Source organism: Cricetulus griseus, chromosome 4 (assembly GCF_003668045.3).
Source record: "Cricetulus griseus strain 17A/GY chromosome 4, alternate assembly CriGri-PICRH-1.0, whole genome shotgun sequence".
Lineage (NCBI taxonomy): Eukaryota > Metazoa > Chordata > Mammalia > Rodentia > Cricetidae > Cricetulus > Cricetulus griseus.
The window spans coordinates 93,582,811-93,807,028 of NC_048597.1; the positions used below are offsets into that span (position 1 = coordinate 93,582,811).

Below are 224,218 nucleotides of genomic sequence, written 5' to 3' on the forward strand. Positions count from 1 at the left end.
GGGGGTAGAATTCAGGGCCTTGTTCATGCTAAGCCAGGTGCTCCACCACTGAGCCTGGCCATGATGTTATCTTTTGGAGATGAGTTTCATGCTGTTGTAGCCCAGACTAGCCTGAATCTCAGAACACTCCTTCTGCCTCCACCCCCCAAGTACTGTGATTACAGATGTGAGTCTCCATGCCTAGCTCCAGCCCTAGACTTTTTTTTCTTTTTCTTTTTGAAACAAGGACTTGTGCAGCCCAGGCTGGCTTCAAACTTGCTAAATAGCCAAAGATAATTTGGTCTAAAACCACGCTGGACTAAATTAATTTCACATTAAATTATTCCCAGCTAATTCTGTCTCACGTGTGACTTTATCTGGGGCTGTTAATCTGGCTGCTTCACCTCGGTGAGGTTAATACACTTACACTCCAGTTTACTCATCAGTTTGAGTTTAGTGACAGCAAATGGAGATGAACTGAGAAAAGTCCTTCAGCATCTGGGCATAATGGACTTCAGTGTCACGACCGTGACACCCCCCCCCCTTCCAATTTCCAGTAAGCAGTTTTGCTTTATTTTGTATTGCCTCAATGGGCCCCCAATGGAGAATGTTCTTCTGTATATATGTTTCTCTTATTGGTTAAAACACTGATTAGCCAGACAGTAAGTGCCATAGCTGGGCAGAATCAGGATATAAGCAGGAATAAACAGGAAATTGCTCTCTTCTCTGTGGAGACACTGAGCAGTCATCATGTAGCAGGCAAAGAAGTTGCAGGTCCAGCAAACCCAGTAAGATAAGACCATGTGGAAATACTTAGATTAATAGAAATGGGTTAATAATTAAGACAGAGCTAGCCAATAAGGCCCCCAAAGTGAGAGGCACACACAACACAGGGCAGAGATCTCTGCAACCATGAGCTGGAATCAAAGGTGCACATCATCCGGCTTGTTATACTTGCCCAATCCCAGTCACAGGTGACAGGATTAGGGAGGAGGAGAGCCAGCACCGTCTACTAGTTCTCTCTCTTCCAACTTTTGAGGAGACCCGCTAAGTTAAGAGACAATAAATCTAGAAAAAAAAAAAAAAAAGGAATGCCCACAACGATGACAGGGGAAGAGCATATCAGATGTCTTGGCAAGGGCCAGAGGCAGAGAGCCCTCTAGTACAGAAAGGTACTCACATGACATTTATAAAGGAAATGTTTATTTTCATCACAAGAAGCACACAGACTGTATACAGTACACACCAAAAGAAGTAAAAAAAAGTGCACTATGCTTCTACTGCAAATTCACAGTACAAAAGATACTGCCTTTTAAATATATAATATAAAAAAACAATAAAAAATCAAAAAGTTGTAATGTGATGCATGGGAACCCGGCAGCAGCCTTTGAACATGGTCTGGTGCGGCTCCTCTGGGGTGAGCTGTACCCACAATTTGCTGCAAGGAGCTCAGGAAATGGGCAGGAGAACAGGGAGTGTGAGGAGAGTCTAGGTGGCAACAAACCTCTATAAACTAGAGGGCAACTGTGAGGGGTTTGGGTGAGGTAATGGGGCTGTGGGTCACAGAGTGCAGGAGCTGCACCATTTCCCAGCTGTGATTTGGCAAACCAAATCACATCCTTCACTGGCTACCATGGGTTGTGGTGTTTGCTGATGCCAGCCTGGCCTGCAGGAACTCAACAGTGCCGCTTCGGGCAGGCTCCATGGAGCAGTCACCAACCACAATGTCAACTGCATAGCAGAATAGACGTCAAGTGGAGGGGGTGGGGAGAAACTCAAGTCCTAATCTCAACCACCAGGATGAGACCAAGTACCCAGCCACAGAAGATGAGAGCTGAACGGTTGCGCATAAATACACAGTATTTGTAAACGATCATTAAGGCACTCAATTGTAAAACAATTACAGTGTAAAAGAGGAAGCAGCTATCTTCTCATGCAGCAAGGCCAATGACCAGGGCAGCAGAGGCTGCGCAGTTAGCACCCCTGTCTGAGACAGGGACTAAAGGAGGGGCCGTGGTGTCGACTGCAAAAGGGAAAGACAAGGTGGTCACCCTCCTCCAGATGGCCCCTAGTGGCATTACTGCAGATGAGTCTAGGGTGACTTACTGCATAGCTAAAGGACACTGTGTGTGATGAGGGAAATGGCATACACCAGGTTTGATCGGGTACACACACACACACACCACATATACACACAATGCATACACAAGGTGTATGCACACAGACCTATGTACATGTATGCATGCAGCGTGGACTCTCACGCCCCAACAGTAACAAAACAAGGGGCTTTGGATAGGGGAACATCAATGACCTTCATCTGGTCTTTATCATCAGCAGGAACTCGGGGATGGGGACCAAATCAGGTGATTTTTGTGCTATGCTGGTCAGATGATACCAAATGTCCACCTACCTGGCATTCTTGCCATGGGTCATGTATGTGCTCCTTGAGAGCCCTGCTAAATGACCAGTCAACCCAAGGGGACTGGTGATATGAATTCTGGCACCAATGACTGCCAGCCACTAGGAAGTAACTCCCTTCCCTTAGGGCGTCATGGGTGAGGTTTCTCCATGTGGTTTTGTTCTTGATGAGGAGAAATGGTTCCTGAGGAGCGAGAGACTCCTAAGCCTTCCAGGATGGGCCTTGATACAGGTACACAGAAGCACAGGGTGGGAGTCAAGCTCTATTCTTTTCAAACTTGGCTCCATCCTGCAGCACCCTCTGGGCTTCTCTGGGGCAGAGTGAAGGGCTTTAGATTAGCAGGGCTGATCTGCTGTTAGAGCAAGCTGTGCAGTAAGAGTAGGTTGGGCTAGAGCAGTGCAGCTATCTGGGTGCTTGTGAGTCACTGCAGGCTGAGCCACAGATGAGCTGTGTGCAGCTGGCAGGGTCTCCACACTGAGAATAAGGGTCCCTGGGATGCAGAGGGCACCTTGGTCTTAGCTCATGTAATCAGCCATTCCAACTTTCTCCTTCTCTATCTAGCATCCTTCTATCTCCCTTACAGTTCAGCAAGCCTTCTGTGTTGAGGTATGGTGAGGCTACCACAAGGAGGGCAGCTGAGAACCCAGGGCATCAAGCTAAGGAGATAGCTCTTCATTCAACGAAGACATTCCGTAAAAATGGCAGTCAAATTGGTAGCTTACGCTGCATAAATCCCTCACAAAGCAAAACTTTTTTTTTTTTTTTTTTTTTTTTTTTGAGACAGGGTTTCTCTGTGTAGCTTTGCAGCCTATCCTGGCACTCGCTCTGGAGACCAGGCTGGCCTCAAACTCACAGAGATCCACCTGCCTCTGCCTCCCAAGTGCTGGAATTAAAGGCGTGAGCCACCAATGCCCGGCCCAAAGCAAACCTTTTTGTTTGTTTTTTTTGGTCAGGGTCTATGCAGCCCTGGACTCAGCGATCTGCCGCTTCTACTGGGATTAAAAGTGTGTGCCACCAAGCCCGCTTGGAGCAAACTTTTAATAAGACAATGTGCAGTTGTCACTGCTGAGTTGAGGTGAGCTTGGCTTGGCAGGATAATTTCACAGAATCCTTTAAATTAAATACCAATCCACTGTGTTAACAGATAGACCCAACCCTCCAGGTGAGAAGGGAAACCATCAAGCCAGGGGCTCGTTCTGGTGACTCAGGGGTGGGGAGACAACACGTGGCAGCAGGGCCCTGCTGTTTGTGCCCTGCTGGCTGATATGCCAGTGCTGCTAAAAGAGGCCAAAGACCCACTGGAGTTTGCCATTCTCCTGTCCTTACTATTTGAACAGAACAGAACAAACTGTGGTTTTCAAAGTCCTATCACCCTTATAGATGGGATTAAAGATCCAGCAGAAGCCTATCATTACCAAAGCTAAGGGATTATTTTGACACAAAAATTGATCTACCATGTGAAATTGAACTTGTCGATACCCATTAAGGTTGGCTATTTTTTTTTTTTTTAAGTTTGCTTTTGTTGGCTGAGGGGGAGTGGAGGAAGCCCACAGGGTTTCAGAAATAAGTAGTGGATAATCACCTTTTAGGTGATTACCATTGACACTGGTGGGAAAACAAATCCCTATAAAATAACATACATGTGTTTTTGTTTTTGAATCACACACACGTCAGGGAGAAAAGCTCTGAGACAGAGGTTCACAAAGACCATGTACTAATGAGGACTAGCCTTGTTCCTGGAGATGTGTTGGGTGTTCTCCAGGATAGCTATTTGGGGAGCTGGATAACTCCCACCCATGTATTTCCGGAACATGGCCAGCCCTTGAAAGCTTTGTTGTCTCACTAAGCTGTCTGGCTGAACCAGGCAACTACAGGATGGAGTTGCAGTCACCTCTACAAGGACTTCACCTGCACTAGGGGAAAAGGGAAGGCTGGCACAGTTTGGGGCATGTGGAGGAAGTATTTGTTCGGTGACATCCAAGAAGCAAAGGAGGCCTTCAAATGCGTCCTGTGTCTTCCTGCAGTGCCACACACAGCCCTGAGGCATCATGTCAGTCAGCAAGTTTCTCACTTTGTGGCCCAGGTTGGCCTTTAACTCCTGATGGACCTGCCTCAGCCTCCTGATGCAGGTCACAAACCTGTGCCAGTATCACAACTTCCTCTATCTCTTGACAAATCCCTAAAAATGTAAAAACCAAGCCTGGGACATGATGGGATTATGCCAGAAACCTTAGCATTCAGGAGGCTGAGGCAGGAGGACTGCTGTGAGTCTGAGGTCAGCTTGGGCTACACAGTGAGATTCTACCGAGAGAGAGAGAGAGAGAGAGAGAGAGAGAGAGAGAGAGGGAGAGAGAGAGAGAGAGAGAGAGAGAGAATAACAACTTGAGAGGCAGAGGCAGAGGCAGAGGCAGGGTGACCTTGCTGAGTTTGAGGTTTACTCTGTCTACATAGCAAGTTAAGTTCCAGGACAGTCAAAGCTACACAGTAAATTCTTATCTCAAATGGGGGAGGGGAGGAGAAATAGTACGAGAGAGAGAGAGAGAGAGAGAGAGAGAGAGAGAGAGAGAGCGCTCCCGAAGCAGTGGTGGCACATGCCTTTAATCCCGAGAGGGGTACTTCTGGGAGGCAGAGGTAGGTGAATCTCTAAGTTCAAGGCCAGCCTGTTCTACAGAGCAAGTTCCAGAACAGCCAGGGCTACACAGAGAAACCCTGTCTCGAAAAACTAAACAGAAAGAAAAAAACAAGAAAAACAAACCCAATCTCCCAAGGAAGCATTTTCACAGCAGAAATGAAATAAGTCAGAGTGGAAGCCATGCTCATCTCACAGGGTGGTCCATCAGAGTCTGACAAATACCAAATCAGGCCCTTCCTGCTGCCATTCTGCATTCACTTCAAAATACTTAAAACATTCTGCCTTCTTGATGGGCATCAGATGAGGCCCCTGATTTGAACCCAGAGCCCAGACCTCCCACTGCATTGAGCTAACCTGTGCTAACACCTGTGTTGTGACCCACCCCCTTTGCCTCATCCCTGCTGCATGAGATAGATAGCTGGAGACAAGGAAGCGGAACTCTAGTGACGAGAAGGGTTATTCTCCCCATGGGAAGAGACATGTGTATAGAGACATCTGTGAAACTTTTCAACATGCTCACCCTTTCCTTGTAGGAGGGGGACCCACAAGGAAGTAGCCCATTGCTGACACACCCTTCCTCTCACTGACTGTGGAGCTGGCACCTAAGGAGCCTGGGGAAGGGGTGGTCACGGTGTGTCAGCAGGATGATCCACACCCTAAACCCCCAACCTCATGGACATGAGCTCGATATAATCCCAAACATAGCAATGCCTTGTGAGCAGCAGATGTGGCTGAACGATGCCCAGAGTCCTTCCCCGTGCATGACTGGAGGATGGAAGCTTGATGCTAGCAGCTGAGGACCCCACATACCCCATGCAGGTACCGACCGGGATGGAGGGTTATACAGATGACTGCCACTCAGTATTTTCCTCTGATGACTTCACCTAGCTGCACTCGGGATGGGCAGGTTCAAAGTCTTGACACTTCTGGGGTTCCCCACCCTCAAAAAAAAAAAAAAAAAAAAAAAACCAAACCAAAAAACCCCCCACAATTCCCTTGGAAAAAACCCTTTCAGACATGCTCCTCAGATTGAGCCTTAGTCATTACTATTTTAAAAGCAAAATGCACAGTGAGAATGGAGGTAGGACTGTGTTGTCATCTGAGAATTCTCCCTTGAGGACAGGAGAGGGCTGGGAATGTGGGCCGAAGCAACAACATTGCCACGGCTCCTCTCTTACAGGTCACACGTAAAATACTTTGCATATACAGTCTTATTTTCTCTCCACCAGGCTGGCCTAAAACTGACTGTGTAGCTGAGAGTGACTTTGAACTTCTAATCCTCCTGCCTCCACCTCCAGTGCTGGGATTACAGGTATGCACTGCCATGCCTGGTTTTACATGGTGCTGGGGATCAAACTTAGGGCGTGGTGCGAGGCCGGCAAGACTCTAACAACCGAGACACAGCTCCAGCCTGTGTGTCTGTATCTTCCCAAAGATAGGGCTTGGGGATCTGAGCTGTGTATCTCCTGGCTGACAGTTTCCAGGTCGCCCAGGTCCTTGCTGGGTCTCCTTCATGTGGTCTATGTTACTTCTGTTTCTGCCCCTTTCTCTTTGGCAAGAGTGGGGAAAGCCTGGATGACTAACGTTAACATGAATCGAGACGTGGGTGGTGGTGGTGGATCAGAACACCGTGAAAACCTCCACCCACACGGCAGAACGCTGGTCAGCTTTTACTTAACCCTGACAGGCTTTTCAAGTTTTCTGGGACCGATTTCCCTGAGGGTTTACAGGCTGTAACGGGGTCCCTCGGGGTGGCCTGGGGTTCGTGCAACAAGGAAGAGTGACCACACTTGGCGTCCTGTGAGTCAGCAATGGTGGACGTGTCAGCCTCACTGGACAGGTCCTCGGTGGATAAGTTGAGACTTCCCAGTTTGGCGAGGGAGTGGGAACGCTTCAGTGGGGAGGACACAGTGAGGCCCGCCAGCCGGAGTCTCGTCTCGATCTCCTGCGCCCGCTGCTTCACCAGCCCTGGCTTCCCTCGGACACTGTGGATGCTGTCACTGCTGGAGCTCCGGGTCAGGTTGGAACTCATGGAGGAGGAGGTGGGGGTGTAGCACACCGTCTTCAGGAAGTCTTTCGAGAAGCTACTGGTGTGATCCAGGCGGAGGAGGGTAGGAGTAGGGCTCTTCACCAAAGCTCCTTCTGGAGGTTTCTCTTCAATCCCTGCTTGGTTGCTCAGGGCTGAGTGTTCAGGCTCCTGGCCCTCCTCAGGGATGCTAGCCTCCAGCCTGCTGGTGGCACTGTCCCTGCAGGTAGACGGTGGGTCTGAAGGCAGGCTCTTCAACCTCTCCAGCTCTTTGGTGTGCTTCCGGACCAGGCCTGCCTTCTGTAGCTGAATGATGGACTCCTGATGTTGCATCAGGTAGCTGTTGGTGGTCGGCTTCTCGGCCTCATTACTGAACAGAAGCCTCAGGTCCTTAGCTGGCTTCGGATCTCTCTTAGCTGACAATTCTTCCTTCACCACTTCCATACTGGTGGCGTTCTTATCACAGTGAGAATTCTTCAACAGGAGTGACTTTGGAGGGACTTTGGAGGTTTCTCTGGAAGGCTCTAGAAGGCTTGCTGGCGGTTCTGGGTGAGCCCCAGCTCCAGAGCCACCGACGTCTGGCTTCCTTGAGCCTGCTGGCAGTAGGGATGCGGGGTTGTTGGCTGGACTAGAGGCCAGCCTCTCTGGAGCTCGGGACCTGCTGCTCGTGTGGGCCATTGGGGAAGATGTGACATGGGGCAGGAAGGCTGGCTGGGTGCAGATAGCAGGAGCGCTGGGTTCTTCGTGCCATTCCACAAAGGCCTCGGGGGCCCCGCCAGCTGCAGGGTACATGCAGTCAGCACAGGACGTGTAGGAAGGCTTCACTTTACTGAGGATTCCGAACACAGCATCACCCTGCAAGAGACAGAGTGCCATGAGCAAACATGATCAAAGACCAAAAGCACAGAGAGGGCCGCTGTGGTGGGGGTGGGCAGGGCTGGCTGGCACTGTGGGTGTGGGGGGGTGGAGAGGGAGCAGTGATTTCTCTTCATTTGTTAAGGATTAGAGATCATTTGGAATGCACCGATCATGAAGAACAGAAGTTAGAGTGGCCTCAGGGATGTCAATATTGACTTTCCACAATCCAAGATGATGCCCTGGTCTGGGCAAACCTTTAAACCACAGGGCTATGACAGAGCCTCCTAGGGCCTCCCTTTCTCAATCTGTCTCTACCATCTGCCAGGCTGACCTTTCCTGGCCATGGTCTGTTCTGGAACGCAGGGGCACTAAAAGACAGGAGTGACAGGTTGGGTGAGCCTGCTAGTGCTCTTCCAGAGGATCTGGATTCAGTCCCGAGCATCCGAGTCAGATTCCATAGTGTAACTCCAGCTGCAGGGAAGCCAATGCCGCCAGCTCCCAGGAGCACTGGCACCCACTGTGTTTAACTCCACAAGCGGACACACAATTTAGAATAGAATTTAAAAACAAAGCTAGAATGTAAAAAGCAAACAAATAGCCTGAGTGAAAGAGCAGCATAGAAAGGGGGCTCTCCCTGGCAGAGGGGATTTGCACCCGGGGTAACTGCAGCCTGAATACCCTGGCCAGCCCAAAGCGTAACTGGGGAAGCATCAATCTGCCTTGGTCACAATGATCTGGGACAGGCAGAAATGGCTCTTAGATTGTCTCCAACACAAACTCAAACACATGTAACTGCACATTACACCGTCTCCCAAGGACATCACTTGCCTTTTGGTCATTGGGGCCTCAGGGAATGAGTCAAGGACTTCTGTCTCTCTCTCTCTGCCCTCCCTGCCAGGGCAACCCTATCCCAGCTCAAAGGCCAATCAATGATGAAGGAGGTGAGAAGGGTAAGGATGGCTGAAGGAGCGAGTTTTTTCCCAACTGCCTGACTGTGAGAGCCCACAGCTAGCGGGAAAACAAGCCTTACACATGACAGTTGTGGATGGGGCTCATAATTTTGCTACAAGTTGAGTCTGGATGACCTCTTTCCATGATTCCAAGAGGTTAATACCACTCTGTGTAGCTAACTGCAGTCTCAGGCTCACAGGCTGTTGTCACCCACCAGCCTGGCTTGTGACCTATCCCTCTGCTTAGCATCCTGTGTGCTTCCTTGTGTGCCCAGGACACTGCACATACATAGCTTCACCACCAACACTCCAGGGAGGCCTCAGCCACTCCCTGCCTATATCTTTCACTATTGCCCCACCATGACACGCGCACACAGCTCCTGTCCCTCAGACACCGAATTCTCTGTCCGGATCTTGGCTCTCAATACAGCATCGCTGCTCAGCCTGTCCCTAGCAAGTTGCCCTCCATCAGGGTACGAGTGATCTTTCACTCTGTCCGCGGTTGTGCCCTCAAGTTTACCTTCCCCTTACCCCACACACATAGGCCTAAGAGACACAGAACAGGTCCCCACACCAGCCTGGCACACCACAGTTAATAAAAGGAGTCAGACATACAAACGGCTTCTTGTCTGCAGCTCCAGTCCTGGTGCTGAATCCACTGAGCCCCTACCTAAGCTGCTCTCCTGCTACCATCCAGTGACTCAAAGTCAGGCGCCTGGGGCTAACCACAGCATCACTGTCCCAGACAAAGGCATTTTATGTAATCTGTCCTCTCTAAGGGAAGTGGTGGGCAGTGGGTGAGGCATGTAGTTCCTTTCTGGTCTGGGACATATTTCATTACTTAGAGGCCAGCAGATGAACCGCCCAGAGTGGTTAGGTGTTTTTTGTTTTTGTTGTTTTGCTGTTGTTTTGATTTTCTTTTTCTTAGCACTGAAGCACAATGTTAATTACAAACCAACGTTCTACTTCAGTGACCCCCGAGAGTCTTCATTGCAGGGACGGCGAAGGGACAGGAAGGTCCTGGCCTCAGGCCTTTGGTGAGTAGTGGAAGGGCGGAACCTAAGAGCAGGCAGCCCCCTCCGCCGTAAGGACAGTCCTACTTCTAGGTCACTGCTGGATGCTGCAACAAGGAAGACGGGGCGTGGGACCAGCCACTTTCTGAGCAGCTAAGGCTTCTTGTACCTCATTCCCCAGGGATGGCAGCTATAAGGGACACAAGGAGTGAAGCAATAACATGAGCTGGAAGATGGGACAGCACCGTTCTTCTGTCACATAACAGAGCATTTAGGAAGAAAATGCTACTCCCCGGATGTTTCAAAGCCATCCAAGTGAGGGAGTTGGGGGGCTGTGGCAGGTGCAGTGGGCTGAATCAGGAACACTACACATCAATGCAGGGGTGAACTGGGGTGGTGAGACGAGCTGGAAGCCCCGCCTTGGATGGGACGGGTAATCACAAGACTTAGGTATCCCTTAGCACAGCATATCCACTAGCTAGGCACATGCTACACAGTCAGGCAGTCATAGCCCCCTCCTGAAATAAACCCTCATGGGAAGAAGTGAGAATTGCAGCCCTGCAGGGCCAGCCAGGAAGGTGCTCTGTGGGGTGGGGTAGAAGTGGCATGGCTTGCTGCTCCCCACAGTGGTGCCCCCCCCAACACCTACCTCAAAGTCATCAGGGCAGCTCCTCTTACTGTTGTTATTGTTCAGGTTCTCCTGGTCAAGCAAACTTCTGTTCAGCTGGGTGGAGGCCCGCCTCCACCTCCCTGCTCTCTGGCCACCCCCCTTCTCCATCTCCTCCACCTGTGGCAAGGAGCCACCGCGGGTTTTGGGGCTCCCAAACTCTAGTTTCCTCTTTATGTCCTTTTCACAGAGCCTGGCTCCTTCCTGAGGATGCTGGACTGGCTTGTGCGCCTCTACCGGCTGGGCTGCGTCCTCCAACAGGGCATCCCGCTCAAGATCCTCCAAGTGGACCAGGCCACCTGTATCATCTTGGGAGAGAAGGGGGTCTGAGAGTCTTCGGAAACAACAGGGGAGAGAGGGTCCTCCTGCGGGGGCCTGGCTTCCTGGGAGCCCGGGCTGGGTGGTGGTATCATCCAAGCCCGGCAGCTGGGTGTCCAGGGCATCATCCAGGGTCTCTGGCAAGAACTCGCTGGGCTCTGCTGCAGTGTCACCCGCAGGCTGCTGTCTCCACAGTTTGTTGTGTCGCTGCTTACTGAGGGGAGAAACAGCAGGAGGCGAGTGAGAGGGCAGCACCAGCAGGTCCTAGCAGGAAGGGTAGGGCCTACATGGGAGGGGTTCAGTATGCAGAGCTCCCCTCTGTCCACTCACCAGGGCACACAGGGATGAGGGCATTCTCAGCCACCACAGCCTACATGAGAAGCCTTTTGGGACCGTTTACCACGTGGTGACAGCGTGGCAGATGCAGAGAGTTTTGACTGGAGGTCTGCGGCTTTCTTTGTGTTTGTGCTCGTCTTACTGTGTGAATCTAGTCACGTCACCAATGGCTCTCACTCAGTTTTGGTGACCCTTGAGAGTGACAGTGTGAGAAAACTCAGGGGTCAAAGCTGTGGGGGTGTCAAGTTCTCTGCACACTAGGATATAGAGGCAAACATGACCATACTGGGAAAATTCCTAAGTATTTGTTTCAGGCAGAAACTACAGGTCTGTTTTTAGTGATTTCCTCTTTCTTTTTCCTTTTGTTTTTTTCTTTTCTTTTGTGTGTGTATGTGTTTTTTTTTTTTTTTTTTTTTTTTTTTTTTTTTTTTTTTTTTTTAAGAAGCAAGGTCTATGTAGCTCAGGCTAGCTCCAAACTTAGTATGTAGCCCAGGCTACCTCAAGTTTCTGATTCTTCTACCTCTTCCTTCCAATTGCTGTGATTATATGCCTGGCTTGAATGAATTCTTCTGATATTTTTATTATTATTTTAATATGGGAATAGAATCCATGGCCTTGTACCTGATAGGCAAACATTCTATCATTGGGCTACATACACAGCCTTATGGCATTAAAAAAAGTTGTGTGTGTGGGTTGTTTTTTTTTTATTTTTTACAAATTCTTGAGAATTTCATAGAATATATTTTAGTACATTCATCCCAGCTTCCACTGCCCCTAGTTTGTGTCCCCTTTTTAAAATAGGCTCCGAAGTCCAGTTTGTGCCACCATTACTCATGGGTATAGGCCATCCATGAGAACATGGGTGACCTAGGGGCCTGCCCCAGAAGCCGTCAGCTGTCAATAGCTGCTAATTTAGGGACGGGGGCTGGCACTGTTTTTATAACACGTTTGAAGAATAAAAAAGAGAGAAAAAGCTTTATAGTGACAGAGGCAATCACTAAGGTCACCTCTACCTCTCAAGGACTTTGGAGTAAAATCTGCACTGTGGGGGTCCCAGGGGCTCATGTGCTCCCTCGACAGATAGCTTTGATCCAGGGTCCATGCTGTATGGCCGTGGGCCTGCAGGAGACCCTCGGCTAGGCTACAGCATGGGGAGACATCAGGTGACTTGAGAGGCTAAGGGAGAGCAGGGTGCCTACTTCCTCCCCTCCCAATCCAGTTGCCTAGGGACCTAACAGACAGTCTGAGTGACAGTGAAACAGTCCAGAGATGGCTGCAGAGCTTCTCCGAGCCTGTTCATCCCTGCAGGAGTGGTCCTGCTTCCCCAAACCTGTCCAAGGAGCTGAAGGACTCAGCCTCTGGATTCCTTCCAATATACCAGTCAGAAATAATCTAGGCAGCTGCTTCTGCAAACCGAACATAGAGCAGCGAGAAAATGAGTCCCCAGATCCTGGCCTCTGCCCCAGCAGCCTGGGAGTGCTTCGGAACCCTCACTGCCCTGACAGGGGCCCCTGTAACAAGTGCTTTCTCCTGTGGCAGTCAACACATGTGGGTGTAAATCTCTCTCTTGGCACCCAGAAGCCGACTGTGTGCCACGAGACAAGTTAACCTTTCAGCATTGGCCCCTTCTGCTTGCTTGTAAAATGAGAAGCCGAACTCTACTCTGAGGTGGGAGACAAAGCTACAGCAGCTACATTTATTAACTTACTAGCAGTCAGCTTGCCAAGAACCTGTATTGACTGCTCCTGCAACCTCACAGAGCCCTGTCAGTTTTTTTTAAGCATGTTTTTTTTTTAATTTATTTTATGTACATTGGTGTTTTGCCTACATGACTGAATGTCTTTATGAGGGTACTGGATCCCCTGGAACAGGAGTTATGGACTGTTGTGAGTTGCCATGTGAGTGCTGGGAATTGAACCTGGGTCCTCTGGAAGAGCTCTTAACACTGAGCCATCTCTCCAGCTCCTAAGCCCTGTCAGTTTTAAAATTGTGCCATCTTGACCACTTTTATGTACACAGCCTGGCAGGACATTTACAATACTGCACCACATGATCTGTCTTCGTAACTGTTCACAGAACACAATGCACACTACCAGCTGTTGGACTCGAACTGTTCCCTCTCCAGCCTTTGGCCACCAACACCACACTCTCTGTCTCTAGGAACCTCATAAAGCATGGGGTCACAGTTTTTCCTTATGGCCCTGAAGTTTGTTCAGGGTGTACCATACATGTCAGAATTTCCCTTTCCTTCCTTTTTATGGGGTGGGATGGAGATGGGATCTTAATATATGGCAGAGGTTAGCTTTGAACTTCTGGTGCAGGCAGTCTTCTAGCTTTAGTTCCCCAAGCAGCCTGGCCTACAATCAGGAGCTCCTTCATCTGACTCTAACTGCCTTCCTTCAGCAAGCAGAGGGAGATTCCTGTACATGCTCCCTATTTGTTTATCCACCCATCCGCCAATGGGCTACTGTGAATAACACTGCCATCAATACAAACAACCCTGGGAGTCCATGTGTTTCCAGTCTTCTGGGTGTACAAGGTAAAGTGGAATTTTTGGATCATGCAATGGTTCTACTTTTAGGTTTTTGAGTGACCACAAGCATCTAATACCTGGGTGTCACTGCCTTAACTTGGAAGAAGGGACTGAACTTGGGGAAGGTCACCAGGCTCATCTGTGAACAAGGCCTGTGGCCCCTTCAGCTCCCCAAGTCTGGCACAAAGCAGGTGCTTGGGAAATGGATATGCTCAGGCCCACACCACATACCAGGACGTGCCCTGGATGAGCAGTTAGGCACCTTCCCTCGCCCAGCAAGACAGGTTTTCTACAAGTGCCAACAAAATCAAAACAGATCCCTCCTGGAAACCACTGATCACAGCCTAAACAATAGCTGTTTTTTACAAGCCAGCTGGCTTCCAGTTGTGGGAGCTCCTGCCAGGGATGCCCAGGCTGGCCCAGCCAGCTTGGTCTGCCAGCCTGTCTCCAGGTACACACTCACCTTGCATCCAGGATGCCTTCGTACTCAGACAGCTGCCTCATAAAGCCGGCATTGGGCCTCGTGATGCTGCGCTTCTGTTTCACATAGTTATACGCCTTCTCCAGGGGCCAGCCAAACTCCTTCATCGCATAGGCTATAACTGTGGATGCAGATCGGCTGACTCCCATTTTGCAATGGACCAGGCACTTGGAATGATTCCTTCTGCGTGGATTGGGGGTGGGGGGTGGGATTAAGAACAAGGATTAAGAGCCTTCCCTGATTTACCATCCAGACTTTTCACTAACCCATTTTTTTTTTTTTTTAAGCCCTAAAGTTATGCACAGCTCCAACCCTCCTCTGTCCTGATGTTTATGGAACAGATCTCACACACCCTCTAAAGGAAATTGCTTTGCTGTTAAATCAATTAGCACACAATGGGAGAACAGATGAATCCACAGGCATGGCCTGGCCGGGTTTTTGAGAGGCCTCTTCAAAACAGCCTCCCCTGTTGCTGGGATAAGTGGCGCCACCTACAGTCGCTTCCTGGGCAGCACTGGGCAGTTAAAGGGATTTCTGCAAAAGCCACTCAGCTGCTGCGGCAGATGGAGGCCCTGAATGAGCTACTGTAGAAAATGGGGTCAGCCAGGCGCAAATGCTGCGCCCTGGGGAGACAGCAAGCGCCTGGAGGGAGCACAAGGATGACAGCAATCTGGCCAAGGGGGAACCGAGCCAGGGGGAAGGTGGGGGCCAATCGATCCAGCTACTTATAAGAAGGCAGTGCTGGCCGGGGCACAGCTGATTTACGAGATACACAAGGGACAGTGACCCTCTCCTTGATGGAGAGGGTGAAGGCATGCCAGGCTGGCAGAGGCTGCATCTGGAAAGCTAAGGTGGGAACAAGCAGTCTCTAGCTCACTCTTCTTTCCTAACTTGTAAATTTATAAGCAAGGAGCCCAGAGTCTGTGCCCTGGGGAAGCAAAAGAAGTGGCACTGGGTAAGAACACACCTTGTAGCTTTGACTGGGAGACTCCTATGTATGTGTGTGCCTGTGAGTGTGTGTGTGTGTGTGTGCATGTGTGTATGTGTATGGTAGGGGGTGAGGTGTCTTTGCTTTGGACTTCAACACAATTGCTCCAAAGGAGAATAAGGAGGGGCCTGGGGCTCAGGTACAGTGCAGATGGTACCAGGCACCATCTTGGGACTGCCCTGTTCTAGGCACACAGGAACATGGAACTACAGCCTGTTTTCTTTGGGGGAGCAATCCAGCATGTACTGGCCTTCTCCAGGATACCCCAGTAAGCTCCCCATTGGTACCTGGTATTTGATGCTGGCCTGGAATCAGTATTAATGATGAAAACTGAGCTCAATGTCACAATCATGGACAAGTGGGACAGAATAAGAGGGCACCCAGTAGAGAAGGTCAATACTTCCCTGCTTTGGTGCCTAGTATCCTTCAGCTACAACCAAAGGTCCACCAGACAACAAAGCCTCTCCCGACACTGGACTTCCGTATGCTCGACCATCTACCCCAAGAGCAGGGCTGCCTATTTCCACATTGGGGCTAGCTTCCATACCCAGCCTGCCACTTACTTCTGCCCACCTGTTCCTCCTAAGGCCAGCTGCCCGAACACTTACTTTGCTTTGTTTATAAAATGATACGCTTCATTCCAGTGGGCAAGAAGGTCTGTGGTCTCCTCATCGTAGACTCGGATGTTGTGATATGCAAACAAGCCAGGGAAGAAATTGTCTATTTCTCTAGTGACATTTAAAATGTAGTCAACCCTGCAGAGGAAAAAAGCAAAGAGCCTAGAGAATCAGAATGAGGAACAAGAAAAACAAACAAACAAACAAACAAAAAAACTGGCAGAGAAAAATCAATTTACATACACACGAAAGGGCCTATGTTCCTGGGGAAACTTTTTTTGTTTTTGCTCAACAGACATTTTTGTGTTTTTCCTCCCTATGACAAGAATGTATTATTTTTAAAAACTGTCATACTAAAACCTCTAAAACAGTAAAAAAGCTTCCAATCTTATTTTGCGTGTATTCTTCTATTACTCATGTTCTGTTTGAGAGTATCTGCTAACCCAAACTCCACAGCCCCTCACCCTTAACCAGTACACTCACTTCTAGAAAACCGAAACAATTTTGTTAATTGGAAAAACGTCTCAAATCGGTTTCCCCATAAATGACGATGAATCACATATTTATTCCCAGTAAAATGGAAGCATGGAGTCTAGCCTCTCACTGGACGACCGTTCTGCCTGGGGGAGCACATCCGACTGACTGGAGGTTCTAAGGATATATTTTAAGCTCTGTTTAGTCTCGGTTTTCAACTGCAGTGAGTTCTGGAAGGCTGGCAGGCACATTGGACCACAGAATGGTGATTTTGTGACTGTGGCTCCCACTGTTGACCATTTCTCAGAGGAGTCAGGCAAGGTTCTATCCAGCAGGGAGTATTCAGTCACAAGATTCCCACCAGGCACCAAGTATTGCCAGGAGTGGTCTGGTTTTCAGGGTCACTGACTGGCCAAAAGGCCAACAGAGATGTGTGTCCACACTAGGGTTCTCAGCAATTCCACTGGGGAGTGAGGCTGTGGGCGGGAGTTCAGAGCCTGCCCAGGGCTAGGCTGTCCTCCATTCCCCAGTATGATTAAGCTGTTCCCAGATTCCACCCACCCCCAGCACGGTCACCTAAGACTCCAGAAAAAACCTAGAACCTATGGATAATTCTGGGTAGCATTTCTGAAGCACAGGTGACCCTCCAGCCACTGAAGAGACCAGGCTGAGATGGGGGAAGAGGGATGGAGACTCACCCTGAGCCCTGCAGTTCCTCCAGATTGGATGCATTCCACTCGGAGCCCTGGGGGACAGATCACACAAACCCCTGTGAGTGTCACAGAGCTGCTTGTGGGATGCGCAGGGGCCCTGAGAATGGGGCCTCAGCCTCAGAGCAGAAAGAAGGACCAGGAGAGGGAGAGACAGGAGTCTAAGAGGAAACAGACTCTCACTGACCCCCCACTTCATGGACCCCCTGCTTTACCACCCCTGATCTTCTTAGTCAGCATGGGCACAGTCACCACCTGAGACATCCTCCCCATCAGCTACAGAGGGGACCCCGCTCTCTTTTCTGGCAGGTATTTTGGCATTAATTTTAAAAGTCTCTACCCTCTGATCCTGAGGGGACGACCAGAGCTCACACAGAGACTTAGGAACATGGGCATTTAGGGTATTTATAGGAAAACAACAGGAACCCAAAGGTCTACCAGGATGGAACCAGTAAGAAGAATGACAACAGATCCTTGTATGGGCACTTCAAAAGAAGCTATCCCAGTTCCAAAAGGCAGAGGCAGGTGGACTGCCATGAATTTGAAATTGAAGGCCAGCCAGGGGTATACAGTAAGACTTTGTCTCAAAACGAAACAAGCCAGGCGGTGGTGGAGCACGCCTTTAATCCCAGCACTCTGGAGGCAGAGGCAGGTGGATCTCTAGGTTCACGGCCAGCCTGGTCTACACAGTGAGTTCCAGGATTGCTGAGACTAATCAGAGAAACCTTGGTACGAAAAACAAAAAGACCCAGAAATAATTAAATAAATCATCATGTTGGCATAAGGAAAAACAGAATAAACCAAGAGGAACATAAAGACTACAAAACCAAGCAGAGTAGGCACAGTCTCGAGGAAACCCAGTGCTTGGGGCCTAGGTTCCAATCCTAATGCAAGAAACTGAAAAGTGGAAAAAAGTAACACATCAATAATGCTACAAGTAACCACCTCAGCATGGGATACTGAGAATAACCTTAAAAGCCTTAGCATGGCCAGGCATTGGTGGCACTCGCCTTTAATCACAGCACTCGGGAGGCAGAGGCAGAGGCAGAGGCAGGTGGATCTCTGTGAGTTCGAGGCCAGCCTGGTCTACAGAGCTAGTTTCAGGACAGCCTCCAAAACAATACAGAGAGACCCTGTCTTAAAAAAACAAAAACAAAACAAAACAAAATAATAAAAATAAAAGACAGCATGATTTCTATCCCCAATTGTCTAGAGAGTGTGATTAGATACTTTTATACTTTTACAAACTGCCTCATTAAAAACTCCTCTAATCCTGATCAGTCAAGGAACACAGAAGAGAAACACAAAGAGGCAATCCTTGTTGTGAAAAATGCAGAGGCCTGCAGTCCCAGCAAGCACATCCTGCTATCTCAGCCTCCTGCTGACTCCCTCTCCTGAGTTTCTCAGGTCCTCTGAGGCCTTGGGCTTTGACCATGTTGGCACCCTGCAATATGAGTTGGACTTTCATATCTGAGGGACAGCCTCCGTCATAAAAATTCCTTTAGTATCTCTCATGGAAAGAATGACACAAGGCACCAAGCCTCCCCAAACTCAGGCAGCTCCAAGAAAGCTGGGAGGCCTCTGGTCTGGATCACCATCTAGTGGAGAGAGTGGAGGAAAGTGCCTCCCCATTGCTCTAAGGTAGGCCTGCGAGCAAACCCTGCCTGTCTTTCAAAGTTATTCAAACCCACACATTCCCATCTCAGTGGTTAAAGCATGAAATCTGTGCATGCAGGGAGATTCACATCTAAACAAGAACATAAAAATATTTACATTCAACACTCAGGAGGCTGAGGCAGCAGATCACAAATTCTGGGCTAGCCTGAGCTAGAATGAACACCTGTTTCAAAATCCTCTGTTCCCACTAAAAGCCCACACATGCCTATGTGTATGTGTGTTTATGTATTTATGGAAACTGAAGTGGTCCCCCTCAGTGGTCAATGCCATCTTCCTTCAGCTCCTGTAACAGACATTTTCTCTATTCTAACCATAGTTATATTCACATCCAAAACCAGGCCTACAGAAGCTTCACTTGTCACCTCTAGAATATATCCTATTTAACCATTACAATCATCCGGTGATGTGCAGTGCCAAGATGATTCACCATGGGCCACAAGGCAGGTGAGGTGGCAGAGGGGGACCTTGGCCTTGCTAGATCTGACTTTCTACTGGACTTCATGGTCTCCTGGCTAATTTTAGCAACCCGCCTGCCTTTGAAAACTGGCCAGTTGCCATCTGTGGAGATTTACGGCATGAGGATACTGAGCTGAAGGTGCACAGGCAGCATGGGTGACATGATGGGGGTGGAGCAGGCTCTGGGAGCAGGGCTCAGAGGGGAAGAGCTCAGTGACTTGTGTTTCAGATAGATGGGTAAGGCACTACTCTGGGGCTTTGTTTTTTGTTTTTGTTTTTGTTTTTGTTTTCTGAGACAGGGTTTCTCTGTGTAGCCTATCCTGAAACTCGCTTTGTAGACCAGGCTGGCCTCGAACTCACAGAGATCCACCTGCCTCTGCCTCCCGAGTGCTGTGATTAAAGGTGTGCGCCACCAACTCCTGGTAACTGTGGGACTTTGTTAGTATGTGTCCTGAGCATAGTTCCCAAACCAGATTCCACAGGGGGCTGTGCCTCTTACAAGATAAAGATGGTCGAAGATAAGGGAAGGCTTGTCCATCTGTCCCAAGATGAGCAACATCTCATTATCGATGAACTCCTTAAATTCTTTCAGGTTGCAGTTCATTTGTTTCTCCAGCTCATTGCGGATCTGTGGGTGGGACAGAGCAGCAGTGACGCTGGGGCGGAACCTATTAGGGGTGATCTGCTGGAAGAGCCGCCCACCCTGTGCAGCGCTGTTTACAAAAAGGGGAGTTTGTCCTCTTTCTTTTGCTCAGGATAATGCGTTTGGACAGGCAGTACATCTGTATGGGTGGCGGGCATTCACTCAGTCCACCCCAACTTAACCCAATGGGAGGAAACCCATTTTTTTCAAGAAGGAAATCTGATTTTTTCCCCCCTAAGATCTTTTCTACTGAGTTTAAAACACTTACACTTTCACAATTAAGTACCAAAAACACTGCAATGAGAAGGTAAAGTCACTTTCCTGTTGGAGAAGGTATCATAGCATGATTTTTAAAAAAATACTAATCAATTAAAGATGAGGATTTATGGCTGAGGCAGGAAGACGGAGATCAAGGCGAGCCTGGGAAATGCATGGTGAGTTCCAGGCCAGCCTGAGCTACAGAGGGAGACCCTGACTCAAAAATACCAAAATAATAAATAAATAAATGGGCACTTTAAACTTCCTATAATCCTGGTCTGGAGAGACAGCTCAGAGGTTAAGAGCAATGGCTGCTCTTCCAGAGGTCCCGAGTTCAATTCCCAGCAACCACATGGAAAATAAAATAAAAAAAACAAACTTCCTATAATTCATTTTATTCTTCAAATAAAAAACAAAGGACAGGACCATCAAGATGGTTGAAGAACCATAAATGAAACCCAACTACCTGAGTTCAAGCCCCAGAATCTACATAGTGGAAGAAGAAAATTGACTCCTGCAGGCTGTTTTTTCTCCTTCACATGTGTTGTCTATCCCACCCTGGTTGCGATTAAATACATAAATAAATACAATAATTTTTATAATTTTTAAATATTTTTATTTTATGGGACAGGATCTTACTATATAGTCCTGGCAGGCCTGGAATTCACTATGAAGACCAGGATGGCCCTTAAGTCACAGAGAATTTCTTTTCTAGTGCTAGGATCAACGATGTGTGCCCCTACACACAGCCTCTAGATTTGAGTGTTCTGCCTGCAGGTATGTCTGTACACCACCTGCATGCAGTGCCTGTTGAGGCCAGCAGAGGGCGTCCGATCTCCTAGTGATAGAGTTACAGATGGTTGTGAGCCACCCTGTGGTAATGGAACTCAGATGGTCTTCAATAATAGCTAATACTCTTAACCAAGGAGCCATCTTTCTAGTTCCCACAGCAAACACCCCCACCCCCAACCAAAACAATGGACAAAACAAAAACCCATCAAGGCTGAGGGAGCAGCCTGAGATTTGAATCTCCTGTATGGCACAAGGCTGAGGGGGACATTCAAAAGCAGGGAAGGGCACAGAACACTGAGGTTCCCCGGAGGAACCTAGGACCTTCCACAACTGTCCCTAGGGCTCAGAGAGGGCCGACAACTTTCTCAAGGTCTCTGGAATCAAACTAAAGCCTAATTCTAAGCCTGGGCCCTCCACAGCCCTAGTGCCACTACAGGGCAAAGTGCACCGGAGCCTCCAGGGTGACAAATGGATGCAGGAGAAAACCAGAAGGTACTGGGCCTGCTTCTGCTGGGAACCTGGCAAGACAAACAGGTGTACTGGGCTTCAGCCTGCTATGGGCAGGGGACTGGAGGGGCTTACTTCCTTAGAAGTCACATTTTCGAGGTCCTGACTCATCATGATGCTCCGGAGCTTGGCTTTAATGAGACGCTCGGTTCTTTCTCCCTCAGTCGGCCTAGGAAGAAAACGTACAGGAAGTTGCAGAAGTATGAGAAAGAAGCCTCAGAGGGAAGGTTGAGAAGCACTGGTTTAGAGTCACAGACTCAGGTTAAAAGTTCTATTGAAAACCTGTTCAGGAAGGGGCTGTAAGTGAAGGGGCTGCAGGGAAGTGTGACCTTGAGAGGACCTAGTGTGACCTTGAGGACCCAGTGTTGAGCAGTGTGACCCTGAGAGGGCCTAGTGTGACCTTGAGGGCCCAGTGTTGAGCGGTGTGATCCTGAGAGGGCCCAATGTTGAGCAGTGTGACCTTGAGAGGACCCGGTACTGAGCAGCATGGGGAGGCAGCCCCTACACATACTTGTCCACAAACAGCGCTGGGGAGTCAGGCCGTGTGGACTCCAGGTCCTGCATGGCATTCCACTCATTAATGCAGCTCTGCTCAGAGCCGATGCAGCTCTCATAGTAGGTGGCCCAGATGAGCGCCACTCCCCCAGGGAAGTAGTTGTGCCTCCGTGCCACTTCACAGGCCTTGTGAAGCACTTGCAGGGCAGACCTGGGGAAGGAGAGAGAAGCTCAGGACTGGGGGCTTGGGTTCTGCAACCCACAAAGGGTACTCACTTCATGGCAGTGGAATGGGCAGTTCAGACAGGGCTCCTTCAGTCCACAAGGTGTGTGAGGGACACACGACAGCCAGGTACAACTATCAGTTCCCAGAGGCTGAGTCAACTAAGCTCACATGTGGACAGGATCTCCCTCCCTTTCCATTTCCAAAGGAGGGAATAAAGATCAGCAGCAGGCCCCACCCCATTGCCCCTAACTCTTCCAAGCTGGCTGGGTCACATTCCAGCAACCAACGCCAGATCTGCTTCTCAAGTCACAGCACCCAGAGTACAGTGGGGCTGTGTTCCAGGCATCTAATGGTGGGAGAGAAAGGACTTTAAAGAATAGCAGGGGCTCCTGAGCCCACCTGCGGACTCCCCCACCTCAGTGTGTAACATCTTATGGCCTTAGGGTGTAAAAATGTGTGTGTTTTATTTAGACAGCCTCTTTTACTTCTTTTGAAGAAAAAAAAATTCAGGCTGAAAATTTCTCAGCAAATAGGCTGTCAAGGGAGGGAGGTGTCGGTTGAGGCAGAAGCTACCTCTACAGGGCGGGCATCAGGGGATGAGAGTTTACATGATGGAGTACAGACACTGCAAGTAGCTTCACTTTCCTAATTCTGTCTGTCCTACTGTCCAGGCTGGTTGAAGGAATAAGCTTGAGCCAATGTTTATTAAATTCAGTTTAAGAATGTTTTTAAAAAGTGGGAAAAACCAAACCAAAATGATGATGATGGTGATAAACTTGGCTAGAGAGAAAAGAGGCAGCAGTTACCCAAAGAAACATTTGAGGCACCTGTTGGTTTGATCATTCTCAGGACACTGACTTAGTTTCCCGAATCCACCTCAAATGACCCTGAACTGAGTTAGAAGGGCATAACAGAGGAGGAGGGGATGGACACAGCACTAGAAGTGGCCAGTGAGAGATCTCCTGGGGACTCTCCCTGCCCTGGACAAGAGAATCATTTGGAAATGCTTATCCAATGCTTCTTGAGTTCCAGGTTTTTCCTAGTTTATTCCAACTGTTCTATTGCACTTTTACACTAACTGTTTAGCTCACAAGAGTGTCCAACTTTTAGACATTGCAATGTGACACTGTCCACTACAAACCTGTTGAGCCACACCCACAGTGCGTATGTGGCCCCAGGAGCCCAGGCCAGACACGCCTAACACAGAGCTGTAAGAGGAGGCTGGCTCAGGAAGCTGTGGACAATGCCACGCTCGCCCACGGCCACCATATTGGATCGGAGCAGCCCTCCCCCCCTCACTGGGATCCAGGCTTTACAGCTGGCATTCTGAGGCCTGACCACTGTGAGAACACCCGCCAGTGAACAAGTCAGTTCACGTGTGCGTAGCCACCTCCCTTCAAGATGCTTTAAACTCCAAGAGGGGACTCAGCTTTGGACTATGACCCCCTTGCCACTCGCTGCTCCAATGAAGCAGAGTGCTTGTCCCTTCGCTGCACAAATATAGCACCTGCTGAGTGCCAGGTAGAAGGAGTAAGTGAATTTATGCCAGCATGGCATTTACCAGGTCAACTGGTAAAGGTTCATCTTCAACATTAATAAATTTTGTAAATGGGTAGAGAACTTAAATAGAACATTTCCCAACAAAGACACACAAATATGAAACACATAAGAAAAAATGCTCAGTGTCAGCAGTCAAATGGAAAACTTAACTCATGTGCTGCTCATGCAAAAAACCTGAGTCTCTGGCACCCATGTCTTCAGCTCCCAACTCCAGGGGATCCGACACTCTCTTCTGGCCTCCATGGACTCCTGCACTCCCTTGGGCATGTGTATACATACATACATACATACATACATACATACATACATACATACACACACACACACACACACACACACACAGAGCAATATATAGCCACATACAATTGAGAGAAAAAATGCACACTGAGATAATAAAACAGAATAATGTTGACAGAGACCTGGGGAGGCCAGAGCTTTGCTGGTGGACCTGTGTAGCTGCTAAGGACAATAGGTGGTGGCTCTCCAGAAGGTTAATATAGAATTACCATAGGATTGGGGGGGGGGGGCTCATACCTTTAACCCCAGCACTGGGAAGCAGAGGCAGGTGGTGTTCTGTGAATTCGAGGCCAGTCTGGTTTACATAGTGAGTTCCAGGACAGCCATGGATCCTGTCTCAAATAAAAAGGATTCTCCACAGAATCTAGCAATTCCACTTGTAGGCATAGACCCAAAAGAACTAAAAGCAGAGCCTCGAACCAATTAAGCATCCAGGAATAGTCGGAGTGGCAGCATTAACAATGACAATCAAAGGCAGAGACAAGCAGAGATGGCAGGGTAGACAGAAGCTCCTGGCTTTGTAAAACAACGAGACTGATTCATGCCACAACATAAAGGAACCTGAACACTGTGTTAGAAGAGAAGAGTGAAACACAGAAGGACAAATAACTGAGTGAATCCACTCAGAGGTTCCTAGGACAGGGCATTCCATAGCAACAGAGAGCACACAGTTTTCTGGGGCTGGGAGCTGACAGAGAGGCTTCCTCTGGGGTGATGAGTGTGTTCTGTCGTGGACGTGGGGGGGGGCCGCAAAAAACACATGGAGACACACACAGACACACACACATAGACAGATAGACACACAGACAGACACATACACAGAGGCACAGACACACATACACACACACAGAGGCACAGACACACACACACACACACACACACACACACACACACACACACACACACACTTCCAAACAGAAGTCATCTTTTTTTAAATTCGTGCTGTCAGGTAGAAAGTATTTCAAAGGAATTCAAAGCACACTCACCACATGGCCTGGACAGACACGGGCTTGAAGATGTGCATCCTGCCTGCTGTGCTCACACTGAAGCCACTGAGAGTGGAAAACAGGAAAGGTGTCATGAGAATTCAAGCTTCCAGATCCTGGGTGCAGTCCCACCCCAGACTGGGGATCAGCATGCCTTCTGCTGTCTAACAAGGGGCAGCAGAGATGCCATGTTAGACGGAGGCAAAAGAGAAAACTGCTGATCAGGGCTTGTTCCCAAGCCGAGTGTGAGCAGGGTGGCCTCCAATGTCACTTAGCAACACACAGTCACCCCTTTTCTTTTACATAAAAGTAAGAAAATGAAAAAAATTATCTTTTTCTTTGATGATGCTGATATCAAAAGTATCCCACCACTAAGCCACACCCCACCTTAAAAAACACCCCACGATCCCAGCACTTCCACGGACAGATCTTTATCTCTCCCTCTGCTCTCCCTGCAAGACCATCCCAGAATCCTGCTGCAAGAGCAACTTCCCATCTCACGTCTGTCTTCCTTGTGCACTGTACTTCCCCAGGAGTAAGTGCAGGTGCCATGGTCAGCCCTGTAGCCCCCAACCTGCCCAGGCTGAGGTAGTAATGCTTCCTCAGCAGCCTCCAGAGTGGCACCTGAAACTCTGCCAGCTACATCCTTGGCACCCCAAATGTGAGTTATCCTGCATTGACTCACTTATCTGTGCACTCCCAGATCACACAGCCCTTGAAGGGCCCAGAGTGATTTACCCAACACAGCAAGTATACTCCACTGCAAGAGACCTGGTGTGACACCCTGCAGTGGTACTTCCTGAGCTAAATCCCTAAAGAACATCCAGAGTTGATGTGGGAGGTCCTTCTGTATGCTGTGAATATATGTTTCTCTTAATCAACCAACACAGAGTGGTCTGCAACACCACCTCTGGCGTGATGAACCTAACACACAAAGTTACCCAAAGATGTGGGCTCTGTTGGTCCTTCAGTGCACAGGGAAATAAGTAGACAAAATGTGTGTCTATGTGTGATTGCATACACGTATGTCTGTGTGCATCAAGAGCATGCCTGCTGCACAAGGTGGCCAAAAGGGGGTGTCACTGGAACTGAAGTTACGGGTAGCTGTGAGCTGCTACATGGGTGCTGGGAACCACACCCAGGTCTTCTGCAAGAGCAGTCGGTGCTCTGAACCCTGGAGCCATTTCTCCAGCCCCAGGAAAGGATCTTTTAGAGAAGTCTCCATACCCATCCCCGTCAAGGTGGATCTTCGTGTCACTCCACAGACGAAGAACCATCCCGATGGTGCAGCTTTTGCTACATGGGGAAGAGAAGACATTGGAGTCAGTGTCTGCCCATGTACCTGCGGCCTGCCTTCCCTCAGCCTCTGCCTAGCAGCAGCTACAGGCTACAACCACCTGGCCTGACACCAACTGGAGGGTCTGTATGGCGGAGGGGCTCCCAGGCTGTGTCCACTCACTGCTGCGTTGTAGAAAGCACAGGCCTAGAGTGTCCCTGTTAGTGGGAGTGATAAAGTACCTAAACCGTTGCGGTGTGGCTTGTCCTGGGGCAAGCAACTGATCACAGGTCCCCCGCTGCAGTGGGCTGAACTGGTAGAGTGTCATACCCAACTGCAGTGTACAGGCAAGCAGTGAGAGCCCCTCCCAGGCTTCTGTCCTATGTAACAGGAGAGGGGAGGGTCCCCACACCTCACTCATACTCAGGCTTTTGTCTGTCTGCCTTTTGTGTTGCTGCCACTTTAAAAACTAGTTCAATCCGGTTCTGTTTTGCACATCCTAGCAGTGAAATGATCCTCACCGACTTCAGAGACTGGCGCCACTGACAGAGAAAAAGGGTTATCAAGGGGCTCCTCAGATTGTGATGCAAACCCTTCAGGAATTTAAAGAGCTGGCTTTTGAGAAACAGCTGTAACTGTGCCAGGGCAGCCCCACGGCCCGCAGGAATTCCAAGCGTCTATCTCTACATGACTTAGGGCTCTGGGAGCAGGGGTGGTGGTGAGAGAGGGTAGAGGGGTGGATGGGGGGGGGGTGGAATGTTACTCCCTCCTGTGTCTGGGTGACAGGAGGTCTGGTGTTCAGGGAGCTGATTCCCACTCCAGAGCTATTGCCTACCTTGTGCCATCCTGCCTTTCAGTATCTGAGGGGACGAAGTTTTAAGGCTTCCGGGTTAAACTGGACTAAGCATGTGGGTTGGTAAATTCCCATTTTCCCTCTTGCAGTCCTACCCACTGGCAAAAGGCTCCATCTTATCACCTTTGGGGGGGGGCTTCGAAATGAGATGTGTGCTGAGCCCCATAGGGCTCTGAAGAATACTGTGCTGTGTCAAGGTCAAGAAGGCATTCTCCAGATGCCCCAGAATGACACAGATGGCTTGGGTATGTGCCCTGGGATTTGTTGGCAGGTTTAGAACCTCTCAGGGGAAGCAAAGGCTAAAACTGTCCATATGAGACCATTCTATCAACTGGTTTCCTTCAGACACAGCAATGTGGAAGAAGAGGGTGGCTGGTACACCAATGGACAGATGTCTCTGGAGGACTAGGGCCCAGTGCACTATGTGACTGTGACAATAATGGCAATAATTCCACGAATTCAAGAACATCTCCACGGTTGCCATTACCATGACTCTCTGGCACTCCCATGTAACTCACAGTGAAGCTGGACAGTGAAGGCAGCTCTTGGGTGACCCACACACAGGAAGTGGGGCAGGGATTGGGTTATGGAAGCGTCATCTTCACAAGTGACAAATGGCCCCGAAGGAGGAAGCAGGTGGGACAACCGTGGAGAAGGGAGCAGGTTGCAGGTCCCCATGGGTTAAGAACAAAGAAGCTAGTTGAACCTGGGCCAGCCCAGAGGTGCAAGCAGGAGACACAGGCTTGAGAGGGGAACTGCTTTGGAAGATCTTTACAAATTCGGGGGAAAATCGATGAGCAGAGCATGGAACACCAGAAACAGAAGTTAACCCCGGGTGAGTCTGAGAAGGCCTAAGGAGGTGCCCGCAGCCGCTAAAGCATCAACATAGCCTTTTATACACAGTCCTTGTAGGCTTTCTCACTGGGAACCCATAAAAATGCTATGAGGAGGCAACACTTACTATACCCCAAGAAAACAAACTCTCATGGCAAGAATCCAGGGAAAGAGGAAAACCATCACACTGGCAGGGCAGTGGCTGCTGGGGAGGCCAGAGAGATTAGGGATCTGATACCCAGGGTCTACAGAAGCAGTTGAGAAGGCCAGTTCTGTCCTGACCTCCCCACCCCCACCCAGTGCCATGCCCAAGCACAGAGAACATGCATCCTGATTGCCTCTGTCCCCACTGCAGGAAAGGCTTCAGTTTCTTACCAGTCTCTTGACCCCTATTTTTCTTTTTTTAAAGATTTTATTTATTTATTATATATACAACATTCTGCTTCCATGTATATCTGCACACCAGAAGAGGGCACCAGATCTCATAATGGATGGTTGTGAGCCACCATGTGGTTGCTGGAAATTGAACTCAGGACCTCTGGAAGAGCAGTTGGCGCTCTTAACCTCTGAGCCATCTCTCCAGCCTGACCCCTATTTTTCTTAAAATTTATTTTAACTATTTACTCATCTTCTATGAATGAATGTTCTACCTGCACACCAGTAAAGGGCATCAGATCTCAAGGAACTGCAGTTATAAGGCAATTATGAGCAGCCATGTGGGTGCTGGGAATTGAACTCAGGACCTCTGGGAGAGCAACCAGTGCTCTTAGCCTCTGAGCCATCTCTCTAGATCTGCAGAGACCTACAACTGCCCTGGGGTTGACCCTGCAGCCAGGCTGTATCTCTAGCTCAGGGCCTAGACAGGGAGACACTGGACACATAGCAGAGGCAAGATGACCACAGGGAGTGAGGGACCCATGAGAACCAAAACTAGAAGGCCGAGAGGAGGCAAGGAAAGGCAGGACACATCAGAATGGGTGGGAATGGAGGCAGGAGCCCACAGACTGCAGCTGGAGGCAGGAAGCTGGGTGCACATAAGCACATCTTGGACTGCAACGGCACAGGCCCCGTCTCTTGTGACACAGCTGCACTCCCAGCACATGAGAAGGGCTAACAGGTGCATACACAGGTCCCCAAATGAGTGAACGAGCAAGGAATGCACAGGAGAACTGCCCACATCACAGGGGAGACACAGTGCTGTACGGCGCTGCTTCCTTGGGTCACAAGATGCCATTCTTGGACTCTGCCCCCGTGCCACAGCAACCAGAACAGAACAGTGCAGTGGTAGCCTGCTGCTTGGGAGGGCCAGCAGATGGTACCAGGATTCTAGCTGTCCCTCCCCACCCCTCAATTCCCCACATGACCTTGGGAGATGCCAGACTCTACATAGAAGCCAATGGCTGACTGAAAGCGGCCTACATGATGCAGTTACTACAAGATCAGCATCCATCATAAGAAAGGACTTTGTGATGATGTATGTAATATTTTGGGGTGAACCCCCTCACAGTGCTCCATAGGAAAGCCCAGTAGACTCACTGGCCTCAGCAAATTGGATTTTGGTGAAATCATACTTAGGTCTGTCACTGGTGTCCATCTGGGATGACTGGACATTCATTTGCATCCCCTGAGGAAAAGTTAACACAAATGGTGTCTACTGAGCCTGAGTCCTGCCCAGCTGCATCCTGAGTGACCCTGCGGCATCCACTCAGCTTCCCTGAGCCCCTGAAGTACAATGAGGACCAGACCATTACCCACAGGGTGCACGGGATGAACTGGTGACAGCAACACGCTCTGCTCTGCTACACAAACAGAGGTGAACAGAAGGAGACCGGACTGTGAGCTTCCTCAGCAAGGATCAAAATGGGGGTTTTGTGGGATATTTGCATGCTCTGTGAAGGTGTATTGCTACGATTGGTGTAATAAAAAGCTGAACAGCCAGCCAGGAGGCATGCCTTTAATCCCAGCAATCGGGAGGCAGAGGCAGGAGGATCTTTGTGAGTTCGAGACCAGCCTGGTCTACAAGAGGTAGTTCCAGGACAGGCTCCAGAGCTACACAGAGAAACCCTATATTGAAACGCCCCACCCCCACAAAAAAATCTGAACAGCCAATAGCTAGGCAGGAGCAATAGCTAGGCAGGAGGTATAGGCAGGACTTCTGGGCAGAGAAACAGAGAGAAAAAAAAAGGGGGGGGGAGATCTGGATCTGGGTACCCCAGAGATGGCAGGAGACACAGAGCAGGATGGGCAGGACGTGACAGAACATAGATTAATAAACAGGGTAATTTCTAAGCTATAAGAGCTAGTGGGACAAGTCTAAGCTAAGGCAGAGCTTTCATAACTAATAATAAGTCTCCGAGTCATTATTGACAGGCTGGCAGGCTGACGGGAAACTACTACAAGGGGGTACAGGCTACAAGAGACAGGCCCCAGTTCAGGATGGGAATAGGTTACCAGAATGATCTCCATGTAGTGAGAAAAATTCCTGTCTCGGAAGATTCCTACAGGGCTGGGCCATCACCTGAAAAACCGTAACTTGGACACTGCCAAACACTAATGCCCTAGCGTGAAAAGCTGAAGCACGAGGATTGTGAGTTTTACACACACAGACTCACACAGTCACACACACACAGACACATACACACACAGAGTCACACACACTGAGTCACACACAGAAGTGCTAACACAGTCACACACACATACACACAGTCTCACACACACACAGGTGCAAACACAGTCACACACACACAGTGACACACACAGGTGCAAACACAGTCACACACACATACACAGTCTCACACACACAGGTGCAAACACAGTTATAGACACGTCTTACACACAGGTGCAAGCACAGTCACACACAGACTCACACAGTCATACACACAGGTGCAAACACAGTCACACACACAGGTGCAAACACAGTCTCACACAGAGTCACACACACAGGTGCAAACACAGTCACACACACAGACTCACACAGTCATACACACAGGTGCAAACACAGACACACACACAGGTGCAAACACAGTCTCACAGAGTCACACACACAGGTGCAAACACAGTCACACACACACAGACTCACACAGTCATACACATAGGTGCAAACACAGTCTCACACACACAGAGTCACACATACAGGTGCAAACAGACACACACAGGTGCAAACACAGTCTCACACACACACACAGTTGTGCACACACAGCTCCTCCCTTCCTGTGCCACAGCAAACTTTCTCATGATGCCAGGAGGCATGGGAAGAGGAGTCACAAAGTGACTTCATCCCCTGCTTTGTTTTCATTCACATGCAACAAGCAGCGCAGTCTTGGTCACCAGCCTATGACACAGCTGCTTAGTCACAAGAAGACCCAACTGCAGTCATGTGACCCCCCGGGACTTTCTTCTTGTGACTAACTCTGCCCTAACCACAATTCAGGTCCACCTGTTGCCCCACACACCCGACCTCCCCATGCTTCCTATTGGACCTTAAATCCCATCTTGGCACCAGTCACCTGCTTGTGCTCTCACAGAAGCCTGGCACTGTGTCATTCTAACCCTCTCACCTTCCTGGTAGTGACAGGATCTATGCTAAGCACAGGGTGTGCTGTGGCATCTCGGATGACCTGGGGGCTAGCTTGTTGCCTCTTTCACAGGATAAGACAAAACTCCATTCACTTACCAATGAGTAGGGTAATGGGTGAAGATTTAGGGTTTGCAATGACCTCCCATGTGCATGCGTCATTTCATGCCACACTAGGGTCACGATGGAATTTACTTGGCCTCTAGTCCTAGGGAACTGCAAGCCTTAAAGCTTCCACACAAGGACGTGTCAAAAACAAACGCCTATCTATGGAAGATCGATCCCCACTGGACAGGCACTTCACACAAGGCCTCCCGACACATCTCCCTGCATGAGCTGTCTGTCTGAGAGGCATCGTTCTGGCTGTCTCCAGCTTATCCTTTGATGCTCACTGTCACTGTCATACCCTCAGGAAGCATCCCTGTGTGGGATGCCTGCTCAAGTTTGAGGGCTCCCCAAAATCTTTATAGAAACTGGGACCCCAAATCTGCAGCAGTGAGTAAGTGGTACACGTAGGAGCTGAGACCTGGAGGAAGATGGCACCCGGGTTTCTCCCTCAGAAGGAATTAAAGCTGGCTTAGCCTAGCTCCCACTGCAGCTGGCTTCCTGTCCTGCCATGTGACCTCTTCTGCATGTGTTCCTACTGTAACGTCATCTGCATGTTCAAAGAGAGGCCTCCCATGAGACCTGCAGCCTCTGACACAGCAGGCCAAACACCCTTCTTCTACAAACTACCCATGTACTTTGGAAGAGTAACAGAGACCAGTCACATGCCCCCTCCTGCTGCTCTGAGCAGTGTGTGTTCTCCAGCTGAAGAACAGAGGCAGGGGAGTGACAGCTGGAAAAGCACGTTCTAATCCCAGAGCCTTGGTGGGCCTCCATATTGTAGAGGGACTCAGTCCCTCCTCCAGGACTCCAGGAAAGTCTTTTGCCAACAGTGACCCATCTCCTGCTCTGACGGGAAATGCCACCCCGAGACTCACCTCTCCTTACTGGAAAAGTCAACTCCTAACAAAATGTTCTCCTCGGTGTCCTGGCGCCCGCTGGTGTACACCACGACCATATAGCGGACACGGTCGGTCCAGACGCTCTCTAGTCGTACAGCCTGTGGAAAAGGAGGTCACCTCTATGGTTTGCTCTCTTCTTCTGCCCACCAAACCAAGACCAAGGGCTTTTAGTTCTTGACCCTCACCCCCAAATCATCGAAGAAATGAAAACTAAGTACTTGTGAGTAGAACCAGAGTGTGTGCCTGGCACAGGGGACAGCCAACTGTGTGCAGTGGGGTTACAAGTCACATTCACATTTATCATAGATGCCAAAGAGACCTGACATCTCTGCTGGCCCCTTTGGGGTGCCAGGCATAGAACCCAGGGTGTCATACATCCCAGTGATGGCTCTACCATGGAGTGGCACTCCAGCGCCCTCTCTGGCTTTGGTCAACAATGTGAGAGGAGGAATCACGATAGAGGAGGGCTCCAGCCGCATTTTAGGACCACCCTCAGTTCTCACCAGCTTGATTCTGTCTTCACAGCGTAGAAGGTTGATCATCACTTGGAGATGCTGGGGCAGGTCACCTGTGGGGCCAACAAGGAGAGGTTCAAAGGGAAGGTCGGTTTCAAGGGAAGGTCGGTTTCAAGGGCCGGGGCAACACAGTGGTCAGTAATATTTTTGACAAAGACTTTGGAAAACACATATGCATAAAAACAAATATACCTGGATGACCCCGCCCCCTAACAATGGGGCACACACCCGCCATGCCTTGTGTCCTGTGAGGACTCTTGCGCAGGTGCAAAACCCCAGTGCGCATACGCAACCTCCCCTTTAAAAGGTCCTGCCGCCCATCTCTCCTCCCTTCTTTTTGGCTCCTCTTGGGTTGGCTGACTACTGGGTCCACAAGAGAATGTCATCACATCCAAGCAAACACTCCCCAGCAAGGAGGGGAGGCAGAAACTACAGTCATGGCTGCGGAGGCATCTGCTAAGGGGCTGAACTGAGAGGAAAAGGATTGCATGTCATCTGTCCTCTTCAAACATTTTCTACACAGGCCAGATGTTACTTCTGTATCAAGTGGATGGGGGTGGGGAGTCTACCTGGCCACAGACAACAGTTGCATGCTGGGTGTCCACAGAAGTTATCTGAGGAAAAACAATCTATCGTTCTCTTTTCTTTCTTTCTTCCTTCCTTCCTTTTTTTTTTTCGAGACAGGGTATAATGAGTGACGACCCGTAGTCCAAAAGATTAAGATATCTTTATTCAGATAAACACCAGCCAAACGCAAGCCAGAGCATGCCAGGGGCAGCAAGGCAGAGAGGCCAGAGAGAAGGGCTCCCTTGTGCCTTGTAGCCCCTTAAAAACCTATCATGAGTCATCCTGACCTCACCTTGACCACCCCCTGACAGGCGTGGTCAGGCACACCTGTAGCCAGCCCTTAGAAGGCGTGGTTACAGTGTCTCCCTACAACAGGGTTTCTCTGTAGCTTTGGAGCCTGTTCTGAAACTAGCTCTTGTAGACCAGGCTTGTCATAAACTCAGAGATCCTCCTGTCTCTGCCTCCCAAGTGCTGGGATTAAAGCTGTGTGCCACCACCATCCGGCTCTCTTTTCATAAAAAAAGAAATTATTAATGTGTTCTTTTTTTCTTCATTGCTAAGAGAAGTGAAAAGATAGTCATCTAGAGCAGTAATTATCCTGCCTCAGCCTCCTGGCATCTGGGACTATCGGTACACACTACATTTCCAACCAGAGAAAGTATTTTTTTTTTTTTGAGACAGGGTTTCTCTGTGGCTTTGGAGGCTGTCCTGGAATCCTCCTGCCTCTCTCTGCCTCCCAAGTGCTGGGACTAAAGGTGTGCACCATCACCACCCGGCGAGTAAGTAGTATTTATTTATTTATTTATTTATTTATAATTTTGTGTGCATTGGTGTTTTACCAGCATGTATATCTGAGTAAGGGTGTTGGGTCCCCTAGAACTGGAGTTACAGACAGTTGTGAGCCACTATCTGGGCGCTTGGAATTGAACCTTTGGAAGAGGTATCAGTGCTCATAACAGCTGAGCCATCTCTCCAGCCCATATTTCCCCTGACCCCTCCAGTCCATTTTTTTTAAGATGTTATTTATTTATTATGTATACAACATTCTGCTTCCATGTATATCTGCACACCAGAAGAGGGCACCAGATCTCATAACGGATGGTTGAAAGCCACCGTGTGGTTGCTGGGAATTGAACTCAGGACCTCTGGAAGAGCAGTCAGTGCTCTTAACCTCTGAGCCATCTCTCCAGCCCCCCTCCAGTCCATTTTTAAAGACTAAAAACCATGTGTACATATGTTGTGGGGGTATGTACATGTCTACGTGCAGTTGCCTGCAGAGTCCAGAAGAGGGCATAGGATCCCCTTGAGCTAGAGTTACAGGTGGTTGTGGGCTGCTCAACAAGGACACTGAAAACTAAACTTGGGTCCTCTGCAAAAGCAACACTCACCCTTAACCACTGAACTCTCTCCAGAGCCACTCCGTTCCCCCTTTTAGATACAGAGTCTATATAATCCAGTCTGGCTTCAAACCCACAACCCTCTTAGGATGGGATGGGAACTTCTCTGGGAAGTCCCCCTAGGTGGGGGTCTGGAGAGTGAGCAGGGCAAGTGGCAAGCTCACTGGAGGATGATACGGTGTTTCAGGGTGTGGCTGCTAGCACAGGGTGCAGTGTTGCTGAAGTAGGATCCCTGTCCTGTCTTTCCATGCCCTGAGGCCTCATGCCCTCATCCCATCTGTGAAGACACTCACCCAGATGAAGGTATGAGAAGTAACTCAGTAAAGTCACCCTTTCCAATTGTGTGCAAAGCTCCAAAGAAACCCAATGATGTTTCTAGTTTTGTTTTAATTACACTATATGGAGCTGAGGGTAAAGCTCCATGGTATAGCACTTGCCTAGTATGTGCTCAGCCCTGGGTTCCATGCCAACAGTGAGGCAGCAACACTGTGAAACATTCTCTCCACGCTGGGAACCCTGAAGGACAACACTGCTTACATAAGTGAATGCCCTAGAAAACCATAGCCACTGTGCCTGCTGCAAAAGCACATTGCCCTTTTAAGGAATAGACTTGTGACGTATAAATGCCACTTCCTCTCTCTCAGAGGAAACAAGGCTTTTAGGAACCCGCCTCTCTAGTTGGGAGGGCACAGCTAAGTGTTCTTCCCACAATAAATTAGATCGGCAAAATGCAGACAGAAAAAGCCACAGTGCTTCCTATCTGATCCTTCCAGTAACGGGACTCGATAAGTGTGAACATAACCTCCCTCCTACCAGGACTGCTCTGAAGATACCAGCTCACACTGGGAGTTCCCTGCTATAATTCTCTTAAGAACCTACCAGAAGCCAGGCGTTGGTGGCACAAGCCTTTTAGTCCCAGCACTCAGGAGGTAGAGGCAGGTGGATCTCTGTGAGTTCGAGACCAGCCTGGTCTGTAAGAACTAATTCCAGGACAGCCTCCAAAGCCACAGAGAAATCCTGTCTCGAAAATCAAAAAAACAAAACAAAACAAAACAAAAAAAAAAAAAAACAAAAAAAAAAACAGGAGCCTACCAGGGTTCCAATGCCACAGAAATGCACAGAAACCAAGGGCTGGTGGTTGTTTGCCTGGGTCCTCCTACCATCCACCCCAAGCCACGGAGATCAAGTTAACCCCACCCCCATGTCTGATAAATGTCCAAATGAGAAAGGCATTTGGCACATAAATAAACTACTGATATCCCAGCCTCACATCCACATACAGATCAGAGAGAGGAAGTCTGGAGTGCAAGACCCTACACCGACTGTCTGGCTGAACCTGACCCAGCCCCACAGAATTAACCCTCTGATTACTCTCCACACTGGTGAGGGAGGCAATAGGGAAAGGGAACAGAGCAAAGCCATTTGCTGGCCATCCCAGACCAGCTAGTGGCTTCTCTGCCGTCCCAAGCTCATCACTGGTCCCAGGCTTCAAGGACAGAAGACCCAACCAGCCAGTGACTGTCTTCCTGCCTGTGTGCATTCAAGGGACACACAGATGAGCTTTTCCAGGGTCTGATACAAAGTGACTTCATATTTGTTGCCCCAGATCACTCAGGATAGGGACAAGTTTCACACTCAAAACACAAACAACACACACACAAAACACACACAAAACAAAGCCTAACCTTCAAGTTGCTGTATATGCTACAGACATCACCAGATGCAGAAATGATGGCTGCTTGTAGCTTTATCACACTGTAAGCCGCTGAGGTGACAATCACTACAGCTCATACATGCCACCCACTGGAAAAGCTGGCACATGAGGCACACTACAGGTGTGTATGTGTCCATGGAGGCAAGAACACAATCTTGGCTCACCAGGAGTTTTCACCTTTTGTGTATGACAGGACCTCTCAGAGGCCTAGAACACCTTCAGCTATGTTAGCTGGCCAGCAAGGTCTCAAGCTCACCTCTCTCCACCACCAGATTACAAATGTGTACTATCACACCTGGTCTTTCCTACGTGGGATCTTGGGACCTGAACTCAGGTCCTACTCTTGAAGCAAGGGCTTTATCAACTGTGCCATCTCTCGGTAGAGGGGCCTTCCCAACTATGTGCACAGGTGCCTCTTGAATCCCATCTTCAATTTGGTTTCATTTCTAGAGTCAAATAGCCTAAGAAATCCAGCCTTTATACTTGACAGGCATTTTTACGGGTCTGTTTTTGGACCTATGTCATTATTCAATTTGACCCCAACTCTATTACTTCTGTCCTTTCCAAAAGGCAGCCATTATAGGATAAAGACACCCTGTCACATGACCACTCAGGGTACAGCCAAAGGCTCTTACATCGCCCCTTCATGCTCAGGGGAGACATGAAGAACCTCGGAGGCCATTTTCAAAGGGACAGCTCATAGCTGTGATGCACCCTGGTCCATCTCTTCAAGTCGTACTGTAAAAACTGAGGTGTTCAGTTAACTGACGGAGAACACACAGGGAATCTTTGCTGTGCTGGTCTTTACAAACACATGATGTACTGCTTCCCTGGCTGTGAGACCCAGCATGCGACTTCCCTCCAACCGTGGAAGGTTCTCCCGAGGCACAGAAAGGGTCCCAGCTTAAGAGTATCAACCCTGTTTCCTACCTGCATGCTTGTGAGGGTGCTGAAGACTGCGCTGGCCCTGAGGGCTGTTTCCCTGCTGTAGGAAGAGGGCCGCTCCTTTCACCATGAAAAAGCTCTCGCTCAAGCTGGGAAGAACAAAACCAGAGCCCAGTTAGAGTGATTTCTTGAGAAACACAGGCAAGACATGCTGGAGAGGGAACACTGAGGGAGGACAAACGGCATATGACATGCAAGGGGATGAAACAGTGAGGCTGTTGCTGCAGTTCTCAGAAGCAAATGTTGTTTCAGGTGCACTGCCCCAGGCCAACAGACCCTTCCTACAGAAAGCGACAAGGCTCTTAGTGTAACACAGAGATCCCATGGCAGCAGAAGGTGACTGACCGCTCACTCTGAACCTGCACAGTTGATCTTTGCTTCTAACACTCCTACTCCCGCCTGCTGCATCCCCACAACTTCCAGCCCAGTCACAGCTTCCTGGTGCAGTCCTTCCAGGTTGTCTGTGTCCTTAGAAACACTGCATGGTAGAGCATTTGACTAACATACAAAGGACCCCAGGATTAATCCCTATTGACACACTCCCACCTCTGTCTCTCTCTCACACACACATACACACGTACCCCCTCACACACCCCCACCCATGCTCCATGTAATAAGGGTTGGATGCACAAAGGGGCAGAGAAGGAACAAAACAACAACAAACCACAAAAGCCAAGCAACAACAAAACACATTCTTGCAATTTTTCACTTATAATCTGACTAACAATTTTCTTCTCTCAGGGGCTGCAGAGATGGCTGAGGGGGAGGTAAGAGCCCTGGCTGCTCTTCCAGAGGACCCAGGTTCAGTTTCCAGAACCCACATGGAGGTTATCAAGCACCTGTAACTCCAGTTCCAGAGGATACCACACCCTCTTCTGGCCTCTGAGGGCACAGCACATACATGGTGCAATCACTAATGCAGACAAAAGACCACACACACACACACACACACACACACACACTCTCTCTCTCTCTCTCTCTCTCTCTCTCTCTCTCTCTCTCTCTCTCTCTTTAAAAAAGTCTTCAGGTAGGTGCTGGTGACATATACCTTTAGTCCCAGCAAAGGCAGAGGCAGAAGGATCTCTGTGAGTTTGAGGCCAGCCTGTTCTGCAAAATGAGTTCCAGGACAGCCAAGGCTACACAGAGAGACCCTGTTTCGAAAAAACAAAACAAAAAAAAGCAAATAAAAAACAAACAAACAAAAACAAAACCTTGAATTTAAGAACTCCTGGGGAAATGGAAGATATTTTCTATAATATGAAAAGTCAAGTTTATCTTTGATACCCAATGTTAGTGGTTAAACATTATCATCTAGAATTAAAGGACCCTGCAGAGGAAGTTGGGAGTGGCTACAACACCTGCATCTCAGCCCTCAAAAGGTGGAACTGTGAATTCAAGCTATCAAGACACAACCTCCAAGCAAGCTAAATCTAGCATGCCATTCTTAGCACTAAGCAAACACTGTTCGGACATGCATGCAGGCAGCAACTTGGCTTCTATGACAGTGGAGTCATAATAACATCTGAACTTTTCCTTATTGAATTCTCATGGTAACTAGCTGGAGAGATGGCTCAGAGGTTAAGAGCACTAGCTATGCTCCAGAGGACCCGGGTTCAATTCTCAGCACCCACAGAGCAGTTCAGAACTGCCTCTAACACCCTTCCAACAGATATACACGCAGGCAAAACACCAATGCATATAAAATAAAAAGAAGTCAGTCATAAAAGAAATTGAAAAAAACAAACAAACAAACAAAAAACCTCATGGTAAAGAGTCTGTTCAACTATGAATGAACTAAGACAAAGCTAGGCCATCTCAAAACACCAACCTTTGAATGCTGACAACCTGGAAACCCCGGGTCACAACTCATGCAGGAGGATCATCTTCATATTTTTACACACACACACACACACACACACACACACACACACACACACACACACACACGCACGCTGCACCTTCCCACCCACGGCTGTCACACACCTGCACTGAAGAAGCCTGGATTATAAACAGACAGGAATCTCTGCGGTCTCACTCCCTCCCAGGAAGAGGTGCTCCCTCTTAGTAGACACCCTGCAGGTAAGAGGCTTCTGTTTCCCTCTATCTGACGGTAGAATCCCCTTCCTCCCCAACCCTTCCCTACTAACTTTTACGACTAAGCTTTCAGGAGCTAATTTGATCCACTACACCCACCCGAGAATCTCCAAGAGCTGAGCCCAGGAAACGTAAAACAACCATCAGTAGATAAAAGCAGCTGCAGTTAATTTTCAAGACAACATCAACTCCTTTTGTTCACTAATTTGAAAAAAAAAAAACAAAACAAAAAAAAAAACAAACTCAGATTGACCAGAAACCAGAGCATGATGGAAACAGCCAGCCATGAACAGTGACCTTTGCCTTGGAAACCAAGAGCAAAAATTCCCCTTGGTTTCCCTTGTATTTCCTTTGGAAAAAAAAGGGAACAATGACAAAGAGCAGACTCTGCTCACCCTGTGACCTGCTCTGCAGTCAGTTGTTCCTCTGTCTGATAAGAAGGGGCCTCCCCCTCCACCCAAGGGGTCCGTTAGGGTCCTGGAACCACCTCAGTTACTGTCAACAGCCAGCCTGAATGCTGCAGGGAGCCCCACTGCTCTGGGGGGGGGGTGCAAGGTCCCATGTGTCCTGGAAATATACAGGAAATAGCAGAACACTGGTGGCCAAGATGACCCTCAGGCTGAGTCCAAGATGCTGTGGGGAGGATGGGAGACCACAGACAAGATGAAGCTACTTCATGGCCTGGCTTCTAGGTTGTGTCCTGGGCTACTGCTGACACACAGCCTCTGGTGTCCACAGGTGGCTGAAGAACCTTGCCCAAAATGGACAGTCCATAACTGGTTTTCTATGCTGAGCTCCTGATACCAAGAAGCTCAAGACCCTATGACCCTGTGACCCGAGGCCCCAGTGCCCCCCAACAGAACTCTCTCAGACATCCATGTCAGTAATAGCACACACCTTTCTCTGGGTACCCAGGGCAAGGATGCATGACAACCCACCAACCATCCATCCCAGACAGCGAAAAAGAATCCTTCTTCTTGTACGAGATTTTAGAGTCCTAGGAGTTACAGAAAGTCTGAGCCAGACAGAGGCAGCATCCTCCTTCACTTCCCTAGGAAGTCTCAACCGCTCCCCTCAGCCCTTCTCTCCAGGCTTTTATCTCCACAGCACAAGTCAGTTCTCAGACTTGTGCTACCCTGCCAGCCGTGTATGAAGGAGGGCTACCCTGCTACCCTCGGGAAGACTGTGCAGGGAAGGCAAACATGACCTTCAATCCCCAAGCCCTGGCTCTCACACAGACAGGGTGCCATCCGTGGCTTACGTACTAATGTGGGTTCGACACCTCTGAACAGCAGAGGTGCGGGGTTGGCCGAAGGAAGACACAGAAGTCAGAGAGATAAAAAAGTTCCATGGCGGCTGCATTCACATCCGTAGTAATCCTGCTGAAGCAGAGGGTGCCTAAAGAGACCCCGCCATCCACAAGACACAGGCCAGCCCAGCAAGATGCAGTGGGGCTTTCCAGTGCAACAGTGAAGTAAGTCCCTCCTCGGATGATGGTCTCACCCAAAGAGCAAGTGGCTCTCGTGTCCCTTGTCTTTTTCTGATATTTTGGCTTTAAAAGGCCCTTGTCCCAGCATTTCCTGATGAAAGGGGTCCATTCAGAGGAGGCAAAGCAGCTGAAGGTTCTACAGTCATGGCCCTCCCACGGGCTTTACTGCAGGCATTGGAACAAGCAATGGGTGTGTATTAGGAACCAGGAGGGAAAACAGCTGGCCACCGAGAACCAAACCCCAGTGAGAGGACCCCATCCCGGGTCAAAACCACACACATGAGGAGGTCCCAGGGAATCGCTTTCTTTCAAATACCCACCCATTCCCACTAGGCAGGGTTGTGGGCGGCTGCCATGGGTAATTAACAAGGCATTTTCAAAAGCAACTTTACATCCAAAAAAAAAAAAATGCTTGAGTCACATTTTTAGCTACTTGAGGCACCTGGTGACCCTCAGTTTAGGACACTGCAGATGATGGGACTCACTTGTGCTTCTGTGACCATCTTCTAGAGGTGTCCCAGCAGGCCAATCTGCAAAGCCAACGCAAGTATCTGACCCCAAAGGGCTGGAGATGCTGAGAGCCTAAATTTACAGGTTAAGGACAGGACCCCGGCAGGCTGTGAAACAGGAAGAGCTGGGGATCGGGACCAGTCCCTGAGGGAAGGAGCACTGAGCAGGAGCTGCTGGGAGGTCTTGTCCGGAAGCTTCTCCCAGCTCCAAGTGATGATTTAGTCCTCACTAGAGGAATAAGTGAATCACATGCCTCTTACTCAGCATCGCTCATCCAGGAACACACATCTTTACCGCTGGGACTAACTCCCATCCACATGTCCCACACTCACCGTCTCAACCCCTACGAGGTGGCTTCCTTTTCTATATAAGAATCCACACCACGGCACAGCTGCAGCCTCTGGTGGCCCACCACAGTGTCACCAAGAAGCCAGGACACACATTGTGCCTTCAGTCCCCCTTCTTAGCATCCAAAAGTAGCACACACAGCCAAGACCAAGGGAATGGCTCAGAGAAACAGCTCCAGGCTAGGAAGGCTATAGAGTGCTGCCATCTGTCTAAGGGATAATCAAAAAGGCAGAGGCCCTGTTACATCACCTGCCCACTGCCACCACCACCAAGGCTGTGGGACAGGAGACATCACTCAGTCCTTCTTCACTGAGCAGGGATGGAGAAACACTGTGGGAGTTTGAGGATATGCTGATCAAGTATTCAAGGTAGGCGTCTCACAGTTCTTAGACCTCGATCACCAAGTAAACGCACAAACGCAAGCTGTAAAATGTGAACGGCTATGAGCCAAACCCTTGGCTTGTGGCGCAGCCATTAATTTGTCAGCATAAAAAGTTCTCTGCACCCGAATGTGTGATCTCTACAGGCACTCAGAGAGACTGTGAAGGGTGCTTTACAGTCTAGAGAGCTCACCCCCCACTGCTACACCTAATTCTTACAATGCCATTCTTCTGACAAAAGATCCATGATGGGAGAACAAACTGTTGGAAGTTGTACAGCAAACAGGAGCAGGAGGACCTGGAGATGCTCCCAGTTCAATGCCCTACCTGCCCCCTCCCTAGGATGGCAGGGCTGTCTGTCCTACAGCTGGTTAAGCTGAGGGACACCTGGACACTTAAATGGATCCACAACCCCGGTCCTGGCAAAGTGAAGTTTAGGATATAAAGAAAGATGGAGACTATTTGGAGGCAGGTTGGGGAAAGGCTGTTTACGGGACGGAAAATTCTCTCTAGTTTCTCCCTGGCATCCCCCCGATGTTCAATGTCACAGAGAATCCTTGCTGCCCTAGCCAGTGCCCATGGCAGGGACCAATTCCAAACAACTTCTTCAGAGTGTAAGGAAACAAGCTCTGGGAACACATCTTCCAACTTGTGCCCCAAATGGGTCCCCAAGAGAGGGGACACTGGGATTCTCTGCAGGGCACAGTGTTTTGGAAAGGAGTTATGGGGGAAAAATGCTGGCAGGGCCATTGCTAACATCTTTGCTGCTGGGCCGTGTATTGTTTGGCTGGAGGCGTAGGCTTCCCTCAGAGAGAAGGAATGTCCAGAGGCATTAAAGACAGTTGGAGACATTCTCTGAACCAGCCACATAGCCCTCCTTCATACCCAGCTGGCAGGACCAGGCAGCTAAGACTATCACTGAGCTCACACGAGCAAGGCTTTTGTTTCTGCTTAGGTAGATAGCCAGTGAGTCCAGATACAGCTTTGCAAACCTTAAGATAATCCATCCATGACCCTCAGAGAGAGCCCTCTGGCCTTAAGACAGCCTCCTGCTGCACCTCTTCCCTCATCCGGTAGGCCGGGCCCTAAGCCTCCTGACCGAGGGCTGAGGTTTAAAGGCTGCATCATGTGAGAACTCTATGGAAGCCGAAGCAACCCAGCCAGCCAGAATCAACAGGAAGGTAAAAGCAACATTTTTTAAACAACTCCAAAAATTCCAAAAATGGATGATCTCAGCTCTCCCAGGTACTCATGGCTTTCTGTGGTGTGAAGTCCCATCCAGAATTCATTAGTCAGTGAGGCACAACCTTTCCGGGAGTCCTTCCTTCCCCGTCTCCAGGACCACCTGGCTCTGGCCTTCTTCATTCCAGCAAGTGCAACATGCTAGCACAAGAACCTACCGCGCAACTCAAATGTGGACAGTGTGCCCAAAGAACTGAATTGGTATTTTATTACTACATGATATATTGGGACACCTTTAGTCCCAGCACTTGGGAGGCAGAGGCAGATGGGTCTCTTGAGTTTGAGGCCAGCCTGGTCTGTACACGGTCCAGTCCACCAAGGGCTACAAAGTCTCAAAATGAAAAACAGGAAGAAGAGAGAAAACAAGGAAAAGGAGACCTATAGGATGTCTGTTGTGTACTTTTTGTGTACTTGTGAGCCCTGAGTTCAGCCCTCAGCACCCCACCCTCCACGAAAGGCTAACTGCTACAACAAAGAACGGAACAGTCTGGGAGTGTTCTGCCTGTCTCTGGCCACAAGCCCAGGCTCCACGGCTCCCAATCTCTGCTGTTGACACTCTTCTTCAGCCAGGTTCTTTCCGCCATGTGTCACTATCTAGAATTAACCTGCGCTAATGACTACCTATAGTAGCCAAAATTAGCCTTTACCAGTCATGTACCATCCACTCATCTGACTTTGAAGTCAGGGTCTCACTTATAATCTCCCACATCCCATACTGAAGGCTCTGCTGTCCTCCTGTGGTCCTCAGAAGCTTGTCTACTCCAAGTCTCTATGCACAGCCTCCTCACCTACCTCCCCACATGGTGCTTGACAGAGAAAATCCTGCCCTCTCGAGGAAGCTATCCTTGGCTCCTCTAATAGCAGTCGACAAGCCTTGTTTTCCACATCCTGTTCCCTGACCCACTGGCTGTAAATTGTTGCCTTACCAGTATCTTTTCATTTGATAATTGGATGCGGTGGCCAAGAAGCATCCACTTATCCCAGTCAGTAACATAAGTAATAGATTTGAAACCACCAAGTGAAACAGAAAAACACAAGCACAGACAGATATTTAATGAACACATCAGAGGGCTGCAGAGGAAGCTCAGATGGTAGAGTGCTCGATGCACACTCAGGAAGCTCTGTACCTCACACCATACCTGGCACCCTAGCACTTGGGTGAGGGAAGCAAGATGACCAGAGTTAAAGGTCACCCTTTGCTACAAAGCAAGGCTGGAGCCAGCCTGGGCTATATGAGACCCTGTCTCAAGAAAAACAACTATCACCATCAACAAACCAAACAAACTACCTAAATTGGAAAGTACCTTGAGAGGGCAGGACAGTAACATAATTGGGAAGTATCTTCTTCTCCTCCTAAGTGAGACTGTCATAAGGGCTTCACACTATGGGGCTTCACTGTCAGGCAACCCATGGATCAAGGGCTTGGTCTCTCTTCCATGCTACAACACAAGTCTAATCAGAAGGACTTACTAACACACTTAAAGGGTATATCACTAAACGATGATCTTAGCCAAGTACACCATTAATTCTAGCATTCAGGATGCAGAGGCAGGAGGATGTCTGTAAGAACCAGGCCAGCCTATTTACATATGGAGTCCCAGGCTAGCCAGGTCTACATAGTGAGACCTTGTCTCAAACAAAACAAAACAACAATAACAAAAAAATAGTAACAAAGTCAAAGACTGGAATGTTCCAGATGGAAAGGACAGGTAAGTGCAATGGACAACCATGAGCTGTCTCTTTTACAAAGGGAATCACTGAAATAACCTCTGAAAGTGTAAAATGATTTCAAAATTTAAAAAACAAAAACAATTTTATAACCCATGTCCCACCCATGCTGAGTACTGAACCCTGGGTGGAAAGCAAGCTGGTTCTATAGCTGAGCCACACCCGGTCCAACTACTAGGTCATGTCTTTATTGTTTCATTTTGTTTTCTGAAATACCATCTCCCTGTGCTGCACAGGCTGGCCTTGAACTCCTGATTCTCCTGCCTCCACCTCCTAAGGGCTGGGATTACAGGTGTGCTCCACCATATTCTCCTTTGTTTTTTGAGAGAGGGTTTCTCTGTGTAGCCCTGGCTGTCAGATCACCTGCCTTTGCCTCCCAAGTGCTGGGATTAAAGGTGCACCACCACTGCCTGACAGACTGTCACTTTCTTAACTAGCTATATCACAGTTTCCCTTTCCACCACTTACATCATTTACCTTCAGGCTTAGTGGCCTCCTGCCTGGGGCCGCCTTTTTCTACTTGATGTTTCCTGGAACACAAGCTGGACTGGGGCTTTCTGCTTGACCTAAGAGTCTAGACTTTAAGAGTTTCTTCCTGGTCCATGTAAGAACTAATTTTACTACTTTTCTGCTCTGAGACCAAGAGCTTTGGATAAGTGGGGGTCTGACCTGCCCCAATCAGGGCCTCCCATTATGAGGGGCAGGGTGCTGGAACCTGTCAGGAAGGATTCCTTGTTTGATCATCCAACTTTCGATGTTTGGGGTGGCTGCAGCTTTGGTTGGGATGGGCATCAGTGCTCAGAGCCACACCTAAGGCAACCTGCCACACATCTGTATGGCCTCCTGGGTTTCCCTCTGGGTGTATGTATCTCCAGGGGTGTCTGACAAAACCATCCTTCAGAGGAACTGATGGTTTTTTCACACAGGTCTTGCTATGTTACCCAGGGTGGTCTTGAACTGGTGAACTCAAGTGAATCCGTTTTAGCTTCTGCAGTAGCTGGCATCTAATGATATTACTAGTCAGGCAATAAATGCTTTCCTTCAGTTTTGATGACCAGAAAACTTGAAGTCAGACTCACAGCCAAACTCTGGTAACTACCAGTATGTCCTGAGTTTCTCCCATAAGGTTCCCCAATTCACATGCAAGCAAGCATGCATGCACTCACGCGCACACAGGCACTCTAAATGTCAGATTTGACAGCAAACATCTTTTCCCACCGAGCCATCTTGCTGCCCCTCACTAATGTTAAGCTCTATCGTGCTTTATGAATTGATTGGTACACTGTTTCCAAACCCCTTTGGGAGGGGCTGTGGTTGACATGGGCCTCAGCCATCCCTGGGGAGGGGGTGAGACCATTTTTATTCAGCATGCTATCCCCATCACTCAGTGACTAAACCCACACTCACTGACAACTAAGCAGATACCCAAATAAAGTGCACTCCCATCACTAGGTAGCTTCACTCTTTTCCTGTTCCATGTGGAATGTTGTTCCATACAGGATGGCTTTCACCATTCCTGGGAGTGGGCTCCTTGGGAAAGTTTTTCTACCCCAGTACTTGGAATTGAAGGCCTTGTATATATGTTAGACAAGTGCCTTACCACTGAGCTACACCATGTTGCTGCACAAGCAACTGAACCACAGCCAGTGGCTAAATGCCAAGTTTCTATTAGCAGCAGACCAACACAAGGTGGCTACCAGCTCTGCTCACCACAGCCCATGACCACGGGAGCACTGTAGACATTTGTGCAAGGTCCAGGTTTTAGGAAACTTGCCCAGAGAACTCATGGTCAGCCCACGCCTGGGAGTGAGTCCTGTGGTCACAGAGCATCCCCAGCACAAACAGCCAGAGTCAATTCACATCTAATGCATCTCTTAACTTTCTTTGAAACTACTTCTTAAAATAGTCTTTTAAAAATAGCTCCAAAAGTAGCCATTTAAGGGCTAGAAAGATGGTTCAAAGGGGTAAAGGTGACTCCAGCTAAGCCCAAAGACTCAAGTTCAACCCCTAGGACCTACATGGTAGACAAGAACTCCTTCAAGTTGTCCTCTGACTGTTTCATGCAAGTTGTGCCTTGTGGTCACATGTGCATGCACACATATACAGGCAATAAATAAATATCATAAAAAAATTTTTAAAAATTAAATAGCTAGTCCAGAAAAGAAAGTGAAGAAAGTCTATCAAAACAAAGGTTCACCAGGATGCTGTTTCCAAGATCAGAAAGGTAGTGTGAGAGTTGGCATAACTTGGGAGGAACTGCCCAAGCACTGGGGTTCCCTTCACAGGTTCCCACTGGCTGTTCTGGTTCTTCCCTGGGGAAATCACCTGGAATTTAGCTGGAGAGTAGCAGGGGAGGCTCTTGACAACACCTCAGATGACAATAATAACTGCTCTTTTACACCAGGCAACACAATACCACACCAGGACAGGCCCCTCCCTAAACCTCACAAGAGCTGGGGATAATGATTTTTTTTTCTCAGTGAGGTGATGACAGGTGGCTGGCTCAAGGTCACAGTCACACACATTAAGTTAAAGGAGTGGGACAAAACCGCCTGTCTGCTGCCAACTTTGCTTCTATGGCACTGAGCCAGGAGAGCCAGAGCAGTCACCACACCTGCCCCCTGTGGGAGCTTTCTCACAATGACCAGTCCAGGAGCGGGAGCCTGTGACTGGCTCACAGACATCCCACTCACCTGGAGAATGGCTTCTTTCCTACCTTCGTTTATCCTGGCTGCTTCCTTTCTCAAGCCTGGGGCGCTGACCGGACCATCCCATCATCACAGAGCTGCTGGCACCCAGGCTGCCACAGGACCATATATACACCACAGATGAGCTCTAAGATTCAAGTCCTTCCTAACAGCTCATGCTATGCTGATGGCTCTGGTTCCAGCTGAGGGACAGCCAAGGACCTTTTGATGGGAACCCAGCATCCTCAGTGGTCAAAACAGATCCTTCTGAATTGAACCAAGACCCTGACCTACCTATACACTAAAAATGTCTGACCTCGTTCACAGAGGGAATCGAACTCCTGAACATGTTACAAACCCAGGGGATGATTAGACACTCAATACAGGCACATACAGAGGGTGGCATACAGTTCCCTCATGGAATAGTTATCATGGTCACCTCACACCATAAGGCTGGTGACCAGTGACTTTAGGAGCTAGAACCTAATGTTGTCTTATAGGTGAAGTGACAGGCCTGAGGCTGCATGGCAGACATGTCCTTCATAAAAGCCTACACTTTTTGGTACTTTCTCACTACTCTCTTTCTGAGTACTTAACTATATTTATTGCATTCGTGTGCGTGTGTGTGTGTGTGTGGGGGGGGGGGTGATGTCCACTGTACATGATTGTCAAAGCATGCATGCAGAGCTTAGAGCACAACCTATGACAAGCTATGGAGCTGGTCCTTTCCATTCACCATGTGGGTTCCAGGGATTAAATTCCCAGTGTCTTTATCTGCTAAACTGTCTCAGCACATTTCTCTAGTTTGTAAGACACTATTTATGTAGCTCAAACTGACCTGGAACTCTCAATCCTCCTGCCTCCACAACCCAAGCACTGAGACCAAAGGCAACATACCGCCATTTGGCTTCACAGCCTGGCTGGAGGATGACAACTGAGATTCTCATATGTGAAAACAGGCACCTGTACAGGCACCACTGGAATGGAGTGGAGGGGGAATAAGACCAGCCCCCTGGTATTCTTTTTAAAGTCTAAGGATTGGGTTCCAAAAGTTTAATGAAACCCACCTAAATATAATTCACTTTAACTGCAGCAGTGAATTTAATTAAGCCATGGCAGAATCAATTTAACTCTTCACCTCTGTCCTCATTTGTCTCCACTATAGGGTGGTGCTCTAAATGGAAAATGTTTAATAAACACTGAAAACAAATTTTGAATTTAAAATAAAATCTTCTGGGCTGTCAAGAAAGCTAGCTCAGGGGGTAAAGGTGCCCACTGTCAAGCATGATGTCCCAAGTTAGGTCCCCAGAGATCAGAGAAGACTCCCAAAAGTTCTCCTCTAGCCTCCCCAAGTACAGTGTGCAAGGGCACAGAAGACAGAGGCTGAATACAGACTGGCTGGTCTGCAGTGAGGGCACCGTGCAGGCCTCTGGGCATGAAGTCACTTTCAGAACCTGGCTCTGACCTCCACACAGCTTCACCACAGCAGTTTCCCACAGTAAGAAATGGCCTGTGTGATGCTGAGGTTTGAAATAGGTGAGATGCCTTACAGGCTCATGAGTTTGACACTTGGTCTCAGCACTGCTTTGGAAGGCTTTCAGACAAGAGGCCCACTGGGGCCCTAGGGACAGGGTTTAAGGGCTACAGACAGGCGGCAATTCTGGTTCAATATTCCTAATCTACTGCAATGTAAGCAGGCTGCCCCATGCTCCTACCACCACACAGCTATGCCTTCTCCACCATGGTGAGACTGTATGCCTCCAAACTGAGGTAAAGTCAACCCTTCCCCCACTGTGTTACTTCAAGTATTTTGTCTCATTGGTAAGGAAGTAACGGGTGCATGTGCTATCAGAAAAACACAACGAGAACAAATGCTGCTTTAAGCCCACTGCCCACACACAGGCTCCCAGTAAACACAGGATTATTATTTCTGCATGGTTTGCCCTGGTTACCCCATGAGGAGAGGGCTACCTCACAATGCTTCCTTTAGGTAGAACTCAGAATGGGGCCCTTCTTACAAGACTTTTGCATAAATGAAATGAGATACTGGACATAAAGAAGCAGCAGGACAGAGTGTGACCTAAGTGTCCCCATCCTGCTGTGCCTTAGCGATCGTAACACATCATTACTCGTTTACCTTCCTCATAGTCTTGTCTCCTGACACTTCACAAGGCAGATCTGTCTTGCCCATGGCTGTAATCCCAGCTTCCAGACAATGCTTGGCACAAAGCAGGTGCTCAGGAGGTGTTTGTTAACAAGAGGATCCTAAGCAGACTGGGACACAGGTGTACAGAGTCTGAGCCACAGGTGCAGACTGGGACACATGTGTGCAGAGACTGAGTCACAGGTGCAAAGTGAAACACAGGTGTACAGAGACTGAGCCACAGGTGCAGACTGAAACACAGGTGTACAGAGACTGAGCCACAAGTGCAGACTGAAACACAGATGTACAGAGACTGAGCCACAGGTGCAGACTGAAACACAGGTGTACAGAGACTGAGCCACAGGTGCACAGAGACTGAGCCACAGCTGCAGACTGAGACAAAGGTGTAGAGACTGAGCCACAAGTGCAGACTGGGACACAGGTGAACTGAGACTGGGACAGAGGTGCAGACTGGGACCCACAAGTGCAGACTGGGAAACAGATGTGCAGAGACTGACCAACAGGTGCCTCTGTCACCAAACTGCAGAGGGAAATGTTAGAAGAATCTGTTATTTCCTGTGTAGTTCAAGATCACAGTTCATAAGACAGGAATGTCTGACCTGTAAGACTCCACAGGCCACCCATGGCACACCAAGCAGTGAGGCTACAGCCAGTCAGAAGAATCCTTCAAGTATCTCTGGCCTGCTGGGCAGGGCTGATTTCTCACACAACTATAAACAGCTACCACTGAGCAACAAATGTACATGGCTTCAGCTGTTAAGTTTCTAGCAACCTATTAGTCAGTAGCAGGTGACTGATACAGTGACTGATACTCCTGCCATATCATCTCCCTCATGGGCACACAGTGGGTGTTCCACACCTCAGAGGACTTCACCTGGTAGAGTGTCAACAGAGGCTCAAAAACCCTCTGAAATAAACCCCTGAACAAAGCAGAGGGAGACTGAAGCATGGGCAGGCCACAGGCAGTGTTTTCAAATGACAAGCAGCAGAAACGTCTGCAGAGTAGGGCAGGGACACAGAACAGCCACACCCCCAGCAGCTTTAAAGAGAGAATCCCCTAGGGGACCCAAAGTCAAGACCACAAGGTGAAGGAGTGTAGGACAAGGACAGATAGAGGAGTAAGGGTATTTATGGCTTACCTCTAAAACCAAAAAGAACCCAGATAGCCAAGCTTGCTGCCTTGACGCAGACATCCACAGGGCAGGTGACAAGAACAAAAGAAAATGGACATGTTTGTGGCCCTGACTCAGAAACATCAGATTAAAGAAGAGAGCCCACTTCTGATCCACACTCTGGGGATGACACAGCTGTGTTACCTCTCCAGTGTCCCACCTGGCACACAACCACCGTACCTCATGCCAGCCTGAGGGCTTCCCAGGATGTCGAGGGAGCCAGGAGACACTGCCAGCAGGGTCACATGGTCAACTGACACCCATGGTCTTAACCACGCTGCTTCCAGAAGAGGCCAGCAGCCAGGTGCATATACAGAAGGCCAGGGGGCCACTACGGGGTGGGGGGCATCACTCAGTATCCATCTCCTTCATCTCAATACCTGATCACTTTCCAAAGATCTTAAGAGAGACTGTCAGAGTTATATGCCTGATGCCCCAGTATCCCATGGTAGTGTAGCCAGGTATAGGTGGCAGGCTGCTCCTGGCCAGGGAACACTTGGTGACCTTCTGAGGCTGGGACACATACAGGCCCACTCATTCTCCTATGCCAGCAGCCAATACTTCATGGACGCCACACCCAAGAAAGACATGAAGGTCACACATAACCAACAAGCACACATCTGATCCCACACAAAGGGGGCTGTTTTCCCATCCACAGATTAGCCCCACGGAGGCAAAGGCCAGGACCTCTCAGGATAAAAATCTTGGTACAGTAGCAGGGCCGGGATCCACACACAGACTTATCTGACTCAGGGCTCCATAACTCCCCACCCACAGCCAGCTACCTCTCATGTTTATACCCAACTACAAAGTCCGATCTTCATCCCCTTCAACTATGTAAACACCAAATGTGGGAAGAGAACTCGTCATATCAGTAATAAGTACACTGGCAGCAAGAGATGTGACAAAAATCACACAGAGCTGCAACACAAGGAGCCTCCACCACAGAGAGACAAGAGGAAGGCTACCTGCTCCCTCTGTTATCAGAGAAATCACAAGCGAGGAGATGAGAACACTTTTCAACAAGCAGTGGGAAATGTAGCCTACTGAAAATGACATGGCTTAGGGGACCGGGTCAGGGAGTAGGAGCTGTCCTATAGGATCCAAAAAAGTGGTATGTGGGCAGTATGAGAGAAGGAAAGGCAGAACACAGTGATGTGGGGGATTGGGTGAGAGAAGCAGGAAGGACCATGGGGGTGATTCATGGGGGTGCATTGACAGGTGGCCCTGGGATCCCAAGAGACAAGGGAAGGAGTTAGAGAGATCCAGAAGACTGAATGGGATTCGGCAGTGTGCTGCAAATAGATGAGCCAATCTAATCTCTCACAGGACTTGGGCACATTTTGTGGTAATCTGTACTACAATGTAAATAAGGGTGAACAGTGGATACATTGTATTGCCTAGTGAATGAATGACAATTTAAAAAAAAAAAAAATCTACACCCTGCCAAGACCTTAAGCCTAGATGCAGCAACAATGTAACATCAAAACCTTACATCCACCGCTGTTGACACCAGTATGCAGAACCCAAGGCTACAGAGGTCCAACTTGTAATCAAAGACAGAGAAGAGAGTAAGGAGCACTCCTATCCAACCAGCAGACTTCCTTCTACCTTAGAAACTGAACAATGGCTGTGCACCATTCTGGACCAGTCCAAAGCAAAGAGAAATCTCTCACTCTTCTGCCTCAAACAAAACCACCTGGCCAGTCCACCATTCCACGTTTGTTTTGTTTTTCTAGGAGACTAGAGAGAGGAGACCTGAAATGCAAATGAGCAATGTCCGTGAAAGAACAGGTGTCAAAGGACAAACCTGGACACAGAACTTCCTTGTTAGAAAGCAGGAAGGTGTCCTTTGCCTGAGAAGGGGAGTAAACCATCAAGGTGAGTCAAGAAAACCAAAAGGAAGACTAAAGACAAGTAAGCTAGCCAGCAACCCCTCCCACTATGAGAACCCAGGACCCCACTCCAGTTGGGGCTCTCCTATGGCTCTGGAATCCTATTGTGAAAAGAACCCAGCTCTGCCTACACTTGACATCCCAGGAGCTACTGGCCATGAAGTCAAGGGGAGTTCTGGGTTCTGGTTCTAGAACTGCCATATGTCCTTCAGTCAGTTCCCTCACTTGTGGATCCAAAAGAACTGACTCATCTGGAGAGCCAGAGGGCCCCTGGGCTCTAGTGCCTTCTCTTCGTGTGTGCGTGCATGCATGTGTGTCTTTGTTTTTAAGCAGGGTCTTGTGATGTAACCCTGGCTGCCCTTAAACTCTATGGGCCCCAGAGATCCTCTTGCTTCAGCCTCTAGAGAGCTGGGGGTGACAGGCTTGCACTGCCATGCCATGGACACTTCACTTTGTATTTCAAGCACAAAAACTTGAGCTTCGTATTTGTCACCTGGAATACAGAGATGTCAGTGTACTAAGACACCAACTCCCATCCTATGTCAGGCCCCCCAAAGCTCCAAACCAGGCAGCTTTCCCTTGTATTAGTAAGAAACGACATGGACACAGTTTCTTATCACGGCTCTTTCTAAGTTCTTGGCTACAAACATCTTCAAACACTATGCATTCCGCTAATTAAGGGCAATTAAAGACAAAGCAAGCTCAATGCTCTCTCTGGCTCAATGCCCAGAGAGGAAGGGATGGGTGGAGGGTAGAAGGAATTCTGACCCAAGGGAAGGGTTGCAGGAGAAAGGCACCGGAAGCTGCAGAGGCTCTGGGGGCCCCACCATCCTCATCAAGCTCTCCTCCCAGTTCCGGGCCTGCACCCAATATCCAGATTCCACAGGCCCTCCTCCTCCACACAGACACTATGTAGCAAAAGGCAGCCCATTACTGCCCCCAGGAGTCAGAGTCTGCAACCTTGGAACCTTAATCTGGGGCTGCAAGCTACCTAAAACCAAGAGTGGAACAGCCAATTTGTCCTACACGTGACAGACAGGGATCTGGCAACTGCTACAGCTACCACTTTGATTTCTGCAAGACAGGGCTTCCCACTCATGTTATCTCCACCAACAATATGGCCCTCATGAAAGTGGAAGACTTCCTTCCCTTCACTCAAACGCATGAAGTCCAAAGAGAGACCAGATGTGTTTCTAGCACCTCTGCAAGGGTTTAAGCAGAAGACTACCAGAGCACACTACTGAACAGAACTGAGCATAGCACTGAAAACTGGACCTGTTTCAGACCCTTCCTTTACAAGTACTGGTCTTGATCCACCCACAAGAAAACAACTTTCCATGTAAAAACTATCCCTGAGGGGCTGGGTCAGTGATTAAGAGCACCTGTTGTCCCTGCTGATGAGCGAGGGTTCAGGTCCCAGCACCCACCTGGTGGCTCACAACCATTCATAGGCATGAATGTGGTGTATACAGACAAAACGCTCATACACATAAAATAAATCTTTAAATTAATAAACGTTTATGAAAAAAAACCTGAAAGTTTGTTTGCTGCATTTACGTATTTATATTCAGTGATTGGTTCAGATGGGCAAAGAGGAGCCAAGATGACTTTGGTGTCCCCGAGTGAATACAGTAACTGATGACTACATCTTCAGGGAATTTTTAAAAATGTATTATTATTTCACATGTCTGGGAATTTTGCCTGCATATATCCCTAAGCATCCATGCCTGCCTGGTGCCTGAGTACAGAGAGGGAGTCAGATCCCCGGAACTGGAGTTACAAGTGGTTGTGAGTCATCCTGTTAGTCCTGAGAATCGAACTCAGGTCCTCTGCAAGAGCAGCCAGTGCTCTTAACCACTGAGCTGTCTCCAGTCTTAAGAACATTTTAAGTGAGCACAGCTACAGGCTGGTCACAGTCTCACACAGCAAGTCCATCTCACATGAACCGACTGGCAGTGCAAGCTGAGTATCCATTTCCAAGAAGAGATGCTTTGCCTTCAAAAGTAGCAGGCTGTCAAAAGCAGCATGCAAAACAGAGGCCATCGTGCAGTGATTATTAAACACAAACAGGAACTCCTGGAAGAAAATGTATCAGGGGCCGAAGATAGGGCAGGGCAGAGCAAAGGTGCTTGTTGCCGAGCCTTGGAACCCATATGGGAGGAGAAAACTGATTGCTCCAAGATGTCTCTCTCTCTCTCTCTCTCTCTCTCTCTCTCTCTCTCTCTCTCTCTCTCTCTCTCTCCCTCTCTCATGTATGCATGAGAAAATTAAGCAGGGCACAGAAAAAAAGAGTTATTTGCCTCCCTTTCCAAATGATATGTTAGGGCAGTCAGAGACCTGGGAGTATCGTTTAGCGGTAGAATATTTGCTTAGCATGCTTGAAGTCCTAAGTTTGACCATTAGCCCTTTCTCCCACCTAAAGCAGTGAGTAGCTAAAACATGTATGACTTTTACTGAACTTTTTCATTTACTGTGGTGCTGTGGATGGACCCAAGGCCTTGTGCACAATAGGCAAGGGCTCTTTATTTTTTTAAAGAGAAGGGTCTTACTATGTAGTCCAAGCTGGTTCCCAACTCACAGTCCTGTCTCACTGAGATTACAGGTATATGCTACCACATCCAACTCAACATATATAATATTTCTTCTCTCTCTCTCTTTCTCTTCTTTCTCACTACACAGCCCAAGTTGGCCTGCAAACCTACCTTCATCAACTGCTGGATTGCAGGTGTGCACCACAAACCAGTAACTCATACAGTACTATCTCAACAAGTAGCCTTGGCTGGCCTGAAACTCAGAAATCCACTTCCCTCCCAAGTGTTGAGATTACAAACACGCAGCACCATCCTGGCTTCCATTAAGACACTTTTCTCACAAGGAACACATCAGATTTTGCAAGCGCAGTTAACACTGCCACTTACCTGCTAGTGAGACCTAAGAACAAACACAAGTGGGCTCACCTGAGGTTCAACTTCCGTTCCTCATCGCTGCCAGCCTCCAACTGCAGAGAGAGAAAGAGAATGTAACTCCACAGCCCCAACTATCAGCCCTGACAGCAGGCTCCCCCGGGTGCCGGGAAAAGATAAAGACATCCAGGAAGGAGGCTTGGCGTGTTTGACACACCCCGGCCCTCTCCTTGCCAACCTGATGTGTTGTTCCTCTGAGTCATCCCCAACGTTTTCAGGTTTTCGAATGTTTACCCTATTCTTGCTAGTCTATCATTAGCTGCCTTCCAGCTGAACCCCTATGAGACAGTGTTGCCCAACACATTCTTTTAGCCCTGGACTCTCCTCGACACACTGGCTCTGAGCCTTATTTTAGTTTTGCTTTTAAGGGAAATGGCAATGTTTTAAGGAGATCTATTTCTCCGTCCAGCCAGGCACTACTGGTAAGTCCATCTTAAAAACCCATTCCAAAGCGGGGTCACACACCTGTCATCCTAACTACTCTACAGGCTGGGGCAGGGGAAACTGCTTGAGCTGGGAACTTGAGAGCAGCTCAGGCAACCTAGGAAGCAGGCCTGTCCAAAAAGAGCCATTCCACACAAGGTAGCCAGGCATTGAATCCTAAAGGTATACTTTTAACCCCTATCACTATTTTTTGCCCTTTTCTTTTCAGGAGAACACATAACATGAGAAGAAAGCACAAGGCTGCATGGGGGTGGGGGATGGGGGGACCACTTGCGTTCTTAAAGCACCCATTGAGTGGAAGAGAACCTGGGAACTGTGTGATGGCCAGGATTGACTCAAGGCTGACTGGGGATGATGCAGCCAGAGATCAAGGGCAACAGGGAAATGAGTTCAGAGCAAAGGTAGGGAGGGAACTGGGCAGCAAGGGATATACAGCAAGAGGAAGCAACTTCAACCAAGAACGAGCATACCATAAGGCTCCAGCATCCGCCTTAGATAAAGATTCTGTGTACACTTTTATAGATACACACACTAGAAATGGACTACATTTGCTCCTGGGCTCTGAGAAAGAAGAAAGTAGGGAAGGCTCCACACCACAGGACCAGAGGGAAGCAAACTAGTAGCAATCAACACATGAGCATTTGGTCACCAAGGGCCCCTGGGCTGTTTTTTGGGCCGGGCGCTACTGGCATTCAGTGGGTAGAACATGGGATGCTGCTAATTGAGAAGGCTCTGGCCCTGATTGTCTTCGAGGCTGAGAAACCTTGTCTCTGGCCCTGATTGTCATCGAGGCTGAGAAACCTTGTCCCTGCCCAGTGTGGAGACCTGCCTATGCTTGAGGGGTGCGGGGTGAGGTCTTGCACATTTGTCAAAAACAATGTTACTAACACTCCAGGAAGGCTGGTATATTGATTTTTTGGCTCCCCTTGTTCTCACAAAGGAGTTCAGAGAAGGTTACAGGGAAACGACAAGCATGTGATAATTAAAGACCCAGAAAGAAAGAAAAGCGGAGGTGGGGTGGTGAACAAAATCAGAGTACAGGATTGCTGTGATTTGTCTTGGTTTCCCAGGCTTAGCGGATAGCCTTGCTGTGTCAGGAAACTACCGTGTTCCTGACTCATAAAAGAAGTGGCATTTTGGTAAGTGGTGACGATGGAGGGGGGGTGAGGTACGGGCATCACAGTCATTTATTTCTCGGTCACCCTCTCAGGTTTTCCACTGAAAGGTGACATAAGGTCAGGAATGCCAGAGGAGAGACAGCGAAGACCTTCATGCTTAAGAAGTAATCCAGGCCTCTCAGACGAGCAGACTGGGAGAGGAAGCCAAGTGGAGGAAGGGCAGGCAAGAGGCACAGCCAGTGCCTTGAGTCTCCCAACTCAAGGTGCAACTGCTACCTCCTCTCTGCCTTGCTTCCGGCCTCAGCACATCTGGAAGGCAACCCAGGGACATCCCAGCCCACACAATTACTGGAGACAAATGCTGTCAATGTACCAAAAGAATGATGTCTGGGATTTTAGAGTTTGTTTTAGTTTGTGGGCTTTTTTTTTTTTTTTTTTTTCGAGATTTTTTTTTCCTGTGGCTTTGGAGGCTGTCCTGGAACTAGCTCTTGTAGACCAGCTGGTCTCGAACTCACAGAGATCTGCCTGCCTCTGCCTCCCGAGTGCTTGTGGGTGTGTGTTTTTTTTTTTTTTTTGGTGTGTGTGTGTGTGTGTGTGTGTGTGTGTGTGTGTGTGAATGGTATGTGTTCATGTATGTGTGCACATGTATGTGTGTGTACATGTATGAGTATTGTGTGTGGATGCTGGAGACTGTGATGGTATCTTCCATATTGAGTCAGGGTCTTCTCAATGAACCCATTCTTAATCCCACTAGTCTGGCCTTGTAGCTTGTTCTGGGGATTTGTGTCTCCACCTCTCACACACCTGGGATATGTGTGCCCTGGGCATAGGCCCCTTCCTTATGCATTCAGCATTTGCCATTTCCCAGCCCTTTGCTGAGTTTTATTCTGTTAATTGGTCACTGGGACTTGGTTTTAAAAGTTGTCTTATAAAGTCAGGCAGTGGTGGCGCAAACCTTTAATCCCAGCACTTGGAAGGCAGAGGCAGGTGGATCTCTGTGAGTTGGTCTACAGAGCAAGTTCTAGGACAGCCAGGGACATACAGAGAAACTTTGTCTCAAAAACAAAACAAAACAAAAAGATCTTATATGATAATTTAATATGTCAGCGAGGACAGGGCTTCAAACAGCCCAGCAGTTAAAAGCACGTGTGCTGCTCTTCCAGAGGACCTAAAATCAGACGGCCAGCAGCAGCCACATCCTTCGGCTTACAAACCCCTGTACCCCTAGCTCCACAGGATCCAACGTTCTCTTCTGGTCTCTCAGGGCACCTCTACTCATGTGCACATATCCATAAAGACAGACACACACACACACATAATTTAAAACATTTTTTTTTTGGAAAAAAAATGTGGTCTGGGGATGTAGTACAGTAGCTGGAACACACAGGGCCCTGGCTCAACACTTAGCACTGAAAAATAATAAAAGGAGAAAAATGTCCTCATGAATGTCCTGAAAACCTTTACCTTCATGTAATGGATTATTCACTGACATGACACAACCTGGATAAACCCTGAGACCACTGTACTAAGAACGAGATGACAGACAAGGGCAATACTGTATGTTTCTGGTTATATGAAATACATCGAATAGACAAATGTAGAGACAGCAGATGAGGGGCCACCTGGAGTGGGGGTGGGGCAAAGACTTCTACAGGTGGTGACTGAGGGCGGGCGGTAGAAAAGCTTCTGGACTTGGGTGATGGGGCATGGTCTTGTGTCTACTAATTACATACTTCCCCAAAGGTAAATTCACAGACTGTGAGTTGCATCTCAACTAAGAAAAAAAAAAAGTTTTAAAACCTAAAAATGTGTCTGAGGTAGGAACAGGAAGTGATCAGGTGTTAAATTACCTAAAACAATATGGAAGTTGGTCAGAAATCCAGGCTAAAAGCCAGGTGCGGAGGGCACTTCTAAAATGCCAGCACCTAGGCTGCAGAGGTAGGAGGCCAATCCCAAGTCTGAGAGTCCAGCTTTATCTATACAGTACTAGGCCAACCAGAGCTACATGGTGAGACGGAAGAAAAGAGGGAGGGAGGGAGGAAGGAAGGAAGAGAAATCTAGTCCCTCCCTGAAGCCACACTCTTCCCTAAGAGCCTGTAGTTTTGTAGAAGAGCATGAGATAAAGGGGATAAAAAGAACTTTGTAAACTGACGTGGGTGAACCGAGCTGTGTGGGAAGAGAGTTTCTACTACAATCCAACTTCTCAGTTGCTCTGCCTAATTGTGTGAGTGCAAAAGAAGAGGCAACCAGAACCGTCTGCCTGGAGATAAAACTCATGAAAGAGCCTCAGACAGAAGAGACCCTGGAGGCTTAAGCTCACAGCCATTCAGCAAATGTGCCTGCCAGTCCCGGCAAGACCAGACCAAAACGCAACACTATGGGATACAAGGTTGTTGAGCCAGTGTCTCATGCAGGCACACACAACCCAGGGAACAGGGCCCAGAATCCAGCTGGCAACTTCCTGGGCCTGCAGGGCTGCTCCAAGCACTGCGGGGCGTCCCCTGCAGCAGGCTGGGTCTTCAGGGGTTTATTCGAAGGCCTTAGGTTCATCAGGGGTGGGGTGGGGTGGGAGGGGGTGAGACCGGCTGGAACAGCGCAGCCTAGAAGAGCAGGCCGTCCTGGGGACCGGGACGCGCCGGTCCCCATCTACCCCGGCTCTCAACAGCATGGAGCCCAGGCCCCGAGTACACCCTGGGACCGCGAACCCAGAGCTTGCCAGAGGCTTTCCCGGTGCCTGGCGCGCTGGCAGCATCCCCCGCGGACCCCGACCCCGCGCATGCTCAGTCACCGGGACGTGGGGACGCCCGCACCCAAAGGGCGGACGTGCCGCCGCTTCACACCTTGCGGGAGGGCGCGGCCGGGCTCACCTCGCTATTGCTGGCGGAGGACGAAGCGGCGCTGGGCGTGGGAGAGCGCTGCAGGGTCACCAAGGCCATCGCGGCGCGGGCCCGGCCCGGGGCCTCCAGCAGCCGGCCCGGCAGCCGCGCCGGGCCCGCCCCTCCTCTCTACCTCCCTCCCCCTCCCTCCCGCGTCCGCTCCCGCCCCCGCGTCCTCCGGGCCCCCGCAGCGCGCAGGCCGTGATGCGCATGCGCCGGTGGCCTGCCTGGGGCGGGCCCTGAAGCGCGGTCACGTCCACTCGTGCGCGCCCCCGCGGTGGTTGCGGCAGTTCTTCCTGGGCCAGGTGTTCCAGGCTTGGCTCGCCCACAGCGTGGGGAAACTGAGGCCCGGGAGGCCTGCAGAGGAGAGGCTTTGTAAAAACGCACTCGTTTGTTCGCTCAGGAAAGTTATTCCGCTCCCATTAAGTGCGGGACCTCGAGTATCCAGAAGCCAAGTAGGCGTGCCCTCTGGGACTGTGAAATCCGCTTGCAGAGTTATTTTGCTTGGGGTTGACCTGTAGTCCAGTAGCAGGGTGCCCAGTCGGCTCCAGATTCTGACTTCCAGCCCCAGCACCACCGGAACTAATCTATGAATTCCTTCTGGTGTCTAGAAACCCAGCGAGCCCGGGGGTGGGGGTGGGGTGTGAGGAAAGGCTTCCCTATGGAGTAGTGCTTGCTGGAAGGCAGGATCAGTGAGTGGGATTAACTGACAGGGAAAGAGAAGCCATCGGGCAGGAAACTGGGCCGACCAGAGGCCTGTGCAGGGAGGGCAAGAGGGGGGAGTGGGCACATTGCATTGGTTTTGGAAAGGTCGCCAGTGGACCTGCCGAGCCATGAGGTGGAGGGACCCCAGCAAGGTGGTACTGGGCGACTTGGTAGTAACTTCTCTTTCATACAGCCCCCACCCATACCCTGGACTTCTGTGTGGTGTCCAGGCCTTGCTGGTCATAAATCTCCAATCCACTCCTCCACCTGGGGTTTAATGGCTCCACCTTCCTCCTCAGTGCCCAAGTGGAAATCCAGAAAGCCATCTGGCTCCTCTCTGACTCTACCAGGTCCTGGGGGTATTAACAGTCCTGGACCTTGAAAAGGATTGTCTTCTGAATTTTTTATTGCCGGCAGTGGTGGTGCATGCCTTTAATCCCAGCACTGGGAGGCAGGTGGATCTCTGTTTGTTCTAGGTCAGCCTGTCTACAAAGCTACATAGAGAAACCCTGTCTTAAAAAGGAAAGAGAAAGAAAGAAAGAAAGAAAGAAAGAAAGAAAGAAAGAAAGAAAGAAAGAAAGAAAAAAAGAAAGCAGGCTGAGCAAGCCAGTAAGCAGCACCCTCCATGGCCTATGCATCAGCTCCTGCCTCCAGGTTCCTGTTTGAGTTCCTGTCCTGACTTTTCATTATGATATGAAAGTGTAAGCCAAATAAACCCTTTCCTCCCCAAGTTGCTCATGGTCATGGTTTTTCACCACAACAACAGAAACCCTAACAAAAAGGTGAATCTAGAATTTTTTCGTGTCTCCCCAGTCCCTAACCAGGGCCAGTTCTAATGCTCTTGGTTTTACCTCTGGCTACACCATTGCCACGGGTCCCTACACCCTTCCTGTCTATGGGACTAAAATCCATTTCCTGTTGCCCTGTTATTGGTACTTCATTCTACCACAGAACCCCTCTCAAGTCCTGCCCCACCCCTTCTCACTTCCTCCTTCAGCTAAAAGGTTCCCGTCCCACAGTTAGACATCACCTCCGAAGATCCTTCCCTGCCCCCAGACAGTATCCTTTCCACAGCAAGACAGCCCTGCCCCCAGCCCCCAGCCTCAGCACCAACCTGCATTGGTGCTGCCATTACATCTGTATTTATCCTATACCTCAGGCATTCAGCCTGAAATGTCCCTAAGAAAGGTCTCAGGGAGGAGGCTGGAATTGGGCTGGGGAGGGCACTAAATACTTAGGGACATATCCTCACAAATTCAGTGACAATTACCATTGTGATTTGTTGGTTTTTTCATTTGTACGTATGTATGAGTCTATGTGAGGGTGTGTGCGTATGCACCTGTCCAGAAGAGGGCAACACATCCTCTGGAGCTAGAGTTACAGGCAGTTGCCAGCTGCCCAGCTCTGGTCCTTGGCAAGAACAGCAAGCACTCCTAACGGCCGAGCCATCTCTCCAGCCCTGAGATGGCTTTCTAGGATAGCAACATTAATACATAAATATACAAGGAACGAAACAACAAAACATAAAAAGACAAGATCAACACCAAGTTTGTGATTTTTTTTTTTCTTCCAGCCCAGGCTCCTGTGTGCTCAGCAAAGCACATTATTGATTTGATTCTGTCTTCAGTTAAAAGTTTTAGTCTTGGGGCTGAAGAAATGACTCAGTGGTTAAGAGCACTAACTTCTCTTGAATAGGACCTGGGTTCGATTTCCTGGCTCCCCATAACCATCTGTAACTCCAGTTCCAACGATATGATGCCCTCTTCTAGCCTCCTCAGGCACCAGATATTCACATGGGATGCAGAGATGCATGCAAACAGAACACATAAAATAAAATAAGTTTTCTTAAAGCTTACATCTTTTGTTTTTTGAATGAACATAGATTTATTTATTTATTTATTTATTTATTGGTTTTTCAAGACAGGGTTTCTCTGTGTAGCTTTGGAGCCTATCCTGGCACTCACTCTGGAGACCAGGCTGGCCTTGAACTCACAGAGATCCTCCTGCCTCTGCCTCCCGAGTGCTGGGATTAAAGGCATGTGCCACCAACGCCCAGCTTGAACATAGATTTATTGAGGAAAAGTCTGAAAGAAGCCCCAGGAGTGGGAGAGGCTTCAGGGAGAAGAACTCTAAATGTTTGATTCTCCTAAACCCTTCCAGCATGGGCACAGCATGTGGGAGGAGGTGAAAGAACAGCTTTTTCCCAGCACTCTTCATGACTCTGTCCAAGCAACTTCCAAGAAACCTGGAGGGCACCAGTCAGCTGGAGTAGGAACTCTGGAGGCTCCTTGCATCCTGCAGATTTCCTTTCTGTATTATTATTTTTTTAATTAGAACTTATTTAATCATGTTTGACTACAGCAAAGTTTCACTAAATGACCCAGCCTAGCCTTGAAATCATGATCTTCCTGCCTCTTCTACCTAAGTGCCAGGTTTACAAGCATGAGCCACCATGCCTGGCAAGTTTCATAACTACTAAAAGCAGTGCTGGGGGCTAGGGAGATAGGTCAGTTTGTACCGTGCCTACTGTGCAAGCATGAGGACCTGGGTTTGGATCCCAGCACTCACATAAAAACTGGGTGTAGGAACATGCGTCTGTAACCCCAGACTCATGGTTGAGGGAGTAGACAAAAGAATCCAGGGAGTTCATTAGCCTAGCAGAATTCTGTAACAGACCCTTTCTCAGAAAACAAGGTGACAAGTGATGGAGGAAGACATTACGACTTCTGGTCTCCACATATGTGCAAACATACCTGCCCATGTGCATATCCCCACATATATATAAACATACTTGCATATGCATGTAACCCCACACAATGTTACTAAGTGCTCAGCTCTCACTCACCTAGGTGTTAATATGAAGCATTGCTTGGTACATGTGTTAGATTGCAGTTTGGCAACAGGTAATTTCACCATCACCACAAGCCCCAACTCTTCCTACCCCGTCACTTCCTCCAGGAAGCCTTTCCTGCCCCTTGGCTAGATCTAGGTGCAGTAGTGTTTGCAGCCTGCCCTATGTGCGTTCTGGTTCTTTGTTTTGTTCTGTATTTTTGCGACAGGGTCACACTGTGAAGCCCTGACTGTCTTAGAACTCACTTTGTAGACCAGGCTGGCCTCAAACTCACAGACATCTGCCTGCCTCCCAAGTGTTGGGACTGAAGTTGAGGAAACTTCAGTTGGGTCTAGCAGGAGATACCAGCTCATGTCACAGTGCTGTGAATCTCATTTCACGAATGAGGAAGTAACTACTTAGAGTGGTTAAGCTTCTCAGTAAAGGTCACAGAACCAGGAAGGGGTGAAGCCCTGTGGCTCTGCCTCAGAATTCAAACAATGGCCCTATTCCCTCAGGACAGTTTAGGAAGGGGAAGGTATGAACTCTACTGATAGTTTTACATTTTAGGAGCAAATGGTTTGTAACTTTTCCTTTAACTCCTTGCTCAGGAATGAAGTTCCAAGTTAATACAGCCCTAGAAGGCTGAATCACAGCCCATAAAAAATATCCATATCCACCGGGCATTGGTGGCCCATGCCCAGCACTCAGGAGGCAGAGGCAGATGAATCTCTGTGAGTTTGAGGTCAGCCTGGGCTACAGATTGAGTTCCAGGACAGGCTACAAAGCTACACAGAGAAACCTGTCTCTGTTAGAAAAAGGTCTGTGTCTCAGTCCCCAGAACACCTCACCTTTCAGTCAGCATACAGTGTGTTCAATGTTTGAACTACTGGAAGCATGCCACCTCACAGAGAAAAAGGGATGCTGCCTATAAGAGCAAGGTAAACGGGAGAGGATGGAGTTAACTCTGTAAGACCCCCGGAAAACTCAGGTATCCGGGGTCCCAGGCAACAACCGAGGTCACCCCAATCACCAGGTGGATTCGAGAACTTGCTGCAAACTGCATGAGGCTTTATTGTTTTGTTTTGTTTTTTAAACGAGCTAACCCCATGTTTGCTCGGGTCTTTCACCCACCCATGGCGGATGGCTAGCAAAGACAGTTCGAAGCTGCTGTGTACAGATCTTTATAGGGCAGCATTCTAAGGGGAAAGTCTAGGGGTATGCACAGGCTCAGGATTGGTGTGCCTCCAGGCTTGGAGGGTTTGCCCTGTGTTGATTGGTCAACTGGTTGTTATGGCCCATAGGCTCTCCCAGGGTGGTTGTTATGCTCTGTGCATCATTGCTGTGCGCTTGTCTGTAAAGCACATCCAGAGCCATAAAGCATAGCACCACCAGCTAACTTCTGATTGGTTCCTTGCCACAAGGCAGGCATCTGACCTCTAAGTGACCCAGGCAAGGTTATGGCAAGCACGTGTTACTGTCGTGGCTGCCGAAATGGGGAGCTGGTCCCTTCATTCCCCCATTTTCTTTTTTGGAAATTCCAATCATGGAATTGCTGTCTCTCTAGCGCCCCCATCAGGGAGTGAGAGATATTGGCATCCCCATGCAAGGGAGTCCCTTCTGATTTAGCATTTTAACCAGGGAAAATGGGTGGTGAATTCTTTCCCAAGCTACTTCCTGCTGACTTTGGGACGAAGTTAGGGACCCCAGAAGGTTGAAATGCTAGTCAAAAGCAAAAAAGGAATTTAGGCAATGGGGAATCCATCAGGAGCTTCTGATTGGCAGATTCTGTTGCAGAGACAGGGGATGTCTTTATCAGCTGAACTGGTTCATATCCACAGCAAGTCCAGGGCTCGAAGTCTACTTAGAACAGCCTGTAGTCAGCAACTGATACTCAGATGTCTGCCAGAAGCAGAAACCTGTTTAAGACATGTTTAAACTAGGAACAGAAGTTAAAACTTATTTACTGAAGCCCACAGTGCAGAAAAAGCAGATATCTGGGTATCTGTTCAAACAGCAGGAACATATTTATAACTTTGAGTCCTAGCAATACGACAGATATGGGCTAGAAGCATGTCCATTTTTCTTCTGTCCAGAGAGCCAGGTATGGATTGGACAGAGGTGCCTTTGGCCTGATGAAAAGCCCTTTAAGTTTATATTTAGATGACAACCAAAATAAACCTAAAAACCTTGAACTTGTACCTGAACAGTAGATAGTCATTTCTTTATCAGCTAACATACTGACTAGTCTATAGTGGATCTGACTGCCTGATACTGTCAAGCTGACAACCATTAATATTTCAGAGATCTGAGAAGGGTATATTTTATTTGAATCTACTAAAAAGTAACAGAAGCCAGTTAGAAGCCAGACCATATACAGTTAGCCACACCCAAGTTTCTCCATTACCGCTGGAGGCAGATGTCTCAAAGAACAGCAATCTTTGCCAGGCCTATAAGGTAAGAGGTTTTTTTTTCCTCTCTGTGGAAGAGGGACATGGAAAAGACTGACCTTGTTTTGTCTAGGCAAAGGGGGTACAATCAATTTTCCAGTGTCCAGCAGCTTTGTCCACAGTCTCGGCCAGGTCGTGACAGGCAACAAGTATCACATCTGAGCATCTCAATCACTGATGAGCGTCACCATCATCCAGGTGCAGGAACTGGGGTGCCTCATAATCTTCTTTGGAGACTTTGGGTCACTGTCAGGATCTGGCAGTCTGTCTGATATTATAAACTTTTAAAATAACAATTTAAATGACATACTCTGCAGGTCTCTGAAACATTAGAGGTCTGTTTGTCTATTTTAGTTACTTTCCTTAAGCACACATTAAGCACACAGGTGGCTAGGTAATGTCTTACTTCTGTAATTAATTTTCAGTCTGACTGTAACTGGTTTTAACTTACTAAAATGTTTGAAACTTAGCACAGCTGAACTTAAAACTGCATAGAGCTACCTTATATTCCTTAAACAGTAGCTACATGTACATATTTTAGCTGTTTGCTTAAACTTCATTTCTTTCTGAGACAGAGTTTTTCTGTGACTTTGGAGCCTGTCATGGAATTCGATCTGTGACCAGGCTGGCCTTGAACTCACAAAGATCCATCTGCCTCTGCCTCCTGAGTGCTGGGATTAAAGGCATGTGCCACCAATGCCCTAAACTTAAAGGTGTGTGCCACCAATGCCCTAAACTTAACTTCTGAAAACATAAACTGTAACATCTTATAATAGATTAGCATCTTTTATAAAACAGGTACTTTACATTGTCAGGCGTTGCTTAAAAATAATTCTAAATTGAAGCTCTTTAAGTACAAACATTAATAAAAACAAACATTTAAAAAACTGGTTTTAAGGGCTGGAGAGATGGCTCAGAGGTTAAGAGCACTGACTGCTCTTCCAGAGGTCCTGAGTTCAATTCCCAGCAACCACACGGTGGCTCACAGCCATCCATTATGAGATCTGGTGCCCTCTTCTGGTGTGCAGATATACATGGAAGCAGAATGTTGTATACATAATAAATAAATAAAGAAATAGAAAGTCAATGTTTTTTTTAAAAAAAAAAACTGGTTTTAAAAAGAAATTTAAATTCCCTTAAAAGTCTTTCTATAATATATAGAAGTTTTAACATTTTAAATCTTAATTGAAAAACTTGTTTCTAAGATAGTACCTCTAATTTCCATGCAATCATCTTTAGTCAAGATGGCAATTTAAGTATCTTTTTTCAACTTCAGCAAAATGGCTACCAGTTAGCCATGTAACAAAACTTAGGTTATGCCAGGCAATAGAACATTTTAAAACAAGTATACATAATTTACTTGAGAAATAAACAAAACTTTTAAAACTGAATTAACTTGATATGGTTAAAATTTTAACTTATATTACCAATTTTAAAATTTACTATTTGTAGACATGAGAAACCATAACAGTTTACAGTTACACTTTTCTCTGACTTATAACAACCTTTTCTCTGACCTTTGACAACTTTTCTCTGACCTTCTACGACTTGCTTTAACCCTCTATAACTTCCTATAGACATTCTTAGACAAATTTCTTTCTTCCTTTCTCTCTCTATTACTTTAGTCTCCTACATTTTCTCTCATTTCTTGGTCAACATATACTCTTATCAAAGTCCTTCTTAAGGTTTTTTTTTTTTTTTTAATAACTTTAAGGACGATTTTTTTTTTTAGAACATCCAGATCAGGATAGATGGTTCACCTGCCTGAGCTCCATGTGCTCAGGGAAGAGATCTGGGAGGTTGCTGCTAGTAATCCCAGACCCTCGGCCAAAGCAGGAGTGGGAAAAAGATCCCTGCAGTCCCCCTGCATACCACGTGCGTGGAGCACAAAGAAGGCCAGGCAGCTAGGCAGATGGCAGCCTTGCAGCAATGTTCCCTCAGAGCAGGGAAACTCCCGAGGCAAGCCAGGACTCATGGCAGGACAGCAGTTGGGGCAGAGACAACCCCACTTTGCATGCCTCACAGACCAGCAGGTGGGGATAGGAAAGACTCACCTATGTCGGCCAGGCTCAGCTGTAAGGGCCACAGCAGCAGTTCAAGTTCAGAGAAGCAGTCTCAGGGGACTCCAACACAACACATTCTAATCCGTGACACATGGCAGAACTCCTGCCCCGAGCCACGTGCTCAGGGCAACAAGAAAAGACCCCTGACCCATGCATACCACGTGTGTGGGCAGTAGGGACAGAAAGAGATGCTTAACAAACACACAACACAAATGTGAAACGTGGACAGACAGTACAGTAACACAGACCAGGGTCCTATTCGGAATTTCAGATGACTTGCTCCCAGCAAGTCCCTGTCCTACAGATTGGGAGACCTGCTTGGGTCCTCTTACAGATGGACCAGACAACTTGCTCCCAGTAAGTCCCTGTCCTACAGATTGGGAGACCTGCTTGGGTCCCCTTACAGATGGAGCAAGCAACTTGATCCTACCAGGTCCCGCTCCTACAGACTGCAGAAGCTGTCATCTGAACCTCTGCCCTAAATAATTCTTGTACAGAAACCATACAGAAACAAAGACTGGAAAATAAAGTTACCTAGTGTGGTGCCATGTGACTCAGCGAAAGGGGGTGTCGTAACTTTAACTGACTAACTATGGTCCTTAACGTCCGTCCAGTGGTCAAAAGTCAGACTGAGGGGGGTTAGTTATGGTCGGTCCTATCATCAAAGTCACAAATAAGACAAAAACAAACCCAAGACACACAGACAAAAACTATCAGATGTCTGTCTCCACCTAGACAGACAAAACCACTCCAGAAATACAGACAGCCAGGAGGGCGTATAACTTCCCCAATCCAGGAGAACTACCGTACCCTCACCGGCTCCCAGATGGCAATCTCCCAAGTGCCCCTGAGGTTCCCACAGACTTCCTGGAACGTCTTCCAGGGTGGCAGTCGGTGATCTCCTAGCATGTCTGCTGATCACACTCTGTCTCCTCCAGAGACCAGAGCTCTTGTCTCTTCCCGAGACTCGAGGGACTGCAAAGCACAGAACCAGATTTCAGCCGGCACAAAAACACAAAGACACAGACAATACAGGGTACCCGCTTACCCCCAAGATCGACTCCACTCAGGTGAGGGGTGGTTGCAAATCCAGGACGAGCCCCGAAATGTAAGACCCCCCGGAAAACTCAGGTATCCAGGGTCCCAGGCAACAACTGAGGTCACCCCAATCACCAGGTGGATTCGAGAGCTTGCTGCAAACTGCATGAGGCTTTATTGTTTTGTTTTGTTTTTTAAACGAGCTAACCCCATGTTTGCTTGGGTCTTTCACCCACCCGCCATGGCGGATGGCTAGCAAAGACAGTTTGAAGCTGCTGTGTACAGATCTTTATAGGGCAGCATTCTAAGGGGAAAGTCTAGGGGTATGCACAGGCTCAGGATTGGTGTGCCTCCAGGCTTGGAGGGTTTGCCCTGTGTTGATTGGTCAACTGGTTGTTATGGCCCATAGGCTCTCCCAGGGTGGTAATTATGCTCTGTGCATCATTGCTGTGCGCTTGTCTGTAAAGCACACCCAGAGCCATAAAGCATAGCACCACCAGCTAACTTCTGATTGGTTCCTTGCCACAAGGCAGGCATCTGACCTCTAAGTGACCCAGGCAAGGTTATGGCAAGCACGTGTTACTGTCGTGGCTGCCGAAATGGGGAGCTGGTCCCTTCAACTCCATCCTCAGAAAAAGCCACCTTGAGAAATTCCCTGCGTGGCACAAGGCTGATTCAGCTCCAGCCAAGGAACCATAAACAGTTCCAAGGAACACCCAAACTGTGCCCACCCCGGTCAAAATGACCCCATCCGGGTGGTCAGGGAATGACTAATTTTGATAAATAACATCTTCTCATCACAGCTGTCCTTGTGGGCAACCATTAGTAACAATTTTGAAATTCCCTAGCCCACGTCAATGAATCCAAAGTCACCTACTCTTACCCAATCCTGAACAGCCAAGGCACGTACCACCCTGCTTATGTTTTTTTGGTTTTTTTTTTTTTTGGTTTTTTTTTTAACTTTAAAAACCCTTCACAATTGAGATCAGGCACCCTTTTCCTACAGATGCTGTGCCAGTTTGCTGGACAGGGTCCCTGCCGAGGCTTGTAACTTAACATTAAAACTTATGTGTTTGCATCAGTGAGTCAGCTCCTTGGTGGTCTTTTTTTTGGGTTTCATGAACTTGGCATAACACTGCCAAGGTGATGGCATTAGGGTGTTTGGATAGGGTTTGAGTAGGCAACCAGCCCAGTGGTTCATTCTGTGATGTTCCCTCAGTCTATGAGGGTAGGGATTGGAAGAGAAGTTTATAGAGACATCCCCTTTGGGGGTGAGCAAACACTCAGAGTCTCTTGTTAATAATCTATTATTCTCAGCACTTTGACCAGTTAGGAGTCTCTGCATTCAATGCTGGCCATTACACGAAGAATCATCTCTGGCCAAGGATGAAGAAACCACTAATCTATGGTTATAAACATAAACGTCTGGAAGGTAGTTTGTCAGTAATAGGTTCCTCCCTATATGACCCATGATCTCCTGAGCCATGGGCTTTTGACCAGGTTTGCAGCAGGAAGACTGTAATCTTCCCTGTGACAGGCTCAAATCCAATGCAAAAGCAGTTGGTTACCTCCATAGCCCTTGCATCACTGTTGCACCAGTGAACACATCTCACCTGGCAGATCAGACGCAAGACCATAGTTGTCTTTTTTCTCGGCCCCCTGGCCTGCAAAGCACCTTGCAGCACTACCCACAGAAGGGACCAGCCCCCTGCTTTAGCAGCCATGACAGGATGCAGAAAAGACATGTAGGCCTCTGAATCAGCACATGTCTGGCCTTCCTGAGCCTGCCCTAGTCACTAGAAAGTCAGACACCATTTCTCGTGGCAAGGAACCAATCAAGTTAGTTGGCAGAACTCTGGCTGTGCTTTATGGCTCTGGGAGTGCTTTATGGTAAAAGCAGCACAACAGTGATGTGCAGAGCATAGCAACCACCCTGGGAGGGCCTATAGGCCATAACAACCAGTTGACCAATCAACACAGGACAGGTCGTCCAAGCGTGGGAGTGCACCAATCCTGACACTGTTGCATACCCCTAGACACTCCCCTTAAGCTGCCCAATAAGTTCCCTGCCTCAGAGTTTCTCCAGGTCTTTCTCCTGCCATCTGCTGTGTTGGACGGATGTAGGACCCAAGTTAATGTAGTTAGCTCATTAAACAACAATAAAAGACTCTCTGCTTTTGCATCGGAACAGGTCTCTTGGTGATTTGGGGGTTCAGAAACTGGGCACACCACCACCATGAAGGGAGTTTTCAGGTAAATTTCAACCTGATTTTTCTGTGTCCTGCAACCAAAGTGTATTGTATCTTTTTTTTTTTTTTTTTTTTTCCGAGACAGGCTTTCTCTGTATACCTTTGGAGTCTATCCAAGGCCAGGCTGGCCTTGAACTCTCAGAGATCTGCCTGCCTCTGCCTCCCGAGTGCTGGGATTAAGGGCGTGAGCCACCAATGCCTGGCAAGTGTGTTGTATCTTAGCAATTGGTTTACCATCTAGTTCTGGTGGGCAGCCAAGAACAACAGTAACCTGTGTAGTTCTGGAAGCCTCTGTCACCTCCATGACCAGTAACTCATAAGGAGGTATCCCACATCTTGAACTGAGATTCTCATATAATAACCCATGTCATCTGAGAGATGCATTGCCTATCCATGCAGAGTCCCTGTGTCTGAAGCCTGTCTAGTAAAAAAGTAATAATTTTAAGTTTTAAGAAAATCTATAACATAGCATGTAGAAGGACATTGCAGGGGGAGTTTCTACACATGAATTTTCAGTAGATATTATAAAGAAAAAAAGCAGATTAAACAAGATTATTTTGAGAGTGGATCTCTAAATGGAGACCAGGATAGCCCTAAATGCACAACTAGCTATGGAGACCAGGACAGCCTCTGATCTTGCAATGGAGACCAGGATAGCCTCAAATGTGCAATCTTTCCACCTTATTCTTCCAAGTGCTACATTATAGGTATAAGCCACCATGCCACCTAAAAATAGACTTAAATAAAGACACATAGATATAGCTGTGGGGTTGGCACATACCTGTAATCCTAGCACTTCAAGGCTGACGTAGGAGGGTCAGAAGTGCAAGGCTAGCCTCATCTGTGTGCCTGGGCTGCTGCGTAATGATACTTTGTCTCAAAACTAAAGCAAATGGAATTGAAGTCTTTGATAGAAAAGTAATATTTACAACAAGGGATAACATCTATAAATATAAAAAAGAGTGCCCTCAAGTCAACAAGAAAAAATATTGACACATCTCAGTGTAGTAAAAATGAGGTACAAAGTGGAGACACGTTATGAGGAAGTAAATACAAAGGCCAATCAGCATATGAAACTCTGCAGGCTGCTGGGACAAGAGTGGGGCCAATGAAGGTGGCATAAACTCTAAGGAGCCTCTAACTGTGCAGGTGGGACGAGTACAGGTCGTTTCTGAGGTGAATACCCTTTACATTTGTAAATACACAGAGCCCTGCTGGAGGGCAGGCAGATTATATTCTACATGTACCAACTCGTTGGCACTGTGGCTGAATTTTTAGGAGTTGATCCTAAAGCAGCAGTTAAGCAAAGGGGCCAGAAAAGACATCCAGGACAACTTTTCAGAATCAGGAAATAAGAAAGAAAGCCAGGAGGGCTGGAGAGATGGCTCAGTGGTTAAGAGCAGTGGCTGCTCTTCCAGAGGACCAGGGTTCTATTCCCAGCACCGGAATGGCAGCTCACATCTGTCTGTAACTCCAGTTCCAGGGGTCTGGTATCCTTACACCAATGCACATACAATAAAAAAAGTTAATAAAAAAAAAGGTTGAGTCAGCTGTAGATGAGAAGAAAGGACATATGATAGGCAGGATTTTAGTGGGGGGGTGGTAGGGGAGGAAGGAAGGGAGAAGGGAACTGGGATTGTCATGTAATTCAATCTTGTTTGTAATTCAAATATATAAAAAATTAAAAAAAATTAAAAAAATAAAAAAGAAAGAAAGAAAGCCAGGCACTGTGGTTCACACCTGCAGTTCCAGCTTTTGGGAGGCTGAGGCAGGAGCATGGAGGGTTCCAGGCCTGTCTGGACTAATTAGTGAGCTCCTGTCTCAAAGCAAACAACTAAGACAGAGATGACCGTGTGGTAGCATGCCTGCCTAGGCTGCAGGAAGCCCTGGGTTTGATCCCCAGTACTATCAACCAGCATAGACCAGCAAGCATGTCTATAATGCCAGCACCTGGAAGGCAGAAGCAGGAGGACCAAGTTTTTAGGGTCATCCTTGGCTCGGCGGCAAGTTGGAGACCAATCCGGCTGACATGAGACTGACCGGACTCCACCAGAGGGTTTGTTTTCTGACCTCGTCTCCTCCTTCCTGCCCTGGTTTCTGACTTGAGTGTGTTAGATGATGGAAGGGAATGGTGTTGTTCATCAACCAGGCAGTGGATAGAATGACCTTCTACTCCCATAACTCTGGTCAAATAAACAAAAATTGCTTCTGTAGCTCTGGGATCTCTGATTTAATGATTATCAGTCTGAGCCTCTTCTGGGATACCTGAAGAGATAATTTCCTACCAAAAGAATAGGGGGGTTGGGGACAGAGAGACAGAGAAACAGAGAGATAAAGACAGAGACAAAGAGAGGAAGAGAGGGAGGGAGGGAGGGAGGGAAGGAGGGAGGAAAGGAGGGAGGGAGGGAGGGAGGGAGGGAAGGAAGGTGGGAGAAAAGGAGGTAGAGTGAGCCTAATTTGTCTAATTTTTCTGTTTCTAGTCTGGGGCTAAGGGCATTCTCATACAAGTTTTTTGATTGGGTGTGTCTTGTGTCTTAATTTCCAGTGGGCATATGCATTACAGTCGAGCCAACACTGGGTCTTCTGCAGGCACATACTTGGCTTTCAAGGGTGCTGGAGCCCCAGCTCTGATGTGGGAGCGGGGAAGAATAGCAATACCTTAAAGAGCTGGTCCAGCTGAAGTGCTCAGAACTGGTCCCTTCAGATTGGACAAACATAGAACACTGTAGGATGTCCTGTAGGAATGGGACACAACATGGCTCACTCTTGTGAACCTCCAAGTGCTATGTGGTGAATCAGAGTCACGAGGAACTCTGCTGGGGTTGCAAGGTTCGAGAGACACGTGACTGTTCTAAGATGGAGATAGGACACTAAGTGAAGAGAGGGCTTTGCCATAAGCACTTGTTTTTTTACAAGAGCAGGCTGATGCTACACCTCAGAGGCAGGGTGCCTACCTAGTGTGCATGAGTCTCTGGGATCCCTCCAACATTATGCAAGCTTTCTTCATCTTCCTTTTTGGTAGATGTTGCTGAAGTTGAGGCTGGTAGTAGAGAGGGTAGACCATCACAGTTTCCCTCCTCTCTCTGGGCCTCAGGATACTTATCTGTTTATCCAGATGAAGTTTGGTCTCTCTCCAGGCTGGAGGTCTAGCCTTGGCAGAAGAAGGCCGGGAGTCCTGCTGCCTTCGTCTCTGGGATACTGAAGCAGAGAGTCACACATCCTCACTGCCCAGACAGGCGTCCCTTCCTAGTCTCATAAGCCCAGCGTCCCAGAACAGCAGTGAGCTAGCTGGCAGGCCTGGAAGTCCCTGTCCTCTGCCTTTGGCCCACAGTGGCCCAGGGAACAATCCTCCCCTCTGCTGCGTGGCAGCAAGAGGGAGGGAAGAGGCTCATCTCCAGCTGGCCAGGGAGATAGGTCTTCTTGTGCCCATGAGCCCCTCCCTCCCCACCGGCCTGTCCACAGGGGCTTGGGATCAGCCAGAAAAGTCAGGCAGCTAACTAGCGCCAGGGGACCTGAGATCTCTTTGCCAGACTGAGTTCCGTCTGTCCCAGAGAGCAGCACGGTGCCCAGCCCCACCCCTTGCTCTGTGCCCCCTCCACTGCTGAAGACTTTGACCTTGTGTTCCAGTCCTAGCTGGTAGACCGAGGGCTGAAGTCAACACACCCCAGAATCAGGAGTACTCCTGTTGGAAACGGGAACCTGCAACCCCACACCTTTTTTCTTCAGACACCTGACACAAGTGGTAAGTGGCAGATGTATGCTTGAGCTGGGGTAGGGAACAGAGCAACATGGCGTCTCCCCAGATCAACAATTGTGCTTGAGATGGCCAGGCATTGATGGCCCACGCCTTTAGTCCCAGCACTCGGAAGGCAGAGGCGGGCGGATCTCTGTGAGTTCGAGGCCAGCCTGGTCTCCAGAGCGAGTTCCAGGACAGCCTCCAAAGCCACAGAGAAACCCTATCTCGAAACGCCCCCCCCCCCAAAAAAAACCAAACAATTGTGCTTGAGATTGGTGACACAGAAAAGGACAGGCAAAAAGACATCCTTCAGAGAGATGGCACTGTGTCCCATGGAGAGAGATGGGAAGCCTCAGCCCGCCCTCCCTCCCCCCCACTCTGTATCACAGAACTGTTTGTTTCTAGAGACAGGGTTTCTCTGTATAGCCCTGGCTGTCCTGGAATTCACTTTGTTGACCAGGTTGGCCTTGAACTTAGAGATATACACCTGCTTCTACCTCCTGACTGCTGGGATTAAAGGTATGCAACACACCACCTGGCTCGGAACAAAGAATCTTTGAACAAAGTTCTATATTATATTACTGATTAATTGATTTGGTAGGGGGGGCACTCACACATGCTACACTCTGCATAGGGAGGCCAAAAGAAAACTTTGGGACTAACTTCTCTCATTCCACCATGTGGGTCTCAGGAGTAAAACACAGGTTGTCAGGCTTAATGGCAGGAGCCTTCACCAGCTGAGCGAGAATCATCATAAAGTCTCTGGGATGTGGCACCTTGACTTGTCTTACAGGATGAATTCAAGAATTAGAAAGAGGATATAAAATGCCTAGTGTTGAACTGTGCCTAAAAAACACGACCTAAAGGGTCTTTATCATTACACCGGGGAGGGGACTAGATTCTCAATAACTATTGTCCCAGTTTAAAAATGAACTGGAAATATCAACTGCACATGGTACAGTCACATAGTATAGCCCCGCAGAGCTGGCTTTTTGGTTTTATCAGCCTTTTATATTCTGTTAAGAGGACATAACAATCAGAGACACAAGCTGCCTCCTCCGATTGCTTTCTAGGGGACAAAGGTTATATAAGCAGAGCCGCAGAAGGAAAAGTCAAGGCAGGCTAATTGCTGTCTGCTTAACTATTTCTAGAGTGCAGTGAGATACACACAGGCGAACTGGATGAGGTCTGAGCACACCCCACACAGGCGGTGGGTATGGCTGTCAGTTGTGCCTCCTCCCCTTCAACTTCTGTCCTGGTTTAGGATGACAATAGAGGCAATGACCTAGAGCAGCTAGCTGTAAGGGTGAAGGGTTATGCTGTCTGCATTGTGTCTTGTGTCTTACTCATGGTGGGGCCCAAACAGGCTCTCCTGTGCCGTGCCTATGTTGACTTTATAATCCCTCTCTGTCTCTGTTTCTGTCTCTCGGTCTCTCTGTCTGTCTCTGTTCTCTCTCTCTATGATAAATGCAATAACTCCACTGGTTCACTGTTGAATACACACCGGAAGCACCCTTGATTGTAGTAACTGGCCATAAAGCAGGAGAATTGCATCGCTAGCATAAAAATGTCTGTGACTCCAAGGAAACAGTTAATAACAGAGCCAAGCACTTGCAGGTCCAAAAGTTCATCACTGCATGTGTGGATGGTCTTACCTGAGGCTGGTCCTGCTTCTAACGCTGACCTTGTGCCTTCAGCCTGCCCTCCAATGACGGCTACCTATGTCAGCCTCAGATGTGATTCCTTGATAGCATGCACTTTCCTCTTCCGGGCAGGCTGGGAAGCTGTTCACCCTTATCCAGTCAGGTCCAGTGTCTTAGCCAGGCTCACACAATCAGTGTGTGTCAGAGCTAGGCTGAGCTGAGCATGTCTGCCCTGTTAACCCAGCAGACTGAGTTTCTGTGTACTGCAAGCTGTGTACTGTGTACTGAGTGCTGGGTACTAGGTACTGAGTGCTGTGTGCTGTGTACTGAATACTGTGTGCTGTACACTGAGTACTATACACTAAGTACTGTGTACTGTGTACTGAGTACTGTGCACTTTGTACTATGTACTGGGTACTGGTACTGAGTCCTGGGTACTATGTCCTGAAAGCCTGAGCCTGGCATTGACTCCTCAAGACAGCTGATGAGACTGAGTCACTCCTGTTTTACTAATGAAGGGGTCTTGTCTCCAGGAGTGGGGGGTGCGGGTGAGGGATGGGAGGTTCTGCTCCCTAACCCCCCCCCAGCACCCAAGTGCAGACTTGAGGCTGTCACCCTCTGTTAGAGGACTCAGTCCTCCATTTAGCGTCGGAAACCCCAGCAGAGCCCAGCCTTTGTGGCCTTCAGCCATCCCCCCTTTGCAAAACTAGGCCATATTGAGAATGTTCCGCTGTTCAGGGCCCCAGGCCCGTGTTGCCAAGAGCTGGGGTCTGTGGGAGGCCAGCTGAGTGCAGAGGAGGCAAAGCTGAGCTTGGCCCTTCCGGACACACACAATCCCCTTGTTCTGCCTCACAGGAGCTGGCTGAATGGCACAAGGTCAAAAGCTGTTAGGCCTAAGCATCTGAAGGTACAGCCAGCTCAATATCCCAAGGCAGGCCTACTCCTCTGCCAGAAGAGCAAACTCTGAGGGCAAACCCTGCATTGGACACACACAAAGCTGCACTGGCTAGCTGGCAGCCTGGCACGAAGTAGAGGAGCAGCAAATGTGTGCTGCCTTTACCTGGTGGCTCTGTGTGTGAGGAGGGAGTTCCACCCTTCTGAGCCTCAGTTTTCTTATCGGTAGAGTGGGACTAAAAACAGCAGCCCTGATCGCAGGACACAGGAGATTTAGGTATGAGGATGTGTGAAGCTGTAGTTCTGGGCCAGGAGCACAGTAGGTGCTCCCTGAGGGTGGGAGCCCCTACTCTGCACTGGAGCTGTTTTGCTATTGTTATCACCCCTGTCGACACCTGAGGTGTGTTTTACTAGGCTGTAACACAGTAGCTTGCCCAGGGTTGACAGCTAACAGGGTTGAGCTCTACCATTTGAAGCCAGTACTCCTGACCACTGGACTACCCTGAATACTTATCGGTGGCTGCCACTGACCTTGGTATGGTACCCAGGGAGCCACCATGATTATCAGCTGGGTGACTTTTTTAAATTAATTAATTTTTTATTTGATGTACATTGGTGTTTTTCCTGCATGTATGTCTGTATGAAGATGTCAGATCCCCTGGGTCAGGTGGTGCAGACAGTTGTGAGCTGCCATAAGGGTTCTGGGGAATTGAACCCAGGTCCTCTGGAAGAGTAGCCAGTGCTCTTAATGGCTAAGCCACCTCTCCAGCCCCTCAGCTGAGTGACTTTAGACAAGTGATTTGCCTCTGCACACTTCAGTGCCTCCACTTGCAAAATGGAACATTGAGGATGGAAAGGCAGCCAAGAGTTAGCAGCATGGTACTGTTCTTCCAGAGGACCCAAGTTCAGGTGGGGGGGCACTGACAGCCACATGTTACCCCAGCTCCAGAGGATCTGATGCCCTCTTCTTGCCTCCACTGTCACCTTGCACTGAGGTGCACATGTACACACACACACACACACACACACACACACACACACACACATAAATAATAAACCTTTTTTTAAAAAAAAAATCGGGAGACTACCTCTTACATTCTAGAATCTTGGACTTTTGGTGGTCATCAATGGAAGGAGCTTGGGAGAGAGTCTGGTGCTTTCCAAGCCATCAGGAGTCTATGATGGTGATGATGGCGGGGACCCTCAATCCACTCTCTCCTCCTGCAGGCTGGTGTGATGCGCGTGGTCGTGATTGGAGCAGGAGTCATTGGACTGTCCACTGCCCTCTGCATTCATGAGCGTTTCAACCCTGTGCAGCCACTGCACATGAAGATCTATGCAGACCGCTTTACCCCATTCACCACTAGTGATGTGGCTGCGGGCTTCTGGCAGCCCTATCTCTTGGACCCCAGGAACCCACAGGAAGTGTGAGTTGGGGGTCCCATGTAGTGGTCTGGGAGCCCATGGCGCTGAGTCCACAGAGGGAGTCTTTTATCACAGTCCTCATCACCAAGGACAAGACCCTTGTGGAAGCTTTGACCTGGCAACACGAGTCCCAGGGCATGGGGGTACAGGAGAGTGGGTTATAAAATTGAGGTTAACGAGGGTGATACAACAAGACTCAGATTAAAACAACCAGGCGGGGGCACCTACCCATCATCCCGTCACTCAGGAAGCAGAGGAAGGAGGATCATTGCAAGCTGCAGACTAGCCTGGTCTAAAGTTCTGGGCTATCCAAGAGTACATAGAGAGACTCTGTGTTTTAAAAAAAGTAAATAAATAAGTTAGGAAGAATAAAATAATAAGAAATAATGAGCTAGGCAGCAGACATAGCTGTGGCTCCACATCCTATGAAAGAAATTCTGGGCATTATTGATCCCATCTGGCAAGAATAAGACCACTACTACAGTTTTTGAGCCAAACCTGAAGCAAGCATTTTGCTTTGCTTTTATTTATTTGTTTGTTGTTTTTTTGAGACAGGGTTTCTCTGTGTAACAAGCCTGATTGCCCTGGAACTCACTCTGTAGACCAGGCTGGCCTCGAACTCATAGAGATCCACCTGTTTCTGCCTCCCAAGTGTTGGGATTAAAGGTGTGTGCCACCACCACCCAGCAGAACCAAGCATTATTAAATTCTGGCCAGGATGATGGACACTCACCAGGTCCAGAACTGGAATTCCCAGAGAATGTCCCAAGATACCCTGACGTACTTCCTGCTTTTGTGTGATCAAGTTGGGGCAACCAACTTTGTTTATAGAAGTGAAAACATGTAGGTTATTCATCTTATGTGGACAACAACAAAATTTAACTGTCCTTAGGCAAGTGGAGCTTACAGGTTAGAGGCATTTCTGCTTTATAGGTCTCTCTCTCTCTCTCTCTCTCTCTCTCTCTCTCTCTCTCTCTCTCTCTTGGTTTTTTGAAATAGGGTTTCTCTGTATTGCTTTGGAGGTTGTCCTGGAACTCCCTCTGTAGACCAGGCTGGCCTTGAACTCACAGAGATCTGCCTGCCTCTGCCTCCTGAGTGCTGGGATTAAAGGCGTGTGCCACCAATACCCAGCACTTTATAGATCTCTTAAGCACCTTAATTTAAACTTAAAGCATAAATCAGCTTTCAAAGGCTTCACCGTCACTGAAGGCCTGTCTCTGAAACTGGAGCAAAGAGTGGCTGGCTAGGAAGATGGCTCAGAAGGCAAAACCTTTGCCACTCGAGTCTGACTACCCAGGCCCTGGCCTCCAGAACCCATTTCTAAGCTGAATCTAGTTACTCACATCAGTGAGCCCAGGCTGTCCTGGTTGGGGAGGCTCCAGGAGGACATCTGAAAATCACCCAAAACTCCCAGCCCAGCTAGCCCAAAGCACATAGCAGCAAACTAGGTGGAAGATGAGGGCAGCACCCAAAGCTACTCTCTGATCTTTCCATGAGGGCCACAGCAGGTGCGTGTGTGAGTATGCACGCACAGCAAACAAACAAATGCATAAATGATAGTACTAATGATCATGGAAGGCCCATTCTGTGATGAATTCTGCGTGCTGGGACATTTTGCTGTTCTTTCTTAAGCTGGGTGGCTTTCAATGCCACAGCATTGATGCATCCAGAGAGCTTCAAATCTGGAGGATCCAGGAAGCTGACTCAAGAAGATATGAAAGGTCATGATGTGTGCTTAGCAGCTGACAGACGTCAATAGTGAACTCTCAGTGGGTGACATCAAGAAGACCCTAATGCTCACTCCTGTCAAGAAACTCTGAAGCCATATTTCTGTCAATGGTATTGCTTCCAGCTCCTGTTTTTCATCCTCAAACACAGTTCCCAAGGTCAATTACAAAGTTGCCTTCAATGTTTCTTTCTTTCTTTTTTTGAGACAGGGCTCACCATGAACCCGCTAAGTAGATCAGGCTGGCCCGGAACTCTCAGAGATCTTCCTGCCTCTGCCTCCTTCTAGGGTTTTAAAGGTGTGTGCTCCTACACATGGCCTTGATGCTAGCTTCTTGAGGACCAGTAAATGCAGATAGAACTAGGGACCAGTCTCAGAGGCTTTGGCTAGCACGCACTGGATGACCCTGCCTGATTGGAATGGAGCCTAGGAGCCATGTGCCTGAGGAGAAGAGGACAGCAAGCCAGTGTCCATTCCACCATGCTCACAGCGGGGGTGCTTTGCTCCAGGCTGCACTGTGTGGTTCCCAGCTCCCAAAGCCTTCCCAGTATGAGCCCAAGACCCAGGCACACTCCTCAGGGGTGCACTATAAGGATGATTTTCTTCCTGATTTTCCATCTGGGAAGCCAGGTTTTGCACACATTACTGCCACCAAAATGCTATACAAGCTGACCTGAATAGTTCTGCCCAGGGCACTGAGTGATCAAAACCCCTGGTGCCATTTTTGTTAGGAAATAGACCAATATTCCAGGTGAAGTGTCTAGACAAGGCAAGCCTTATCTTGATTAAGAGGGTATACTCAGAAGACCAAACACATAGAGACAGGAAGTGTATTCTATTTCTATTCTAACCCAAATGATGAATATGTCTTTTCCCCACTGACTCTGATCCAATGTCTCATTCTTTTTTCTTTTCTTGTGTGTGTGTGTGTGTGTGGGTGTTGTTTTTGTTTTTTGAGAAAGGTTTTTTCTGTGTAGCCCTGGCTGTCCTCTGCCTCCCGAGTGCTGGGATTCAACTGGGTAGACTAAAATTGGTGCACGGGAAACAAGGGGGAAGGGGAGATAGGTCTCAGCTCCAAGTCGTCAAATTCCTTAAAGGTCTTACAAGGTGGGAGCTAAAGAGATTTTAATTCCTTGACCCAAACTCAGGTTTTATAGCAATTGGTAGAAGAGACTCACATGTGATAATTCTTACACTTTCAGGGAGTGGAATCAGCAAACCTTCGACTACCTGCTGAGCCACATCCATTCTCCAAATGCTGAAAAAATGGGCTTGTCCCTAATCTCAGGCTACAATCTCTTCAAAGAAGAAGTTCCGGTGAGCCAAGAGTCCTTGACCTTGAGGGTGATAAGTGACCGTGCTGTGCAGAGAAACTGCAGAGCTAGACCACTGTGGGTAGAAAGAAAGGGGGCCAAATTGTCCAGGCCATCTATTGGGGCACATCGGGGAGACAGAGAGAAGAGCAAAATGGGAGAAAAGCAAGCAGATTTTATGTCAGCAGGTTGGGGGTCTTGCTGATACAGGCTGTAGGACTGTCCTTGCCGGGGGCAGCTGACCTTTGAAAGGAGGTTAGGGAAAGTTCCTGGAGGACTAGGGTGTTCCCTGTTCTGCTTTTCTAATGAACAGAATCCCACCTTTAGGCTTGTTTACCCAGGAACAATCCATCTGCTTACCCCACCCAAGTCCTCTGTTTAGGACGACGTTATCAACACTGCCATTTGGGTAGGTGGGAGATTTGGTCCTAATGGGGCACAGATGGGACTGGGACCTTGAGATGGGGTAGAGGTCACAGAGGTCACAGAGGTCACAGACTCGGGTCCAAATTAGATTTATTTATTTATTTTGGTAGGGTTGAGGATCAGGGTTTTGGCATGCTAGGCAAATATCCCTGAGCTACACTCCAGCCTCAGGTCTACTGAGACGCTCTGTCTCTCTTCTAAACCTGGACTTTGCCCCACCATTTACTCTGATGGTAAATGGAGTGAGAGGCATGGACTTGAGCCTAATTGTGTAAGTTAAAATCTTGGCTCTACCTCTTAGCTATGCAACTTCTGACAAGTTACTTGACTTCTCTAGGGTCACTTGGCCTGTCCATAAGGATTGCACAGCATCCACCTCAGTGGCTGGTTGTGAAGACCAAACATCTGAGCCAAATAAATAAATGCTGCTTAATAGGTTTTCAGTAACACGATAATAGGTTTTGCCCCCAACACAGTAAACCAGATCAAGACAAATTGAAAAAGCAAAAGAACAGGTATATTTGAGCAAAGCAACTCCAGGTGAGCCCTCCAGCCCTAGATATAGGGGCCAGAGAAGTCACATGGCCAAACTAAAGCAGGGAGCATATATACCCTGTAGGCAAGAGATGATGACTTGTTTTCCATAAGCTGGGTATGTGCCCAAATATGGTCAAAGCTGACCAATTTAGGCAGGGTCTTGGGCTACTGGCAGGAGATGCAGCCACCAAGAATGCAGAACTGGGCTTTTTGTCACCTTTGTTGGAGATTCTCTGAGAGGGTGGGATTTGGAGAGAGAGGAATGGGGCTTTCTGGATCAAGCAGAGTCAACCGGAGGTTCCAGCCAAACACTGCTGATGGTCTGTCACCCAGCAAGCATTCCGTGAGTTCCTGTTATCCTGATGGTCGAGTCCACCTATCTCTGTGAGCCCATCTCTGCTTCCTCCTCAGGACCCTTTCTGGAGAAACACAGTTCTGGGATTTCGGAAGCTGACCCCCAGAGAGATGGACATATTCCCTGATTATAGGTAAGATCCCTGTCATGGGCAAAGACACTGGGGCATGACAATTGAGGCAGGACTGTCTAGAAGGCAGTCAAGAATGGAAGCACCAGTTTGCCGTCCCCTCTCAGCCCTAGAGCCCCTGGTACCCTGTCCTTCTGATGTCCAGCCCCTTCCTGGGCTTCATGTGCACTGGGCTTTGGGCTGAAATATCTATCAATTTTGTATCCATGTGATGAAATACTAGACACAAGCTACCCACAAAAAAAGGCTTATTTTAGTTCATGAGAATGCTTGTCACCACTGCTTCTATCACAACCCAGGAAGCAAAGAGAGGGGATGATGGGGTCCCACAGTGGCCTTTGAAGGAAGCACATGGTGGTTTATGGATTTTCCCTCACCCTGACCTTCTAATCCCTTCACCCGTCATTGCTGCCACCTCAGAGACCATGCTTGTGCATATGGCCTTTGAGGGACATTTAAACCATAGCACTCCACATTGTCAAACCACTCAAGTGAGGAAACAAAACCTCAGAGATGCTAAATGACTTACCAGGGCCACACAGCCATGTGACCACAATCAGATTCCAGCTCAGCCTGTGAGGCTTCACACTGCCCCCCTCTGGTCCTTTCCTCATCCCACCCCATTCCCTATATCCCAGAATGCCATGGTTCAATGGGAAATTGCTCCTTGCATTGAGCTGAACTCCCACCATCACCCCGCAAATGCCACCTGGTGGCTCAGCTCTAGCCACTGGGGACTCACAGGAAGATACCAAGCCAACCTCACACTGCAGATTCTGATCTCTTTCCCGGCTCTGATTCTAGCTATGGCTGGTTCAACACAAGCCTGACTTTAGAGGGAAAGAGCTACCTGCCGTGGCTGACTGAGAGGTAAAACCGGAAGCTCCCATGAGAAGTACAGGTTCCAGGGACCAAGCTGTGGAAGAGTAGTCAATGCTGAAGAAAATCCCGGGGTGCTGTGTGGGAGCTGTCCCTGGTCCTGATCACCACCATGGGCTGAGGCAAAGGTTCTGAGCATCAAGCCATCTGGGCAGATTTTCTTTTTCTTTCTTTCTTTCTTCTTCTTCTTCTTCTTCTTCTTCTTCTTCTTCTTCTTCTTCTTCTTCTTCTTCTTCTTCTTCTTCTTCTTCTTCTTCTCTCTCTCTCTCTCTCTCTCTCTCTCTCTCTCTCTCTCTCTCTCTCTCTCTCTCTTCAAGACAGGGTTTCTCTGTGTAACAGCTCTGCTGTCCTGGAACTCGCTCTATAGACCAGCCTGGCTTCAAACTCACAGAGATTCGCCTGCCTCTGCCTCCCAAGTGCTGGGATTAAAGGTGAGAGTCACCACTGCCTAGCTAAGGTAGACTTTCATTTGTTGTACTTCTTAGCAACATCACTTAAGCCTTCATGTTCATGTAGTAGCTTAAAATGGATTTAAATGTTTTTCTAGATATATTTACATCATTTGCATAAACGAACTTTAAAAAATTTCTCTCCCTTTCATCTTTCTTCCCTAACTGCCCTTGCCAGTATCCCTAGAACAAAGTCGAGTGATAATCACAGGCAGAGCAGGTGTCTCTGTCTTGTTACTGATGTTTACATATGAATCCTGTAGGGTTCCACTTTAGCCAACATCAGCTTGAGGGGGGTCATGTACATTCACATTCAATGAGGCTTTATATATTTCCTGTATTTTATTAAATAAGATTTTTGAAAAGCTTTGAAATGAATGGAGACTTTCGAGGTCTGGGAAGACCTTTTAAAATATAGCTTTCAGGATCTTACTCCACACCTAGTCAGAACCCTTGGGTCGGTGGACCAGAAATTTGATGTTTGCCTTTGTCTTTTTGAGATAGGGTTTGACTATATAGCCTTAGCTGGCCTGGAATTCTCTGTGTAGACCAGGCTGACTGGGAATTCACAGAGACCCACCTATCTCTGCTTCCCAAGTGCTGGGATTAATGTCTCATGTCTGGTAGCTCTAGAATTTTGTATGTCAATAAATTCCCTGGGTGAGTGTAGCTGTCAGCCAGTCAGACTTGGGAATCATGTCATGTGAGAGTTTTCCTGAGAAGGCAGCACACACACACACACACACACACACACACACACACACACACACACACAAATACAGACACGTGCCTGTGCTTGCGCAACTACTCACCCCAGACAGGGAACCCACAACAAACTGAAGTTATGTTTTACATCAAAGTCCAACTTGGTAAAACCAATGAATGTATTGAGTTGGTAACAGGAGTATGGGTGAGGGGTCATTTACAGGAGCAGAATTAAAGATGCTGCATCATGAAAAAGCAAAACCCAGCACAGGTGAAAGCTGCGACCCTGGAGCTCTCAGTTCATCTCAGAGGCAGCTGCACAGAGAATCTCCCCTGGGCTGCTCAGCTGGCCTGAGTCTCCTCCCTTAGCTGGTCATTGCTTGTGTAACCTTAGGGAAGGGACCTCATGAATCTTGTGTTTCACCTTCACAGTCATGTGATGTTTGTCCCCACTGCTGCCAGGAGGGAATGTTACAAATCTGAGGAAATTGCAACATGACAAACCATATGCTGACAATAACTACTCTTGTCCTTGGGACATTGTCACACCTGACCAGCCTCTTCCCAGGTGTTTCATCATGAAGAAATTATTTAGTTAGAACTCTTTCTGAGGGAACCCTTTGGACAGTTATGGTTTCTGGCTCTTTGGTGGGTTTTCAGTGCTGGGATCAAACCTAAGGCCTCCCATAGTCTGGGCAGACATGCCACCACTGATCCCTTCTTTTGGGACATTCAAAGAGAGAGATGGGTGTCCCCAGGTCCCCTGTCTCTGGTGTCATGCTCTGACAAAGGTTCATTTGACACTAGTCCAACTCTGCCTCTTCTCCCCACCCCCCCTAAAGTTTGTCCTTTTGATATAAAGCGATACGATGGCAGCAGAGTGTAATCAGAGAGAGAGAGACCTGGGTCTGTGTCCCACTCTCTCAGTGCACAGCTCACCCCATGACTTTTAGGAAGATCCTTCTCCATCTCTCAGTGAGGGATCCAGGCCTCCAGGAAGATCTTGTTTACATAACAATGCTTTTCAGGCCACTGGTCCAACCGGGTGAACTGAATGGCTACATGGGGGCATCTCATGGGGGCTATGTCCACAGGAGTGTCCCCTGTGCTGCCCTCTAAGGAGGGATGTGGCAGAGAAGAGAGTTTTGGGGCTGCTCTGATGTGTCTCATCATCCCAGGTTGACAGAGAGGGGAGTGAAACTCTTCCATCGGAAGGTGGAATCTTTCGAAGAGGTGAGTGGTAGGGTGTGAGGGGTAGGGTGTGGGAGGGAGGAAAGTAAGAAGTTTCCTGCTGCTGTGTGGGAGACCCCTTCTTAGACTCTAGGGATCCCTGCAGGCCTGCCCTAGGAGGCCTTGGGCATTCTGGGGGAGGAGGTGTCTGCCTTGATATTGGTTGTAAGAAGGGAACAATGGAATCACAGTGGCCAGAACGGGGCTGGCTCTGTCCAACCCTAGGTGCGTTTTAGAGTTGGCGACACTTTTTCCCAGTCAAGTCTACTCCACTCCATGGTTCAGATTTTCCCATGCCTCCCACTGACATCTGGGTTGACATTTCTGCAATGCCCAAGCACTCAGCTGGGACCACAGGCACAGTGATGAGATCAGGGCCACCACATCCTGTCAGCTCAGCTATGTGGCTTCATTTAGTTCCAGAATGCAGAATAATGCTCTGCACAGACAAAGGTCAGCATATCCAACTGCTGGTACTGAGCTCCTTGGGGTCAGGTCTGGCCCCTATGGACACTTAGGCTCTGCGATTGATTCTAACAATTGATTCTAACAAAGCTCCCCTTCCCGGTGGCTCTAAGACAGAACACACTTAGCAGTTTATGTGTTTATGATGGCCAGAGATGGGCTGGAAGCATGGGGGTGCTTACTGTGTCTGAGATGACAAGTGTTCCAGGCATAAGCCAAGCCAAAGCCAGCATCCTGGCATAGAGAAGGCAAGAGTATGGGCTCAAAAAGGGTCTGATGGAGGATGGCTTCATTTGAACTTTTCTTTGAGGTTCTCCCTCCACAGTACTCTATCCAGAAGTCTCTCCCGAGGGTCACACAGCATCATCACAGTAGCCTGTCAACATTATTGGCTTTGTTGTAAATGATCGTGAGCTAGGAGGCAGTGGCGCACACCTTTAATCCCAGCACTTGGGAGGCAGTGGCAGGTGGATCTCTGTGAATTCAAGGCCAGCCTGGTCTACAGCATGTTCCAGCACAGCCACGGCTACATAGAGAAACCTTGGAGAGAGAGAGAGAGAGAGAGAGAGAGAGAGAGAGAGAGAGGAAAATCACTATCAAATGAGAGCAGAGGGCATTTGAGCCCTAAGGAGCCAAGGTCACTGGATCTCCAACACACCTCACCCCAGTTCTCTGGGTGTAAGAGGATGGAGGGGACAGAGCACAGCCCAGTCCTCACTCCTTCCTGTCCCTTGACTTGTTCTTGCTGCCAGGTGGCAAGAGGAGGCGTGGATGTGATTATCAACTGCACTGGGGTGTGGGCTGGGGCACTGCAAGGAGACACCTTACTGCAGCCCGGCCGAGGCCAGATCATTCAGGTGAGATGCTGTGGTCAATGGAAAGCTGGCCCTGCCTGCTCCTGCCACTCCAAAGCTGGCAGATGGTCCTGTTAAGTGACTCCAATCTTTGAGGAGGTGACTTACTGAAGAAATAAGTACCAACCTACTCCCTGCACCCAAATGTTTTGTTTTGGAATTTCTTCCCCATAGCAAAGTACATGTGGTTGTTTTCCCCATGAGGGAGCCATAGCAAGGCCTGAGTTATAAAGAAAACAGCGAACCTTTATGAAGTGCTTATCAGGTTCCAGATACGCACTTAAGTACTTTACTGAGTTGATCATTTAGTCCTTACCACAGTCCTTTGAGATGGTCCTATCATATCACACAGCCACTTAACTGAAGCACAGAGGTGTCCAGTAATGCATGCAAGAATAGTGCACAGAAGATAGTGATTCGAGGCCAGGTTAACTGTTCTGTGGGTATCACCATTGTCCCATGCCTCTCATGATGTATGGGGACATATGCTTGCCTATTTGTGGGCACACTGGTGGGTGTGGCCATGTGCACATGTCAATGTGATATGTGCATTTACATGTATGCAAGTGTGTGTGTGTGTGTGTGTGTGTGTGTGTTCCTTGTGCAGGCTGATGTGTGGGTGTGCGTGTGCTGCCTGTCAGGTGACCCTCCTGCAGTCTTGGGTCAGGGGGTCATGAGAAGGCTGACCACTGAGGGGAACAAACTAAAGGTAAGATCACTGGTCTTCCTCCCTGACAAGATGTGTTTGCCTTGAATCAACAGGTGGAGGCTCCTTGGATGAAGCATTTCATCCTCACCCATGACCCAGGCCTTGGCATCTACAACTCCCCATACATCATCCCAGGGTAAATCTATGACTCCGTGCAAGATCATAGAGGGGACATTTTCATGGCCTCTTAACATTCCATCCACCTGTTTTATTCCTTTTGGTGGCAGTGATAGTAAATCCAGGACAAAGATCCTGGATGCACACACAGGCAGTGACACCAAAAGTGGTTAGAATGGCAGCAGGGGGTGGGAAGAGCAATTGTGTTGATGGGATTGATAATGTTAGCCATGGAGGTGACGGCACTTCTGAGGGGATGGCAAGACGATTGGTGTTTAATGACAGTAGCCTGGTTATTGATGGGGGAAGATAGAGCTGAGTGGGGTGTTGACAGGCATGGGGTGTGTTTGGGGGTGCTGGTTGGCATAGGGTGTTAAAGCGGTGATGTTAAGGAGGTCAGCATCATCGATGGTGGTGATGATGGTGGAGGTGACAATGCCATCGTGATGTTGCTTTGGTGGTATATAAATAAATGGTGATGGAGTTGATGGTGATGACATTGCTGGTCATGTGCTGCTGACTTCACATAATCTCTGGGGACCTGGGCTCAAATCCTCACTGCTGTGCTGCAAGTCTTTTACCCCCCCCCTCCCTGCCCCCAGACATCTCCTTTGTTGACAGAGATGATGGTACACGTACAGTTGGCAATGGTGACGCTGGGGATTGGTGACACATGGGTTGATGGAGGTCACGATGGCAGTGGGGTGTGTTTAGTGGGGATGGCAATGCTGACAGGAATGGGTGACTCAGTGGAGATGACAGTGAGAGAGAAGAGGGGAGCGATGCCTCCATCTGCCAGGCTTCATTTTCTTTAGCCTTCTTTATTTTGATCGAGGTCCAAGACAGTTACTCTTGGAGGTGTCTTCCAGCTGGGGAACTGGAACGAATTGAACAGTGTCCATGACCACAACACAATTTGGAAGAGCTGCTGTAAACTGGAGCCCACCCTGAAGGTGAGGAGTGTCAGTGCCCTAGACCAGGGCAGCCTGGTCCTAATGGGAGGATATCTCTATTGGGATAAGTGGGCAAGTTAGCCCTAGAGAGAGACTGGAGTATACAGCAGCATTTGACAGTGTTCAGAGAAGTCCTTGCTATGGGCTAATGACACATAACTGGCCCTTCATAGGGAGGCATCTTAGCGTTTTCACAGAGATCAGGTGTACACAGGTGTACTTGATGCATATGAGCCTCCATTTTCATGTTTGCCTATTACGCTGACAAGATCAGCAGGAGACAGTATTGGGGTTGGTGGTGACACAGCGAGAACCATTGGTAACAGGACAGTGGCTGGTGGTGGTGATTGCAGTCATTGATATGGATGAGCTTGTATGAGGTGGCCAATGGCAAAGGAGATAGCTCAGGGACTAAAGGACTCAGAGCGTAGCAGTGAGAACTGAGCCCAGATCCCCAGAATTCGTGTGAAGAAGATACAGCTGCACATATCTGGAAGCCCTCACTGCTATGGCGACATGGAAGGTGGAGACCAGGTTTCCTCAGGCTTGTAAGCCAGCTAGCCCAGCACATGTAGCAATGAACAGACCTTGTTTCAAACAAGATGGAAGATGACGACCGATACCTAAGGTTGTCCTCTGACCTCCACTGAGGCATGTATACACCTGCATATCACACATGCACGCACGCACGTGCGCGTGCACACACACACACACTCACAGAGGGTAACTGGTAACCTGTGATCAAATAGTGTGGTAACTAATGAAAGGCGTGGTGTTGAGATTCCAAAAGCTAACTCACAGCTACCTAGAATGTCAACAGAGGAAACGATCTAGATATGTTGCCAGCATTTTTTTTCTCCCCCAGAATGCAAGAATTGTTGGGGAACTCACTGGCTTCCGTCCAGTCCGGCCTCAGGTTCGGCTAGAAAGAGAGCAGCTTCATTTTGGATCTTCGAGTGCAGAGGTGCGCTGGGTCAAGGGAAGTGATGCCTGCCCCAACTCCAACAATAACCCCGCCATTTCCCAAGGAAACGTCATTTCCTGAGATCAGTTGGTGGGCACCCCCACCCATAAATGGGGACAATGAGGCTTGAGACGGGAAAGGACTGAGTTTTAAACCAGGTGGCAGGACAGACTGGTGACCTTCCTAATCCACCTTGAAGCTCTTCAGATAGGAACAGCTTTCTCTGCCCTCCTGAGAAAACAGGACTGCTGTTGGCGGTGGCACCTGCTTAAGTCTGACCACTGGTGACAGGAGGGGCTGTGTGTATAACTTGAACTTGACTTGAGGCATTTCTAGGATGCTCACTTGGTAGCTGTACCATTATCTTTTGGGGGGAGCTCCTCTTGGGTCACCTCACCAGGGGTGGGAGCTGAGAGCATGGAATCCGTTGGTTATTCTGTGCCAAAGGGAAAGAGCTGGGCAAGTATGGGCTGTACCAAGGTTATCTTTCTCTTCTTATCTCAGACAGAGTGCGGTGTGTGGAGGGGTGTGTGTGTGAACATTGTGCATGTGTAGACAGAGGGGCACAAATGAGTGTGTATAGATGATTGTGTGTGTGTGTGTGTGTGAATGAAGATGAATGGAACTATGCGGCAGATGTCGCTGGCTTCCAGGTTTCGTGGTTCTGCATTTCCTGTACTAGGGGTTGAAGTATCTAGGGAACCACCCCATCCCTCCTCAAATAGTTTCCCTCAAGCTAGTCCCAGGCCCTGCCAAGCATCCCACTAATACACTGATGGAGCTCAGTTTAACCAAGTCTTTTCAGAAAGTTCCTAGTCTTCCAGTGTAGCCAAGCTTTCCTGAGCCCCTCTTTGATGTCCCTTCCACACCTGGCCACCATCTCTCTTGATTCTCCCAGGTCATCCATAATTATGGTCACGGAGGCTACGGGCTCACTATTCACTGGGGTTGTGCAATGGAGGCAGCCAACCTCTTTGGAAAAATTCTAGAAGAAAAGAAGTTGTCCAGGATGCCGCCATCCCACCTCTGAGGACTCTAGTGACCGTCACTTGCCCCATGAGGACATCCCAGTGCCCTACAGCCAATTAACTGATATCCTCTTTGATGATTCTTCACTCCCCACTCCCTGACTTCCTTAGGCAAAAGTGTGAGGTGAGGAAATCCTGGTGCTCCACTCATCCATCACAGCCTAGTCCTCCCCACGCATCCCATCTGGTAAAGCATCTGCAGGGATCCTGGCTGGTCCTAAGCCAGTCTACGTGAGACAGGCAAGCTCTAAGATCACATAACAATCCTGTTCTCTCGTACTGAGGCTGGTTGCACTGTGCGGCAGGGTCTGTGCTCTGGAGTGGTCCAGAAAGGAGTGATTGAGAAACCTTTGCCTAGAACTCTGATGAGTGATTCATGACACACTTGCTGTCTACCAGTAGTGACCGGAGGAGGGGGGACTTCTGTCCTCAGCACTTGGCTGGTCAACATTATTAAAACACTCTTTGGACATCCAAACTCTCTTCAGGGTTGAACCTAAGACATGCTTTCCCCTCATTCTCACCAGCATGAAGGCCATCTCTGTGGTCTTGAGGAGACTCTATCTAGGTTGTACCTGTTTGTGCAAGGGCAGGAGAAAGGGTGAGGGCATAGCTCAGAGCCTTGAGCATGGAAGGTAAGAGCTCTACCGCAGAGCTGAACCTCATGCTCTTAAGACTTGAAATCAGAGAGAGGTGACCAACCTTGGTACACTGAATATCTTTTTTTTAACCTTTGTTAATCTACTGTGTACATGTATGTAGGTGTGAACATCCACAGTCATGATGTTTTGGGATCAGAGGACAACCTGTAGCAGTCAGTTCTCTCCTTCCACCCTGTGGGTTCCAGGGATCAAATTCAGGACATCTGTCTTGGCAGTAAGCGCCTTTATGCACCGAGTCATCTCACCAGCTTACTGAACATATTTTGACATTTTCTGAAATACATTCTCATGTGGAAAGAAACAGATGACATTCCCACTAATAAACCTTCTGTAACAGGATTGCTTAAAATTAGATCCCCGGCCTCCTGCTCAAGGTCCAGTGGGTTTCTGAGGCAGGAGGCTTTGTGGCAGGCCTTGCACTGCTCAAAAATACTGATCTCTAAAAAAAAGTTTATTCCACTGTGTGTGTGTGTGTGTGTGTGTGTGTGAGAGAGAGAGAGAGAGAGAGAGAGAGAGAGAGAGAGGGAGAGAGAGAGAGAGAGAGAAAGAGAAAGAGAGAGAGGGAAGAGCGAGAGAGCATGCATGCATGTGTGTGTGTTTTGCTTTTGAGGGATTTCATGAAGCCCAGACTGGCCTCAAACTCACCATGTAGCTGAGGATAACCTTAAACTTCTGATCCTCCTACTTCCCCCTCCAAAGTGCTGAGATTACAGGTGTATACCTAACTTTAAATTTTAAAACAATGAGTTAATTTTTCTCCCTTGGATAGAAACTACAAGCCTCTTCATTGTAGCCCCTGGAGAACACTCCTGCCCCAAACCCCAACTTCTTCCCCATTACAGCTGGGTTATTTGAGGGTGAAGAAGTGAAAATGACCACCTGGAGGGAGAGTGAAAGAGAGAGGGGGAAGGAGGGATGGAGTGGGAGGGAGGGAAGGAGGGAGGGAAGGTGGGAGGGAGGGAGGGAGGGGAAGAGAAGCAAAGGGAAGGCTGTCTGTTACTCAGGAGAGCTGAACCACCCAGAAATAATTTCATGAAATTCAAGATTCAAGAAAATGTGGCTGATCTAGGCAGTGGTGGAGCCATAGGGAGTCTGAGATAGGAAGATCAAGAGAGTAGGGCTAGCCTGGGCTACACTTCTGAAGACTGTCTCAAATATCAATAATGGTAATAATGATAATCACCAAACTTATCCCATGAAGAGGCCACTGTCTCATCCTCATCCCATTAACAGTGTTGTCTCCACCAAACTCAAGGTCCCAATGCTGCCCACCAGCCGGGTGACTGCACCTCCTAGGAGAGGGGATTGTGTCAAAGTACTTCCTCGGATAGACCAAGTTAGCTGACTTGGAGTGAACTGTCACTACAACATCTTGACCAATGACCAGACTTAGAGTCTGTAGTGTCTGTCACCAACATTTTAATAAGAGATGATTGCACAACGCACATTCAGCTTCCTTTCGCTGTGTGCGTTGAGCAGTGGGGGGGTCAGTTTCCTCTGGCCTTTGATGGGGCCTGGCAGTTTCCTTCCTCCCCCAGCGTGTTTCCTCCCTGAATCTCGGGGAGAAGGCTTGTGTGTTCCGGCATCTGGGAGTGCACCTGGACTGCCTGCCGGAGACCTATATCCGGTTCTCCCTCCTGAGGCCAAGACAATGGCTTCCCCTCCCCTATGACATGAACTTTTCTGATCCTTGTGCCAGAACATCCTCCCAGGACCTGCCTCAGTAGGGCCAGTGCTGCTCTTGACAGAGGGGGCATGGGAGAGTGCAGAGGCTGACCCAGAAAGGACAACGGGCTCCTGGTCCCAAGACCTGCTTCACCCTGGAGATCCCTCAGCCCATGCAGCCATCTATACACAGCATAGTCCTGAAGCCTGAGGAGACATGGACTCGCCACTCAGCAGGGCTGAGGGGGAGCCGAAACAGAGGGCCCAGAAAGGCCTTCACTTTTTCAGCATAGTCTCTGGTTGAGTCTTCCCCTCAGCTAGGCTCCAGTCTCCAGTTTCCAGGTTGGGGAATGGGGTAACAGCTTTTGGAGGTGATTGCCTGGTGGGCACCTAGCTCTCCCCAGAGACATAGCCAGAGACAGTGACTCCAAAGGGAGGATGCCAGGTTGGGGCTGCTTGGCTCAAATTCAGGGGCATATTCATCTGCCAGTTTCTACCCAGCAGGCCCTGGAGAGACATCTAAAGGGGCCCAGCCAAGGAAGCAGTGGGCGTCTGTGGCTCCAGAAAAGCTGCTTGGGCCAGACACTAGTTCACCTTAATTCCAAAGAAAGCCTGAGGCCAGGGTGCAGAAAAAACCTACTGGACAAAAATGGCAGGTGTCACAGGGGTCTGGGCCTGGACTGTATCTTTGGAGATCTTTGGGCGGTGGTTCTCCAAGGGTGTGACTGGGTAACTATATGACACCTGCTCAGCTGGTCCTGAGCATCCTGGGACCCTCCCGCAGTAGCAGTATCCCCATGCAGATCCACAGTGATGTACAAACCTTCCCCCACCACAGAGAACCCCCTGGAGTGAATGCCACCCCACCTTCCCAGGGTGAGCAACCCTCGATGAACATGGCCAAACACAGTGAAGAAACAAAACCCTGTCAGTCCACATCACCCCGTTGGGTAAGTTCTTGACATAGGCAGTGACCATAAGTGTCCCAGCTGGGCTCTGCCAGCTGCCTAGGCTCTACAACCTCAAAGACCAGCTCAACCCCCAGGGGTTATTCCTGAGAGCCAGAGTTCGACCTGGGGACACCTTCACTGTTGGTCCCTCGACCAACCATCTCCTGGCCCCACTCCCTGTGGCTGGATTCCTGAAGTCCTCGGCCTTTGGTCTCTATGGGCAAAAAGCAGGAGGCCACGGCAGCCAGGAGGCAACATCCACTGTAGACAGCCAAGGTCAGGTACACAGAAGATTCCAGCATCACCTATCGAGGGAGATGGAGGTAGATAAGAACATCTCAGAGCCACAGGCAGGCCATATGACTGACAGCTAGCTGAGCATTTCACCCCATTTCACAGACAGGAGCACTGAGGCTCAAGAGGATAGACAAACTGCCAGGTATGGTGACACACATGCCTAATCCTAGCACTGAGAGGCTGGAGGATTGCTGGAGTTCAAGGCCAGCCTGGGCTACAGAATAAGACATATCTCAACAGGGCTGGAGAGATGGCTCAGAAGTTAAGAGTACTGGCTGCTCTTCCAGAGGACCTGAGTTCAATTCCCAGCATCCATATGGTGGCTCACAACCATCCCTTACGAAATCTGGTGCCCTCTTCTGGTGTACAGATATACATGGAAGCAGAATGTTGTATACATAATAAATAAGATCTTAAAAAAAAAAAAAAAAGACATCTCAACAAACAGCCTAAGGAGCATATTCAAGCTCATATAATGAGGATAGGGCTGAGATTTGAACTCAGACCAGTTAGGCTTAAGATTCTGAATGTTGGCCATGTGGCGGTGATGCACGCCTTTAATACCAGCACTTGGGAGGGTAGGGGCAAGAGAATCCTGCATCTACATTAGTCCTAGATATATAGTAAGACCCTGGATCAAAAACCAAAACCACCGCTGGGCAGTAGTGGCACACGCCTTTAGTCATCAGACTCGGTGGTAAGCATCTCACTGACCCAACTTATCTTTAATACAATCACATTTAATGATGTGATCTACTCCTTACAAAGGTGATGAAGACTAAAAAGCTGGCTATTTAGACATGGACAGGACTGTTTAGCGGACACAGAGTTACCAAGTTTGGTAACTCACTCAAATCATCCAATTCAGAAAAGGAAGACAGACATCGGGTATAAACCGGTGTCTGTTGTTTGTTCTTTGGGTCAATATCCCATTTTTTCCTTGGTCTTGAACTCTGCTCTCAAGCCCCCCTCCCACCTCAGCCTCCCCAAAGTGGCTGGGACTCCACCCAGTATATCCAAATCCTCTGGTACCCTCAGGGCTTGCTGCACTGGGAAGAGCTGAGTTTTATCCCAGGCTTGTCTGAGTCCCTGCCAATGACCTTGGGCCCTTTATCCTTCTGAGACTCTTCTTTCCTGGGGTGCGCTGCTACAAAATGCTGTCCAGTCTATAGTTACAGCTGGCTGCCTCATGGATCTGTATTTGGGGCAACACTTGCCTGAGCAATGAACGGAGTAATGAGGGCGCCCACTCTTGCCATGCCGCTGCAGGTGCCCAGGCCCAGTGCCCTCGTCGCCGTGGGGTACACCTGGAATGTCAGTGCATTAGCCAAATGTCGTGGGGAATACAGAAATACCTCACCACTCCCTACTCAGGACAGATGGAACTGACACCTGTGGGAAGCATGGGGGAACAGGCAAAGGAGGTAGGAGGTTCACCCAAGGCAGAGAGCATGAGGTGACCCTGGGCAGGAGCCCATTTACTGCGGGAGGGGTGTTTCACAATTGGATTTTCTAGTTAACCATGGTGGGGGTGGAGTGTATACAGAGTGCTTGCCTGGCATGGTGAGGCCCTGGGTTCCATCCCAGTACAGTGGGAAAATCTATGTAAACAGTTCAGTATGGAGATCTGGATACAGGATACACATGCATAATTGCTGATAATATATAAGTGTCTAACATATGGCTGGTGCTCAATATAAAATGAATAAAGGGATTAATTCTACAGTTCTGTTTTTCTCTGCTGGAGAGCTTCAAGAGTCCCATGCTGAAGTCAGCAATGGCTGCTCTCCTGCAGGCTCTATGTGTAAGGATTCAGACATTATGCTAGCCTGTCCCTGTCACCTGGCAGAATGCACTCAGGCAGTACTCTGGTCAGCCCAGGGTTCCATGACTATGACTATGTAGTCTGCATGAAGGTACAAAGGACCACTTTAAAAGAAAGACCTCCACCCACTTATGCTCTCTTTCCTGCTGCTCCTCTGAAGGGGCAGACGGGACTTTTCCTATCTCCCTCTTCTCTTCTGTCCTCTGTCTCTGTGTCTCCTTACCTTTTTTCTCTTTCCTTCCCTTTCTAATAAAACTCACTTAGGCTCTGTCTGCCTGTCATGTTTGTCCCTTACCCACCATGGAATCTGCCAAGGTCCCCACGCAATTTATTATAACACTGTGCTTATTTCAACCAAACCCCATTCACCTTCTGCTCCTCCTGAGCTAATGGAAGCAGGACACAGATGGGGTGCATCACACCCCAAGACACTTCTGCTTGTGCTGTTCTGAGTCATTTCATTCTGTTGGAAATGCTATTGGCCCTCTCACACCCATCTCTGGTTTTCCGCACTAGTTTTGTTTGTTTCTTTCTTATTTTGTTGTCTGAGTGTGTATTTGGATGTGTGTGTGTGTGTATGTGTGTGTGTGTGTGTGTGTGTGTGTGTGTGTGTGTGTGTGTGTGTGTGTGTGTGTGTGTGTATGTGTGCCCTTAGAGGCCAGGAGAGGGCATCAGAGCCCCTGGAGCTGGAGTTACAGGCAATTGTGGGTGCTGGGAACCAAACTCAGGTTCTCTGGAAGACCAATATATACTCTTAACCATTGAGCTATCTCTCCAGCTCTTAGTCTCGGTTTTCACAGGCTACACAGAAACCCACCACTTGGATGGGTTGTCACCTATTCATGGTCACCAACAGCAGCTGGCTGAGGTTAAGCTAGGCTTAGAGAATTTAAAAGCTTTTTTAAAAAACTGTTTCTTTTGTTGTTGTTTTTCTTTTTCTTTTCTTTTTTCAGTACTGGGGGTCAAATCCAGGGCCTTGAGCAAGAAAGGCAAACACTTTAGCATTGAGCTACCTGCCCAGCTTGCAAATACTGCAGAAGGTTGTCTCCAGGAAGGGAGAATGTGGGCCCTGCCCCATCTGCATTGGCTCTACACACTTAGGCAACCTCTGGAATTTTACACTGAGCTTGAAGCTTGTCTGAGCAGGAAAAAAAAAAAAAAAAAAGAGTAATTGCAAAGTAAGTGGAAGTAATGAGGGGACACTGGGGCCACCCAGACCCAAGAACAATTAATATTCTGGTCAGACAACACCCCCATGTCCCCACTCCACTCTCAGGCACCTCTCCTACCTCAGGCGTGTAAACATAGGCCGCTTGGAAGCCTCCAGAGATAAATGCTCTTGCAATGAAGAGTAACAGGGTGAGCATGTTTCTGGGGAGAAGCAAACAGCAGGTAAGGGTTTTATTCTGTCTCATTCTCTACCTTCTCAGGAAGGTAGCAAAGATGCTACCTTCTCAGGAAGAATTGACACCTGAATCAGCAAAGGTCCCCTGACCCAGCACATCCACACAGACGCACCTCTTAAGTTCTGTCACTAAACCTCTGCTCTTAGAGTACACTGTTTTCCACCCAGCACCCTCAGCTGACAGATGGGAACGCCTGTGGTACACCGCTGGGAGTGGGAGTGGGGAAAACAGTCTGAATGGTTGAAATCCTGGGGCGGAGGCTCAGTGACAGAATACTTGTTTAGCACATGTGAGGCCGTGGATCCTAGCAGAACCATGCTTGGCATCCTTAGGGCATTCCTCATCCTTTGATGACCCAGACTTCCAACCCTTCAAGGTCTAAGCCCCATCTCTCCCGCCCCTCCTGTGGTCCACTGATTCTTCAGCAGGATTAGTTTGAGGCCCCTCAGGGGTCATGTCTATATTCAGGGCTCTTAGGAATTAGAAAACAAGAGAAATGTATCTTCAGTAGGGTCTGTTTGAAACAAGGTCTATTTCCATCAAACACCACTTTAACACACACACAACTTCTGTGGCCACACTGCTCTTGTTTGGGGAGCTCATGGTGTGGAGGCTTGAATGAGAAAAGTCCCCTTAGGCTCTAGATTTGGATGCTCAGACATCGGGGGGTGGCATGTCAGATTATGGGTAAGCCACAGCCACGTGGCAAAACATAGATTAATAGAAATGGGTTAATAATTAAGACAGAGCTAGCCAATAATAAGCCCTAGCCATTGGCCAGCAGTTTATAAATTAATATAAGTCTTTGTGTGTTTATTTGGGGCAAAGCCACTGTGGGACAAGGCAGGACAGAAACCCCCATCTTCAGTGGCACTACTTGAAGGAGATTAGGAGGTGTAGCTGTGCTGGAGGAAGTATGTCTCTAGGAGTGGGGTTTGAGGTTTCAAATGCTCAAGCCAGACCCAGCATCTCTTTCTTTTCCTGATGCCTGCAGACCTTATGTAAAACTCTCAGCTCCTTCTCCAGCACCATGTCTGCCTGCATGCCACCATGCTTTCTACCATGATGACAATGGACTAAAGTCTGAACTGTTAGCCAGCTCCAATGACATGTTTTCCTTTATAAGAGTTGCCGAGGTCATGGTGTCTCTTCGTGGCAATAGAACAGTGACTGAGACACATGGGAACTCTAAACTTGAAATTCTTAGAAATAAAACTGAGGCACACACACACACACACACACACACACACACACACACACACACACACACACACATGCACGATCCCTTGCTGCCCTGTTGGAGGCTTTGACCTTGGGCTTTGACCTTGAGTCTGACCATCTGTCTGTCACGAAGTGCCATGAGCCTTAGTCCTGGTGAGGGGCTGGGGTTCTTCCTGATACCCACCTTCCAATGCAGATGAACAGCAGGAGGCTGCAGAGGGAGAAGATGACGAAACACAAGGCCATGGTCTTCTTGCGCCCCAGGCGGTCGATGACCCACAGAGTCACAAGGACGCCTGTCAGGAGAGCAGGGACATGGTAGGTAGCTTCTCAGTTGGTTCCTAATGACTCGCCCTATGTCATCTTCCACCCCTGAGAGTGGACCAGCCCCGCTGAACCCATAAGCTCTGGGTTTAGACCCAGTCCAGTTTTCAGACAGCACAGCAGACTCCATCCAGGCCAATGCCTGCTGAGTCTGTGTGAGAGTCAATGAAGCAGGGGACCTGGGAAGCCACTTCTAGGTCCCTGATCTGGTCACAGCAACCAGGAGACAAGTGTGCAATGTTCCAAGTCTCTAAGGGAAAGGGTGATGTGTTGTTAGAAGGAACGAGGCAACAAAACAGGCAGCACAGGAACCTGAAGGATGGCATCTGCCATAACCAGGCAGCAGAATGTCCAGGCTGGGACTCACACCTCGTTGGGTTCAAAGGACTCTTGTTTATTCTAACTTGCCATGTAACCAGGAGCCTGTCTTCCCTGTGCCTAATGCAATTGGGGGAAGACATTTTAGGTGAATGATAGAGTGGACAGGTGCTGGAGAGATGACTCAGAGGTTAAGAGCACTGGCTGCTCTTCCAGAGGTCCTGAGTTCAATCCCCAGCAACAACATGGTGGCTTACAACCATCTATAATGAGCTCTGGGTCCCTCATGCAGGCAGAATGGGACACAGTTCTGAGCTCTGCCAGCAATGGGACATTCAGTGTCTTAAGCAAATTTTTACAAATTTTTACAAGGCCTTGGGACAAGGGTGCAGGTTCAAGGTGGTGTTGTCTGTGGAGGTGACCCAGACAAACTCCAGTTGAAGATGGTGTACTGAAGACTCCACTTAGCCTTCCCTGAGCAGAATGAAATGGCTGAAAAATGGAAGGCTGTAGGAGCCAAAAGGATCATGGGCTACCTTTAGCCCCTTTAATAGCTGTTTAGCATTGATTCATCACTGGATTCGACATTGTCCTTTTCAGACGGGGGGAAAAAGGAGGAAGGGAGGGAGACAGATCACCTTTGCATGGTGTTCAGGTTTGGAAGTTTGATGGCCCCCACCACAACCAGGTCTTTTCCAGTGCATCCAGTGATTGGGGAGGGGGGATCTCCACAGCTCCCATCTCTGCGCAAGTCCTGAGCTGCTTTTCTGTTCTAGACTGTCATTTCAAGATTGTTTATACAACAAACAGCCTCAGAGGGTAAGGACACTATGCCCTCTGGAGCAATGGCAGAGGGATCTGGAAGCCAGTTATAAAGTTCGGGCTTCCTGAGCTTGTGGTTCCTCAGTGCTGTGGTTAGGACATGGTTTGAGTGTGTACCCCAAGGAATTATGTGTTGGGAGGTTGGCCCCAGTGTAGTGATGTCAAGAGGAAGGCCACTGTCTCTCTGGTTTCTTGTCTCTCCTTTCTTAGGCTCTCACTAATGGGCTACCACACCCTGGGAGGTTCTGGTCAGAGCCCAGCCAATGCTGGCACCCTGCCGGTTAGCTTCAGAACTGTGCACTAAATACACTTCTTTATAAAGGATGTAACCTCAGGTGCTTCATTATCACAACGGGGTAGAGATTCCCACATCTGCACAGCAGATCTTCTGCTTAGACCTTCCTAATCATGGTTGCAGAGTAGGGCAGTGAGCCCCAACATTAATATATGACCCTTGCTACTGGGCAGAGCTGCAGTAGGGTTCTTGTGACAGTGAGTGGCTGTTTGCAGCAATAGCCCAGGAGTCTTGCTCTTTAGACAGAATGCTTGAAACTAGGAAGCCTGACTTGTTAGCCTTCAAGTAGGGTCTGACTCTCAGGCCTCTCACCATTATTTGGAACATGTAGCAAAGGGCTGAAAAAAAAAAACTCAGGGCTTGCTGTTTGTTTTTTGTTTTGTTTTGTTTTTCTTTTAAATCCTAAACAGATGGTAGGCTTTCTCGCCCCAGTCTCACCTGGGAACTCAGACAGGGTGGTCCACAGTAAGTCCATGTAATCCTCCTTGCTCAGGTATTCACAGGCTAAGCTGCATTTGGCTTCCACTGCCTTTTTCCTGCTGGAGACTAAGGTGGGGAGAGAGGAGCAGGGATGGTCACACAGTCTTGTACCACAGCTTCCTGCACCCTAGCCCTCTGTTGTAGAAATGACTTTAACTATGTAAAGGTGTGTTACATTTGTTTATGCTGCATTTGTTTAATGGTGTAAAGATGTGTGACATTTATGTTTCATTTGTTTAACAATATAAAGATGTGTTACATTTGTTTAAGCTACATCTGTTTAATTATGTAACGATGTGTTGCATCTGTTTCACCTTGCTGCCCTAAGGCACCTGATTGGTCTAATAAAAAACTGAATGGCCAATAAGAGCTAGGAAGAAGAGAGATAAGCAGGCTGGTGGACAGAGAGAATAAGTAGGAGAAATCTAAGGCAACCAAAGAGCAAAAGGAAGAAAAGAGGAGAGAAGGAAGGAGAAAGAAAGGGAGATAGATGTTACCGGATTTCCTGCCCAGTTTCCAAAGCCACCTCAGAGCCCCAAATAAACACTTGGATGCTATATTAGTTATGAATACTGTTGGCTGGTGACTAGGGCTTCTTATTGGCTAGCTCTGTCTTAACTATTAACCCATAACTACTAATGTATTATATCTACATGGTCTTCTTTTACCAGAGAAGGAGTCCAGACCTGTTACTCCTCTTGTGTCCTACATCGTGGCTCCTCTACCTACGTTACCCAGAATCCTCCTCTGCTAGTCCCACCTATCTTGCTTCCCTATTGGCCAATAGTGCTTTATTAATCAACCAATAAGACAAACATATACAGAAGACATCCCCATCATCTCTTTGGGCTGCTACTCCCCAAAGCCACTCAGCCACTGTGTCTCCTACTGTTGGTGACAACTGGATCTTTGCTGGTTTACCCCAGCAAATAAAAGTATTTACACACACACACACACACACACACACACATACACACACACACACACACACACACACACACACACACACACACACCCAAGCACACAGGAATCTCTCATACAGGGCCTCTTTCCTGCTAGGCGTGGCAGAATTGTGTAGCTCTTGAAGCTTGAAACATTTTTCAAGTGGTTCTTGACAAAAAAAGTCCCCCAACCTCTGCCTCCTGACAGTGCTCAGATGTCCACTGTCTGAGGGCTGTCCCCTCTTCTCAGTCAGTACCAACCCCCCCAAAATCAGAGCTGCAGTTGGGATGCTTCTACAGAGCTTAGCTTCTCATTAACACCCCCAGTTACCACAGGGCTGTACCATCTAAGACTTGTAATGAATGAATAATTTAATGAATTGTGCTGGACAGATTGAACCCAGGGCCTCAGGGTTTGCTAAGGGCATAGTTTACCACTGGGGTCTCTTCTCAGCATCCAGTGTATGAAACTGTCACCCAAGATCCCTTAGGCTTTACTGCAAACCCTGAAAGAGCTTGATTCTTTTCCCCTCTGCCCTGAATTCAATGTCAGAATCCCACCGTTGCCTTCAGATAGAACCAACTAACAGGCTACACATCTGCACAGACACATTTCTCTTTATTTCTTTAATTTGTCTGGTGATTTCTGCTTCACAATACAATCCCCTGAGGAACTTTTAAACCTGACTAATACATGAGCCTCATCCATGCTGATTAAATTGGTCTGGAGGGGGTTTAAATGGTGCTGGCATTGTGTCAAAGTTCCCAGGTGGGGGTTGTGAATCAGTGGTAGAGTGCTTGCCTAGCATGCAGGAAGCCCTGAGTTCCATTCCGGTTGGGAAATCCCCTCCTATGGAATGGGTGGAGCTCCACCCCTGCTGACTTGTTCTCTCAGGAGAAGAACACATTAGCCACTGCCCAGGATCACAAACATAAAACTGGGCGCTGAGCTTTAGCCCTTTGGGGGGATTTGGAAAGACTGTTTTAGCTTTGTGCAGTCCTCGCCTTTAAGACCATTAGTGAAAAATGGATCAGGAGGCCTCAGGGCTGAGGCAGCCCAGTGCCTGGGGATGCTCTGTGGACAAGCTCCAATCAGAAGCTGCAGCTTTGGGAGGATTCCAGAGCACTCCAGCAGCTCATCGGTGAGGTATTCAGTCCTTTCCTTGTCACACTTGTGAGGCAGCTGTCCTCTGTGAGCTTCAGCTCCTGTACTAAATGGAGCCCCCAGGCTAAGGGACAGAATCTAAACCAGGAGACTCATGGAAACATAATACATTCGGTTTTTTAGTTTTTACCATGAGGTTTTCTCCAATTCTACAACTGTGTGTGTGTGTGTTTGTTTGGTTTTTTGTTTTGTTTTGAGGCAGGGTTCTCCGTGTAGCCGTGGCTGTCTTGGAACTCACTCTGTAGACCAGGCTGGCCTCGAACTCAGAGCTAGCTCCATCTGCATCTGCCTCCCGAGTGCTGGGATTAAAGGTGTGCACCACCATCACCCAGCTCTATAACTGCTCTTAAAAGCACGGTAGAAGCCTGGGTGTGATGGCACACACCTTTAATTCCAGCATTGGGAAGCAGAGGAAGTTTGAGGTCAGCCTGGTCTACACAGAGTTCCAGGCTTAGACTTTATCTAAAAACATAAAAGCCCACCAGGGAACTAGGCATGGTGGTACATTCCTGTAATTCAACATTTATCTAAGAGTGGGGATGCATGCCTAGAATCCCAGCACTTAGGAGGCTGAGGCCAGCTTCTGCCTTAAAAAAACAAACCAAAACAAAAACAGATCTTCATTTCATTTATTTAGTTAGTTATTTTGGTGGTGGGGAATGAACCCAGGATGTTACATGTGCTAAGTGGAAGTGCCCCTTGGCTCTTGATATGTGTTCCCCTCAGGTCTTTGGGCAGAGGTGAAATCTCCCCTTACATCCCCTCAGCAGAGTGCAAACAGACTGTTCTTTCCTCAAGTGAGACTGATCAGCGATACCTCAGTTTATCAGTAAATGCTGCCAACTTCAGAGCCCGACCCCTGACTTGGGGTGGAACTGGGCACATGTCATCTCTGTCATCACAAAGTTGCTCAGAGTTTTGGGAATTAGGAATTTATGACACAGCAATGACAGCAACACCTCACAGGGGAGAGAGTGTGACTGTGTTCACGGTGTGTGTGTGTGTGTGTGTGTGTGTGTGTGTGTGTGTGTGTGTGTGAAGTGATACTCACTGCTGCAGATATCTCCCGCCTGGAAGAGTTCCGTGGTGAGCAGAACCAAGCCGTAATAAGAAAAGGCATTGGAAAACCTGTGAGGGGAAGCCAGGATGGAGACATCAGAGAGGTGCAAGGCTCCTCCCAGCCCCAGGGGATCTATTCCCTCACCAGTCTTTACAAGGTCTTGGAGCTTTTCAGGGACCCTGAGTGGGAAGATGGCTGATGTGACCACCATGATGGGACAGAGGGACATGATCCTGTGTTCTTGGAAGGATCAAGATGGACTGTGTGACATCCCAAGATGGACAGCATGGCATTCCCTCTGGCATCTAAGGGGCTTCTGGGCTAATGGGGGCGGGGAGGAACATGATTTTTAGAATTTCGCAGTGCAATGACACTTCTTTCCTCCTGCGTGGACCTGGAATTTGCATTCAGAATATACAGAACTAGAATATTCATAAACAGCCATGTGTGGACTCAGACTCAACCAGAGGCTGAGGGTTAGCTTCCCAGGTTACAACGAGGTTTGCAAACAGTGTCTCCTATGGTTCAGTCAGCCTGACTAAAGCAGGCTGATGTGATTGGTTAAAATGCCATTTCCTTTGTCCTCTAGATCTATTTCTTTAGACCATCCTGTGTTCTTGACCACTGATTTCAAGCATAACATTCCTGTAATATGTTACATGCAACTGTCTGAGACAGAGGGTGGGGAGGAAATTCTCACGTGGCTCACGGATGGCTAGTGATGCCAAAAGACTTCTTCCATCATAGCTCTACTGACTAACTGCTGCCCTGACAAGTGCCTTCTTGCCTGCCCAGTCTCATTTTGTCAAATCCTAGGAATGACCCCCTCCCTAGTGCCACAGGATATAAATCAACAAACGTGACATTGAATCAACATGGAGGAAACATAATCCGAAATTGCCAGAAACAAACAAACAAAATGCCATGGTGAAGATTCTCCTAGGCTGATAGAATGAATATGGAGAGTTGGAACATTGCAGACTCAGAGCCAAAATTCTCTTGGGCTATCTTAATAGCCATGTATTTGCCCCACCATCTCCCTCTAACCTTTCAACTATGGAGTAAAATGGATGGAATGTATTAACCGCTCGCTTCCACCAAATAAATAAATATTCACAAGCAAAAAAAAAAAAAGGAAAAAAATTAAGAATGATCAGGTTGTGGTAACTGAGACTAGCAAGCGGAGTCATTTGGCAAATGTCTTGTTTTACGGCTTCCTTGTTTCTGTGACTATAGCTCTTTATTTAACCACTTCCACATGGGGACACATCAAAATCACTTCCGAACAAACTTTGTTCTCTTTGAGGTAAGAACTGAGTTTGACATTGACAGGATTAAAATTAGCCTCTCACAAATTGCTTTAGGGATTCAAAATCAATCCAAGTAAATTACAGATTCTTTGAAAATTATTTAATTTTTCCTTTGGAATTACAGATCCTTAAAGGAAGGTATCTCGGTTCTGTCCAACCTCCCTTTCTAAAAATCCTATGGGCGCCACTTTGAAACCTGCACACAGCAGGTGCTAATAAGTGCTTGGAGAATTGATTCAGCTCTTAGGAACTCGGAGGCAGAACTCAAGCCTGGCTCTGTGCTAACAAGCCTTTCTTCCCTCTTCCCTGTAATTGACCATGCTGGGAACACCTCTCTCATAATCAATGTGAAAAGGTGAAAAGGAAGCTTGGAACCAGCTTAAAAATAGAACACAAATCCTCCAGCCACACGGTGCCTTGCACTGGCGCTGATGCACTCGAGATCTGGAAATGAAAGAAGAATGGCTGCAATTGGACTTCTACAAAGAGGAAAATAATTACTCTCCAAATTTGCCTCCCTTCTGGTCTCCTCCCACGGCTGTCACTTAGGAAAAATTAAACTGGGCAGGAACTGGGCGGCAGGTGGGGGGGGGAGTTCCCATGAATGGCTGTGTTGCCCACGTCTTGGTTTTCAAAGGATACCACAGGTGGTAGCTGAGGCAACAGGTACAGAGAGGGGGGCCCTGGCCAATGTAAACAGTGGCCTCCTGGAGGAAGGTCCTTTGGAAGTTTTCTTTCAGTTCCTTGAGTTGCATCAACCTCATCATGTGCTCTTGACTCCTGAGCATCTGCCCTTACTCCAGTTGCCCTGTCTCTCCAGTACACAGTGAGCTCAGCGCCTGGGCACACCAGCTGCCCTGTCTCTAGTACATGGGCTCAGCGCCTGGGCACACCAGCTGTACAGTCACTTTACTGTATCCACCTTGAGAGCATCATTATTGATAGCTTGCAACTCAAACATTTTCTTAAAGAGCAGAAATAGAAATGTCTCCTTTTTAAAAAAGATTTATTTATTATGTATAGTGTTCTGTCTGCATGTATGCCTGCACGCCAGAAGAGGGCACCAGATCTCATTACAGATGGTTGTGAGCCATCATGAGGTTTCTGGGAATTGAACTCTAGACCTCTGGAAGGGCAGCCAGTGCTCTAAACTTCTGAGCCATATCTCTAGCCCTAAAAAATGTTTCCTTTAATAGCTACTTATCTGAGTAACTCCACAACAAGTTCAAAGTGAACAGCCCACATGGTCCTTGGTGCAGATGGGGTCAGGAGTGTGATGTTAACAGCAAACTTGGTGGCCAGCCTGTAATCCCAGCACCCCAGAGGCAGAGACACCATATCTCTATATCAAGCTGTCAAGCTTCAAGTGAGAGACCCTGCCTTGATTTACAAGGTTGAGAAAGACTGTGGCAGATGCCTGATGTCATCTTTGGGTGTCCCATGCATACATATGCATATACATATGTTCAAACACTCACATACACACAGACACACAGACACACACACACACACACACACACATAAATTTCAAGACCCAGCTATGTGCAGTGGGAGGGGCTCACAGTGGGCAGCCAGCAACTCTTACCATATAAACCACAGCAGCAGCGTTGTCCAGCGAAAGTGGGGTGTGAAAAGGTCCCTCATTTTGCCTCGGTCTTCCTGTTTCAAGACAAGGATGTGTGGGTTATTGGCTAGCTCCCAGTGCATATGGACCTTGTCTAGGGGCCTGATAGACACACATACATACATACACACACACCACACACACACACACACACACACACACACACACACACACACACAGACACACACACACACACACACACACACACACACACACACTGCTAGTGGCATAGCCAGGGTAGAGGATTCATCCCATTCCTTCCTGCTGAATCCCTGATAGGCTAGAGTCTTCATTACAACAGGCCAGAACCATGTGTGCTTCCAACATGGGGCAGGAGGCAGACCCCTGAGGTGGTCACTGTCAGGCCCGGCGTCTGTTTCAGTGCAAGGGGTATAAAATCATTCCACACACACATACAGTCAGTTCCTGGTCAGGGGCATCACAGTACATGTGCTGAGAGCCAGCTCAACACAGGCCAATTTGCCTGAAGACTGACTATCTAAATGACCCATTTGTCAATTCCACAAAAATTTAAAGAATTTACTAGCATTAATTTTCTTTTTCAAATCTTTGCTTAACAATATGCTTTTTAAGCTGGGCGTTGGTGGTGCATGCCTTTAATCCCAGCACTTGGGAGGCAGAGGCAGGCGGATCTCTGTGAGTTCGAGACCAGCCTGGTCTACAAGAGCTAGTTCCAGGACAGCCTCCAAAGCCACAGGGAAACCCTGTCTCGAAAAACCAAAAAAGTTGAGCTGGGGGCAAAACAGAAGCAGAAGCGGTTATGAAACGCACTGGCTGGCAGAATGTCTCCCTAATCACTGCTGCCTAAATTCTCCAGCAGTAGCTTAGAATTTGGCAGACTACCAGTTCCCTTTACCAGTTGCATATCAGCTTTCCAGTCCATGTACATAGACAAACACAGTCCATGTACATGCACAAACAGAAATGCAGGGCCACACCGGGTATCTGCACTCACTCACACATGTGCCCACACACAAATGCCAGCCTCTGCAATCGCTTCCTTGCATGTAGGCACTCACCTGTCTGGAGATGATAAGCTTCCCCAGAGGCATGGGGGCTCCATTTTCTGTTGCTATCCGCTTTAAAGTGGCAATCGCCTTTTCCTGGTTCCCGGACAGCACATCATACCTAGCACTCTCTGGCAGCCACTGAGGGAACAGGAGACCCAGGTGTGTCTGGTTAGTGTAGAACAGAGCACTCTTTCCAGGCCACCTGCTCTCATCTGTGTGGGGGGCCTTTGAAAGTTGGGTCTTTGGAATCAGAGACCTGGCTGTAAATGCTGGTTCCTGTGCAGTGCCATCACTTCCCTGTGCCTCTGCGGCTTCCCTCCTATCTTCAGGTGTTTAGAGGACTAAACAAGATAACAGAAGTGGAGAGCTTGGAGAAGAGCTGGTGTGAGTTCACGTAACTGTCATCACTGTCATGGTTGCTTTTAGAGTTTGGGGGAGAAGTAAATAGTGATCTCCATCAAAAAAAAAAAATCCCCCCTCAATTCTTGAGAAACTCTGCCTCCTTGTGCTTAGCATCATTTGTAAACTAAGTCTTTCTTAGAGAGAGAAATCAGAAACTTTTAAGCCCAATGGAGTCCCAGCTCCAGGTGCAGAGGCAAGTGATTTCCTGTGAGGGGAAGTAGTGGGTTTGTAGAACCATTGACTTAGAGAAACCGTGAGACTGGGACTCAGCGATTCAAAGAAGGCCTGACGTTTGGAAAATCAGCCAGCCTCTGGAATTCAGTTTCCTCCTTAGTAAAATGAGGACGTAGGAGAGTTTGTCAATGTCCACCAAAATCCCCAACAATGTGTGTAATTCTCCATAGAAAAAATTGCCTGGCCGTGAACTACATTTCCCAGCTTCCCTTGCAACTAGGTGAGCCTGCATGGCTAGCAATCACCAATGTTAGCAGACATTAAACAAGCAAGGGTATGAGTCTCCACTTTGCTCCCAGCCCCTTGCCCACAACCCCCAACTAGGACTTCGGTGTTCTAGGGGATGGCTGAACTACAGGCTGCAAAAACAAAACTAAACAAAAATAACAAAACTTGGGCTGAGATCCCCCAAGGGAACCAGAATACTCTTTCTAAACTGTTCAGCTGCAAAAAAGCATTCTCCTTCTCCTGCATTGAGCTACTGAATTGGTGGCTTTGTCACAAGAACAGATGTCAACCTAACATGGGCTTCATTATAGCCTTTTCCACATGGTTATGGGGAGAAAGAGGAGTAAATTCGTGCAAGCCACCTAGCACACAGGTTCCCTCACAGCCTCTCTCTCTCTGTCTCTCGTGTGTGTGTGTGTGTGTGTGTGTGTGTGTGTGTGTGTGTGTGTTGAGACAGGGCTTCTCTGTGTAAAAGCCCTGGCTGTCCTGGAACTTGCTCTGCAGTCCTCAGATACTGAGAAAGACCCACCTTTTCTCCCTCCCCAGAAGTAAAGGCATGAGCCACTATGCCCAGCTATTAAATAATAGTTTTAAGAGATTAAGCTTTGAGCCCGGTGTTGGTGACACATGCCTTTAGTCCCAGCACTCGGGAGGCAGAGGCAGGCAGATCTCTGTGAGTTTGAGGCCAGTCTGGTCTACAGAGCGAGTGCCAGGATAGGCTCCAAAGCTACATAGAGAAACCCTGTGTCGAAAAACAAAAGAGAGAGATTAAGCTTTGGTGCTGTCTACCACTCACTTCCCACTAAAATATAATGTCCCCCAGACCGGCAAGGAGATGGCTTTAAACAATACGTACGAAACACAGAACAGCAAAGAGGAGCAGTGGGGCAGCGGAGAGCATGAGCAGCCAGCGCCAGCCCAGGCTGGGCATCACGAACACAGCCAGGAGAACTTCGAACACTGTCCCGATGGCCCAGAAGACCTGGCACGGGAGAGTAAGAGTCAGTGGTGGGGTAGTGTGGCCCACGAAGTGTCAATGGTGGGGTACTGTGGATGACAGTGGAAGATCAGAACCCTCTCCTTTCCACATGGCACAATCTGCTGTGGTCCTTCCAGCACTGTGCACCACAGTGGAGGTGGAAAGGGCCAGTGTTCTGTGATACAGCTATGACAGTGAGCATTTCAAGGGACCTTGGTTTTGGGATATTTCCAATTTTTTCCTACCCATTCCAAGCTTGCACTGGTATTGAACATACTTGGCCTGTTCTGAAACTGTCAATGCTTTCTACCTCTGGAGCTTATTCTGTGAAACAAAACAGTCTCCATGGCAGTCACAACTCCCCCCTCCCCAACTCTCCCCAACCACCAGTCCCTGGAAGTCTGTTTTTGTTTTTCCCATGTCATTTTTTTGAGACAGGGTCTGGCTATGTAGCTCAGGCTGTACCTACTCCAAACACCCATGTAGCAGAATCATATGGTATTTGTCTTTTATGTCTGGATTTCTTCACCAAGCATAATGTCCTGGTGGCTCACCAATATTGTAGTATAGTGTCACAATTTCCTCCCTTTTCAAGGCTGGACACTATTCCATTGTATATGGACATACCACATCTTCCTTATGCATGTATCCACTGATGGACACTTGACGGCTTCCATTGTCTCTGATGTGGTTATACACATTGACACTCTCTGGTTTTTGTTTAATGACATTTATGTCCCTTGCCCCCACAGGCTCCAGTATCCTCCTTTGTTTATTATTTTTTTCCATGACAGGGTTTCTCTGTGGCTTTTAAGGGCTGTCCTGGAAGTAGCTCTTGTAGACCAGGCTGGTCTCGAACTCACAGAGATCCACCTGCCTCTGCCTCCCGAGTGCTGGGACTAAAGGCGTGCGCCACCAATGCCCCAGTATCCTCCTTTGGAATCATCTCTCCCTTACCTCACCAAGTCACTCTCCATCGTTTCTTATTTTTGAAAGGACTCCACCACCAGGCTTCCTGCCTGTGGCTTCCCACAGTGCACTGCTAATAGCGAGACTGGGGGACAGGAGGGAGAGCAGGGTGGAAGGGAAACTGGCTTGATTTACTGTCCTGGTCCCTCCCCTGCAGGATGGTCCCAGGCTGGCCCAGCTGAAGGTTTCTTTCGAGGGCTCCATCATCTCTGTTAGGTCAGGCAGCTCATTGCTGCCTCCTGGTCCTTCGGGACTGGGCTTGGTAACATATTTGTGGGCAGGCTTTATTACTATTATTATCTTTAAATCACAGTTATTTGTTTCTTTGCTTGTTTGTTGAGGGGGTGGTGAGTGGTTTGGAGGAGGCAGTTCTTGCTTTGGGTCCTGGGTTTCAGAACTCAGGTCATTGGGCTTGTTAACAGGTGCTTTACAAGCAATCTCTCGGACCCTATTGTTACAGTTATTACCTTAAGAACTGGGGACTAAAGCCAGAGTCTGGTGTGTGTGAGGCAAGCGCTCTACCAACTGAACTACAGCCCCAGCTCTCTTCTCAATTTTAATTTGGAGGCAGGGTCTCACTAAGTGACCCCAGACAGACCTTGACGTTATGATGCTCACCTCAGCCTCCTTGGTAGCTGGGATGATAAGCTTGGTTCACCAGGCTCAGCAGGGACTTCATAGGGACTTTCTAAGTCCTCCTCAGACTGATCTGTTGTTCCAGACCTGGCCTCTCCATCTGCAAGCCCATGCTAAAGCCTTCTCCACTAAGGTCCCCCAGAGCCTTCAGTTAAAGGAGCCACAATCCATCTCTGTTGCCAACCATCATGGGTGACCATTAAAATGTCTAACCACAGGTATGTTAAGGATGCCGGCCAGTTAGGATGGACATTAGGCATGCTACTCAACCAGGCATGAACTTAAAGGTTTTTTTCTGAGACAGGGTCTTGCTATGTGGTCCTGACTGGCCTGGAACTTGTATCTATCCTCCTGCCTCTACCTACTGAGTTTGGAGGTTTGGAGGCCACAGGTTTGAGTCACCACTCTCAGCTTTAGTTGCTAGATCTTGGGAAGCCTAAGGGAGAACCAAGAATGACTGGGATTACCCAGATTTTCATACATGCTGGCCCAGGCACAATTTGTCCTTGAAACAACTAGCAGGGAATAAGGTAAATGGCCTGTAATCCTAACATTAGGGAGGCAGATGAGATGCAGGAGGATTGCTGCAAGTCCAAGGTCAGTCTGAGTCACTTATCGGGTTCCAGGCTACCCCAGGCTTCATGGTGAAAGTTAGTCTCAAAACAAGAATGGAGATTCAGTGTTTACAGAGCTGATTACCCATGTCTGTGTCTGGCAGCTGAGAGCTGGCCACTCTGATGGATCAGAGGCAGCTGTTAGGAGGTGTAGGCCAGTGTACACAGTGATAGCTATGCTTGGTGTAATCCTGTGACCGAGAACTCAGCCCTGGGAGCACCGTCCCTGCAAGTTCTCAACCTGTGGGTCGCAACCCCTTGGAGGGGGACAATTGACCCTTTCACTAGTGTCACATATCAGATATTTACATTGTGATTCATAATAGTAGCAAAAATTACAGTTATGAAGTAGCAACGAAATAACTTTATGATGGGGGTTGCCACAATATGAGGAACTGTGTTAAAGGGTCACAGCATTAGGAAGGTTGAGAACCCCTGATCCAATTAAAGAAAGAAAAGCAGGGAGAAGGGGGAGGAAGAGAGAGGAGGGAGGAAAAAATACTTATACTGTATATTCATGTACATATTTGTCTATTAAGTTTATTATGTCTTTCTCTCTTTCTTTCTTTTTTGTTTTTTTTGAGACAGAGTTCCTCTGTGTAACAGTCCTGATTGTCCTGGAACTTGTGTTGTTGACCAGTCTGGCTTCGAACTCACTGAAATCTGCCTGTTCCTGCCTCCTGATGCTGGGATCAAAGGTGTGCACCACCTCTTAGCTTGTTATGTTTTTCTTAAACTCCCTTTTGCAGTCCTGTGGCTCCATACATCTGAGAACTGATTGCCAGTCAGCATTCCCTAGAGACCATCACCCCCTCCTTACCTCTATCAGCAAAATACACTTGGCTCTGGCCTTCATGGGAAGGAACTCAGCATACAGCGTCACCCTAGGCAAGCAAAGAGACAGGGGCTAAAACGGTGGGAAGATGGAAGATTCCGAGTTCCCCCAATAATGCCCAATAATGAACAACATCCTCCTATAACAGTCTGTGGATTCCTGAGTCTATTTCCTGGGATCATGGCTACAGTCAGGAAATCAATAGGTTCTTACTGTGGCTCAAGGCTACCTTCAAACTCGCCATCTGCCTGCCTTTCCCTCTTGAGTGCTAGGATTAAAGGCATGCGCTACCACAGTCCGGCTGGGACCTGCATTTTTAACCAACTTCCCAAATGATCCTACGATTCCATCATGCTTCCTTTGAGGTTGGCTGCGGAGTCTGGGAAAAGTCTAGTTGTGGGTTTATAGGCAGCTGTGTTAGCAGTTGCTATCCCTGTGTCATATTTGGCCTTTTGCCCTGGGGGACACCCTCATTCTGGGTTCCTGATGTCTGTCTGTGTCTGGTGACAACCACATGGATAATGCCAAGTCGCTCAGCAGTTGCATCCAGGGTGTTCGATGCCAGCCTGCTCCCTCATGGGTACCTTCATCTTCACAGAGGGGTGGAGTTGGTGTCTGACAGATTTCTCTCGCTCTAAGGTACCATTTTGACACTTGTGACTAGGACATAATTGAGATTTGTCAATATCTTGTTCTCCATAAAACTGGCTGTAGCTACTGGCTATTTTTTACCTGAAAGAACCATGGCTGCATTGGTCACAAATTGTAGTTTTAATTTGTCTTTCTTTCTGCATTTATAAATCACATCCTTATATAAGAAAGAGCTCTCCTGGGGCTGGCAAGATAGATGAGCGGATAAAGGAACCCGCTGAGAAGTCCAGTGATCCGAGTTTGATCCCTATAACTCCACAGGATAGAAAGAGAGCAGACTCTTACAAGGGGCCCTCTGAACTCCACTGTCTACTAAATCACCTGGACCTGTGGATTCTCCCAGCTGTCATTTACCTGAATGATACTCTGTGGATGCTCACAGCTCCCCCTACTGGACACAAAAGCTACTGTCTCACTCTCCCTCTGTTTTGCTTATCCTCACAAAAGGACACTTGAAGTTTTGTGAGATTTTTGTTCAGTTTTTGTGTGTATTTTATAACCCAAAATATCACTTGTGATTGATGATAAAGACAGATCACTGTTTAGCTCCCTTTTAAAAATTAGAATCCAAATCTTGGGGCTGGAGATTGCTTAGTGGTTAAGAGCTTGGAGGACTGAAGTCAGATTCCCAGCACCCCACGTAGTGGTTCACAACCACCTGCAACTCCAGGTCTAGGGAATCAGATGTTCTATTCTGGCCCCTCAGGCATTGCACACACATAGTTCACATACACACATAATGTACACAGGCAAAACTTGATACATATAAACCATTTTTTAATCCAATTTTCCCCTTTGATGCTGGAGTTTGAGCTCAGGGCCATGTGCAAGTTAGACAAGTGCTCTACCACTGGGCTGTATCCTAAGCCACCAAATCTAACATTTTTATAATTTAGAAAAAGAATTGTTTTTAGTGTGTGTGTGTGTGTGTGTGTGTGTGTGTGTGTGTGTGTGTGCGCGCGCGCGCGCGCGCCTTTTACACATATGCAGTGCCCTCACAGGCCAGAAGAGGGCGCTGGATCCTCTGGAGCTGGAATTAAAGTCATGAGCTATCTCCAACATGGCTGTTGAGAATTAAACTTGGGTCCCCCTCCAAGAGCAGTCAGTAAGCACTCTTAACCACTGGGCCATCTCTCTGTCCCAAACCAAACACTTTTATGCTTCCCCATAGACACGAAGGAAGATTACTCAGCATCTTACTGTGACTTCTCTATTCTGCTTTAAAAGGACAGGAACCTGCCAGGAGGGACAGCTCCACACCTCTGGCATCGTCCTCCCAGCAGGGCAGGTCCCAGAAACAGCACTTCTTCTCACTGTTTAAGTGCACAGCTCTGTGCAGTACTTGTTCCGCACAGATGCTGTCTGGCATCAGTCAGGTTCAAATTTGAACTCAGTTGCAACTGGCCTGGGAGAGCAGCCTGCAGAAGAAGCTCTTTGCTGTCCCTGCTGCTCTGTGGCTTGACTTCACTGCCTTTCACATCATGAGTTAATTTCAGGGTCGTGCAGCTCAGTCAGCAGCTGTAAGCCCTGGGTTTGATTCCTGGCACCGCTGGCTACAGACTTAGGCTGCAGACTTTGTGGTTTTGGCTTCCTGTCTTGGATCCCAGGTGGCTGTGCCTGGGTGGAGCCAGATGGATCCTTCTAGGTTCATCAGGTCATCTAATCCACCCCTTGACTGAAAATGTGAACAGTCTCTGCTGACACAGCAGAACTGCTCAACTGCAATACTGAGTTAAGTAAATCTGTGTTAAGTGCTAGGTGGTTTGTGACTAGCAACAGCTAACCCTCACCTTGACTTACAGAGCACCTGCTTTGATTAAGCCTCTGGTGAGCTGGGTTTTCTAATTAGTCAAATGGGGGTAGGGTTGGACTAAGGTTGTGTGAAGACACATAGCACAACTGTCCTGTGATACTCAGGTGCCATCTTTGTTGCCAACGAATGTTCTGTACTGAAGGGTTTTTGTTTTTCTTTCTGTCTGTCTTTTTTTGTTTTGTTTTATTTTGTTTTTTGAGGCAGGGTTTCTCTGTGGCTTTGGAGGCTGTCCTGAAACTAGATCTTGTAGACCAGGCTGGTCTCGAAATCACAGAGATCCGCCTGCCTCTGCCTCCTGAGTGCTGGTATTAAAGGCGTGCACCACCACCACCAGGTCTGTACTGTAGCTCTTATTGACAATGTAAATGTGTGTTTGGGTAGGCAGAAATGAAGTAGGGCAGAAGCAGAGAAGAGGGCTCCTTACAAGAGATTTGCCTTCACATTGTTGTGGTTTGGGTGTCTGGCACACGTGCCTGGGGGTTCATGTGTTGACGCTTCATCCTCAGCCTGCTAAACTTGATCCAGTTGTGATGTCTGGGGGTGGGGACTCAGGGCTGGGAGAGGTGATCAGGGTTAGACAATATCCTTAGGGTCAGTCCCAAGATTGAATTCTGGCCTTTTATGGGAGGGAGGGCAGGGGGCAAAGGAGTCTTGCTAACCTGGAACTCACTATGTAGCCCAGACTGACCTCAAACCCATGGTAATCCTCCTCGTCCTTCCCCCAGCACTGGGATTACAGGAGAAAGCCACCATGGTCATCTTGGATCTTGGAGATTTGGTAAGGAGATCTGATGACATGCGTGTGTCTTCTGTCTCTTGCCAGGTTATGTCCAAGGCAGCTCAGTAGCTGTCAGCAAGGCAGCCAGCCACTAGTGGATGCAGCCCCTAGACTTGAGCCAGGACTATGAGCTGAGATAACCCCCCATATTTATTTATTTATTATTTATTTTTGGTTTTTCGAGACAGGGTTTCTCTGTGGCTTTGAAGGCTGTCCTGGAACTAGCTCTTGTAGACCAGGCTGGTCTTGAACTCACAGAGATCCTCTGCCTCTGCCTCCTGAGTGCTGGGATTAAAGGCATGTGCCACCAACGCCCGGCTCTCTCCCCATCTTTATAACCTACCCCACCTGTGGCATTGTGTTCTCGAAACAGCAATGTTTGAGTTGCTGTTGACTTATCTTAAAATTTTACCCCAAGATGTCATTCTTGTGACTTTCTGAGGAACCCTGGCTGGGCAAAGTCACTCTATACCTATGGAAACTTTTAATATTCCCTAACTACCTAAAAATATTGTCACCTAAATGTTTCCCAACACAGCACTTAGGGGAGCTATCTTTGTAACTCGATAAGAGCGCTGGCTAATTACGACATAATTAGGTTTATGTAAAATGACTACATCTGAAGTGCTAAGGAGCCAGAGCCCTCTCGGGTAGCTTCGGAATTCTCTAATTTTGCTTGTAGTTTTATTTGTCTTCTTCACAGATAAGACAGCTATTTAGTTGCATAAGTGAGCAAGCAAGTTGTAGCAAATCTCAGGTCATCCATTAGCTAGCTGTGGGACTTGGGGCACACATGTCCCTTTTATTTATTTATTTATTTATTTATTTGTTTGTTTATTTATTTATTTGTCATATGTGCATGGAGCTTTGGTGGCTTTGCTAAGTGCTTTGGTGGGACAAGATGTTTATAAAACAGGAAAGGCTTTGGGAGATCTCAGTGATTTAGACCACAATGTAGAGAGTGTCCGTAAAAGAGAACACCCTAAGAGACTATTTTTTAAGAAATGGTAAAAACAGAGAAGGAAGTCTGTCTGAGTTGTTCAAAGACAAATGAAGCAAGGTTGGTGTTGAGCTGGAGTCCCTAAGGAGAAAACCGTGTGCTAAGGGCCTTCAGAAAGGTGTTAAAGCCTGAGGAACAGTTGGTGGAAGACATTCGTGACAGAACAGTACAGGTGAAGATGACCAAGCCTGATGCAGGGTGGGTAATTATCCCCCCAGACTAGAAGGACATGTTTCCTTCCTGAAAAAGGTTACACTAGGGGTAACCTGAGCCAGGACAGTTCCTCCAGCCACTAGGGGGCGCTGCTGTGTTGCCAATAGCTCACGTGCAGGACTCTCCGGAGCTGGGCCACAATGGAGCCACTAGCTGTTGTCAGCCCAGATTTATGATTGTGTCTGTTAATGACCTCTGGTTAGAGCTCCAGTGGTTTTTAATTCATAAATAGTGTGAAACCGTGTTTTTCCATTCCAGGAAAGCATTGCAGGATGCCAGCTCTACACAGCCTCAGATGAAGCCATCTGGAAGACCTGGGGAAGGAGTGGACAGGACTCACTGACCTTCCACAAGGCAGGAGGCTAAACATGAGAGTTAGATCCATGTGGTCCATCTCTCCTTCACACAGACTTTGTCATCCACCCCCAACCCAGCATGTGACTTCCTTATCAATGCCTTGGGAAACTGGATGCTTGCCAAGCTCTGACTTAATAGAAAAGGCTTGTTGGTTTGTTTTGAAGCCTGGTATCAAGAATCCCAAGCTGGCCTTGGAATTATTACTTAACCGAGGATGACTTTGAGCTTACCATCCTCCTGCCTCCAGCTCTCCAGTTCTCGGATCACAGGTATGAGGGACCACACTCAGTTTACAGTGCCGGGGATCAAACTGAGGGCTTGCTGGGCAAACCTGAAGATGATCATGTCTCTCACAGCATTTAGCAGAGCCTATGGAATGGCCCAGGAGAATATTTGGTAGGAAGGGAGTACTCTCCCAGGCATCGTTCTGGGTACTTTGTATGTATTATCAGAATGCTGTCAGGGACCCATCAAGTGGGCGGGTGCGGGTAAAACCAACGTATAGAGAGGGCCAGTGACATGTCTGAGATCACAGCACTGAGCCAGGGTTCACACCCAGGTCTTCTGGTTTGCAGAGCCTTCGATTCAACCACACTGACTCAGGATGAAGCTCCCCTTTCTAGAGATCATGTCTCCAGAGTGTCCCAAAGGAGGCCCAGCAGGCAGTTTATGACTGTAGAGTCCCTGGGCTGTATGTATCACATGCTGTGGCACCCCTGGCACTGATGGCCTGAGCAGTGGCTAGACACTGGCTTGCACATGGTGCTCTTTAAGAACGAAGTATGCACAGGTGCCTTTTAAACCAGAAGTCGTTGAATGACTGCATTCCCATTAGAAAGAACAACTAGAAGTCAAGGGGTTAACGTAGGAGTGGTCTCTGTTGCTATCATGGAGTCTATGGGGTGGATTTGTGTGGACTTCACCTCAGTATCTTCCAGAGGTCTTGGCTCTCATAGAGAGAAAGCTTTCATACCTGCACAGTTCAAGGATCCCATAAGACATTTTTGTTGTTGTTGTTCTTACTGTTTTGTTAGTTTGCATTTATTTTTTGAGACAGCATCTCATTCTTTAGCCCTGGCAAGCCTAGAACTTACTATGTAGACCAGGCTGAACTCAAACTCATAGAGCTCTGTCTGCCTCTGCCTCTGCCTCTGCCTCTGCCTCTGCCTCTGCCTCTGCCTCTGCCTCTGCCTCTGCCCCTGCCCCTGTCCCTGCCCTGCCCTGCCCTGCCCCTGCCTCCTAAGTGCTGGCATGAAAGGCATGTGTCACCACATTTGAAGTCCCACAAGACTGTAAGTTAACAGCTGCCACCTAGTAACTTTGAGCTCCACATTTTAAGAGAAGAAGAAGCAAACACAGGAGCCACTATTTGCCAGTGAGAGTAACTGACCCCAAAAGTTAGGACCAGCTAGGACCATCATAATGCAATTGGGTCACCCTCGTGATGCTATGGATGTCTGTAAAGAGCATGGTGGCCAGGGATGGAACCCCTCCGCCGTGACGTCTGGTCACCCACCTGATGGACCAGTTACATCAGCAATCGATAATGCCAAAGGTTTGGGGATTTTAGACTAGGAGACAGGAGGGAAAGGGAATCGGCACCCAAGGCAGTCCTGAGATCAGCAGCAGTAGCGGGGCCTGTGTTCTATCCCTCTAGCTGTCCTTGGGAAAGTCTACAGGGAGAGACTGACTGAGTCCGGGAGGGACTCTTCTCGGATGGGTGCAGTCTCACCAGGATGCATGGCCCTCTGAGGAGTACAAGGGGCAGACTGCAGTGGCTGGTACACTGTGCCCCTGGATTAGTTCAGGCTCAGCCACTGAACCAGGGGCTTGCTCCCCCTGCACCAGGCAGGAACATTACCTGCAAGAGTTCATAGCTGGACCCTGTACAGGCTTTGCCTTGGCCCAAAGGTTGTAGCCTAAAGGTTTGGAACAAAGAATATCACCTTTTCCAAGTCTCAGTGTCCTCCCCTGAAAAATGGAGCTTATGTGATCCGTCAGCACACACACCCCTGCTGGCACCCACGGTGTGCAGATATTAAACGAACTATCAAAGTTAGGTCTGTTTTGTTATGGCTTTGCTTTTAAGGCCGTTGGACACTGTGCTGATGCTGTTGTTAGCTGAAGGATACTGATGCTAGCTAGCACTGCCTGTCCTGCGATGGCTCCAGGTTCTAGAAGCCCTGCACAGCCATTCCCACAGTCCAAGGCAATGAAGGCACACAGCCATCTCCAGGACACTGGGACTTAAACCTGGGGCTGTTCAACTCCCTCCTGTGAGATGATGTACTATTTGACAGATAGATGTACTCACACCCCTGTATGCTATAAACCATCACTAGATGGCTGGTAGCACAGAACATAGTACAAATGCTATCCACACGGTCAACCATTATATATATCCTTTAGTGACTAATGTCAGGGAGGATTCTTGACATGTTCATTTCTTCCCTCGGTATTTTTAAATCCAAGGTGGCTGAACCCATGCATACAGAAGGTGGTTAGGCCAGATCTGGGTATTTACTTACGACTGGGGCACCCCTCCGATCCCAAAGCCCACCAAGCCTCGGAGCACCAGGATCCAACTATATACAGGCGCAAAAGCACTGAGGACGCCATAGTACAGGGTCCAGAGCACGCTGATCTTCAGCCCCTGTGGAGAAGGAGACAAGAAGTCACAAGAGCCTTGGGCACCTCCGGGTATGCCTATAACCAGATAAAGCCACCAGTCAAGGATGGGTGGGTGTGGCCCAGCTACAGCATCTGCCCTTGGTTCCATCCCTGGCATTGCTTTTTTTTTTTTTTTTTAATGAAAAAGTTACCAACAGGGGCTGGAGTTAGGAGTGCTGGCTGCTCTTCTGGGGGACCTGAGTTCAATTCTCAGCACCCACATGATAACTCCACTGTCTGTAGTAACTACAGTTCCAGGGGATCGGATACCCTCTTCTGGCCTCCCCGGGCACAGCAGGCACATGACACACAGCCACACATGCAGGTAAAATACCCATTCATATAAAATAAAAATAAACAAAATCTCAAAAGATTTTAAGTTATCAATAGTCTCACCCTACAAGCAGCCCAAAAGGCAGGGGACATCGTGTGTGCTCTGTGTGCTATTACCACTAGGACATCCTGGTTGTCACTTGATTACTATTCAGTGCCAGTCAGGCTCCAGAGGGTCAGCACAAGGCACACATGGTTCTGTGTCTGACTCCATTGCCAACAACCTCATCATTGACACAGAAAAATGCTTATGCTTCTTCCTAGACCTTTGCTCTTCTTTACTTCACAGGATGAGGGGACACAGAGCAAATGTACTTGGACCAAAGCTAATTGGGGACCTTCCACAGACTGAAAACTCCCAAACTGTGAGCCAAACAAACCTTTGTCTTTATAAGCTGGTACTTGTTATAGCAGAAGATAGCCAACTAACAGTGCGACTAATATTATTTGTGAATTTTAAATAAAGGGAACATGATGTTCATTAGGGTTTAGAATTGGACAGAGACACCATGATAAATATGGCAAAATTTAAGAAAGTGTTAATTTTAATTACTCTTAGAGATGGAGAAACAAATTCAGGATAAATGTTATTTAAGGGATGCCGGACACTGACAGCTATCATTCATTCACTTATTTATTTGATGTATACATATGTTGAACACTTGCTATGTGCCTAGCATAACACTACTGATACATACATATATGTATACATATGTAATTTATTCATCTTTTTCTTCAATATGCATATATTGAACACCTGCTGAGTACTTAGCCACAGGACTACTGGAATATATGGTCCGTTTGGGAATATACCATCTGTCCGTCTGTCTGTCCATTCATCCATCCATCCATCCACATGGCATGTATGTACTGAGTGTTTGCTGCTTGCTTGGCACTGAACTGCAGGAAGGGACCTGACAGTTGAGTCTCTGACTTCGCAGGACTCTTGTCTGCATTTTATAAACTGCACTTTCACAATTATGTGGGATCACTGTAGCACACCTCCAGGGAGAAGGTTTTCTCATTTCTGTTATATGAATTATCTCAGCAGAGTAGAAGAGTGATTTGCTCAAAATCAGCACATGGCAGGGCCAAACCTGCAGCCAAAGCTTCCAACACCTGACACTTGAGCTCCCTTCCACCAGGGCCTTTGGTAGCTCCCATTAACCTCCAACAGACTGTGAATTCCTTGAGATATGGCAGGGACAGGTGGGGCATCAGCGAGAGAACTCCACTCTGGCCAAAAGTCACCATGACAGATCGAGGGTCTTGGTCACTCAGTATCTTTTTAAAAATGGAGGCAACTAATTGAAAACCCCATAAAACCCTATGAGGGATAAATAAAATAGGGGGCTGGGGTGTAGCTCAGGGTTAGAATGCATGATTAGCATGCAGCAGGCCCTGGGATCAACCCCCAGCACTAAAATCTGGAACACATGGGTGCGTGTCTGTCTCTGGGTTACAACCTGTAGCCCAGAAAGCCTGGGATGCATTCCTGGATTACACTGACTGGGTGACCTGGTTACACTACCAATGCTCAGAACTGTAGTAATTACAATGAGAACATTCTAACACGCATCGGCAGACACCTATGCATATCACACATTCTTCATTTTGTTTTTTGAGATAGTCTCATATGGCCCAAACTAGCCTTGGACTCACTGTGTACCAGGGATGACATCGTTCTGCTGAATCTCCCGCTCCTCCCAAGTACTGGGATTACAGGCATGTACCACCCACACCCAGTTTTATTCGCTGATGAGATGGAACATAGCCTTGTGTGTATTGGGCACTCTGCCCATTGAACTGCACCCTAGCCCTACATACATTTTATGGTTGGACTCTTAGTGCTCTTCTTTTTTTGTGTGTGTGTGTGCAGGGAAACTAAAGCTCAGAGAGGTGAAGCAACTTGCCTTGCTCCACAGTGGTAGAAGACGGGGTGGGGAGTAGGGACATAGCTTCCATTGCCCCCACCATTCCATGGCCAACATAAGTCCCCAGGCATTAGGAACTGCCATCTGAACCAGGAGTTTCACTGAACCCTAATGCAGACACCTATGTGGACTTGGAAACCTGTCACCTGTACCAAGACAGTAAGAAGCCCCTCTGAGAGCTGGGTGTTGGTGGCACACACCTTTAATCCCAGCACTCAGGAGGCGGAGGCAGGTGGATCTCTGTGAGTTCGAGGCCAGCCTGGTCTACACAGTGAATTCCAGGACAGCTAAGGCTGTTACACAGAGAAACCCTGTCTTGAAAAACCAAAAAACCAAACAAACAAAAAAGAAGCTCCTCTGTGTTTGATGGGGCTGGTAGGTTGCTGGTATGCCCAGGCCCCTAGAGAAACCCAGAGGAGGCTTCCTAATTACAGCCCACTCCTTGCTTCTTGAGTTGCACAAAAACGCCATCATGGGAGGAGAAGCCATTAGGGGCCACTTCCCCTTCCTCTCTGGTCAAACCAGCTGCCTGTTGGGTGTGAAACTTAGGTAGCCTGGGAGCAGAGGCAACCCTCCATGCAGCTTATTTATTTGGGACTAACCTCTTTGGGGAGAACCCAGGTCTGCCAGCAGCCAAAGTCAGGGTGAAGAATGTGGAATTTGGAGGCAAGCACCAGGGTGTAAATGCTGGCTGCTATGAATGGGGACAAGCGTGGCATGCAGCAAGAGTAGTAATAGCCATTTATGAAATGATTTATCGGGGCTGGAGAGGTGACTCAGAGGTTAAGAGCACCGACTGCTCTTCCAGAGGTCCTGAATTCAATTCCCAGCAACCATATGGTGGCTCACAACCATCCGTTATGAGATCTGGTGCCCTCTTCTGATGTGCAGATATACATGGAAGCAGAATGTTGTATACATAATAAATAAATAAAATCTTTTTTTAAAAAGAAATGATTTATCTGTGCCAAGACCTCGTGTGAAAGGCCCTTCACTCTTTGAAATCACCCCATGGAGTGTCTGAGCCATCTCATGTATGCATGAGGACACAAGGCTCCAGGAGTCTGTATGGGAAGCAACTGAGACCTGACCCCAAGCAGCCTGGCTCAGCATATGCTTTCCACAGAAAGATGTTCCCTTTTTGTTTGCCAAAATGAACCAACTACGTGGGTATTGGATAAAGTGTTAGTGGTCTCAGGTGATGGAGAAAGGGGGCATGGAATTAACTCTGCAAGTGACAGCAATGTCAGAAGGCCTGGCACTTTCTCTCCAGACCAGGTCCCTCAGTACCCTGTGCACTGTGGGGGACAGGAGGGATGGATTCCTGGCTTCTACATATGAGATGCCATTATCAACTCTTCCCTTAGCTGTGGCAACCTAGTCTGTCCCACACATTGTCAAATGTTCCCCTCCCCTGCATTGAGGAGCAGTGTTCTAGAAGGTACAAAAATGGGGTTATAATTTACAAGATTTGGTAAGCATCATTATTGGAACCCCTTTTATGCATTTTTAAAATCCAAACTCTTTGGTCAGTGAGATGGCCCAGTGGGTAAAAAGTTCATGCCACCAATCCTGACCACAAGGGTTCCATCCTTGCCACTCACATGTGAAAGGAGAGAGCAGGCTACCTAAAATTATCTTCTGACCTCTATGGGACAGGAGGCTGTACACACACACACACACACACACACACACACACACACACACACACACACACACAAATAAGTAAATGTAAAAACAATAAGATAAAGTTGAGACCCAAACTCATAACCTTCTTCTCTCTGTTCTACCAGGCTGGCTGCCTCTTGACACACGGACATGAATCACTGGCCCCAGGGGCAGAATATTTACTCTTCCAAGAGAAGCCAATTGAAGATTGTTGTGAACTTTTAGGTAAATAAAAAGCAGCTGTGTGCTGTGGGATAATCCTTTTGAGCACTGTGAAAATGTGTTGCTCTCACTGGTATAATAAAAAGCTAACTGACCGATAGCTAGGCAGGAAGAGGTTAGGTGGGAGAGCCAGACTGAGAGAACACTGGGAAGGAGGAGGGCAGAGTTGTCAGGATGCAAAATGAACTTGCTGTGCTGAAAAAAGGTACCACCACATGATAGAACGGAGATGAGAAATAAAGGTTAATTTAAGATGTAAGAGCTAGTTAGTAACAAGCCTAAACTAACAGCCGAGCATTTATAATTAATAATAAGTTTCTGTGTGGTTTGGGAGCTGTGTTGGGAACCAAAAATTATCGATTATAAAGTTTCTCGGGGTCCAACCCTCTGCTCCTAGCTCCTATTTCCAGGAGCCTGAATCTCCATTGTCTTGCAGATGCAGGCTAAACTGCGGCTGAATGGCTTGGCTTCAGTGGAGAATGTATCCTAGTTTGCCTTACAGTAGACCTAGGCCCTAAGTGTGCCATACCTGTGCGGGAGCTTTGCATGCCTAGGGACTGTTTGGGTGTGCCTCTAGGGTTAAAATAATTACATGATGTCAGCTTTATACAGGAGAGTAGATGCCTTCTGCGTTCACCCCCACTGTTGAAAAGATACTTAGGAGGTTCTAGAATAAACCAGAGACTCCAGTTTCCAGCATGCACTGAGAGCCCTCCAGAAATGACAAGAGGCCTGTGTCTGGTTTTTATCACCGTTGAGTAGCTAGGAGTTTCCAGGTCCACGCACCCCCACTCAAGGATGGACCCGAGGCTGTTTGTATGGCTCCAATTACAGCCCCCAAGGACATCAGTCCGGAATATATAGCCTCTGTAGCGTGGGACTGGTACAAGTGGGGCTCTGGCAGAGCTGCCTGGTGGGACAGAAACTTCTGCCTATAGCTGTGGGCCAGAGAGATGGCTCAGCAGGTTAAGAGCTTGCCTTGTGGGTAGTCCGAATGATAATGGCAGCCAAAGGCTCATATATTTGAATGTTTGGTATGTAGCTGGTAGAACTGTTTAGGAAGGATTAGGAGGCACAGCTTTGGAGGAGGTATGTCACTGCACGTGGGCATTGAGATTTCAAAAGCCTGTGCCATTTCCAGTTAGCTCTCTTGCTTGTGGATCAGATGTGAGCTCTCAGTTACTGCTCCAGCACCCTTTTCAGCCCAGGAGACTGTGCAGCCACATTCTTCCCACCCTTGCTAAAGCATCAGAGATGGTCCCATGATGTCTGGACCACAGAGTGCAAGCATTTACATTTAGAAGAGGAAGGAGCCTTACTGTTTTCCTGCCGTACTGATCTGAGATGTTTCCCCAGAGCGTGGAACTGGACATCATGCCGATGAACACCACCTATGGGCAGACAGACGACAGTTCCTATTAGCAGCACCAAGTGAAAGGTTTATGTTTTTGTTTAAATTATATATAAAGAAAAAGAGGAGGAGGCGCAAGATGAGACATATTAACTAGTTTATTATAGGCACGAAAGAGCAGGGAGACTAAGAGAGAAGAGGAACAGGGGTAATGGCTGACTCTCATGGCCGGTCGCCATAGAGAGGCAGAGAGAGCGCATAGGTGGGAGAAGAGAAGGAGAAGCAGAGAGAGAGTGAAGCAGGAAAGTTGGAACTTTTAAAGGGAAGACTGCGCATGTGCACTGAGGTTCCACACATGCCCAGAGTCCTCACGCGTGCGTGGTGGGTGATGTGGTGATGGCATGTCCCTGTGCGTGCCCTGACTGTTGTCAGGGGACAGGGTCTGTCTCTTAAAGAGGTAGAGCCAATTTCAGCATTAAAGCCTGAACTTTTCAAAAGGGAACAGCAACTAGACACACACACACACACATACACACACACACACACACACACACACACACACACACACACACAGCACTACACTGCAAATAAACCTGTCACTGAGACACACTTCCTTTTGCTTTTTGACACAGGGTCTGTCTATATAGTTCAGGCTGGTTTCAAATTCTCCATCCTCCTGCCTCAGCCTCCTGAGAGCTAGAGTTACAGATGGGTACCACAACACCCACCTTTAGGCAGGTCTCCCCACAGTCACATTGTGGGTGTGTGCCCTTGTTACCCCCATTCCTTAGAGGAGGATGCTGAGGTTCAGTAAAAGGAAGTCCCATGAGGGCTCCCACAGCTGTTAAGTATGTAAGTACATGTCTTGGGATGTAGACCAGGCTGCCTCTGAAATCCCAGAGATCCTTCTGCCTCTGCCTTTGTCTCCTGAGTGCTGGGAGTAAAAGTGTTTGCCAAAATATCTGGATTTTTGCTGTTGTTGCTGTTATAGGCTCTGCCTATATAGCCCCAACTGGTCTTGAACTTGCAACCCCCTGGTCACAGTTTTCAGGTGTGCAGCACTGTGCATAGCTTCTCTGTCATAATCCTTCTTACCCCTTCCTTGTCCCTCCCCATCCTCCTCTTCTTCTCTTCTTCCCCCCTCCCCCTCCTACCCCCTTCTCTTCCTCTTTTTCTTTTTCTTTTCTTTCTTTCTTCTTTCTTTCTTTCTTTCTTTCTTTCTTTCTTGCTTTCTTGCTTTCTTGCTTTCTTGCTTTCTTGCTTTCTTGCTTTCTTTCTCTTTTGGTTTTTCGAGACAGGGTTTCTCTGTGTAGCTTTTTGTAGACCAGGCTGGCCTCAAACTCACAGAGATCCACCTGTCTTTGCCTCCCAAGTGCTGGGATTAAAGGCATGTGCCACCACCGACCAGTCCTCCTTTTTTCTATACAAGTCTTCCTACTGACTTCTCTCATCCCTAGTTTTCTTCTCCACAAAAAAGTGTGCAAAACCCTCTGCACAGGGTCTGGCCCATCAAGGGCCTTCTAAGTCTAGGTTATGAGCCCAAACCTCACGAGAGAGACCAGCAAGCCTGTTACTCCCCAGGGAGAGTGCAGGGAAGGGGGGAGGCTCTCACTTACTCATCCCCCAACCCCTCACATTTTTTACTCAAGATTGTGCCAAAACCACAAAAATGTAGGAGTGTGCTCTGTACCTGACTCCCACTGGGCTGTGATGTCATGGCTAAATTAGTTTTATCTGAGATAGCACCCCAAACACTCAGATAAAACTGCAATAATGACCAAACCCAAAGCATCCTGGTGTCTGTCACAAATTAAGCACTGCTCTTGGCCACAGCTGGGCTGTGCAACCTGGAATGAGCAGCTTAGTCTATCTGTGCCTCTCTTCCCTTCCACCTTGCAGAATTGAGAGGGTTAAAGGGCACCGTGGAAGCTCCAAATTGTCATTAGTGTTGATTGCCAACTTGACAGGGCCTCGAGTCACCTAGCAGACGAACCTGTAGGCATGACTGTGAAAGAGTTCTTGGTGGGGCCGACTGAGGTGGAAGAGCCATCCTAAATGCAGATGGCACCATCCCACGAGCCAGACTGAGTAAAAAGGAGGGAGACATGGGGACCAGCAACCATCTCTCTCTGTTTCCTGACCCAGAACACCATGTGACCAGCTGCCCCAGACTCCTTCACGACAGACTGTGTCTCCTCAGACCATCTGCCAAGTCAACCCTGGTTCCCTTGAGTTGCCTCTTGTCAGGGATTCGGTCAGAGCAGTGAGACTCATAGCTAAGACAGATGTACACTGCATTCAACATGGCTCCCGCCCTTTGAACATTAAGCTCCCCAGGAGCATTAGCCATTGTGATTATGGTTGCTGCCCTCTCTCCTGGCCCTTACCGTTTGTCCGAATCCCCAGAACAAAAATGGATTGTTCTGCCTCATTCACCTTCAGAGCTTCTTTCTAGAGAGCATAACACCTCCCACTCAATGAACGTGTACTACCTGCCAGGGGCCTCACATTTCCAATCCTCACATCACCCTCCTGGGAGGGAGGATGGCATTTCCTGTCTGCAGCTGGAGAGGTGAGACGCTCCTCCTGTGTGTACATGAACATCTGGTGGGTTCCAGATTTTATGAGGTCCACAAGGAGCTAGAGCCCTGGATGGGTAGAGTTGGCTGCCAACTTGCTGGGACCAGTCACAGAGGAAGAGGGGATGGGGTGGGTTGGGGAACTAATTGGAGCTGACACCAGTGGTTCCATCCAGGACTACTGTGCTCGGCTAGTTTTATGTCAACTTGACACAAGCTACAGTCGTTTCAGAAGAAGGAACCTCAGTCGAGAAAATTCCCCCACCAGATTGGCCCGTGGGCAAGCCTGTGGTATATTTTCCTGATTGATGGTTCATGCGGTAGGTCCAGGCTCACCATGGATGATCTTTGCCAGGTGGTCCTAGGTGCTATAAAAAGGTAAACAGAGGGGCTGGAGAGATGGCTCAGAGGTTAAGAGCACTGACTGCTCTTCCAGAGGACCCAAGTTCAATTCCCAGCAACCACATGGTGGTTCACAACCATCTGTAATGAGATCTGGTGTGCAAGCATGCATGCAGATAACTGTATACATAATAAATAAATAAAGTTAAAAAAAAGGTAAACCAAGCAAGAGTAGGCTGCGATTCTCCACGGCCTCTACTTCATCTCCCGCCTCCAGGTTCTCTCCCTGACTTCCCTCAGTGATGCACTGTGATGTGGAGCTGTAACCTGAAATAAGCCCTCTCCTCCCCAAGTTGCTTTAGGTCACGGTGTTCATTCCAGCAAGAGAAAGCAAAGTAGGACAGCTTGGCTCTTCTCTGCAGAGCCCAGGCAGCAGGAGAAGGACAACACCCCACAGGACACCAGGGGAATCTGCGAGCTTCAGGACTACCTACCGAAGTCAGCAGTGCCACCTGCCAGCTGGGGAGTCGCCACTCACAGTGCAGCTGAGGTGCCAGGATACTGAGGATCATCATTTCCATGGCATCTGCCATCTGTGGGAGGAAGGGATACTGTGAGGCCGAGGCACATCCTGCCCTGGCCTCAGAGACTGCAGCCAACCCTCTGCCTCCTCCTGTTGGCATCTGCACAGACATCCCATGGGAAAGCCTATGGGATTGAACCAGTGAGCTGCTACACAGGGACCCAGATGACAGCTGATGTGCTTGGTGTGTTTCCCCACACTGTGTTTGTCTGCTTGCTTTAAAATTTTATTTTAAAATTTTGTATTTATTTCTCTCTCTCTCTTTTTTTCTTTCTTTCTTTTCTTTTTGTAGACCAGGCTGGCCTCGAACTCACAGAGATCCACCTGCTTCTGTCTTCCAAGGGCTGGGATTAAAGGCATGCGCCACCTCCTTGTATTTATTTCTCTATGTGCATGGGTGTTTTGCCTGCAAGTATGTCTGTGTACCATGTGCATGTAGTGCTCTTGGAGGTCAGAAAAGGCAGTTGTGAGCCACCATGTGGGCACTGGGAATTGTGGAAACTGAACCTGGATCCTCCAGATGAGCAACCAGTGCTCTTGACTGCTGAGTCATCTCTCCAGTCACTCTTTAAAATTACATTATTTGTTTGTTTGTTTGTTTGTTTGTTTGTGCGTGCGTGTGTGCGTGCGTGCGTGCGTGTGTGTGTGTGTGTGTGTGTGTGTGTGTGTGTATGTGTGTGTGTGTGTGTACACCATCTCACAGGCCCCATTATGTGTTTTAAGTTTTTGCTTATTTGTGAGACAGGGTCTTATTATGTAGCCCAGATTGGCCCAAACCAGCAATCTTTCAGCCTCCACCTCCCACACACTGGGATTACAGAAATGTACCACCATGGACAGCATCATTTCCTCATATTTTTAAAAACACAGGTTCTTGGGTCAATGAGATAGCTCAATGGGGAAAAGCACTGGCTGCAAAGCCTGAGGCCATGAATTTTATCCCCAGGATCTACACACTAGAAGGAATGAACCAACTCTGTCCCTGCCAGTTGTCTCCTGACCACCACATACATGTTCACCATGGTACACACACTCACACATTCACACACACTCACAGCCACACACTCACACCGTCACAACACTTTCTCACACACATAGTCACACACACTCAGACATACATACACTCATAGTCACACACACTCAGTCACACTCATGCAGTCACACACACACACACACAGTCACACACACTCAGACACACATACACTCATAGTCACACACACTCAAAGTCACACTCATGCAGTCACACACACACACACAGTCACACACACTCAGACACACATACACTCATAGTCACACACACTCAGTCACACTCATGCAGTCACACACACACACAGTCACACACACTCAGACACACATACACTCATAGTCACACACATTCTCACAGCCACACATACTCATAATCACACACTCTCAGACACACACACACACACACACACACACACACACACACACACACACACACACACACACGAAATACAGGTGCTCCCCGGATGAAGTGAGAAAGTGTCACATATCTAAAAGCTGAGCACACATTCTCAAGGAGGAAGCAGACAGACAGACAGTGTAGTCTTTTCAGTGCAATCACTCCTTTGTCTTTGGTTGGTCATGTTTTTGTGAAGAATTGTCTGCTTGTTTAATGAACATAGTGTTTGCATATATTAGCATATATTAAGAAGCCCTAGTTACTAAACATCTTGATTCTACTTTACAACTAAACAGAATATTAGAAAGTTAAAAGCAGATCCACACACAGGCCATGGGAGTATGGGGGACAGCAAAGGCAGACGCACACAGGCCACAGGAGGGTGGGCACACTACAGGTCTGTTTCTAGTTAGTGAGAGAACTGGCAGAGAAACTGATGGTCTGTTTTGACACACATGTGTTTGGGTCAATTCTCACATCATGCTCAGAGAGGCCTTGCAGATGGATTAAAGATCCAGTGTTGTGACTCTGGGATTCTTAGCAAGCAGTTGTGAACACCTTGAATCAGAATTCATTCTTTATTTTATTTTACTTTTGGCCATGCTGGGGGGTGGAGCCCAGTGTCTTGCACACAGCTAGGCAAACACCTGAACTATACTCCTAGCCCAGATAGCAAATGTCTTCTATGAAGTCTGTTTTCCTGGGTAGGGATTTGACCCAACACCATCACCTCACAGTAGCCCTGAGTCCCCAGGGGCAGGGATCCACCTCTGTAGCTGGATGCTTCCTGAGGGTGATGGCCAACCATGTTCAACTTCCTCCCAGCATGCACCTGGGCCATTACTATATATGAGCTTTGAGGATTAGCATTCAGGCAGAAGCTATGTGCAGAGAGAACTGTGCTATGCCTATGGCCATGGTACCCAGCTGAGCTTCGGGGGATTCTTGGGGTGTCGATGAGGTGCTGTGCCCAGAGACTTACCCACGCCAAGCCAGTGAGAACAGAGAGCTTCCACTGAAATCTTCCAAACCCAATGGCTTCCACCGCATCTTCCACCATGAAAGTGTCTAGGGAGGAAAAGGGGGAGAAGAGGAGGGATCACTACATCTTGTATTTGTCTAATATGGCACCTGGGGTGGTCCCCAGACAGGCTAATTAACTGTAGCATGTGCTGCTATAAGAACTAATATCATAGGGCTGGAGAGCTGGCTCAGAGGTTAAGAGCACTGGCTGCTCTTCCAGAGGTCCTCAGTTCAATTCCCAGCACCCATATGGTGGCTCACAGCCATCTGTAATGACATCTGGCTCCCTCTTCTGGCCTGCAGGCATACATGCATGCAGAACAAGGTATACAAAATAAATAAATCTTCTTTAAAAAAGAAAAAAGAACTAACAACATAGCCATCATCATCATCATCATCACTGCAGAGGTTTGAAAGAAAATGTCCCCCATAGGTCCATAGGGAGTGGCACTATTAGATATAGCCTTGATGGAGTAGGCGTGGCCCTGTTGGAGGGAGTATGTCACTGTAGAGGTGGGCTTCAAGGTCTCCTATTCTCAAGCTACACCCATACAGTCTGCTTCTGCTGCCTGTGGATCAAGATGTAGAACTCTCAGCTCCTTCTCCAGGACCATGTCTGCCTTCATGCCACTGTGTCCCACCGTGAAAATGACGGACTAAACCTCTGAACTGTAAGCCACCCCAATTAAATGTTCCTTGTAGGAATTTGGCAGAGTCGCTGTATCTGGGGTAGACATTAGAGTGAAGAGTTGTTTTCTAGAGGTACTTTGACCTTGAAGAATCATTGTGGAAAACAGAAAAGAATTTTTGTGGAGAACAGTGACTGTTTTCCATGATTTGTAACTTGTTTTTCTGAAGGGGTTTTGCAGCCATTGCATGACTTTGGTCACAAGATGCCTGTGGCACACCAGAGGCTCTTGGATGTGTCTTGCAATAATACACAGTAAAGTCAGGAAGGGGTGTGATGCTCTCTTTTAGAGAGACATATAGATTAGATAGGATCTTGGTATGAGGAGAAGCTTTACATAAAAACAGCTTTGTGTAGCAATAAGTATATGGCCATTTAGGGTTCTGTTCAGTTTGTCAGAGGCTAGACCTTAATAATTTCATCCTGGAGTGACCTCTTTCTTCAATCAACCCATGTAACACAGAATACCCTAATTAGATGTTTCCTTTATAAGAGTTGCCATGGTCATGGTGTCTCTTCTCATCACAACCGTCATCACCATCACAACCATTACTACTGCTACTACAACCACCATCGTCATGATCATCACCATCACTAACACCATCTTTACTGTCACCATCACCACCACCACAACCATCATCAGCATCATGACAATCACCACCACCACCTTTATCAGAAGCAGCATCATAGTTATCACCATGATCACCAACGTCACCGTCAACATCATAATCACCATCGTCATCACCATCATCAGCACCATTAGCAGCAGCATTATTGCTGCCATTCTCAATCAAGTGTTAATGATGCAGCTAGCAGGGATTATGATGTAACCATACTCCCTGAAGTAAACCTTGTTACCCCAGCCTACCCTGCCAGTGTCACCCTTGGGTGCTCTGTGTCTTCCCAACCGCCCTTTCACAAGACCTTTCTAAGACCACCACCTAGGCAGACAAACGGGATGCTGGGCTAATGCCTGAGTCACCAGGCTTTCTTACCATCAGTGGGGTTGGCAAACTCCTTGGGCACAGCTGCCCCATCATCCAGCTCCACCGCTTCTAGGCCCACTCGGACCCCCTCGATCTGGACATCATGCTCTCCGGAAGCCAAGTCGTCCTCTGACCTTGCGCTCTCTCCTGTGCGGCGGAATTTCACCACCCTGGAGAAGACGGCAATGTGATCAACATGGCTAGAGCTGCCTCCCCATGGCCTTGCTGCTCAACTTTCCTACTCAAGACAGGTACAGAGCATTTTCTCACCATCTGGAGGGCTAGCCGAGTGGAGCTGGCATTTATGTTGAATTTGGTTGGGCATGAAATGGGGGTGGTGGTGATGTTGCAAGTTATTGATCTGCTGACAGTTGGACAGCTGGGCGCTGAACAGTAGTGGCAGCTGGCCTTCTCATGTGCACGACTACGCCTTTGTCCTAGACCTGAGCTGTTTTGACAAAGGCTCATGCATTGCTTAATAGTTGTCAGAATGCGTCGTTGGCCATTCCCTAACTGTGCGAACGTCATAGTATGTGTTTACAGAGACAGACAGTGATGAGGTGACCTAGTCTCATGGGTTCACTGTCGTATGTCCAAGGGCATCACTGAGTGGTGTGTGTGCAGTGTAGGGCTGCTTGTCTGGGTCTTCAAACACATCTGCCTGTAACAGGTAATGACTGGATCACACACACGAGGCTTAGGAAGCAAAACTGCTCTGTTCCTGTCTTGGCTTTGACTGACAGCAGGGGTTCTCAGCCTTCCTAACACTGCTACACTTTCCCCACATTGTGGTAGTGACCCCCAACCATAAAATGATGTTTGTTACTACTTCATAAGTATAACTTTGCTACAGTTATGAGTCATAATGTAAACATCTGATATGCAGGATAACGGATGTCATAGGTTGAGAACTGGTGACTTAAAGGGACTTCACATAAAAGCCACATTCTCAGTCTCTTGACTGTGACAGGGACATAACTCCATCTTGACCTTGTCTCCTTTTCTCTAAATGGCCTCTAGCCCTGAGGGCTGTGATCTCATCTCCATGCTCCTCTGCTTCTCCGCACTCCACACTTTGCCCATTTGTCTGGCCCTGAAGACATTTGAATTTGAGACTCCACAGACCTCTACATTGTGCCACTTTATTGTCAAATTGTGTGTCCTTCCCTCCATCTCTCCATCCATCCATCCATTCATCCATCCATCCATCCTTCCTTCCTTTCTTCCTCCCTACCTCCCTCCCTCTCACTGTATAGCCCAGACTGGCCTTGAACTCTTGATTCCTCCCACCTTAACCTCCAGATGCTTCACAGGTGTGCATCACTACTCCTGTTCCAAACAAAGCTATTTCTTGTCTCTGGGGCTGGGGAGACATGGCGTCTTTGAGAGACTGTTTCTTTTTTTTTTAAAGATTTTATTTATTTATTATGTATACAACATTCTGCTTCCATGTATATCTGCACACCAGAAGAGGGCACCAGATCTCATAACGAATGGTTGTGAACCACTATGTGGTTGCTGGGAATTGAACTCAGGACCTCTGGAAGAGCAGTCGGTGCTCTGAGCCATCTCTCCAGCCTAAGGGACTGTTTCTTTATCTGAGACTTGGGACAGAGTGAACAGTCTCCTTGCAACCTTTTCCCTCCCAAACACAAGACCCCTGCTGTCTGTCACCCCAGCTTTGAAGTCACAGTCAAATGTACTCCCCAGCTCCAGGAGAGGGAGCTGCCCAGTGTGGGAGGCTCCTTTCTTTTTCTTTTTTCTTTTTTTTTGGGGGGGGGCATGGGTTTTTGGAGACAGGGTTTCTCTGTGGCCTCAAACTCACAGAGATCCGCTTGCCTCTGCCTCCCAAGTGCTGGGATTTAAAGGCATGTGTTATTATTGCCTGGCCAGGAGGCTCATTTGTATGTGACTTTGAAAAATCACCAACAGCAGAGGGGCCGTGTGAGCAACTGAGCAAAATGAACCTTGGTTTAAAGAGGCAGAAGGGGCAGGCAAGCTCAATACAAACTGCTACTATTATTACTATTGTGATGGTCTCATGTAGCCCAGGCTGGCTCTGAATTCGTTATACACCTGAGGATGGCTTTGAACTTCAGATTTCCCAGCCTCTACCTCCTGAGCAATGGAATGGTCAACATGCTTGATCTGTGCTGAGATTCAAACCCAGGGCCTCACACATGCTAGGCCTGTGCTCCCCCAACAGCCCCTCCTGCTGTGACAGCTCTTGAATTATTCCATGGACCCATGAAGACTCTCTCTGTGCTGTGATATTCAACACCCTTGTTTCAGAAGCACAGGGAAGCTGCCCTGCTTGGAAGCTTCTAGAATACACACATGCCTAGTCACAGGGATGTGAGGACAGACAGGATCTTCATTCTTAGTGACACTGTGCCTGGAAAGGGGCCAAATGCAGGGTGGGGTGGCTGAATGTGAAGCCTGTGGCTGATACTTCTGTCTCCTGCATTCTGTGGAGTATTTAGGACCAGTGAGTTTGTGTGGCTTGGTGGGCATTTTCTTTTCTTTTTTTTTTTTTTAATCTTTGTTTTGTTTTGTTGACAGGGTTTCTCTGTGTAGTCCTGGCTGTCCTGGAACTCACCCTGTAGACCAGGCTGGCCTCAATCTCAAAGAGATTTGCCTGCCTCTGCCCCCCAAGTGCTGGGCCTAAAGGCATGCAATGGTTGGCATTTTCTACATGCTTTGTTTGCATGACAGCTCTGTGAGGTTGCTGTTATCACCATTTTACAGACAAGAAAAACTGAGGCCATGACATCATGTGACATGCCCAAGACCATATCACACAACCCCAGAGGCATGGAACAAGGGTTCTATCCCAGGTCTGCCTGGGTCTGAGTCTCATGTTGCAGGCACACTAGAAGCGTCTCTCTCTCTCCAGATCTGTCCATAGCTCCCATGTGCTCCAAACCTTTGTGGAAAATGCTTTACATAGAACTATTTCAAGTGTATAAAATCATACAGAAATCCATTTTCTCCTTTCTACTCAACACTTCCCTCAGGCTGAGCCACAGCATGCCGCCAACCTTAGAGTGTAGTCAGAGGGTGCCACAGATTTGTCACTACACATTTCACAGGTGACTCTTCCTCAGTCACATGTGCCTCACTATTCAATTCAACCCTCTAAACACCCTGAGAAGGAGGCCTGTCACCATCACCTCTGGAGGCTGCTTACATCTTTACACGCAGGCTAGGATGACTGTATTGTTTTCCGGAAGCATGGCCTAAAATGGGAGCTTCCAGGCTGGAGAGACCACTCAGTGTTAAGAGCACTGGCTGCTCTTCCAGAGGACCCGAGTTCAATTCCCAGCAACCACATGGCAGCTTACAACTGTCTGTAACTCCAGGTCCAGCAGATCTGGCATCCTCACACAGGCATATGTGCAGGCAAAACATCAATGCACATAAAATAAAAATAAATTTTAAAAAATGGGAACTTCATTTCTTTTTTTAAAAAGATTTTATTTATTTATTTATTTATTTATTTATTTATTTATTTATTTATTATGTGTACAGTCTTCTGCCTGCATGCAGGCAGAGGGCACCAGATCTCATTCAAGGCAGTTGTGAGCCACCATGTGGTTGCTGGGAATTGAACTCAGGACTTCTGGAAGAACAGTCAGTGCTCTTAACTGCTGATCCATCTCTCCAGCCCAAGGGAGCTTCATTTCTTGTTCCTCCTCCTCCTGTTTTGTTTTAGATGACGGAAAATGCCCATAACATAACCCTGAGCACCCTGACCATTTTAAGTGACCTGTTCATCGGGATAAAGTATGCTTGCATCCATCATTCCCCCCAAATCTCTGGATCTGTTCCATCTTTACATCTCATACTCTGTCCCCTTAAACCCCATTTCTTCCTGCACCCCAGAACCCAGGACCCAGCATCAAGTCAGACCCAGTAGTTGTTATTCTCTTCTAACTCAGCTGCCATAGAGAGCTCATGTAAGTGAGTCAGCATTTTATTCCTGTTATTTTTCAATCCTGGGGATTGAATCTAGGTCCTTGTGCATAGGAGGTAAGCTCTGTGTCATTGAGATATGCCCACCACTTTCTTTTTTTACTTTAAGACTGTCAAAGTTTCACTAAGACACCGGGGCTAGCCCTATACTCAGTCTGTAGCCAAGGCTAGCTAGCCTTGAACTTGTGATCTTCCTGCCTCAGACTCCTAGGTGGCTAACATTACTAGCCTGAATCATTACCAAGCCCATTTCCTCACTCCTTTGTGAAGGCTGAGTAATAGCCCATTGTATGAACATACCACAGTCGGTCCATTCGCCAGCTAACAGGGACTTAGGTGCTTCCTGCCACCTTTTGTTCATTGTGAACAATGCTATGACAAACAGGACTGTGCAGATTTCTGTTTGAGCCCTGGATTTTTATTTATTTATTTATTTATTTATTTATTTATTTATTTATTTGTTATGTATACAGTCTTCTGCCGGCATGCCAGCAGAGGGCACCAGATCTCATTCAAGGTGGTTGTGAGCCACCATGTGGTTGCCGGGAATTGAACTCAGGACCTCTGGAAGAACAGTCAGTGCTCTTAACCGCTGAGCCCGGATTTTTACTTCTTTGTCATATAAACCGATCAATGTTTAAAATTTTGAGGGACTGCCAGAGTGGCTTGCACACCACTTAAATATCCCCACAGATTCCTGTCTCTGCGTGCACTTGTCAATCATTGCTCGTTTCAATTTTGTCTGAACATAGACAACTGACGAGTGCACTATGGCTTACCGGGGCTTTAGCATTTGCATCTTTCTTTTATTAAAGTATATTTTTAAAATTTAAAATTGCATATTCGTATACTGGCACACTCCACATCACATGCCTGGAGGTCAGAAGACAAACTCCAGGGATCAGTTCTCTCCTTCTACTTTGTAGGACACAGGCATCAAACTCAGGCTGTCAGGACAGTGGCAGGAACCTTTGCAGCCTAAGCCGTCCTGCCAGCCAGCCCTTCATCTGCATTTTTCCACATTGAGTTTGCACAGGCTATCGGGAAACAGACTTTGGAGCAATGTCTATTCAGGTACTTTAAATTATCTGTTTTTCAGATTTTCTCTATGTTGCCCATTCTGCCCTCAAACTCGGCATTCTCCTGCCTCAGCCTCTGAAGTGCTGGGATTAGAAGCTTGTGTCAGCATGCCTCCTAGCTTGTTCTTGCTCATTCTGGGCAGCAGATTCTATCTAATTTGCAAATATTTTCTTGAGTCCTTGCCCAGTTTTTTCCCATCTGATTGTGATCGTTAGACACAAGGAAGGTTTTAACATTGACATGATCAAACATCTGGTTTTGCTTTTATTGCTTATGCATTTGTCTTGTCCAGAACAGTCACCACAGAGCCCAAGGTCGTCAAGTGTTCTGTTTTCTTCTAACCATTTATTTATTTTGTATGTGTGTGTCTGCACACAAATGCACATATATGCATACTACAGCATACCCATGGAGGCCAGAAGACAATTTGCAGGAGTCCCTTCTCCCATTCTACCATGTGGGTCCCTAAGTTCCAACTCAGGTCCACAGGCTTGGCAGCAAGCACCTTTACCCAGTGAACCTTCTTACTAGCCCCTCTTCTAAAGATTTATGAGTTTTGTCTTTGAAACACTTAGAGTTGACTTTTTTTTTTTTAGGTGGTGTAAGTTTAGGGCTGACTTCATTCTGTTGTCCTCTCCATTAGGCAGTTGTATGTCCTTGTTAAATCCATCCATTTTCAGGGCTTCTCCTGGCTTTGTGTTCCACTGGTCTGGTGAGGCAAGTGCCACACAGGTTTGACCTGCATAGCTTTGTAGCAACTAGTTTTTTAAAAATTATTTAAAAAATTAATTTTGAGCTGGGTGGTGGTGGTGCACCCCTTTAATCCCAGCACTCGAGGGACAGAGGCAGGTGGATCTCTGTGAGTTCGAGACCAGCCTGGTCTATAGGAGCTAGTTCCAGGACAGCCTCCAAAGCCACAGAGAAACCCTGCCTGTGGAGGCCAGAAGAGGGCATCAGATCCCCTGGAACTGGCGTCACAGATGGCTGTGAGCCTCCATGTGGGTGCTCTTAGCCACTGAGCCATCTCTCCAGCCCCTCCACCTTCTTTCTGAGTGACAGTCTGTCACTGAATCTGGAGCTTGTGGCTGAACAGTGCTCCAGGCATCTGTCTGCCTGTCTCTACCTCCCAGCACCGGGACTACAGGTTCACAGTACGTGGGGGCCACACTCAGGTCCTCGTGCTTACACAGCAAGGACTTTACAGACCAAGCCATTCCCTCTAGCCTCTGACAACCCTGTTTTTAAAAAGTCATCCCATTTCCCTGGCAACCAAAATAGGAGATGCAAGGCTTGCCCTGGATCACAGAGGCTGGAGGAGCTGAGCCTCTGCTTGGCATTCTTTGAAATCACAGCCCTGAGTTATAATCACCTGGCTCCTGGTTAGCATCACTCTGAGCATCCACAGGTGTGGAAATGGGTGAGCAGCCTGAGCTGAGCAGGTTAGAGTGGGCCGGCTATCCAGACACAGAGAATGGTGTGTTCTAGAGCCAGAATCCAAACACACAGCTCAGTCTCAGCCTGCTGACCTCTGCAGACTGTCACCATGATAACAGGGTTCACTGGAACCCTTGAGCTGTTTACAACATAGATGGCTGGGCCCAACGTTCTTCCCCAGAGACTGCGACTTTTCATTTTGAAGTTCCTGGGAGCTGCTTGGAGTCAGACAAGAGTTTCCATCATTCCCGGGACTCCTCACCATGAAGCAGGGCTACCAGAGAGACCCTGTGCAAAAGGACCTCCACGTTCCCTATGGGCTGAACAGGTTATCTGCAGCTCACCCTCTACAAGGAGGCCAAGGACACAGGACTCAGACCAGTGTCCCATCAATCTGGAGCTGCAGTGTCCTATGCAGCTGGATGACAAAGGAAAGGAGATAAACTATGACAGGAACACCAGCTGAGGGAGGGGGATGCATGCCCCTCCTGAGAAGCAACTATCCAGAAAGGGCCAGATCTTGCTAAGAGTTTACGTGACAACACTGGGGGCTGCTGATAGAGACCACCAGAGGCCTTCAAAGCCAGGACCATGCTGAAAACTGGCTTTTATGCATCCTGTCTTTGTTTGCTTGTTTGTTTTGTTTTTCGAGACAGGGTTTCTCTTTGTAACATCCCTGGCAATGGAACTCACTCTGTAGACCAGACTGTCCTGGAACTCAGAGATCCATCTGCCTCTGCCTCCTGAGTGCTGGGACTAAAGGCATATGCCACTAGTGCCCGGATCATGCATCCTGTCTTGATTGGACCATTTGTCAGCACCACTGGACTGAGTCCTCCCACAGTGGATGGCCCAATTCAAGCCGCTGGTAGATAAAGAAACAAGATCTGAAAAGTCCCCAGTGTTTAAAAGCCAGTATGCCTCTGGATAGCTGGTCCAAGCATACTCCAGCCTGGCAGATTTGTGAACTAAGAAGGTTCTTCAGTTACCAACACAGGCTACAGAGCACACGAAATCTTCATACTGAGTCAAGAAGCCAATCACAAGAGGCCTTGTAAATCTGGAGCACGTATAATGTACATGTCCAGAGCTGGGGTATCTGCAGAGAGAGAAGGGCAGGTTGCTGGTTGCCAGGATCTAGGCAGTTGCCAAGCAACAGGGAGTGACTTCTAAGTAGGGACCAGGCTTCCATCGGAGGTGAGAGTGAAAAAGCTTTGTGAACACCTTAAATGTCATGGAGTTACACATTTTAAAATAGTTAAAACAATAAAATTTGTGTTATTTTTCTACCAGAAACAAATAAATACAGTCCACTTAAACTCTCAACTCTTACACTGCACAGGAACCACTATAGCACATTTATTCATTTGATGAATAAATATTTGCCAACTGTGCCAGGCTAGACAGTGCGCCTGGCATAACAAAAGTGAATGAGAAATGTGAATGATTGGGCAGCTCTGTCCAATCATAGTCACCCTGCCCTGGGAGGGGACCCACACTACAAAGCCAGATAGTTGACCTGGTGCAGGCATGTACCTGAGGTCCCAGATACTACTCAGTAGGGACAAGCAGGGCAACCTAGGCAAAACAGTGAGACCTCATTTCAAAACTAAATCCACCCCTACACTCTGTGTGTGTGTGTGTGTGTGTGTGTGTGTGTGTGTGTGTGTGTGTGTGTGTGCGCGCGCGCGTGCGTGTGTGTGTTTAGTTCCCTATAGTATTCACAAAAAGTGACAATGTCATTCCTGGATGAGGGTCTGGTTTCTTTTCTGTTGCTGTGATAAAATATCCCATCAAAAAGCTCTGGAGAGAAAGGGTTTATTTCAGCTCACAATTCCAGGTTCCAGTCCAGGATTTGGGGGGAATCCAGGCAGGAACTTTAGCTGGCTAGTGCACATACACCCCCACACTCCCTCCACCCCACCCCTGTTATTTATTTTTTGAGACAGGGTTTCTCTCTGTATCCCTGACTGTCCTGGTACTCTCTCTGTAGATCAGGCTGGCTTGAACTCAGAGATCCACCTGCCTCTGTCTTCCGAGTGCTGGGATTAAAGGTATACACCACCAGCACTTGGCAATTTTTGGCATTTTTTAACTGGGATGTCAGATTGCTTTTGTTTCTTATCTTTACTGAGTACCATGTCAGGTTAGCTCAGGATTAGGTTAGCATTGTGCTGCACAGGCTCACAGATGACTTTGTGAAATGGGGGCGATGGGTTGGTAGTGGGACCAAGGTGAGTCTGACCAGCTGAGGAGTGAGAACGACCCTGCCTTGCAGGCCCTGGTCATAGGTCCTCCCTGGTGACCTTCGAGAACTAACTTCGACTGTTATGACTTGTCTTTGGACAGATATGAAAAAGAGACCTTTGATGATGATAAATTAGATGCAGCCAGGCGGGCTACAATTTGACTTCCTTGGGCTTCAAAAAACAAAACAAAACAAAACAAAAAACAAAAACAAAAAAAGTTTATCAACTGTATGAGCCAAGGTTTCCTGAGAGTGGGTGTGAAAATCAAACATCAGAGGCATATGCTGAATATGTGGTGGGCCTGAGGCAGACTAGCTCCTGCTGCCAGATTTCTTGGCATTCAAATTATATTTATATATATATATATATATATATATATATATATATATATATCTTATAATTTACCGAAATAGCCAGAGACATTTGTTTTATCTAAGTTTGCTGCTTAAGGAAAGGGAGAGCTTGAGTACACAGCTGTCCAGCAAGATCTGTCCTGTCAGAGACCATGAGGACCTGTAACTCAGGAGTACTTGGTCAGGTGCTCTCTCTCTCTCTCTCTCTCTCTCTCCATCTGGGCCTCTGGCCCTAATTCCTTGAGCCCAGGCTGACAACTGATCTGTGATCATCACAGGATAGCATTTAGGGTCCTGCAGATGGGGGTGGGGGTGGAGGTAGGTGGGTGGGTATCACCTCAGAAAAGAGCCCACAGTACCACCTAGGACTGTCTTGGCTTTGACTCTCTTTACTCATGCTGTTCAGGAGCTGTGTGACTCTGGATAGGTTACTTTACCACTCTGAGTCAGTTTTGTGGATTTTAAATAAAGATGGTAGTTGTTGCCATGGGGACTCTGTGGTGCTGACAGCCCCTCTACCACATGCCTTTGCCATCATGAGCTGAGCTGTCCCACTGTTCCTCTCTCACCACAGTGGCCTGGGAGCCTCAGAGATTGTGAGACAAAATAAAAGATTTATTAAGAAGTCATGTTGGGCATTTGATCACAGCAAAGCTACCTGACACAGGTGACAGAGTTCTCCAGGAAGCCAATATGGTTAATATTGAAAGATGTTTGAGAGAGGAAGGGAGACCAGGGGCAGGGGGCTATGTGGTGACTGTGATGGGACCAGAAGGCTGTGGGATGGATGGTGGGAGCCCTGCCTCAGGACCACTGTGTCTGCCTCTCCAGTCAGGCAGGGAGACATCTTTCTGGGGAGATAACCTGTAAGGCTAAACAGGTCATTGGGTGACTGAGGTCCCAGTCACAAACAGCCCCTTTTAATCTTGTCCCATGTGCCTGTGCTGTTTTGCACTGGGGCCTCTGGCATCTGACAGCGACTGATGAGTGGGTGGGGCTAGATACTGCAATTCAATGGACAGAAATTGCCAGAGTTCACTGACAAATGGCTCTTGCCTGGTCTCCTTCAGAGCCAGCCTGAGGTCCTCTTTATTTTTATGGTTTATTTTTATGTGCATTGTTGTTCTGCAAGCATGTCTGTCTGTCTGAGGGTGTCAGGTCCCCTGGAACTGGAGTTACAGACAGTTGTGAGCTGCTGTGTGGGTGCTGGGAATTTAACCTGGCTGGGTCCTCTGGAAGAGCAGCAGTGCTCTTTTAACTGTTGAGCCCTCTCTACAGCCCCCTTGGGGCAGGGAGGCTATTACATTGCTGTGGTTTGGGAAAAGGCTGCCCAAGAAAGGGACCTCTCTTTTCAATGTCTGAGGTTCAGATATGTGGAAGGAACCCCTCCTTCAATCTGCTGTAGGAGACAGGTTTTAAGCCTGTGTAGAAGCCCCTTCTCAGCCAGAAGAGCCCTGAGATTAAAAGGATGTTTTAGGGGGTGCTAGATGCAGCAGGGGTGCCTACACAGGTGGGTGCCTAAATGAGTTTCTACACAGGTGGGTGCCTAAATGAGTTGATCAAGGATGATACTTAAATACATATGCATCCAAGCAGTGGGCCAGAATACTGCGGATTCATGCCTAAGGGGTTCCAATTCATGCCTAACCAAAGGGGTTCCAATTGATTGACAAGTAACATGAGGGTTAGCGAGGCTACATGACTGCACCAGGACCCTTAGACAGTGCATAGCAGTAGGAGTCCTTAGAGTCAGTACTCCAATCTCTAAGAATTTTAAAAAAGATTTTACGTGTGTGTGTGTGTGTGTGTGTGTGTGTGTGTGTGTGTGTGAGAGAGAGAGAGAGAGAGAGAGAGAGAGAGAGAGAGAGAGAGAGAGAGTTTGTACAGGGGCCAGAGGAGAATGGACACTGGCAACTGAGTTTAGGCCTCTAACTAACCCCTTAACCCCTCTAGCCCTGTGACTTTTTAAAAAGACAGGCTGACCTCAAAATCATGATCCTCCTGCCTCAGCTTCCCAAATGCTGGGCTTCTAGGTGTGCACCAACATGCTAGGCTCCAGCATGAGTGTTATTAACCCATAGGCCAATGTTTCCCTACAGAGGCCAAAGAGAGGCACTTAATCCCCAGCTGTGCATCTCACCCCAACCCAGAGGTGGGTCGGGGCTCAGGGACTCCAAGCTCAGTAAAATGCGAACTGTGATCACAGAAGTTTGGAAACACACTACTGATGTTGAGTGCCACACCCTTGAAGGTCCCTTCCACTCCTGAATTCTGTCATTAATATACATTTTAGTTTTCTGTGGATTTTGTTTTCCTGTCATCCCTTGTCAACTGACAAGTAGTGAACTTGTATCTTAAAAGCAGATGACTAACTTCTAAGGTGTTCATTGCCTTCCTCACTGTGACAAATAACCTGAGGAAAATGATTCGGAGAGGAATCATGGTTCGTGGTTTAAGGGGATACAGTCTATGATAGCTGGGAAAGGTGTGTGCCTGCAGGAGCTTGCTCACTGACTGGGCAGATTTAGGAAACAGATCCACAGCAGGGGCAGGCTCTCACCTTAAGACCCACTCCATGTGACTCAGTTCCCCTCCCCTAAAAATTCCACGTTCCCCTAAAACATCGCTAGGAGTTGGAGACCAGGGGTTCACATACCAGCCTGGCCTTGCAGTGTGCACCCCCATTGCCATTTTGATCTTCCACGGTCCCCAGAAGAATCTCTCACCAAACTCTGCTCATATCCTAAGACTCCCCTAGCCTGGAGCTCCAAAGTCTTCTGCACTCCTGCCACAAACCAGTTCTGAAGCCCCAGAACCCTCTCTGGTCAGGCTGAACACAGCAGCAGGTCACTTCCAGGAACCAGTTCCTGTATTGGTGACATTTCTCATGGCTGTGATGAAACACCCAGAGGAAGTAACTTCAGGAAGAAAGGGTTTCTTTTGGCTCATGGTCTGAGGGCATACTGCCTGGGCTTTGCTGGCTGGAGCCCACTGACACCTGGAGGGAATCAGGAGGCATAAAGAAGGCTAGAAACAGTGCCCAGCTGGCTATAAAGCTCACAGCTAACTCCCCAGTGACCCACACCCTCCAGCTAAGCCCCACATCCTGAAGGTGCCACAGACTCCCAAACTCAAGCCATCAACTGGAGACCAAATGTCCAAACAAATGAGCTGGTGGGGACATTTTCATCCAACCACAATAATGACCACAGAGAGAGGGAGGGCGTCCAGGAGGCTCATACCATGTTCTCTGCACCTACTCATGAGTGCCCATTCAAGGAGGCACTGTGTCCTAAAGGCAGGTCTCCTTATTGCCCCACCTCACAGATGGTGAAGCTGAGGCCTGGGAGGAAATGCAACCTGCCCAACAGTCCTACAGAGTTAGCAGGTCTGCTGGAGCAAGATGTCCAGCAATAGCTCTCAGCTGGGCCATCAACGGAGAGGTGAAGAGGAGGCAAGGCCCGAGCTCTCCAGGTGGTTTTCCATGGCCAGCTTTTATGTATTTACTTTGACACACATTCTCACTTGTGAAGTCCTGGCTGATCTGGAACTCACCACATGGACCAGGCTGGCCTTGAACTTCCAGAGATCCTCCTGCCTCTGCCTCTCAATTCCCAGATTCAAAGGTGTGTGCCATCACACCCAGCTGGAAGTTTTTATCCTTGTAACTACACAATGATCGTGCAGCCAGAATCTTCTCATTGTAAAACCGAGTTTGTGCTCTGGTAGCTCTCAGAATCTTTTAACTAAAGGCACACAGAGTGGGGTAGGTGTCAGGGAAGAGTCCGATATTGCTAAAGAAGCAGATACAAAGGCTTTAGTGTGATGGAGTCAGAAGTGGGGTTCCAAGGGAGATCTGAAGGTGTCCTGGAGGCCATGACAGGGTAACTCATCTAAGATAGGGGTGCTCTCTCGGGGACATGGACAATGTTGGGGGACAGTTTCAATTCTCATAACTGAAGCTGGGTGGGGGGTGTAGGTTGTAGAATTTAGAAGGTGGGGGACATAGCTAAATACCCAACAGTAAGATCTGGCTTAAAATGTCAATCATGTCAAGGAGAAATGCCCCTGTTACAGCTCAGACCTAGAGTGTCACTGTTGTACATGTTAAAGACAAGCCTGTGAGAGGAAGTTGGGTCATTGGAGGTAGACCTTTCAAGGGGTCCCAGGATCACCACCACTTTCTTCTCTGTCTCTCTGTGCTTCCTGGATGCCCTGAGGTAAGAGACCTACACATTCCTGCTGCCAGGATATGTTTGTTAAGTCACCACTCTCCTAAGACAACAGAGTTATTTCAAGACATGGAACCAACCAACCATGGGCTACCTCAAGACAATGAACCCAACCAGCCATGAGCTATCCCAAGACAATGGAGACAACCAGCCATGAGCTATCCAGTGAACTACAGGCTACCTCAAGACAATGGACCCAACAAGCCATGGGCTATCCCAAAACAATGGCGACAACCAACAATGGGCTACCCAGTGAACTACGGGCTACCTCAAGACAATGGACCCAACCAGCCATGGGCTATCCCAAAACAATGGAGACAACCAGCAACGGGCTATCCTAAGACAATGGACCCAACCAGTCATAGGTTATCCCAAGACAATGGAGCCAATTGGCCATGGGTTAAGACCTCTGCAACTGTAAGTCAAATGTCTTTCTTACCTCTAGATTGTTTTCTTGGATAATTTTGCTGGAAGTAAGGAAATCTTAACATGTCTGGATGAAAGAGCAAAATAGAAACTACTAATAACACAAGAACAAGTACTTAACACAGAATGGCACCTGGTACACCCAGCTAGAGAGATTACAACCAGGAGCCAAGAAGATGGTTCAGCCAGGAAAAGGAGATTGCTGCCAAGCCTGATGACCTGAGTTCCACTCCTCAGCCCCACAGGGTGGAAGGAACAAACCCACTCCCAAAAATTGTTATGTGACCTTCATATGCATACACACACAAAAAAAAAATTTTTTTTTAATTTTTCAAGACAGGGTTTCTCTGTGTATCTCTGTAGGCCAGGCTGGCCTCAAACTCACAGAGATCTGCCTGCCTCTGCCTTTAGAATGCTGGGATTTAAGGTGTGCGCCACCACCACCCAGGTATAGAAATAATTTTTTAAAAGAATCTGTGAGAAACAAATAAAAACAGGAAATCTGTGTCTTGTTTTCCTGGTGGCTGGAGTCCTTGCAGTGCTCTGTAACTATGTTTATCACAACTGGGAGGAAAAATAGTCCAGCCAACGCATGGAATTTTTTTCTGGTTTTTTTTTTTCATCACAAAACTGTCTTAGTCCTATGGCCTGCATAAACTGGTCTACACTGGGGCCCAGTAATCCAGTGTGGTGTGGAATCTGTAGCCCTGTCCCCACACTTGGAAGGTAGGAATGTTCCCCTCTCTGCAAACATTTCTCTACAGAGGAAACACAATGGACAATGAGGCCTGGGGTGCGGCTCAGGGCACAACATGTGCTTAGCATGGTCAGGCCCCTGGTTCAATTCCAGCACCAAAATAAATGAATTTTAGAAGGTGGGTGCTGGCCTGGCGTTGCTGGCACACGCCTTAAATCCCAGCACTCGGGAAGCAGAGGTAGGCAGATCTCTGTGAGTTTGAGGCCAGCCTGGTCTATAGAGCGAGTTCCAGGACAGGCTCCAAAACAATACAGAGAAACCCTGTCTCAAAAAAACAAAACAAAATAAAATAAAATAGAAGATGGGGGCTGGCAAGATGGCTCAGTGGGTAAAGGGGCTTGCAGTACAAGCTTACAGATGCATGTTCCGTCCCTGGAACCCATGCAAAGGTGGAAGGAGAGAACCAATTGCGTAAGTTGCTCTCTGGTCTCCATATGGGCCCTGTGGCGCGTGCACCTAAACACACATTATACACACACATAATAATAGCTGTTCTGCCCCCTCCCAATAATGGGTTTCTCCACAGATATAGTATGGCAGATTAAGCTGAATTGAAAAAGTGCAACAAGTGTATATTTGAGCAGAGCAACTCCAGGCCTGTTCTCTGGTCCCAGAGATTGAAGCCAGAGAAGTCACACATCTGAACTAAAACAGGAAGACTTTATAGGTTGTAGGAGATGAGTGATCACACAAGCTTGGTTTGTGCCCAAGTATGGTCAAAAGCTGAGTGCTCTGGCAGAGGACTTGGGCCACAACTGCAGGGGAGGAAGCTGCAATAGTTGCCAGGAATGTGGAACTGGGCTTTTTGGCACCTTTCTTTCCTTTGTTCAGAGGCTCTGAGTGGGTGAGGTTTAGAGAGGGAGAGAGAGGCGTAGGGGGGAATGGGGCTTTCTGGATCATGCAGGGTTGAGCTGGAGGTTCTTACTGAACACATAATAATAATACTTTTAAATGATAAATACAAAATGGGAAAGGTTAGCTTGATGCCATCCATGGAGGATGGATGGACACTGCTTGTCTTTTTTTCAGTTATAGCAAAACACATGTAACAAATTTCATCATCTTACTGCTTATGACAGCATACACCTGTAATCCCTGAACCCATGTTATAGAGGTAGGAGAACTAGGAGTTCAAGGCCAGGGTCAGCTACATAGGGAAGTCAAGGCTGTACTACATGATACTTTGTATCCAAAAAAAGAAAAAAGAATTCCCATTTTAACCATTTTCAGTGCAGTTTTCTCAGCATTGAGTGCAGTCACATGGTGACACGGCTGTCACCAGCATCCAGCCACACATCTTTTCAAATTCCCAAGTCTGCATCCATCAGATGCTACTTCCTGCCCCCCCCACCAACTCCCTGATAACCACCATTCTACTTCACGTCTCCAAAAACATGCCTACTCTGGGCACGCCATCCAAGCAGCTGCACCAAGTACTCACGACTGGCCCGTTTCATTCTGCATCCTGACTGCAGGGTTCGTTCATGCTTCAGTATAGACCAGAATATTTTTCTTTTTCAGGGCTGAATAGTATTCCAGTTGACTAGATATACCACACTTTATCTGTGGGCAGATATAGGCTGTCTCCATGTTTTGGCTACTACTGATAACATGGTGATGCACGTGGAATGCAACGCCTCTTTGAGACCACTCATCCATTTCTTTTGGGTACACAGCCATCTCTTGGTAGCTATGGGAATTGGTTCCAGAACCTTACATGGAAGTCATAGTTTGTGGGTATTCAAAAGATATGAAATAGTATAGGATTTATACACAGCCTCCACAATATTCCTGTATACTTTGCCACATCCCTAAATTACTTACATTCCTTGTCACAGTGTCAATGTCATGGAAACAGACTGTGTCATTGAGAGAACGATGACAAAACCAGCCTGGCTGTGCTTAGTGAGGAGGCCATGCTGCTCTCTGTTTCGAACCCACAGTTGGTCCATCCTGTGCATACAGACCCCTGGCATGTAGATCTGCTAGAGCAGGGAGATCCGATTCTTGAGTCTCTGAGGCCCCACCGCACTGTTCCACAGCAGCCAAGCCATTTCCCATCCTACAGGCAAGGTGACCTTTACAGGGACTCGCCTGGGTTTTTGTTGGCTTAGGGCTTATGGTACCCAACTGGTATATAGGAGAGAGGGCTGCAGTTGTTGGAGGCAGTGTAGACAGGAGCCACAGGAAGCCTTCGAGCAGGTGATGGCATGATGTGACAGAGTTGGAGCCATTGCTCAGACGTTAAGAATACACACTGCTCTGGCGGAGGACCCGAGGTTGATGACTCCACAGTACCTATGCCACCAGCTCCAGGAGACCCAATGTCCCCTCTGTCTTCTGTGAGCCCCAACCCTCATGTGCACACACTTACACACAGACACATACACACATAGAGAAAAAAATTTAAATTAAGTAAATCTAAAGGAAAAACCTTCCAGCGGATGAGCTGAGAGCAGGCCGTTAGGAAGCAAGGTCAAGAGTAGGAAGGCCAGAGAGGAGCTAAATCCTGCTGAGAACAGATGGGATGTGCCTGTGGGATCTGGTGACTAGAGAGAGGCAGGCTGGAGAGTGGATGACACTGAGACACAGGGCAGCAAGATCTCCCGAAGACTGAAGGTACATGAGAGAAAGTCAAAGTTGACCTCAACAGTTTGGAATGGAGGTGTGGCCACCAGGAAATGGGGGTGTGGCCACCAGGGAATGGTGGTGTGGCCCCCAGGGAATGGGACTGCTGAAAGAGCAGGAATTATGAATTCAATGGGGCTTGTGGCTAAGGTCACTCACTGATCTTGCAGAGAATCAGGGGTCACTTGCCAGCACTATATTGTCAAGAGGGTCACAACCTCCTTCCAGAACTCATTTCTAGGAGCTCCAAAGCCCTTCTCTGTCCTCTGAGGGCTCCTCCACAAAATGCACATAAAACTCATGCGGGCACACACACATTCATATACATTAAACATATATAAATATTTATTATATTTTTAAAAAGAATTCACGTTTGGATGCATGCTGCCACACCACTGCAGGCATGCTTCTGCTTCTTCATTTCCTGAACAAAGTGAGATCCAGGGACCCAAGCCAAAGCAGAGGAGGGCAAGAAATGCCAGAAGCATTCATTGGAGCCCCACTACCCAGTGTCTTCCCTTGCTCCTATGTCAGGTCAGACATTCAGGGATGAGCATGCTTCCAACTTCACAGGTGAGCACCTAGCCTCAGGAAGATGAGGTCAAAGACCAAAAAACACCCAGTGGTAAGTGTCAGAGGCAGGATTTGAACCCAGCACTGCCTGACTCTGATCCCCCATTTTACCCATTTTATCTCAGTTACTGAGGCCAGCAGAAATGAGAGAAGGGCTCACTGAGGTGTCAGACACATGCTGCATCGTGAAGACGGGAAATGTGAAAGAGCAGAGATGGTGGACAGAGCACATGGACACTGGAGACCTGACTTCACAGCATCCTTTGAGGCCCCGAGTGTCCTGGCTCTGTGGTATATTGTGGCCATCTCTGAAGAAGCTCATTCATCATGCTCTACTGAATAACTTCCCACTCTGGGCTTTTCCTCACAAAGTCCCCTCTTTCTGGAACGCTCAACACTGGCATTCTGAATGGTTCCTACCTATATCTGGGAGCTCTCCTTGATCTCTTGTCTAGAATCAGGATTCCTGCGCAGCCCAAGGCCAGATGTACACTTAAAACAGTTCTCATAGCTATGAGTTCAACACACTCAATGCCTGCCTCTTCTTCCAGGCCAGAGATGCATAACAGAACCTGGGAAACCAGTGCCACTCCAGAAATGGTCTAGACTTACATACACACAGTAGTGGTCCCTCGCCACAGGTAGCTGTTGAAACAGAGCGAGCATTTGAGGACAGGGACAGAATTTGCTTATTTATACTATGTATTTGTCCTGGTCAGCTTTAACTATCAACTGGACACAACTTAGAGGAAGGCCAGTCGGCATGTGTGCCTCTCTGTGGGGAACTATCTCAATAGTTAATTGACTTAGGAAGGCCCAACCCACCATAGGTGGCACCAGTCCCTGGGCAGGTGGTTCTGAACTGTGTAAGAAAGCCAGCTGGGTATAAGCTAGTCAGTGAGTCAGCAAGCAGCATTCTCCATGGTTCCTGCTGTATCTTGGTTGTGAAGTGACTTCCCCAGTGGGAGTTAGACAGCCAGTGTGCCACTTCAAGTTCCTGCCCTGTCTTCTTTCAGTGATGGACTGTGATGAGGAACAGAGGCCAGACAAGCCCTTCCCTCCTCTATGATGCAGGATGTCTTAGCACAGGCACAGAAATATAAATAGAACAAAATTATATTGCATAAATTATTTCCCATGTAAATTATATAATTCATATTAACCACATGTGGCCAGTGGCTACCATACTGTGGCTGTAGACAGCAGCTCCTTCAAGGTGTGGACCATTTTATCTTAGTCATACATGCAGTCTTTTGTACCAAGGATGGTATTAAACTATTGAGTGGCTAGGTATGGTGGTACACATTTTTAATCCCAGCACTCAGGAGGCAGAGGCAGGCAGATCTCTGTGAGCTCTAGAAGAACCTGGTGAATTCCAGGAAAAGACAGAGTCATCTGATGGCTGGACATATAGATCAGCAATTGAGTTCTTTCTTAGCATGCATGAGGCCCTGGGTTCCATCCCCATCACTGAAAAGAAAAAAATCATTATCATGAGAAAGAGAAATCTCACAAGGCCTGTCTCACATGGGTACATGATAAGGAAGAGCAGCATACAAACTTCCAGCTGCCCCATACCCCACACGCATGCCCCTAACAGACAGCAGGTGAACAAGGGTCGTTTGTGGTCTCAGCTGGGCCATGCCAGAGCTGTATAGCAGGGCCTCCGGGTGCACCAGAGGACTACTTTCTTAGACACCCTTGCTCTGTTCCACGCCCCTCCCCATCCCTGCAATCTGCTTAGAGGCTTAGGGCCTATGAACACCCAACCTCCCGCAGGGCCCAGTCTGTTCCAGAGTCCACTCCTGCCAGCACTCTGAATTTTTTTAAAACCATATTGCTCTCAGGAAATCTGCTGCCTGCAATCTGCACATAATGTATGCAGGGCATGGTCTGAGAAACATCTAAGTCGTGATGTGTAACCCACTCAGATTCACACAGTTGCCTGTTTCTTTCTCTTTTAGCTTCCTCGTTCTTATAAACCAGCACATTAACAGGTTAATTATGACTTCATTCAAGTGTATCTTGGGGCTTTCTTTTTAAAAACATTTTGGCTTTCTGTTTTTATTTACCTGCATGTGTGCCTGTAAGCCTCACATAAGGACAGAAGAGGGCATCAGACATCCTGGAGCTGGAGCTAACAGGTGTTTGTGAGAACATAGATGCTGGGAACCAAACTTGGTCCCCTGGAAGAGCAGCAAGTGTTCTTAACAACCAAATGGGCTTTCCAACCCCTGGGGTTTTCCAGCAGCCATTTTGGGTAGTCCAACAACACTAACTTGTATCATTACCTTTTATAAATATTTCAGATGTAATGACAATAGCAAATAGGTAATGTCCATCGCTTTGTGTTGTCAAGCACTTAGCACACATCTCATTTAACCTTTATAATAAACATATGAATCAAGAATTATGATGACAGTCTTTTTTTTTTTTCCTCAGGAATTGAACCTGGGAGCTCAAGTATGCTAATCGCACACTGTGCCACTGTCCACTTGTCCTCATCTGTCCCTGGCTCTGTATTTTTTTTTTTTCTGAGACAGGGTTTTTCTGTGTAGCTTTGGAGCCTATCCTGGCACTTGCTCTGGAGACCAGGCTGGCCTCGAACTCACAGAGATCAGCCTGCTTCTGCCTCCCGAGTGCTGGGATTAAAGGCGTGTACTACCAACACCCAGCTGTCCCTGGCTCTTTACAGCAAGAGAAACTGAGTCTTAGAAAGGCTAATTGACTTGAGATCAAGATTTGAACCCAAATCTGCCTGACTGAGAGCCAATGTTCTCTGACAGTAAACCATTTAACCTCTCTAATAGTACATGTTCTTCTATCTATAAAATATTGAGATTGAGAATTGAAAATCACGCTGAAGGGCAGGATGGATGCTTCTTACACTACTTGTAAACTGTAATCACTGTATCTACTTTGTGTATATTACAATAGTTATCATATATTTAAATTTAAAATAAAATTTATTATTAATTATTATTATTAGTAGTAGGTAGCATCATTATTATATTTTGAGACAGGATAGGGTTCAGGCTTGCCCAGAATGTGTATTTCCTGAGCTTTGGTACCTCCCTCATGGGCTGGGATTCCAGGCCTGCATCTCTAGACCCAGCTTCAATTAATTACATATATAAGTTACCCTATTCTTACTGTCCCTTTCTGTATATTTAGTGCTGGGGTTGGGATCCCTGGCCTTGTACATGGTAGGCAAATGCTCTGAATGAGCTGGCCCACAGTTCCCTGTTTTCACTCTTTTTTAGTTATGGACAGAATCAGTATGTGATGTCATATCTATGTATTAGTAAGCTAAAGACACATATGTCTTTTGCCAAATTCACATGCTCTGACAGTACTTAGCAACCCATTCCACTAAAGCTGGCATTGTTATCAGAGCACCAAAATTTTGTTTCAATTTGTGGATTGTTGTTGTTTTATTTAGGGTACTTATTTGGCTCTGTGAACATGGTGTCTGAGCTCAGTGAGAGTTCAGTGGCATGAGTTACTTGAGGAATCTGTACTCTGACATTTATGTTTTTGTGTATGGCATATGGACTTCGGATATTACAAGTGGGTACCATTTAACAAATAAAGCTGTCATTAGTTGTCAGGGGGGGTATTTACTAGATTCTATTAACAAAAGCTGAAAAGTACAGTTTCAATTAATGAAAATGTATAATGAAAATTAATTTTACATGAATTGAGAAGTAAACATGACAACCCCTATGAGCACTCAGAGCCTCAGAGAAGCCGGATCAGTCACTCTAAAAGTCACTTGGGAGAATTCTTCAGTAGGTTGAGATGGGGTGGGGGTGACCCATACCATTTTTTAAAGTCAGTCACGTACACACAGGCTAACAATAACCAATCCTTCCCAACAGACCCAAATGGAAGTGACTTTCACCTGCCAGATGACTAAAGACTAAAAATTAAAACAGGAACCCCTGGAAATGTTATCCTTAATGTCCCTGTTCAGACTCTCGGAATTTGCTTAACAAATCACTGTCCCTTGTGGCCTGAAAAATACCTGCAAATCCCCCTGAAGGCCTCTGTCCTTCCTGCTGCCTCTCTGTGTTCCCCCAAGATTCTTAGAGTGAACTGGGTATCCCCCACCCAATTCCCAACCTCAAAGGAATGCATTCCTAGTGTTTCCAACGCTGAGGCTTACTCCAGCTAGCTCTTCCCCAAGCCCTTCATTCAGAAGGCATGAGTCTCCAGCCAAGGCTCTCAGCTCTCTCATTCACATGCTTCCCAAACAACCAACTGCTCCAGCCTCTCCTCTAGGAAGGCATCCTTGCTGTTTAGAAATCACATCGGTCCTTTCCAAAAGACCTTGCAGGGGTTAAAAAAAAATCAGGAATTGCACAGTATGAGAGAAAGGCTGATAAGGACAGGTATCAGCCCTCGTCAATTCAGCCCTCCTTTCCAAACAGCATCCCACATGTTCTCACAGCATAGACCTCAACACCCCTTCAGGGTTGAGAGCGATTTTCAAGGGAAAACACAGAAACTAAGGATTCCCACAAGGTCCTGACAGATCTAGGAAAAAAAAAAAGAAAGAAAGAAACAGAAACAGAAATAGAGCGGGGCTAGGAAAATGGCTTTTCTCCTCCAGGCCCAATTCTTCCGTCTGTAATAGCATTTTCCGATTCAAGAGGCCGTGCGGGGATGCACCCCTGCAGGCTTTGCTCTTCTAAAGGGCACCCCGCCTGCCTCCCATCGCCCCCGCGGTACTCACGGCAACTGCCTGAGCTGGAACAGGTCCTCCTCCATGTCCGCGCTGCGCCAGGGCGAGCCTGGGCATGGCCCTTACATGGTGGAGCACCGCCGGCGCGCCGGCTTTCAGCACCGGGATGCTGGACAGCTCCACAGCTTCTTCCTTGGGCAGCCGCTGGGGGAGGGAGCCCTGCCCGGGAGACAAAGCCGCCGCCGCCGGGAGACCGACGGGAGTGGGCGGAGGACGAGGGGAGGGCTGCGCGGTAGAGAGGGCGGGGCGAGCCCTGCTGCTCCCAGGAGCCCACGGTCCGCTGACTGGGGGTGTCTGCGGGGCACCCCCGCCTGCCAGATGATGCCTCCCTCCCTGAATGTTCGTAGGAATTTATTAGTGTTGTCAGTATGATGTTCTGGAAGCTTAAGCTCTGGGATGGAGTATAGGTTTTGGGGGAATGTTCTTCATGTATTACACTGCTGTGTGCTGAGAACCTACTGGGTGCCAGGCACAGTAACAGGCTGTTGACAGAAAACTTTTGAAAAGATTGTTATCACAGAGCTGAGGGCCTGATGAAATGGACCTAGGAAAGGAACAGGAGGTAGAAAGGTTACTGGGTTATTTATTTTTCACAGTCTGACTAGAACTTCAACTTCTTGAAATTTCTTGGATGTATCCCAGGTGCCCAGGAGAGTGTGCCTGGCACACAGAGCATCCTTAGTAAACATCTGTCATGGCTGAGTGTGGTGGCACAAGGAAGGGTGAAACAGGAGGACCATGTGTTCAAAGTCAGCCTGGGTTACTAACAAACTCAAGGGCAGATAGCTACATATCAAAACCATGTCTTAAAAGTTATGTGAGGCATGGTGGTGATCCCTGCACTTGGAGGAAGAGGCAGGTGAATCTCTGTGAGTTCCAGGTCAGCTAGGGCTACAGAGTGAGATGCCATAAAGAGAGCAAGGAAAGGAGGCAGGAAGGGAGAGAGGAAACGAGGAAGAAGGGAGAGGGAGAAAATATCACAAGTGAGCGATCCTCAATTCAAATTGTCCATAATCATTTGACTCCATCCAAAGCTACGGAATCTACTGGGGGTGGTCCTGGTGCCTGGATGCAAGAGCTCCTCAGAAGCCTTAGAGTGGAAGCTTCTGGTCCTAGTGTGAAGCAATGGAGAAAAAAGAAAAATATTCAACTAACATGATGGCAGCTCCCATGCTTCCCATTGTGTGAGAACTATGATTGGATGGAAGATCACAGCGACCTAAAGAAGAGAGAGACCTTCTTTTCTAATTTTTTATAACTTATGTATGTGTCTATGTGTATGCTTGTGTCTGTGTGTGCATGTGTGTGTGTGGTGTGTGTGTATGCTCATGTGTGCATGTGTGTGTAGTGTGTGTGTGTGTTTCTCAAATGTTCAGTGATGTCAGTCCATGCTCATTCAGCCTGAGTTGAGAAGACAGCATTGTTGCAGAAACCAGTGATAGAAAAACAGCTTGCTTTAAGGCAGCCAGGAGGCAGAGAGGAAGGGACTGGAGTCCAAATGCAACCTTCAAAAGCATGATACAGGGCCTGGAGAAAGTAGGACCCTTGGTCAGTTCCCAGTGCCATGTCTGGGAACTCAAAAAAAAGAAAAGAAAAGAAAAGAAACAACGAAAACAAGGAACAAAACCCATAAAAGCCAGGGGCTAGAGAGATGTCTCCAACAGGACCCGGGTTTGATTCTGAGCACCGACAACAGGTGACTCACACTCTCACACTGCCTATTACTCCAGCTCCATGGGATCTGATGCCCTCTCTGGCCTCCTTAAGTACTGCACACACACACAGAGAATTTCAAACAATAAATGCAAAAAAAAAAAAAAAAAAAAAAAAAACCATACTTTAGGGTTTTGTTTTTTTTTCTCTTTGGTTCTTTGGGGGACCACCATCCAGCTCCCAAATAAATCACATGGAGGTTTATTCTTACTTATGAATGCCCAGCCTTAGCATGGCTTGTTTATAGCCAGCTTTTCTTAACTTAAGTTATACCATCTATCTTTTGCCTCTAGGCTTTTACCTTTCTCTATTTCTGTATCTCTTTTCTTTCCTTATTTCTCAGTGGCTTGCTGTGTAGCTGGGTGGCTGACCCCTCAAGTCCTCCTTCTTATCCTGTTCCTCCATCTCAAATCCTCTCTTCACAGATTTCTCCTCCTATTCATTCTCTCTGCCTGCCTGCCCTGCCTATCCTTTCTCCTGCCTTGTTGTTGGTCATTCAGCTCTTTATTAGACCATCAGGTGTTTTAGGCAGGCAAAGTAACACAGCTTCATAGAGTTAAGCAAATGCAGCATAAAAGAATGCAACACCACTGGGCGTTGGTGGCTCATGCCTTTAATTCCAGCACTCAGGAGGCAGAGGCAGGTGGATCTCTGTGAGTTCAAGGCCAGCCTGGTCTACAGAGTGAGCACCAGGACAGGCTTCAAAGCAATACAGAGAAACCCTGTCTCGGAAAAAAAGAATGCAACATATCTTTGCATCATTAAACAAATGTTCCACAGCATAAGCAAATGTAACGCACCTTAAGATAATATTCTACAACACTTTTAGAAACTAGTCCCTTCCTCAAGACCCCAACTCCTAACATTTCCCCTGCCTTCCAAAGTCTGGAGCCTTAGTTCCATGTTTTGAGCACACAGGCCTTTGGGGGACACTGCACATCATCTAGCAGAGCAACTTTTAAAACTCTAAACTATTACTCACCAACATTTATTGACTGAGTGAGTTTTGTACCTAACAGTCTGCAGCCATCTCTAACTTACTCGTAACTACTTCTCTTTCCACATATGTGTGTTTGTGGCATATGTGTATGTGTTCACGTGTGTGCACAGGTGTGGAGGCACAAGGATGACATCCAGTGTTTCCCTTGAGTGTTCTTGCCAAGGTACTTGATTCCAGAGATAGTCATTTTAGCCAGTCTATCTAGTCAGTTTGCTCTTGGGATTCCCGGTGTCCACCTCCTGTGTGCCAGGACTTCCAGGAGGCCTCTACTCCCTCCTGGCATTTTCTGTGGGTTCTGGGGAGGTTCATACTGTGGTCTTTATGGTTGCACAAGAAGTGCTTAACCCACTGAGCTATCTCTCTACCCCCTCTTGGCTATGTTTTCTTTTTTCCCTCATGCTTGTTGCTATTTGTCCTACCCATAATCACTTGTAAATTCTACCCCACTCCTGATCTATACCACATTGGGTAACATGATTCCTAGCCTCAGTTGAGTGGTCCAGGAGGCAGACACTATCCTAAAGGTATCCAATGCAGAGCTAGAGGTGTGGCTCTGCTGGTAGAGGCTTGCCTGGCATGCATGAAGTGCTGGACTCCAACTCCAGCACTGAATAAAACTGGGCATGGTGGTGCAAGCCTATTATCCCAGAACTCATGAAGATCAGAAATCCAAGGTTGTTCTTGCCTACACATTGAGTTTAAGGCCCTGCCTCAAGAAATTATATACATGACTCTGTGTGTGTGTGTGTGTGTGTGTGTGTGTGTGTGTGTGTGTGTGTGAGCATATATATGACATGCAATGTAAACACTGGTCAGTAGCATCTTCTCATTGATAGAATCAAATGCTATTGAATTACTATGTGACCCTATAATAATTAGCTTTGTCAACTGAACACAACCCAGAGTCATCTGGGAACAGAGTCCCAGTAGGAACTGTCTACATTAATGTGCCCTATGTGTCATCTCATCATCATCATTATCATTATTTTGATTTTTTGAGACAGGGTTTCTCTGTGTAGTCTTGGTTCTCCTAGGATTCACTCTGTAGCCCATGCTGGCCTCGAACTCAGAGATCTGCCTGTCTCTTCTTCCCAGTGCTGGGATTAAGGGAGTGTACTACTACTGCTCGGCTCTCACTCTGCTCTTGACTATTGATGTGATGTGACTCACACTACCTCAAGTTCCTACCACTGTGGCTTACCCACAACAATAGACTGTAACCGGGAACTGTGAGCTAAAAGAAACCCTTTGTTTCCTCAGTTGCCTTTTGTTAAGATAGTTTATCATTGCAAAAGAAGTGAAATTAAAAAAGACCCCCACTGGACTCTCATCTCTATCCTCAATGTAATTGAAAGCAAGACCTTGAATGGATATGTGTGCATCAATGTTTAAAAGCAACACTATTAACTGAAGCTGAGAAAGGGGACCTGGGGTGTGGCTCAGTTGGGAGAGTGCTCCACTAGCATGCATGAAGCCCTGGATTCAATTCCAACAGTGCACAAAAGTGGCCATGGTGGCACACACCTGCAATGCCGGTGCAGGCAGGAAGATTGGGATTTCAAGACCATCAAACGTGTGTTCATCAACAAAGAATGAAGTCGGATAGAAACTATACTTCAGATGCACCTTGAAAACGTAATGCTAGTTGCAAAAAAGCCTGACATAAAAGGCCAGATGATATTGAATTTACACAGCATGCAGAAATAACAAATCCATAAGGACAAAATGTGAAGTAGAGGACATGGAGAAAAAGGAATGGGGAATCATTGTTCAATAGGTGCGGTTCCTGACTGGGGATTTAATAGTTGTTTAGAAAACTGTATCATGTTCCTCACATCACTGAACTGGCACATTTATAAACTGGGCTGTCGAGATGGTTAAGCTGGTAAGGGTGCTTGCTGCCAAACCTGATAACCTGGGTTTGAACCCACATGGTGGAAGGAGAGATCAAAGTCCCTCAAGTTGTCTTCTGACCTCCAATGCAAGTTATGTGCATTATGTAAGCAAAATGTAATTTTTTAATCGGCTGAATGTTGTAAAATGGCACAGTTGCTATGGAAAACAATATAGAAGAGTCTGAAAAAATTACCATGTAAATTTGTAACCTCACTACTTGATACAGATCCAGGAGGACTGAAAATAAGATCAGAAAGTGAAGGCTTAGGTGCCCGTGTTATTGCCAAGAAGTGAGAACAACCTGAATGTCCACTGAGAAACAGATAGGGGAGAGGAGCTAGTATTTACAATGAAATATTATTTTTCTATAGTCCACTTTACACAAAGTGAACTAAGCCAATCACCAAGACTCTTCCCATTTTAGTAACTGGAGACAGTCAACCTTGCAAGATCAGAAATGGAAGGTATTTACTGGGTAGGAGGAGGAGTAGGGAGAATTACATAGTTCAGTTTGGAGAAGAGAAATGCTATAAAGAGCTGCCACACAGCAATGTGCTCATGCAAGACAGGATCTAAAAATTTATTTATTTATTATATATATGACAGCAATCCATTGGCTGATAAATATCTGGTTTGTTTCTAGGTTTTCCTGTTTTGAAGAGTGATTCTAGGAACCTTTGTATGGGGCTTTGTAGGGGGTATGAACCTAACAGAAACAGATTTTTTTTTTGTTTTTTTGTTTTTTGTTTTTCGAGACACGGTTTCTCTGTAGGTTTGGAGCCTGTCCTGGAACTCTCTTTGAAGACCAGGCTGGCCTCGAACTCACAGAGAACCGCCTGCCTCTGACTCCCGAGTGCTGGGATTCAAGGCGTGCGCCACCACCGTCCGGCCAGAAACACATTTTTTTTTTTTAAACATCGCACTTTAATTTATTGTTTGTGTGAGCGTATTCCCGCTTTTGTATGTGTGTGTTTGTGTATGCGTGTATACGCGTGTGTATATGTGCGTTTGCACGTGAGTGCTCGTGTATATGAGTGTGCATGTGGTATATGCCTGTATGTACGCCTCTGTGTGTGTGTGTGTGTGTGTGTGTGTGTACACGTGTGTGTGTACTCGTGTGTGGTGCACCACAGCATACATAGACAGTTCAGGACAACTCCGGTTCTCTTTTACCGTGTGGTCCCAGGTATTGAACTCAGGTTATGAGATTTGGTGGCAGGTGCCTTTACCTGCAGACCCATCTGGCCAGCCCACACTTTTTTTATTCAATCAAAGATGGAACCACTCCCCCACCCCCTATTTTTTTTTAATTCTCATTTTAATGGCAGCCTTTCCACACGAAACACGACACAAGCTCTGCCCTGAAGGCGGAGCGTCTGCATTTCTGAATGAAGCCAGAGCAATTGCGAGAAGTGCTCACTGTTTCTGAAGCAGTGCACAGCCCCGGAAGCCTCCCTTAGCAACAAATCAGGCTGCGGTTGCTAAGGGAAAAGGAACCGGGCAGAGCTCATCCGTCCACTATTGCGGTCCGGCGGCATCAACTTCCTGTTCGTCGTCTTGCCTTCCCCCGCCGTGGCGAGGTCGCTACCGCTGGTTCCGCCGCCTCAGGAACCTCGCGCACTGGGATCCTCACTTCGCTGCTGCGGGCGGGGGGCGGCGGCGGCGGAGGCGGAGGAGGAGGAGGCGGCGGCCGTGATGCTGAGCTCCCGGGCGCAGGCGGCGAGGACGGCGGCCGACAAGGCCCTCCAGCGCTTCCTGCGCACCGGGGCGGCCGTCAGGTGAGCGAGCGGGCGGAGAATGGCCGGCCCGGGGCCTCCAGGCCTGCGACATCCCGGCCGAGACAGGGCCGCGGCCCAGTTCGTCCCTGCAGTGGCCGTGGCCTGCGAGGCCCCCAAGCGCTTCGCGGTGACCCCAGACCCGGACCCCCAGGCCCACAGCCTTCCCAGACCTCCACGTCCCCTCCACTTTGTTACATGCCAGTCTCCCACGCCTATGCTGCTGGCAATGTTCTCTTCTGCGTCTCAAACCTCGCCGGTCTCCAAGCTATCGAAGCCCCTCGGCTGCCAAGCTGCCCAGTCTGTGACGACTTAAGGCTCTTCGTCCCTCCTAGGACCTCTGTGTGCACCCCACCTGTCCAGGTCTATCCTCCCAAGGGCTAGGGCCACACCCCCATTGCTCACCCTGACTGCTGGGACCTGTTGCTTGGGGTTGGCTTCCTGGGATGGTGGGGCAGGTCTAACATAATAACTGCGCCTTATCCTGCTTGGAAGCCCGCAGTGTTCAACCTGTCCAGTGTCGGCATTCTAGTGATGGGAACTAAGCCTTGCATAGGCCTTGCCCGTGGTCTAACATCTAACCTGAGAGCCAGGCTGGGTGCAGCTTAGTCTTATTCCCAGGCTCTCTTTTTCTCCTTATCATCTGCAGAGGAACCAGTCAAGCAACACTGTGTTCCTCAGTTTCCCTCGTCAAGTGTATGGCCAGGCAGGTGTGCTATGACCTCCTTCTCCAGCAGACTGCTTTATTTTTTTTTTTTTTAAGCCAAGTTCTGTGCCATTCTGTGGGCTCATCCTGGAAGAACAAAAATTGATTTGAAATTCATGATTAGCTGTGATGCAGGAGAATGTTGGCTACTGCCCGACGATTGCTGTGTTGTCACTAGTGACCCTTCTCAGTGAGTGTTCATTGAGCTAAGATACATACTCACACAGTCAGGGTGGGAATGTAACTCAGTGGCAGAACATGTGTGTATCATGTATGAGGCCCTAGGTTCAGTCCCTGGTACTGAGGGGAAAATCTGCTTCATACAGTCCAAGCATTAGGGTAAGAATGTCCACATGCAACACATATGTGGGTACATGTTACACGGATGTGTGGTTTGCCTTAAAATTGTGTTTTGAATACGACTGTGGTTTCCTTATCTATAGTAGAAGAATAGCGCTGTTGTTCAAGTCAAGCCTGAAATGAAGAAATCTTTAATTTTATGAATTTACAGAAGATCCCCATTGTACTGTTTAATATTCTCAAAGGGAAATCCATTTCTAAAGCCAGGTGAGGTGGCACAACTCTGTCATTCCAGTTGTTCAGGAGGCTGAGGCAGGAGGACTCTTGAGTTCAAAGCCAGCCTGGGCTACAGAGTGAGTTAAAGGCTAGTCTCAGTGACTGAGGGAGACTGTCTCTAAAAAAAGAAGTAAATAAATAAATAAATAAATAAATAAATAAGTAGGGAGAGCCTGGGGAGATGGTTCAGGTGTTCAGGAGCTTACTACACAGGCAGCAAATGTAAGGACCCGAGTTCAGATCACCAGAAGCCATGTGAGCACCCGGTAGCCTGGCATAACCCTGCACTTGGCAGGAAGAAGCGTGGGAATCTGATCAAGCTATGTCACTGAACCCTGAACTCAAATGAGTGGCTGTACCTGATAGAGAGTGAAGAGGAATCCCAGTGTCAACCCCCCCCCCCCAATTTTGGATCTTAGTGCTTAAGCATCCTGGTTTTCAAGACATGACCTCTCTCCCTCCCTCCCTCCGTCCCTCCCTCCCTCTCTCCCTCTCTCTCTCTCTTTCTTTCTGATTTTCAAGACATGGTTTCTCTGTGTATCCCTGGCTGTCCTGGAACTTGCTCTGTAGATCAGGTTGGCTTTGAACTCAGAAATCTGCCTCCCTCTGCCAGGATCAAAGGTGTGCACCATTATGCTTGACTTCAAGACACAATCTTATTGGTGTAAGTTACCTTAGGTTTAAAGTTGCTGGTTGGTGGCTTATTTTGACAAAATGTCTCTCTTCCCTGCAGTGTCTGTGTACCCACCTGCTGCTGTGAGCAAAGTGACAGTCAGTGTCTTTTCTTTTTTAGATATAAAGTCATGAAGAACTGGGGAGTGATAGGCGGAATTGCTGCTGCTCTTGCGGCAGGAATATATGTTATTTGGGGTCCCATTACAGAGAGGAAGAAGCGGAGAAAAGGTAGGGATGGGGCCCTGCATCGTGGTCTTTGAATTTGACTTGAGCCCCTTCTGTCTGAAAGCAGTAGAGGAAGCTGGAGGGGGGGGGTGGCTGGTCCTCTCATCTTTAAAGTGAGGACTGTAGTCTATGAAGTAGAACTTCACACAGCCCCACCCTGGGGTGGGAAAGCTCTGTTTTAGCACCTTCTTGCACTTGATTTTAAGACATGCCTTGTGCTAGTCTGGTGGCTTATGCCTGTAATTCCAGCACTCAGGATGCTGGAGCAGGAGGATGCTATGCCATGAGTTTGAATCCAGACTGTGCTGTAACGAAAGTACCAGGCCAGGCAGGGTTACATAGGCAAGACCTTGGCAGGGGTGAAGGGGTGGGGGGAGTGGGGGGATGGGGAGGACGGAGAGGCATGCTTTGTAATTATGTTTTAAGTGGCTCAATTGTCTGAGGTTCTCATTAATGTGGAATTGTATTTTCAGTTCTGCAGCTGACAGATTACATCACAGGAGAAATTTTTCTGAGAGGAGGGAAGGGGAGAGGGGAGAGGAGCTAGCAAAGTCTGTTACAAAATCTGATCCTTGTTAAACAAGGGGACAGTTGTAGGGAAGTTCCTTATGTATTTTCATGGATATTTGGGGATTTTCATATTATAAAGTTTCTAAACACTTATGGACAAGCACCCAGGAGGCCGAGGCAGGAGGCTCTGAGATTGGGGCCAGCCTGGGTTCTCTGTACTGAGTTGATGAGTTTTGGCAGAAGAGGAAAAGAGGACACCCTGTCTGCTGGTGCTGCTGTCTTTGCAGATGGACCAGCCAGAATCAGTGTCTTTCTTGGTCACTGTGGCAAGAACAAAAGCATTGTCCCGGGAGGCGGTTCAGTTGCCAGCTGCTGTGGGGACAGTGTTCTGTAACTAAAGGAGAGCATGAGGGTGAGGAGGAAGGCGTGGCTACTACTTTTGTCCATTTAATGTCTGTGCCAGGCACCTGGCAGCGTTTCAGAGTGAGCACAGGACAGTGGCCTGTTCTGTGATTCACAGTTCACAGCATCGAATGCCCAGTGGCCTGGTCTGGCTCAGGTTGGAATCCCAATGGAGGGCTCCCCTGCAGAGACGCAGGGTCCCAGATGGGAGAGAAAAGGTCAGCCCATCATGATGCACCATCATCTTCTCATCTGCACTCTCCTTTAGGGTTGGTGCCGGGGCTCGTCAACTTAGGGAACACCTGCTTCATGAACTCACTGCTACAGGGCTTGTCTGCCTGCCCCGCCTTTGTCAAGTGGCTGGAAGAGTTCACCACTCAGTACTCCAGGGACCAGCAGGGGCCACACACACATCAGTGCCTGTCCTTGACACTGCTGAACCTCCTGAAAGGTACAGTGGGGACTTGAGAGGTCTGCATCTTCAGCATCTAGATGACAGAAGAAATGCTTAACAGCCACTTTGTAGAAAAAGACGGGGGGGGGGGGGGGCGCAACCCAGAACCTGAGAGGTTTAGATTAAATCATATTTAAAATTAATTTAAAATCAATTAGATTCAAATTAGATCAATCAATTCTTTTAAAGTTGTATTTATTGTATGTGTGCACACTCATGTGCCATAGCACACATAGGCAGGTTGGGATAACTTTGGTTCTTTTCTACCTTATGGTCCTGGGGACTGAACTCAGGTTATGAGATTTGGTGGCAGGTGCCTTTATCACTAACCCCACTTTTTTTTTAAAAAATAAAAAATGGAACCATCTATTTAAAAAAATTGTCAGTTTAGTTGGTGGTGGCACACACCTTTAATCCTAGCACTTGGGAGGCAAAGGTAGGTGGATCTCTGTAAGTTCGAAGCCAGCCTGGTCTACAGAGTGAGTTCTAGGACAGCCAAGGCTACACAGGAAAACCCTGTCTCAGAATACCAAAAATAAATAGATAAACAAATAAATAAATAAATCCACTACCACACAAGCACTTCAACTAAAAGAAGTTTTTTTAAAAAGTGGTGTTTTAGCCCAAGAAATAAGATCATCACAAAAGAAATACAAATAATGGCTCTTAGGTTTTATTTCTTTTTGCCTGTCAGAAAAGATTTTAAAAAGCAAATTGTGAATTCCAGAGCCTGGCAGCTGTTAGCTGGGGTGTGTGCACACTGTGATGGGAGTGGTACTGGGTCTGATCTTTCTTGAGTGTGCTTTGGAATTGCCCTGTGAGCCCTTGCAACATGGCCAGTGCCATCTGGCCTGATAATTTCATGGCTAAAAGTCTTTCTCATGGCTGCTGTTAGCGTCTGGGGAAAGACATGAAGGACTTTTTAGTTATGTGTATGTGTGGGTGCCTATGAAGGCCAGGGGAAAGTGTCAGATCCCCTGGAGCTGGAGTTACTGGCAGTTGTGAGCCACCCTGCATGTGTGCTGGGTCCTCTGAGAGTGCAGCCAAGCTCTTAACTGCTGAGTCATTCATTTCTCCAGCTCCCTAGGAATTTGAAGTCACCTATCCAACGTCATTATTTTTAAATCTACATGTAAAAATGTTTTGCATTTACTTATTTATTTGTGTATGCTTGTGTTTGGGTACATACACATGGCATGGCACATGTGTGGAGGTCAGAGGACAACATGTCTGTTCTCCTTCTGCCCCTTGGGTTCCTGATCAAAATCAGGTCAGTAGACTTTGTCACAGTACCCTTACCTGCCAAGCCATCTTGCAAATCCCAAATTCAGTTTTGAACAAAAGGTTTTTGTTTTTTTGTTTGTTTTTGCTACTGAACTGTCCTTGATGGTACTTGTTAAAATCTGGATATCACATGGTACATGCACAAAAGTCTCCAGCACGTTCCTAAACACCGAGGGGTGTGGGTGTCTGACAGAAGGCCAAGGGACCAGTGGCACACTGCCATGCAGGGCTGCTTTTACCAGTTTGTTCTCTTTTAATTTGGGATAGGTAGTAATGTTAAGTTAAAAGGAACAGGGTAGAGAATATGATGTGGTTTCATTTCACTGACCTAAGAGCTTCACAGCTAATGGCCACTTTCTAGGAAAAAGGCTAAAATGGAGGTGGTCTTGGTACAGTACTGTTAGTGATAATTTTAACAAACATTAAAAAAAAAAAAAAACCCAGCCGGGCGTTGGTGGTACACCCCTTTAATCCCAGTACTCAGGAGGCAGAGGCAGGAGGATCTCTGTGAGTTGGAGGCCAGCCTGGTCTCCAGAGCAATTGCCAGGATAGTCTCCAAAGCTACAAGGAGAAACCCTGTCTCGAAAAGCAAAAAACAAAAAACAAAAAAAAAAAACCAATGTACATGCTGGGTGGTGGCAGCACATACCTTTAATCCCAGCACCTGGGAGGCAGAGGCAGACGGATCTCTGTGAGTTTGAGGACTGGTTCCATAGCTACTGAAAAACCCTGTCTTGAAAAACAAACAACAACAACAAACCCCAAAAAACAAACTTTGCTACTGCCTAGCTATAGCAGCACTTGATACTCTCACAGTCAGAAGCACAGGGCTGGGAAGAGCCCTCAGTAAGGTGCTCACTGCTCAAGCTTGAGGACCCACGCTTGGATCTCCAACCCCTACACAACAGGCTGTAATCCCAGCAATGTGAGGCAGAGACAGGAGAGTCCTGCAGCTCTCAGGCCAGCCAGTCTAGCCTATCCGTGAATTCCAGGTTTAGTGAGCATGTCAGTCTCAAAAAATATGGTGGAGAGTGGTACAGGAAGAGGTTTGATGTCTAACTCTGGCCTCCATAGACACACACACACATACCTATGTATATGTGTATGAGGTTCTGTGACATCTAACTCTTGCCTCCATAGCCTACATATCTGCACATGAAGTGTTTTGTTTTGTTTTGTTTTGTTTTCTGGCATTGGCGTTTCCCTGATGATGAGTGGTCCTGCAGCCCTTCATCTGCCTGTTGGCCATTGTCTTAGGAGAAATGACTGCTCAAGGCTCTACCTGTGTTTGTGTTGGGTTGTTGGGTTTTTTTGTTTTGTTTTGTTTCCGAGACAGGTTTCTCTGTGTAGCTTTGGAGCCTATCCTGGCACTCGCTCTGGAGACCAGGCTGGCCTTGAACTCACACAGATCCGCCTGCCTCTGCCTCCCAAGTGCTGGGATTAAAGGCATGTGCCACCAATGCCCGCCCAGCTTGGCCATTGCTTCCTTTATGCCTGCCAGATCTCCCTGTAGAAGTCTCTTGCTCCCCCTGAGCCTCAGTTTCTCCTGAGCCTTGAATTCTGCAAATGGAAATGGGGATAGTCATAGCCCTTCCCCACTGGGTAGCTCTCAGACTTCCATGACAAATTTCTTTCTTTTCTTTTTTTCTTTTTCTTTTTTTGGTTTTCCAACACAGGGTTTCTCTATATAACAGTCCTGGCTGTCCTGGCACTCTCTCTGTAGACCACACTGACCTCGAACTCACAGAGATCCGCCTGCCTCGGCCTCCTGAGTGCTGGGATTAAAGGCGTGCATCACCACTGCAGGGCCCATGACAAATTTCTGTTTGGGCTGGGAGATGGCTAGGGTGGTGGTGCTGGAAGACCTGCGTGGCATCTCTAGCATCTGTGTCAAAAGCCAGCATGGTGGCACATGCCTGAGTATCTGCAGTGGGGATGGGGACACAGGGGGATTCTTGGAGCCTTAAGTCCTAGTCAGAGGCCCTGCCTGGAAAAGGTAGTGGAGGAGGGTGCCTGAGAAGGAATGACATTTGAAATTTTCCGGTTTCCTTTTTTTTTTTTTTTTTTTTCTCTCGAGATAGGGTTTCTCTGTGGCTTTGGAGGCTGTCCTGGAACTAGCCCTGGAACTAGCTCTTGTAGACTAGGCTGGTCTCGAACTCACAGAGATCCTCCTGCCTCTGCCTCCCGAGTGCTGGGATTAAAGGCGTGTGCCACCAACGCCCGGCTCAAGGAGTACTTTTTTAATAGAACTTTTTTCTTTTAAATATTGATGTGTATGTGTGTGGAGGGCCACATGTATGTGGGTGTCATGGAGACCAGAAGAGGGCATTGGGTTCCCTGGAGCTGGACTTACAGGTGGTTGTGAACTGCCTGATGTGGGTGCTGGGAACTGAACCCGGCTCCCCTAGAGAGCAGCCAGTGCTCTTAGTGCTGAGCAACCTCTGCGGCCCTGGTGCTTGGTGCCTCCTACTTCTTCCCCTTTGCATCTGTGTGGCCTGTAGCCTCCTCGCTCTGTAGCTTAGTGGTGTCTGTGAGCCCTGCTGTTCAGTCTTCCTTCCAGGCTGCAGCACACATCTCTACACATGGCCAGTTGTGCATAGACACATGTTTCCTCAGGTAGACTGGAGGAGCTGCACTGCTGGTGGCAGGTTATGAAACTGACATTTTCCCAGGAGTGTGATTCCTTTCTCAGCTCTCTGTGCAGCCTTTGTCCTGGATGGTGAGGGGCTGGGCCAAGGTGCTGTTAGCTCATACTGCTCAGGTAGCTGCCTCCCATGTCCTGCCCCTCAAGGGTGGGAGGTCAGCATGCTCCCACTCTCTGAAGTCAGAGCTCTGACTGAAAAACAAGTGGTAAGGTGGTCTGCCCTGGGTTATATGTGGATCACTGAACCAAAACCTGAGACCACAGAACCTTCCTTTATCTCCCACTTTACCAACACCAGCCCCGTGCACTGTGCCTGGAAGCCTCTGGTCAGAATGAGAGTTAGTTGGCACTCTGTGGCCTGGGGCCAGTCTAGGGCTCCCTATCTTTTTTTGCTGTTGTATTTTGTTTTGTTGTGACAGGGTGTCACTATGTAGCCCTCATTGTCCTGGAGTTCATTGTGTAGTCCAGGCTGGCCTCAGACTCAAAGAGATCTGCCTGCCTCTGCCTCCTGAGTGCTGGGATTAAAGGTGTGTGCCACAACACCTCTTTGATTTACTTTTGTTTATGTACCTGTGTGCATCTGTGTGGGTATTCTTGGAGGCCAGGAGAGGGTGCCAGATCCCTTAACTGGAGTTAAAGTTGGAGAGTGTCCTGATTTTGGTGCTGGGCTCTGAACTCCAAGCAACAAGTGCCTTTAACCATTGCAGCTCCCTCCAGCCCTGGGGCTGCCTGTCTTGCTAGTGAAGCCTCCTCAGTGTCCAGGCTCTCTCTCTCTCTCTCTCTCTGTCTCTCTCTCTCTGTCTCTCTCTCTCTGTCTCTCTCTCTCTGTCTCTCTCTGTCTCTGTCTCTGTCTCTGTCTCTGTCTCTCTCTCTGTGTGTGTGTGTGTGTGTGTGTGTGTGTGTGTGTGTGTGTAGTTGGTCTGTGGTTGCACCTGTGCTTCATCCACTGAGCTGAGTAGTTGGACAGCATACTCCTAGAGAAAAGGAGCTGACCTTAGGTGTAGATAGAGTCATGAATCCCTAGAGACCCAACTCTTCTTATAATTTACATGATTCATTTTACTATTATTTAGAATGGGACCTTGTTCAGTTCACAGCATTGGTCCCAAATTCCTAGGGTCAAGAAATCTTCCCACCTTAGCATTCTCAGTAGCTGGGGCTATGACCCATGCACTGCCCCAGACAGACTTTTGTTTTTGTTTGTTGGGTTTTATTGCACTGCTGCTTATAAAGTGATGCATTCAGCTGCTTTGTGCATCACGGGATGCTTGATGCCTGCTGGTCAGAAGCACATAAATAAACACAAGCAAAGTCAGAGAAGCCACAGGAGAGCCCTGGGGAGGGGTGTTCAGTTAACTGTGGGGTTAGCCTAGTAATGAGGGTCCTTCAACCTTGAGAATGATGTATTTAGATCATACTCAGCTGACTTACAACATTGCTCCTCACCAGTGATGGTCATTTGTAGCTTCCTGAAATCTTAAGATTCATTCAGCAGACACGCTATGCTTCCTTCCTGACTCAGTGTGTGTAAGGTTCTGAAAAGCACAAGGGAGGAGGAGGAAGCTGTGGTGTCACCTGGCAGTGGTGTCACCTCTGCATGCTGTGGTGTACTGCATTTCTGACTGGTTCTTCTGCTCTGCCTGCCTTCCTTATACCCAGCTTTGTCCTGCCAAGAAGTCACTGAGGATGAGGTCTTGGATGCAAGCTGCCTGCTGGATGTCTTGAGGATGTACAGGTGGCAGATCTCGTCCTTTGAAGAACAAGTAAGCACTCCAGACCACAGGCTGAGCTTGGAGAGTCCTTTTCCCTAGGGACTGTGTGTGTGTGTGTACGTGCACGCACGTACCACTGGGGATCAAGCCTAGGGCCTTGAATGTGCTAGGCAAGTGCTCTCCCACTGAGTTATATACCCTGCTTTTCTGTGACATTTTGGACAGTCTTAGTTTTGTGTGAACAGAGCTTCAGTGTCTCCCTGATGTCCTGATTAGAGAGGACACAAAATCCATGTCATTCTTGTATGGATACCTAGCACTGGGCAAAAACAGTGGTCCCAAGAGAGAGCTTCTGGCTTTCTCTGACTCTGCACTCCAGGTCATGAGAGAACCTCCAGCCCATTTTGTGTCTGTACCAGGAGCTCTAGGAGACACACTGGGCTTACTCCTTCATGTGTGTTACCTAACTGCATCCCTGTGCCAGCCCTGTAAGGAGTCATGGTGCAGACGGGAACACAGCTCAGAGAAGCCAAGTGACTTGCCCAGTCACCTGCTGTGTCAGTGGCAGAGCCGGGATTGAAGTGGTCTGGTACTGAAGTGCCCTCTCATCCTCCACCCTCTTTCGCAGTATTGCGTCTTTCCTCACAGCTCGAGTAGCTTGCAGACTGGCTGACACAGAGGCTGCTTGAGCCTACAGAAAGTGCCAGCTATCGACTGGTTTTCCTTCCTGACAGGGCTGAGATGTGCTTGAGCTATTGGTGAGTGGTGGCTTTCCACACCTGCCTCAGTGTAAGCACTTGCAGCCTGGCAGGGTGACAGTGGGAGCAATGGGGCTCTGAGTCTTGCACCGGTGACCCTGAGTTCAAGGTCAGCCCATGCTGTGAGATGCTGTCTCCATGTGAAAAGTACAAAAAAGACTGGGATATAGGCCAGTCAGATGCTGACTCACATGCCCAAGGGTCCCATCCTAGTACTGCAGATTATATTAAATTCAAATTTTAAAATTATGACAGAGTGCCCTGGTTTGCTGTGACTTCTGCTTGGAGGGTATCCCAGTATGGGTTGCTGTTGCTGTGTAGACACACCATGGCCAAAAGCAAGTTGGGGAGGAAAGGGTTTATTTGGCTTACACTTCCACATCATAGTTCATCATTGAAGGAAGTCAGGACAGGAACTCAAGCAGGGCAGGAACATGGAGGCAGGAGTTGATGCAGAGGCCATGGAGGGGCCAGGATGCTTACTGGCTTGTTCCCCCTTGGCTTCCTCAGCCTGCTGTCTTGTTTTTTTGTTTGTTTGGTTTTTTTTTTGTTTTTTTTGTTTTTGTTTTTTCGAGACAGGGTTACTCTGTGTAGCTTTGGAGCCTATCCTGGCACTTGCTCTGGAGACCAGGCTGGCCTCGAACTCACAGAGACCCGCCTGCCTCTGCCTCCAGAATGCTGGGATTAAAGGTGTGCGCCACCAACGCCCGGCCAGGGCCCTCCCCTGGCCAAATAAACCCTTTCCTCGCCAACTTGCTTTTGGCCATGGTGTGTCTACACAGCAACAGCAACCCATACTGGGATACCCTCCAAGCAGAAGTCACAGCAAACCAGGGCACTCTGTCATAATTTTAATTAAATCACTAATTAAGAAAGCGTCCAATAGGCTTGCCCACAGCCCAGTCTCATGGAGGCATTTTCTCAGTTGGGGTTCCTTCCTCTCTGATGACTCCAGCTTGTATCTCAGTACATAACCAGACAGCACGGCAGGGAGGCATTGCCAGGATGTGACAGGCAGGTAAGGAAAGGTGGGAGGCTTCTGCAGGGACCCAGCTCAGAAAGTACAGCTCAAGTGTGGCCTAGGCAGTGCTGAAGAGGTTTGGAGTTTGGGGTGTGTTTAAGAGCTGGAGCTTCAAGCTTCATGCTGGTTTGGCCCAGTGGGTAGTGGGGAGGAAAATGGGGTGACTGGATTGTTGTCATAGTGTCCCTCAGAGCTCCCGTGGGATGGGAGGTCTAAAGAATGAGAAGGGGAGGGGCAGCACTGTGGAGTCAGGACAAGCCTGAGACTGGAATAAGCTTGGTGTGCTGTGGGAACACAGAAGATGCCAGGGCCAGAGCCTGTCACTGAGCGCAAGAGTTCTGGGGGACACGTGGGGCCCTCATTCTGCTGTAGAAGGCATTGCATGCAGGTCAGGGGGGCCTTTCTCTGGCAGAGTTGGCCATCAGAGACTGGATGTGGACCTTCCAGAAGCTGGGTGAGCTCAGGATTCAGTGCCTATTTGACATGCATGTGACCCTGGCTTCCATTGCCAGCATGCAAAGCCAAAAATAAATAAAAGCTGAAAGATCTGATTACTGTGACCTGAAGCTGAGCTCAAGTGTGAGATCTGTTCTTACTGCTTTGAAACAATCACCCTGACACCTGTGTGCAGTGAGGCTCTAGCGGGATCCACAGGCCTGGGGCAGAGTGAAGAGGAGGCTGCAGCTTGGGGAAGACATCTTTCAAATTGCTCCTTAGAGGCATTTCCTGCCACAGGACCCAGTAGTGCCACCTCTGGGCATGTCCTGGAATTGCAAGCAGAAACTCAACACCGGTGTTTGTACATTTACACACTTAGCAGAATTCCTCACAGAAGCCAACAGGCAGAGCACTGCAAGTGCCCTCCAGTGGGAAGAGAGATAAAGACAAAAGCCTTCCCTTGGTCACTGAGCCCAGGGCCTTGCCTGCACCACCACTAAGCTGCATCATCAGTTCAAACAACAATATTATTTTTATTTTCTGTATGTGGGTGTTTTGTCTGACATGTACCTTGTATGTGCCTTGCTTCCAAGGGGACCAGAAGACAACCTCAGATCCTCTGAAACTGGGGCTACAAATGGTTGTGAGCCACCATGTGGATGCTGGGAACCGAACCCAGATCCTCTGCAAGAGTCACCAGTGCTTCTACTCACTGAGTCATCTCTCCAGCCCCTAAACAAAATTGTATACAGTACAATACAGCCAGCCCTTAAAAGGAAAGGGATTCTGCTACATGGTGCAGTGTGGGTAAACCCTGAGGACAGTGAGCTCAGTTGGACGTGTGACTCTGGTTCCATTCGTATAAGGTGGCTGTCAGATTACTAGACACAGAAGATAGGGTAGTGGGTGTCAGAACGGGGTAGGGGTTAACCTCTAGTGGGTTTGCTGTCTTGGTGGAGATGGACAGTGGTGCTGGTTGCACAGCAATCTGAATGTGCTCCATGCTGCTTTTGTACATCTGGCAAGGTTGGGTTATTGAATTTTGTGCTACATACATCTTGCCTTGGTTTTTAAAGTAAGCCCCCCTGGAATTGGGTGCAGGCCACCTTCAGTGATGGGACCCTGAGGATACAGAAAGCAGTCTGCCCTGGTAAGGGTTGGATCTTCTGCCCATGGCCTGGGTAATGACCCTGGGCTTGCCTCACAGGCCTCTCTCAAGGATGCTTTGTCCTTTGACAGGATGCTCACGAGTTATTCCATGTCATCACCTCATCACTGGAAGATGAACGAGACCGCCAGCCTCGAGTCACTCATTTGTTTGATGTTCATTCCCTGGAGGTAATGTCTTCAGTGTCAGTCTGTGCATGTTCGTACGTACAGGACACACAGGCTTTGTCAGACACAGTAATCAGGAGGTGTGAGGCTGGCAAACCTTAAACTGCACACTTGGTGTGTGTGCTGGGGGTGGCCTGCTCTTCAAGAGGACTCAGTGCTGCAGCTTGGGTTGTGTTGGAGGGTGTGTTTTTCTTTTAGTGGAGGCGGGGTGAGGGCCATGGGTTCCCTGAGTCAGTGCTCTTCCCCCTGCAACATTGTAAAGAGTTGGCAAAGGGGAGTATCCCAGAGAGAAGAGCCATGTTTTTCTGGCCACCATAAAGGAACTCATGCAGAAACCAGCCAGAAGGCTGGTCAGTGCTACCTTCAGAAAGTGGCCTGTGGACAGCGTTGATTTTGATGGCAGGTCAGTGCCACCTTCAGAAAGTGGCTGTGGACAGCGTTGGTTTTGATGTTGCAGGTGACTCAGAAACTTGTGCAATTCCTGGGTGGTAAGAGCAGTTTATAGGGTTGCAGTTGGGTTTCACTCTCTCTCTTTTCTTCCTACAGCAGCAGTCAGAAGTGACTCCCAGACATGTGACCTGCCACACGAGAGGTAGTCATTTTCATTGATTAAATATGTACTTCTAGAGAAGGGAATGAGAACAAACTGTGTGCCTTTTGGATAGGACAGCACTACATAGATCTGTCCTGCTGGCTGTGTCCAGCCAGGGCTGTGCTGGGCCTCCACACATCTGCTGAGGGCCTGGAGTGTTCTGGAAATAGCTTTGAGTGAGGAGCTCAGCCTAACTCAGGCTCCTCTCACCACTTCCTCTACTGCAAGCCCCCTCCCCTCCCTTGAATCTTAGGTCCTGGGAAAATTTAGTAAACAGAATCTGTCCTTCAGCATTTCCACTTTGGTGAGCTTTCACCGCAGAGTATCATAGCTCTCTTGAGAAATCTTGTTTTCTCAGAGTAGAAACCAGCACAGCCTCTAGGTCAGTCATCAGGCCAGGGGATAGTCCCAGGCAGTGTCAGGCAGCTCAGCTTCTCATCTGAGCCCTACAGCAGACACAGGGGACAATAACCTGTTTCCACCAAATGAAATTCACAGAAGCCAAGAGTGGGCCCATGCCTGTAACCCACACACTTTTGAGACTGAGGCAGGAGGATTTACTGTGTCTTTAGGGCCAACCTGGGTTATATAGTGAGTTTCAGGTCAGCCTGGGCTATATAGCATAAGACCTTATTTCTGTGTCTCAAAAAGAGGTTGACATGAAGTAATTTCCCAGGTCACATGACTAACAGGCAGACTCAAGACCTCACTCCCAGCAGCCTGGTTCTAGAGAGAATTTCTCACTAGTGTTTTTTCCACTAACCACTGTCCCAATCAAGGAGCAGCCAGGTTCTCTAAAAGTTGTTCATTCAGGTTGTTTCTGAGCTTCTCTTGCTTTATGGACTGCCTTTGCCTCCTCCTGCCCTCTCTAACATAGCATCCTTCTCCTCCTCCTGCCCTCTCTAACAGTACTTGTGCATCTGTAGATCTCACATAGTATCCTCCTTGGTGTCTGCTCCGTGGTACCCAGCCTCACAAGTGTGCCTTAAGACTCTTCTGTGAGCATGAAACTGGAAGTCAGCAAGGAACAGTCACTGTGCTTCACAAAACAGTTTCCTAAGGGAGGAATGTCTGTTGTGTGCTAAGGAGGGTGGAGTCTGATTGGATGACTGACATGTCCAAAGGTGCTTTGCTTCCAGGGTCTCCTCACCCCACGTCCAATCACTGGAAGTCTCAACACCCTTTCCATGGAAGACTCACTAGTAATATGGTTTGCAAGCACTGTGAGCACCAGGTTAGTGATTGCCCCTCCATGACATCCCCAGGGAGACTGTGCTTAAGTCAGGATGCAGGAGAGGGCCCAGAGAGTACAGGCTAGCCTCAGGGGGCAGCCTTGGCAATTGCCTGCACTCTGTACACCTGGGTCAGTGCCAGTGTCATTAAACCCTCAGACGGCATCTGCCCTGAGAGCAGATGTGCTGTCGATTGCAGGATTTCAGATCCTAAGCTTGAGTGTCTGCCTGCTTATGATGCATACAGCAGATTTGAGGAGTGGATTCTGTCTTCTGACACCTCAGTCCTGAATGGTTCTGCTTTTCTCTAGCACTGTGCAAAGTAGGCAGGCAGACCTCACCTAGGAGCCCATTTCTGTCCATCATATGCTGCCCAAATGGTCCTGCTTAAAGTCTTTCCAGGGACTGCTGGTCTAAACTACCCCATCGCCTCACACTGCAGCATGGCCATCTGTGCAGAAACTCACGTATTCCACTGTTAATGCAGGCTTGCTCTGTGGCCATCTGCAGTTATATGATGACCCCCTAGGCCTCAACTATGCCCGTGTATGGTGCTGTCAGTGGCTGTGATGGAAACCCTGGTAGTTGGTACCAACCAGTTCCTTAGGATGGAGACATGCATACTCCCCAAGTTGCTGGGTCGGTTGTATACTTGAGCCGTTTTCATGCTGCTGTTTACTGTTGTTGTGCTTTATATTCTGCAGTGTTAGTTTAATATCCGAATACTAAACCACTCCATCTGTTGAATCTAAGCTCTCTTTGGATTTTCTTCACTATTTGTTTCAGAGTCCTGTTCGATTTGATACCTTTGACAGCCTTTCCCTTAGTATTCCAGCTGCCACTTGGGTATGTACACATCTGTGGCTTATTTGGATCTATCCCAAAGGGGCTTTGAGGCATTTACTGTGGCCCCGGTACTAAGTGTCATTCAGACATGTGGCTGGCCAAGCTGCTTAGCTCTGATGTGAGGGCCTGATTGTGGGAGAGGGACGGTAACACTTGATCTCACTAAAGACATCAGCATTCTGAACACTTGTGCTTTGTGCAGACATCTCAGACACTAAGATTGTAGCTCTGTGTGCAGTACACAGTCCCCAAAGCTCCGCCCCTCTCCTGAGCCTGTGCAGGTGCACAGTCCCCACTACTCTCCTCCTCCCCCCCAGGCCTGTACAGGTGCACACACAGTCCCCACTACTCCCCCCCCCCAGGCCTGTGCAGGTGCACACACAGTCCCCACTACTCCCCCCCTCCAGGCCTTGCAGGTGCACACACAGTCCCCACTACTCCCCCCCCCAGGCCTGTGCAGGTGCACACACAGTCCCCACTACTCCACCCCCAAGGCCTATGCATAATCCCCACTACTCCACCTCCACCCCCCTCCCCAAGGCCTGTGCAGGTGCACACACAGCCCCCACAGCTTTGCCCCTCCTGAGCCTGTCAGTAGTAGCAGCGTAGGATTGAATGACACTGAGATGTGTTTGTGGAGCTTTGTGCCTGTGTTCTTCTGCCACCTGCTAATGGCTTTAGCGTGGCTCTCTTGTGAGCTGTTCTAACTGCCCACTCCTGCTCTAGGGGCACCCGCTGACCCTGGACCACTGCCTTCATCATTTCATCTCATCTGAGTCGGTGCGAGACGTTGTGTGTGACAACTGTACAAAGGTATGCATTACAGTGTCACCTCTCAGCTGGAACCAGGTGCTTTTATAGTACCTCTCATGCCATGCCTCCCTGAGCTTCCAGCTACATGTGCCCAGGGCATCTTTCAGCCACTGTCATTTCCCCTGCCTTGGTTTTCAGAGTGGCTGCCTATAATTTTGCTTCCTAGATGAGTCTTGTTTCTTCCACAGTGTTTACAGAAGAAATCGTAAGCTTTGTGCGTAGATCTGAGCCACACCCACTCCAGTTGTAGCTCCTCCATTCCCTTTGTCCTGTGTCCACCTTTTCCTCGTGCCAGCCTTCCTTCTTGATCCAGAGGAAATATGTAGACTGTGGGGGGCTGAAGGGGTGAGTCCACACAGCAGCTGTATCACACACATACAAGCATGCATGCACACGCATGCACGTGCAAGTCTGTCTCTCATATGCACACACTCGCACACGTACATACAGGCGCATGCACACTCACATACACACTCAACACTTAGCCCACTCTACCATGGATAATGATTCCCGAAAGCTGCATTCCTGGAGCTTCCTGCTCAACTGTAGGCAGCTTCACTGAAGTCTCCTCTTTCCCAGCAATTGCTCCGTTGATGTAATCTCGTGGGGTAGGTCTTGGAAGTTCCAGTGACTTTCCTTAGCCTTGTATGTCCCTGTAAATTTGCAGGGCCTCCTGAGCTTCCCTGCACACTGGAGAAGAGAAAGCTTTAGTTTGGGGGAAGTGGGACTTTGGGTACTGCCAGGTGGCAGTTGGTCAGAAAATATGCTGCTCACGGGTGCCCTCTGGTATCCATGTAAAGAGCTGACTGCTGCTCCACCTCTAGGGTCTTGGGACTCTGCTTTGGGCCAGGCCACAGGTGCTGAAATCCACTTCCTGTCCCAGTCCCACTATCAGCAGAAACTGCTTGGTGATTCTGAGGCTCTCTCAAGCAGAGAGGTCCAAGGCGTCCAGCATTGTCCCCAGAAGCCATTCAAGAGAGACTCCTGAGCAAAGTGTACAGGGTTGGGCACCTCCCAAGCCTCCTGCTGTGAATGGGGTAGAAAGAAGGAAGGAAGAAGGGGGCCTGGGGAACCCACACAGGATTGGTTTTTAGAGTTATTTATTTTATGTGTATGAGTGCTTGCCTGCATGTATGTGTCTGTACACCATGTGTCGGGTGTCCACACAAGTCAGAAGAGAGCATGGGATCCCCTGGAACTGGAGTTACAGATGGTTATGAGCCATCATGTGGGTGCTGGGAACCAAACCTGGGTCTTCTGGAAGAACACCAAGTGCTCTAAACTGCTGAGATAGACCTCTGTAGCCCTCTCTCCACAGAGTTTTTGAATATAAGATTTAAGAAGTTCATGCTTCGCCGGGCGTTGGTGGAGCACGCCTTTAATCCCAGCACTTGGGAGGCAGAGGCAGGCGGATCTCTGTGAGTTCGAGGCCAACCTGGTCTCCAGAGCGAGTGCCAGGATAGGTTTCATAGCTACACAGAGAAATCCTGTCTCAAAAAACCAAAAAAAAAAAAAAAAAGAAGAAGTTCATGCTTCAGCGTTGGTTTTCCACTTTGTCTCCCTCCATGGCTCCTGTTATTTAATGACTAAGAGGAATCTGTGAGATCAACTGTCAGTTCCAGTAGGTGTCTGCTTCCAGGACCCTGACGACATATGCTGTTGCTTTATTACAGATCGAAGCAAAAGGAGCGTTGACTGGGGAGAAGGTGGAACACCAGAGGACCACTTTCGTTAAACAATTGAAGCTGGGGAAGGTGAGCCCACCCGTGCGTGTGGTCGGCCATGCTTTGGGAGGACTCTGTCTGCTCCTGAAACACCCTAGCACTGCACTTTCCTCTCTACCCACAGCTGCCTCAGTGCCTCTGTATCCATCTCCAGCGGCTCAGCTGGTCCAGCCATGGCACGCCCTTGAAGCGGCATGAGCACGTGCAGTTTAACGAGTTCCTGATGATGGACTTCTATAAGTACCGCCTCCTGGGACACAAGCCCAGTCAGCATGGCCCCAAAGCCAGTGAGAACCTAGAGTCTGCCCTGGAACTACAGGACACACAATCGGCCCAAAAGCCAGGTGTGTGCTGGAGGACACCCTGCACAGAGAGGGTTTGCTGTCCCCATTTTTGGCTCTTATGACATGCATACTGGCTGTGCATTGGTTGGCTAACCTCATAATAGCAGGATTGGGGGTGGAAGGGAAATGGCTTGTTGTTTCTTCTTTGTAGCACTAGGTTCAGAACCTAGTACTACTAGGCAAGCACTCTCCCTGAGCTATGGCCCAGCCAGCATTTCCTAAAGGGCTAAAATTACACAGTAATGAGACATGGGATTTTAAAACTGTCACAGGGCCAGCAAGTTGGCTTGTAGTAAAAGCAACCTCAGTTAAATACTTGGAACTGACATACAGGTAGAAGAAGAGAACATGTTCCACAAAGTTGTTCTCTGACCTCCATACACTTGTAGCATGTATCTATGTAATAATAATGGTATTGTTCAAAACTGTGAAAACATGAAGAGATAGGACAGGTAACAGCCAGGGCAGTTGCACAGAGAAACCCTGTGGTTTTTGAGACAGGGTTTCTTTGTAGCATTGGAGGCTGTCCTGGCACTCACTGTGTAGACCAGGCTGGTCTCAGACTCACAGAGATCCGCCTGCCTCTGCCTCCTGGGTGCTGGGATTAAAGGTATGTGCCACCATTGCCCAGCAGAGAAACCCTGTTTTTAAAAAAAAAACAAGAGGAAGAGAAAAGGGAAGAAAAAGAAAACAAATGAAATAAAAGCTATCACAGATGGAAAGGTGCAGGGAGACACTGCCACCTTGCTTTTGACCTTTTAATGGAACCTCTTCCGGCTGACAGTGTGTGAGTGCCTCACTGGGTCGACCACCCTGCTTTACTTTTGGGAACCTGCCACCTATTTGCCTCACTTCTTGATGGCCTCAGAGATCCTCCTGCCTCTGTCTCTCAAGTGCTGGTATTAAAGGTGTGCACATCATGCCTGGCTTTGCCTTACTATTCATAGTACATGGTGAGAGCCTTGGTTTGCATCAGAAGCCAGGGGTTCTGCTGCTCACCTGACAAAAGTCATTGGCAGGTGCGAGGGGCCCCTGAGCAGGGCAACTGCTACTACATAGACACTGAGCAAAGGTAGGAGAATTTACACATCAGTCTAATTCAGTAGTGTGTGGCAGTGCATCTTCAGGGTGAGTGGATGCAGGTGGTAGCCAGCCATTGTGCTGCTTGCCCATGCCTGGCACCTGGAGGCCAAGGTGGCATTTCAGAACCATCTTGTTGGGCTGCACTGCATGACCCTGTCTGCAGCCAAGCAGAAACCACAACCTATTGTTTGCACTGATCAGCCCTTTTCTCTTACAGGTCTGAGCCAGCCAGGGGCCCCCAAGACACAGATTTTTATGAATGGCGCCTGCTCCACGTCTCTGTTGCCAACCCTGTCTTCCCCGATGGCCTTCTCCCTGCCAGTGGCTCCTGACTACAGGTGAGGAGGGTGGCTGAGGAACCTGCCACACACTCACTGTGGCTCTACAGTTCTCAGTGTCCCCAGTGGGCTTTACGCCAATAGAATGAAAGAGTGATTTTCTCTTTAAGGTACAATATAGCATTGTTACCCATAAATGTCCAACATGGGAGTATTTCTAAAGAAAAGATTAGGGAAGCGTATGAAATCTGCATGTGTGTGCTCATATGTGTAGCACGTGAAGGGAACTGTTTCCTGGGATTTCAGCGAGGCAGCCAGTGCTGACTTTAGTTAGCCCTGTTGGAAGCATGTGAGGAACATGTGTCCCATTTGGCGCACGTCCTGCTGTATTTAACAGTGTGCTTGTGCTCCGTTGCACTCACCTCCTATAGTGTAACATAAGGGTTTTTGTTTGGCTTTGCCTACAAGGCCTGCTTCTGTCATAAACCACTGGTATTTTTCCCACCCATCAGCTCCTCCACATACCTATTCCGATTGATGGCAGTTGTCGTCCACCATGGAGACATGCACTCTGGACACTTTGTCACTTATAGACGGTCACCGCCTTCGGCTAAGAACCCTCTCTCAACCAGCAACCAGTGGCTGTGGATTTCCGATGACACTGTCCGAAAGGCCAGCCTGCAGGAGGTCCTGTCTTCTAGTGCTTACCTGCTGTTCTATGAGCGAGTTCTGTCCAGGGTGCAGCAGCAGGGGCGGGAGTACAGGGCTGAGGAGTGACAGGCCAGCCCAGAGCTGGGGCCCATGGTGAGGTCCACAGTCCGGGATAAAAGAAGGCATGCCACGCGTACACGTGCAAGCCAACCCCTCTAGAGCCCCTCAGCCTTCTGTGTATTCTGAGAGCAGGCTCCACGTGGGAGCCAGTCCTACGCAGCGCTGCCAGGGTGTACCAGAAGGTGTCCTCATGTGAGGATAGTATCCATTGTGACACAGGTCATTAAAAGAAACAGACTCCAGGAGCCACCCTTTCTATACTGTAATATGCTAGGTGTTCTCAGAGGGCATTGCCTTTGTCTGATCCTCTGACATTTCAGCATAGATATTTATTTTTTAATAAGGAGGCCCATAAATATTATTGACAAGAATTAGTGAAATTATTAAAGGCAACAATTCAGAAGAAAAGTGCCTTTCCCTTCCAGTTGTTCTGAGATTAGGCATGACCCAAGAGTCACAGGCATGATGTTGGGATAGCCCTCGTCCATCCCAGTTCCTTGGAGGTCAAAAGGACGATTAAGAATGGTGGCTCATGCCTGGAATCCCAGCACTCAGAGGCTGAGGCAGGAGGATCACTGCAAATTCCGGGCCAGCCTGGACTACATAGTAAAACCTTGTCTCCTCCCACAAAGCCTCAAGAACACCTCCCCACCTTTGGGTATGCCTTTTGGAATCTTCAGTTCTTTATGTGTAGTCAAGGTCACTTGCCAATCCCACCCTGGATGAGGGGTGGTCCTAGCCTCTTCCAAAACTGTGATGTCTGCACTGTCTGCTGCTATCTGCTACGTAAGATGGCTCGCTTCGTGTTATCAGTTGCCCATAATAGGGTTTACAGTCAAGAGCCTGGGCAGGGTGAGAGTGCGCTGGCCCAGGGCTGCAGTTGCTCCGAACCTTGCTTTCTTAGTGGCCACAGTGAGGAGGAAAGCAGCATGAAGTCCGAACAGAACTGTGTAGTGGCATCTTGTTCCGCCAGTGAATTTGGGGTGGTGGCCACACCTTAGGGTGTGGCTTCATGTTGCCATTACGCTCTAGGACCATATTCTAAGTATGTGTGTCTCCAGTGACCTCAAGCAAAGGGTACACTGGGCATTTTCTTCCCTTCTCAGATAAGTTTCACAAAACCCAGGGATGGGATGGAGAATCTCAGTGGCACACTAGTACGTGTTAGCTAAGTTTGTAATTTAAAAAAAAAATGATACCAAACCAAAATCAGACTGACTGTTCCGATGTAAGATTTGGAACCAGACCTATCCAAAGGTCGCTGAGGTAAGGCCAAGGACTTGTTTTCTCCGCAGGGGTAAGCTGGCAGACATTCCAGATGTGCCTAGGCATCGGCTATGAGATAGGTCTTACTGTGTATCCTGAGGACTTGAGACTGTGAGACTGTTCCCCTCCAAGCAACAGCTCCCACAACATGAGCGGTTGACCCATTCGTGTGGCCCAGGCGGCCCTGCAGACCTGGCTTTTGGGTTGAGGTGAACACACAAGTGCTCGGTCACTTGGATCACTTGTGATCTTAGAGCACTTTGCAGGACTGTAGGCTCTAGTCCTGTCACTTGTTCTGAGGTCAGCTAGGGAAGAGATGACCAAAGGACAAGCGTGGGATTGCTGGTCAGAGCCCAGGGTTTGAGCCAAGGCTGTAAATGTGTTAACCTGACTGAGTGCTAATGTCCTTCTTCATTTGTAAATTATTAGACATTAGGTAGCGACCAATGATGATTTCTAGTTTTAAGTTATTCACAGTAGGTAGCTTCTTCCTGGAAAAACCTAAGTTAAGCTAGTACTTACGCTGTAGGCTGCTGAGTGTGGAGCTGCTAAAGGCACTTTTGTATCTGCTGTGTACTATAGCAATAAATACGGTTTGTTAGGAAACTCTCCAGTGGTGGGCTTTACTCTTTTTAAAAAGGGTTTATGTACAGCAGAATACTTGTAAACTTTGGAAGATCTCTGCCTTCTGAGTGCTAGTGTTAAAGATGCACGGCCATGCCAGGTCTCAGTGATATTCTTCTATTGTGGGTGTTACATAGCATCCTCCTCCTGAACTGGGTGCTGTGTACTGGGCCTTAGTTTTTTTTTTTTTTTTTTTTTTTAAGCGCTGGTGCTCTCTGTGGGTAAAGAGGGTAAACCCCCTCGTCAAGCAAAAAGAGAAAACACAAAGTACTGACTATTAGAAATAGGTTTGAGGGGCTGAACAGATGTCTTGGAAGCTAAGAGCACTTTCTGTTCTTGCAGCAACTGGTTCAGTCCGCTCAGCTCCCAACCACCTGTAACTCCAGCACCACATGATCTTACACCCTCTTCTGGCCTCCCTGGGCACCTGCACATATGTGGCACGCACACATACAAATAAAAATAATAAAAAAATGTTTTATTTCTTAGTATGTAAAATTTTCCGAAAAGTCAAGTTGACCCGAGGAGCCAGGACCTTCTTGCGGATGGGGAGACTGTGGTACCAATGGGCGTTGGTGGGGTGGTTCATCATCAGTAGGCTTCCGTGGGCCAGCTGCAGCCTGACTACCTCCACTGTCTGCCTGGGCCTCTTCCCTCGAGAGTCTTTGTGCCGGAAGAGGAAGTCTCTGCAGGCCCCAAAGGAGACAGATGCGATGGGACTCCCGGGGGCCAGTTCTCTTTCATCATCTCTGTGCTCCCCGATGTGGTCGCAACCATCTTTGTACCTGTAGTGGGAAAACAATCAAATTGCAGAAGAAACCCTCCCTATCACCTGCTGATGCTGCAGGTCCTTTATCCTTTTGTAGCCTGAAGCAGTGTGCCGTTTCTGTACATCCCTGGCCAGGGAGGCCAGTGAGCCCAGCCTGAACGGCTTGGCCAAGCGTGGTGGTTTTAAAGAGGAAGGCCCCCATAGGCTCATATGTTGCATGCTTGGTCTCCAGTTGGTGGGACTTTGGGGCCAATCAGGCGGTGTGGCCTTGTTGGAGTAGGTGTGCCACTGTGGTTGGGCTTTGAAGTTTCAATAGCTCACACCAAGCCTGTCTGTCTGTCTCTCTGCTGCCTGCAGATCAGAATGTAAAGCTCTCAGCTACTGCTCCAGGGCCACTGTGGTGATCATGAACTAATTCTCTAAAACCGTAAGCAAGCCTCAGGGAAATGCTTTCTTTTCTAATTGTTGCTTTGGTCATGATGTCTCCTCACAGCAACAGAACAGTGATTGGGACACTTAGTTACTTCCTATAATGCTTGCAGAGCTCACACATCAAATAAAATAGCCATGCCTTCAGTCACCAGGTTCAGGTATGGAAAACCTGCCATATTTCTCCTGCATACACACTAGCCATGAGCCTGTGCAGTCTGGCCCTGCCCTTCAAACTCTTCTCTCCACAGTTCCTGATCTCCAGCCGCACCAAAGGATTTCCACTCCATGGACACCATGTGCTTCCTCTGCTCTACTCCAGATGATATCTCCAGCTCTAGCTAGTTCCAGGTCAAATGTCACTACCTTGAGGAACCTCCCTCTAACCATCCCTTTAGCCCAGGCCTCGGAACCTGGCTGTTCTGTCCTCAGAACACACTGCTGGCTGCTATAATGGAAGCAGGGTGCTACCAGCACCGACAGGTGGAGGCTAGGGATGTGCTGCGTGTCCCAGAGCACAGGTCACCCACACACAGAAAATACTTCCTGACCCACCCCAAATGTTAGCAGTAGTGTACCATCCTGAGCCCCTGTCCCAAACCCAGCCCCATCCTCAGGCCAATCAATCTGTTTAACTTTTCCAGGAACCTTAAGCAATCCCTCACTTCCTCCTCACAATTCTGTGTGGGGGGTTCATGCACAGGAGTTCAGTACTCGAGGAGACTAGAGGTATGGGATCCCCTGGAGCTGGGGCTGGAGTTACTGGTGTCAGAAACTGAATTTGGGTTCCCTACAAGGGCAGCACTCATCTCTCTGGTCCCTCGTCCAGTACAGAAGGGTTGTCACAAGTTAACAAAGCATGGTAGAGTCCTGAACTCTTCCCTGTGGAGGAAATGTTACCTGTTAATGAGCACAAAGTTGAAGCTCTGCCCTGTCACCCTGCAGACTCGATCTCGAACACGCTCCAGAACTGGAATCCAGGGCTTTGGCGTCAGTGTAAGACCAGAAAAGGTGTATGTCAGTCCAGCATCTCCGTAGGTCGCCTGCTTCCTGGGAACGCTGTGCCACTTTCCAAACACCTGGACCTTGGCCAGTGCACCTGTGCAGATGAAATGGCTGCTCCATCCCTGGTCCTCAAGGGATGTAGCCAGAGGAGTCCAATACACTCATCTGCTGGGTATTCAAAAGGGAGGGAACTAGAAATGGCATTTTCCTCTGCTCCTTGTGTATAATGCCCTGTTGGGGACCTTATCCCCTAAGTCCGTGGCGTGTTCTCACTTTCATGAAAGGGCATGATGGTGCACCACTGTAGTCTCATCACTCTGACGATGAGGTAGGTGGAACACAAGTTCCAGGCTAGAGTGTCTCAAAAGACAAAAGGTTTGGAAAGGTGGCTCAGATGGTAAAGTGCCTGCCACAGGTGTAGCTACATGTGCTCAAATCCCAGTGCAGGAGGCTCACTGGCCTGCTGGACTATCTAGATCTCCAAGTTCCAGACTCAGCAAGAGACCCTATCTTGGGGCTGGAGAGATGGCTCCGAGGTTAAGAGCACTGGCTGCTCTTCCAGAGGTCCTGAGTTCAATTCCCAGCAACCACATGGTGGCTCACAACCATCTGTAATGAGATATGGTGCCTTCTTCTGACCTGCAGGCCTTAAATAAGCCTTAAAAAGAGAGACAGACAGACAGACAGACACCCAGTACCTCAAAAAATGAGGAGGTGGGCCGGGCGTTGGTGGTGCATGCCTTTAATCCCAGCACTCGGGAGGCAGAGGCAGGCGGATCTCTGTGAGTTCGAGGCCAGCCTGGTCTCCAGAGCGAGTGCCAGGATAGGCTCCAAACTACACAGAGAAACCCTTGTCTCAAAAAAAAAAAAAAAAAAAAAAAAAAGAGGAGGTCCCCAGCTGGGCACTATACAACACACGAGGACAGAAGGAATGCAAATGAACGTACTCAATACATTGGGCAGGGTGCAGACACACAAAACATGTTAGACAAACTAGCATGAAAATCAGTGGACCACAAAAACAAAACAAAGTACGACAGGGGCTTGGGATGCAGGGTTCTGCAGGAGAGGAGGCAAGAGAATGGGTAGTGTGTGAAAATAACCAAAATACATTGTACACATCCATGAAATTGTTGAAAAATTAAAAAACAAACTACAGATGACTTGGTCTACAGCAGCTGAGGCCCTTCTTTCTCCTTCCAAAAACAAACAAACCACTGTTTTATACACTAGGGCCGTGAGCACCGGAGAGGCAGAGACAGGTGGATCTCTGTGAGTTGGAGGCCAGCCTGGTCTACAGAGTGAGTTCCTGGCTATACAGAAAAACCGTGTCTCAAAAAATCAAAACATAACTTTTATGCATTTATTTATTTTATTTTGTCTGCATGTAATGTCTGTGAACCCTGTATCTGTCTGGTACCTTGAAGACTGGAAGAGGGTATCAGAGTGCCTAGGTCTGGAGGGTTGTGAGCTGCCATGTTGGTGCTGGGAATTGAACCTGGGTCCTCTGGGAGAGCAGCTAGTGCTCTTAACTGCTGAGTCATCTTTCAGCTCCTCTATTTATTTATTTATTTATTTATTTATTTATTTATGGCCTTTAAAGGCAGGGTCTTATGTAGCCCAGGCTGGCCTTGAACCAGCTCTCCACTTAGCTGAGCATAACCTTGAACTCTCCCAAGTTCTTGGAATTACAGGTACACACCACCATACTCTGGATGGCTTCAGTTTAATGTTTTTTGTTTGTTTGTTTGTTTTGGCTTCTTTTTTTCGAGACAGGGTTTCTCTGTGTAGCTTTGCCTCCCGAGTGCTGGGATTAAAGGAGTGTGCCACCAACGCCCGGCTTCAGTTTTTTTTTTCTTTTTAAATCATGCTTTTTTTTTTAAGATTTTATTTTTTAGAAATTTATTCTAAATTTATTTACTTATTTAAGTCTTCTGCCTGCATGCCAGCAGAGGGCACCAGATCTCATCCAAGGTGGTTGTGAGCCACCATGTGGTTGGTGGGAATTGAACTCAGGACCTCTGGAAGAGCAGTCAGTGCTCTTAACCGCTGAGCCATCTCTCCAGTCCCCGGACTCAGATTTTAAAACTGCATGTTCATTGGAACATTAAAGAGACAGCGCTGAGCACAGTGAAGTCGAGTCATGGCTACATGGTTTTGTCAGCTGTGTGCACTAAAGGCCTACGGATTCATCAAAGATGGGGATTATTGCAGGTCAGGCTGGTACAGACCCTGTGTGCTCATCTTAGCTTCTCAATACGTGGTCTCCAGGCAATAATAGCATCAACACCACCTGCAAACTCTTCAGGGAGGCATCAGAGTTCTGAGTGGCTGCAGGCTGAACCACCCAGCCTTCAGTGAGAAACTACCTGGCTATCTGTGGTATCTCCTACTGGACAAGCACAGCTTGGCTACACATGAGTGTATTTGTTCGTTTTGACAATGTTGGAGTCTAACCTGGGGCTTGTCCATGCTTCAGCACTGTATCAAAGGCCTGGAAGACAGCTGCACCTCCGGCTATTCTGACAATATCACAAAGAACCCAGAATGGCTTGGGTTTTGTTTTTTGTTCTTTTCCTTTGTTTTTGTTTTGTTGTACTACCCAGGCAATTCCAATCAGAAGCCAAGTAATTTCGCCCTAGACCCTGTCGCAGCCTGAGTTCACGCTCCTAACAGAGACTTAATTTTTTCACCACCTAAGCCTAACACCTATAGTCCTCCGCTTACCGGTAAAATACTCCACTTCTTGCTCCAACTCTCGGAAGATCTCGTCTGCCTCGGCTTTGCCAAACAGGACGGTGTAATCACAATTCAGACCTTGCGCACGGAGGTGCCTCCAGTTGGGGCTCGGCTGGCCGCCCGAGGCTCCTCCCGACGGGGCTGACTCCTCCCCTCCCGCTCCGAGGTCGCCCGGGTCTGGCTTCACCAGGAACCTGTCCATCCCGCCGCCCTGCACAGCCATGGAGGCGAGTAACCACGCGAGGGGGACCCGGGCTCAGCCCTCCACCCGCGTGCCACAGACACGTCTGCAAAGGGAACACAGGGCATTAAAACTAGGAACTGCTTGGCTGGCGGTCCTTAGCCAGGTGGTGGGCTTGCAAACCGCACCGGCCTGCTGTTTTGTTTACGTTTTCGTAGCACAGGTTGACCTCCGCCGCACAATCCTCCCGCCTCGGTCGCCCAACTGCCGGGATCCCGGGCACGCAGCCCCGGGTCCCGCCCTCTCCGGCTGCAAACGCTGCCGAGGGGGAAGGCGCACGCGCAAAGTCACAGGGTCCGCCCAAAGCCACCCAGAAAAGCCGGGTGTCTCTGTCCTGCGGAGAAGGGACCGACACGGGAGGGTAGCCGTGCTCCACCGGAGAGATTCAGGGTACGCGGTCCCCCGCGCGAGGGCTCCGCACAGACACTCGCAGCTCCGGGCGCCATACAGGCCTCTGCCGCCCGCGCGGGACTTCCGGCACAGCGCCACCTGCCGGCCCGTCTGCGCACCGCAGGATGACGTCTGCTTCCCCCTCATGGTTCTTTAATGTTGAGGTTCTGGGGTCACCTCACAGGGCGTGGTGGTCGGGTCCAAGAGCCTGGTGTCTCGTGGGTGGGTGGGGGGACAATGTATAAACCTGAACATCTGGCAAAGCCACGGCATTGTCTGATCACCACAGTCAAGATGAAGAGCAATTAAACCATGCCATACAGTCCTACCCTAGGTACCAACTTAATGCCCCTGTCTACACAACCCTTACCTGCTCTGTCTGCTGTTCCTGGTTACTTTTCCCAGAATTCCAAATAAATGGGATTGTATGTTGTATAGTCTTTTCTGTTGGACTTCTTTTTGTAAGCACAATGCTTTTTTTTTTTTTTAAAGATTTTATTTATTATATATACAAAATTCTGCTTCCATGTATGGATGCACACCAGAAGAGGGCACCAGATCTCATAACGGATGGCTGTGAGCCACCATGTGGTTGCTGGGAATTGAACTCAGGATCTCTGGAAGAGCAGTCAGTGCTCTTAACCTCTGAGCCATCTCTCCAGCCCAAGCACATGCTTTTAAATAAAACCGTGTTGTGTGTCTGTGTGTGTGTTTAGCATCAAGTCCGGACGTTATATGTATATAATATACATAAAAATACGCCATTTGCACCAATTTTCCCCCTTTCATTGCTGGTTAGTATTCTGGTGTGTGGATGAGACACTATATAAAGACCGTGTGGCAGTCATTTCTGGCTCTAAGTGACACAGCAAAATCACTGTAAATATTGCTGCTCAAAATTTTACTTCATTTGAGGAAACGCCTAGGAGCGTGGTTGTGGGGCCGCACAACCAGAGGGAAAGTATGTGTCTATGACCTGCTTGTCTGTTGGAGCACATGCTGCTCTGTGATGGCGGCTCACTTCCTAAAAGCACTTCCTGTCCCTAAAAGCACTTCCTGTCCTGGACTCCCGCACCCTCCAGTAGCCCAGGCTGGCCTCTAACAAACCTATGTAGCCAAGATGGGCATTGGGGTTCGGGTCCTCCTGCCTCCACCTCCCAGATGCTGGGGTTACAGGAGGGTTTAACCTACACCCTCAAAAGATCACTCAGTAGAAAATAACAACTGGGATTGCTCAAGCCTAGAGTTGGGGTCTTACTGGGCGGGGGTGGGGGGGAGTGGTAACTGAAAGATGCTAAAGGCCTGAAAAGTGGGGAGGTAAGCAGGGGAGACAAAGTACAAGAGTGCGCATAGCTCGGTGGACAAATGGCTGTCCAGCACGCAACAAAGGCCCAGAGTTCAATCTCCAAGACTGAAAGGGAGGAAGGAGGGGAGCTGTATCTGGGGTGGAGGAACAACCTCCAAAGCCTCTACGTCTCCAGTCTTTTCAGTGAGCTGTGACACCAGTGAGACCAGGAGTAACTCCCCTGCAACTGCGAGCAAGGGCGGGCAGGTAGCCCTGCTGGCCTTGTAAGCCCCACCTCTCCAGGGGCGGGGTCGCAGCCCCTCCCACACATGCGCGCTGGACCCCACCTCCCCCAGCCCTGCCTGCCTCCCCGCCCCCAGTTGCAACTGGCGCGGGCGGCTGAGCGCCAAGTGTGAGCGCCGCTGCAAGCGTCCCGGAGCCCGGTCCTCGGTGCAGGCATGATCGGCCAGAAGACCCTCTACTCCTTCTTCTCCCCGACCCCCACCGGGAAGCGGAGCACGCGCAGCCCCGAGCCGGCCCCGGGGGTCGACGTGGCGGCCGAGGACGGCGGCGATGAGGTGAGGCGTGCGGGGCAGTGCGGGGACGCTGTGGGGCTCAGGGGCGGCGGAGTTCCCGGTCAGGAGCACGGCGCACGCAGCTACTCAGCCAGACCGCGTTCAAAACAGCCGCGCGCGTCCGACGGCCGCCATGCCGAGACGTCAACCAATGGGAACGGGGCTCGGCCGCTGCTGAGCCAATCGGTGTGCAGCGTCCCCGCCTCTCCCTTCATGGGGTCCAATCAGAGGGGCGGAAGCGGTTTTGCCGCGAAAAGGCCGCGTGGGCCTCGGGCGCGGAGGCGGGCGGAGCTCGGCGGCGGCGGCGGCTCAGCCGGGATCTGCTAGGCCATGGGCGTCTTCGGGCCACGGCCTCTGGGTTTGGCGCGGAACCTGCGCGCGCCGCGCGGGGCAAGGCCGCGGAGTCTCACTCGCGTCCCTGACTCCTCCTGGCAGGCCAGCCCAGCCAAGAAGGCCCGAGTCGGGCAGGACGAGCCGGCCACGCCGCCCTCGTCGCCGCTCAGCGCGGAGCAACTTGACCGCATCCAGAGGAACAAGGCCGCCGCCCTGCTCAGGCTTGCCGCCCGCAACGTGCCCGCCGGCTTCGGCGACAGCTGGAAGAAGCACCTGAGCGGAGAGTTCGGGAAGCCGTACTTCGTCAAGGTGCGTGCAGCCTGCATTGCTGGGCGCTTGTAGTTTGCAGCCTCCTTGCATGGAGAAGCCGGATCCCAGGCTGGGCTCTAGCAAACCTCTGCAGCCAAGATGGACATTGAGCCTCTGATCCTCCTGGCTTGGTATTTTGTGGGGAGGAGGGCGTGTGCAGGACATTTTGGGGAGTCTCTCCTCACCTGGGTTGGGGATTGGCGGGCTTGGCGCCAGCTGCCCTCACGACTTCTTGGAAACCGTTTGGTTTGCGCGCCAGGAAACCCTGGCGTGGTAAACCATCAACCGGATTGAATGAAATGGCCTTTGGCCTTTTTTTTTTTTTTTTTTAATTAGGGAAAGAAGATTGAGAGCCCCCGGCTGTAATACCATTCCTTGAGAGATGTTGCGGGGGGGGGGGGGGGGGGCGGAGCTGAGAGCCTTTAAAAAAAAAGAGGCGGGGTCACTGAAATGAAAGTAGTTTGGCAAACAACCTTGATCCAGCCCAGAGTAAAAGGGATGAAGCTGTTTCAGAGGGGAACAAGTGCCTGCTTGGGCTTTAAAAAATAAGTAAAAGTTTGGGTTTAAATCGTGCAAAAAAAATAAAAACAAGCCAGGCCTCAAACACGTTTTATAAAAAGGTTTTTAAACCTAATTATTACGCTTTCCGGTGGGAATCTGCTTTTAAGCCTCGTTTTTCTTTGAAATCAGCTAATGGGATTTGTTGCTGAAGAAAGGAATCATCACAAGGTCTATCCACCCCCGGAGCAGGTGTTCACATGGACCCAGATGTGTGACATCAGAGATGTAAGTGAAGCTGGGGTCTGGTTCGGGAAGAAACAAATAGCGATTCCTAATCACAGACACTGATGTGAAGCCAGAGGCAATGATTTAGTAGTAAACCTGAAATTGTGAGTTTTGCTTGTGTTGACTGTGCCGGCCGGCACTCAACCCTTGCACCACCAAATGTATCTCTAGCAGTTTATGTTAAAGTAACTGCTATTTTCCATAACAAAGGGGAAATACAGTTGATTGCCTGCTTTTTTTTCCTTTTAAATTGTTTCTTTGTTACATATTACCCCAAGGTTATTTCGTTCTTGATGGGAGTCAGTTGGATTGGAGAAGTGAGAGTCTTTCTATTCGCATAATGTGTTCATTGTGGGGAAAATGCAGAGAAGTCTTGTGCTAACATATACAAAAATGTGTCTGCACTTGGGGGTTGGAGGCCAGCCTGTGCTACTTGAGACCCTGACTCCATAAAACGAGGCAAAAGCAAGTGCTGTTACGTGTTATGCAGACATAGGAAGGATGGTCTGGGGTACTTGATTCAGGTAGCTTGCCTAGCGTCTGTGAAGCCCCATGATTAATATGGCCACCAGCTGAATGGCTCATTCGAAACCACCCTTCAGTCAGTCATGTGGATGGTAACTTTCCGACTCTGGTGTCCTGACTTCATTGTCTTCCTCATCCAGCCTTTCTCAGAACCAGTTAGTAATAGAACAAGTGAGCAGATCGCTCACAAGTTGAATAATACCTTGCAAAATCTTCACCTGAGGGTCATCAACCCTGTCCACATGCAGACTCTGCTGTAGGGTATGGACCCTTAAGCGCAGCTCTTGGGCAAGTGGATTTGAGTAGAGACTGCATTGCCTCGGGCCTAGAGGGCCAGACCACTCTAACTCTGGTGTTGTCAGTCATAGCCTTTGTTTAGCTGTGCTGGGGTCTGAACCAGGATCTTAGTGCTGTGCAAGTGCTCTCTACGACTGAGCTGTGCCCTTTGTATTATGACCCAGATCTAAGCCGGCTTTGAACATACTTTGTAGATTAGGCTGACCTTAATTTCTGGTTTAGTGGGGGCTTTTTGGTTTGGTTTGCAGTCCTGGGGAATGGAGCTTATGGTTTTGGTTATTATGCTTTACCATTGAGCCACAGTCTTCAATTTTTGATGTACCGTCTCCACCTCTCAGGTAGCTGGGATTGTAGCCCGAGTGGTTGGTCCTGGCTCATCTCAGCATTCTGTAGGTTGCTGAGTCTCATTCATTCCCTTGGACTGTCTTGTTCTCAAAATCTTTGGTGTTCGGAATCCTTCCATTTTCTCTCTGTTTTAAATCAGTTGTATTTTATGTGCATTGGTGTTTTCCCTGAATGTATGTCTGTGTGAAGGTGTCAGATCCCCTGGAATTGAAGTTGCAGAAAGGTGTGAGCTGTCATATGGGTGTTGGGAATTGAACCCAGATCCTCTCTTAACCACTGGGCCATCTCTGTAGACCCCCCTCTCTTTAAGTACACCCCCCCAACTTATTCTTTGTGTATTTGTAGGAGTGCATACCGCACTTGTGGTAGTCAGGAAAACTTACAGGAATCTGTTCTTTCCCTCCACCATTGGATTCTGGAATTGAACTCAAGCCATTCAGCTTGGAATCAAGTAGCTGTACCTACTGAACCATTTCAACTCTGTGTTTTATTTTTAATGAGCCACATACTGGTTGTACATGCTTTACAGGTATGGTGACATTGCAGGACATTTGGCATAATCATTACCTCAAACGTTTACCTTTGTTTTTCTTTTTCTGATACTTGTTTTTCATGCATTTTTGCCTGCATGTATGTGTATCTGTGCCCCACATGTATGCAGTGCCTTTGGAGGCCAGAAGAGGGCCATGCAGGTGTTGGGAAATGGGCCCAGGTCTTCTGCAAGAGCAGCAAGTGCTCTTAACTGCTGCACTATCTGCAACCCTTTGCACTGTGTTGGAAACATTCCAGTCCTTGCTCCTGTTATAAAGTATTTAGTTGTTGTCCACTGCTGTTACTATACTGTGCTGTAGAGCATTAGAAGTTGCTCCTTCTTGCTGGGTGGTGGTAGCAGCCCACACCTTTAATCCCAGCCCTCCAGGCAGAGGCAGCCTGAACAGAGTGAGTTCCAGGACAGTCAGAACTGCACAGGGAAATTATGAGGCCACTGGCAGTGGGTCCAAGATCTAACACTAATGCACAAACTGACTTAGTGGAGCCCATTCTCTATAGAGAGACACCTTGCCCAGCCTAAGCACAGGGGTGTGGGGAGTAGAGAGGTGCCTTGGTCCTGCCTCAGCTAGATGATGAGACAGACTTAGTAGACTTCCTAGGGGAGGCCTTACCCTCTCGGAGGAGCAGATGGGAGATGGGGGGTAGTGGAAGGAGGGGGAACTGGGATTGGAATGTCAAAAAATAATGTTTAAAAAAAATTGCTTGTCCTGGCCCCACCACATCCCTCCCAGGTCCTCTAGTGGCTGTTCTCTACTTCCGGAAAGTGAACTTGCTGTTTTCCATTGGTCAGGAGGCCTGGGTGGCACTTGCAGGCTCTTTGCCTATTGCCTGCCTCTTCTGTGTCAGTTACCCACTGGTCACTTCAGTATGTGTCTTGGCTTCGTGACCTGAAAGTGCAGCGTGCGGGGTGCTTTTTAACTGGGGGTGTCTTGTGCCCCAGCCTTGCCTCTGTCTTTCATGTCTTTAGGAGTTGGTAAATGTCTTACTCCGGTAGCTGTAAGGTAGATGATGAAGTCATCATGCTGCAACCCCGCCTGGCCCTGAGCAAATCCCACAGCTTGTATCTCAGGAAGGGGAACATGGGGCTCCTAGTTCTTGAGTTCTTAGACACCTGGTTCCTCTTAGCACCTGGTGGGGATATGGGCTCAGGGAGAGCAGGTGCTCTGTCCACAGTTGCCCTGACCCCGCCCCCAGAGTCCTAGAAGAAAGTTTTGTGTGCCCAAGTTCTGTGCCGTCTAGAATATGCTGACCCACATAGGTACTAAGAAATGATTAGCTTACAATGGTCACCTGCCCCACTCCTCGTGTGATGGGCTAGAATTGTCCCTCCTGCGTTTCTGAGTAGTTCCGTTTGTTACAAGTTTTGTCATATGAGAACCAAGAAAACACCAAACTCCTAAGTGGGCCGTTGCATCGAGGCCACTGAGTGAAGGATGGGTTATTAATGTGGCTGCTAGTGTGTGGTGGGCTGCTCCTTTGGGTTCCAAAGTTGGGCCTTTAGTGTGGGGCTCTGCTGTTTCTGAACTGAACCCGGTATTGTTTGGTCTCTGCATTCACAGGTGAAGGTTGTCATTCTGGGACAAGATCCCTATCATGGACCTAATCAAGCTCACGGGCTCTGCTTCAGTGTCCAAAGACCAGTTCCACCTCCGCCCAGGTACACCCACGGTGCCGCTGGCCTCAGTCCAGAGGACACATTGGTTGTCAGGGTGGCACTGCTCTGGGGGGATTGTACATATTCAGAGAAATAGAAGTTGGCTTGTGACATTGTACTCAGGTCTCCCATGGTGCTGTTCTGATTTTCAGTCTTGAGTGCAGACCATGGTAGAGGTCTATAGTAGATGACCTGTCAGGGCTTTTTGTCCTTCCCAGGCCCCAGCTGCTGTGTCCCTCCCATCCTGGCTTTGTTTCTAACCTTCTCACGCCCACCTTGGAGAGTTGAATTTATAAACTGTTGAAGATTCTGATTGATTATGCTTTTCTCTGCCTTGTTTTCAGTTTGGAAAACATTTTTAAAGAGCTGTCTACAGACATCGATGGCTTTGTTCATCCTGGCCATGGGGATTTGTCGGGGTGGGCCAGACAAGGTAACCAAGCCTAGCTAGGCCTATTTGGGGCCAATGCCAGTAGCCTGCGCACGTGCTCGCTTGCTCTCTCTTTCTCTCTCTCTCTCTGCCTCTGCCTCTTGTTTGTTTGCTTTTTTTTAATTTATTTAATTTTTTAAATTTATTTAATTTATTTAATTTTTTTTTAATTTGTCTCTCTCTCCCTCCTTCCCTCCCAGTATACCTATGCATGTAGGCGCGCGTGCGTGCGTGCGTGCGTGCGTGCGTGCGTGCGTGCGTGTGTGTGTGTGTGTGTACGTGCATGCTGGTGGAGGGCAGAGGTAATAAATAACCTGGAGCTGGAGTTACAGGCAGTTGTAAGATGCCCGGCATGGGTCCCAGGAATTAAACTCAGATCCTCTTTGAGAGTTGCTGTGCTCTTAACTGCAAGCCATCTCCAGTCCCATTGCTGTGTCTTTAAAAGATGAACCATACAGTAGTAAGGGGCCCTGATGTGGCTCATTACACCTGTGTTAGTTTCAACATGCTTGCTCCTGGCACTTTGTTCTTGGCTTCTAACAGTTTAATTTGTTGTCATCAACTATTTTGGGCCCATTTTCTTTTCTGGTTCTTTAATAATCATGTAGGATATATATTTTTGAACACCTTATTGTTTGCTACCCAAAACTGGAAGATGGCAAGGGGGCAGATATGAAACGAAACGTCCTGAAGCTGGCTCAGAGGTCACTGCGGGTCATGTTGAAGCACTGTTTATGACCTGATTTCACTTCTGCCCTGGGTCTCTTGTGATTAGCTTGGTCAGTTGGTGCTGCCTCCTAACCTTTGTCCATGCTGTTCACAGGTGTCCTCCTCCTCAATGCCGTCCTCACTGTCCGCGCCCACCAAGCCAATTCCCATAAGGAGAGGGGCTGGGAGCAGTTCACTGATGCGGTTGTGTCCTGGCTAAATCAGAACCTGCATGGTCTTGTCTTCCTGCTCTGGGGCTCTTATGCTCAGAAGAAAGGGAGTGCTATTGATAGGGTATGTGCCTTACAGCTGCTCTACAGAGAGCCGGGGACCTCGGGCCCCTGATGGTGTGCACAGCCCTAGGAATTCTACCTGTGGTGGCTTGTGTGATCCCAGTACCTAGGAGGTTGAGGTGGTAAGAGTGCAATGAGTTATGGGCCAGCCTGGGCTATGGAATTCGATGCAGTGGGAATGATCACTATGCCTCATTGCGTTTAATAACATAAATGAGCATTAGCCTACCCTGTAGTAAGGACACCGTGGTCCCTGGCACCACGTGTTTACATGTGATGCAATGCTTGATAAATAAGGCAAGTGTCCTGCTTCTGAGAAACTTGGGAGCATGCAGAAAACAGGCATTCTACTGAATCAGATAGGATTTGCTCACAAATGCCAGGAGCAGTGAGCACTTCCGCTGGAGCACCACTTGTGAAGCCCGGCAGGATCAGAGCACTTTCATTTCCTCCTTCCTGTGTCTGCTTCAAGACTGTACACTCACTTAACCTGTCACCAAGTCTCTGAGAAAGAGCCTGAGCCAACATCTTCGTTGAACCCTCTAGCCCTTCTTCCCAGTAAATCCTGTCTTACCAGTGAATCCAGGCACCTGTGTCTCTGAAATGTCCCAATACTTCACATTGCCTCTGCTTTCACTCCTGGGCTGGACGCCAGTATTTCTCTGTAGTAATGGCTGCAGGTGGATATAGACAGTAGGGCAGAGGTGGGGAGAGGGGATGGGAGGGGGAGTTAAGGTTTGCCAGGGTCTCCAGGGGACAGATGCATCACAGCTGCAGTGAGATTGAACCTGGTGTGTGTCAAATCTCAGAGTGGCTTTTGAGGGTGGGGACACTCACCCAGTGTTATGGGGCCAGACAGTGGCAGCTGGAGAAGAAGGGTCAGCATTAAGAGCACCTAACTGCTCTTATATGAGGGCCAGGGTTCTTGTCCCAGCATCGTGTAAGGCAACTCACTGCCTCCTGGCTTGAAACTTATCACTGCTGTGCATGGTGCCTTTCAGCTCCTCTGTGTAGGCCATGCTTCACAGCTCCTTCAGCAAAAGTGACCTGAATCCAGTCAGCAGGAGTAACTGGGCACTGGGGTGTAGCCATCTATCATTGCAGATGGTGCCCTGTGCCTCAGAGCCCAGCACACAAACGTGAGCTCCCGGTTTGTGAGTGCTGGGGTGAATATGCTCTAGTGGGCAGGGTAGAGCGTGCACAGGTGCCTCGGGGTACAGTGGCCATGGCTATGTTGAGAAGGTGCCAGCTGCCACACTGAACTCTGTTCTTTTTCAGAAGCGTCACCATGTTCTGCAAACAGCCCATCCCTCCCCGTTGTCGGTGTACAGAGGCTTCTTTGGATGTAGACATTTTTCTAAAGCCAATGAACTGCTCCAGAAGTCTGGCAAGACACCCATCAACTGGAAGGAGCTGTGATGCTGTGGTGCGGGCCACCTGTCTCCAGCAGTGATTCTGAGATGCTGCCACTGAAGCATTGGCTGGTTTGGAAGTCACTGAAAATGTCCCTGTCTTGATTGCCTGTGTGTGAAGAAAATGGGAGAGATCTTTGTAAAGCAGTCTCCAGCCAGCCAGGCCACAGGAACCGCAGCTTTAGCAGCCAGACCTTTTGACTGTCACTAGGTTTGACCTCTGTATACGTGGTGAAGTGGCTTGGCCAAACATGCCCACTTCTCACAGACCAATGGTCACATACTTGGTCCTGTGTGGGCTGTTTTGGGTTGGGGGAGAGATTTGCACCTTTTAGATGCCTGCTGCTGTTTACTTTTGCCTTTAGACTAGAGTTTACAAGGTGTCCAGGGTGAGTGCTTCAAAAGGCCCCTGTCTCTAAAGGAGCCCTTGAGTGTTTTTAGATCTTGAGAATCTGTTTCCTGATTACAAAGAGAGGGGGTGTGCTTTCCAGGGCTGCTGCCCCTCCTGCTCCTTTCCCAGGTCTTTGCCTTAAGCAAGTGGTAAAGTTGAACGAAGCAAAGGACAGGGTTTGTTTTATTTCAGATGGGGACAGGGGGGGTTCTTCCAGTGCCTGTAGAGTTGGGATTTTCTTATGGCAGATTGCCAGATGTTGGTTTGTGTGATCCTGGGGATCCAGCCCCAGGGTGCTGGTTTTTATGGTCCGAATCCACACAGATTTTATTTTTCTGCAACTTTTTTTTTTTTTTTTTTTTTTTTTAACGAGGTAGGTAGGTACATATGTGTTTTCAGTCCTCCTTTGACAGATAGTCTACTGAGTTTATACCTCAGCCTGGATCCAGTGGGCCCAGCTGGTTAGAGCAGTGACCCCACCTGGGCAGGATAATAAAAACATCATTGGAGTTTGTCTTTTTTGTATCCACTGTTCTTCATTTGTCTGCAGGTGTCCTGTGCTTCTGTTGTCACCATGGCACCCACTCATGGCAGGAATGGCAGCCCTTTGCCTGTATGCCCTATTTGTAGCTCTCCACGGGGCCACCCACTGCCAGCCTGGAGCAGCTTGCTACAGTGCTGCTAAGAGCAGGGGTCTGCTGGGACCCCAAAGAAACAGTTTCTGGGGGCAGAGGGGAGTCCAGCCTTTGGGGATCTCGACTTGCCCATCCTGACAGAGTTCTGCCCTCTTCCTGGGAATATGAGTGTCTTGCCACTGACCCATCAGCTAACAGGCAGCCCTTGCAGCTGTCAAGCAGGCTGTCTAAATGCAGGTGGTATTAGCTGGTGTTGGAAGGAAGCAGATGCATCAAGGGACAGGGTGTGGTTGAGTGCACACAGCAGCACCCTGAATTGTAGAGAGCAACTACATGCAGTTTGAAAACTCTTTGCTTCCTGGCCTCCTTGTCTACAGAAGGCAACTTTAAGATTTCATGTTTGGGATCAACCAATAGGCTCCTTGAAGATGAAGACGCCAGAGTTTGCCTGTTGGCCCCTTTAGGGGCCCTCAGAAGTCATGTGAAGTAAGAAGTCTCCCTTACTCAAAAGAAAAGTGAGAGGTTCCATCACTGCCCACTAGGTTCAGGGCAATAAGAACTACATTAAGAGGCAAGGAACAGACAGCCATTGATTAGCTGTTTTAATAAAAACTGAAGGTTTGGCCTGGTAGTTGTGCCACATACCTTTGGGAGGCAGAGGTAGGTGGATCTCTGAATTTCAGGACAGCCAGAGCTGTTACACAGAAACCCTGTGTGTGGGGGTGCATACAACAGGTTTACCTACACCCCAATCTTTGTTTTAGATTTGAGGCAGGGTTTCTCTGTGTAGCTTTGGAGTCTTAGAACTGTGTAGATCAGGCTGGCCTCGAGCAGAGATCCACCTGCCTCTGCCTCCTGACTGCTGGGGTTACGAGGCATATGCCACCACCACCTGGCCTACATCCCAATCTTAAGGAAGCATTTTCTCAATTGAAGTTCCCCAACAACTTTATTAAAATCTAGCCAGCACACACCCACACGTGCTGAGCTGGAGAGATGGCTCTACTTTAGAAGCACTTGGTCGTCTTCCAGGAGACCTGAGTTTAGTTCCAGTGCTCAGGTAGCTCCCAGCCTCTCCCTAACACCTGTACTATGGATCTGGCACCTCTGGACATGTGGGCCCATGTGCACATACTTGCTGGAGATCTATACACCTAAACATAATAACATTTAGAAACGTCTTAAACAGTTGGAGGGCTAGTGAGACAGATGGTTCAGTGGGTGGTGCTGCCAAGCTTGAGGACTCTGAACTGTACCCCAAATCTACATAATGGGAACAGAACTGATGTGTGTGTCACTCCAGCCCCAAGGGATGTGACACAAGTCTGGACTTGGCCTCCTATCTTATGTGGGGCATAAATTCCCACACAGGATAATTTTTTAATTAAATGAATTTATTGGGGTGTGACCATGAGTGCAGGTGCCAAGAGAAAATTGACATTGGGCTGGAGACAGGACTAGGTGGGTGGAGCACTTTCTGCCAGGCCTGAGCTGAGTCTTGCAGGTGGTTTTTGGTTTTTCGAGACAGCTTTGGAGGCTGTCCTGGAACTAGCTCTTGTAGACCAGGCTGGTCTTGAACTCACAGAGATCCGCCTGCCTCTGCCTTGCAAGTGCTGGAATTAAAGGCTTGTGCCACCAATGCCTGGCTCCCAACCGAGCATCTTACAGGATGTATGGGCCTCCCTGCTCCATCCACTGGAAAGACAATCATTAAATATATACAACAAAAACCTCATGAGGTAATTGGCAGTAGATTTTGGGGGGTTCCATGTTGCAGGTATGTTTCTTTAGTACTGGACAAAATAATGAACAATGGGATAGATTTAAATGTTAGGATTGCAGCCATCTAGTCTCGTAACTGCTGGAGTCTTGAAACAGCCAAGGACAATGTGTAAGGGAGCAGGTGAGGCTGTGTAGTGGTGATGTGAATTAAATCTGATTTTCATGTGTCCCAGTATCCTTTGCCGTCCCTACTTCCATCCCCGCCCCCAGCACATAACAAATGTAGACACTGCCTGCCTTGGACAGCTTGCTGGCCCTTGGATACTCTGCTGATGGAGTGGGAATCAAATGTTCAGGAAAATGGGTCCATAGTTCGGGTCAAGCTGGGGGTAGAAGGAAGATTTCCTGCCAGACAGAATTTTATAGATCTAAGCTGTTCTACACAGCCAGGTAGCAGAGGCCCCCTCTGTGTGTAGATCTGAAGGCTCTGTATAGCACAGTGTGGGAGGCCTGTGAAGACCCCCCCCTGAAAAAATGGTTTCTGACACCTCCCTCCTGGACAACGAAGTCAGTTATGCTAATGCCATCTTGGGAGCCCCAAGTTATAAGTGTCAAAGTTCACTCCCTGGATTTGACCGGAGCCCAGCAGGGCAGAGTCGGGGATGCTGGTTCTATTGGTGAGTTTTCTGTTCTCTGAATCCCCCTTTCTCTTCAGGGGGCTCAGAGATCATTCTGGGGGTTCCAGTGGGAAAGCACAATTTGGGGGTTATGTATGTGATACTACTGGCTTTTCAGCTTAGCCTTGCCAAATCTTCATAATGGACGAGGGCGACAGGGATGCTTGAGGTGGCTCAGGTGCCCCTTGGGGCTCAAGGACCACAGGGTCCATGGCTTCAAATGTGGTCAGGAAGGGCATTGGGCCCGGGGTTGTCCTAATCCCCGCACACCAAACCGTGTCCAAGATGCCAGGAAGAGGGCCATTGGTCCCTGTGTCCCACGTGACAAGAGGATATCAAACACAGACTGCCCTCCAGCTGACTTCCTAGCACTGGCCATGGATGAGGACGATGGATGACAGGGCCCAGGCTCTCTTAACCACTGTCATCTCTGAAAGGGAGCCCCAGGTAGATATTAAAGTATCAGGGTGGTCCATCTCTTTCCTTTTGGACATCGGTGCCACATACTCGGTCCTAAGGGAGTTTTGGGGACCCACCTCTCCTCGTTTCCCTATTGTCGGGGTAGGGGGACAGCCTTACCTCATCTGACTCCACCACTTAGTTGCATTTTCATGGGAATTCCCCTCACTCATTCGTTTTTGTTTTTGGTTATACCAGCTTGTCCTGTGCCTTTACTAGGGAGGGATCTTTTAGCCAAGGTAGGAGCTTCTATTTCTCTTGCTCTCCACATTCGTCTGACTCCAGATGCGCCAGCGGCTCCCCCCCTCCTAGTTTCTCACCCTGTAGGTTCCAGTATGCCATTTCCTTTACCAGCCTCCTGGGTGGACCCCAAGGTCTGGGACACCCAGAACCCTTCTGTGGCTAGACACCATCCCCCCATTGTCATTCAGTTACAGGACCCCTCGGGGTACGTTGCTCAAGTTCAGTACCCACTCCAGAGCCTTAAGGGACTTAAACCTATTATCTCTGACCTCCTAAGGAAAAAGTTGCTTCATCCTACCTCCTCCCCCTTCAACAGTTAAAAAACCTAATGGGACTTACCGTCTGGTTCAGGACCTCCGGCTCATTAACTCTGCGGTGGTCCCCCTCCATCTTGTGGTTCCTAACCCTTGCACAAGCAAGCCATTTTGCTGGGAGCCTAATGTTATTTTTTATTTATTTATTTATTTTGAGACAGGGTTTCTCTGTGGCTTTGGAGGCTGTCCTGGAACTAGCTCCAGGCTGATCTGGAACTCACAGAGATCCGCCTGCTTCTGCCTCCCAAGTGCTGGGATTAAAGATGCGCCCAGTTATGTTATCTTTTTTTTTTTTTTAAAACCACAATGGCTGATGAGAACACAGAACCTCAGGGTCATGAATAATCGAGGAATGAACTCACATCAGCCTGATGACAATGGAGGATAATCTTGTCACTCTTAACCCCCTGCCTAGATTGCAATTGCAGAGACACTGGGAAGGAAGGGAGGAGGGGCTGGGGAGAGTAGCCAAGCCCTTGGAAATGCTAAGCAAGAGCTGTGCTGCACCATCACCCTGAGAAGAAATGTGTTTGGTGGACTTATTTGAAATGCCGTCCCTTCTCACACAACTTTCCAGGAGATGCGTTTACCACGGAACCTTTTTCAGGGATCATGGGAGCATCTTTAACAGTTTAGGAGTGGGACTAGGCTACTGCTTATCTAGAGCATCCTCAGGTGTGCTAGCCCTTGACTTCATTCTCCATTCCCAATCATGTGCTTGTGGCACAGGCTTTGAAGAAGACAAGAGTAACGACTCAAAGTTTTCGTCCTGCTCCCAAGCTCCCAAGCTCATTGGAGAACCCACCCCCCCCCCCCCGCCAAGAAGCCCAGTATTTGTTGATTTTTCCTAACTGGAAAACAAGCCCACATGTGATGTAGCCCAGGTAGGATGTCAGGTGTTCCAGGAGTGGGCAGAGCTGCCCTTCTGTGCTCCTTGCTGGCTGCACAGCACAGCCATGGAACAGAATTTGGGACCACTCCGCTACTGTCCCCTCTCTATCTGAGCACAGTGTTGGCATGTGGCTTCTGCTTCCTTGCCTGCTGCCAGTTGGGGTTGGGACCTGGAGGTGACCTTTGGTCCACGTGTCTCAGAACACTCGGTGACTGCAGCATGGGGCTGGCCTCCTCTGTTCTGCTCAGACCTGTCCTGAGCCAGCCAATCCCGAATACAGCAGCCTTGTTTTATAATCCCCAAGTCCCAAGAAATTAGAAATATTTCACAAACAGGGCATGACTGCATGGGTCTCCTGCACGCTTGTTGGGGAGGGGTGCCACACCATCTTTGGAGGCCCTTCCCTCTCCGTGCAGACTCACTTCTCTAACGATCAGCACCCTGTCACAGGCCAGAGTGACCTCCCCGTATTGCTTATGACACCTTGGGCTTTAGATGGCTCTTGTCTAAGTCTCCAGCAATTTTGAAATAAAGTGAGCTGTGGGGTTAAGGGGCGGGACAGTTCCCTGGGAGTGTGCAGCCCCAGCACACTGCTGTAGGATCATTTTCCTCCTGCTTGGGTCACTGTTGCCATTCAGTGCCTTGAAGGTTAAATGTTCTAGGGGATATTTTTAAACAGCAGGGGCTGGTTAATCTAAAAGTGACATTTACAGACACAGCGGAGAGCTGCCAGCAGCTTAGATCCCGGCCTTGGCCAACAAGGAGCTTGAAAAATGTCACCGTGAATACACAGCTAGGAAGCTATGGGGAAAGCAAGGTGGAGATGTTAACACAGTAAGTGAGCCCACTCCTCTCCAGCATCATGGGCCTCACAGCCAGTCCCCAAGGGATGGTGTGTGTGTGTGTCTGTGTGTCTGTGTGTGTGTGTCAGTGTGAATATGTGTGTCAGTGTGAATATGTGTTTATATGTGTAGTGTCTACCCCAGACAAAAGCAGCCATTTGAGGGTTTCAGGGGACATTGAGGGAGCTGCTTGTTATAAAACAGTTTGTTATAAAACCCACTCTGATTCTGTGCTGTCTTGTAGTGAGTGCATGCTTCTTCCCCAGTTGCCATTACTATCGTTTTAAAATATAAATGGACTTACATATAGGTGGGCCGCCATCTCAGTTTGTGGAGGAGAGACACAGAATTATCTTTTGTTGTGTCTTTGGTCGGTGTTTGCCCAGGATGTCCTGGAACTTGCCGAGTCATCTAGGCTGGCCTTGGACTCATTGAAGCCCTCTGGCCTTTTTTAAACAAGCAAACAAAGAAAACTCCTGGCTTCTCCGAATCGTCAGTGGAGTCCTAGCTGAAGGTCTGGGACTTCCTTTGTCCATGAGTTCAACCAGAAGCCCTGGGAAGGTGTTGTAGGTGTGCTTGTCCCTATACAGGAGTTGTATGAACCACCTTGCGGTTTTTGTTGTGTTTCAGTCCAATCCAGAAATGACAGTGGTGTCAAAGGCAGTTTTCAGGCTGTGCAGGGGTATGGGCAAGTTAATGTTTTGAAGTGGAGGTGGCCTCCAGTTCTTGCTCTAATGCTGCCTCCAAATTTCAAGTCAGGAATTTCACTTCCAAGGTGGGCCCGTGTGTCCTCTAGTGGAGTGGGGGAGCAATTCAAAATCTCAGCAACCTGGAAAGGGCACACATTCCTCGTTCTCTTCAGCTGTTGCACTGACTGCAATGAACTTAACTGTGGCGGGGGGTGGGGGGGGTGGGGGAGCACCTTCATTCTAGGAACCAGAGCTCCTGTCACAAAGTGCAGGCTGAGCAGTCCTGCCTGGCAGGTATGAGCAGGGTGCTGAATGATGTGACCTTCAGATTCTGAGGGCAGGGCAAGCCACAGGCATTAAATTATTTCATTCCCCAGGTCTGAAAGCCAAGCTGCAGAGAATTTCCAGTCAAGTGGTGGATGGTAAAGATCCACCCTGCTTCTGCCCTGCTCTGTGGCCTCTTAGCCACTCCATGCCTGTGCCCGGTCGGTGGAAGCAGCCACTTTCTAGAAAAGAAAGGCCCCTTTAGTTTGCACCAGGTTGCTGTTAGTCTTTTTCTCTTCCTTGAACTTTTTTTTTTTACATTTATTTATTTATTTGTGAAGGTGTGGAACACATGGAGGTCAGTTGGTTGTCCCTTCCCACCACGTGGGGTCAGAAGGCTCCAACCTAGGTCATCAGGTTTGGCAGCAAGTGCCTTTCTTTACTTACTAAGCAATCTTATTGGTTTCCTTCAATCTTGAGAAGTGAAAATAGTTCACAAGTAAGAGTGGTATTGAAGGATAATCCTGAGCTCTTCTCTGTAACTATAGTACTTAGGATTGTCAAGCATAGGGAACTGATTCACCTGACTGGAAGGCCTTCCTCGCTGATGAAGGAAGGTTGGTCTCATTTTTACCCTTCCAGCAGGGTGGCGGCAGTGGATGAACACGGTGGAGCCAGGCTGTGAACCAGTCTGGGACCGATATTGTCCCCAAGAGCACAGAGCCTTTGAGGGAGGATCTCTCAGAGTCTTCCCATTGTGGACCAACCTGAGGGACCCTGCAGGATGGGACTTGGCAGAGGTGGGAACCCTCTCATGGGGCCCTGGGCCCCTCTAAACAGTTTGGTTTCAGCTTTCCTTGTTTCTCTGCACGGTCCTGGGAGACAGGTGTGGCACTGAAGAGAACTGTGGGTGGAGCTCATTCTTTTAAGCTTACAGTTGGGCCAGGACAGGGAGAACAGAACAGAGTTAGATGGATGGCAGGCCATGCTGCTGCACTCACCTAGATCCATCCTAGCTCTCCTACTTCCTGGGGACATTGCTACCATCATGCAGGTCCATGATCTGATTCCTTAGTTTCTCTGAATTCCAAAAGAAATTAGAAAGCAGATACCAGTAAGGAAAGAGATACATTTACAGTTGGGCCAGGCTATGGAGCGAAAGCAGCCGTCCAGTGGGCCTGTGCCAGCCTGGCAGCTGGCAGAAATTAGAAGGATCCATGGATTTTGCTGTGTCGCTGTAGCCTGTCCTTCCCTGGGGAGTGAGGGAGGACTCCTCCTAGGCCTCATCCCATATCATGAGCAACAGATGTCACAAGCATGAGGTCAGCTTCTGTGGATGTTTGAAGGGGAAGGCAAGGCGCTAGTGAAGCCTGCAGGCTGTGTCATCCGCAGGCCCTTGTGTGTATCTGGAGTATCTGCTCTGTGCCTCTGAGTCTACTGGATTTGTGGCCTGCAAAGGGAATTCTTTTCAACATTGCCTTTCAAGTATCTTGGTGGAAAGAGGCTGGTCAGAGTCTGTCAAGCAGGAGTTAGTTCTACGGCGAAGAAGCATGCCCAGGTTTTAAACCTTGTCCGGTCTCGTGGAGCTTACCCTCCAGTCCGGGAGATGCATGTACACAGAAAAGTGGCCCACACTGCTGCTACCTGGGACAAGCCATGCAAGCCTGACAGCCTGACATTAATCCCCAGAAGCCACAGGGAGAGGAGAGAAATGACTCCTGAAGGTTGTCTGACCACCCCATGCATGTCACATACACACATGTTCATATGTCACACGCAAAATTTTTTTTGAAAGTCTATTTTCAGAATAACAAGTCATGAGGAAACACCTGCACTTTTGTGTGAGACTGTAATGTCCTGATCTCTGGAAAGATGGGGAAACATGTTTTGATCCACTGCTGTCATCCTTTTAACCCTTTCGTTGACATGGGAAGCCCTGGGGGCTCCTTGGTTTTACGCAGGACAAGGTATAGTAGCTTACCACATACATTTCTGCTCCAGCCATTTTTGAGTGGGGAAAGTACTTAGCATCATAATGTGGGTACCAGGCACAGGTGTGAATTTCTTCTGAGGTCACTGTTTTTGAGATAGGGCCTCACTGTGTAACCCAGGCTGGACTCTTGTGATTCCCTCCTGCTTCAGACTCTGGACTGTTTGGGTTTACCACCACACCCAATTGTCTGTGACTTCCTTATGAGATATTTTTGGCTCCTCTATGCACAATGGACCAGTCGGGAAACAGGGAGATGGGCCAGTCGGGAAACAGGCTTGTGCAATGGCTCAAGGGCTCACAGCAGCTTGAACTTGACCTTAGATTATACGCTTAGCATGGTGCCTGGAACATTGGTGACCCCAGTTAGTACCAGCCAGCTCTTCTACCACCTGCCTTCCTCGTGTACATGAGAAAAGCAAGAATCAGGAGCTTGGCGAGGACTCAGATTGCACAAGAATGGAGGCGTACTTAAGCCCAGGCCCTCCAGGAGCACCATGCGATGTGTCGTCGTAGGGTCCTTGGGGTGTTTGGCTTTTGAGACACTCTGGTGGCCTAGGCTGGACTCAGACTTGTGTGTAGGTAGCAAGGGCTGGCCTTGGGCTCCTGGCTCTGCCACCTCCACATCAATGACTAGGATTATAGGCATGTGCCACCACGCCTGCTGGGTTCTTGGCTTTTTAATTATTTTTTAATTACACAAATTGATGACTTACACATGCCACAGTGTGTGTGTGTGTGTGTGTGTGTGTGTGTGTGTGTGTGTGTGTGTGTGTATAGGTCAGAAGACTACCTGAGGGAGCCAGTTTTCACCTTACACCATATGGGTTCTATGTATGGAACTCAGGTCTGTCAAGCTTGGCAACACCTGCCTTTATCTGCAGAACCATTTCATCAGCCCCTGTTCTTTTTTTTTTTTAGTAATTTATTTAACTTTATTTTCTATGCATTGGTGTGAAGGCATCAGGTCCCCTGGAACTAGAGCTACAGATAGTTGTGAGCTGCTATGTGGGTGCTGGGAATTGAACCCAGGTCTTCTGGAAGAACAACCATTGCTCTTAACTGCTGAGCCATCTCTCCAGTCCCTGTTTTTGGATTTTGACACAGACCCTGCCCCCTTAGTGAGGCCACCCTGTTCCCACTTGGTGAGGTATAAGAGGGGTTCCAGCTGGAGTTCTGGGGCTTAGGTCATATTTCACACTTGTACCTGGAATTTCCACATCACTGATCTTGCCAAGCTGAAGTGGCCTCAGGAGCTGTTCTCAATTTCGAGGACCTACACAACCTTCTGGCCCTCCTGCGCCCCACTGCCATCCTCACAGTGGCCAGGTCAGCACCAGAAGACTGCAGCACACGTGAATCTTCTCTGGCCGGCAGCGGTGCCGAGCTCTGATCCCAGGGAGCAGACCTAGAGCCGCTTTAGGTTTGTGTCTGGAAAGGGGAGACCAAGGGACAGATTGTTCCCTCTTAGAGAAGCCATTTGCCCTGGGGCTCAGTTCCCACCAACTCTGTCACCTTAGTTTCTGAGGCTGGTGGAAAGTCCTGGGTCGTCTCCGCCTGGCTTCTGGAGGTTACTCCACTACACACAGGCTACATGTTGCAATAGTCCAGCCCCAGGACCTGCCAGGGGGAGGCTTCAGCCAGCACACTTGGTAGAAGGGTTGCTCTCCACCCACCAGCTGATACCAGGTAAAGCAAAAGGTGAGGTGTCCCAGGGGCAGCCAGCGCTACCTTGAGGAACAGTGTGAACGAGCTAAGAACAGTTATCATGGTGGTCACTGTGGTCATGAATATGTTCATGCCAGGCTAACAGTCCACCATGGAGAGCTCCATCACCTAACAGGCCGGTGAGGTTGCTACTGTCATTGTCCCTGTTTTGTTGCAGATGGGAAAGTTGAGGCTCACATTGACTGTCTTACAGCTTGAAGTTCAGATGAGCCTGCCTGGTGTTAATTGGGCACCTGCTGTGTGCAGGGCACTGTGGTTGTATCTTTCTAAGTCAGCACTCCCAGACTGACCCTGGCGTGTGCAATCACCTGGGACTTATATCTAAGGTGCACTGGCTTTTCTTGGTTGTGTTTTCTTCTCCGAAGTTCCAATACTTCCAATGCTGCCCATGTCCCGCGCCCCAGCGCTGCGCATTCTCCCCCCCCCCCCCCGCGTGCGCTCCAACCTTGCACCTGCTTATTTCCTGCTTGCTCTAGACCTGTCGTCTGGGCTTCTCTGGAGACCCATTCTCTGGCAAGTGCTCAGTTTGGGAACTACTGGCTCTGCTGAGACTTCGTCTCCTGGCTACTTCTTTTCCTGTTTTTGTGGGTTATTTTTCTTTTGGGACCCACAAGACCCCACCTGAAAAGCCGAAGCTGGCTTCAAGCACGCTGCAGTCTTCCTGCCTCAGCCATCAGAATGTGGGGAGAACATACATGAACCACCATACTCAGCTTCTTAGCCAGTTGAATAACTGAATCCACAGCCTTCTCTCTCTACATATTAAATCATCCATGTGCCTCTAAGCTCTGTGGTGACAGGCAAGCCACTCCACCTCTCCGGTTATCGGGATCTCACCTTTCAGGGACTGGTTCTCGGCATCCCACATCAGGCAACTGACAGCTGCCTGTAGCTTCAGCTCTGGCGGATCTGATGGCGTTTTCTGCTCTTAGCAGGCAAATGCATCCATATGCATGAACTCATGCATAGACAGACACATATACACAGAATTAAAAATAAAACACATCTTTTAAAAAGTACTTCTTGAGTTAGGGGTAATGGTTCAGGCCTGTAATTTTAATACTTGGGAGGTCAAGGCAGGAGGCCATGATTTTAATTCCAATACTCAGAGGCAGAGATAGGCAGGTCTATGTGAGTTCAAAACTAATCTAAATATCAAGTTCTGTGCTAACCTTACATATAAAAAAACAAACAAACTAAAAAAAAAAAAAGCTTTTCATTTGGGCAGGACACTCCTGTTCCCCTAAACCCTTCCCAGGAAAGCCCAAACTGTGGGACTCTGTCCTGTTTCTGTCCCTTAGCCGACATAACAGATTTAAAGGCAAGCAATAGCTCTAGAAAACCAGTAGTACATCCAGCATGACTTCCTTTCGAGACAAGCTGGCTTATTTTCTTTAGTTGTATTTATTTAGTTAGTTTTTATGTATATGTGTGGTCTGACTACAACACTCCATTGGGTATGTGTGGTGGTCTGACAACAGCTTGTGACAATCGTTTCTCACCTTCCATCTCATGGGTCCTGAGACTTGAGTCATGAGTCTTGGCAGCATATACCTTCACAGGCTGAGCCACCTTTCCAGCCTTGACTGTGTAGCCCAGGCTGGCCTCTTTCCTTTCCTTCTGAGGTCCTGAGATTACAGGCCAACAGTACACCTGGCTAGACAGTACTTGCTGCTCTCATGAGCTAGGCCTTCCTTGGGGTTCAGGAGGAGAGCACCCCACATGCGAATTGGAGTGTGAGGGCTGGGACTCAGACTCTTGAGTGAGGCCACCAGGGGCCAGAGGGAGTGACCAGATAGAGCGATAAGGAGATGAGACCAGGTGTGAAGCCTGGGCAGGTGTGTGACTGTCCTAACCTCCTGGCCAGTGGCCCTAGAGTTAGCTCTGCCATATTAGGAACTGCCTCTCCCTGCCACACTCCCCATACTTCTACTTTCCCTGTCCCCTTTGGGTTATGTTTCTAAATTTTCTCTCTCTCAATACCCTGAAAAGTGGTCCGGGTCTCAGGAGCACCTATCCTTGTGCCAGGGAGCAGATGGAATGTTGATGCAACTTAAGGCTCAGCACCTCCTTTGAGAAAAGCCCCTATGCTGTGTTGGCCCCATCAACTCCTTGCTGGCAGTTCAGACATCTGAAGAGTCCGTGATGTGGGGTCTTCCTGTCTGGGCTGGCCCATCCCAAGCAAGTGGTCCTACTGCCTGAGTAGGACAGGGAGGTGCCCATGAACCCACTGTGAGTCTGTTTCTTTCCATTGTTGGAAGGAGGTGCTCCCAGCCAAAGCTCTCTGCCTCATTCTGTTTGGGAGAGCCGTGAAGATTGACACAAAATGACTAAACAGGCTTTTTGTTGATTCTCACAGTGATCCTAAGAGGTGGGTGAGGCTGGGACCAGCTCCTAAGAGGTGGGGGACACTATGGTTCAGAATGAGGTCAGAATCTGCCAAGGATAACACTCTCTGTGAGCAGCAGAACATCACACTCTGCCCCAGGCTATCTTCGTGCAGGTGGCATGTGGCCCACGCGTGACATAGGGCTTCTGTTTACTTGGGTACAAAGCAAACTGGACACCGTGTTGTCCTACATCAGGCTGCAAATGGGATTGGCTTTGGAGAAATACCATGGCCTGTGATACCCTTGTCCCCAAAGACAGGGGCACAGATCAACCATCCCCAGGGGCAGCATTTTGTACCCCAGTAGCTACAGTTGGCTTTGTGCCATTCTCCTGGCAGCTGGGGAGTCTTGGCCACTCGCTGTCTATTCTGAGACTATCATCTCTTTTTCCACAGGGTCCAGTGTGACCCATCCCCTCCAGGCAGGTGTCTGAGGGCTGAGGACAAGGACTGCATCCTGTATTCTTGCCCACCGGACGACACCTGTCCTGTTTGTGGGAACATTACATTTAAAGGGGACTCCCAGGAAGCAGGCTTAGGCAAAGAGAAAGATTTTGTGAATGTAAGGTAGGCTTAAGTATAAGAATGCAGCCAGCTAAGGCGAGGTGGTCTTCTGTGCTGCCATGTCCCAGATCATGGAGAGAGGCAGGTGAGGCAGAGCCAGAAAGTGCTGGCAAGTAAGGGTGTGCTGCAGGGAATTCCAACCCTGCTCTGCCTTGGAGCTCTGGCCAAGCCCCTCCCCTGTGGCCTGATACAGCACACCACAGCCTCCCGCTGAAAGGTGACACTTTGTAGGCTGGGTTCCTTTAGTCACCCTGTGAGCACTTGTGAGACTCAGACAAGAATGGAGCAGGTGGCCATGTACACAGTGACGGTAAGAGGTCCCAAACACTGAACTGGGTGGGGAGAAAAAGTCCAAGTATAGATGGGGTCTGCAGGACACTGGCACGCTGTTGCTGTCCTTCCAAGACCCCAACCAGACAGGGTGAATGTGTTGGTTTTTGTTCTGGGGGGTGGGGTGGGGGGCGGAACGCAAGCATGCTGTCCACCTGCTGCACTGTGGCATTGGCTGCTGACCAGCACTTTCGGTAGCCCAGCCGATTCCTGCATTGGTCACGGGAGGTAGGAACCTCATGGCTCAGGCACCAGACTGCTGTTGCTTAGGTTTGAATTGCAAGAAATAAAAATAAGCTTTGGGGTGTGGCTTAGTGGTTGAGCACTTGCCTCACTCATACAAGGCCCTGGGTTCGAGTCTAGCCCTAGGGAAAAGAGAAAATAAACTAAATAAAAGCTGTGGCTAGTATCCAGTTTGAGGGTCGGTGTCAGTTCAGGGGAAGGCTCACTTGGATGCCTCCTCTAGTCTCTGTTGTTCACTTCCCTCACTGGCAGCTGTTAGTTGAGACCTTGATCTGCCATCCCATCTTAAAGGTATACAACCAGATGTGACATCTCAGCACAATGCCCCGGGTCATGTGATAATTATTTGTGTCTGTGTGTTGAGAGCGAGGAGGTGTGGGTGCTGGGCCAGGATTTGAGCTGGGTTGAGTGACTGAGCTCTGAGCCTCAGGTGTCCAGACTATAAAGTGGAAGTCAGGTAAGGACAGGCTAGTGTGACAGTGATGCTCTGGGATTGGAGAGATCAGTTGAGGAGGCTGGAAGGCCCAAGGCAGGCATGCGTGTGTGTAAATGAGTGTGTGCAGAGATGCCATTCTAAGAGCAACTTCTGAGATGGGGGGAGATTGTTCATTTTGTAGGGGGTGTGGGACTGTGGTGATATATTATTTATGATTTAATAAAGATTGCCTGAAGGGAAGCTGGGCAGTGGTGGCACGCACCTTTAATCCCAGAACTCAGGAGACAGAAGCAGATGGATCTCTGTGAGTCCAAGACCACCCAGGGCTACATGAGAGTGAATCAATCTAAAAGAGAAACAGAGCTCACACTTTTAATCCCAGCACTAAAAGAGGTATATAAGGAAGAAGCCAAGGGTCTCATGGGTAATTCGTCTCCAGCTACATTGAGGAAAGCATGGCAGTCTAGGATTCTGAGGGTTGGTGGAGAGCAGTGCAGTCTGGAGATGCAATCTGAGGTTCAGTGGCTCGACCCTTCCGGTCTGAGCATTGATAGAGGAGAGAACTCTCTAGTGGCTGGCTGCTTTGCTTTTCTAATCTTCAGTTTGAACCCCAAGATCTGGGCTTTTATTATTACTGTTACTGGGAACAGGCCCAGAGGGAGTCTTGGCAGCTTTATCAAATGGTTCCTTACTTGCACTCATTCGGATAACTTCTGTCCTGGTGACCTCTGGTTCCTATGCTATAATCAATAAATAAGAAAAGGAAGGAGAGAGAGAGAGAGAGAGAGAGAGAGAGAGAGAGAGAGGTGGGCATGGTGGTACCCAGCGTTTGGAAGGCAGTAGCAGGCAGATCTCTGTGAGTTCGAGACCAGCATGGTCTACATAGTGAGTTCCAGGACAGCTAGAACTACATAGTGAGACCCTGTCTATATACAAATAAGTAAATAAATAAATGAATAAGGAGAAGACCCTGAAGGTTTCCATACAGGTAATCGGCAAAGCTTGGTATCATAGAATAACTGCTTCCTACCAGAATAAGATTGACATCCAGGGAGCTGGAGAGATGGCTCAGAGGTTAAGAGCACTGACTGTTCTTCCAGAGGTCCTGAGTTCAATTCCCAGCAACCACATGGTGGCTCACAACCATCCGTTATGAGATCTGGTGCCCTCTTCTAGTGTGCAGATATATATGGGAGCAGAATGTTATATACATAAATAAATAAAATATTAAAAAAAGATTGAGCCAGGCGTTGGTGGCGCACGCCTTTAATCCCAACACTTGGGAGGCAGAGGCAGGTGGATCTCTGTGAGTTTGAGGCCAGCCTGGTCTACAAGGCTAGTTCCAGGACAGCCTTCAAAACTACACAGAGAAACCCTGTCTCAAAAAAAAAAAAAAAAAAAAAAAAAAAAAAAAAAAAAAAAAAAGATTGACATCCAGATTTGAGTGTAACAGCTTGGCCCACCAGGCCCTCCCACCAGCCACCTGTGTGTCCACCCACCTGTGTCAGTCAGCAGCCACCTGTGTGTCTGCCCACCTGTGTCAGTTTGTTTTCTTCTTCTGCTGTAACAAAGTGCCTGGTGTTGGATACTTTATTTTTAAAGAGGTTTCTTTAACTCAAAGTTCTAGAGGTCTAAGAGCAAGGTCCTAGTTTCTGTTTGGCTCTGGTAAGGGCCTACCTACTAGTGACTTCACAATATGGTAGATGCCATCCTGATGGGACACATGAATATGGTAAGGCAGGAGAACAGACGGATTCAAGAGTCAGGCTCACTCTTTTTTATGGCAGCACATTCCCACAAAGACCGAACTCCCCTGGAGACCAGCAGTAGTCCCTTCAGTAGTCTGTGTCTCTATGATGGATTAGCTTGCACTGACTGCACTGCTTAAAGGCCCTTGAACTCACCAGCATCATTCCAGCTGGGGACAAGCTCCCAGTCATGACCCTTGAGGGGCGCAGCATAGCTATAGTCCCAGGCCACTGTCTGTTCTCCCAGGCAGCAAGCATTTCTTAAGCAGGTTCCACGGAGATTGCGTAACACAAAACTTGCACCATCTCCCAGGCTTCCCAGTGGGAATGGACACAAAGTGTGCGTCATTAGATCACCAAAAGTCCACTCCATCTGGGTGGTTTTGTTCCCATCATGCTGTTTCCACAGCAACAATTCAAATACTTTTCACATGCTTGTTACTTTTAACTTGACACTATTTCATATGTACACATGTGGAACTTGCCAGGCAGTGGCCTTGCCTGTATCAGGGTCTTTCTCTGGCTCCCTCCTGCAGCGTTGTGGTGGTGACATCAGTCCATTCCCTGGTGCACTTGCAGAAACCAGACCTCTAAAATACACAAGTCCAGCTTGGTTTATGCCATTGCTTGGCAAAAGTATGCCATTGCTTGGTGCTCAGTGCGTGCATGGGTTCATTCATTCAATGCCATTATTAAACACCTATTATATGCTTAGTGACATGCCAGGCACAAGGATCCACAAGGGAATGTCCCTATGGGCCTCATCATTGTCAAGAAAGATGAGGATATCTCTCATCCTGTGCTCCACCCCACCCCACCCTGTCATGATGATGGAATCTGTGCATACAGGCCATGGTGAAGGTGGACTGGGCCCTGAGAGGAAAGGGATAGAGAGAGAGCGTGGCTGCATGTTTGTGAGGCTGCTCGAGTGTGCAGCCAGCAGGGTGTGTGAGATGGGAGTGGCCTCTCAGTAGAAGCCAAGGGATGGCAGGGCCCTTGACCCCTGTCACACCCTCCCTCCTGAGGAAACTGTTGGACCTCTGAAGGTGCCAGGGTCACTTCTGCAACCTCTTGGCAAAGCTATCTGTCTGTGAACCCAGGAGAACTTCTCCTGAGGGCTTGTGTGACTTGCTGATATTTCATTGCCCTTTTGTGACAATTTACCAAGGGCAAGAAAGATAGAGTTGGAAGTAAACCCCAAACCAGGTGTTGGTGGCACACACCTTTAATCTCAGCACTTGGGAGGCAGAGGTAGGAGGATCTCTGTGGGTTTGAGGCTGGCCTGGTCTACTAGAGAGTTCCAGGACAGGCTCTAAAGCAATACAGAGAAACCCTGTCTCAAAAACCAAAAATAAATAAATAAACAAACAAACCCCAGCCGGGCAGCATTCAGGAGGCAAAGGTGGATCTCGGTGAGTTCAAGGCCACCTTGGTCTGCACAGTGAGTTCCAGGACAGCCAGAGCTATGTAGAGAGACCCTGTCTCAAACACACACACACACACACACACACACACACACACACACACACAGACACACACACACACAGACACACACACACGCACGCACGCACACACACACGCGCCAGCAGTTTCCCATTCAGTATCCAGAAGGAGGAGAGAGCCAGATGGGGTGAGGCATAGACTTGAGAAAGACTGGTACTCACCCCGGGGCAGTGTTTGAACTTTGATACATTTCTTAATTTCTGGAGACATTTTTGAAGTTTTAAAATAACGTTTATGGATTTGTGTGTTCATGTATGTAGGCATGTGTATGCCACAGCATTTGTGTGGTCAGCAGACAACTTGTGGGATTCGGTTCTCTCCTACCATATGTTCCCTGGGGATTGGACTCAGGTGGTCTCAAGCTTGGCAGCAGTTGCCATCTTACTGGCCCTGGGGACATTTTCAGTTGTCACAACTGAGGGAGCTAATGCTACTCTTGTCTGTTGGGCAGAACAGGGGATGCATACTACAAAGCATAGGACAGTCCTTGTGGGAACTGCCTCAAATGTCAATGGGCCCAGGGTTGAGAATCCCAGGGAGCAGGGTGGGGGATGGGCTCCGGCTTCAGGAAGATGCCTGGAATGCTTGTAGGGACACAGGTGCCTGAGATCTACCTAACAGTGGGATTGCTGGATCTCATGGTAATTTGGTGTTCTGACTTGCTTGCTTATTTATATATTTGAGATTGAGTCCCAGATGGGCTAGCTCCAGTTCATTTTAGCTGAAAATACCTCATCCTCCTGCCTCCACCTCTCCCTTACTGGCAAGGTAGGCATGTGCCTCATGCCTGGCACTGATTTCTCTTTCTGTTTTTCATTTTGTTATACAGGGTCTGTCTGTGTAGCCCTTTCTGTGGACCAGGCCTGCCTCCAGCTCACAGACACTCACGAGGCCACCACTCCAGGCCCCTCACACTGTTCTTTTTAAGGGTCCCTCTTCCATACTGTCTACCTCAGCATTTGCTCTGGGTTAAATTCCCAACTACAGAGGGCAGCACCTCACCCACACTCCTTGCTTTGCCCCTGTATTAGCTTTCCATTGCTATAAGGAACCGACTGAGGCAAGTGTCGATAAAGGGTTGGTTTGGGCACAACATATTGGAGGTTCTAGTCCACCTGCCTCTGCCTCCCGGGTGCCAGAATTAAAGACGTGAGCCACCATCGACTGTTGGGATGATGACTTTTGGTCCTACAAATTAAATAGACTCCCTCTAGCAGTGCTCCATTTCTCTCTGTCGTCCACCTCTCCAGCCCCTGGATCTCTGGGACTGTCTGTCTGTGTGCGGCCAAACTCTCTGCAGATAGCCTGTGTCTCCTTCTCCTCTTTGTGTAGGTGCTTGCTCTGGCTAGAACTCCTGGATAGGTGTCTCTCCCAATTTTGTCTCTAGTCTTAGGGGGGCAGATCATTGTTATTTTAAGATCTCCTTCTGTTCCTGGTTCTTTAAATGTCTTTTTGTTTTGTTTTGTTTTTGTTTTTGTTTTTTGTTTTCAGTCAGAAAAAGATTTTGGACTTTATCAATTTTTTTTCTGTGTGTCGGTTGAGACGAGCACCATTTTGATGCTGAGTCACTCTTGACCAGATTTTCTTTAAAAAGAAACTTGATGACCTTATAAGAAGATAAAACCCACGTTTGTGCCCTACCCAGAACTGTATCCTGGCCAACAGTTCAGAGATCCAGCTGCCAAGCAGTCATGAAGTCCATACATTTCCAGGAAAACTTAAGAACACTTCCCATTGCCCTAAAGGACATTGTGTCGAAATCACAAAAGGAGATGACATTTAGACTCTACAGGGATCTGCCTGCGCCGTGAGCCCTGATTTTGTGGTGTTTCTGACATAAGCACAACAGCATCAGTGCCTTTATTTCCTCTTTGCAGGTTCTTGGACTCATCCCAAGACTGCACACGTGCTTGGCAAGCACCTGCCCCTCAGCTACAGCCTTAGCAGGCAGATCTGGTCCAAAGATGTTGAGACATGTACAAATTATGATTCTTTTTAAAGATTTATTTATTATGTAAACTGTGTTCTGCCTGCAAGTATCCTTGCAGGCCAGAAGAGGGCACCATATCTCATTACAGATAGTTGTGAGTCACCATGTGGTTGCTGGGAATTGAACTCAGGACCCCTGGAAGAGCAGTCAGTGCTCTTAACCTCTGAGCCATCTCTCCAGCCCCCAAGTCATGATTTTTTTTTTAATATTTACTTATTTGTGTGTGTGCATGGTGTGTCTATGGAGGTCAGAGGACAATTTTCCTGGGAATTGGTTCTCTCCATCCACCTGTCTTTTTTGTTTTTGTTTTTCTTCCTTTTTTTTTTGTTGTTGTTGTTTTTTTTCGACAGGCCTAGAGTTCACTCTGTAGACCAGGCTGGTCTGGAACTCACAGAGATCCACGTGCCTCTGCCTCCCGAGTGCTGGGATTAAAGGCATGTGCCACCACTGCCCGGCCCACCTGCTCTTTTTTGAGGCAGTGTCTCTCTGATTTCTTCCATTGTGCTGCTGCACCCGCATGAGTGCTGGGATTACAGGCTTGCCACCACTGCCAGCTTTTCCTGTGGGCCCAGACTACTGAACACAGATCTTTCAGCTTACATAGCTAGCACTTTTACTTGCTGAGCTGTCTCCCTGGCCCCAAATCCCATATTTTTTAGGACATTTCCCTCAGACAGTCATTATCTGCTCATCAGAGGGCAGAGCTGAGAGAGGAAGAACTGTGGGTTAGAAATCAGAACATCCAAATTCAGTCATCCCACACAGGCTTGCTCAACCCGAAGCACACACTGCACTCTAAACCCCAGGGCTAGCTCTCGTGGTTCTGCCGAGTGTCCATTCTAGGTGTGAACACCTGGGTCAGGTGTACTTGCCTTGGGTCAGGATGCAGTCCGTCCTCCATGCATGTGGACAGCAGTGACACTCTGAGGAGGAAGCCAGCCACAGCAGTAACACTGATCCTGAGTGGTTTGTCGCCATCCTGGACTCCTCAGCTGATTGTGGGAGCCTCCACAGATACTCAAATCCCTCCATACAATGGTGTGTTCACCCAGTGCCTACACACAGCCCCCTGCATACTCCAGTCTCTGGGTTATTTATAACCCCCGATACGGTGTAAATGCTACACAGAGAGCTGTTAGGCTCAGAGAACCATGACAGAAAAGTCAGTGTGCAATACAGTAGAACCAGTTTCTTCCAAATGTTTTCAGCATGGTTAGTTAAAGCTGCAGAGGAGCTCGTGGGTGCAGAGGGCTACCAATGTAGCTAAAGTCATTTACATAGCACACAAGTCTTTTACAGAGCAAACTATCCATTTGCATAACACACAAGTCATTTACATAGCATACAAGTCATTTCTGTGGTAAACAAGTAATTTACATAGCACACAAGCCATTTATTTACAAAGCATACAAGTTATTTACAGATCACAGAAGTAATTTACATAGTATTAAAGACATGTATATAACATATAACACCAACACAAATAAAATAAAAATAACTAAAATTTAAAAAGAGCAAATTAGTAAGGCTGGAGAGATGGCTCAGCGGTCAGAGCCACTCTTGCAGAGAACCCAGGTTCAGTTCCCAGCACCCACATGCTGGCTCACAACCATCCCTAACTCCTGGAGATCTGATGCTCTCTTTTGACCTCCGAGAGCACCAGGTACACACATGGCGCACATACATACATGAGGCAAAAACTCATATACATAAAATAAATACATCCAAAAAATAGAACAAGCCAATGCTGTTAGTATGCTCAGAGTGCTTGTCGTCACAATTGGCATTAGAACATTTTCAATTCCATCTCCCCGAACAGAGACGATGTACCTTTTAGCCATCATCCCCATCCCACTGTCCCTCAGTAACCACTAATCTTCCTGTCTGCATGGATTGGCCTAGTCTGGACATTTTGAAGAAACAGAATCACAATCTGTGGTTTTGTTTTTGTTTTTTTTTTTTTTTGATTATTTATTTATTTATTACGTATACAATCTTCTGCCTGCATGCCAGCAGAGGGCACCAGATCTCATTCAAGGTGGTTGTGAGCCACCATGTGGTTGCTGGGAATTGAACTCAGGACCTCTGGAAGAACAGTCAGTGCTCTTAACCGCTGAGCCATCTCTCCAGCCCACAATCTGTGTTTTTTCATGATCGGCGTAAGGTTTTCAGATTCAGCCATGCTGCAGTGAGGACCACAGATGGCTTCGTTCCTTTTTTGTGGCCGAGTAATGCTCCGTTGTGTAGACGTGCCACATTTGTTTATTCATCAGTTGAAAGGTATTTGGCTTTTGTTTTTGAAACAGGGTCTCAGTACATATCCTAGGCTGGCTCCTGCCTCTGCTTCCTGAGTTCTGGGATCAAAGGTGTGCGTCACCATGCTGGGCCTTAAAGAACATTTGAATAGTTTCCACATTTTTGATGTAGTAAATAATGCTTCTAGAACAAAGTCCTTTATGGTATATTACCTT

At 48.4% G+C, this 224,218-nt stretch overlaps 6 protein-coding genes and 1 long non-coding RNA gene across 16 annotated transcripts; 4 read left to right on the top strand and 3 right to left on the bottom strand.

Moving 5' to 3' along the window:
* Window positions 1-6,054: 6,054 nt before the first annotated feature.
* Ssh1 (slingshot protein phosphatase 1) lies at window positions 6,055-60,825 on the bottom strand. Of its 5 annotated transcripts, none has more exons than XM_027415970.2 (15): window positions 60,682-60,825; window positions 56,247-56,287; window positions 37,566-37,669; window positions 32,946-33,010; window positions 32,419-32,540; window positions 26,126-26,194; window positions 24,899-24,964; window positions 21,846-22,040; window positions 21,410-21,503; window positions 19,634-19,762; window positions 16,990-17,036; window positions 15,809-15,955; window positions 14,195-14,392; window positions 10,527-11,076; window positions 6,055-7,911 (listed from the first exon to the last, which is right to left on the bottom strand). In XM_027415970.2, exons 1-15 carry the CDS (start codon window positions 60,748-60,750, stop codon window positions 6,694-6,696), a joined length of 3,114 nt encoding a protein of 1,037 aa, XP_027271771.1. In that variant the 5' UTR covers window positions 60,751-60,825; the 3' UTR covers window positions 6,055-6,693. The 5 variants fall into 5 exon arrangements, with proteins under 5 accessions (XP_027271771.1, XP_027271770.1, XP_027271774.1 ...); XM_027415969.2 differs by having other exon boundaries at window positions 14,195-14,395; window positions 60,682-60,824; XM_027415973.2 differs by lacking the exons at window positions 56,247-56,287; window positions 60,682-60,825 and adding an exon at window positions 41,649-41,881 and having other exon boundaries at window positions 14,195-14,395.
* On the top strand, window positions 56,518-58,212 carry LOC107980165. The gene is made up of 3 exons (XR_003485356.2): window positions 56,518-56,674; window positions 57,767-57,835; window positions 57,907-58,212. It is a non-coding gene; the product is annotated as an uncharacterized LOC107980165 (long non-coding RNA).
* An 11,077-nt stretch (window positions 60,826-71,902) lies between the features above and the next one.
* On the top strand, window positions 71,903-92,565 carry Dao (D-amino acid oxidase). Its single transcript, NM_001244409.2, has 12 exons — window positions 71,903-72,029; window positions 75,653-75,767; window positions 79,526-79,725; window positions 82,652-82,766; window positions 84,137-84,213; window positions 85,015-85,080; window positions 87,422-87,476; window positions 88,691-88,795; window positions 89,555-89,637; window positions 90,454-90,571; window positions 91,437-91,535; window positions 92,434-92,565. The coding sequence occupies exons 3-12, from the start codon at window positions 79,535-79,537 to the stop codon at window positions 92,563-92,565; spliced, it is 1,041 nt and encodes a 346-aa protein (NP_001231338.2). The 5' UTR covers window positions 71,903-72,029; window positions 75,653-75,767; window positions 79,526-79,534.
* Window positions 92,566-95,938: 3,373 nt separating this feature from the next.
* Svop (SV2 related protein) lies at window positions 95,939-157,950 on the bottom strand. The gene is made up of 16 exons (XM_027415975.2): window positions 157,916-157,950; window positions 135,480-135,640; window positions 133,756-133,841; window positions 131,262-131,360; window positions 127,815-127,886; window positions 122,197-122,321; window positions 114,842-114,905; window positions 111,680-111,805; window positions 109,969-110,097; window positions 108,890-108,963; window positions 105,986-106,062; window positions 102,787-102,894; window positions 100,774-100,885; window positions 99,252-99,333; window positions 97,355-97,444; window positions 95,939-96,145 (listed from the first exon to the last, which is right to left on the bottom strand). Exons 1-16 carry the CDS (start codon window positions 157,948-157,950, stop codon window positions 95,939-95,941), a joined length of 1,647 nt encoding a protein of 548 aa, XP_027271776.1.
* A 6,192-nt stretch (window positions 157,951-164,142) lies between these two features.
* Usp30 (ubiquitin specific peptidase 30) lies at window positions 164,143-186,606 on the top strand. 6 transcript variants are annotated; one of them, XM_027415979.2, is made up of 14 exons: window positions 164,209-164,311; window positions 165,072-165,204; window positions 166,384-166,493; window positions 167,671-167,853; window positions 173,444-173,547; window positions 176,953-177,051; window positions 177,595-177,640; window positions 178,765-178,874; window positions 179,659-179,718; window positions 180,445-180,531; window positions 182,205-182,285; window positions 182,380-182,599; window positions 183,900-184,020; window positions 184,473-186,606. In XM_027415979.2, exons 2-14 carry the CDS (start codon window positions 165,131-165,133, stop codon window positions 184,735-184,737), a joined length of 1,560 nt encoding a protein of 519 aa, XP_027271780.1. In that variant the 5' UTR covers window positions 164,209-164,311; window positions 165,072-165,130; the 3' UTR covers window positions 184,738-186,606. The 6 variants fall into 6 exon arrangements, with proteins under 6 accessions (XP_027271779.1, XP_027271777.1, XP_027271782.1 ...); XM_027415978.2 differs by lacking the exon at window positions 165,072-165,204 and having other exon boundaries at window positions 164,143-164,311; window positions 177,598-177,640; XM_027415976.2 differs by lacking the exon at window positions 165,072-165,204 and having other exon boundaries at window positions 164,144-164,311.
* Window positions 186,607-187,078: 472 nt separating this feature from the next.
* On the bottom strand, window positions 187,079-192,273 carry Alkbh2 (alkB homolog 2, alpha-ketoglutarate dependent dioxygenase). Its single transcript, XM_027415983.2, has 4 exons — window positions 191,953-192,273; window positions 191,552-191,850; window positions 188,720-188,918; window positions 187,079-187,406 (listed from the first exon to the last, which is right to left on the bottom strand). The coding sequence occupies exons 2-4, from the start codon at window positions 191,784-191,786 to the stop codon at window positions 187,100-187,102; spliced, it is 741 nt and encodes a 246-aa protein (XP_027271784.1). The 5' UTR covers window positions 191,787-191,850; window positions 191,953-192,273; the 3' UTR covers window positions 187,079-187,099.
* Window positions 192,274-193,833: 1,560 nt separating this feature from the next.
* On the top strand, window positions 193,834-202,614 carry Ung (uracil DNA glycosylase). The gene is made up of 7 exons (XM_027415984.2): window positions 193,834-194,057; window positions 194,490-194,696; window positions 195,387-195,482; window positions 198,761-198,858; window positions 199,200-199,288; window positions 200,109-200,287; window positions 201,565-202,614. Exons 1-7 carry the CDS (start codon window positions 193,938-193,940, stop codon window positions 201,703-201,705), a joined length of 930 nt encoding a protein of 309 aa, XP_027271785.1. The 5' UTR covers window positions 193,834-193,937; the 3' UTR covers window positions 201,706-202,614.
* Window positions 202,615-224,218: the final 21,604 nt, after the last annotated feature.

What these genes read in the sequence shown, in the direction of transcription:
- Ssh1 (XM_027415969.2), bottom strand. Translation starts at nt 60,750, where the DNA reads ATGGCCTTGGTGACCCTGCAGCGCTCTCCCACGCCCAGCGCCGCTTCG. An exon ending in GAACGGAAGTTGAACCTCAG is followed by an intron (nt 37,670 to 56,246) that starts GTGAGCCCACTT and finishes TGTTCTTCCCAG; the next exon opens with CTTGAGCGAGAGCTTTTTCA. An exon ending in AAAATGTGACTTCTAAGGAA is followed by an intron (nt 19,763 to 21,409) that starts GTAAGCCCCTCC and finishes TCCCACCCACAG; the next exon opens with ATCCGCAATGAGCTGGAGAA.
- Dao (NM_001244409.2), top strand. Translation starts at nt 79,535, where the DNA reads ATGCGCGTGGTCGTGATTGGAGCAGGAGTCATTGGACTGTCCACTGCC. An exon ending in CCCAGGAACCCACAGGAAGT is followed by an intron (nt 79,726 to 82,651) that starts GTGAGTTGGGGG and finishes TTACACTTTCAG; the next exon opens with GGAGTGGAATCAGCAAACCT. An exon ending in AGGTGGAATCTTTCGAAGAG is followed by an intron (nt 87,477 to 88,690) that starts GTGAGTGGTAGG and finishes TCTTGCTGCCAG; the next exon opens with GTGGCAAGAGGAGGCGTGGA.
- Svop (XM_027415975.2), bottom strand. Translation starts at nt 157,950, where the DNA reads ATGGAGGAGGACCTGTTCCAGCTCAGGCAGTTGCC. An exon ending in TTCCAGCTCAGGCAGTTGCC is followed by an intron (nt 135,641 to 157,915) that starts GTGAGTACCGCG and finishes CGTCTTCTCCAG; the next exon opens with GGTGGTGAAATTCCGCCGCA. An exon ending in CTGTTCATCTGCATTGGAAG is followed by an intron (nt 99,334 to 100,773) that starts GTGGGTATCAGG and finishes GCTTCTCCCCAG; the next exon opens with AAACATGCTCACCCTGTTAC.
- Usp30 (XM_027415976.2), top strand. Translation starts at nt 164,229, where the DNA reads ATGCTGAGCTCCCGGGCGCAGGCGGCGAGGACGGCGGCCGACAAGGCC. An exon ending in TTGATGTTCATTCCCTGGAG is followed by an intron (nt 177,052 to 177,594) that starts GTAATGTCTTCA and finishes TTCTTCCTACAG; the next exon opens with CAGCAGTCAGAAGTGACTCC. An exon ending in TGTGTGACAACTGTACAAAG is followed by an intron (nt 180,532 to 182,204) that starts GTATGCATTACA and finishes GCTTTATTACAG; the next exon opens with ATCGAAGCAAAAGGAGCGTT.
- Alkbh2 (XM_027415983.2), bottom strand. Translation starts at nt 191,786, where the DNA reads ATGGCTGTGCAGGGCGGCGGGATGGACAGGTTCCTGGTGAAGCCAGAC. An exon ending in AGAAGTGGAGTATTTTACCG is followed by an intron (nt 188,919 to 191,551) that starts GTAAGCGGAGGA and finishes TCATCTGCACAG; the next exon opens with GTGCACTGGCCAAGGTCCAG. An exon ending in AACTTTGTGCTCATTAACAG is followed by an intron (nt 187,407 to 188,719) that starts GTAACATTTCCT and finishes TTCCCACTACAG; the next exon opens with GTACAAAGATGGTTGCGACC.
- Ung (XM_027415984.2), top strand. Translation starts at nt 193,938, where the DNA reads ATGATCGGCCAGAAGACCCTCTACTCCTTCTTCTCCCCGACCCCCACC. An exon ending in AGATGTGTGACATCAGAGAT is followed by an intron (nt 195,483 to 198,760) that starts GTAAGTGAAGCT and finishes CTGCATTCACAG; the next exon opens with GTGAAGGTTGTCATTCTGGG. An exon ending in AAGGGAGTGCTATTGATAGG is followed by an intron (nt 200,288 to 201,564) that starts GTATGTGCCTTA and finishes GTTCTTTTTCAG; the next exon opens with AAGCGTCACCATGTTCTGCA.